Genomic DNA, 262125 nt, shown 5'->3' on the forward strand with positions numbered 1-262125 from the left:
GTCTCTTCATTTTGCTGGATAATAGAAAGGAAGGACTGGCTATTCAGGGTGGACGTAGCCCAAACTGGGTGAACCACGTATATCTGTGTCTCTCTTGTTTTATGCGTTTTCTATGTTTATATTTCTACAATATTTTATGTGTTCCATTGCTCCGTAATATATAATTTTCTAACAACTGGTATCAAAGCCGAAGGTCTATTTGGTTGATAAACTCGCAGGAAAGAAGGGTTCCTCGTTCGAGTGGGAGCAATGGCGAAAGATGGTAAGTTTAGGGTCGAGAAATTTAACGGCCAAAACTTCTCATTATGGAAGATGCAGATGGAGGATTATTTGTATCAGAAAGATCTCTACCTACCATTGAGCAGAAAAACAAAGAATCCGACGGCTATTATAGATGAAGAATGGAACCTTCTCGATAGAAAGGCACTTGGAACAATACGGTTGTGCCTCGTTGCGTCAGTCACCTTCAACATTTCGAAGGAAACAACGACAGAGGGTTTGATTCAGGCGTTGTCAAAACTACATGAAAAACCCTCGGCCTCAAACAAGGTATTTCTTATGAAACAGTTATTTAATATGAAGATGTCAGAAGGTGGATCTATTGCAGATCATTTAAATGATTTTAATACAGCTACAAGTCAGTTAAGTTCTGTAGGGGTAAACTTTGAAGATGAAGTTAGAGCTCTGTTATTCTTGTGCTCATTGCAAGAAAGTTGGAATGGTTTAGTAATGGCCATTAGTAACTCTGTCTCTGGATCTAGTACTTTAAAGTTTGATGATGTTGTCGGTGCTATCCTTAGCGAGGAAATGTGACGGAAAAGCTTCGGTGAGACATCGGGTAATGCTTTGAGTGCAGAGTCTAGGGGAAGAAAAATGGAAAGAGGAAAGAGCTCAGGATATCGTAATAAATCAAGGAAAGGCAGATCCAAGTCCAGATCGGGGATAGTGTGCTGGAAATGCGGAAAGAAAGGACACCTAAAGAAAGACTATAGACCTCGAAAGGGAAAAGAAGGAGATTCACAACAAGAAAACAATCATGAAGAAAATGTGACAGGTGAGGTGTTACAAGATGCTTTGATTCTTTCTTTCGAAAATATTACTGATTCCTGGGTGGTAGATTCAGGGGCCTCATTCCATCCCACACCTGATAAAAAATACTTTCATGACTATGTTCAAGGAGATTTTGGACAAGTTCTTTTGGGTGATGATAAACCCTGTAAAATTGTTGGAATGGGTAAGGATCTTGTAAAATAGCAGAATGGAAACCAATGGCTACTAAAGGAGGTAAGGCATGTTCTAGATCTAAAGAAAAATATGATTTCAACAGGGCAGTTAGGTGGTGAAGGTTGTGTGAAAACTTTCACAGATAAAGATTGGAAGGTCACCAAAGGAGACCTGGTAATAGGAAAAGGCGAAAAGGTTGGTACATTGTATTTATGCAATGGTATTTCTAACTCTGTTAATGCTTTAACTTCCAAAGGAGCAGATGCAACATTATGGCATCATAGGCTTGGACACATGAGTGAAAAGGGGATGAAGATTCTTCGCTCAAGGAATTTGTTGCTGAGTTTGAAGAATGTTGATTTGGACTTCTGTGAGAATTGCATTTATGGAAAACAGAAGAGAGTCAGATTTCTCAGAGTTGGGAAAGAAAAGAAGAGCGACAAATTAGAGCTTGTGCATACAGATGTATGGGGACCTGCTCAAGTATCATCTCTCGGTGGCTCTCATTATTATGTTACCTTTAATGATGCAACTAGAAAAACTTGGATTTATTGTATTAAGAATAAATCTGATGTATTTGATACTTTCAAGAAATGGAAAGCTTTGGTTGAGATTGAGACAGGAAAGAAATTGAAGTGTATTAGATCAGACAATGGAGGTGAATATTGCAGCAAAGAGTTTGATAGGTATTGTTTAGAGCATGGAATTCGCAGAGAGAAGACAGTTCCAAGAACACCACAAGAAAATGGTGTGTCAGAAATGATGAATAGAACAATCATGGAGCGTGCAAGGCGCATGAGATTGCATGCAGGATTGCCTTTACAGTTTTGGGCATATGCCGTAGACACTGTTGTTTATCTAATAAATAGAGGGCCTTCAAGTTCCTTGGATGGTGGTGTTCCAGAGGAAGCATGGACAGGTAAAAAGGTAAACTACTCCTTTTTAAAGCCTTTTGGTTGTGAGGCCTTTGTCCATATTGATAAAGAAAATAGAACGAAGCTTGAGGCAAAGTCAAAGAAATGTACCTTTATTGGATATGGTGTTAATGATTTTGGTTATCTCTTATATGATTATGAAAATCACAAAATCATTAGGAGTAGAGATGTAATATTCAATGAAAATGTCTTGTATAAGAATCAGTTGCAGGAAAAGAAGCAAGAAAAAGAAAACAAGGAATATGCAGTTCTTGACGAAATCACTGAAAAAGTAAAGGTGCCTGAAAATAATAATAATCAACAACCACAAAAACAGCAACAAGCACCCCAAACACCTGAAAGTGGTGTTAGAAGATCTACTAGGATAAGTAGACCCCCTGAACGATACTCTCCTTCATTATATTATTTATTGTTGACTGATTCTGGTGAACCCGAATGTTATGAAGAAGCAATGCAGGTTGAAAGCAGGAAGAAGTGGGAGCTAGCCATGGAAGAAGAGATGGACTCCTTAATGCATAACTAGACTTGGGACTTAGTCAGGTTGCTCGCAGGTAAAATTACATTGCAGAATAAATGGGTTTACAGGCTGAAGGAAGAAGATGGAGGAAAACAAAGGTACAAAGCTAGACTTGTGGTGAAGGGGTTTTCACAGAAGAAAGGTATTGATTTTGATGAAATATTTTCTCCTGTTGTTAAAATGACTTCAATCAGAACTATTTTAAGTCTAGTAGCAGTTGAAGATTTGCATCTTGAACAGTTAGATGTAAAGACAACCTTTCTCCATGGGGATTTGGAGGAAGAGATATATATGCAGCAGCCACAAGGATATGAGGTGAAAGGGAAGGAGAAACTAGTGTGCAGGTTGAAGAAGAGCTTGTATGGCTTAAAACAGGCTCCAAGGCAGTGGTATCTAAAATTTGACAAGTTTATGTCTGAACAAGGTTATACTAGATGTCACTCTGATCATTGTGTTTATCTGAAAAAGCAAAATGATGGCAGCTATATTATATGTAGATGACATGCTTGTTGCAGGGTCTAACATGCAAGAAATAAATGTGCTCAAAAGAAAATTGGCAAATTCATTTGCAATGAAGGATTTGGGAGTTGCAAAAAAAATCCTTGGTATGAGAATCACTAGAGACAGGAAAAATCACAAATTAACATTGTCTCAGAATGAGTACATACAAAAGGTGTTGAAAAGATTTAATATGCACAATGCAAAACCAGTTAGTACACCTTTTGCTAGCCATTTCAAACTTAGTAAGGAAATGTGCCCAAAGACCCAAGAAGACATGGATTATATGTCTAAAGTTCCATATGCATCAGCAATTGGAAGCTTAATGTATGCAATGGTCTGCACAAGGCCTGATATTGCACATGCAGTGGGAGTTGTAAGAAGGTACATGAAAAAACCAGGAAAGGAACATTGGATGGCAGTGAAATGGATTCTCAGATATTTGAAAGGTACCACAAATCAAGCATTATGCTTTGGTGGTTCAAACATTTCTCTACAGGGATATGTTGATGCAGATATGGCAGGTGACAAAGATAACAGGAGGAGCACTACAAGATATGTATTTACCGTTGGTGGAACATCTATCAGTTGGGTTTCAAAAATCCAAAGTGTTGTTTCACTTTCAACAACAGAAGCAGAGTATGTTGCTGCTACAGAGGCTAGTAAAGAAATGATTTGGTTACAAAGGTTTATGGGTGAATTGGGTAAGAAGCATGATATGGGCACATTATACAGTGATAGCCAAAGTACCGTTCATCTTTCAAAGAACTTAGCATTTCATTCCAGGATTAAACACATACAGCTCAAGTACCATTTCATACGATCAGTGTTGGAAGATGGAGAGTTGAAGCTCGAAAAGATACACACTAGCCAGAATCCTGCAGATATGCTAACAAAAGTTGTAACCAGGGAGAAACTAAGAACATGCTTAGTTTCAATTGGTCTTCAAGGATGACGATGAAGATGAGAAACAGCCAGGTCCAAAGAGGAGTCATTGTCCAGCAAATGAAGCGGCGGTGGAGTTGCTACAATCATTCTCCAAGTGGGAGATTGTTGTGTGTGGAGCATGATTGTTCAGAGGTCGTTGTTTTAGCCGGATGTATACCCCAGGAAGTTTGTACACCCCTCCATGTGGGGGGGTGTGGGGGGGACTTGTCCCCCCCGCGGGGGTCCCGGGGGGACAATCCCCCCCGGTTGGGGGCAACGCCCCCGAAGCTAAAAACAGATGTAAAATTGCCTTGTAAAAGTATAGTAATTTTTAGTTAATCTAGGTCGTTCATTAGGCAGATGATCTGACGGTAGAACTTATGTTTAGTTTAAGGTTTTTTTCCCTCGAAGGCAAACCCTCTCTTTGTATGAGGGCATTGTATTTGAGGCTGAGATATAGATGTGTATTCTGTGAGCGAGAAACAAAGACGTGAGACTGTGAGAGAAAATAGAGGATATTACAACAGATTTGTTGTAGGTTGTGTCTCTTCATTTTGCTGGATAATAGAAATGAAGGACTGGCTATTCGGGGTGGACGTAGCCCAAACTGGGTGAACCACGTATATCTGTGTCTCGCTTGTTTTATGCATTTTCTATGTTTATATTTCTACAATATTTTATGTGTTCCATTGCTCTGTAATATATAATTTTCTAACATTCTAATGAGAAAATTCTCATTGGGACAAACTTTGGCAACTTGTAAGGTGGAAATTCACACCCATACACCCTAATTTGTATGTAGTTCTGGTACAAGTAACAGCCACCTGTTTTGGTATGATCACTAAGGTGTAAAATCCTTCTTATTTTAGGTCCTATCCTAGGTTCAATTTCACTGTTCAATAAGCAAAAAACAGTATATAGAAATTGATCAACATAGTCACTAAAAGTAAAGTCATTTGAATGCTTCCTCACTAAGGAAGTCTAATGAATTATAGATTGGGAATTGCCTTGTTCATCCAATCTCTGCAATGGAAACTAAAATATGTCTACCTGATGATGTAAAAACAAATAAACTAGAATTGATGCATATTTGAAGGTTCCTTTTGTAGAAAATTTTAGGAACTGCTTAGGTTCCTTTTGTAAAAAAATTTAGGAATTGCTCATGGATGGCATCTGCTAGAAACTCACTATAGTTGAAGATAATTGGTGGCTTTTCATCTGTTAAGAAGACTAACAAAAAACCTATGATGGCCTCATCAACCCACTGATCGGATTGGTAGCCCAGTAAACAAGAAACAATGGAGATGATTTGTTTAGTCATCTCAGGGAACATGGAGGATGAATAAGGGGGATTCTTCTTTGGTAATTGGGCATCCTCAGGGAGAAATGTTTCAAAAATATTTGCTCTATGAGGAAAGGTTAGGTTCTTGTAGAGTTCCATGAGGGAATCTACTGTAAAAGGTTTCATAGGTGCAGATTTTTTAATTTGGAGCATCTAGGAGATGGATTCAGAGGTGATGGTGAAAAGGATGTCATTATTTTGGGCCACAATTGCCCTCTGACTAGGAATATATCGAAATTGGCACCATGAGACAAATTCAAGGTAGTGGTAGGTCTAAGGGAAAATGAATTGGGGTAGGGAGGAATCCCATAGGCCCAATTCATCACTGAGGTCTATAAATTTTTGTTTTAACCAGTTGTGGAGTTCATAAAGGTCAAACTCACAACTGGTTTCACTGATTTTGTACTCTTGGTCTACTAGAGGTTGATGGTCTAGATCAATGACAGGGGGTAGGAGAGGTTTCTCTTCTGTAATCTTAGATTTTCCTTTAGGAGTCATAGTAGAGAAAAAATAACTGTGAATTTAGAGTTTACTTGGGAAAGTTGGATGAAAACTGGTGGTTGGGCGTACAAAGGTCGTTCGATCGTTGACTGGTCATAGTGGCGGGTTGGTTCGATGACTGGATATTTTGTATATAGACTTTGTACGCTCACTGGGTGCTGGAGAAAGTTCTGGTTACAAATGCTTTGGAACATCAAAAGGAGGGTGAATGAATGGGTTTTGGTTTGTTTTATTAGCAAAAGTCCGATTACCGTTGTAATTTAGCCATTTAAATGAGCGGGTCTGTTATCACAGGAGTGGTTACATAACGACTATAAAATAGTGCCATTTATTGGAATGGTAGTGGAGTGGGGGAGGGAGGTGACCATAATGGGATAGTAGCGAAGTAGGGAGTGCCATGTGGCAGAATTGCATTGGGGCGGAGTGGGGACCGGGATGTGCCACATGGCGGAATAGCAGTGGAGCGGGAGAGCAGGGTGGAGTCAACGGTCACGAAGGCGGGAGTCGAAAATGGATTTCAGAGGGGGCGTGGGATAGTATGTGGTTTTAGGCTCGGGGGGTGGGGGGGGTCTGTAGTGAGAAAGAGGGCGACATGTAGTAGAAGCGGTGTTGGGGGAAACCACTTTTCGTATCCCCCATTTGGTTAACCGTTGGAGGGGCTAGGGGGGTCCTAACTCCTCACTCACCGTTGATCCGGGTGGATGAGATATCTGTCGTTCAGATCTGTGCCATCATTACTTACAAAACAACAACATGTCGTATCAAATCACACTTTATTCAATAACTATAGTCGCATTTATACAATGCGATAACACTATTATATTAATTTCATTTTAATCTAATTTAACCACATTTAAACAGTGTGGTTAATTAATCAAACCTTAACTAACCTAATTAAACCAAATTTGACCACAATTAAACTGTGTGGTCAAACAATTTTTATTCTAACTAATCTAATTTTATTCAACAAGTTTAATCATGCTTAAACAATGTGATTAAACTAACTAATCCTACTTATCTAACTCTAATGTGGCATTTTAACTCGCTGCACATTATTCAAACTTTCTAAAGGCATTTCTCATGCATATTTTTTTAGTTTTGAAATGCAGTGGCATTTAGACTTGCTCACTTATTTTGGGGTATTTTTATTTTTTCATATTTTTTTATTTTTTCACTTTTTTTCACATATATATTTTTTGTATCCCCTTTCTTTTATTTTTCTTCAATTTTTTCTTTGGAAATCATTTGTAGAATGAAACATTATTTACAACAATCACAATCATGAAAATTCATAGAAAGTCAACTTATGATCCTATAGATTATATGACCCTAACACAGACGGGAAAAAATAAATTTTCAACCGATTCAAGACCTCTCTAGCATAAAAAACATACATTTGGACCAATGAAGCCCCTTCAAATAAAGTTATCCCATGTAAGGATGCAATTTTCTAATGTGAGCAAAATGAGGCATCCGAGCTTTGGCGGAATCAACCATTTCCATATTTTTCTAGTCCACCAACCATCCCTGGGTTGCAGGAAAGAGGCAAAGATCGAGTTATAGGCCAGTTTGACAGTGATTTGGTCAGAAAGTTTGTTCCATCCCCAAACTAAGGAGTCTTTCTCATCCTTTAAGAAGAGATCATCAAACACCAAATTATTAACAAAAGTGTCCCATTTTGTAGCTAGGGAGCCCTATGGCTTCAAGGCTAAGGAGCATTTCTAACCACCATAGGGAGGATCATGTAAAAGAGACGATGAGGCATGGAAAAGCTGAGAAATTCCCTATGCATTGAGAAATCAGATTAATGAAGGGGGTAAATGATAATAAGAACAACCACCTATATAGGAGTCCTTTCAAATATGACTTGTTAACCATTTCCCACTATCCAAGCAAGACCACTATGTATCTAAGGAAGGGTCTCCACCAAGCCTCTCCAAATGTTTGATCTAACAATACATTATGATGTTTATAAGACCCCAACGACTTTGAAAAAGGCTTGTTATGGAGATATTTATATGAGATTATTTGACACCAAATTCCCAAACTTGTAAAGGCCCTCTAGTAGCTCTTCATAGCCAGGGCTATTTCGAACCAATGTAAGTTTTTGAATTCCTTACCCCCAAATATTTTGGTTTGAGAAATAAAATCCCATTTTTCCAAATGTATACCAGCCCGTTGCTTCTTACCCATCCATAAAAAATTAAACACGCTTTGTCAAATATTCTTGATGGTGGATTTAACAAACTTAGAGAGAGAAAGCCAATAATTTGGTATGCTCTCGAGGACAAATTTGAACAGATTTATTCGGCCACCTAAAGAGAGGCACTTATAACACAAATTGTTGATGTGATTTTCTATTATATTAATAAACCAATACCAATCTTCCACCAACTAGCAATTGGGCTTGTTGAGAATGCAGTTAGGAAATCTCAGTTTGACTTTTCCTTGGTCAAACTAGAGAAAATTCAAATTTATATTTCAGCAGAAATCTTGGATTAACTGAGGTGACATGGCAATTGTCACTCAGTTAACTCAGTTAATTCGAGTTGGAGAAGCTTGATTTCAGTTCAGTCTGATTAATTACTAATTTGGAGCAATCTATTTCAGTTAATTTGAGTTATTGTTAGTTAAACTAGTTCTAACTATCAGAAGAACTTGTGGAGGTCAAGTTGTGGAAGTGGAACTTCAACCACACTCAATGATCAACCAATTAATTAGTCAATCAACCCAAAATAATTGTTACACTCATAGAATTTGAGTTACCCATTTGAGATGGAGATTCCAAGGTAGTGTACTATTGGTTGTAGCATATTCCCATGTGTATAGGTGTTGCATGTAGTCAGAGGAAAGACCTAGACGAATTGCATAATTCAGTAGAAGGAATTTCCTAAATAATAGAGGTTAATTTCCTCAAGAAATAGTGCAAGGAAATAGGATCTTGGAGGGCTTGAAAATTGGCTAAGTGTTGGCCAAAGTCAGTCAGTCAGGTAGAGGGATAAACTATAAACTTGCAGGTTTTGCTCAAGCTTGAGCAAGCATATGTATTTCATCTCTATTCTATGATTAATGCAATACATATAGGAAGGGGTTTTGAGCAGTTGTTTTCCCCTAGATAAATCTTTGTGCATGTGTGATATTTCCTTTTGCATGTCTATGATTTGTGTTCTAGATGGTGAATTAACTTCTGCAGATCATTATATTAGCTTCGAGTCTTGTGATTTAATAAATTTCATGGGAATTTTTGAATATACACATTAATTTCTACATGGTGTCAAAGTAAGATTCACAATAGAGGAAATATTTCGAAGTTGTCATTGCAGAAGGATCTGATTTGCAGGATCAATACTTCAGAGCTAGAAGGATGGATTTCTATGGACTAAGGATTAGGTATGCCCTTGAGGGAAGCTCGAATTATATTGCTTGGAGGGACTGTATGGAGGCAGTGCTAAAAGATAATGGGTTGAAGGAATTCATTGATAATGATACCCTGAAACCATAAACATCTAATTCTTAGGACCTAGCAGAATGGAAGAAGTGTGTAGCCAAGGCAAGGAGAATCATATTGGAGGGAGCACAAGACCATATTGTCTCAAATATCCATGGGAAAGAGACTTCATATGTAATGTGGCAAGCATTGACATATTTGTTCCAGAATAGTAGTGACCACAAGAAGTTGGCACTCAAGTACAAACTTCAAAATTTCAAGATGCAGAAAAATGAAACCATTCCACAGTACCTGAGATGGTTCACACAATGTTGTGATGAACTTGGTCAAGTTGGTGTTACTACAGTAGAGGATGAATTAGTAAGCCTAGCCCTTCTAGGCCTTCCCAAGAGTTGGCACAGCTACCAAGATTCAGTGAATGGGAGGGAGAAACTACCAAATTGGGAACACCTATGGTCAAATTTGGTGTAGAAGGAAATAAGGAAGAATACCACAGATGTGACTTCATCAAAGGGTGAGGATGAAGAAAAATGTGCCTTGGATGGAAAGGAAAAGAAGGGGAAGGGAATAAATCCCAATCCAAACCAGAATCTAGTTAAGGGGAAGTAGACAAACTTTTCCAGAATCAAGTACTTTTACTGTCATGAATTCAAGCACTATGCCACGAAGTGTCAACACAAGAAGACAAGCAAGAAGACCTCAGGTGGAGCAGCAAGTGAAGCTCTGGCTTCACAATTTGAGCTCGATTTTACTTTCATTACATGTATGACCAACAAAGTAATGGGGAGTGTGTGGTACCTAGATAGCAGTGCCTCATTCCATATGATGGGGAATAAATATTTTTTAGTGATTTGGAGGAGAAAGATCTCCATATGCACATCGAGATGGGAGATGATGGAAGGTACAATGTGAGCAAGATTGGTACAGTCACCTTTCAAAGGGAGTTGGGCTTCCCTCTCAGACTCAAGGACGCGATGTTTGTTTTTGGTCTAAAGAAGAATCTTGTCTCCATTGTAGTGTTGGAAGACCGTGGTTATGATGTGATATTCAACAATGGAAAGGCATTATTGAGACACATATCCATGGGATAGGTGAAGAAGATTGGGGTTTGTGTGAAGAACCTCTACAAGCTAGATGTGGAGGATTGTGTTACATTGAGCACAAAGGCAGAGAAGGTGTAGAGTTGCAATGTCAATGAACTTTGGAATAGAAGACATGGCCATTTCAATCATGGTGCTTTGAAGATCATGCAACAAATAACCACAAGTCTCCCCAAAGTAGCACTAGAGAAACAAGATACATGCAAAGGGTGTACCTTAGGGAAGTACACAAAAGCCACTTTCCATGATCGAGATAGTAGAGCACATGCAACCCTTGAAATGACCCACTCTAATGTTCATGGACCTTTCTCGACAACCTCCACTTCCAAGCACAAATATTTTTTCATTTTTATTGATGACTTATCGCAAAAGTGTTAGATCTTCTTCATGCGGAAGAAGGATGAGAATTTCTCCAAGTTTGTAGAATTCAAAGCACTGGTCAAGAAATAAATGGGCAAGAAGGTGAGGGCTCTCAGGAGCGATAATGGAGGTGAGTACATGTCGAATAAGTTTAAAAATTTATGTGCAAAAGAAGGTATTCGACAAGAGTTGAAAACACCCAACAACCTACAGCAGAATGGGGTGGCTAAGAGGAAGAACCATAGCATTGTGGGAGAAGAAAGGGTGCTATTGCATGACCAAAGCCTACCTCTGCACTTGTGGTCTAAAGCATGCAACATAATAGTCCATTTGGAAAATAGGAGTCCTCATTAGATTCTTGGCATGATTACATTGGAGGAGGCTTTCTCAAGGAGGAAGTTGGATGTGTCACACTTCAGGATTTTTGGAGCCTCTATTTACTGCCATGTCTCCAAATAATCAAGGAAGAAGCTATATCTCACTGAAGAATTGGGGCTATTTGTGGGTTACACAAAAAATCCCCACAACTACCGTGTGTACTTTCCATCCCTTAGAATGAGAGTTGTGCAAAGGGATGTAAAATTTAATGAAGATAAAGCCATGTAGTGCTCTCATGAGAGGGAGCTTCAGATCCCACCAGAAGAGGAGCCTCAGGAAGTTGAGGAATAGAGAATGGAGACAAAGCACTCAAGCAGTACCATCCAAAGAAGGCAGGAAGAGAACCAGGGAAGCTGGGAAACTTGTGCAGGATGTGAGGAAGAATGTGGGTGCTCCTTCAAATTAGTGCAGGCAGAGAAGGTCACCAGATCAGGACATTGGTTACATGGCTCTAATGACTGAGCTTGCAGAGACTGATCCATCCTATTTCGAGCAAGTAATAAAGCAACCTGTATGGGTTGATGCAATGGTGGAAGAGTAAGAATCCATTGTAAACAACAGTGTTTGGGAAGTGGTCCCAAGACCAACAGACAAATTAGATGTGGGTTCGAGATGGATCTTCAAGGTGAAGCATGCAACATACGAAAGCATAGAAAAGTACAATGTAAAATTTGTGGCCAACGGGTACTCTCAGGTTAAGGGGATTGACTATGAAGAGCATTTTCTCTTGTAGCAACGTACTCATCCATTAGATCAATCCTTTATTTAGCTTCACATATGGGGTGGAAGATCCACCAGAAGGATGTGAAAACAACTTTCCTTAATGGAGTTATTGAGGAGGAGGTGTATATCGAGCAATCAGAAGGCTTCAAGACTTTTGATCGAGAGTCTCATGTGTGCAGACTCAAGCGAGCATTGTATGGTCTCAAGCAAGCACCTCATGCTTGGTACACCAAGATTGATAGTTATCTCACTAGTTTGGGCTTCACCAAAAGTGAAGTAGATGCAAACCTATATAATATTTTAGTAGAAGGTAAATTGTTGATTATTGCCTTATATGTTGATGACTTGATTTTGACTGGTGATGAGCAGTTGATCAAATATTTCAAGGAGGGCCTTGCAAGAGAGTTTGAGATGAAGGACATGAGTCTCATGCACTACTTCCTTGGATTGGAAGTATGGAAAGGTGATGGGGAAGTGTCTAAGGTGATGGGGAATTGTTTGTCTCTCAGCGAAAGTATGCCAACAAGATACTTTAGAAGTTCTACATGGACTGATGCAAACCCATGGAGACAACTATAGTGACCAACTGGAGCAAAGAGGATGCCACTTTAGGTGAGGAAGTGGATGCTACTGTTTACCAACAGTTGGTGGGTTCACTCGTGTATCTTGTGAACACACAACCATATATGTGCTATCTAGTCAACCAACAAAGTCAACGTATGGTTAGGCCAACCAATTTATTTTGGAGGGCAACTAAGCATGTTCTATGATACCTTTGAGGCATTACCCAATTTGGACTATGGTAAAAACAAACAAAGGGAGTGAAGTTGTGTGGCTTCACAGATGCAGATAAGGCGGGAAGTCCATCAGACCATAAGAGTACATCTAGTGTAGTTTTCAGTGTTGGATTTGTAATAGTTTCTTGGTACAGTAAGAAGTAAGAATCTATGGCACTTAGCTCGACAGAAGCAGAATACATGGTTGCGAGTCAAGCAACATGTGAGGTGATCTAAATGAGAAAGATACTTGTTGGCTTGTTTGGCCAGATGATGGATCCAAATGTGATTTAATGTGATAATCAGAGTTGCATCAAACTCTCTGAAAATCTTGCTTTTTGTGATCGATCCAAGCATATTGATATCGCGTATCACCATTAACAAATTTACCGGTCAAACGAGAACTATTACCTCAAAATGAGAATTCTAACCAAAAAACCTCCAAAAAATGAAAAAACAACCTGAAAACGAAAAGTGTTGATGTTGGAATAACCTCTTTCTTTCTTCTTCTTCTTCTTCTTCCTTTTTTTTTTTTTTTTTTAATAGAAGCAAAAGCTATTTTTTAAGGCAAAAAACACCCTGAAAATGAAAAGTGTTGATGCTAATATATATATATATATATTTTCCTGGTAAATTGTCAACATCTTTTAATAATGATGTTAAAAATAAAAAATATCATGAATTTGAAAAACCTTAAAATTCCAATGATAGACATGATATTGAAGATAAAATATCAAAAGTCTTAAAATTCCAAGGATTTTTAGGCATGGTATTAAAGATCAAATATCATGTCTCTGAAAAGCCTTAAAATTCCAAGGATGACATTAAAGATAAAAGGTCACCTCTATGAAAATCCTTAAAAGTCCAATAATTTTCAGCCATGGTGTTAATAATATTTTAAAAAATTATTACCATTTAATTTATATTAATTTATTTTTATTTTAAGTTTATCATATTAATACCAATTTATTAAATATAACATCCTTTTTATATAATGTATTGAAGTCACTACATAGGAAACACTTTAGGTATGATGAATAAACAACTGTACAAAACAAATGAATTTATATGTGATTTTGGAGTTTTTAATACTCTTTGCATTAAAACATTTGTTTTTTTGGAAATTTGTGTCAATATTTCATTTTTAAATAATTTTGAAATTTGCAATTTTTTTTTTGTTAACTATATTTCATTAATAAGAAATATATATATATTTTAATTTTATTTTCATATATAATAATAATAATAATAATAATTTAGCTTTTAGAAATATGTTGAAGATGAAGTGGTAAACAAGATTTTTTTGCTGGATCCGAGACCTAGCTCTGCACCTACTGCGCTCGAGTCCTGCCTCGGCCCTGTGGCCGCCTCGGTGGCTCCCTGCGCGGATCCGACTCTGCGCGGTGTCTCCCTTCTGACGCTCCCTCCCCGAGTTAACCCCCCAACCTGTGCAGTGTTCTTTTCCTCTGGGTTGGATCGAGGACTATGAGAGCTGAAGCCTGGGCAAGCTCGCCCCGCCCGAGCTAAGCCACCGGTGAAATGGAACCGTCATCGCCTCACCGTTCTGATGCAGAGGCGTTCATAAAATTGCTGGAATCTCTCCCAAAGAAGAAAGCAACTGAAGCTGCGAAGTTTGTCAAGCGTCTAGATGACATTCCTGAGATTGAGCTCCCTCCTGAGGGGCTGATTCAGGTCGCCCTCTCATTGGCAGAGAGAGCTTTGGTTGGGCAGTTCACTGGACTCTGGCCCTCCCCCAAAACCATGGAGAGCTGGGTAGCAAGGAACTGGGCACCGCTGATCAACAGCAGAGTCACTTCATACTTTCTAGGGAAGGGTTTCTTCCTCTTTGAATTCGCTGAAAAGGAGGATAAGGAACTGATATTCCGTAATGGACCCTATTTCATGGGTCCTCAAGGGCTGTATCTCAACAAGTGGACGCCTGACTTTGATCCAGCAGTCGACGTTCCCACAGCCGTCCCAGTGTGGGTTAGATTGCCCAACCTGCCAATGCACTGCTGGAATTGGGAGTCCCTCAAACACATTGGGAATACATTGGGCAAGTTTATAGATCGAGCCAACAACAAAGATCAATTTGATTGCGCTCGAATCTGCGTCGAAGTGGATCTTGAGGTGGGCTTGCCTGAGGCAATAAAGATAAAGGTTGGAAATTGGGTGCATCTCCAAAAGTTGGATTATGAGCAGCTTCCGTTTAAGTGCAGAAAGTGCCATGTCTATGGTCACTTTGCTCGTGGCTGCCCAAAGAATAGTGAAGGGGAGAAAAACAAGGAGGAAGGATGGACACAGGTCAAAAGGACCAAAACCGCTCATAAAAACCCTAGAACCGGAAATAAAAATGGTAAAGCCCCCCAGCCAGGCCCTGGGACTCAAGCTTCCCCCATGGAAGAACAAGGTAACAAATACACGCTGTTAAGCTCAGCAACAGAAGACCCTCAAGAAATAGAGATTCAGAATGAAGCATCGCCCCACATGGAGGTCCCCTCGGGATCAAAGCATGTTGAACCTAACTCAGACAAGCAGAAAGAGATACCCACAAAAGAGGCCGAGGAAGAACAAGGATCAGAGGATTCAGAAGAGGAAGGTGAAATAGGGGATTCACACACTTCGGCTAGAAGATCATTGAGAGGCCAAAAATGAGCTCGCGAGAAAAGAGAACAGGAGACTTATAAATATAAACTACAAGGAAGCCAACCAACCCTCGAGAAAATCTTGGCAAAAACTCCGAAGATGACCAGAAACCAGTACCAGAGCTCTAAAGGAGCTCCCCACTCAAAAACCAAGTGATGAAGATCGTCTCCTAGAACTGTAGGGGTATGGGGAGCAGAACAAAAGAAGAAGCCATCAAAAGCCTGATAAGAACTGAATCTCCTGATATACTCCTCATCCAGGAGACTAAAATGGAGGATAAGTCCTTCCTCCATACAGTCAGAAATCTGTGGAAAAGAAGTGAAGGGCAAGCTGTTTCAGCCCGTGGTGCATCAGGAGGACTGGGCACCCTTTGGAATGCAAATAAAGTTTCAAAGATCAAAGATGTCGCCAACACCCATTGGCTGCTCACCAAGCTGCAACACATGGATTCAAATGAGACCTTCTACCTCTTCAATGTGTATGTTCCAACCAGTGCAGGTGAGAAAAAGAGCTGTTGGGATTCCATCAAAAACATGGCAGATTCGGAATATTTAAAGAATGCCATCATCACAGTGGACCTTAATCTAACCCTCTCTCTGGCTGAAAATCATGGAGGAAGCATTGTAAGGGATCCGACGCGAGAATGGGTTGAGGACCTGCTTCAGGACTGGGATCTGATTGACATAAAACCCTCGTCGGGAAAATACACCTGGTCCAACCAAAGACTCGGTCCGGGACACATCGCTGCAAGGTTAGATTGTTTTCTTGTTCAAAGTTCTTTTCTTCTCCTTGGATTAGATTCTAGAATGCATATTCTTCCATGCAGTGTATCTGACCACAGACCCATCAAGCTTGATCTACTGGCACACATGAATCAAGTCCCCATTCCATTTAAATTCAGTCCCCTCTGGGTTAAAGAACATAACTTCATGCAACTAGTAAAAGATACTTGGAAGCAACCATTCAACGGTTCTGCCTTCTTTGTATGGGAGGAAAAGCTTAGGAGAGTGAAAGCTGCTTTGAAATCTTGGGTCAAATCCCTTCCTAACCCAGCAGTGGAAAGGAAAAAGATCCAAGAATGCCTTGAGATTCATCATATGAAGTCGGAAAATGAAGAAATCACAAAAGAAACTCTAGATAAGGAAGCCGAGCTACAAGGAAAATTTATCAACGCAAGTCTGGCCGAGGAAGAGTACTGGAGGATTAAATCCCGTAGGCTTTGTCTCAAGGCTGGAGATAGAAACTCCTCCTTCTTCCACAAGCAAGCCCAAGCCCGAAAAAGTTTCAACTCCATCTTAGATATCAAGGAAAAGAATATAAGTCACAAAGACATGCAAAGTATAAAAAAGGCTGCCTACCTCCATTTCAAAAAGCTGTATAATGAAGAAGAGGGACAGGGGTTTGCATTAAATTCTGTGGACGAGGTACCTTCTTTGACCACTACCAGAAAGAAGCAGTTTTTGGAAGCAGAAGTCACCAGCAATGAAATAAAAATCACTCTCTTTGCAATGGAGCCAGATAAGGCCCCAGGGCCGGATGGCTTCACAGCTAGATTCTTGCAGAACTGTTGGTAGATAGTGGAAAAAGACTTATGCAGAATGGTGAGGAAATCTCAAGCATGTCAGAAAATTGGGGGAAGTACCAACTTGGGCTTCCTGGCCCTCATTCCTAAGGAAAAAGGTGCCAACTTTTTCTCCAGATTTCGCCCTATCTCCCTTTGCAATATAGGCTATAAGTTGATAACAAAATTAATTGCAAACAAATTAAAAACCATTCTTCCTGACATCATCCCCGAGAATCGGGAGGCTTCATCCAGGGAAGGCAGATTGTTGACAATTTTATTCTGGTCCAAGAGGCGATTCATTCAAGCCTGAATCGGAAAGAGAAAGGAATGGTTATTAAAATAGACCTTGAAAGTGCCTTTGACAGGGTAAGACACAGATTCCTGTTCGAGGTCCTCCACAAATTTGGCTTTGGACTCAAATTCATCAATTGGATCAAAGCTTGTATCAGTGAGCTCTGAATTTCCCCTTTGGTAAATGGGAGGGCAACTTACTTTTTTAAAGCCACTAGAGGGCTGAGACAAAGGTGCCCTCTCTCCCCCTTGCTCTTTGTCCTCCAAGCTTTTGTCCTAAGTTTCCTACTAATCAAAAAGTAGAATGATCAAGAAATAATGGGACTGAGCATTGCAAGAGGTGTAAAAAATATAAATCATGCCCTATTTGCGGATGACTCTCTTTTGCTGGGTGCTGCCTCCTTGACCACGGCTAATCATTTCAAAGAAGTGCTGGATGCTTACTGTGAAGGCTGAGGAAGCAGAATTAACAAAGGCAAATGTCACATTTACTGTTGGAATTCTTCTCCCAAATTCCTCCAAGCTATCTCCAACTGCTTTGGTTTCGCAGCCTCCACTTCTTGGACCTCTTTCAAATATTTGGGGCTCCCTGTTTTCCAAAAAAGGGCCCTCAGCAAAGATTGGATGCCGTTATTGGAAAAATTTAAGCTTAAAATTCACACCTGGGGCTTCAATTGGCTCAATCTGGCTGGAAAGACAGTGCTGGTCAAAGCTGTCTTGAACAGCCTTCCCATTTACCAAGCTACAGTCATGATGGCACCTGTAGGTATTATGAGAAAAATGGAGGATTATATCAGGAACTTCTTCTGGAAAGGCGGAAAAGCTAATGAGAAAAAAATTCCCCTTATAAACTGGGACACAATCTCCCTGCCCAGAATGGAAGGAGGCCTCAATTTCAAGAATTTCAGCAAGCAAAACATTGCTTTGGGCGCAAAGATTCTGTGGAGGATAATTGCTCCAAAGCCGGGTTGGGCTCAGGTTGCGATGTGGAGAAAATATTTCGGTGGACAGAGAACCCGCTGCCTTGACAAACCCAAACCAAAAATCGGAACGTTGGTTCACAAATTGTGCATCAAAGCGGCCCCCTTGATCAATCTTCACGCGCACTGGATTCCTGGAAATGGTAAGCGCATCAACATTTGGGATGACCGCATCATGGATAGTGAGCCCCTCTCTGAAGATCGCTCTCTGCTTATGTTGAGAGAATGGATGGACAGAGCGGGCCTTAAAACGTTATGGGATATCTCTCAATGGGAAAATGGCAAATGGCAGAACTGGATTAATATCAAGGTTCCTCACAACCTCTCCAGCGATCTCATCTCCCTCCGCTCCCTCTTAGCAGGCAAAGCGCCATTGAACTCCAGGAAGCTCGACATCAGGGGATGGGGTCCATCATCTGGACACTACACAGTTGTGCAAGGTTATAATCTCCTCTCCCTTTGACCTCACATCCCCCCTGATCCGAAGCCTTGGCAAGGGATATGGTCGCGGACTTCAATTCCAAAAATTGACGTATTCAGTTGGCTTTTATGCCATCAAAAAATATTGACAGATGACAGGCTCCGTAGAAGAGGATACAACGGGCCATCCCACTGCTCGTTATGTGAGGTTGATGAGGAAAACGCCCCCATCTTATGCTCCGTTGTAAGTTCTCTTCTGATCTTTGGACCGAGGCCTTAAAACCGTGGAATGTTGACTTTGCCTTGCCAAATCGCTGCACAGATTTGTATGCAAATTGGAAGTCAAGGTATCCAGGCGGCTCCCCCCAGATCGTCCACATAAAGGAAGCCTGGATCGTCCTCCCTAAACTCATCTGCTGGCATATATGGCTGGAAAGAAACCAACGAATTTTCAGAGACAAAAAAAGTGACCTCAAGATCATATGGGAAAAAATCAAATGCCATCTAAGAGACTGTTTGGGTGATCAGCTTGACAGGGCAGATTTAAGCGGCCAAGAAGCTGTATGGGGTGCTTACCTTAACCTCAATTTCACTGATATTGTCAGACTTCCTCCTCTCCTAAAAAAATGGCAAATTCGACTTGAGGCTGTAGAATTTTCTGAGTTTTGCAGCAAGAAGGAAAGATACACTCTCTTTTTTGACGGGGCAGCAAAAGGTAATCCTGGTATATCCGGTGCAGGTGGAGTAATCAAAAGTGCAGAGAGCAGAACTGAACTAAGATTTTCCTGGGGAGTGGGCTTCAATACAAGCATCCAAGCCGAAGCACTGGCTCTCTTTCAGGGTCTCAAACAGCTCATTTCCCTGGGTATCAAAGATGCAATTGTTTTTGGGGACTCCCAATCCATCATAAAGATCATTGTAGACAACTCCCTTCCTACTGATCTAAGGCTATCAAGATTGATGAACAGAATTAGAACTCTTATAAACTCCTTTCAGAATCTGGAATTCCTTCATGTAAAGAGAGACAACAATAAAGAAGTTGATGCTGAAGCCAACAAAGCGGCTCTCCTCCCACACGGAGTCCTGCTAAGAAATGAAGACGAAGGCTGGGATCCCATCCCTTGACTATTAGCTTAAAATGTTTTACTGTCTTTTATTGGAGCAGTTTGTTTGCTTATGTAAATCAGGAAAGATAGAGAAGACCAATCGTATGACAGTCCAAAGAATTCGCAGACTCACTAGGGGGGGACCATCTGGTTCCTATCCGAATAGAAAACTGAGTTCTTCCTATTCATTATAACCTGAAATGAGGCATTTCTGCCGAGAATTAATACACCAACTAACCGTTTCTGTCAATAATAATAATAATAATAATAATTTAATATTAAAATTATATTTATTTTGAATTTAATAAATCGAAACTAATAAATACACTTTAACCAAGTCCAATTTACTAAATTAATTTAAATATTGTTTTTCAAAAACTAGCCGTTTAATATAGTCGTTACATATTAATATTTTAATAAATTAGTAAACTAATATCATTATTTAAATACTATTTTTCAAAGAACTAGTAATATTTGGTTTTAATAAATTAATTTAAATATTAATTTTCAAAAACTAGTCGTTTAATATAGTCGTCACCTATTAATATTTTTAATGAATTAATGAAATAATATAATTATTTAAATATTTTTTCAAAAACTAGCCGTTACATATTAATATTTTAATAAAATTAATATCATTATTTAAATATTATTTTTCAAGAACTAGTAATATTTGGTTTTAATAAATTAATTTAAATATTATTTTTCAAAAACTAGCCATTTATTATAGCCATTACCTATTAATATTTTTAATAAATTAATGAAATAATATCATTATTTAAATATTTTTTTCAAAAACTAGCCGTTTAATATAGCTGTTACTTAATAATATTTGTTTTTAATATACTAATATATTTAGGCTGATAGGCCTTCTTTTTGAAATAGTTCACATTCAATTTGCATCTACCCATTTCACTGTAATTTGACACCTGTCTCTCTTGGTAGCGGTGGTCTCATCGACGGTGGTGGTGGCAGTGGTCTCATTGATGACAGAGAGCTAGCCATGAAGGTAAACTCTTTCACTGTGTTGTGGATGCGTCCTCTCAGCTCCCGCACTTGCCTCTCCGTATTCCTTCAAAAGTGGATCGTCCATACTTGCCTCCCCGTTTTCCGCAACCGCCGATACACCTGCTGTTTCACTCGCTACACTTCCGGAGGGTGTTCATAATGTCAATTTTTGTGGTGCACGACCAACAATTTTTCCTGCAGGCACGATGACTATTATCACTCGTTCAGTTAAGGTAGGTGAATGTAATCCCCACGATATTTATGTGCGAGGAGATGGAAAAACATTCGGGGAAGAATGCAGTGGGACTGGAAGAACTGTGTACTGCCTCGAGGAAAGCAGTGAGAATGGGCACGAGACGTGGATTAGGGTAGAGAGGCTTGAGAAATTGCTCTGTGGAGTGTCCAGGCCTGTATTCTTCAGAGGAGTTGTGACAGTTGTTGCAAAGCTATTCAATATAGTGGAGCCTGATGTTGCTATTTTCGGCCAGAAATATTATCAACAATGGCATCTCATCTGTCACATGGTAAGTAAGATATGGTAGTATCAATTTAATTTTTCATTTTTTAATTTAAATTGTTATTTGATTTTTCTAATATGCCTTTAGAAACACGCCCTGATCACAAAGAATAACAAACCAGCAAAACTACCCCACCAGTACTACAAATCCAACCCAATTAGTATCGGTTACCACTTTTCAAAACCAGCCCATGTCCAAAACTCAAACAACCATGTATTGTAGAGCAAGCATTTACTATCAGCAATTAGAAATTAATCAGTACTCTTGGCCCAGATTGGGTGTAAATTTGACAGGATCTGCGCTAAAGTTCCATGGCCGCAAACCTATGGCTCCTATACACTATTGTACTGACAGCCAGAGTGAAAGACCTGACTACATCTGTTAACTGTAACATTGCCGAACTATGCTCGCCTGTAAGTGTTAACCTAGATTTTAAATTGTTCCTTGATTGTTCATAAGCAAGATTGCTCCAATCATATTATTCTTACATTCATTTCTTGTCATTACCCTTACATTCATTTTTTGTTGTTCTGATGTGTTATTTTGATGGGAACGAAATCAACCATTATCTGGATTGGATTGGAGCCGATAAACAAATTGAAGGGAATTGTGGATGCGGTTTATCCGCTAGTGTTTATATTAAATAATTTAAATAGATTAATTTTCCAAATTTTACCCAAGATTCTCACTATCCTCTGTAAATAGAGTCTTGAATATTCAAAATTCATAGAATTATTCCATTCTTCTCTCGGCCAGCTCAGGAGGTCTTGACAACCGAGTCTTAAGTTTGGGTATTAGTGCATCCTCCTCTATCAACACATATTTCTCGTGAACAATTATTGGTATATATTCCAGAGAGGCAGAGACAACAAGTTATGAAAATGAAAATGATGTAGGGGTGGTTGTGGTTGAGGTGAAGCATTTGAACAAAGATGAGCCGGTTGTGTTAACTGGTGGAAAATGAGAACTCAAAGATTTATGGATAAATTTGTTCTTTTACCGGTTAAAGATTTGTCTTTGATTCTGTGAAAATTTGATTAGAGTTTTCCATAGAAATTTATCTATATTTTAGCATTTTAAATTTTAAATTTAAAATCTTAATTTTTTTTCGAAGTCTTTAAATTTCCAGAAACATACAGAATAGTAAATCCAGGAAAAAGATCATTTAAAAAAAAATCAATTTATCTTATAATATAACTTTTTCCATATAAATTTAATACATCCAGGAAAAAGATCATTTTACAGAAAATCAATTTATCCCATAATTTAATGTTTTAGATGTAAGTTCTTTTATTCCAGTTAAATTTGAATTTCTATCGATCATAATTTATACGTTTAGTTGAATCCAATGGAACTTTGTTCACATAATTGAATTTTACTTAAATTATGAGATTATCCTCGTTTCAATCTCTTATTTCAATGTCAATTCAATTTGAATTTTAAATTTTCCCACTAACCTGATTGGGGATGGATCATAGCCCTCTAAACCCAATGGTGATAAGTAATCGCCTTCATTGAGGGGATTTAGCATAGTGAGCAAGCATAATGAGCAACTACCATAAAACTAAAGCAACTAAATAATTTTACATTACTTGTTTTTCAACAATAGCTAGCTTTGCACAGAGCCATGCCTTACATACAGACTATTCCACACAGCTCCCTCTTGGATTTTGGTGAAAACATTACTCCACTGAGAATTTTCAGGAGTCAAAAGATTCAACTTATATATTTTCAATAACTCTTTTTTATTATAATAAATATTATTTCTTTAATATAACGCTCATGTGAAGTTTGATGAACTTTAATTTATTATATTTTTAATTAAAAAATAAAAATAAAAATATATTAAATTATATTTTTTAATAAAAAATAATTTTTTAAATAAATATGTATTTTTTTAAGGTAAATGTTTTTCACATAAACTTTAATAATCTCCATTGCTCAAGATTGTTGGGTGAGGGGCTCAACAAGTTCTCAGAAAGATAGTCTTGAAAACGGTTGATTAGGGTTTATTTTTTTTGAATTATTCTCTTAACATTTGTTTTTTTTTTTAATTAATCTTTAAAAGGAAATATTATAAATAAAAAATTTCTTTAATACATGATACAAATATTGAATTTAGTTTTACATCTTATGTAAAATAATGTAAAACAATAACTAGTGGATCAATGAAAATATTTTTTAGACTTGACTTACAGTGCATATGAGATTGCATGTATGATGTGTAGACAGTCCCTCAAGAAGCCCAGTGATAGACTTAACTTCTAGTGCATATGAGATGGCATGTATGATGTGTAGACAATTCCTCAAGAAGCCCCGTGATAGACTTAACTTACAGTGCATATGAGATTGCATGTATGATGTGTAGAGAGTCCCTCAAGAAGCCATCAGTGATTAAGAACATTGTGGAGAATGCAAAGGAAGCAATTCGTCTTGGATGGAGCTTTTTTTTAGATCATGGACTTCAACATAGAAATAGTAACATTTCCTTTTGCACTATTTTTATTTCCTCTTAATTAAAAATGGTTTACAAGGCAATAGAATAGATAATGTGCCATTATGACCTACTTTGTTATGTTCTATGAATTATGGAATCAATGACATTATCCATACCTTAATAGTATACTTTTGAGTTGTATATTTGTTTCATAAATATGAAGGCAAGCTAAATTGCATGTATTATTGAGGTACCCAAAGTATTTTGGAAGTTGTATAACGTCTTTGTTTTAGTGTATGAGTTATAGAACAAGTAACAATAGCCTTACTTTAATAGTATACTTTGAGTTACTATATTTGTTGCATAAATATAAAGGCAAGCTAGGTTCCCTTTACTAATTGAAGTAGTAGAAGTATTTTGGAAGCTATATAAATTGGATTTGTTTTCAAATATGTTTTTTTCTCACTAAGATGCTTATGAAAAATTTTGGTTTGGTAAAATAATATTTTCCATGACAGATACTTCAATGCTTAGGGTAATAATGTCCAAATACTTATTTCTATGTATGGAAATTCTACAAGTAAAATAATAATTTTCCATCACAAATATCAATTACAAAGCTCAATGCTTATAGGAATAATGTCCAAAGATTTGTTTCTATGTGTAGCAATTCTACGTTTTAGTTTATAATAATGAGTGATGAGGTACAATAGGAATGGAAGTAGGCCATAAACAATTTGAGTATAAATTGGATAAACATCACATATTCGTATTCTTTTCCAGTATATTTAGATAGTAAAAACTTATTTCAAAACAAATATTTTTTATTCATTTTTTCACAGCTCAAGGATCTGAAACATATATCCTAAACCCCAAATGTATCATTAATTTGAGATGATATGCAAAACCCACATACAACAAACAACCCATAGGGAAAGCGTTTTATTCCGGTATTTCTAAAATTAAAAGGGAATGAAAACCATATATAAAAGATAAATCAGATATAAAAGAAAATTCAACACAAGTATCTAAGAAATCATGCCGCAAAATTTACCCTATAAGATGAGATCACTAAAGAAGTGGATATCATAAATGAAATAATGGGGATTATATACTCTGCTCCTTCAAGAATATGGACCTACAATTCATTCTACTCTTGAAATATAAAATAAAATAAAATAAATAATAATAATAATAATAATATATAATAAAAAATTGTAATCCAATGTGGAGACAATTATTGCTTTACATAAAAATTTGTGGAGACAATTACTGCTTTACATTGACAATAAAAATTTAGATGAATATGCAAAGATGTCAAATTTTCCCATTACATGAATGAACTCTCCATCGTTTACAATTGGATGGAAAAACCCTATTTACAATTCAATATAGAAAAACTACATGTGGTTAATTGAATTTTACTAGTCTATCTCAATTCTTAGGAACTTATACTTAAATATGAATGCAATGTCTTTGCATAGTGATTTGATTCCTAGATGCATATTTTCTAACCTTTGATTTTGAACTTTTAACGTTTTACAAGAAGCCATGTGTTAGCAATACAATTTTTAACCACATTACAATTTCTTGTTTTTTTATAAATGTTTTTGCATGCATAAATGGATCCGTGACACGCTCAATCTAATTTAATTTGATTGATTTTTAGAATACATTAGCATTTTGAGTGTCTAGTATTTAATGTTTCAGCTTGCGGTTGTAATGACATTCTAGAATGCATGCTTTTGTTATTATAAACTTACTAAGAAAATACACAAAAAAAACTTAAATTTAATGTTTCAATTTTTATTTGTTTGATTATGAAAATTAAAATACATGTTTTACAATTTAAAAATTCTATCGACCTCTCTTTGCACCTTTCGGGGCAATTGCTAGTAATATTATAATTTAAACATTATTGTTCAAATATAGTCGTTACTTGAATTTACGTCTCTACATTGCTCTCTATTTAAGCCTTTGCCATGATTTGCCTCTTCATCTGGTCCTAATGATGAACCACACTTGTTGGTTCGAAACGCGTCGGCCAAAAAATTCTCTCATGTGATTTCTACCAAAAGACTTTGTTTAATTCATTATGGATCACAGAAGCTTGAATACAAAAACTAATAAACATATTAAAGATTATGAAAAAAATGTTGTTTCCAGAATCCTATCTACTGCTAAGGAAATACAACATCAACAAAAAATTGTTCTCCTAGACTTATTACTTCTACATATTTTTTAATTTGAAATATATATTCGATCAAATATATTGAGAATATAAAAACTTAAAAAAAAATAAAAATAAAACAAAAAAACACAAAAAACTAAAAAATAACAACAAGTAAATAAAATATATATTTTAACATTAAAAAATTAGAAAAAATGACCTAAAAAATACAATATAAAAAATATATAAAAAAGACAAAAAAAAATCAAACACAAAGAAAAAAAACAAAATTAACTTATAAAAGATAAAATAAATTAATTAATCAAAAAACATAATTTAAGAAAATAATTTGAAAAGAGACAACAAAAAAACATAAAAATTAAATAAAAAATATTGAATAAAAAAATTAAAGAAACTTTAATAATAATAATAATAATAATAATAATAATAATAATAATAATAACAACAACAACAACAACATTTAAAAAATTAAACTTAAGAAAAATTTGAAAAAAAATGATAAAATTAAAATGAAGAAATAAAAGAGCATTACAAAAATTAAAATTATTTTATATTGTTTTTTTAATTTTTAATTTTATTTAATTTAAATTTTAAATTTTAAATTTTCTTGTTGATTTTTTTATTTATTTTTATTCAATTTTAATTTTTTTATTTTAACTAATTGATTTCATTATATATATATATATATATATATATATATATATATAATGATTTGATGTTTTCTTTTTTCTTTAAATTATGTGTTTTTAAAAAAAAATTCCCCATTTATTTATTTATTTTTAGATTTATTTTTTCTTATGTTTTTTTAGAAGTTAATTTTGCTTTTTTTAAATCTTTTTTGTTTTATATATATATTTTTTATATTTTGAATTTTTTTTGTCATGTTTTTTGTTTTTTTGTTTTGTTTTGTTTTTTTTTACCAATATGAAAATCACCAACATTTAAAAAAAAATTATCCACAGTTAATACATTAGAAAATTTAAAGTGTAAAAAATAAGCTCTTTAAACAAAAAAGGTTGACAATGCATAGCACTCTTCAAAATTAGCATGAAAGTCACTAACATTTTAAAACAAATGTTCATACTCAATTTAAAAAAAAAAAAAAAAAAAAAAAAGAAGAAGAAGAAGAAAAAGTTCCTTTAAAAAAATTGGGTTGATGTTGCATAAACACTTTTCAAAATCAGCATGAAAATTAATAACGTTTAAAAAAAATTGTTACATAACAAAATTTAAAGTGCCAAAAATATGGTTAAAAAAAGGTTATTTTGAATAACCACTTTTCAAAATCGGGTGTTTTTTTTACTACCTCAAAAAAATGGTTTATCGGTAATTTTCTTGTTTGATTGGTAACTATGTTCATTTACAGGATTGTGTGTAGAGGCAGATTATGTTGTTGCAGTACATTCCAATAGAGGAGAAAGATGTTGATATTTTGACAAATACCTTGTTAAGTCGGAAGTTCGAGTTCCATAGGTGCAGGATAGGGGTGGTTGATAATCCCTTTCTTGCTAAGAGAGAGTGTTGAAAATGCAGCAAGAAAATCTCAGTTTGACTTTGCCTTGGTCAAACTAGAGAAAATTCGAATTTCTATTTTAGCAAAAATCTTGGAGGTAGTTAACTGAGGTGACATGGAACTTGTCACTCAATTAACTCAGTTAATTTGAGTTGGGGAAGCTTGAGTTCAGTTCAATATGATTGATTGCTAATTTGTAGTAATCTATTTCAGTTAATTTGAGTTATTGTCAGTTAAACTAGTTCTAATTGTCAAAAGAACTAGTGGAGGTCAAATTGTGGAAGTGGAAATTCAACCACACTCTGTGATCAACCAATTAACTAATCAATCGACCCAAAATGATTGTTGCATGCAGAGAATTCGAGTTACCTAATTGAGATGTAGATTCCAAGGCAGTGTACTGTCAGTTGTAGCATATTCCCATGTGTACATGTGGTGCATGCAGTCAAAGGAAGGACCTAGAGGAATTGCGTAATTCAATAGAGGGAATTTCCTAATAATAGGGGCTAATTTCCTCAAGGAATAGTGCAAGGAAACAGGACCTTGGAGGGCTTGAAAATTAACTAAGTGTTGGCCAGAGTCAATTAGTCTAGCAGAGGGATAAAATATACACTTGCAAGTTGTGCTTAGGTTGTAGTAAGCATATGTATTTCATCTCTATTATCTAATTAATGCAATATAGATAGGAAGGGGTTTTGAGCAGTTTCTTTCCCCTAGATAAATCTTTGTGCATGTGTGATGTTTCCTTTTGCATGTCTATGATTTGTGTTCTAGATGATGAATTAACTTCCACATATTAGTAGAATAGCTTTGAGTCTTGTGATTTAGTAAATTTCATGAGCGGTTTCAAATCTACACATTAATTTCTACGAGGCTTGAGATGGTAGCCCAGGTAGCAGAAACCTTGATCAATGGATACCATCTTGTAAGGGAGGATGGAGACAATAGAAGACAATGTCATGTCCGAAATATTATTAAATATAAAAGAAGACTTTTGATGATTGATCAACATACTAGTAGCATACCAGAAAACATAAAAAATACAATGATAAATGATCCATTAAGAAACAGTTCCCTCCCCAAAGATAAGCACGTTTTCGACAAAAAGGAGATGAGAAAGAAACACAAAATTATAGATTTTAGCCCCTTTAATAAGTTCCTCTCGCTTGGCCGAGTTTATCATTTGACTTAGACCCTGAATAATGAGATGGAATAGAAGTGGGGATAGAGGGAACCCCCATCTCAAACCCTTAGAGAAATTAAAGAAATCAGTTATAGTATTATTGATGAGCACATAGAAGTTTGATGATGAAATGCACCCCATAATCTAGTTAGTAACCTTAATATCCAGGGCGATATGTAGAAGGAGGAGTATGACGAAACTCCAATTCACCGTATCATACGCTTTAACCAAGTCCAATTTAAGAATCAAAGCACAACACTTTTTGGTCTTGATGGAGTGTAAGGCCTCTTGTGCTAACCCATTGACATCATGAATTAATCTACGATGAAGAAAATCGAATTGCTCAGTAGATACAGTAGATGAGAGAACCTATTTTAATATGTTAGATAACACCTTCACTATGACCTTGTAAATGAGATTACATAAAGAAATTGGATGATATTAATTGAAGGTGTGAGGATTGGAGCACATTTGGAATAAGTGAAATTAAGGTGGCATTAATAACCCCAAAAACCTTGCCAAAGGTTCTAGCTTCCTCCACCGCCTACAATATATCATTCCCCAACAAATAAAAAAATGTCAGAAAAAACTCAATAGTCTAGCCATCTAGACTTGGACTCTTATCCTTGGAAAAGTATTTTAGAACTTGTTTAGTCTTTTCCAATGAGACAGGACCACCCAACATAGTAGATTCTACATCAAAGAAGAACCAGGGGAAATATTGTAAAACCTGTAATTAAGCCTCAATTTGGTTTTCACCTGGATCTCTGAGATGCCATAAAAGTGCGCCTAGGCCACCTTTTCCAGTCCCTAATTGGAGAAATGGGTGATTCCTACATCATCCTGAGTATCCCAAATATGTTTTTCTTCCTTCAATGGGAGGATAACTATTGATTTTTTTTTGGTATTTCCATCAACAGCCTGAACCTAAATAGAACCACTCTTTAATTGCCACCATTCCTCTTCTACTTTGATAAGAACGACCTTCATCTCTGCCAAAGAAAATAAGCAAATTTTAATTTCATTCGGAAAAAATTCAACAATAATAGATGTTTGACAAGGATTAATGAGGGATTCATTCTTGAAAGACTCTCTCTATTGCTCAAGGGTATGGAATCAAGTCCATCTTTGAACTGCATTTTTGAGAACCTTCATCTTATAGACCATAGATACCATTGCAGAATGGAAAAAAATCATTCAAGCACTACTTCAAACAAGATTGAATCAACTTAGAGAAGGATTCCTCGAGTTTCCAGGAGTGATTAAATTTAAAAGGATACTTTGGAGGAGAAACGATAACAAGCAACTAAAGAAAGATAGGTGATGTAACACCCCGCCCCACATTAACCACTTTTACAACTCACCAAGGTAAACATGAGTTAAGAGTTACTATGCATAACCTAAATTATAAGATGCAGTTATGGAAATGGGGTCCACTTGTCCATAACTTACTACAACACTGAGAGACACATGATCACACTAATGTCAGACAATTTTCATTGGTGACCTTTTCCTTAACCTGGAAACAGATTCTAACCTAGATTTCTTCCCAGCGACATGCATGTAGACCTGCAAATGTGGCCAAAAGGCTCCAGTTGGATGCATAACCCATTCTCCATATGGCTACAACTGAGTTTTCACAGTTAAGATAGTGCGCCCACATACTTTACTTCGAAATTTTAGGGCTAACCTACTCGCCAACTACCCAAAAAATCCTAGAACTTTGTCAACAAGCTTCTTGAGTATTCATGTTCTATTCTTAGGATTTGTTCTTACTCAAGCTTACATAACACATAATAGTCATTTATACAAACACTTTGTAAACATAGTACATGTACGTCATGAATGCATACTATGTTCACTGTTTACATTAGTTTCATCAAATGTTTCATCAGGAAGGCTTACTGCCCTCTCATAATAGTTGTAATAAACAAATATTAGCTCATGCCTTCATATAAACTATTCAATATCTTATAAAAATATGATAAAGACCAATAACAAGATCACATATTATCATAATAATAAACTATGCATGTAACCAACATTTTACCAAAATGAAGCCATGACAAACAAGTCACATATCACACATCAAACCCAAACATGTGCTCATTGATCTCATTAAAGAATAACACATAATAACATATACATAATGCCAACCAAGTAAGGGGCTTCCATGTACCACTTGACCATAGATTGGGGCTTAATAAATTATCTCATGATTTTTGAATAGTCCACTTAGCACTCATTGCATAGGGTGATTCTCATAGGGGTGAAGAAGTGGGATCGAAACTAGTGAAATGAATCACATAGATCCCACTTCTTCACCCTTGTGAGCATCACCCAATGCAATGAGTGCTAAGTGGACTATTAAAAAATCATGAGAAATTAGTCAGTTACGACTACCTCTCATGGAAATGGTCATAGATGAATGACTTACTTCAAACAGTTAAATCCCAAAAAATGATATCTAATATAATGCACTGCGAAAGACCTCAATACTTAAATACAAGAGTGAAGGGAAATCTACTTGAATGGTTCATGAGGCAAAATACTTGCCAAGGTTTTGCAAATGGGGTAGCAAGCTAAGTGGGATTGATTGTGGGGAAAACTCCACAGTTAAGCGTGCTTGAGCCAGAGGCGATCTAGGATGGGTGACCTCCCAGGAAGTCCTGGTTACCAGATGCAAGCCTCGGAAGTGATGATTGATGCTATGTGATTCATTTCACTAGTTTCAATCCCACTTCTTCACCCATGTGAGCATCACCCAATGCAATGAGTGCTAAGTTGACTATTCAAAAATCATGAGAAATTAGTCAGTTACGACTACCTCTCATGGAAATGCTCATATATGAATGACTTACTTAACGCAGTTAAAGTACCATCCTTCTTTTTTACAAACAACATTGGTACCTCTCATGGAAATGGTCATAGATGAATACCTTACTTAACATAGTTCAATCCCAAAACATGATATCTAAAGTACCATCCTTCTTTTTTACAAACAACATTGGTGCTCCCAGGAGATATACTTGGTCTTAAGTATCCCTTATCATCTTCTACTTCAATTCCACCAACTTAGGAGTGCTCATCCTGTATGGTGCCTTAGATGTTGGTGTTACTCCAGGTATCAACTCAATAGAGAAATCCACTTTCCTATGAGGGGGAACTCTGCAGGGAACACATATTGAAATTTTTATAAGATACAACACCTCCTTAGAACTTCACCATCCTCATCATCTAACCATTTTTCGTTAGAAACATTTACTGCAAACAACAAACATCCTTTTTGGTGGTTGTGCTTAGCTTGCATGGTTGTAACCATCCTTGCTGACGTAGGCATCTCATTTCCTTGCAAGACTTTCTTTTCCCCATCATCATCTAACCATTCAATGGCCTTGTCATAGAAATCTACCTTGGTCTTGTGAATAAACAACCAATCCATGCCCAAAAGCATGCTATATGCACCTAAAGGAAGCAAAGTTAGGTTTATTGATGTAGGCATGCCATTAAGATCAAATGCACAAGACTTCACCCAATGACAACTCTTCTCTTGGTCCCTATAGCCAACTACACCAACCAAGATTCTGCATGCACTTCCTTATCCAAATGAAATTGACCCACCATTTTAGGACTAATATAGCTATAATTTGATGATGTATCAATCAAAATAGAAATAAATTGATCACAAAACTTACCTTCCATCTTGATAATGGATGTTTGATGTTCTGCCAACCTATTATCAATTGTTGCATAAATTTGGGGAATTCTCTGACCTACATCCCCAACTATCTATACCTTGTGTGCACTTTAGATCTGAGGCCTACCACCCTGGTATGATTGACAATCTCTCTTGCGATGGTCTCCAACACAAGTGCAACACTTCAATGCTTCTCTGCCATGACGTTTATTCTGCTACTCCACAGGCTGAGACCCACATTCTTTCACAACTACATTGAACTTCTTATGAGGAACCATATTTTCATTCTCACCTACATCCTGAGATCTTCCTCGTTTCTTGGGCCATCTTCCTATAGTCTTCTCAGTTACCTTCTTGTCATGCTTGAACTCAAGCTTGCGCTTTGACTGTTCATAGCAATGATTCCACTTTTTGATGCCTTCCTCCAATGACTAAGGCTCATCAAAATCAATCTAGTCTTTGAATGATAATGGCAACCCACTGATGAACCTTTGGATCTTTACTTTCTCATCCTTGAGACAAGTCACATATCTTAGTAGATCTAAAAATTTGGTTGTATATTCTTCATATGTCATGGAACCAAACTTGAGCTCATAGAATTCCTTGGTCGTTCCATCATAATACCTCTCAGACAAGTATTTCTTCCTAAAAAGTCTTTCAAATTCTTCCTAGGTTAACTTCTCTTCCTTATTGCCTCTAACATGCTTGACATCTTCCCACCATATATATGCTTTTCCTTTGAGACTGAAAGTAGCTATCTTAGTCTTCATATTTTCTGATTAATCATGAAGTTTGAATTTTTTTCTCATTCCAAGAAGACATGCTTCTACATCTTCTGATTTTATTATCTCACCATCAAAGTAGGAGGCTTGGATTTCTTGAATTCCTCGGGAAAATACTGCTCACTCCTCTAATGATGATGGTCATTATGATGGCGATGATGTCTCCTAGAAGTAGCGCTAGAATAAAATCCATGCATACTATCCCTCTGCTCAGATTTAATCAATAGTTTGCCACTCTTTATTGTATCATCATGTTCCATATTGTGCCTTTTCTGAGACTGGCTTCCATATACCCCATTAGTATTTTCTTCTTGTCTATCTCCGTGATTGGTCCCCAATTATCCATACTTCTCTAAATCTGAAAGGCTTTGAAGAATGAATGCATTAACCTCAACTTGTTTTTCTTGAGCTTCAATCAGCCACTCATTATTAAATTTCCAACTTATGACATTTTCCCTTAAATGTCTTAATGTCTCTGCTAGATCAGGAGAGTCTCCCTCTCCCTGCTGCCCAACTGATTTCTCCCATCCCACTGATTTCTTTTATAGCCTGTGTGGGGAGTCATATGAATTGTACTCAACCATTCTTCTCTTCATCTCTTGGCCTTCTATTTTCTTGCAACATACCACTATTAGATAAACCAAATAAAAGGAATAATCAAAAGCATTACCTCAATTTATTTCAAGTGAGGGTATTACATTTTCATAGGCCAATCTAGACTAGGAAAATACATAATAATATCAAGAGCATATCAGTTCATACATGAATCAATATAATGACACCAAAACTTTAACGACATCATGTACACGGATATAAAAACAATAAAAATAAAATAATTGACATGCATGTATGAAAAACATATAGATATGCATAACAATCTACATTTACCCTGAGGTCTAGTGCTATGAACCTACTCTGACACCACTCTATAACACCCCACCCCACATTTACCAACTTTTACAACTTACCAGGGTAAACATGAGCTAAGAGTTACTTTGCATAACGCAAATTCCAAGATGCAGTTATGGAAATGGGGTCCACTCGTCCAAAAATTACTGCAACACTAAGAGACACATGATCACACAAATGTCATACAATTTTCATTGGTGACCTTTTCCCTATGCTAGAACCACATACTGACCTAGTTTTCTTCACAGTCGCATGCATTCAGGTTTGCCAATGTGGCCATAAGGCTCTAGCTGCATGCATAACCAATTCTCCATGCATCTACAACCGAGTTTTCCCATTTAAGACAATGTGGCCACATACTTTTCTCTAGAATTTTAGGGCTAACCTACAGGCTAACTTCCCGGAACTTTGTCAACAAGCTTCCTGAGTCTTCATGTTCTATTCTTAGGCTCTATTCTTGCTCAAGCTTACATAACACATAATAGTCATTTATACAAAAACTTTGTAAACATAGTACCTATAGGTCTTGAATGCATAAGTTGTTGACTGTTTACATTAGTTTCATCAAATGTTCATTAAGAAGGCTTACTACCCTCTCATACTAGCTATAACAAACACATATTATATCATCCATTCATATAAACTATTCAATAGCTTATCGAACCATGACAAAGACCAATAACAATAGCATGTCTTATCATAGAAATAAACTATGCATGTAACCAACATTTTACCATAATGAAGCCATGACAAACTAGTCACATAATCACACATCAAACCAAAACTTGTGCTCATTGACCTCATTAAAGAATAAAAAATAATAACATATGCATAATTCCAACCAAGTTAGGGACGTCCACGTACCATCCGACCATATATTAGGGTTGAACCAATTCTCTCTATCAGCCAAATCACACTCGTGCCATATTCGAAGCCTGAATTTGGGATTACATGGGATAAATCAAAACATAACCATACAATGAATCTAGAGGAAAACCACCTCCACCCTCATACCACAATGATTTCGCCCAATACCAGGTCCAAAAATCACCAAAACTAATACAAGATTAGATGCTTCAGAATTTCTTCACCATACCAGAGGAATTTTCCTATCTCCACCTGCCAAGAGTTTCTAGGAGAAACCCATTTCCACCCTCAATCCTTGGGATTTTCTTGAGACCACCTCAACCATGATCCAAAATATACCGGCCATCCAAAGCTCAACCAAACAGAGAACCCACTACATCATGGGTATCCAGGATATGGCATAAGGCAAGGAAGTACATAATTGTCATGCCACTGAGAACAAAATAACTAGTAAACCAATGTATAAACTATGTATCATAATCCCAACAAGATCAATCAAGCATGGACATTGTTACCTGCAAATCTATAGTTATTTTTTGCCCTTTATTTTGTCTAAACCTTCCTCTTGGATGCCACACAAATTCCTCTTCATCTCCTTGATTCCCTTTCTTGTTCCTTGCTTGTCTCTTGCTTGTCTTCCTTCCTTTTGTCCAAGTTCTCTAGTGTTTCCGAGAGAGAATACTACAATGTTATCTCTCCAATTTCTTTTCTTTTCTTTTCCTTTTTTCATCATTTTCCCTTGCATGCATATATTTTTAATATTTTTCTCCTTTTCTTGTCTCTTCCTCTTCCCCACCTGCTGAAGTGGAAATTCTTTCATTTTCCTTTATTTATTTTTCTTTTTTGCCTCATGTCCTTACTGGCCTGTAAAAATTAATTTTCCATTTATTGCCTTTTGCCTCTTTCCAATGTCAATTTCCATAGCCAATAAATAAATAATTAACCACAAGTGGATCCCAATGTAATGTTTTCCCCTCATTCAATTTTTAATACGTGTCCCATGACCTTGGTTTTATTTTTTTCTTTTATAATGTCCATATATTATTTATTTACATGGAAATTTAACCCAAGGCTATTATAGGTGAGTGATCATTAATGACCTTAGGGCTACTCTAGGAACGATATCTACCCATAAAGGTTACTAATGAACCCACCATTAAGAATTGGTCCAAGCGTTTTACAATCCCACCAACCCCAAATCGACTATTCCTCTATGTAACATGTCGGGGGATAGGGAATATGTCTATGAGGTTAGAATCTAGTATAATCTGTGAGATGAAAGGAGAAAAAAAATACGATCTAACTTTTGAACCCTAGACCTCACTAGTTGATAACATGAAGTTTAAGTCCCCAGAAGGGATGAGAGATTGTTCCCGCAGCAGGCCACTGTGAAGGAGATGATTCTAGAAAGTATCTTGTTCATCATAAGGGCAATAAGAGTTCACCAGAAAGACTAGTCAATCCAAAGAACTTAGATATCCTACCATAATGATACTGACCGTTGATGATTAAGGCTTATCGGAAGCAACACGAGCATTGTATAGAACCATGACAACACCAGAGCATCTAACCATATCAACATTGCAAATTCTCTAGTTAGGACAAACTTTAAACAATTCCTCCCTGGCTTTAATGCTTGATACCATAGTTTCCTGGAAAATATTACAGAAGGTTAATAGACATCCACCAATCTACGAAGAGAACATTTTTTAGGAGGGCCTTCAACTCCTCTAATATTAAAGCAGATGATAATCATGTATCCACAGAGTTATAGGGAAACTTTGTTCTAAGGTCCCTACGAGAATCAGATACATTTGAGATTTCCTTAAAGATACCACTCTGGCAAGAATCCTCAGAGGTAAACTCTTTTTTGTTTGATTTTTTATTTCTGATAGTGACATTTTTGAAAGAGGGAAAGGAGTCAGTCGAGAGAGGAATATAAGGTTGGGGAGAGGGATAGGAAAGGATGGACACAAATTGAGGGATGAATGATAGGAGGGGTCCAAGGTAACATACTCATTCGTCGAAGAGAAGCTCATCTCGTGGTATGATGCTAGCATAAGGTGAGACAAAGAGGAAGGTCGCACCTTCGACGTGGGACAATTCTCAAAGGGTAGGTCCATCTTATTAAGGAGGTCAAACAAAAAGAGCGAAGACTGAGAGACATTGGAAGAGAAGAGTACGAAGTTAATATGGGATGGTGGATGTGAAGATAGGGAGGAAGAAGGCCAAGAAGGTGCAAGGGAAAGTGGACGAAAATTTTCAAGGTAGGAATAAGAAAAATTAAGGTACTCAGACTTATCAAGGTTTGGCTTAGAGTGGGAAAGGGCTAAAATTTCCAGTAGAAAAAATTCATTAGAAGAAATCGAATATAGGAGCTTACCTAAAAGAGCTTTTGATAGAGGCAAATATATCCCAGGAGAGGAGTGGTAAAGAGAGTCAGTAGACGTGACCACAATCCCAACCACTCTAAAAGATGAAACACCAACCTTCATCGCATTGTCTGAGTGTATGGTTGTGGAGACATTTGAAGCTGGTTCCCTAAAGGCCCTAGGGGATGGAATCAATGGCTCCGTACCTAGATGCATGGTGGTTAGAACACCATTTTTGGGGGAAGAGTCCTCCAAAGGGGATTAAGAAACATATGAAGTCCAACTTTCATTTTCTCACCTCTCAAGACCATGAAATCCTAACATATGATCTCCATTAGCCATCATAAAAAAATTCTCAAATTTTCATGTAACCTTCTCACTAGTACAGGGAAAAGACAACCCGTGCTTACCCATAGAAACACAATCGAATTTCAAGTGGCTCATCTGATGGAATTTCAAGCATCTGAAAGGGATCTTCCATAAGTCTAACCTTTGACAAAAGGTCACATCACTAATTGCGGTCTCCAGTTTAGCTGGAAAACCCTTAATAATGTCCATATTGACCAAAACTCAAATGATGCGTATGTCAAAATCCACTAGATACATATCGTTAAACAAGACAAAATTTCTAATGTTATTTGCTACCTTCTATAACAATGTGTCTGGTCCAAAGTTCTAGTGGAAAATCCACCAACTTTGTAGAAAATTTGATGTAGGTTAACCCGATAATGCAATATAAATCAAAGAAAAATATTATAACCTACTTCTACTATCAATTTGTGGAAGCTTAAAGATCGAGTTGAACAATATAACTAGAAGAAGAAGAATCAATTGCACAATACACATGAAAATACTTTATGGAAAGCCTCAGCTAAAAACCCCACTATCTATATTATCATTCAAAGTGGAAATACATAGGACTTATACAAATCCTTAGCTCTCACAACTAGCCAGCTCTCAGTATAATCCTTACAGATGCTCACAGGAAATCTTGGCTTCTATCCAGCCTTCCTCTGTGCCCTCCAAGCTCCTATTTCCTTGTGTTGTTCCTTGTGGATGATTCCCTGTTACCAAGTGGATGATCTCCCTTCAAAACTGCACAATCCTCAAGGATTATGCCCTGACTGCATGCATGAGTTTTCCTTATAAGAAAACACATGCAACTGATAGTACATTGTCCTTGACTTTAATCTCAACTGGGTCTTTCTCAAAATAAACATGCATGAGTTTCTGATGAGGGAATCTTCAGTTAACTGGAGTATCACTAGTCTAGTGCATGCATGCATCAACTGACTGTTAACTCTCTATTAGTTCCTCAAACAGTTTGGAACTCATTTAACTGGACTTAACTCAGTAAATTGAGTTAAATAATTACAACTAAAATATAACTCAATCTTATCTCCTTAATTTAAGGGATAACTCTTGCATTGTTATAGACATTTTTGGGCACTACAACCCCAATCATAAATGTCCATAAAACAAGGGCTCCTAAGTCCCTAAAGGTGTTGTTCCAACCCCTAAAAGGACAAGGTCAACTGATTACAGCATCTCCCAGAAGTTATCCATGAAAAACTACTCAAAACTGGTCAAAACTGGACCATTTCACCTGCTCCATGGTCAAAGTGCGTTGCATCCCACCTAAATACACACAGTAGGTGCGATACATGTTGAAAAACCCTTCTATGGGGTGCAATGGGCAAGAGTGGACAAATGGCAGGGTCAATCCGCAAGGTGGAGGAGCATGGAATCTTCCAGAAACTTCTCCTGTGACACTTGCCTCTCTGCATTCGCCCAGGGATGAGTAAGAGATCATCAATCTCCAAGTGGAATCAAGAACTATCAGAGAGAGGACACTAATCAAATCTCAGAAGCTGACTCACCTCCCTTGCAAACATTTATATATGGATCCCTCATCCCAGAGATCCAGAGGCTGGAATTTTGTATCTTGTAAGGAAGTGTTGTTGGTTTCTTGGTGCAATATCATAGTGTTGGGTGATCTAAGCTTTTCATGAGGTGAAGAAGGGCTTTCTTGCTGAGAGGATGATGTTGGGTCAGAACAATTGGTTGTAATCCTCTTTTCTCTTTCTTGATTATCAATAAAGCTATTCAAGTTTTCCTCCACATTCTTGTATGATTGATGTTATATGCATTTGTGTGGTCAAAATATATCTGGTCCTATATTGTTTATGATAATATATCTATGTTCTTGGATAGTGTTATGCTGCTTTGATTCTACAGGTGCTCTTTGAAGCTGGGTAGATGAGGAAGCGAGTGACGAAGACCTATCAGAAGGGAGAGGAATCAAGCAAGGAACCAAGCGCAAGACAGAGGTTGGTCTCCTTATTCCCCTCTTATCTATTTCTCATAAAGGAAAACGAAAGTAGTTTTTAGTTTGTTTGTTTCTAATATAGCTACCAGCCTTAGTGGGACTAGCAGCTCTGCATAGACACTAGTTTTCCAGATAACAAAATGGCGACTCCGCTGGGGATCAAACATATTGTTTGTTTATCTACATTTGTTTACTTTATAAACTTACAGACGGAGCCTGAAGTCAAGCCAGCTAGCCTTCGAACTGCATTTGCTATGCAAGTGCAAAGTAGATCAATGCTGCTTCAGTCTATCTCCGGGTTTTGTTTATGAATTAAACAATTGATTTACAAGCTCTCTAATTTCCCTTGTGGTGGCTCTAGTAACCTCCTTAGATCTACCCCTGTGATTGATTTACTGATTACCACTTGCTCGGCCTAAATCCCTGAACTGAGCTGCAAACTGTGACTTGGAACCCAGCTAAAGTCTCGTCCCTGGTCCATCGCACTATGTCTTCTTTGAAACCTGAATGCATCGCACTTCCCGAGTGTAGTAGGTGTGTTGCATTTCAGTTTCCCTGTGCTACAGGTGCGCTGATCAGACCTCTTCTGCTCTTAGATTTTAGCTTCTGTGTTCACTCTTTTCAGCTCTATTCAGGAGTTTTGCTGCCTGTAGTCAGTACACCTCTGTTGAAACCCCCTTCCTTACCGTTTTTCTGCCTTCATTGTGCAAAGGACTGTAAATGTTTTTATGTATTTTGAGCCATTTTGAGTTCTCTTTTATAAAGAAGTAGCGTAATCGTACTATCGTTTCTTGATTTGAAAGTGTCGCAAGTGTCGTTTTCAGTCATAGAAGAGAATCTGATTGTTCTTGATTATCGATTACACTGTTACTCTTGTATTTGATTTGAATTAGTAGTTTTTCAAGTGTCAAAAGCAAGTTTTCATTTCCAAATCGCAAAGTGTCGTCATTGTCCTCATTTTGTCTTGAAAAGAAACTTGTTAGTAATGTCGCTTTGAAAAATAATTCAGATTTGCGCTTAGCTTTCTTTTTATCATTCACACATTAAGAAGGCTGAAAACAAATACATGCATATGCATTTGCATTTAGACTGTTTGTTGGTTTGGTTTAGGACAGTGCATATAGTGTGTGCTCTTTGCTCTATGTTGAAAGAAAATCATCTCTCTTTCCTTAGTAGCTAGGATTTTCATTGCAAAAAGAAGATCAAACGACTGTTTATCATCTTAGATTGGATTTTAGGAATTGTACATCTACATTACGCGGTGAACCTGAAAGGACAATTTCTTAAGCAAGATCAACTATAAAATAAATTTAATGAATCTAAAAATGCTTTGGAACCTAATGCACAACATTTAGAAGTCTAGGCTAGAGACGTATTCCGGCGTCGTAAAGCATGGTAACTGTTGTTTTCATTGTTGGTTGGGTGATTCCTCCACTTTGAGATGATAAGTGCCAGTACAGACTTGTGCTCCCACATACCATCGAGTATATATTGGGAGACCACAATAGGCTTTATCCTTTATCCATAGGAAGCCGTGTCTACCGCCCTATCGATCGTAATGCACTGAACACAACATTCGGGAAGATTGACTGCCGTACCGTAAAAAGTATTCTGCAGTTTTGCGATTGGTTTGGTAATCCCTCTGTCTAGATTTCCAGAGCAGTCCCTTTCGTTCCTTTTCAGACTCCTTAAAGGAAAAGGTCCATCTGAACACTTGTCACTTCAGGCTCATTAAAAATCGAAGGTGACTAGAGTCATCTTTTGTTTTTTCTCGACTCTGAAAAAATTGAAAAAGCAAGTTTTGTCAAAGCATCTAAAATTCATCTAATTCGGAAACATACTCCCCCTTGATTTTTAGTTGATCGAGTAATCCGCAATCGTGGAAGAAAGTCAATTGAAACCCCGTCGTTCGCGGAGGCTTATGAGTCAACCATCTTTGTCTCCAGAGTCAAAACTGTTACGGACAAAGCGAACTCGTTTAACCGGTTCCAAATCCCCTGGTAAAGTTAGAACAAGTGTTCCAACACCATCGGAGATTCTGGTTACTCCAAACATTTCTGGTATCCCTGCCTTTACAGAAGAAGTTCAGCAGCCACCAAAGGACAGTAGAACTGATCCTAGTGTGAAGGTAAACACTTGTATTACTGAACCAGATCCATCTACAGCTGATTCGGAAGGTGTTATTCCCCAAGCATCTGTCGCTGCAGATTCTATACCTTCTTCGACACCAGAAATATTTTATGGACCAGACGGTCTACCTCTTCCTCCATCTAGTACTCCATCGCGATTTGGGGTCGGGATCACTCTATATCCTTCTTCATCAGAAATTAGTCTACCATCATCGGAAGCTCCTGTAGAATCGCTAGGCAATCTTTTGGATAGACTAGAAATGTTTGAACAACCTTCTCCATCTAGGACTGTGTCATCAGACACAGCGACGACAGAACTTCCTGCTGTCACTCCAACAATGTTCACCGGCATACCATCTGTCCCGACTAGCTCTCAATCGCTAGAAGGAGCCCACTCAGGGGCTATTTCGACAGTATGGTCCGTTCCTGTTTGTTCATCCAGAATAGTATCCGGAAACTCTTATGTTGAGTCTCAGCAAATTGATCCTTCAGGGTGTCAATTTGGGCAGTCTGGTCCTCAAAGGCAAATCATTCCTTTAAGTACCGGGTTACCGTCATATGGGGGGAAATATACCCTTTCATTGTCTCCTCCGGGAGGACAACCATACGAGAGTTCACAACAAAATTCAGGTTATGCTGGAATTACATCTAGCGGTTGGGTGCCAATACTGCCTCAACAACCAAGAGTTGTATATTAGATGCAACAATGTTTACCTATGTCAAATATACCAACCATGCCGGCTATTGTGACGGTGTCGCAAGTACAAACGTTGCTTGTTGTATGCAAACCTCAGGTTTCTCAGGTTGTAATGCAACAGCCTATTGTCCCTGCAACTCAACCACAATCGCCAACTAGTGGAATGACACAGGCCCAAACGGGTACGATTACCCCTCATCTTGGTCAAATGGTCAGTATTTGACAACAGCACATGGCCTTGCAACCATGGCTGGTTCAATACCAACAACCGCAATTCCAACAAGTATACCAAGGATCTGAGCAACAAATCTTGGCAAATAGTGGGCAGCCGTATATTCAAAACAGTCAAAATCAACCATTCTACAATGGTTATGCCCATCAACCTTACCAAAGTTACCAGCATCAAATGCATTATGCTGGTATGCAAAGACCAACTGCTCAGGCGATTCCATCTTATCCTGGGTATGCTTCGCCAAACCTGAATCAACAGTTACCCTTCGTGGAAACTTTAGAGTTACCAGATCTAAATCAGTTAACGAACGATCCAATTTCTTACGACCCTTGTTGGCCAGCGATTCCGCATAAACTTCCGTCAGATATTCCTAAGTTTAATGGAAATCTGGGTGAAGACCCATCGAATCATGTGATGACATTTCATCTGTGGTGTTCATCAAACACTCTAAACGATGATTCGATTAGGCTTCGCCTTTTTCAGAGGACGTTAACTGGTCCGGCAGCAAAGTGGTATATCGAGTTACCCAGAGCTTTGTTTGACAACTTCAGTGCCCTAGCCACAACCTTTTTAACCCATTTTCAGTTACCAATAAGGTACGAAACGGGAATAGAACTTCTTACCAATTTCAAGCAAACAACGACCACTCACATATCCGATCATATTCACGAGTGTCGACGTCGTCGTAGAATGGTAAAAGCGTATGTTCCTGAGCAGCTTTTAGCTAAATGGTTTATTAAGTCATTATTACCTTCCATTACAGAAGATGTGGCAAAAGGAGGACTCGTCACTGAAGAGCAAGTTATTACTTGTGCGCAATATTTAGACTTGATTTATACTTAGTCTGTCACGCTTTACGATAAAATCCCTGACGTTCCCAGACCGGAATTTTCCGTCCCTCCTCCTAAATCAAACAATGACTCTCATGTTGGCGATGGCGTGATTGGTACATCAGACACGAAATCGAAAAAGGCTACATCTAAAAAGGCCCGTAAGATTTCTAGTCAAAATGCAAAAGAAGAACTTCTCGCCTCAGAAGTAAATGCCGTCTCGACTGATAAAGGCAAAGAAACCAAGCAACCAGGAGGCAAGAATAAAAACAAAGGGAAGAAGAAAAAACAGGAGGAATCATCACCTGAAAATTCTTCTGCAAACCCTCCTGAAGATAGGAAACCAAAAAATCCATGCTTAATATGTGATGAGGATCATTGGACAAAAAATTGTCCACATAATGCTGAGCTTAAAAGATTCCTCAAGAATTCAAAAACCTCGGCGGTATTGACTGATCTGTTTCCAAATCCAGGGACAAATATGGTTGCTAGTGAAAATGCTTCCCCGTCCCAAGTACTGATGTTGTCGGTTTCGAAACAACAAAATTATGCCTTGCTATCGACAAGGAATAAAGATTACGGGAATCCACAGTTGTCGAACAACAAGGATAAAGATTAACCTAGTAGTTCGACAACAACTTCGACAGAATTTGTGCCGCCCATCATTCCAGAGCTAACAATAAAAGCGCCAAAGGGAGTAGTACACAAGTCGACATTTAATCCTGGTGCCAGAGCAACACATCATTATAATATAGTGGAAGATCTGGCCCAATCGCCATCCGCTATGTCGACACTTGAGGTATTGCAAAATTTCCCATCCCAAAAGCAGGCTTTATTATCAGCTATAGGTGAGATAGACCCAAAGGATTCTAATCTTGTGTCCTTTAATCACAAAGGATATGATCCTCAGTTACCAGCTCAACTAGCTTTCCTCATTCAAGTGAAAGCCCTCAACAAAATCATCGAACAATTATTGATGATCTACATGTATTATGTCGATGAGTTTCTGGAAAACTTTAGGATCTCCAACCTTGTCGCGATCTTCGACAACATTAAAAGCATTTGACGGACGAACATATACCCCATATGGTATTCTAAGTAACTTGCAAGTTGAACTAGGGTGGAAAACAGTAGAAATAGATGTCAAAGTAATCGACGGAAACCTTAATTACAACATCCTACTGGGAAGACCATGGATATATGCTATGGCTGCAGTTGTGTCGACCTACTTTAGTATGATTGCATTTCCTTTTCAAGGAGGAATTATAATCGTCGACCAACAAACATTTCTCCCCAATAGTTCCCAAGTTACGGGAAGCATTCTGATGATCCATGGAAGCCCCCATACGCTTCAAAATATCGGAGTAGGCCTACTAAAAGACCCTATATTAATGGGGACTTTTGCCCTCCCGCCTCCAATCAATCTGGCGGAAGTGGCGACGTTAGGAACCTGCAATATGATATCTTCGATTAAAAATATCTCAGAAAACGATATAAACATGGATCATCCGCAGGTATTGCCTCCAAACCCAATAGAAATATTGTAGCAATCAATGTTTTCGGCATGGGAGGTAGACCCGAATCAATGCGTATCAAGCGTTTGGATAGATAGGTCTAAGGAATATGGCACCCCTTCAGATCCTTGGTCGCAAGTGCATTACACCGACGAAGGAATTGTTCAGTCAATGATAACTGACGGGGCGCCATGGGAAGACTACCACCATCGTTCCCATCTTCCGGATTGTCAAGAAGATACTCCTGATGACCTTCATCATCCTTCAGTTTTTGATTTCCTATCAAATACTATAAACACGGTGGATTCCGAGCGAAACGTGTCCAATATTGAAGAGACTATCGCCATAAATATCTCGACCAAAACGGATGTTGTAGAGAATATTTATGCTGGGAAATGTTGTTCTCCTTCAGAACTGGAAATATATAACTCTCTTTTTCGCGAATTCAGATATGTCTTTGCTTGGTCATATGATGAAATTCCAGGCATTGACTCAAGTATAGTTGAACATGAAATCAATATGTATCCAGATGTCAAACCAGTACGACAACGACTATAGCAGGTGCACCCCAAGAAAGCCGCTGCCATCAAGGCAAAAGTTGAAAAGCTTCTCCATGCTGGTTTCATTTACCCGGTTCCTCTAACCGATTGGGTATCGAACATTGTTCCTGTGATGAAAAAACAAGGAACGATTAGAGTGTGCGTCGATTATAGGGATGTAAATCAAGCTTGTCTAAAAGACAACTACCCTACACCCTTTATTGACCAGATAATTGATGAATGCGCCGGATGCAAAATCTTTTCATTCATGGATGGATTCTCCAGGTATAATCAAATAAATATCCGCCCACAGGACTAGTCAAAGACTGCATTTATTTGTTCGTGGGGCACATTTGCTTATCGTAAATTACCCTTTGGTTTAAAGAACGCAGGGGCAACGTTTCAGAGGGCAATGAATTATGCCTTCCATGACATCAAAAAAATCATTCAACCATATCTCGACGACCTTCCAGCTCATTCGCGAAAGCGGACCGATCTTCTGCAGCATTTGAGAGCGATATTTCTACGTTGCCGACACTACAAGATACGACTCAATCCACACAAATGTGTGTTCTGTGTCAGTTTTGGTCATTTGCTTGGCTTTGTAGTCTCAAAGGATGGGATTCGTCTCGACCCATGTAAGGTTCAGGCAATCATAAATTTTCCTCCACCTTCAAATTTGCTTCAGATTCAGAAACTCCAAGGGAAAGCAAACTTTCTGAGGAGGTTCATTCCAAATTACGCTGAACTTGCTAAAGGTTATACACGTCTATTGAAAAAGGAAGTGCCCTTTGTCTGGGATCAGGTCGCACAAGCTTCCTTTGATGCTTTAAAAGAATCCCTAATGAAAGCATCATTAATGTATGCTCCTGATTATCAAAAAGACTTTAACCTGTATTTGGCTGCAGCGGATACAACCATTGCAATGGTTTTAGGTCAAGAAGACAAAGGAATTGAACATCCTATATTTTACTTAAGTACTAACTTAAATGATACAGAAAGCAAGTATTCCTATGTTGAAAAGCTGGCACTCGCAGCTGTTCAAGCGATACAGAGATTTCGACACTATGTCCTCTTTCGAAAAACTACCATTCTGTCAGATTGCAACCCCATGACTTATATATTGTCGCGACAGTTGCTGGGGGGCAAATATTCAAAATGGATAGCAATTCTTCAAGAGTTTGATCTGGAATTTGTAAAATCCAAGTCAAAGAAATCCCTGGTTTTCGCGGAATTACTATGCGATCTCCCATCATCGTCCAACGATGAAACATTAGAAGAAACAATCGTGGATGAATCTTTGTTTCTGATATCTTCAAGAAATCCGTGGTATGGAGATATAATCATCTATCTCCAAACCGAAAAATATAGGTCTAATACCTCCCACTCAGAACAAAAATGTATTCGATACCAATCAAAAGACTACATGATCGTCGGTGATACGCTTTACCATCCTGGTGTTGATACAGTTCTAAGGAGGTTCCTCACCCATGAGGAAGGCGAAAAAGTCCTGAATGATTGCCATTCAGGCGCGTGTGGGGGGCATCAATCTGGTTACGCTACGACGCAAATTATTTTACGAGCAGGATACTTCTGGCCAACAATGTTCAAAGATTGCATAACCGCAGTCAGAAGTTGCCATGCCTGTCAAATTTTCGATAACAAAACCAGAAGACCGCCCGCACCTCTGCAGCCAATAGTTTCTGTAGGGCCATTCGCCAAATGGGGCATTGATTTCATGACATGTAACCCCACCTCAACTAGGGGGCATGGGTATATCATAGTCGCAGTGGACTATTCTACCAAATGGTCCGAGGCGATGCCTACATTAGATAACACTGGTGAAACAACTGCCCTTTTCTTTTTCAATCATGTAGTCGCCAGATTCGACGTTCCACATGCTATAGTCATAGATCATGGATCGCATTTTAGCAATCACATGATGGCCGAATTGGCTGCCAAATTAGGGTTGTCTCACGACAGCTCTACTCCATATTACCCGCAGGTCAACGGACAAGTTGAAGCAATCAACAAGGCCCTGAAACGCATGCTGCAAAGGATGATTGGAGTCCACAAAAGGAGTTGGCACCTAATCCTGTACTTGGCCTTGTGGGCATACCAAACATCGATAAGGAATGGAACCGGGTTTACACCCTTCCAACTGGTGTATGGCCTAGAAGCAATCTTACCAGTTCAGTGTGAAATCTTGTCCCTCAAACTCGCAATCGACCTTCTCCCCGGAACTTCAGAAGAGGAGGCTCGTTTCTTAGAACTAATCTAATTGGATGAAACCCGTCGTGATTCCGCTTTGGCTAACGAAGCCCATAAGGAATGAGTCAAGGTGCAATTTGACAAGAATGTCAAACCCCGTGTCTTCTCAGAAGGTGACTTGGTCTTGCTTTACGACCAAGAATCCGATAAATTGGGAGCAGGTAAATTCAAGTCTTTATGGATGGGCCCCTATATTGTTAAACATGTATTATCAAAAAGAGCCTACGAGTTAATGGATTATGACGGGATTCCGTTGGTGCAACCCCGTAACGGGTTGTACCTTAAGCGTTACTATGCATGATGCAATGTAGTAACCCCATATGCTTTTGTTACATTTTTGTTTTCGCTAAGGGTAATCATTTTGGTCAAGTAATCCACTTTTTACATTTGTTGCAGATGTCGAACCTATTGGAATCATTTGTTGGATATGCCGACGGAGCGAGTCGTAGTTCGCGGAACCTATCTTCTGTGGCTTGAGCCATTTTTGATCCAAGCGGCAGGTTAGTAAGTTTTAGAGGGGTATGTATTGGTCGGTCAACAAATAACATCACTGAATATAGCGCATTGATGGAAATTCTCTCTGATGCCATCACACATGGCATACGCCGACTTGTCGTCGGGCTAGACTCACAGCTCGTCATACTACAACTCACTGGTATCTACTCCGTCTGAAATCTAGCTATCTATCACATGTTCCTAAGGGTCAAGATTTTGGAAAGGCAATTTGATTTTATTCAATATCAGCATATTTCTAGAAACTTAAACACATTAATAGACTCATTGGCAAATTATGTGTTAGATAGACATTTGCAACATTTATAAAAAGAAGCATTTCATCAATATTTGCATCCGGATCATGTAGTTTAACCAAAATAAAACTCCGAAAATCAAAAATATATATATAATTGTTTATGGTTTACACATAATGTTCTGTAACCAAGACAAAATTGGTCAAATGACCCAAAACTCAAAACTCTAGGGGGCACCCTAGTCTAATGATGCCGGTGATAACAAGTCACCGCCTGTGCAATCATGCGTAAAGGCCTAGTCCATCGACTTGGCACGCCAGTAGTATGTTGCTGCAACCTCAGAGGCAGATCGTCATTCCTCACATATAGAATACCGAGAGTGAGGCCCTCGACCTGATCCTGTAATGCTGAAAGAGTATCCGCCACATCGAGGTCGCGAAGGATAGCCCTTCCCACAGCCTCTCCTGCTGGAGCGGCAGCTGGCACTCTCAGGCGTACTACTGGCCGAACTGGTCCAACATCTGCATGAGCACATGAGTTCTGATTAGTCTTGATAGAATAAAGCACAAGAACATTATAAAGAGAAACAATGAACAGAGATATGGTCAAAAATTTTACCAATGGCGCCCCACTGCTCGCCAGCCGGCAGTACCAAATCCGGGTCACCCCAGAAATCCATACCAGCATATGGATACTCGGAAAAAACCATCTTCTGACGATTGAACCATCCAAAGAAGGTATCAAAAAAGGAAACCTGAGACTAAATAGCATGTCTGGACATATGGTCGACCCATCTCTGCATCCGTGGCTCAGTCAGTGGAGGTAAACCAAGTGAAATATACTGCGGTTGCATCAGTGGGATCTTTTCCAAGGCAAAAGCGGTCAAAATAGAACCGTATCCAAAGTTCTTCAATCTTCCGTTTTTCACATTGGTCAATTGTTCTTTCATCACAAAGATTACTGCATCACACCAGTTGAACACCTTTGGTTCAAGGCATTCTAAGGCATACTACATATAAGACCGGTTAGCCACATGAAGAGCCGCACTACCAGCCATTCTAGCAAAAGTGAATAGAATGGTCCTCAAGGGCCTGTCAGTGACATCTCGGATATTGATCTTGCCGTCCTTACTCGGCTGAGATCCCTCTCTGCAATACCAACGAATATAATCTCTCACAGATTCACCCCCACGGGCTGAACCTGATAATGAGATAGGGGCACCCCGCCTTGACAAGCCAGTCAAAAAATAGATGTCCACGACAGTCAAGGGGATAGATTTGCCCCTAATCTGGAACACCTGGCTGGTAGGATCCCATGCATCGAGAAAATATTGCAACAAGTTGATTTGTTGCCTCATGCTAGAGATGCGGAAAAACTTGAACAGGCCACAGTTCCGCAGTGCATTTACCGTGACCGGATCATGTAAAGCAAGCATGTCCTCTTCTTCATGCTCACGTTCTCACCATGTAACAGGCATTTTGCTCCAATGAATCTCTGAAAACAAACAAGAGAAGAGTTAGATCCTGATTTAGTGAAAAACAGGCAAAAATTTTCATGAAAAACTGTGCACAAGTTTCCTTCCTTGTGCCCACCACCACCCCAGCAGTGTTCTGGGTGCATTGCATGTTAACTGTCCAGTGGCTAGGCCATCATGAAACGCACCTTTCGATATAGAAAGGGTGCGATGGAGCCAGGGCGAGTTTTTCAAACCCCAGAGGCTCAGAAAAACCAAAAATCATGCTCAGAATCCAAAAAGGAAAAGATGAAACTGAAGAGCTCAGGTTTAGCTCCTACCTGGTCCAGACGGTGCCAAGAATCGTCCACAGAATCTCCTGGAATCAGCTAGTGAAAATCAAGGGGGAAAGCACCTCCAAAGCTCCAACAAACCAAAGTTCAAATGAAATGGTAAAATGAGAGGTAAAAACCACTTTTAAATTACTTTTTACGCAATTCAAGTAAAATATTAGTGTTTTGACTCATTTTTCAAACATATATTGTTCATTTCTAACTAGTTTGATGAAGCAATTGAGCAGGCAGTACAACCTTTGGAGGAACAAAGTTATTAATGGTAAAATCAAGGAAATCAATGACCGTTATATAGAGCAGTTTTAACGCGGAATTCAAGCTCGTTAAAAAATAAACATAAGCAATGAGCAAATGTTCCTCTAGAGTTTAAGCTCATTAAAAAATGAACCAATTTCCAGTAAATAGCCATCATGAATGTATTATCATCAGCCTTTGAAGCCTTGGTCGTGTTGTCATCATCACCTCCACTCTGTATTGGCCGAACATTCACCTCCACTTGATTGTTTACCCTTTTTAGGAACACCTGCAAAGAGTGATCCTGTTAGCCATCCTTGTGACACTAACATGATTGGAAAATTCCAAACCTTACCTGGAATCAGCTGCTACCCGAATCTATCACTCGTTCCTCAAAAAACGAGTCTCCTTTAAGCTCTTTTCAACTGACTCGTAAAATATGAAAATATTGCCGAGCCATTGGCCTCTCCAGCTCGTTAAAGTGACCGAAAGTGCTATCCCTCCTTTAGATTTTAATCTTTTTTGGACTTGAGGGATTATTACACAAAAAGATCGAGCGCTTGTTTTGTTCGGCTCGTTAAAAATACCGAAAATTCATCCCTTTTGTATTGTTTTATACTTTTTCGGACTCAAGGGATTATGTGACGAAAAAGGATTTTTGGAGTTTCCTTTACGTCCCTTTTCAGACTCTCTAAAATTGAAAAGGACCGAGTTATCTTTGTCGTTAAACTCGTTAAAACTGAATAGCGACAAACTTGTCCATAACAGACAAGAACGAGTTTCACTATCGCTAGGCTCGTTAAAACATAGCGATGGGTTTGTCCGAAGGGAAAATTATAGAACAAGCATATGTTATCCTCCTCAAGCTTGAAAAAGATAAAGAGGTACTGGTTAGCAATGACTGGGGAAAAATTGGGAAGAAAACTTGAAGAAACTTTGTTGGTAGAAAGTTGCTCTTGAACATGACACTTTCGCTCCGCATCCGAGTCGGGTTGGGTTGTTCCATTCACTGGTCACATCACCATGGTTCCGTCACACCATCCTTATTTGGGGTTAATGCTACCGATCCATCATGTTAGTGTCGTCGATATTTTCAAGAGAAGTCGTTCAGAGAATTCACCTGTGTCTCATCCGCTGCAATACATTCACGCTCCATTCTTTCATGACCACCACCCTGAACCTTATATCACCAGACCGTTTTCACCTCCATTAAAATCATTTGATCTGTTCTGTGTCATTGATGTGGGATTCACTAAGGCCCTCCTATGACGGATCTCTTCTTGTCGACATCAGCTCATTATCCAAAAATTTGATCTAGGAACAACCCCTTCAGTACTTTGAAGCTTGCATGCCTCAATGGCAAGTTTCTCACTTCCGGCGACAGGTTTACATCAATGGCCTTCGACCGAAAGATTTTGCGTGGTGTTTGACGCCAAGTCCCTTATTCACACCACGTGAATTGTACTGTAGTACCTTAAGGGTCATCATCATTATCGGTGATTGCTCTCGTGCCTGTTAACAGCTTACATCATTGGCTGGTAATCAGGCAATGTCTTTCCATGTTCGACTCCAGAACATCTCTCACATGGATCGACTTGTACTTTGAGTGAAGATCGAACGAGATTGAAGACCCCAGATCTAGTTTCATCCATCCGGGCTACGATATATATTCAGGAAAATAAAAACATAAAATGTACATCACTGCTGTACAGATAATCATCCAATCTAAGGGATGATGGCTCTACCAGAATCATCAGTCTACACTCAGACGATTGTCTGTCTCATGTACATGAAAATGAATTTATAAAGTTGAGCATGGGAATGCCAGCCTCATCTAGATCATGAAAATATTATGAAGATAATGTATTGTATTGTATCTTATTACAGGTTGCCTTCCAGCTTGAAAAAACTTCAGATCCTCATGATAAAGCATTTCACCCGATATCAAAAGATTAACGACCTCATGCTTTAGGGGGGCAACTGTTATAAACATTTTTGGGTACTGCAACCCCAATCATAAATGTCCATAAACCAAGGGCTCCTAAGTCCCTAAAGGTGTTGTTCCAACCCCTAAAAGGACCAGGTCAACTGATTACAGCATCTCCCAGAAGTTCTCCATGAAAAACTACTCAGAACTGGTCAAAGCTGGACCATTTCACCTGCTCCATGGTCAAAGTGCGTTGCATCCCACCTAAATACACACAATATGTGCGATGCATGTTGAAAAACCCTTCTATGGGGTGCGATGGGCGAGAGTGGACAAATGGCAGGGTCAATCCGCAAGGTGGAGGAGCATGGAATCTTCCAGAAACTTCTCCTGTGACACTTGCCTCTCTGCATTCGCCCAGGGATGAGTAAGAGATCATCAATATCCAAGTGGAATCAAGAACAATCAAAGAGAGGACACTAATCAAATCTCAGAAGCTGACTCACCTCCCTTGCAAACATCTATATATGGATCCCTCATCCCAGAGATCCAGAGGCTGGAATTTTGTATCTTGTAAGGAAGTGTTGTTGGTTTCTTGGTGCAATATCATAGTGTTGGGTGATCTAAGATTTTCATGAGGTGAAGAAGGGCTTTATTGCTGAGAGGATGATGCTGGGTCAGAACAATTGGTTGTAATCCTCTTTTCTCTTTCTTGATTATCAATAAAGCTATTCAAGTTTTCCTCCACATTCTTGTATGATTGATGTTATATGCATTTGTGTGGTCAATATATATCTGGTCCTATATTGTTTATGATAATAGATCTATGTTCTTGGATAGTGTTATGTTGCTTTGATTCTATAGGTGCTCTTTGAAGCTGGGTAGATGAGGAAGCGAGTGGCGAAGACCTATCAGAAGGGAGAGGAATCGAGCAAGGAACCAAGCGCAAGATAGAGGTTGGTCTCCTTATTCCCCTCTTATCTATTTCTCATAAAGGAAAACGAAAGTAGTTTTTAGTTTGTTTGTTTCTAAGGTAGCTACCAGCCTTAGTGGGACTAGCAGCTCTGCATAGACACTAGTTTTCCCAATAACATGCATGACTTCAGAAAGACTTCTAACTTGAATTTCTCCAAATAAGTAATTTAAATTAATTAATTAATTATTTCCAAGTAGTTGTTAAGACTAAATTCGATTTTAATTACACAATTTAACGTTCAAGAAAGACTAAATTCGATTTTAATTCACAATTTAATTCAAGAAAAAATTAAATTAGAATATTCTTGCTGCCATATTTCAACACTCCCTCTCAACAAGAAAGGGATTATCTGCCACCCCGATCCTGTCTCTATGGAACTCGAATTTACACTTTGATAGTGCCTTTGTCAAAATGTTAGCATCTTGCTCCTATGTCGAAATATACTTCAGCAACATGATCCTCTCGACCTGTGAAAAGCCATGGGAAACAAATCTTGCCTTATGCTTCTCCACACTACCATCAGTAGCTTGCTTTACCTTGCAAAGCCAATGTGAACTCACAACTGACTTGTTCTCTGGTCGTAGAACCATGTCCCAAACACTGTTACGAACTATGGAGTCATACTCCTCCACCATAGCATCAACCCAAATTGGCTACTGCACTGCTTCCTCAAAGGAAGATGACCTCCTCTGTCTTCGCTTAGAATATGGTTCTCCCACATTCTCTCTTGCATCCTCCAACAATAAGTCAGCTTCTCCTTTGCACTTTTGTCCATCTCTGGAAGACTCTGCTTGAGTGGATGTCTCCACTCCTCGAACCTCTGAATGTGGTTGCTCCGCATCAGTCTGAGGCTTCTCCTCCTTAGGAACCAACAATTCCTCCATAGCCTGTAGTTGGAGCTTCCTCTCAAGGGAAACTCGCATGGCCTTCTACTCATCAAACTTGAGATCTCTGCGAACCACTGTCCTCCGACTAGTAGGCAAGTACACCCGATAGTTGTGAGGTGTATCAGTGTACACCACAAATATCCCCAACTCCGTTGTCGGCTTAAGCTTCTTCCATGCATCCTTTGTCACATGGCAATATATCGATGAGCCAAAGATCCTAAAGTGACCCACATCTGGTCTCTTATCAGAGAAAACTTCCTCTGGTGTCTTCATCCCAAGTATGCGATATAGGCTTCTATTCTGCAAATAGACCACTGTATTGCATGCCTCAGCCCACAAGTGAAGTGGTAGGCCTTGGTCATGCAGCATTGCCTGTGCTGCCCCTACAATAGTTCTATTCTTCCTCGCGACCACCCCATTCTACTGTGGGTTATGAGGTGTTGCCAACTCTCCTTTAATTCCTTCCGCTACACAAAATTCCTTAAACTATTCAGATAAATATTCTCCATTGTTGTCGCTTCTCAAGGCCTTGATCTTCTTCCTTGACTCTTTCTCAACTAAAGCTTTGAACTCACAAAACTTTGTGAAGGTTTGGTCCTTCTTCTGCATGAAATAAATCCAACATATTATGAGAATAGTCATCAATGAAAATCACATAATACCTCTGCTTCTCTGTGGATTCTGTCGAGAATGGTCCACACAAATCAATATGAAATCACTCTAAGATAGCCTCTGCTCGACTGTCTCGATCATGAAAGGAAGACTTAGTGTACTTTCCCAAGGTACAACCTTTGCATGTGTCAACTTGCTCAAGTTTACCTTTGGGAAGTGCTGTAGATATCTGTTGCATTATCTTCAAAGCCCCATGATGCAAATGGCCCAACCGTATGTGCCACAACTTGCCAATGTCTTGGCTTTGCACCAATTTTGCTTTTGCACTCAATGCTGCATAATCATCTACCTCTAGTTTATAGATATTCTTCACTCGAATCCCTATCCTCTTGGTCTGACCCATGGCTATGTGTCTTAGGAATGCCTTTCCTTTACTGAAGACAACATCGTAGCCTTTGTCCTCCAACATCGCGCCCGATACCAAGTTCTTCTTCAGTCTAGGCACATACATCACATCCATCAAGGTGAGAGGAGCTCCATGCTCCCTCTGAAAAGCAACCGTGCACACTCCTGAAAAATATACCTTCCATCATCACCCATCTCTATGTGCATCTTGAGGTATTTCTCCTCCAAGGCACTGAATAATTTTTTATCACTGGTCATGTGGAATGAGGCTCCACTGTCAAGATACCAAACACAACCCATCATCGATGACACCATGCAAGTGATGAGGGTAAAGTCCATTTCGCATTGAGAGGCTAATGCCTCTCCTTCCAATCCTTCCGAGGATCCCTTCTTGGACTTCTTTGACGTGCAATTAGTCACATAATGTCTTATCTCGTGACTATTAAAGCATCTTACTTTAGACATGTCACCCTTCTTCCCTCCATGGGAAGAATTCGATTTGGAATGGGAAGCCTTCCCCTTCCCCTTCCTTGCCTTACTTGCTACAACCATATTTTCTTCATCATCATTCTTGGATGAAGAACCATCTCATGTGCTCCTCTTGCATAAGATACGACCACAGTCATTCCCAATTCAACAGTTTCTCCCTTCCATTCACAGAGTCCTGATAGCTATTCCAACTCTTTGGAAGTCCAAGGAGAGCGAGGCTCACCATATCATCATCAAAAGTAGTTATTCCCACACTACCAAGCTCATCTATGTAGGTGGTGACCTTGTTCAGATATGTGGAAATAGTATCGCCCTTCTCCATCTTGATTCTTCGAAGCTTATCCTTGAGCGCCAATTTCCTCTGGTCGCTACTATTCTGGCAGAGGTCCTTCAATGTATTCCACATTGAAACTGGAGTATCCTTCCCATGGAGACTCGAGACAATATGGTCTTGAACTCCCTCAAGGATGATCCGTCTCGCCTTTGCCACACACTTCTTCCACTCAGCCAACTCTTGTGCATTAGTTGAAGCTGGCTTTGGGATTTCTTGATCAACAAATTCCTTCAAGCCATTGTATTCTAATACAACCTCCATTATATCTTTCCATGATATGTAATTCGAGCTACCTTCCAAGGCATACTTGAGTCTCAAGCCATAGAATTCCATTGGCCAACCTTCAAGTATGATATGAATTCAATTTTCACCTACAACCCTGAACTTCAAACTTCGAATTCTCTTCTCAGTATATTGTTCATTGTTCACAGCTCCAATACCATGTAGATAATTTCTACAAATCCAGCTCCGATACCATGTAGAAAATCTGATGTAGGTTAACCCGATAATGCAATATAAATCAAAGCAGAATACTATAACCTACTTCTACTCTCAATTTGCGGAAGCTTAAAGATCGAGTTGAACAATATAACCAGAAGAAGAAGAATCAATGGCACAATACACATGAAAATAATTTGGGGAAGCCTTAGCTAAAAACCCCACTATCTGTATTATCATACAAAGCGGAAATACATAGGAATTATACAAAGTCTTAGCTCTCAAAGCTAGCCAACTCTCAGTACAATCCTCACAGATGCTCATAGGAAATCTTGGCTTCTCTCTAGCCTTCCTCTCTACCCTCCAAGCTCCTATTTCCTTGTGTTTTTCCTTGTGGATGATTCCCTATTACCAAGTGGATGATCTCCCTTCAAAACTGCGCAATCCCCAAGGATTATGCCTTGACTGCATGCATGAGTTTTCTTTCTAAGAAAACACATGAAACTGATAGTACACTATCCTTGACTTTAATCTCAACTGGGTCTTTCTCACAATAGACATGCATGAGTTTCTGATGAGGGAATCTTTAGTTAACTGGAGTAGCACTAGTTGAGTGCATGCATGCATCAACTAACTGTTAACTCTCTATTAGTTCCTCAAACAATTTGGAACTAATTTAGCTGGACTTAACTCAGTAAACTGAGTTAACTAATTACAACTCAAATATAACTCAATCTTATCTCCTTAATTTAAGGGATAACTCTTGCATGACTTCAGAAATAATTCTAACTTGAATTTATCCAACTAATTAATTTAAAATAAATAAATTAATTATTTCCAAGTAGTTGTTAAGACTAAATTTGATTTTAATTCACAATTTAATTCAAGGACACATTAAATTGGAATATTCTTGTTCCCATATTTCAACAAACTTAACCCAGAGGTACTGAGATTTGGGTTTTTCAAATATTGGGTTGAAACCAACATGCCACCGCTACGACCATAGATATCCCCTACCAATAACCCAAGCTCACTGCAAAATAGTTTGAAGGTCACCCTCATAAGTAGACTGGCAGTAGGACAGTAACTGAGAAGAGGTTTCCAATGCAAATATACCCACGATTAAATCTAAGATTTACTGAGAGATATGTAGAAAAATTCCCCCATTAGCGATTTGGAAGAAAAACTCGAGACCCTACTCATGCCAACATCACATCCAAGGGATAAAAGGGGCTTATCCAATTGGGGGTAGAGGGATTTGGGAAGATGACGAGGTTTAGGTAAAGAATCCCAAGGATGAGAATGTGGGATAAACAAATTCTAGAGGCCTTCGACCATCAAAACACCAAGTGTCATTCCCTGACTAGCTTGAGCCCCATTTGGGGGTTGATCCAAGACATCCATCTCTATAGATAAGGATGAAACAACAAAGAAAATTGTAGCTGACTGAATACTCTAGATGTTAGGGTAAAAGAAAAGGTCAAAATGGCAGGAAGGGCCAAGAAATCTCGGAGAGAGGAGGGCCCCCTTAAACCCAAAATAAAGAACCACCCTACACCTTCAAAATGAAAGTAGTTATCTCACAAAATTAGAGGATATCTCCATACCAATATTCAAAAGCATATTCCATATCTAACCATGGCTATATCTCGTTACAATATTTACTATGTATAACAAGTACTATATGGTATTTGCCACTTAAATTTGGAAATATTTTCATTGCTTCTTTCAAATAGGACATGATAAGGACATTTCTCCTTTCATTGTTATTTCATCTAATAATGCTCTGTCTTTGGTGATGTTGAATTGTAGTTGAACTAATATGGGGGGGAGTCGGGGGACATGAACAAAGGTCTATAATCTCCCTTCATCAATCCTTCCATTCGGGTGGATCCTTCGAGGGTGTCTTCTATATATCAATCTCTACCTATATTGAGCATTGGATCATTCGTTATTGTTTTGTCTACTCCTTTGTATCTTCAGTCTTCCTTGATATCTGCTCTGTATTGTGAATTTCTAGTTTCCGGTCCTAATTCTTTGATTATATTCTTTAGGTATTACTTGGAGGACACATCTCCTACCAATTCCATTGGTAGTGACCTCGTTCTCTTGGGTAATAATTTTTCTCTGGAGATTGAGGCCTTGAAATTGCATTTGACCTTCATTTCTCTCGGGGGGGTTCTTTATTAGCCATGAATCAAGATGGAATGCCACCATCCACCACAAGAGGAAGGGTAGACAAAAACAATCGTCCCCTAGGGATCCACTTTCTACAAGGTTGTCTATGATGTTTGATGAATGCTTTGAGGATCCACTACCTATTCATCATTATGGCTATGATGCCCGGGCTCTTAGAGATGATATGACCACTGTCAAACCTTTGCTATGAAGGTCTTATACATTAATATCAGGGGCTTGGGGAATTATCAGAAATGGGTCTCCCTGAGGCTTTTGTTCATGATTCATTATCCTTTGATCATCCTCATCCAGGACACGTTGTCGTCGGGGGGAAACGACTCGATCCTATTTTTAAAGATGTGTTTAGGGTGGTATTTTTGTGTTATTGATGCCCTCGGTCAGTCTGGGTGTTTGGCTGCTTTATGGGATCCCAAGGTGGTTGAATTTAAGGGTTTTTCTATTTGGGTTTGTTCGTGGCTCCAAATTTTGATTTCATTTGTTAAACACATATTCTCCATACAATTCTAGGTTAGTGTTCTAGGACCTTTTGGACAATAGCGACTTATTTATGATTGGATCCCTAATACTGGTAGGTGATTTAAACTTGAATTTATCTTCTTATGAAATGCGGGGTTCTAAATGAAAAATTGATCCTTTGAAGGAATATTTCAAGGGGTCCTTGGTGGCAAATCATTTCGTGGATATATTTCCATCTCCCATTGTCCCTACTTGGAGGAAAAATTGCATGGGTTCAAAGGGGATTGCTAAGAGGTTGGATAGATTTTTAGTGTATGAGAATTTGTTGGAGTGCATGGAGTTGATGTGCTCATGGGTTTCCCCATAGAGGTTGTCGAACGACTCTCCAATTATTCTTAAATGGCACAATGATATTGTTCTCAAGGGATATCCTTTCAAATTTAACCATAATTGGATAAAGGATCAATACTTTGCATAGATGGTTCATATTTTATGGGCGCAGGAGATGCTCCATGATGAGTCATCGGTTATGGAACGTATCTACAACAAACTAGTTTCATTAAAGAAAAAGGAGAGACATTGGATCAGTGATAAGAAACACACGAATTAAAAGGAATTAAAAGAGATTGACCAGAAATTAGCTTCTATGAGTGACCCATCCAATCTGGATTACTTTTCCAAGTCTTGGAAATAATTGGATATGGATCTAGAGGGGAAAAATAGACACATTTTAAACCATCAGGAAGCAAAGTGGAGATTGAAGAGTAGGGCCATTTGGTTAGAAGAGGGTGATAGAAATACAGAATTATTTCATAGTTTTTCCTCTTAGCATCAGAGCAATAACTCCATTTGGGAGTTGGTGGGAGAAGATGGTCGTCCAATATGCACATTGAATGATCTTCATGAAGAAGCTATAAGTTTATATGGGAACTTATATCGAGAGTAAGAGGGGGTCAACATTGATAATCAGTTATCAGAACATGCTTGATGGGGATGCTAATGATATTATGAAAAAGGCGATTTCTATATTAGAACTATTGGTGGTCTTAAAGTCCCTAGCTAGGGACAAGAGTCCTGGGCCCAATGCATGGCCAACATAGTTCTTCCTTGACTTCCTTAATTCTATGGGTAAGGACCTCGTTATGTTGGTGGAAGAATAAAAAATTTCTTTCTGGATATCGACGACTTTAAACTCTGCTTTCATAGCGTTGATTTCTAAAGTATATTATGTTATATCGTTCAAGGAATATAGGCCAATTTCCCTATGCAATATTATCTACAAAATTATTTTGAAGAGTATTTCTTTGTGGATGAAGGATACCCTCTAAAAATTTATCTCTTCTGAGAAAATTGGATTTTTGAAAAATCGCCAAATACAAGACATAGTGGCAATCATACAGGAAATCCTGCACACTATAAATATGAAGAAGCAAAACACTACTTTATTAAAAGTGGATATGATAAAATCCTATGATTGTATTGAATAGTTGTTCTTGAGGTTAATACTACACAAGATTGGTCTTTCGGTGGAGTCCGTGGATCAAATTATGGCCTATATTACATCTATAAACTTTGATGTATTGATCAATGGGATGCTATCTCGATTCTTTAAGGCTTCTAGAGGCCTCCGATAGGGATGCTCCATTCCCCACTTCTATATTTGTTGGTTATTGATGGGATGAGCCTTATGTTCGAGGATGCGCACCATAGGGGCTCTTTCTAGGGGTACAGATCACTAAAAATTATTCCATAACCCACTTGATGTTCATGGATGATCTGTCACTTATGGGTAATTCTTTTGTTGGGGAATGGAAAAATCAGCACCAAATTATCTTTGATTTTGGTCATGCTTATGGGATCTATATGAACCATTTAAAATCCATTATAATAGATGCTTCTTCTAACGCAGTATTTGTTGCCACTATTGCTGACATCTTTGAGGTCAAGTCTATTCCCATGGACATCAGTTTTAAATATTTGGGCTTCCACTTTAAACCTAAGTATGGAAATAAATACTGGGAGTGGATGTTAGTAAATTCGATCGTAGACTCTCTAATTGTTCTTCCAAGTGGTTGTCACTAGGTGGAAAGTTGATTTTGCTCCAATAGGTACTTCAAAGCATTGTTGTTTTGTAATAGGCTAGGGTTAAAAGTTCATGTAATAAAGTTAATAAAGGAAAAATACTACCAAGGTCATGGGACATGTATTCCAAGCCGAATATTAGGAAAAAACATCCTAATGGGTGTTCATTTGGTTTATTATTTCTAAGGGGAAATTGGCAAAGGAATTGGTAAAGACTTTGAAAGGAAAAGAGGCATTATTGGCATTTTATTTATTAAAATAGTGGAAAATAGGAGAAAAGGAAGGTGAAAGGTCACAAGATTGCATGTGAATGAAATTGAAGGAAAATTAGAGGAAATTAATGAAAATAGATGCCTCAATGATAAAAAGGCTTCTAAGGATCAATTCATAGACTTTTGTCAGTTTTAGCTTGGATTTATCTCTATTCTCTCATACTCTTGCACACTTAGATCATTCCTGGAGCACTCTAGCATTGGAGAAATGAAGGTAAAGGAAAGGAAAGAAATCAAAGGAGAACAAGGATCAAACAAGGAAAGATTGGATCAAGCGACTACAGTTGTATTTCTTTGCAGGTGTCGAGTTGCATGTATGATTTCCTTGCTAGTTTTGGCATGCACGGTACATGAATGTGTGTATTTGGTTCTATTGTTTTCGTTGGCATGGCTTTTTCTAGGGTTGACAGTGGTTTTAGCCTTTCCTTTCCATTTCTAGATAGCCATGGTGTGATGGGGTTCCTTCATTTAGTTGAGCTTAGGATTTTGGGTTGGTTTTGGAACTAGGTGAGGTGGTCTCAGGAAAATTCTCAAGGGACTAGGAATCCCTTAACCAAATTTTCAAATATTTCGGTAGAGCCTGACTATGGAGATAGGAAAATTCCTCAAGGTATTGGTGAAGAAATCCAATGGAATCCAAGCTTGTTTTGGGCCTAGTGATCCATTGACCAATTTTAGAAAGATTGCAGTAAATCCTAGTGGTTTATGTTGTTTTTTGTTTGGGCCTAGGAATCCCTTGACCAGTGATGGCGTGATTGTGGTAAATCTTGGTTTTGTAGGTGCTTATTTCGGGTCTAAGAGTCCCTTGACCAATTTTGGCGGGATTGTGGTAAAGATTGAGGAAGCCATGGTTGTTGTGTTGTCAGTCCCACATTCATGCTTGGAATATGGCACAGGGGTGATTGGCTGAAAGAAAGATTTGGTTCGACCCAATCTATGGTAGGATGGTATGTGGAAGTTCCTGACTTGGTTAGATTTTTCATATGTTAATAGGATCTCTTTTCTTGTTGTATTTTATGAGTAAATGTACTTGTTATGATGTGGCTTTGATGGTTGTTAGATCATTGTTATTATTATAGTTATATGTTGGTTATAATAATGATTCATAACAGATTCTAGTTATGGCTCTTATCATATTTTGATTGGTAAATGAATGGTTATTGAATGGACGACCTAATATATGTTATTGTAGCTATTGTGATAGGGAATTAGACCTTCTTGATGATTCTCAAATAAGTATCAAACCCCTATGTTTATATATGCATCCATGACCTGACGAAATGTTTGACGAAATGGTTGTCATGGTTAGGCCTGGTTAGGTCAATTTCTTGACTAAGTTTTGTATGAATGGTTTTTTCCTGATGCTATATATCATTCTTGAAAGTCTCATTAAGTTTTGGGTAGTGGTTGGGAGTCAAGCCCCGAAAAGGTGGCTCAGATTTCGGGGTCATGTGCTTAGAACTAGGAAATGTGGACTGCAATCGCTAGGAGGTAGGGTTATCTGTGCGATTGGAGGGTTACAACCACTATCTTTCCTTATTATGTAAGAGACTAGGAGTCCAGGTCAGTTAAAAGGAAAGTTAGCTCATGGTTTGGGCACCTAGAGTGGTTGTTTAGATTCTGGTGATCCTGTAGCTCCTTAGGAAGGTTGGTAAAGTTTCAGACTGTCGATTCCACTTCCTTAAATGTAATTAGGAGTTTGATTCATGTCATAGTAGCCCTCAGGTCATGATTACCTTGACAGGCCAGTGAAAGTGGGTAAATGTCGGAGGGGTGGTTACATGGTGGTATTAGAGCATGGTTCAAACACTTGGACTGGATGGGCAAAATGTGTTTATCATGAATTAATGATAGCTATCTATGTGATAGTTACACATGCATTGTGATAGTCATTATTGCATTTTTTGTCATCATGAAGCTAGTGTGTTGGCTGAGATGGGGTAAGAGAAGAAGATTATCAAAGCGAGGTTGCAGCACTAGACCTCGGGGTAAGAGCAGACTATCATACAGGTTTGTATGTTGGGCATTCAGGTATGTTGGTTAATGTTTGTCATTTGCATTATGGTTATACACATGTCTTCCATTCTATTATTATTGTGGTTACCTGCATGATAGATGCTAGTTAATCTGTGTGGTCATACGCACATGCATCAAATGGTTATGAATTTAAGATCTTGATGTTATTATGTATTGTGCTAATCTGGATAAGCCTTTGCAAATGGTTATGGTTATGATACTCAGGAATGAGTCAATATACTTGTGATATTGTGTCATACTAATTCATACTAACTGGTGAAAATGTGATATACTTGTTATATTGTAGTGTCATATTTGAGTTGGTTATCATGGGTTTCTTCTTATTTTCCTTCTTGTTCTTGTCTTTTATGTTTTGAGGGTGTTGGGAATTGGTTTGGGAAAGAGGAAATTTAATGGAACTTAGGGAGAGTTGTGTGGAACTAAATAGGTAATGTAGGACTTGAATGAAGCTTGGTGCATGAGTAAAGGGTATCTGAAGGTAAGAATATGACAATCAGTTGCATTGTTTAGGTCCATGGGCATGAATGGACAGTGGAAGGACAAACATGAAAAAGGTAACAAGAAAGGTAAAATAAATGGGCTTAAGGTAATAGATGCCTTGGCTAAGTTGGGAATTGTTGTTCTCAATGTTGTGTATGTTGTGCACAAACAAAGGGAGTTCTTTTAACCTTGACCTTATGATATCTAGTAATTGTGTTGTGAGATGATTATGTTGATGTATATATGTATGTGTGTATGATGTTGTCTGACAGGATCATAAAGGATCATGATTGATTTATGCTAATATTTATATGTACATATGCATGTATCTATGTTGCTGCCTGACAGGGTCACCATGGATAATTCTTGTGGATGAATGATTATTTATGTAGGTGAATGGCATGAAGAGGTTCCGGGTTTATGCGGAATAAAGTGGGAAGAGTAGCTCTAACATATTTATGAGGTTTGTATCATGTGGATATGAGTTGATATTATGTGATTATATTATGCCTATGTTTATGTTATGGACAAGTAATGTTGAGGGATACATCAACAAAATGAAAGTAGTGTGATATGCGGCATGCTGGGATAAACATGGATAGTGGGAAGAAACCGGAAGCAGGGTTGCTTGGTAGAGATGGTGTGGTCTCTGGATGTACAGTACTATTGTTGTGCATATGTTGTACATGTTGTACCTGTGGTGTTGCATACATGTGGTATGAAGTGCATGTTGTATACATGGTGCTATGTACAGATGGTGTTGTGTACTATGGTATATGTGGTGTTGTGTACACGTGGTATATGCAGTGCTTTGTACAAATGGTTTTGTGTACATGTGGTGCAATAGACATGTTGTACATATGATGTTGTATATATTTGGTGTTGTGTATATGTTGTACATGCAGTGCTATGTACACGTCGTGCTATGTACATGTTGTACATGTGTTGTTATGTGCGTGCGGTGTTGTGTACATGTTGTACATGTGGTGATGTTTGCATGTGGTTCTATGTGCACGTGGTGTTGTGTACATGTTGTGCAAGTGGTGTTGTGTACATGTTGTGCAAGTGGTGCTATGTACATGTGGTGTTGTGTACATGTTGTGCAGGTGGTGTCTTGTACATCTAATGATGCGTACATGTTATGCATGTGATGCTATGTACATGTAGTGTTGTGTACACATTGTGTAGGTGGTGTCATGTATAGGTGATACTGTGTATGTGCATTGTATAGTTGTGGTATCATGACATGTGTATTCATTGTGTTGTACTCTTTGTACATATATGTATTGTGTTGCAAACCAGGTGTAGGTGTTGTGTGTTGTACATTGGACATAGGTGCATGTATTGTGTGGTGTTGTACAACAGGTGTAGGTGTATGTATTGAGTGGTGTTGTACATTGGACTAGGTGTATGTATTGTGTTGTGTTATATACCAAGTGTAGGTGCATGTGTTGTGTTATATACTGGGTGTAGGTGCATGTATTGTGTGGTGTTGTATGCCATGTGTGGGTGTATGTGTGTGGTGTACACTATGCATATGTGTACGTCATTGAAGAGAAGAGAAGTACTAGGCGCTTGCCAGATTTGACAACCTATTCAGTGTGTGTAGGAAAAGGATAAAGGACAAAGGTAGAAGAAAAGAATTATTCGAAGGATAAGAATCAACATTTTATTTTAGTTTTATTACATATATGATCTATGATTCTAATTTATGACGAACGCATGTGATCTATGATTTGATTGGTGATGGTTGAGTTTTGAGCTAATCAGATGTGATGTGTTTATACATGATGATTTGATCGAAGAGCTAGTTTGACTTGTTGTGACAGGAAGTAAACAGGATTGCAAGCATGCCTTATTGATGAGCTACCAATGAGGTATGATTTGAATTAATTTCAATTCCTTTTTAGCCTAATGGAAACTATGTGCTTGGTACATGAAAGCATGGAAATACCTGTTTTGGGTGGTTGAAACTGACTACAATAATTAACAACAACGACAAAAGGAATTTGACCAGGAAACAGTATGCTAGTAAAGAATTAAGGAGTAGGGCCATTATGGGACATTGGTACCCAATAATGGCGATTGATTTCCATGAGCATGCGATGACCAGTATGATGGTTTTTAGGAAAGGGCATGCCTTGGTTTTTGGACCTTCTGATGCAAGGAAACCTTGCCAAGGGATGGATCGGTCAAGAAAGGGGATGTTAGGGAACTTGGAAGGTGAGTTAGTGCACGGAACAGGGTGATCGAATTTCCCAAGGGACTGTGTGGAAGAGAAGGGAAGGCCCGAGGATGGATTTTTTTGGTCATTATCATTGCCAGATGGAGTCAAATGCACATTAGGAGAGTGCCCTAGAACAATGAGTCAGTAATTTTTCACTGAGGTGACGGGTAACACAAGGATTGTAGCATTGGATATTGGATGCGGACTTTGACTTTGACAGTGGATTCTATACTTCTTGAGAAGGAGGTGAATCATGGTATTACTTTGAGGGTGGAGGTGTAAGCCTATTTATTCCCTTGTTGTGGATACATGCATCATATCGTTTTATTTGTTGGTTAAAGAAAATGTTCATATGTATATATGTTTATTTTATTGTGAATACAATATTGAGATTGATTTATGAAGCTCCATGAACAGTATGGTTATTTGTTGGTTGAAAAAAATGTGCATAAGTATATGTGGTTGTTATTGTAAATAACGTAATGAGTTGTGTTATAAATCTCCAATAAATGGTATGATTGTCACATTTTCAGCAGTCGGCATTGCAAATACCGCAACATGTTGTGTTATAAAGCTCCATAGGCAATATGTTTTAGTTTTCAGCGATTTTGTTGGTCATAGGTGTCATAGAACACCAAGGATGGTGTTCCCCTATGGGGAGGGGTTTGTAGAAGCTTGGGTTAAAATTTCATGTAATAAAGTTAATAAAGGAAAAATAAGACCAAGGTCATGGGACACGTATTCCAAGCTAAATGTTGGGCAAAAACATCCTAATGGGTGTTCATTTGGTTTATAATGGATAAGGGGAAATTTGCAAAAACATCCTAATGGGTGTTCATTTGGTTTATAATGGATAAGGGGGTATTTGCAAAAACATCCTAATGGGTGTTCATTTGGTTTATAATGGATAAGGGGAAATTGGCAAAGTTATTGGCAAAGGCTTTGAAATAAAAGAGGCATTATCAACATTTTATTTATGAAAATAATGGAAAATAGCAGAAAAGGAAGGTGAAAGGTCACAAGATTGAATGTGAAGGAAATTGAAGGAAAAATAGTGGAAATTGAAGAAAATAGAAGCCTTAATGATAAAAAGGCTTATGAATATCAGTTCATATACTTTTGTCTATTTTAGCTTGGATCTCTCTCTATTTTTTCATACTCTTGCACACTTAGAGCATTCTTAGAGCACTCTAGCATTGGAGAAAGGAAGGAAAAGGAAGGAAAAGAAAGCATAAGAAAGCAAGGATCAAGCAAGGAAAGATTGGATCAAGCAGTTAAAATTGGATTGATTTGTAGTTATCAAGTTGCATGTATGATTTCCTTACTTGTTTTGGCATGCATGGTACATACATTTGTGTATTTGGTTCTATTGTTGTCATTGGCATGGTTTTTTCCAGGTGTAAAAGTGGTTTCAACCTTACCTTTCCATTTCTAGATAGCCATGATGTGATGGGGTTCTTTCATTTGGTTGCGATTTGGATTAGTGGAAGGTTTTGGAACTGGGTGAGGTGGTCTCAGGAAAATTCCCAAGGGCCTAGAAATCCCTTGACCAATTTTGGTGGGATTGTAGTAAAGCTTGAGGGTGGAGATGGGAAAATTCCTTAAGGTATTGGTGAGAAAATACAAAGGCATCCAAGCTTGTTTTGGTCCTAGTGATCTCTTAACTAGTTTTGGCAGGTTTACAGTAAATCTTGGTGGTTTATGTTTTTTTTTGTTTGGGCGTAAGAATCCCTTGATCGTTAATGGAGGGATTACAATAAAGCTTGGTTGTGTAGGTGCTTTTTTCGGGCCTAAGAGTCCCTTGAATGGTTTTGGTGGGATTGTGGTAAATCATGAGGGATCCCTGGTTGTTGTGTTGTGAGTCCCATATTCATGCTTGGGATATGGTGCAGGGGTGATTAGCTAAGAGAAAGATGTGGTTCAGCCCAATTTATGGTCGGGTGGTACGTGGAAGTTCGTGACTTGGTTAGCTATTTCATATGTTAATAATAGAATTTTTCCTCTTATAATTTACGATTAAATGTACTTGTTATGATGTGGCTTTGATGGTTGTTCTATCATTTTTATGATTCTAGTTATATGCTGGTTATAAGCATGGTTTATGACAAATTCTAGCTATGGCTCTTATCATGTTTTGATGGTAAATGAATGGTTATTGAATGCATAACCTAATAGATGTTATGCAACTATTATGAGATGGCATTAGACCTTCTTGATGATTCTCGGATAAGTATCATACCCCTATGTTCAGATATGCATTCATGACATGTTCACTATATGTTTGACAAAATGATTGCCATGGTTAGGCCTGGTTAGATCAATTTCTTGACTAAGTTTTGTATGACTGGAATTGTCCTGATGTTATATATCATTCTTGAAAGTCTCATTAAGTTTTGGGTAGTCGTTGGGAGTTAGGCCCTGAAAAGGTGGTTTAGATTCTGGGGTTGCATCCTCAGAACTGGGTAATGTAGATTGTAGTCGCTAGGAGGTAGGGTTATCCATGTGGTTGGAGGGTCAAAATTGTTGGCTTTCCTTGTTATGCAATTTACTGGGAGACCAGGTTAGTTAAAAGGAAATTTAGCTCAGGGTTTGGGCACCTGGAGTGGTTGTTTAGCTCCCAGGGGTCCTGTAGCTCCTGAGGAAGGTCGGTAAAGTTTGAGACTGTTGATTACACTTCCTTAACTATGCTTAGGAGGTTGAGTCATGCCATAGTAGCCCTCAACTCATGTTTAACCCAGTAGGCCGGTGAAAGTGAGTGAATGTGGGAGGGGTGGTTACATTTTTATTGAATGAATCTATATATATTGTCGTGCAACATCATAAAGAGAATCAAATCTATCATTTCCAGCTTTATATGGGCAGGATCTGGGAACGAAAAAAATCCACCTGGCTATTTTGGATGATATCTCCATGGATAAATATTCTGAGGTTGGGGCATTCTCCATATTGATAAATTTAATTGGGCTTTGGGTGTTAAGAGCCTTTGGTGTGCCCTATGTGGTTTAAGTATTTTGCAATCCATTCTTAAGGAAAAATACATTAAAAATTCAACGATGTTTGCGTGGATTAAGGATGGGGCAAGCGTAACTTGTATGTCATCCTACATTTGGAGGGGTTTGATGAAGATCAAGCATTGGATGAAAGGAAATATCAGATGGGATATTGGAGCGCGTTCATAGGTTGAGATCACATTGGATCCGATTTGTGGTTTTATGGAGGATCACACATTTTCTATCTTGCTCATCAAACATTTACATAGTTTGGGCATTTTATTTTTTAATCAAATCATGTTGGCCCAAGATCCGATTATGGTATGTCCAACATGGCTCAACTCGTGGGATTTTGGCATTTTTGGTCATCTCTCAATGTGTTAGGATAGTTACATCAAAAACCTTGCAATGGACATAATATTCCTCAGGGATAAGGTAGATGTTTTTACATGGGACAGTAAGTTGGTGCAGGGTGTGGTTACTAAAAGGGAGGTTTATAAATACATTTCACATCCCCAAAAAGTTTCTATTTAGTAGGAATGGCTTAAAAAAAAAAAAATTAATGGATGATCCCTCTCAATATTATATGGCTGGGAGAAACAAAATTCTAACCTGGGTCAATTTATGTTGACATCGATTTAGTGGTCTGGGTTGGTTCATTTTATGTATGCATTCCCTGGAGGATGTGACCCACCTTCTACTCAATTATCCAATGACGATTTCTATTCGGAGGTATGTTGTGCATATCTTTAAGATCAACTTGAATTGGGATTCTACATTTGTTGTTGCTTGTATAAAAGGTTGGATGTCTCGTTATAAAAAAATTCAAACACTGCCTTTCTATATCATTTGGGGAATCTGGAAGTGCAAGAACATATGCATTTTTAGCAACAACTTGTAAACATCAATTGGACCTGTATGAATATAGTTTATGGAATATGGGTAGGGTTATAAGCTAATGCTTGCCTGACCTCTAGAGTAAGCAAGTTCTTGCATGTTCTTGACCTTCCAGAGCTTGGGAGGGTAAGAGTTTGAGGAGGTGCATCACACTGGTTGACATTTGGAGTCACTACTAAGTGGGGTTTTTCGTTCGGGCTTCAAACTTGAACAAATGTGGGAGTGTTTCATTTATTGTTCTTAAGCCTAGACATTTCTACCATTTCAGTTAGTTCAGTGGGATGGGAACCAACATCAAGGTGGAGATCATAGCACTCTGGGGAGTTTTATATTGTGCTAATTGGTTATCTATTAAGGTATTGAATGTTTTGGCAATTCAAAAGCTGTCATTCAGTGGGTTTCATAGGAGACATCATTAAATCCTCACATGCTTTCTTTCTGGATGCTCAGGGTTAAAAATTTGATTGTAAATTTTGATAGGTTGTCATTTTCTCATATATTTCGGGAGAAAAATGGGATCGCATATGCTTTATCAAAAGTTGGGCTCCATCATCAACTTGGAGAGATCAACTATAGTGCATATATCAACAACAACTATCTTGAATCTGGGAAAATTTACTATACTTGACATAGTAGGGGACATTATCTTTTTGGTACTTTTTTAATAGATGCAATCTTGCCTAATATATGCTTTGGGTTATACGTGGATAGTTTTGTATTAGGATTACTTTTGTCAGATTCCCTATGGGATGTATTGGTCATTCTATTTAACTTGGGATATGCTTGATGATCTATGCATAAAGGAAAAGATTTTTCCTAAATATGTAAGTAGTTTCTTTAATAGAAAGTTTGTTGTTTTTTCCTACAAAAAAAAAGGTTTTTTTCAAAAATGGAATGGAAACGGGGTACCCCTTGCTATACTTACATGGTGGTGGACACTAGTAGTGATATATTGTGGATTCCTTGATTTTCTTGCACTAAGTGTTATGGCTAGGCTGATCCCTTAGTCAACCCTGCAACCTCATCCACATACAAAATGTTCCTTGTGCAAGAAATTGAATATCAGTGGTTGCAGAAACAACATGTATTTTGAATACCAGGTCTCCTATGGCGATGGGTCTTTCACAATGGGGCATTTCTTGATATAGAATCTCAAATTCAAAGGTCAAGTGATCATAAGAGTGGCTCTAGGTTGTGTCCATGACAATGAAAGGCTCCTTATCAGAGCTGCAGGGGTTCAGGGTCCGAGAAGAGGCGGACTCTCGTTTCCATCTCAGACAGGGGCACAATTCAACAAATGATTTTCTTACTATTTAGTCGACAAGATTGCCTTTGTAACATCTAGTTCCTTGATCTTTAGGGTATTTTTAGTACCTAAACTACAATTTTTATACCACTCCTGAGGAACCCAAAGCTAGATACTTTTTTTCTCAAGGGAAATCCTTTCAAATTTAGCCATAATTGGTTAAAGGATCAATAATTTGAACATATGGTTTATGATTTATGGGCGTAGGAGATGCTTCATGATATCCATCGATTATGGAACATGTCTACAACAAACTAGCTATATTCAAGAAAAATGTGAGACATTGCATCACCGATAAGAAACACATGAATTAAAAGAGATTGGCTAGAAATTAGATTCTATGAATGACCCATCCAATTTGGATTAATACTTCAAGTCCTAGAAACAATTGAATATAGATCTAGAGGGGAAAGAGACACATTCTGAACCAACAAGAAGCAGAGTGGAGATTGAAGAGTAGGGCCATTTGGTTAGCAAAGGGTGATAGAAATATAAAATTATTTCATAGATTTTCCTCTTATCGTCATAGCAATAGCTCAATTTAGGAGTTGGTGGGAGAAGATTGTTGTGGGGAAAAATGCCTATGCAGAACGATCCTATCCACCTAAGGTGTGACAGTGCCTTAGCAACATACAGAGACAGCTATGCTGGTTTCTTCCTTTATGAAATGTGAAAGAAGAGAGATCAATAGACTTACCGGTGTCTTCCGTTTGTCCCTCGATCTGGTCTCTCTTCTCTTTGGGAGTTCACAGCTACTTTTCTTCTCACTCGCCCAGCTTCAACAGGTTCCTGTAAGATCACAAGAGAACAGCTACTTGCGACAAGAGAAGAACACTACACAAAGACAGATATTCACATTCATAACTAGTTTAGGATTAGAAATAAACTAAACATACTAATGCATTCATACATCAAAAATACATCAGCATATAGGAGAAACCAAGATAGCTTTATTGATGAATAACAAGGTTCAGGAAGAGATACAACCCAGAGGGCTCCAATCCAGCATCTCCTTCCCAGCAAATGGAATTCCTATCTTCACCCCCTTCAAAGCATTAAGCACCCAATGATTCCAATCTCAAACCAACAGCAATTCTTTGCAGTAACAAAATTCCAGCCTCTGGATCTCATGGAGGAGAGATCCATATATAGATGTTTGGAGAGAGGATGAGTCAGCTTGAGATCTGACTAGTGTCCTCTCCCTCTGTCAGTTCTTGATTCCACTTGGAGGTTCTTGCTTCCACTTGGAGATTTGGAACCTCTTACTCATCACCAGTCGAATTCCCTGAGGCAAGTGTCATTTTGGAAGCTTCCTGGGTTTTGACACCTTGAGAAATGAGCCTGCCACATGTCCATTCTCGTTCAGCGCAGGTAGCCAGTGTTCCCTTTGACATTCAACGCAGGTAGCCAGTGTTGGCTTTGACATTCAGCGCAAACAACTAGTGTAGCCACTGAAATGATCCTGAATTGACTTGTTTTTGAGCAGTTTCTGGTGGATAACTTCTGTGAATTGCTGTGGTTTGTTAGCCTTGTTCCTCTAGGGGTAGGAACAACATGTTTAGGGACTTTGGATCCCTTAGATTATGGACATTTCATGCTCAATGCTGTAAGGCACAAAAATGTCTATAACAGTTGCCCCCTAAAGTATGAGGCTGTTTATCGGGTGAAATGCTTTATCAGGGGGATCCGAAGTTCATCCAATGCTGAGAGGAGACCTGTAATAAGATACAATACAATACATTATTTTTCATACTGCTTTCATGATCTAGCTGAGGCGGGCATTCCCAAGCTCAGCTTTATAAATTCATTTTTATGTACATAGAACAGACAATCGTCTGGTGGTAGACTGATAATTTTGATGAAATTATCATCCTTTGAGTAGGATGATTATCTGCTGCAATGATGTACATGTCAATGTCTTTATCTTTCCTGAATATATATCGCAGCCCGAATGGATGAAACTAGATCCGGGGTCTTCAAACTCGTTCGATCTTCACTCTAAGTACAAGTCGATCCATGTGAGAAATGTTCTAAAGTCGAACATGGAAAGACATCGCTTGATTACCGGTCAATGATGTAAACCGTTAACAAGCGCGAGAGGAATCACCGATAATGATAATGACCCTCAAGGTACTGCAGTACAATTCACGTGGTGTGAATAAAGGACTTGGCGTCGAACACCACGCAAAATCTTTCGGTCGAAGGTCATTGATGTATACCAGTCGCCGGAAGTGAGAAACTTGCCATTGAGGCATGCAAGCTTCAAAGTACTGAAGGGGTTGTTCCTAGATCAACTTCTTGGATAATGAGCTGATGTCGACAAGAAGCGATCCGTCAAAGGAGGGCCTTAATGAATCCCACATCAGTGACACGGAACGGAGCTAATGATTTTAATGGAGGTGAAAACGATCTGTGACATATGATTCAGGGTGGCGGTCATGAAAGGATGAAGGATAATGTATGGCAGTGGATGGGACACGGTTGACTTTTATGAACGACTTCTCTTGAACATATGGCGACACTGATACGATGGATCGGTAGCATTACCCCAAATATGGATGGTATGGCGAGACCATGGTTGTGACCGGTGAATGAAACAACCCAACCCGATTGTGGTACGGAGGAAAAGTGTCATGTTCAAGAGCGACTTGCTACCATCAAAGTTTTCTTTAGTTTCTCCCAATTTTTCCCCAGTCATTGCTGACCAGTACCTCTTTATTTTTGTCAAGCTTGAGGAGGATAACATATGCTTGTTCTATAACCTGCCCTTCGGGCAAGCCCATCGCTATGTTTTAACGAGCCTAGCGATAGTGAAACTCGTTCTCGTCTAAAGACAAGTTTGTCGCTATTTAATGATTTTAACGAGTCTAACGACAAGGATAACTCGGTCCTTTTCATTTTTAGAGAGTCTAAAAAGGTACATAAAGTTAACTCCAAAATTCCTTTTTCGTCATCTAATCCCTTAAGTCCGAAAAAGTATAAAACAATACAGAAGGGATGAGTTTTCGATAGTTTTAACGAGCCGAATAAAACAAGCGCTCGATCTTTTTGTGCAATAATCCCTCAGGTCCAAAAAGATTAAAATCTAGAGGAGGGATAGCTCTTCCTGTCCCTTTAACGAGCTGGAAGGCCAAGGACTCGGCAATATTTTCATATTTTACGAGTCAGATGAAAAGAGCTTAAAGAAGACTCTTCTTTTGAGGAACGAGTGATAAACAGGGTTAGCAGCTGATTCCAGGTACAGGTTGGAATTTTCCAATCACGGCAGTGTCACAAGGATGGCTAGGTGAAATCACTCTTCGCAGCTGTTCCTCAAAATGGGTAAACAATCATATGGAGGTGAACGATCGGCCAATGGAAAAGTGGAGGTGACGGTGCAAACACGACCAAGGCTTTAATGGCTGATGATATTACATTCACAGTGGTTATTTACCGGGATAGTTCATTTTTTAACGAGCTTAAACGCGGGTGGAAACATTTTCTCGGTCTTATGTTTATTTTTTAACGAGCATGAACTATGTGCTAAAACTGCTCGGATCTTGCGTTTATTTTTTAACGAGCATGAACTTTGTGCTAAAACTGCTCGAATACCCAGTCATATGATAAGAGTGTCTCATTGAGATTCTATTTTTTATGGAGCTTCATCTCACAAAGCTATGCCCCGCATCCTTTCTTTATGCAAGTTAGGAAATGGCTAACCCAAAAAACAGATAAATAACCGCTCTTTGCTTGCACTCCAAAAGGTTTGCATGCCCCCAGGTATAAAGTACGATTTCAAGGTTACCTCTACTTCTTTTCCTTCAAAACAATTGTTTTAAAGAGAGAGGCTTACCTCTTTCAGGTTACCTAAAGATTGTCTCTTTAATCTTTCAAACAAAACACTTCCTCAGCAATGTCTACCAAAATAGACAAAGGTGAGCGGCGATGCCCGCCAACTCACATAACTTTGACAAAAGAATCTTATTCTAGAATAACCCCTCTTCCTCTACGGACGGGGTACAGACTAGTCATATTCTCCCGCGGAAACCTACTCTATACCCAAAGTTTCCCTGCCGAAGCAGACCAGGACGCATTCCCCCTGGGTTCTAGTCATATCCTCCCGGATTACTCGCGCTCATCAGGAGGACGGACCGTGGGTTGAGACACTTCTTGCGTGAATAGACCATTTAGGGATGGTACATGACTATTTGCGATGCGTGATCCGGGAAACGAAAGTTGGTCTACGAGCTTAACCATTCTTCCTTCATGCGGAAAACACATTACTCTAAAGAGTGAGGAGACTATAGCTCCCATGCAATATATATAGTCTCGTCCAAGGAGTAGGTTATAATCCAAGGGTCCTTGAACGACCATCACGTTCATTTGAACGGTCTTCCCTTTCAATGTTATGGGCACATTGGGGAGGATCCCTAAAGGTCGACTGGTTCCTTTATCAAAACCTGATAGATTTCTCATTTCAGGCAAAAGCGCTGGCGAACCAAGCGCTTTCCAAGCAATAGAGGAAAGGATACTCACAGATGCCCCCTCATCAATGATAGTGCTAGCCATTACCATTATGTATATTTGAACAATAATTCTGAATGGTATGCTTGCTGACAACCGGGGTCTGCCTAGTTGGTTCCAGTCAAAGGACACAACCAAGTTGCTTGGTGGTGGGACCGAATAGACGGCCGGGTATGACTCTGACGAAGTTCCTTCCTGTGACAAAGGAATGGGCAAATTGCCCCCTTGTTCGTCGGAGTCTGTGTTGATGAAGAGAATTTGGACGGTGTCGTCTTTATTCTCCTCTGTGATGGTATCATTCGAAGATAGAGCCTCTGAAGGAAAAACCGGGTCAACTGCCGTCTCAACCTTTTGAATTTCGTCAGGCATGGATCCAGACGGTTCATCTTCAATGATAGGTGCTTCGGCTGACCACCTGGGCGGGCCAGCCGGGTTCTCAACTAGTGAAGGACTTGACAGGAGTTTTTGATATCCAGGAGGAAGTTGTGCTCGTAAAATCGGGCGATCTTCTAGAACTCTTTTAGCCTCGTCTAAGAAGGGACAACGGTGGATGGCGTGGTCACCTTCACACAGTTTACAGGGAAATCTAGCTTTCCCTCTCTGTCCTGGGACTTCACTTTCACTAGTCGACGGTGAGCAGTCAACATGGCTATCAGAGGTTGATGCTACCGAATTGTGCAAACGGGGAGACCAGTCCCTTAGTATCCGAGGGATGCAGGGACAATCTCTGTGGAAATGGTCTCCCTTGCATATGACACATGGCGATTTAGGCCTGGTCAGTGCTGTGTGTGGATTTTTGTCAGACGACACTTGTTTGCCCCCAGTCGCCTTTGGCTCCTTCTTCTTCTTCTCTTTCTTCTTCTTTTCCTTCTTCTCCTTAGGAACTTGGTTTTTTGTTTTACCAGTTCCTTCAAGCGAAGAGGAAGGAGGAGAGGAAGAGTTAGATGAGGTAGAAGGCTGGTTGGCAACTCTGGTCTGGTCTAACTGTTGACTCGACTGTTCAGGAATGGTGGTGTTCTGAACGACATTGGTTGAAAAGAGCCAGACTGGCAGGCCAATTGTCAGTCCTGGAAGCGACAATGTGGCCATGTGGGGCGCACCAACATCTCCCCAAGAGGAGAAGGGACTAGGATTTCCACCAAGGGAAATTCCTTGGTTGGTGTGCTCCATTTTTTCAACCTAAAGATCAACGCAGGAATAGGGGTGATTGTTCCGTTTAAAATAAATTTTAACGACGCTTTAGACACAACTTGCTTTTTCAATTTTAAAGAGTCGAGAAAAAGCTAAAGATGACTCTAGTCTCCTTCGATGTTTTAACGAGCCCGAAGTGACAAATGCTCGGATGGAATTTTTCTGTTATAGAGTCTGAAAAAGGCCAAAAGGAACTGCTCTGGAGTTCTAGGCAGAGGGTGTGCCAAACTTTTCGCAAAACCGCAGAATACTTTTTAGGGTACGGGCAGTCGATCTTCCTGAATGCTGTGTTCAGTGCATTACGATCAGTAGGGCGGCCGACACGGCTTCCTAAGGATAAAGGTTTTATGCCTATAGGGGTCTCCCAATATATACGCGACGGTACGTGGGAGCACAATCCGTACTGGCGCTATCGTCCCTCAGGAGGAATCACCCACCATCCACGAGATCGACAGTCACCAGGCTTAACGACGCCGGAACACGTCTCTAGCCTAGACCTCTATGTTGTGCGTTATGTTGCAAAGCGTTGTTAATTTCATTCAATTTATTTTAGGTTGATCTTTTTAGAAGTTTGCCTTTCAAGGTTCACCACGAGATGTATGATACAATTCCTAAATGCAGTCTAAAGATGATAAGCAAGCTTTATATCTTTTCAACTTTGAAAATCCTAGCTACTAAGGGAAAAGAAAGACACCATCTTTTCTCAAAGAGCAATCAGCACACTCTAATGCACTTTTCCTAAATCAATCATGCAAACTATCAAATGCAAATGCACAATGCAGGTGTTTGTTTTCCGCTTTCTTAGTATTGATGCCTACAAAGAAAGCTTTTTGTACAACTTTGAATTTGCTTTCAAATGACAAATACAAACAAGTTTACTTTTTTTCGAAATCAGAGAAGGTAGAAGAGATTACAACACTTAACGATTTTCGAAATGAATACTTGTTTTGACACTTAAAAGAGACAAATTCAAACCAATAAGCAGGAGTAAATGTATAATCAATCTGCAATCAGCCAATGAACTCTCTTCTAAGATCACAATCAACAGATCTGAATCAAGGGCTACAGGATGACTATTTCACTCATGCAAAGGAAAACTATAAATGACGCCACAAACACATAAAAACACTCACAGTCTTTTTGTACAAAAGGAGGCGGAATTTAAGCAGAGAAAAGGAGTTATCAGACTGGTACCTATGCTGGTTACAGGCTGCAAAAATCAGAGATCAAAACAAGGCAAAACAGAGCAGAGAACCCCAGCTGCACAAGGACAAACTGGTTCAGCGCAACCTCAACACAGGGGTTTTGACATTCAGCGCAGGTAACCTTCACGGGACCTGCGTTGAAATGCAGAATCCCTTCACTGGGTCTGCGCTGAAGGAGAAACTCTCGTTTCCCACAGGTTCTGGGTCACAGATTGCTATTTAATTCACTGTTTCAGGCCAAATAAAAGCAACAAGCAAGGTGCAATCAAAGGGATGCTTTGAGGGGGTACTAAGATCTATCACAAAGGATCATCAAATCATTTGTGAGTCCATTGTTCAAATCATAGACAAGTCCAGTGATTGGATCAAAGCAGCAACTGTCTACTTTGCATCTGGGAAAAGCAGATGCAGTTCGATTGTTGTTGTCAAGTCTATGAAACAAACAATGATAGAAACACAAATAAAATGACTAAACAGATCTCCCCAGTGGAGTCGCCAATTTGTTGTGGGGAAAAATGCCTATGCAGGACGATCCTATCCACCTAAGGTGTGACAGTGCCTTAGCAACAAACAGAGACAGCTATGTTGGTTTCTTCCTTTATAAAATGTGAAAGAAGAGAGATCAATAGACTTACCGGTGTCTTCCGTTTGTCCCTCAATCCGGTCTCTCTTCTCTTTGGGAGTTCACAGCTACTTGTCTTCTCACTCGCCCAGCTTCAACAAGTTCATGTAAGATCACAAGAGAACAGCTACTTGCGACAAGAGAAGAACACTACACAAAGACAGATATTCACATTCATAACTAGTTTAGGATTAGAAATAAACTAAACATACTAATGCATTCATACATCAAAAATACATCAGCATATAGGAGAAACCAAGATAGCTTTATTGATGAATAACAAGGTTCAGGAAGAGATACAACCCAGAGGGCTCCAATCCAGCATCTCCTTCCCAGCAAATGGAATTCCTATCTTCACCCCCTTCAAAGCATTAAGCACCCAATGATTCCAATCTCAAACCAACAGCAATTCTTTGCAGTAACAAAATTCCAGCCTCTGGATCTCATGGAGGAGAGATCCATATATAGATGTTTGGAGAGAGGATGAGTCAGCTTGAGATCTGACTAGTGTCCTCTCCCTCTGTCAGTTCTTGAGTCCACTTGGAGGTTCTTGCGTCCACTTGGAGATTTGGAACCTCTTACTCATCACTAGTCGAATTCCCTGAGGCAAGTGTCATTTTGGAAGCTTCCTGGGTTTTGACACCTTGAGAAATGAGCCTGCCACATGTCCATTCTCGTTCAGCGCAGGTAGCTAGTGTTCCCTTTGACATTCAACGCAGGTAGCCAGTGTTGGCTTTGACATTCAGCGCAAACAACTAGTGTAGCCACTGAAATGATCCTGAATTGACTTGTTTTTGAGCAGTTTCTGGTGGAGAACTTCTGTGAATTGCTGTGGTTTGTTAGCGTTGTTCCTCTAGGGGTAGGAACAACATGTTTAGGGACTTTTTAGATTATGGACATTTCATGCTCAATGCTGTAAGGCACAAAAATGTCTATAACAAAGATGGTCGTCCAATATCCACTTTGAATTATCTTCATGAAGAGTTTATTTGTTTATATGGGAATTTACATCGAGAGCGGGAGGGGTTTCAAAATTGATAATCAATTAGAGATATTAAAGGCTTATCTAAACATGTTTGATGGGGATGCTAATGCTATTACAGAAAAGGAAATTTCTATATCGGAACTGCTGGTGGTCTTAAAATGCCTAGCCAGGGACAAGAGTCTCAGGCTTGAGGGATGGCCAGTGGAATTATTCCTTGACTTCCTTAATTCTATGGGTATGGTCCTCCTTATGTTGGTGGAAGAATCAAAAATTTCTTGCAGGATTTCAGGGGCTATAAACTCCACTTCCATAGCATTGATTTCTAAAGTATCTTTGAATACATCCTTCAAGGACTATAAGCCAATTTCCCTATGCAATATTATATACAAAATGATTTCGAAGAATATTGATTTGTGGATGAAGGATACTCTCTCAAAATTTATCTCTTCTAAGCAATTTGATTTTTGAAAAATCACCAAATACAAGACATGATGGCAATAACACAGGAAATCTTTCATGCTATAAAGGTGAGGAGGAAAAACACTACTTTATTAAAAGTGGATTTGATAAATCTTATGATTGTATTGATTTGTGGTTCTTGAGGTTAATCCTACATAAGATTGGTCTTTTGGCAGAGTATGTGGATTGGATTATGGCATATATTACATCTATAAAATTTGATTTATTGTACAATGGGATGCCATATCAATTCTTTAAGGCTTCTAGCAGCCTTCGATAGGGATGCTCCCTTTCCCAACTTTTATTTCTATTGGTTATTGATGGGAGGAGCCTTATGGTCAAGGATTCTCACAGTAGGGGCTATTTCTAGGGTGGGTGGATTACTAAAAATTATTCCATCACCCACTTGATGTTCGTGGATGATCTATTGTTTAGGGGTAATTCTTCTGTTGGGGAAAGGCAAAATAATCACCAAATTATCTCTGATTTTGGTCACGCTTCTCGGCTTTATATGAGCCATTTGAAATTCATTATAATAGATGCTTCTTCTGACACAGTCTTAGTTGCTACTATTGCTCGCTGTAGAAATTTTGAATAATAAACACTTATTCACAGAGATTATCTCGATTATACACTATTGCGGAATACATGCATAATACATAACCTCCTCTACGTTGATCATCAATTTAGCAGCATTAAAATCAATGAAATATCAATCGCATGCACACATTAACACAGTATGTAATCTGGGGAAAGCTTACAGCTGAAAACCCCACACTATCTATATATTATAATGATTGATAACATGTAACAATACATAGTACAATACTCCTCACAAGTACTCAGTACTATCTCCACCTGTTACACACAAAACTAGCTCAGATCCGAACAAGTCACAGGTTCAAATCTCCTTCGCTACTTTTCCTGCATCCACTGCACAATCCAAAGTGAAAATCATGTGAACACAGGCTACAATTACCTTGGTATTGGCCCACACTGCGCAGTCCTCATTGGCATAACTCAATCCCATTGATTGTGCAAGATCTCATGCAAAACTATAGTCACAACTGATAACAATCTCAACCTCTAACACCTGTCTCCACTAAACTGTCCATGCACTGAGTTAACTGATGTATTCTTCAGTTGCTTTATGAGTTAATAATTAGTGAATTAATTAATAATTTAATTCACACAACTCATCACTAGTGTATTCTTTAGTTAGACTAGAATACAACTAGTTCAACCAAGTCAAACTGAACACAACTCCATCAACTCCACAATCAACTCCACCAAACTCAACCACATGAGTTCTAACTGAAGTCCTGCATGCAATAGCTCAACTGACCCACAAGAAAAGTGTATTTCCTTCTGACAGGTGCATGTTCCACATCTGTAGCTCAAACTGAAGTGCTCCAAGAGGATAAGATAATTTTTATAGTCTAAATATTATTATGAGACAATAATATTTGACTGTTCTATTTTTAGCCTGGCAGTCTAAAAATAGAAACCTGCCCATATGTCTAAAAATATAAGTCCATCTATTTTTACCAACATGACCAATCATCCACAAATAGCATCCTGCAACTCATAAACCATGATCCATATGTCTAAAAATAGACTTTGCGCCAAAAATAGCCTGCGGGCCCACTTAGTGAAGGCGACTTCTTTCCACTAAGCTCCATCATCATGTTTCATTCTCAACACTCCCTCTCAACAACATATGGATTATCAGCAACCCCTATCCTACCTCGGTGGTACTCGAATTTTCTCCTGGTGAGCACCTTCGTTAAGATATCAGCATCCTGATCCTCCGTTGGAGTGTATGAAAGTAATGATTCTCCGCTGCACACAATCTCTGATATGATGGTACCTGATGTCAATGTGCTTAGATCTATCGTGAAATACTGGATTAGCCGAGAGTTTAATGCAACTCTGGTTATCACAGTAAATCACAGTAGGCTCCAAGTATGAACTGAACAACCCGACCAAGATCTTCCTCATCCATATAGCCTCGCATGCAGCCAAAATTGCTGTTATATACTCGGCCTCTGCTGAACTGAGTGCCACGGATCTCTGCTTCCTGTTGTATCAAGAAACTACTGTCGACCCGATACTAAAGACCCCTCTTGATGTGCTCTTTCTGTCCGTTGGGCTCCCTGCAGAATCTACATCCGTGAAGCCACATAGCTTCACCTCATCCTCCTGTCTGTACCACAATCCAGATCCCGATGTGCCTCTCAAATAATGCAATACATGCTTGCCTGCCTTCCATAAGAGCTTGGTTGGCTTAACCATAGCTTGTGAAAGTTGGTTAACAGCATAGCATATAGCGGGTTGTGTATTGACCAGATACATAAGCAACCCCACCAACTGTCGATAAACAGTGGCATCCACTTCTTCTACTGAAGTGGCATCCTCCTTCCTCCAACCTCTAGAAAGAGGAGTATCAATAGGCTTGCAACCATGCATGTTGAACTTCTCCAATATCTATCGAGCATACTTACCCTGAGAAACAAATAGTCCATCACTGCGCTGCCAAATTTCCAATCCCAAGAAATAATGAAGGAGGCCCAAGTCCTTCATCTCAAACTCCTTAGTAAGATCATCCTTGCATGAAAGTATCAATAGCTCATCACCTGTTAGAATTAAATCATCTACATAAAGTATAATGATAAGCAACTTACCCTCCACCACAATCTGGTATAGGTTAGGATCCGCCTCACTCTTGGCGAATCCAAGTCTAGTGAAATAATTGTCTATCCGTGTGTACCAAGCACGTGGTGATTGCTTCAACCCATACAACACTCTCTTGAGCCTGCACACATGCGACTCACTGCTGAAGATCTCGAAACCTTCGGGCTGCTCTATGTCCACCTCCTCCTCAATGACTCCGTTGAGGAACGTAGTCTTCACATCCATCTAATGAATGTTCCGTCCCATCTGCGCTGAGAGAGCAAGAATCGTCTGTATGGAAGAATACCTTGCGACAGGTGCAAAGGTCTCCTTGAACTCACCATAGATATATTCACCACCATTATCTCTCCTAAAAGCCTTCACCTTCTTCCCCGACTCCTTCTCGACCAGTGATTTGGACTCACAGAACTTTGAGTATGTCTCGCTCTTCTTCTGCATGAAGAAGATCCAACACTTACGAGAGAAATCATCAACAAAGATCACATAATACATGTGCTTTGCTGTCGAAGCTACTGAGAAAGGTCCACACACGTCTGTGTGAATTCTCTCAAGGATCGTCGTGGCACGACTATCCTTCTTGTGAAAGGTGGCTTTCACAAACTTTCCCAAAGTACACCCCTTGCACTGATCTGACTGTGCAAGAGTGCCTTTAGGATGCCCAGTAGTGATCTGCTGCAGTATCTTCAAGGCTCCATGGTGAAGGTGACCCAATCTCCTGTGCCACAGCTCGCCATCATCCCGCTCACCAATCCTTCTGCCTTTCATGCCATTGTTGCGCAACCATCTACATGCAACTGATAAAGGTTCCTCACTCGAACCCCTATCTTCCAGGTTTCTCCAGTTGTCTTACTGCGCAGGAAAGCCTTTCCCTCGCTGAAAACAACATCATATCCCTTGTCTTCTAACATCGCCATAGAGATAAGATTCTTCTTCAATCCTGGAACATGCATCACTTCCTTCAATACGAAGGGTTTACCAGACTCCCTCTCAAAGGAAATGGTACCGATACCGGTCGTACTGTATCTACCATCATCGCCCATCTCGATGTGCACTCCAAGATCTTTCTCCTCTAGATCAAAAAACAAATCTCGATCTCTTGTCATGTGAAAATACGCACCACTTTCCAAGAACCACACCGATCCCATCACACTTGAAACCAAACATGTGATCAATGAAAAATAAAGCTCAAACTACGAGGCTAGAACCTCTCCTGCTGCAAATCCAGCAGCTTGCATGTTCTTCTTCTTCTGTGGACAATTTGTGGCATAGTGTCCGTGCTAGTGACAGTGAAAGCACTTCACCTTGGACATGTCTTGCTTCTTGCCTTTCGCACCAGAATGAGAAGCTTTGTTTCTCTTCGCCTTCTTTGCTTTAGTAGCCAAAGCGCAATTTTCTTTATTAGGTCCCTTTGATGAAGATCCATCCCTGGTATTCTGCCTGATCTCCTCCTGCACAAGATCTGACCAAAGTCTCTCCCATCTTGGCAATTTCTCCTGACCATTGACAGAGTCCTAATAGGAATGCCAACTCTTCGAAAGACCAAGGAGAGCCAATCTCACCAAGTCCTCATCATCGATAGTCACCCCCACACTTCCCAGCTCATCCCTGCACTGAGTGAACTTTGTGAGATACTTGGGCATACTGTCTCCCTTCTCACACTTGATGTTTCTGAGTTTATCCTTGAGCGCCAGCTTCCTCTGATCACTCTTGCTTTGGAATAGATCTGTCAATGCTTCCACATCAAGTATGGAGAATCCTTTCCATGCAGGCTGGACACAATGTGATCCTTCACGCCCTCCAACAGAATCCTTCGACAATTTGCTATCTTCTTTTGCCAAGCATCAACTTGCGCAGTATCAGTAGGCTTTGGGACATCAGCCTCTATGAACTCCTTCAGACCGTTATCATCTAACACTGCCTCCATCCTATCCTTCCATGCAATATAGTTTGAGATGCCCTCAAGAGCATACTCAAATTGCAATCCGGTGAAAGACATTGCCACGTTGATACCAAGAAAACACTACTACAAATTCGAATTCCACCAGCTCAAAACTCAACCGCCTCTGATCTAGAATTCGTGAGAACAAAGTATTTCTCATATAGAGATTGATTGTATGGGATTTTATCGGATATCTCACCTTCCAAAAGAAGGATGAATCCAGAGGCTACCTGGCCCGATTACAGACTCTGCCGGAAGAAATAAAATGTAAACACTTTCTGAATAATAGATCTGATGATCAACTGCTCTGATACCATGTAGAAATTTTGAATAATAAACACTTATTCACAGAGATTATCCCGATTATACACTATTGCGGAATGCATGCATAATACATAACCTCCTCTACGTTGATCATCAATCTAGCAGCATTAAAATCAATGAAATATCAATCGCATGCACACATTAACACAGTATGTAACCCGGGGAAAGCTTACAACTGAAAACCCCACACTATCTATATATTATAATGATTGAGAACATGTAACAATACATAGTACAATACTCCTCACAAGTACTCAGTACTATCTCCACCTGTTACACACAAAACTAGCTCAGATCCGAACAAGTCACAGGTTCAAATCTCCTCCGCTGCTTTTCCTGCCTCCACTGCACAATCCAAAGTGAAAATCACATGAGCACAGGCTACAATTACCTTGGTATTGGCCCACACTGCGCAGTCCTCATTGGCATAACTCAATCCCATTGATTGTGAAAGATCTCATGCACAACTATAGTCACAACTGATAGCAATCTCAACCTCTAACACCTGTCTCCACTGAACTGTCCATGCACTGAGTTAACTGATGTATTCTTCAGTTGCTTTATGAGTTATTAATTAGTGAATTAATTAATAATTTAATTCACACAACTCATCACTAGTGTATTCTTTAGTTAGACTAAAATACAACTAGTTCAACCAACTCAAACTGAACACAACTCCATCAACTCCACAATCAACTCCACCAAACTCAACCACATGAGTTCTAATTGAATTCCTGCATGCAATAGCTCAACTGACCCACAAGAAAAGCGTATTTCCTTCTGACAACTGCATGTGCCACATTTGTAGCTCAAATTGAAGTGCTCCAAGAGGATAAGATAATGTTTATAGTCTAAATATTATTATGAGACAATAATATTTGACTATTCTATTTTTAGCCTGACAGTCTAAAAATAGAAACATGCCCATATGTCTAAAAATAAAAGTCCATCTATTTTTACCAACATGACCAATCATCCACAAATAGCATCCTACAACTCATAGACCATGATCCATATGTCTAAAAATAGACATAGTCTAAAAATAGACTTTGCGCCAAAAATAGCCTGCGGGCCCACTTAGTGAAGGCAGCTTCTTTCCACTAAGCTCCATCATCTTGTTGCATTCTCAACACTAGCATCTTTGAGGTCAAGTATATTCCCATGGGGGAGTAATTATTAGCCATATTGGGTCATAATTCGACTGCAGACATTGAGTTCCTGACAGTGCATTTGACTGTCATTTCTCTGGGGGGTTCATTATTAATTTTGAATCAAGGCAGAATGTCACCATCCACCGCAAGAGGAGGGGTAGACAGAAATTTTTTTACCTTGGGGCTTCACTTTCTATAGGGTTGTCTATGATATTCGATGAATGATTTGAGGATCCACTACTTATTCCTCATTATGGCTATGATGCCCAGGATCTTAGAGACGATATGAATGTCATCTATCCTCCACTATGAAGGTCTTATCCATTAGTATCAGGGGACAGAGGAATGATCATAAATGGGTCTCCCTTAGGCATTTGTTCAGGACTCATTGCCCTTCGATCATCCCATCCAGGAGATGTTATCGTCAGGGCAAAGGCTCGATCCTATCTTTTGAAGATGTGTTTGTGGTGGCATTTTTATGTTATTGATGCCTTGGGTTAGTACAACACTTTGGATGCTTTATGGGATCTTAGGGTGGTTCACTTCATGGATTTTAAGTCCTTTGTAGGGATTATTCTATCTTTTTTTGTTCATGGCTCCAAATTTTGATTTTATTTGTTAAACACATATTCTCCATACGATTCTAAGTTGGCATTATGGGATCATTTGGACATAAGCGACTTGTTGATGATTAGATCCCTAATACTTCTAAGTGATTTAAACTTGACTTTATCTTCTTAGGAAATGTGGGGTTCTAAATGCAAAATGGATCCTATCAAGGAATATTTCAAGGGGCTCTTTGTGGTTAATTATTTGGTGTATATATTTCAATCTCCCATTGTCACTACTTGGAGGAACAGTCGCATGGGTTCAAAGGGGATTCCTAAGAGGTTAGATATATTTTTGGTGCATGGGAATTTGTTAGAGTGCATGGGGTTGATGTTCTCATGAGTTTCCTGGAGAGGCTATCAAATCACTCTCCAATTATTCTTCAATGGTGCAATGATATTGTTCTCAAGGGATATGCTTTCAAATTTAACCATAATTAGTTAAAGGATCAAGACTTTTCATAGATGGTTTATGATTTATGGGTGTAGGATATGCTCTGTGATGAGTCATCGATTATGGAACATGTTGACAACAAACTAGCCGAATTAAAGAAAAATGGGAGGCATTTGAATTGTTAACAAGAAACACATGAATTTAAAGGAATTAAAAGAGAATGGACAGGAATTATCTTCTATGAACAACCCATCCAATATGGATTAATTCTCCTAGTCCTGGAAACTATTGGATATGGATCTAGAGGGGAAAAAGAGACACATTTTGAACTAATAGGAAGAGGAGTGGAGATTGAAGAGTAGGACCATTTGGTTAGCAGAAGGTGATAGAAATAAAATATTCTTTCATAGATTTTCCTATTAACATCAAAGAAATAATTCCATTTTGGAGTTGGTTTGAGAAGATGGTCATTCGATATCCACTTTGAATGATCTTCATGAAGAAGCTATTCATTTCTACGACAATTTATATCGAGAGAGGGAGGGGGTCAACATTAATAATCAATTAGAGATATTATAGGCTTATCCAAACATGTTTGATGGGGATGTTAATGATATTATAGAAAAGGAAATTTCTATATCAAAATTGTTGGTGGTCTTAAAATCCCTAGCTAGGGACAAGAGTCTCGGGCCCGATGGATGGCTAGTTGAGTTTTTCCTTCATTTCTTTAATTATATGGGTAATGTAACTACCCCTCCCTCATTTACCCACTTTGACAAGCTCTCCAGGGTAAACATGAGTTGAGTTTCACTATGATATGACCTGACCTCCAAATTCTAGTTAAGTAAACTAACATCCCTTAGGGACTACATATCACTCAGGAGTGTACCAACCACCCCAGGTGATTAATCCATGAGCTGGAACTCCTTTTCACAATTTTTACTCCCCAACCACACCCATAACACTTCATGCATGCAGTTGGGAGGAAATAACCACAACCATAAGCCTTCTTGCATGCAGTTATGACCCAAATTCCTCTGTTCAGAGCATGAGGATGAGAGATCTATGCCACTTTTTCAAACTACCCTCCAAACAACTGCCTAGAACTACCTGTAACTTTCCAGAATCACGACAATGATGATAACAATGCTAAACAATCAAAACTTGAGCAAGATCTTGACCTAGACATGCCTGATCCAAGATAGACATTTCGTCAAACACATGACAAACATATAAGCTACAGGTCATGAATGCATATCTGAGTGTATCTTTTGAACTTCATTTGAGAATCACTAAGAAGTCTCTCTTCCCTCTCTAGCTAGCTGGAATAACACTTGTTAGCCTATGCATTCATCAACCAACCAATAACTTATCAAATCATGAACAAGAGTCATAGATAAAGCATATAATTAAACCATGCATATAACCAACATATAACCAGAATGGAAACTATGACAAATGAGTCATAAGATCACCATAATAACTAATAAAAGTTCCCATAGATCACAATAGAAAATAAGTTCATATTAACATATGAAAATTCCAACCAAGTCAGGGACTTCCTCGTACCACCCGACCATAGATTGGGTAGAACCAAATCTCTCTTTCAGCCAATTGTCCCCCCCCTGTCATGCCATGTTTTGCGACAACCTTGGTGAAAATATCATGTAATAAAGTTAATAAAGGAAAAATAAGACCACTGGATGTGTGTTTTGGCATAGGAAAATTGGCAAAGGCATTAAAAGGCAAAAAGGCATTTTTGGCACATTTATTTATGAAAATAAAGGACTTTCAGAGAAAATGAAGGTAAAAGGTCACAAGTTGCATGTGAGGAGGAAAATGAAGGAAAATAAAGAAAATAGAGGCTTTGTTCACAAAAAGGCTTCTAAGGATCAGTTGGCAGGTCTTGACAATGTAAGCTTGGTTAGTGCAAGTTTGAAGCTCTCTCATTATTCTCTCTCTCTCACTCTTAGTCACTTAAAGTTTTCATGGAGCACTATAGTTTGGAGAAAGGAAAGGAAAGGAAAAGCAAGCAAGGATCAAGGAAAGGAAAGCATGACTCAAGCAACTTCAGCAAGAATACTTGCAGGTAACCTTTTGCATGTGTGAATTCCTAGCTAGTTTGGAAATTCATGGCTATGCATGTTGGTGTATAGTTCTCTTACTGTCGGTGGCATGGTGTTGTCAGGTTATGAAAGTGGATTTCAACCTAGCCTAACCTTTTTCTAGATGCCAAGGTATGTTTGGATGTTTATTTCGGTTTTAGGCTTTGGAATTGCCAGATGGATTGTAGAGTCTGGGGCAGAGGTGGTGTCAAGGTCCATTCCCAAAGGCCTAGGAATCCCTCTATCGGTTTTTGTGGGATACACGATAAAACCTGAGGGAGAAGTCTCATTTTAGGGCCTAGTGATCCGGGTTTGTATTGTGGTAAAGCCTGAGAGACAAGGAGGCAAACAATTCCTCAAGGATAGTGATGGATTCCAGATGGCATTCCAAGTTTTGTTCGGTTGTGATCATGGCATCAGTTTTGGTGTGATCACGGTTTGATGAGAGTGGAGGTGGTTTAACCTCTAGATTCCCTTGGTTTTTGTTGATTTGGTTGTTCTATGAGGTCCCACATTCATGCTTGGAATATGGCACGGGGGTGATTGGGTGAAAGAGAGATTTGGTTCAACCATGTCTTTGGTCGGGTGGTACATGGGAGTCCCGAACCTGATCGGATTTGCCTATGATTAATCAAAGACAAGTTCTCTTACTTTTGCATTTATTTATATGTGGATTTAATGGTTGTCTTATCTATGATATTTACATGGTTAATGTTGGTTATAAGCATAGTTATGTGACTGGTTTATGTCGTGGTTATTTCATGTATTTACTTGTAACTATTAATGGATGGATGCAAAACCTAATTGATGATTTAGTAGTTCAATGGAGAAGGAGGTGATCCTTCTGGTGATATTTCATAAGTTGTTTCAGTCATTTATGCTATGTTTTGTATCCTAAACCTGTAGGTTTCATTGATGCCAAGTGTTTGATAGAATTTCAGTCCTGGTTGGGGATGCTTTAGCCTAGTCCTGAGGATGGTTTTTGATTGATAAACATTGTTATCATGTTTTTAATGAATTCTGGAAGTTACAACAAGTTCTGGGCAGAGGCCAGGATTATGGGCTAGAAAAGTGGCTTAAATCCCGGGGTCACTGGCACAAAACTAGCAATTTTGGTCCCTAGTCGTTGGCAGACAGGCCTGTGAGAGCGACTTTGGGTTTCTCATCGCTCCCTTGCCCATAGCATTAGAGAGACTATGGCATAAGAGCTGCATAATAGTAGTGGGACCTAGGGACAGGCTGTCTGAGTGGCTGACTTATCTCCTGAGGGTTTTGTTGATGATGTTGGATGAATGTATGTGATGTTCCATCGATTCCACTTCCTTAAGGTGACATAGGAGGTAGAATCTAATCATAGTAGAACCTCTCCTCATGTTTGCCCCATTCGACATCTCTCCTTGGGTGAATGTGTTGGTCATGCACGCATGTCAGTTGCATGTGTGTCTCTTACACTTGAATTCCATGTGCTTGTTGCATTGCATCAAGTTGATCATGATGGTAGTAAGGTTATCATGAGGAACTTGATTTTGATTTTATGGAAGGCATCGTCAGGAGTATATGACTGGTTACATGATTATATGCAACTTGATTACATCCTTGTATGTTAGGTTACATTATTGTATGTTTGATTACATGTATTAGTCTTGTATGTTGGTTACAAGAATTGATCACTTATGCTCAACTACATGCATTCATGTGTATGTGTAGTTGATTAGATATTGCTTATGCATGTTGATGATTGCATGTGGCAATGTGTAGAATGGAGTAATGGTTGTTGTCATGCATGAGGTCATGGTTTGGGAAGTTGATATGGTCATACATTGATGACTGGACTCTAGCTAGAATGATATGTATATGGTTTGGTACTCATGTGTTATATGTCTTTATGCAGTCATTATGCATGCATGGTCTTGGTTATAGTTATGCATGGATATTAGGTCAAACATGCCTTGTTAATTCATGGTATGCAATCTAAGTCATCATGGTGCTATTGGTATGTTATGATGCTAAAGTGTTGGCTGAGATAGCACAGGAGATGGAGATCACCATAATAAGGTTGTGGCACTAGACTTCGGGATAAGAGCATATCGTCATACAAGTATTGTATGTTTCTCATGTAGGTACGTAAGTTAAGGATTGTTATATGCATTAGGTTTATTTACATGTCTTTTGATGTTATGGTTACATTCATGATGGATGTTAGTTGATTAGCATAGTTATATGCACATGTTGGATAGTCAAGAATGGTAGTAACCTATGGTTGTATGCATTGCTATTATTGCTTTAGGTTAGATAATTTAAGGATTATGTTATATGTTGTTGATGAAATATCATATAGGTTAACTTCTTGTTATTAAACGATAATTAGCTTGATGATTGGGGTTATAGCATTTATACCTTGATGTTATATGTATCACACTAAATTGGATTGGCCTATTCATATGGTTAGGGTTACAAAATTCAAGTTTGAGTCGAATTATTGTGTTGTATTATGTTGTACTAGTCTAGACCGATCGTACATGTGTGATTTCTATGCATAAATGATACTTGTTTATGAGCTTATGATGCGAACATGTTAGTTAGTAATTGTTATAGATAGAATGATCTTACTTATGTTTAAGTTGATGTGTTGAGAAGTTATATCGTGCTAACTAGCTTGATTGTGCAGACAAGAAAGCCTCCCCTAAGATACAATAAGGTACAAGTTTTCTTATGTTGTATATTTGGTGCTTGACTGTTTGATTATGTCATCTAGTTAGTTTATTTAACATGGTATGTTGCAAGTTGGTTCAATGTTTGATTAATTTCATAATATGAGTATGTGTTCGAATGATTGTGTTTTAAGATTATTGTACTAACATATATGTGTTGAGACAGTTTATATGTATGTACCCTCCTCCCACATCTCCGCAAGCAATCGGCCAGCTGGGGTAAACATGCGATAAGAGGCCACTATGATATGATTCAACCTCCTAAGTCACATTAAGGAAGTGGAACCGATTGAAACACAACATACAGACATCCAACATCATCAATAGAACCCTCATAAGACAAGTCAACCACTCAGACAACCTTTCCCTGGGTCCCACTATTATTTTAGGTCTCTTGGGCCAATGATACTGAAGGGTCCACAAAATCGTGGTTCCATCTCGGCACATGAGTCAGTCCTCAAGGAACTCTTCTTCAGTTTGATGCACAAGTACACTTGTTCCCCAACTTGGAACTCCTTGAACAACATGTTCCTATTTGCATAACTCTTCTTCCTATCTCATGCTGCCATGAGATTCATCTCGATCACCTGCATCTCTTGTTCCATGTCTGCCAACATATCTGGTCCAATCAATACCTTGCTAACCAGATCACTCCAACTAATGGGAGTGTTACAACTCTGCCCATACAATGCCTCAAAAGGACTCATCCTCAATGACTCCTTATAATCGTTGTTGTATAAAAACTGGACCAAAGGGAGATACTCTTCCCACTTCCTCTGCTGATGCATTACATACATCCTCAACATTTCCTCGAATATCCTGTTGACCCTCTCTGTCTGCCCATCTATCCGTTGATGGTAGCCTGTGTTGAAGGCCAACTCGGTGCCCAAACTTGCAAATAACTCCTTCCAAAACTTGGAAGTGAACTTTGAGTCCCTCTATGACACGATCTTCTTTGGGACACCATGTAGTCTAACCAAGTCTCAGATGAATACCTGTGCCACATCACTAGCTAAGAACGTAGACTTCACCGGAACAAAGTGTGCAACCTTTGTTAACTTGTCCACAATGTTGTTAACCTGTCCACAATGACCATCATGGAATCATGTTGCTTCAATGTCTTCGGCAACCCTGTGATGAAGTCCATATAAATGACCTCCCATTCCCACTTTGGAATTGCGACCAGCTATAGCAGTCCACCTAGATGTTTTCACATTGCCTTCACTCGTTGATAGTAGAAACATCTAGCCACAAACTCTGCTACATCCCTCTTAATATTCAACCAATACTAATATCTTTTCACCACTGTCAATGTCTTCTGGTAACCTGGGTGACCTGAATATAGTTTCGCATGAAACTCCCTCAAGATCACCTTCTTGAGATCACTGTCATCCGACATATATATCTTGTCTCAAAACCTGACCAATCCATTTACCGTAAGATAATAATTCAATCCCTATGCACTTTAACCTGTACCTATACCACTATTTGTACCTGTGTCATCACCTGTACCTATAACGTTACCTGTGTCATCACCTGTACCTATGTACATTACCTGTACTTGTACTTGTACTATCACCTATACCTATACCTGTACCTCTATCTATTCTCTGTTACAATCTGTGCATAATCTCCATATATCTAACATCCAACTGTCCTGCTCGCATGATCATGTCATGTAAATCTGTCCCATAAGAACTCATAGCTGCTAAGTGATTCACCTATATGCGTCTACCAAGAGCATCTTCCACCCTATTCTCCTTACCTTTGATGTACTTGATCTCTAAATCAAACTCAATGATCGTGGCTAACCATCAAGCCTGTCTGGCATTCAGATTCAACTGGTCAAACAAATACCTCAACCCATGTGATCACTCATAAGCGAAAAACGCCTGCCAAGAATATAGTGCCTCCACATCTTTAGTGCATGTATAATCGTTGTTGACTCAAGATCATGTGTGGGATAGTTTTGCTTGCCTCGTTTAGTTTTCGTGACTCATAACATACCACTTGCCCATCCTGCATAAGGACTCCACCAAGCCCTCTCTTGCAAGCATCTATACATACTACAAACTCTTTGACTGGATCTGCAATATGTAGTACTTGTGCATGTGTCAGTGACTGCTTAAGCTACTCAAAGTAGCCTAACATTCCTATGTCCATTCAAACTTCTTACCTTTTCTTTGCAAATATGTGATAGGATAAGCAATCTACGAGAAGTTCCTCATGAACCTCCTGTAATAGCCTACCAAACCCATTAAATATATCACTTCATCCACATTCTTAGGATATACTCACTCCATGATGGCCCTTATCTTCTATGGATCTACTACAATGCCCTCCTTAGAGACAACCTGTCCCAAGTAGTGTACCTCAGTCTGAAAGAAACACATTTGTTGAGCTTAGCATACAACTAATGCTCTCTCAACAACCTCAACATTGTTGCTAAGTACTCGGCATGCTCTTCCTCATTTTTAGAATATACCAGTATATCATCAATGAACACAATAACAAACTTATCCAAATATGGATGAAACACACTATTCATCAAACACATGAATGTAGCTGGAGCATTCGTTAAGCCAAATGGAACAATAACAAACTCAAAATGCCCATACCTAGTCCTTAACGCAGTCTTATATATTCCCTCCTCTTTGATGCGTACCTGATGGTATCCGAATCTCAAGTCAATCTTCGAGAACACTACTGCTCCCTTCAACTATTCGAATAAGTCATCAATCCTCAGAAAAGGGTATCTACTCTTGATAGTCACTTTGTTCAACTACATGAAATCAATGCATAATCTGAGGGTACCATCTTTCTTCCTCACAAACAAAACTAGTGCGTCCCAAGGTGATACACTTGGCCTAATGTACCCCTTTTCCAACATTTCCTTCAGTTGCAACTTTAACTCAAACAACTTAGGTGTGCTCATCCCGTAAGGTGCTTTCTATGCTAGAGTTGCCCCTGGCACTAACTCAATAGAAAATTCTACCTCCCTATGAGGTGGAAACTTTGTACTGTCCTCAGGAAATACATCCCTGGAATTTTGTAAAATTGGGTACTTATTCAACACATCTACATCCTCAACCTCCTTATCCTTATCACTATGAATATGTACTGCAAATAGCTTTCACCCTTTCCTGCAGCTACACTTTTTCTTGCATAATTGTCACCATCATAAATGATGTGGCTCTCTTCTTACCCTGCAAGAATCTTGGTTCTGAATTGTCATCAACACATTCAATGGCCTTGTCATAACAGTCAACCTTGGTTCTATGTAGATACAATCAATCCATGCCCAATAACATATTGTATGAACCCAACAATAAAACATTCAAATGTGTTGTGGCATGAATACCATTTAAGTCAAACGCGCAAGCTTTTACCCAATGATGAACTCGCTTCTTCGTATTGTAGCCAACTAAAATAACCAAGACTCTGCATGCAATTCCTTACTCAAATCACACTTATCCACCAAGTCAGAACTAACCTAACTATAATTAGATCCAGGGTCAATCAAAATAGAAATAACTTGATCACAAATCTTACTTTCCATCTCAAATATAGATGCTTGGTGTTCTGCCTACCTGTTTTCCATGGTTGCATAGATACGAGTAATACTTTGGCCAACATCTACAATAGTATGCGCCTCCTGTGTGCTTTATATCTAGGATATACCACCCTGTTTCTGTGAACAATCTCTCCTGCGATAATCTTTGCCACAAGTCCAATACTCTATGGGCTTCCAGCCTCCATCCTTGTTCTTCTCTTCAGCTCGATGTCCCTGTCCTCTATCTGATGCATTGAACCTCTTAGGTAGTGCAACATTCTCCTTGTTATCTATACCCTGTGGCCTTGCTCGTTTTTTATCCCATTTTCCTTTGTTCTTTACATTACCTCTCCAATCTGGCTTAGTCTCAGTTCTACGCTTTGATTGTTCATAGAAATGCTTTAGCTTTCGAATGGCCTCCTCCAATGATCTAGGCTCATCGAATTCAATATTATCTTTGAATGCAACCAGTAGTCCACTAATGAATATCTAAATCTTAGCCTTCTCTTCCTTGAGGTAAGACACATACTTCAAAAATTCCAAGAATTTACTAGTGTACTCATCACCTGTCATGGATCCCATTTTTAGTCCATAGAATTCTTTTGCCCTGTCATCAAAGTATCTCTTCGACAGATACTTCTTCTTGAATAGCCACTCAAACTCACTCCAAGTCATATCTTCCTCATCTATATCTCTGACATTCTTCACATCTTCCCACCAGATGTCTGCTTTACCTTTAAGATTGAAAGTAGCCACTCTAGCTTTCATGTTCTCTGAGTAGTCATGTAACCTAAAGAATTTCTTCATACCAAGCAGCCATGCCTCTGCATCTTGTGATATCTTTATCTCTCCATCAAAATTATGTGGCTTTGCCTTCTTAAATTCATCCAGAAAATACCCCCTATCACTCTTCATGTAAGGATGATACCGATGAAGATCATAGTGCCTATCTGAATCAGAACTAGAACCATACTTGTGTCTATCCCTTATGCTTTCTGGAGTTTCCAACAATTTTCCATATCTAACTGTATCATCTCTATCTAATCGATGACCACCATGTGATCGACTATCATATGCCCCATTAGTTTTATCTTCCTACCATCACTGATTCGTAATGGTCCTTGTCACTGCAAATCTGACAAGCTCTAAAGTATTGTTGCATTCACCTCTACTAACTTTTCTTGTGATTGTATGATTCTGTCATTATTTGCCTTACAACTCCTTATCTCCTCCTTTAAACTTCTTAATGTAACTTCCAAGTCAGAGGGGTTCCCAACATCGTACTTCTCTTCGGATTCGTAGGGAGAGTCTTTATAGTCAATCATTTAGCTAGCCATTTGATATTCTTCCTGTAAGGCATAATATGTTAGATAAACCAAATCACGATAAACCAACGTACCTTAATATAGCTCGGGGAGGATACTTGTCTGCAAGATTACCAAATCAATGTGATACATGTATAACATAATTATAAAAACATATAGACATACACGAATAAATGTATCAACTCATAAACATTACTCTAACTAGGATCTAGTCGGCCATGCAAGGCCATATCAATAATGCATGTTATGATCTCATGCATGACAACAACCATTACTCCATTGTACACCTTGCCACTTGCATCCAGCAGTATGCATAAGCAATGCCAAACCAACTACACCTATGCATAAACGCATGTAGTTGAACATAATCGATCAGTTCTTGTAATCAACCTACAAGACTGATGCATGTAATCAAAATATTAAAAAATGTAACCTAACATACAAGGATGTAAGTAGGTACCATGAAATCAACATGTAAGCGACATATAATCCATACACAGTCAGTCACATACTCATTTCAAATATATTTCATGAAATCAATAACAAATTCTCCATGATAACCATACTACAACCCTAATCCGACATCAAGAAATTGCAATAAGTATATAAGTGTAAGAGACACACATGCAATTGACATGCATGCATGACCAACACATAGCCCATCCAGTCTGAGGGGTGAACCATGCTCTAATACCACTCTGTAACACCCTCCTCCCACATCTACCCAAGAAACCATCCAGCCAGGGTAAACATGTGACGAGAGGCCACTATGATATGATTCGACCTCCTAAGTCACATTAAGGAAGTGGAACCGATGGAAACACACCATAAAAACATCCAACATCATCATCAGAACCCTCATAAGACAAGTCAACCACTCAGATAGCTTATCCCTGGGTCCCACTGATGTTTTAGGTCTCTTGGGCCATAGTCACTGTCATGATATGGACAAAGGAGCGACCACCAACCTAAAGTTGCTCTCACAGGCCTGCCTGACAGCAACTGTGGACCTAAATTGTTAGTGCTGTGCCATCAAATTCTGGATTTGAGCCACTTTTTCAGGCCCAGAGCCTAGGTCACTGCCCAAAACTGATCCATCTTTTCAAACCAATAAAGTAACATGGAAATGAAAGTACTAAAGCAAATACTTGTTCAAGACCTTGACTGGATCCATACTAGCCATGATAGGCATTTTGTCAAACGTATCATCGACAGGTAACCTACAGGTGTAAACAACATAATTAAGTGTAGGGATCTCATACTTATCTGAGAATCGCTATGAACCATTATTCTCTCATGCCATTTGCTGCATTATCATCTATTAGGTCATGCACACATTATCCATTCACATACAAGTAAAACATGTTGAGAGCCATACATAGCTGCTGTCATAAAATGGGTAGATAACCAACATAATAGGAACATAATTACAATAAAATTATCACCCATTAAATCCATAAATACATCAGTACCTTTACACATGAAAATCAAGGGAATGGATTTCTTATTAATGAATGTAATGAACCAACCAGAGATGGGACTACCACATTCCACTCGATCGTAGAATAGCTTAGCCAAATATCACTTCAGCCATTCATCCCTATGAAATATTCCAAGCATGAATGTGGGATCCCACAGAAGAAATCAATCAAAACTAATCCAGGGCTTCCAGATGCCATCCACCTCAACCCATTAAAGAGTGATTCCACCTCATGGTCGAACATCACCAAAACTATCATCAGATTGGTCTCCATCCAAGCCTTCCAGAGTGTTTGTCCAACCAAGGCTTCCAGAACTAGTATCTCAACCCATAGCTTATACAAGGCTTCCAAAGTGTTTGTCCAACCAAGGCTTTCAAGACTAGTAACTCGACCCACCAAGGGCTTCTAGAGCATTTTTCCAACCAAGGCTTCTAGGAATAGTAACTCAACCCAAGTTGTTACAGGGCTTCAAGAGCGTTTTTTCAACCAAGGATTCCATGACTAATAACTCAACCCAAGCTAAGGAAACATGAGAACCAACCAAAAAAAACCATGAAAGTAAACCCACAATCACCATGGTTATCCAGGAAATGGCAAGGCTAGGCAATCCACTGTCGATCCAAGAAATCCTCCATGCCAATGACAGATCACAACCAAGAAACCACATGCATGCCAAAACTAGTGAAGAAATCATACATGCAATTCAGTACCTGCAAGAAAATCTGATGTAGCTATTGATGCTCATGTCTTCTTTGTTGTGTTGTGTTATATTCTTTCCACAACTAGCCCTAGTAGTTAAAATGGGGGGTTAGAGGGGGAGTGGGGCATCCCCTTCGTTGCGCCAGGTGCAGCAGGGGGACAGCAGCCCCCCCTGTCGAGGGGTTTGACAGGGGCGATAGTCCACCTCTACGAGGTCTAGGGCAACGCCCTAGGGAATCTTTTTTTTGGACCCTATATTAGTTGGGCGACCTACCTATGGTTTTGTGCATGGATTTTGCACATGGTTTTGGGCATGATGGTTTTCGATCCATGGTATTTTCTAGATCTGGTCAAAGGAACTACGGTTATTTTCTAATCCAGGGTTAATGGATTGGGGATTATGGATGCTTCAACATGTATATATATGTATTGTAACATTGAAAGGAACATAATGAAAAATCAATCTGGTAGTCCCGGTTTTGGGATTGAGGGGAAAATCTCTATGTATATTAGTTTTATGTGTTACGCTCTCGCCATTGTTTATTTTCTATTTTTTAGAATTCGTATGCAAGTAATTTCTGTACGGGGTAAAAACCTACATTCTTGCACTTTCGTGCTCTTAATTTTCCTTCTTGCTCCAAGAATCCAAGTATGCCACACCCTCCAAGAGTGCTCCAAAAAATCTCTAGGTATCCAAGTGTATGTGAGAGAGAGAGGATAATGAGAGAGCTCAAAAACTGAACTGACAAAAGGTTACCAATTGATCCTCAAAAACCTTTTTATGAATGAGGTCTCTATTTTCTTCATTTTCCATTATTTTCCTTCATTTTCCTCCTCACATGAAACCTGTGGCCTTTCACCTCCTTTTTCTCCTAATTTCCATTATTTTCATAAATAAATGTGCCAAAAATGCCATTTTTCCTTTCCAAATCCTTAGCCATTGCCTTTGAAAATTTCCTTAGCCATAAACAACCAAATGAACACCCCCTAGGATGTCTTGCCCAACATTCAGCCTAGAATAAGTGTCCCAGTCATCTGTGGTTATTGTTTTTAACATTTATTACATGGAATTTTCACCAGGGTTGTTACAATGTACTTGAATGTAGTTGACAATTGTAGCATTATGTCTAATGATTATGAGTTGACTATGGATTAGGACACGATTATTTGTAAAAGTTGATTTCAAATTGATAGATATGATTGTCTTGATATTTGGAGCACATGGTTGACATGTGTGAGTAGTTGCAGGGTAACATGCTAGGTATTAGCATGACAATTTAACACTTGATGTGTTTATATAACTAATAGTTTGGTGATGTGATAGTACATAGTAAGCCTTGATTGCAACAAGGTAAAAAGGTGAAAGGAAGGAATTGGACAAGAATTATTTTGGTAATGTTTGGAAACCCTAATTCCAAACGAATGAGTGCTTTGCATATAGGGAGTCTTCTTTGTTAGAGTCAGTATTTGCATTCTGCCATCAGTGATCAAAAATCCTCTTTTCATATCATTTTAAGGGCCCCACTCATATTTTTTTTATCATTCCACTAGGTCATGCAAAAAAAATTAGTCATTGATGGTAGTCCTAGTCCAAAGCATCACTCTTCCCTAAATGGGATAACTTGCTGGCATAGTTTCATATCTTGTTGACTATACATCATCCATGAATTTATTTTTATCATGCCATTGTATCAGTCATGAGGTCATTATGTTATCTTGAAATTTAGTCCTTCAAGGTCTCATTAGGTCTTTTAGGGTTTTTCAAGGTTTCATTAGGTCATTAAGATTGCCAAGGATCCATTCCATTGCATAAGACCAGCAAGTAAAGGGTGATCAAATAACATCCCTTCACCATGTGAAGATGATTTGTAAATAGAAATGCTTATTTCATTATGTAATTTTATGTCTTTCAAATGTAATAATTTCACCATCCCAAGTATTTAACTCAGTGTTCCAAAGATGGCAGACCATCAAAAGATCAATTTGTCAAAGTAAATAGTAAAGTGAAAGCGTCAAGTTTCAAAGGGTTAAGTGCATGCCAATGGGAGTTGTCTTTTCCCAAGGGTGTCCAAATCATCATTTTCCACAAGCACTAAACACTAATTTCCTCACCCATTGAGCTAGGGTTGGCTATGGAATCAGAGACATCTAAGTATATGAGGCATAATGGAGGTCATTTCAGCAAGTATGAGGCCATTCCAACTCATACACATCATGTCTCCATCATTTTTCAATAAGTCATTCCAAGGGACAAATCATTTGCCACACATAGGGCCGGTTTTTATTCAAACTATGTTTTAGACCAAACATGGATGAATTTGGAAAAAGTGAGAGAGATTTTTTCCATAATAGGCCAATGATGAAAAACCTCCTTCGCGTTTTACATAGGTATCATGTTTTTAGAGAAATGTCAAAAATACAGTTGCTACAAGAGAGTTGTTGCACTTCTACAGTGACTTTGGGAAAATAAATTTTTCTTCTAGATGGGTTATCCAAATGACTTTCTTGATGAGTCAAGTGATAACTAGAGGGAAATATATTTCTAATGAGCTATCATGATTTCAATTTGGAGTTGAGGAAGACCTCCAAAAGTTTCCTGCAAGAGAACACTTCATTTTTGCACCCTCATTTTGCACTTTTTGACCAGTGTTGGGAGAATTTACTTTTCAGAGCTATAATTGATCATTTTTAGTACTTTATAGGTCCATTGTGTAGCCAAGAGAGAGACCTTTCCAACTAGCTATCATGGGCTCAATTTTGACACCGGGAAGGCAGTCAAAATAAATCTGAAAATTGGAGGGCATGTTTAACAAGGACTCTGCATGGCGGGTAGAGTCACTGGGTGCCTGAGTGTGGTGCTGCGTGCCTGTGCAGTGAAGGGCGTGTTTGACCGACCGAGACAGAGAAAATTTCAATGGCGTGGTGTGCTTGTCTGTTGAAGGGCGCATTTTTCAAGGATGCTGCGTGCTGGCACTTGGTGCTGCGTGTTTGGCTAGTAAAGCCTCGAAAACCCTAGGAGCGCGAAAACACCACTTTTCTTCATCTGCTCAAGCTACAAAGGCTTCTATTACCTGCATACAACAAGTAAGTGGCCCAATATCTCTTTTTCTCGATGAATTAAGAAAGTTGGCACCCTAAATTTTAAAACCCTAGCAAATCCTTTCTTGTATGTTTCCAAAATCACCTATTTGATCAGAATTGCAGCACTTCATAGACTTTGTCACCCTCAAATCATCCTTGCTTATACTTCATTCAATATCCCTCACTATTTCACTCACCATGACCCACATATCAATCCCTCAAGTTTCCACCTTAAAAACATGGCAGAAGAGAGTCACACTAATTCAAAAGAAGGGAAAAGAGGCAGGTGTTTACCCCACAGAAAGTGGGAGGGGCCTTGCCTTTGTCATCAACATTACAAGTTAAAGGAAAAGAGAAAATGTTGGAGGAAGCAAAGGTCAAATAGCAGCATGAAAAACATGATACTGAAAAGGAGTTTTTCCTTGTGAACTTAAGTGATGAGGAGAAAGACAAAATCACTCAAGTTGCCTTGAAAGCAAAGGATGCCAAAATCAGGGAGCTTGAGACCAGTTTACAAAGGGCCAAATATATCATCTCCTTTTATGAGCAAGAGAACAATCAGCTAGAGTTCAAGCAGGAATTGATGCAAACCAAGTACATCAAGGCAAAGAGGGAGGCTGAGAAGGCCAAATTTTAGCTTGATCACGCTTATGGAGATTATGGAGAGCCAAATGATGAACAGGGACAGAGAAAAAGATCAAGAACAAGAGGATTAAAGAGAGCCTTAGAGCTTGAAAGGCAAAAGGAGGCAAAATTGGAGGAGCAACTCACTTTAAATGAGAAATTGGTTAAGGACATAGCTGAGAATAGAGAGTCTTGGCTTGAGAAGGTAACCACACACTTGGAGACCCTCTTGGACAAAGAAAACAAAGATGTTGAGATACAAAGGAAGATGGCCAAGTATTATGCATAGAGGAACCAAGTGGCAAAGAGCAAGCTCAAAAGAGCTCATGAGAAAATTGACAAATTGACCAAGCAAGAGGAGAGGAGGAGACTTGACATACTTGCTGAGGCATCCCTACATGCCTCTAACCTTTGATCAGTCATAAAAACACATTTTTGGGCATGTTGAACCATTTTTGAGCTTGAAGGAAGTTGTTGTTGTTCTAGTCCAGTTTTTGCACAGTCATGGAAGCCAAGGCGCTGCGCTCTTTTTTGAGGCATCTAATCAGAAAAATGTCAGCATTTTTGGGTTTCTAGTGATGATTACATACACCCTGTACTTTTTCTAAGGATTTGGAGGAGAAATAGTTGGTCAAAAGGTCAAAAAACACCCAAAAAATGACCTTTCTACCCTCTTTTTGGCCTGGGCACTGCACGCTGAGCAGTGTTGGGAGATTTGGTTTTTGACTGGGCAAATGACATCCAAATTCAGAAATTCAAGTGTTCTGGAAATTAGATAGGTAGAGATTTCCAACAAGCTATTTTGGGCCCAATTTGGACATCAGGAAGGCCTCCAAAAGTGTAGCTAAAGTTGAAGGGCGCGCCTAGCACTGGTACTGCGCGTTTGACACTTTGTCCAGATTTTCACTGTTTCGTCCCAGTTTTCACTTTCACCTTGGAAAATCATGAATTTATCTATGTAAATGATGAGTTAAATGTAATTATCATGTTTCTAGTACTTAATAGAGTAAATACATTATGTTAATCAAGTTCATGAGGTGTAATGAATCTGTTTGCTTGGATTAAGGATGAGTCACTTTGACCACCCTATTCTCTTGTTATCAGTTCAACTTCTCTTGGATATTTCCCTCTTCTCATGGATTCGACCCCCTAAGGTTAGGATGGGTGGTTTGAAGCCTATATTATGTATTTCCCTAGTCATTTTTAGAGCTTGGACTCAGTGGGATGCTTAGGCTTTGATAGACATCCATTTTGTACCAATTATAGCAAGAGATTAATGAAAAATTGCAGCTATTTCTTTGGGATCCATGTGGTATGATGTTTAGTTCAGTTTTTCTTATGTTTTCATGTGTTAAAATGTATTGTTAACTCCATTTCATTATTTCATACTCTTTATGTGAATGTATACAAGTCAGAAAGGCAGAATCCATAATTTTTATACTTTGTTTTGGGTAGACATTTCACAATCTGTGTTTTCTTCAATTTAGGAAGAATCTATGGGGTTTACATGTTCTTCCTAGCCCCTCACCTCTCTTCTCACCTCATCCATCAAACCCTAAGGTTCTTATCATTGTACCTACCTTGCCCCATCGAACACCTTGCAGTTTTGACCTAATTTCCTTGCCCTAACTATTTGGCTCCTCCTGATCTAGCAAAAACCATTTAAAATCAAATCAAACCTTGTGCTACTATACCTAGCCTAATATCAGTTTCTAGATCTTGTCAATTTGGTTGAGATCCTTACGAAGAGAGCCCTCTCTGGCCTAGTAGGGCTAGCTACTTGGCTAAGCGTGATTTGTGGTTACCCTGGCATTGCCTTCCTTCAGCCTGAGGTTCAATCCAGGTGCTAACATTCTTAACCTTGATTTTATTGACATTATGTGGATATGTTCTAGATTCATGAACATGTACTTGACAGGTATATTAGCTAGTCTCTAGTTAATGGTGGATATGTCAAGATAATTGGAGTCCCTTGAGAGATGACATGGATGTGTTCAGTTGTAAGGCAGTAATCTTAGCATGACAAGCTAAGGTAACTAGTATATTTATATGTTTATTTATGCACTGACAATTATGTGTTTATGGTAGTATGATGCAGGAGAATGCATGGAAAAGAGACTGTTAGACTCGGTCCTATCAGTCCCTTGCCAGAAGCAAATTCTCCAAAATTCATTTCTCGTCATTTGCAGTCACCGATGTTAATTCTCCAAAATTCATTTCTCGTCATTTGCAATCACTGATGTTACTGTGGTCCAGAAAAGAGTCTTTTTAATTCTTGAGCCCATGGTTTTTGTCTTTAGAAGTGCTTCAATAACATGTGCAGCCCAGAAAACCCAATCATTTATTAAAAACCTCATTTCATATCTATTTACTAGCCTAAAATCAGTTCCCATTTTAAGTCATCTCGCACCCTATTGCTCATTTTATCGAGATTGACTAGAAAGAGCCCTCTCTTTTCCTCGTAGGGCTAGCTATGAGGCTGAGCTTGGTTTAATGTTGCCTTGAGTTTTGCCTTCCTCAGCCTAAGGTAGATTTGAGCGCTAACATAGTGGCGACCATACTGGGGAATCCTCCCCGGTAAAGGATAACATAGTTCAGATCTGATGTTGATGGTGGACAACAGTCAGACACATATGAAGGCTGAAACATTCACTTGGCGACTCCAACTTGATCCAGAGATTCCAGTGCTCGCTGATCCACTCATGCAATGGTAGGGTATGTGGCAAACCCTGCACTGTGTGAAGCTGTAAAAGAAGTAAGAAATCAGTTAGCAGATTTTGAAATTAATGAAGATTTTTTTAGTACCTTGCTTCAATGTTTAAAATCTCCGAAGTTTCCTCTTGAATCTAAAACTGGTGTCTGTGAGTTAGTTGTTGAAAGAATTGAGAAGGAAATTTAGTGTTTAAATGATCAGATCTAGTCTTGTGAATTTCGAGATCCCAAAAAGTTCTTGGAAACGCTCCCTCCTTCAAAACAAGAAACAATAGAGTTGCCTATATATGTTTGCATTGACAATGTACAGCTGGATGTATGTATTGCAGAGTTGGGGCAGCAAACGGAGTCTAGCTTTCGCGATCCTATTGCGATGTACATGGAAATGTTTTTCAGTTTGACTGACAAATCAAACTGTCTTTTACATGATCAGACTCATTATGTGCATGTAGGGCTGCCAGCAATTGCATATGTGTTCTGGTTGAAGCATTCTCAAGCAGTGTTCTTCCCAGATTTACTTGAATGGTTGATCTGGCATTACAGTATTACCTAATATATTGTTTTTGCAGCAAAGTAGGGTAAATTTTGTAAATAAATAAGCAGCTAAAGGGCAGCATTTCGTTCTAATTTCATTACAGTTTTGGTTGGAAGTTTGCTGAGTCGGTTTTTCAATCATTTCAATCAAGTTTCAGTCCATTAATGAGTTGAAAGTTTCGGTTGTTTGTTGAAATAATGATTCCATCGCCCAATGGATGGAGGCACTGTCTACTCTCCCAAAGATCTGCTGTTCTTGGCACCTCCAAGAGGCGGCAGCTGCCATCCCCATTGGAGCCAATGTTAGACTCGGTCCTCAGTCCCTTGTCAGAAGCAAATTCTCCAAAATTCATTTCTTGTCATTTGCAGTCACCGATGTTAATTCTCCAAAATTCATTTCTCGTCATTTGCAATCACTGATGTTACTGTGTTCCAGAAAAGAGTCGTTTTAATTCTTGAGCCTAGGGTTTTTTTCTTCAGAAGTGCTTCAATAACATGTGCAACCCAGAAAACCCAATCATTTATTAAAAACCTCATTTCATATCTATTTACTAGCCTAAAATCAGTTCCCATTTAAGTCATCTCGCACCCTATTGCTCATTTTATCGAGATTGACTGGAGAGAGCCCTCTCCTGTCCTCGTAGGGCTAGCTACGAGGCTGAGCTTGGTTTGATGTTGCCTTGAGTTTTTCCTTCCTCAGCCTAAGGCAGATTCGAGCGCTAACAGAGACTACCATGAAATCTTGAAGAAAGATTAGGTTGATCTTCCCTTAGGAACCATGGGGATTGAGTCATGGCATCTGTGGTTAGTCTTTTGCTTTGGTATTTTGCAATTGTTGCGCTTGATTTGTGATTTTGTGTGCATCTGGTGCATAGCTATGCCACTTTATTGTGGTGTTGTGTTGTTCTTGGTTTTCTTGGTTTTATTCTTGTTTGTTTCTTGGCTTGCCTTTTATTTATTGAGTCTTGGGAATTGGTTTCGGGAAGAGGAAGAGTTGATGGAGCTCAGGGAAAGTTGTGTGGTACCCAATGGGTAATGTAAGACACGGATGAAGCTAGGTGCATAAGTAAGTGCAGCGGAAGGTAAGACTATGACAGTCGGTTGGCATGGTTGGTCCATTGTGGTAAATGGACGGTGGCAACATAGGCATGAGAAAGGTAACTAGAAATGGTAAAGTAAATGGATCTGAGGTGTCAGATGCCTTGGCGAAGTTGGGAATTGTGGTTCTTAATGTTGTGCATGTTATGCATGAATAAGGGAGTTCTCTTAACCTAGACCTTATGTTATTTGGTAATTATGTCATGATTATGATTATGTTGATGTTTATATATGTATGCATGTATGTCGTTGTCTGACAGGATGATGATTGTTTTATGCTAATGATTATATATGTATATATATGTATGTTGTCACTGCATGACAGGGTTGTTAGGGATCGTTCTTATGGAGGAATGATTTCTTATGTAGGTGAATATCGTGAAGAGATTCCTGGTTCACGAGGAATCAAGTGGGAAGAGTAGTCACGACAAATATACGAAGTCAGTATCATGTGGATATGAATTGATATTGTGTGCTTGTATTATGCATATGTTTATGATAGGTAATGTGGAAGGATACATCAGTGAAGTGAAAGAAGTGTGGTCTGTGACATGCTGGGACAAGCATAGATAACAAACTAGGAGCAATGTTTCTTGGTAGAGACAGTGTTCTTTTGGATGTGAGGTACTATTGTTATCCATATATTGTATATGTTGTACATGTTGCATATATGATGTTGTGTGCATGCGATGTTGTGTGTACATAGTGTGTGTACATGTTTATGCAATGTTATGCACATGATGGTACAAATAGTGTTGTACAAATATTGCATATGAAGTGTTGGGTATAGATGGTGCTATGTACATGATGGATATGTAGTGTTGTGCACATGTTGGTTATGCAATGTTGTGTTCAGATGATGCTATGTACATGTTGGATATGCAGTGTTATGCACATATGGTGTTCTATGCATGTTGTACATATGGTGCTATGTACATATGGTGTTGTGTGCATGATTGTACAAGGGGTGTTGTGAGCATGTGGTGTCGTGTACATGTTGTACATGTGGTGTTGTGTGCATGTGGTGTTGTGTACATGTCGTGCATGTGATGCTATGTACATGTGGTGTGGTAGACATGTCGTGAATATGGCATGATGTACATGTGGTATTTTGTACACGTTATATAGGTGGTGCAATGTACATTTGGCATTGTGTACATGTTGTGCAGGTGGTGTCGTGTACATGTGATATTGTGCACACGTTGTGCAGGTGGTGTGGTGTACTGGTGGTACTGTGTACATTTTGTACATATGCCACCATTGTACATGTGGTATTATGTCCATGCCATACATGTTGTGTTGTGTACATTCAGTACTATGTGTTTGTGCACATGGTTGAGGAGAAGGCACTAGGTGTTTGTCTAGTGTGGTAACAAATCCAGAGTGCATATGGAATAAAGACAAAAGGTAGAAGCTAAGGATTGATTAAAGGATAAGTATCATCATTTTATTTCAGTTTTATGATGCATGTGATTTATGACTATGGTATATGATGATTATATGAGATCTATGATTCTGGTTTATGATGGTTACATGTGATTTATGATTTTGATCTATGATGGTTGTGTTTTGAGCTAACCTAATGTGATATGTTTATACATGATGTTTTGATCAAACAATTAGTTTGACTTGTTGTGACAGGAAGCAAACAAGATTGCAAGTGTACCTTGTTGACGAACTACAAATGAGGTATGATTTGAGGTTATTTCAATTTATTGAATCTAATGGAAATTATGTGCTTGGAATAGGAATGCATGAACATGCCCGGTTGGGTGGTTGAAATCGACTGCATGAATTGGAAGCAACAACAAAAGAAAATGGAACATGCAGCAATATGTTGGTAAAGCACTTCAAGAACAGGGCCATTATGGGACACTAGTACCCAACAGTGTCCATTGATTGCTATGAGCATGCTCTAATGAGTATGATGGTTAAGGCAGGTATATGCCTTGGTTTTGTATCTTCTGATCTGAGGAATTATTTCCAAGGGATGGATCACCTAGGTTAGCGGATTCTAGGGAACTTGGAAGGTGATTGACTGTACGGAAGGGGGTGACCGGATTTCACGAGGGACTGGGTATGAGAGAAGGGAAGGTCGCATATATATTGGTTTTGGTCATTATAATTTCCAGATGGAATCAGATGCACATTGGGAGTGCACCCTAGAACAATGAGTTGGTAGTTGTTCATTGAGAGGACAAGTAGCACAAAATTGTAGCACTGGACATTGGATGCAGTTCGATTGTGGCAATGGATTTTGGACTTCCTAGGAAGGAGTTGAATCTTGGTATTACTTGGAGGGTGGAGGCATGAGCCTCTGGATTCCCTTGTTGGTTGATACGGGAATCATATTCCTTATTTGTTGGTTTAGAAAATGTGCATATGTGTATATGTGGTTATTGTAAATACCGTAATGAGCTATGTTATAGAGCTCCAGTATGCGGTATGGTTATTATATTGTCATGTTGTCATGATGTTTTGCTTTTAGGTAGGTCATTCATTGTAGGTATTGGTGTGATTTAAAGCCGAGGACAGTGTTCCCCAAGGGGGAGGGTTCTATAACAACCCTGTTGAAAATTCCATGTAATAAAGTTAATAAAGGAAAAATAAGATCGCAGGTAAGGGACACTTATTCCAAGCTGAATGTTGGGAAAAGATATCCTAGTGGGCATCACTGGATGTGTGTTTTGGCTAAGGAAAATTGGAAAAGGCTAAGGCAAAGGAAATAAAAGGAAAACAAGAATTTTTGGCACATTTATTTATGAAAATAAAGGAAATTAGGAGAAAACAAAGGTAAAAGGTCACAGGTTTCATGTGAGGAGGGAAATGAAGGAAAATAATGGAAAATGAAGAAAATAGAGGCCTCATTCATAAAAGGGCTTCTAAGGATCAGTTGGCAGGTCTTGACAATGTAAGCTTGGTCAGTGCAAGTTTGAAGCTCTCTCATTATTCTCTCTCTCACTCTTGGTCACTTAAAGTTTTATTAGAGCAACCTAGTTTGAAGAAAGGAAAGAGAAAGCAAGGAAATGAAAGGAAAAGCAAGCAATGATCAAGGAAAGGAAAGGACTCAAGCAACTTCAATGGGAATACTTACAAGTAACCTTTTGCATATGTGATTTCTTAGCTGTTTTGGACATGCATGGCTTTGCATGTTGGTGTATGGTTCTCTTATTGTTGGTGGCATGGTGTTGTCAGGTTATGACAGTGTATTTCAGACTAACCTATCATTTTTTCATATGCTAAGGTATGTTAGGATGTTTATTTTAGTTTTATAGCTTTGGAATTGCTGGATGGATTTCAGAATTCGGAGCGGAGGTGGTCTCAAGGTCCATTCCCAAAGGCCTAGGAATCACTTGACCGGTTTTGAAGTGATACATTGTAAAGCATGAGGGAGAAGTATCAGTTTAGGGCCCAGTGATCCAGGTTTAGATTTTGGTAAAGCTTGAGAACCTGGTCTCGGTTTAGGGCCTAGTGATCCTATTTGGATTGCGGTAAAGCCTGAGAGACAAGGACACGAAAAATTACTCAAGGATAGTGATGAATTCTGGATGGCATTCCAAGTTCTGTTCGGTTTTGATCGGAGCACCGGTTTTGGTGTGATCACGGTTTGATGAGGGTGGATGTGGTTTAACCTTTGGATTCCCTTGGTTGTTCTATGAGATCCCACATTCATGCTTGGAATATGGCACGGGGGTGACTGGCTGAAAGAGAGATTTGGTTCAACCATGTTTATGGTCAGGTGGTATGTGGAAGTCTCAAACCTAGTCGAATTTGCCTATGATTAATCAAAGTTATGTTTTATTACTTTCGCACTAATTTATATGTGGATTTAATGGTTGTCTTATCTCTGATATTTACAAGGTTAATGTTGGTTATAAGCATGGTTATGTGATTGGTTTATGTCATGGTTATTTCATGTATTTACTTGTAATTGTTAATGGATAGATGCAAGACCTAATTTATGATTTAGTATCTCAATGGAGAAGAAGGTGATCCTTCTGGTTATATTTCATAAGTTGTTTCAATCATTTATGCTCTGTCTTGTATCCTAGACCTGTAGGTTACGTTGATGCCAAGTGTTTGACATAATGTTAGTCCCAATTGGGGATGCTCAGGCCTAGTCACGAGTGTGATTTTTGATTGATCAACATTGTTATCATGTTTTTAATGAATTCTGAAAGTTACAAGAATTTTTGGGCAGAGGCCAGGATTCTGGGCTAGAAAAGTGGCTTAAATCTCGGGATCGCTAGGATAAAACTAGAAATTTTGGTCCACAGTCGCTGGTGTTGGCTTTATGATATAGGTGTTGTCCATGATGGAAACTCACTCAGATGACAAATCACAGTGCAGCAGGTCAACAACAAAGGATTACAAATCAGACTCCAAAGAATGAAGAAAGAGAGGTATACGCTGGTTCACTTTGTCCAAGGGGCATATACACATGGGTTAATAGAACAAAAGTAGTGTATAATGTATACACACATTTTCACAGAACGAAAAGCGCGTACATGTTGGAAAACCAAGTTTTTCATCCAAGGTATTTGATCCAAGGTATTTTGGTCCAAGGTATTTGGTCCAAGGTATTGACCCTAGGTATTTGGTCCTAAATGGTTTTGGTCCAAGGTATTGAGAAAGGCCTAAGGGTATATAAGGAGGAGAAGATCATTAGGCCAAGCAGTGTGCAAGCAATAAGATTCTAAGGAATACTTCTATATAAAGTATATTTTATGTTACAGGGTTATGTTTGGGGCTGGATCTGAAATATTCATGTGCACCTTGAGTTCAATATTGGATCAGGATCATGAGACATAAAATAAATTATTCTTGAATGATCTGATATTGGTTGAGACTAGATCTGATGTTTTGTGCCTGTTTTTAATTTGTTATCTATCAAGATCTGGGTTTGTCTGAAGTCTAGAATTGTAACAAAGTTCCAAGTCAATATTTGTAGATCTGTACACAGGTTCGTCTTGGCCAAAGTTCGTATACACGCGGGTTCGGTTCTTTCAAGTAGCATATACAAAAGAAAAGCTTCTTTTTCAGATCTGATTGAAATATCTGATCAAATTTTGTTGTTTTACTGTTGTCTGTCAGTGAAGTCTTCTTAGATATGAATGTAAAACCGAATACATAAGGAGGATGGCATTTGATTGATTGATTGTATAAGTGAGAAGAAGTGATCTTTGTCCCTGCCTGTGTAAATCTCTGAAAGTTGACAGTAGATATTCATTATATTGATAGTTGGTACAAACTTGATTCAAAATTTTATGTTTGCAGTAGTTTTGAAGGTATACGCAGGTTCAATTAATGAAAGTAGCGTATACACACAGTTTGGGTGCAGCCAAGTAGCATATACATTCTAATGCATGATTTTTGAGGTTATATCTGGTTCTGAATGATGATGCAGGGTTATGGGTTCAGTGCAATGTTCTAGTGTCAGTGATTTGATTGTTCAGATTAACTGAATATTGGTTGATGTAGTTTAAGTTTAAAAGCTTTGAAGGGTCCAGTGTGAAAATTTGATGAAACGTGGCCTTCAGATTGTGGTGTTGTGATCCAAGAGTATCCAATCTAAAAATTCATGAAACGTAATCCCTGGTGGAAGAGTGAAGTTTTCTGTAGGCTAGCACCTACGTACTAGTAATTGGCTAGTACAAGAGCTAGGGGGTTGTAGCTCCCTTCCAGTAGAAGCTTGAGAATAAGAGAAGGTTGCGTACTGGTATGAGTCTGCACCAGTATAAGATTGTAAACAGATTTTCTTATTATTAAAAGAAGATAGAGACGACAGCAGCAGGTGGTTTTTACCCATATTGGGTTTCCACCTTAAATCTTGGTGTTCATGTGTGTTGCTTATGTGTGATGCTTTATTTTTCTTTTACTGCACTGTCTAATAAATCTCTGATATATTGGTTTAAGCTCAACACATGATAAATTTTCTAAATCACAAGTTCTCTGCATGTACACTGGTTTCTCTAAGCACAGTCGCATGTACATGCTAGTTCACTTCACTGAAGTATTGTATATAAATCTATTTGAAAAATAAAATTATTGATCTAATAATACTGATTCACCCCCCTCTCAGTATTATTTCCAACAATTGGTATCAGAGCTGGTCCTTCAGAAGAAGTTTGATTGCTTGAAGGGAGATCCATCAACATGAATAATCAAGAAAGCATGGGATCCATCAGACTGCCAATCTTCGATGGGAGAAACTTTGTTTATTGGAAAATAAGAACCACAACCTATCTACAATCGCTTGGAACAAGTGTCTGGGAAATTGTGGAAGGAGGATATACATTTCCAACAGCAATTCCTACAGATGCAGCAGGTAAAAAGCAATATGAAACCAATGCCAAAGATGTCAATACTCTATTGGGAAGTCTGTCACAATAAGAGTTTGTCAAAGTCATGTGGCTCAAATCAGCCAAAGAAATGTGGGACAAAATCGTTCTAAGCTACAAAGGAGACTCTCAGGTAAAACGTGCTAAGCTTCAAACTCTCAGAATTCAGTATGAAACTCTCAAGATGCATAGTGATGAAGTATAGCTAGTTACTTCTTACGCATAGATGAAGTTGTTAATTGTATGAATAATCTGGGTGAAGAAATAAAGGAATTACCTTAGTTGAGAAAGTTTTGAGATCCTTGTCTGCTAAATTTGAATCCAAAGTTTCTGCCATAGAAGAAAAACAAGATCTGCAGAATATCACTATGACATAGCTTCACACAATCTTAATTGCCTTCGAGATGAGAAAAGGAGGACCATCAAATATGAGAGAAGTCGCATTTAAAGCTTCAGCAAAAGGAAAGGAAGAACACAATGAATCAAGACATATTTAAGAAGAAGAAGATGAGGTGAACTTTGTCAAGAAGCTTCAATGGGGCTCTGGAATATTTAGAGGTAAGCTACCTTTCAAATGCTTTGCTTGTGGTAGAGTCGGTCATTATGTTGCCAGATGTCCTCATGAAGATAAATATGAAAAAGGAAAGGAATATGCAAAAGGGAATAGAAAACAAGTTGTGAATAAAAGGAGTTACTATACTCATGAAGATAGAGATGGTTTATCTAATAGTGATGAAGATGAAAGTGGACAAGGTTACAAACTTCTCATGGCTTATGATAGCAATGATTTTTGGGATAGTTTAGAAGAGGATAGTGATGGTTTATCTAATAGTGATGATTATATACTTCTCATGGCTTATGACAATGATAATTTTTGGGATGCTTTAGAAGAGGAAGACCTTCATGAAGAAATATCTAAACTCAAAATCTGTTTAGAAGAAAAGAATATGATTATAGATACCTTGACATACCAACTTGCTAAAAAGGAAAAACACAATGAAAAACTAGAATGTGAAATTGTGGGTCTAAGAAAGGATCTTGAGAAAACGAAATCTCTCAATCTTAGATTTGCTAAAGGATCAGAAACTTTAAATGAAATTATCAAAGTTCAGCATTCTCCTCTAATAAAGACATGTCTTGGATATACTAAAGAAGCATCTCAATCACAGAAGCCGTCAACCTCCACCAAAAGCTATCTTGATGCAGCAAAGACCAGTGAACAGTATGACAATTGTCAGCAAAGGCATAAAGCAAATCACCAGGTAAATCATACTCAATTTACTCCAAGGATGAATAGAAGCCACAACCAACCTCAGGCAAATCATACTCAATTTTCTCCAAGGATGAATATCAAAAGAAACTACAACCACTAGGTTAATAGATTTGATAGTCGCAGGAACTTCTTTAATGGGCAATGTTTTTCATGTCATAATTTTGGGCACAAATTTTCTCAATGCGTTGCTTATAAAACCATCATGACTAGAGAAGCACGAAATCAAAGGAATGTAACAGGAATCAAGAGAAGTTCCTATAATAACTTTTCTCCTCTTAAAAATGAAATAGAATGCTCAATCTGTAACAACTTTGGTCATGAAGAATCTAAATCCGGGAGCAAATTTCAGCAAACATCTCAAAAGGATAAAACACCATTAAATCCCAAGATATGGAGAAGGAAAGAATATCAAACAGAAAAATGTGGTATAGCCGTGTATGCAAAAGGATAAGAAAATCAATGGTACATTGATAGTGGATGCTCAAAACACATGACAGGTGACAAAGAAAAACTTCACTCATATAATGCCTTAGAAAAAGAAAAGAATGTCTCATTTGGAAATGACACTCCTGCTGTCATAAAAGGTAAAGGCTCTGTTTTCTTGAAAGAAAAGGTTAAAGCTAGAAATGTTATGTATGTAGACGGTTTAAAGCATAACTTGTTGAGTGTCAGTCAAATGTGTGATCAAAGAAATGAAGTGGTGTTTTGATCAAATAGATGTGTTGTTCGTGAGCTTGATACAGGAGAGACCGTGATCAAAGGTACAAGAACTCCAAACAACTTATACATATTCAAGGGAGGACAACAACAGTGCTATCTAAGAAAAAATGATGAAAATTGGCTATGGCATAGAAGATTGGGACATCTAAGCTTTTCTCAAATAAGAAAAGCATGCATACTCAAGGTTATTCATGATCTTCCAAATATCAGCATCCCAAAAAATACAATATGCAAACCATGTTAAATCAGTAAGCAAACCAGAATTCACTTCATGGAAAAATAAGGGTCAGCTAGTAAGCCTCTTGAACTTGTCCATACTGATCTATGTGGACCATCAAGGAAAAAGTCACCTCGTGGAGAAGAATACTTTATTTTGTTCATTGATGATTTTTCCAGAATGTGTTGGATAGGTATTCTAAAGCATAAAGTTGAAGCATTTGAAAAATTCCAAGCCTTCAAAGCCTTGGTTGAAAATGAATCAAATCGAAAAATCAAATGCCTCAGGTATGATCTAGGAGGGGAATTTACATCGGATGAATTCTTTGACTTTTGTGAACAACATGGAATAAAAAGGAAATTCTCCACCGCAAGGACTCCTCAGCGAAATGGTGTGGTATAAAGAATGAATATAACAGTTCAACAAATGGCTCGAACTATGCTAGATGAATATGGAACTCCTACAATCTTCTATGGTGAAGCAGCATTCGCTACCGTAACTATTCTCAACAAAGCAAATGTTCGGGTAAATAGCACTCAAACTCCACATGAACTCTAGTATGGTAAGACTCCTACTGTAAAATACTTTAAAGTTTTTGGAAGCAAATGTTATATCAAAAGGACTGATGAAAAACTTGGTAAGTTTGAACCCAAAGCAGATGAAGGTATTCTTCTTGGTTATTCTTCCAGAAGTAAAGGATATAAATGTTATAATAAAAGACTTGGAAAAATTGTTGAAAGCATTGATGTTGTAGTTGATGAAGCATGCAAAAATCCAAAGCAGATAAAAATAGAAGATTATGAAAATAAAGAATATGGGGATTATTTTCCCACACCAAATCAAAATGATATTGAAGAAGAAACCAATGAAGCACCAGAAGAAGAGATAATGGTAGAAGAAAATACTTTGTCCACGTACATTCAGAAAAATCATCGAGAAACTCAAATTTTAGGGGAAAAAGAGGTAGGTGTACAAACAAGAAGAACTATTTCAAGGACCTCAAGCTATCTAGCATTACTATCCTCCACCGAACCTCAAAATGTAAATGAAGCATGCAAAGATGAATGTTGGGTCAAGGCCATGGATGAAGAACTTGAGCAAATTGAAAAGAATGATACTTGGAAATTAGTTCCTAGACCTAATGATAAAAATATTAAAGGAACTAAATGGATATTCAAAAACAAGCTAAATGAAAATGGAGAAGTTATTAGAAACAAGGCGAGACTTGTTTGTAAAGGGTGTGCTCAACAAGAAGGTATAGATTTTGAAGAAACTTTTGCACATGTTGCTAGACTTGAAGCCATAAGGATGTTTCTTGCTCTTTCTAGCTTTCAGAAATTCAAATTATACCAAATGGATGTGAAATCGGTTTTCCTTAATGGAGATTTAGAAGAAGAAGTTGATATTGAACAACTAGAAGGATTCATTCTTGGAAATGATGCAAAAATTGTATGCAAACTCAAAAAGGCTCTTTATGGTCTGAAACAAGCTCCAAGGGCTCGGTATTACCGCCTTGACAAATATCTACACCAACAAGGTTTTACAAAAGGTTCAGCAGATAGCAATCTATATACAAAGATTGAAACTGATAAATTGCTAATTATTATTGTTTATGTTGATGATATCATTTTTGGTAGCAATGAAGAATCCATGATTCAGAAATTTGCTTTAGTAATGCGGCAAGAATTTGAAATGTCCTTGCTTGGTGAACTTACCTATTTTCTTGGTCTACAAGTTCAACAAAATAAAGATGGTATTTTTCTTTCACAAACCAAATATCTCAAACAAATCTTGAAAAGGTACAGAATGGAATATTCTAAACCTGTATGTACCCTAATGATAACAGGATGCAGTCTCAGGCAAATGATGAATCAGCAGCAATACATCAACCAACTTATGGATCCATGATTGGCAGTCTGCTTTATCTAATAGGTACCTGACCTGACATCATGCATGCAGTTGGAATAGTTGGAAGATTCCAAGCAAATCCAAAGGAATCACACCTTCAGGCAGTCAAAAGAATTTTCAAATATCTTCAAGGAACTCAGGACTATGGTTTATGGTATCCTAGAGATGCAAAACTTACTCTTCATGCATATACAGATGCAGATTGGGTAGGAAGTGTTGATGATAGAAAAAGCACTAGTGGCAGTGCATTCTATATGGGTTCCAAGTTAGTGTCTTGGTTCAACAAGAAACAAAGTTCAATTGCTTTATCTACAGCTAAAACAGAATATGTGGTTGTTGCATCTTGTTGCACACAACTACTTTGAATGATGCAAACTTTGCAAGACATTCAAATCACATGTACTCCACCCATCTCCATTCTATGTGATAATACAAGTGCCATCAGTATTTCAAAGAATCCAGTCATGCACTCCAAGACCAAGCACATAAGACATTCAAATCACATGTACTCCACCCATCTCCATTCTATGTGATAATACAAGTGCCATCAGTATTTCAAAGAATCCAGTCATGCACTCCAAGACCAAGCACATACCCATTAAGTACCATTTTCTACGTGAATAAGTGCTTGAACAAAAGGTCAAATTGGAGTATGTTCCCTCCAAAGAACAGGTTGCTAATATATTCACTAAACCATTGCCCAGAGAAACATTTGAATATCTCAGAGAAAAGCTGGGAGTAGTTGTTGCATCATCCTGCTGTTAAAATCTAGTTTTTCAAAGAAAGTTATTATACACGTGTTTCATGAAGTGTAGTCACGTATACACGCGGGTTTCTGTAGGTGAAGGAGCGTATATGATTTTCAGACAGAAAAACAATGGGGCAAACTCTGATATGGGTGCTCTGTCTGATGTTGATTATAGTCTATTGATATGCTTTGTTCATTAATTTTTATCTGACTAACAAAGATGCCTTGATCATTGGCTTATTAACAATGCACAGGTTGCACAGGTTCAAGGGGAGCATTAGCATTCACACTCATTCTGCATTGTTGGCATTATGGTTGTTGAGTCCAGCTATGGCTTCAGATATTTATACCATTTGTTGCTTAAGTCATATAAAAGTCTAGGGTGTGATATGTCTTCTCATACAGTGATATGAGTCCTATTGGACAAATGATATAATGTGTATCCCCACTTTGCATGGGATGGATGATGTAATATTTATTGTATTTATGTCATGTATAAACAATTGGTATATCTCCACTTGGTTGGGTGGATGAGTCAAATTTGGTATATCCCCGCTTGGTTGGGAGATGGATGTATGTATGAGTCATTGGTGATAGAAAGGCCATACTCACATAATTGAGTTATAGAGTCATGTTATTCTTTTGGAAAATATTTTTGCAGACTCTGCATGTGCTCAGGGGGAGCATGGATAGTTTCAGTGTATCTCAACTTGTACAAAGGGGAGCTCAATCATAGAATTCAGCATGTTCTCAGGGGGAGCATGGACAACATAATGTATGTCAAACGGGGAGACTGTCTTGGTGTTGTTGTTGCCATCAAGTCCAAAGGGAGAGATTGTTGGCTTTATGATACAGGTGTTGTCCTTGATGGAAACTCACTCAGATGATAGTTCAAAGTGCAGCAGGTCAACAACAAAGGATTATAGATTAGACTCCAAATAATGAAGAAAGAGAGGTATACGTTGGTTCACTTTTTCCAAGGGGCGTATACACACAGGTTAACAGAACAAAAGTAGCGTATAACATATACACACACTTTCACAGAAGGAAAAGCGCGTACATTTTGGAAAACCAAGTTTTTGTTCCAAGGTATTTGATCTAAGGTATTTTGGTCCAAGATATTTTGTTTGAGGTATTTGGTCCAAGGTATTGACCCTAGGTATTTGGTCCAAGTTATTGGTCCTAAGTGGTTTGGTCCAAGGTATTGAGAACGGCATACGAGTATATAAGGAGGAGAAGATCATTAGGCCAAGCGGTGTGCAAGCAATAAGATTCTAAGGAATACTTCTATCTGAAGTATATTTTATGTTGCAGGGTTATGTTTGGGACTAGATCTGAAATATTCATGTGCACCTTGAGTTCAATATCGGATCAGGATCATGAGACATGAAATAACTTATTCTTGAATGATCTGATATTGGTTGAGACTAGATATGATGTTTTGCACCTGTTTTTTTTATTTATTATCTATCAAGATCTGGGTTTGTCTAAAGTCTGGAATTGCAACAAAGTTCCAAGTCAATATTTGCAGAGTTGTACGCATGTTCTTCTTGGCCAAAGTGCGTATACACGCAAGTTCGATTCTTTAAAGTAGCGTATACAAAAGAAATGCTTCTTTTTCATATTTTACTGAACTATCTGATCAAATTCTGTTGTTTTACTGCTCTCTGTCAAAGAAGTCTTCTTAGATCTGAATGTAAAACTGAATACATAAGGAGGATGGCATTTGATTGATTGATTGTATAAGTGAGAAGAAGTTATCTCTATCCCTACCTGTGTAAAGCTCTGAAAGTTGACAGTAGATATTCAGTATATTGATAGTTGGTACAGACTTGATTCAAAAGTTTATGTTGTAGTTTTGAAGGTATTCGGAGGTTCAATTAACGAAAGTAGCATATACATGCAGTTTGGGTGCAACCAAGTAGCGTATACATTCTAATGCATGATTTTTGAGGTTACAACTGGTTCTAAATGATGATGCAGGGTTCTTGGTTCAGTACAGTGTTCCGGTGTTAGTAATCTGATTGTTCAGATTAACTAAATATTGGTTGATGCAGTTTAAGAATAAAAGCTTTGATGGGATCAGTGTGAAAATTTGATGAAACGTGGCCTTCAGATTGTGGTGTTGTGATCCAAGAGTATCTAGTCTGAAAATTCATGAAACATGGTCCCTGGTGGAAGAGTGAAGTTTTTTGTAGGTTGGCACCTATGTACTAGTAATCATATTGGCTTGTAAAAGAGTTAGGGGTTGTAGCCCCCTTCCAGTAGAAGCTGGAGAACGAGAGAATGTTGTAACCTTCTGCAAGTAGAAGCCTGCGTACTGGTATGAGTCGGCACCAGTCTAAGATTGTAAACATATTTTCTTATTATTAAAAGAAGACAAAGATGATGGCAACAGGTGGTTTTTACCCACATTGTGTTTCCACCTTAAATATTGGTGTTCATGTGTGTTTCTTATGTGTGATGCTTTATTATTATTTTACTGCACTGTCTAATAAATCTCTGATATACTGGTTTAAGCTCAACACATGATAAATTATCTAAATCACAAGTTCTCTGCATGTACATTGGTTCCTCTAAGCATAGTCGCGTGTACACGCTAGTTCACTTTACTGAAGTAGCGTATATAAATCTGTTTGGGAAATAAAATTATTGGTCTGATAATACTGATTCACCCCCCTCTCAGTATTATTTCCAATAGTTGGCAGGCAAGCCTGTGAGAGTGACTTTGGGTTTTTGGTTGCTCCCTTGCCCATAGCATGAGAGTGACTATGGCCTAAGAGCTATAGAATAGCAATGGGACCGATGGACATGCTGTCTGAGTAGCTGACTTGTCTCTTGAGGGTTTTGTTGATGATGTTGGATGACTATATGTGATGTTCCGTCGATTCCACTTCCTTAAGGTGACATAGGAAGTCGAATCTGATCATAGTAGCACCTCTCCTCATGTTTACACTGGTTGGCATGGTTACTTTGGGTAGACCTGGGAGGGGGTGTTACATATTCCAATCATGAATGTGGGATCATATGGGTTAAACGAAAATAAAACCAACCAAGTCTTCCAAAGGCCACACCACCTCAACCCTCAACCACAATAATTTCGCCTAATCGGTCCAGAAATCCCTAATAGCAAACCAAATTGGTCTCTATCCAAGTTTTTTAGGGCTCCAGGAACTACTAACTCAACCTACAGCCTCTAGGGAAACCAAGTTATTTCAGGGATCTACAGTGTTTGTCGCAATCCATAAGCTCTAGGTACTAGCAACTCAACCAACAACCTTCAAGGAACGCAAGTTGTTTCAAGGCTCTAGAGAATTTGTTCCAACCCACATCCATAGGAAACCTCAGAACTAATCAGAAAACCAAATGGGAAATCCAATACACCATCGATGTGCAAGAAATTGGAAGGCAAGGTTGAAACTAATGTTAATCCAAGAAAATCTCCATGCCAATGAAAACATATAACCAAGGAACCACATGCATATACCATGCATCCAAATTCCATCAAGGAGATCACACATGCAACCTATTACCTACAAATTAAACATGTTGTAGTTGCTCATCCAATTGTCTCCTTGCGCTTCCTTGCTTTCCTTTGCTTTCTTTTTCCAATCCAAGTGAATGCCAGAGTGCCTCAAGAATTATCTAAGAATGCAAGAGAGTAAGAGAGCCAAATTCTAAATTGAAAAAAAGTTGTCAAAATATAGAACTAGCAAAATCCATCAACTGTTTCTCTAATTCCTTTTTATCATTGAGGACTTCTTTTTCTTCATTTTCCTTCTAATTTCCCTTGCATGCAAATTTGTGTCTCTTCACCTTCCTTTTATCCTATTTTCTTTTATTTTCATAATTAAATGTCATTTATTACCTCTTTGCCTTTGCCAATTTCCATGGCCCTTAATAAACCACAAGTGATTCCCACTATAATGTTTTCCCACCATTCATCTTGGAATACCTGTCCCAAGACCTTGGTCATATTTTATTTACGTGGAAAAATCAACCTGGGGTTGTTACAAACCCCTTCATCTTAGGGAAACATTGTCCTTGGTGTTCAATGATGCTTAAACCCAACAAAATGTGATGCCCATGGAGCTTTATAACATAGCTTGATGCAACATGCACATCATACCAAACTGTTGAAGCCATGAACACCATACTTCTTATTGGAGCTTTAGAAAACAACTCATTGTAGTTTTTACAATACAGACACAAGTATATATATATAAAAGCACATATATCAAACACATCTTCTCAACCATAAAATAAGGAAGGATACAAAGCCCACATATGATCAGTCATCTCCCATGTAGCTTCGTCGAGCCAAGAGTGCTTCTACTGCACTTTAACATGTTCTATTGCTCGGTTCCAGAGCATGAGCTATTTTTGCTGCAAAATGCACTGAGGTTCTGGCTGGAATTCTCCCTCTAGTTCCACCTGCAATACAAACCAATCAATCACATGATCAACATCCTGGACATATCTCTTAAGCAATGAAACATGGAAAACATCATGTACTTTCACTATTGGCAACAGTGCAAGTTGGTAGGCCACTGGTCCAATCCTCTCAAGGATCTCAAAATGCCCACAATACTGAGATGCCAACTTGGCACATGATCCAATCCTCAAGGAGATCCTAGTGGGATTGATGCACAAGTACATATGCTCCCCAACCTGAAAATACTTGAATCCTCTATGTTGGTATGCATAACTCTTCTTCCTTTCCTGTGATGCCTTTAAATTCATCTTCATAACCTACATCTCCCATTCCATCCTAGCCAACATATCCGGTCCAATCAACACCATGTTCACTGGATCACTCTAGTTGATAGGAGTATTACAACTCCGCCCATAAATAGCCTCATATGGACTCATCTTCAAGGATTCCTCATACCCATTGTTATATGAAAACTCCACCAGTGGAAGATACTCCTCCCACTTCCTTTGCTGATGATATATCTTCAACATATCCTGAATAATCTTGTTAACCCTGTCTTTCTATCCATCTGTCTGCGGATGATAAATTGTACCAAAATATAACTTTATCCCCAAGCCTGCAAACAAATCCTTCCAAAACCTCGAAGTGAACTCGACATTTCTATCTGATATAATATTCTTGGGAACACCATGTAACCTCACTACCTCCCTGATGAAGATACGAGCTACCTTGCTCAACCTATCAACCACAACCATGATGAAATCATGCTACCTCGATGTCCTTGGCAATCCTATAATGAAGTCCATGGAAATGACCTCCCATTTTCATTCTAGAATCGGAATAGGTTGCAGCATACCAGCTAAATGCTTATGCTCTTCTTTCACCCATTGACAATCCAAGCATATTCCAACACACTCAAACACCTCTTTCTTCAAGTTCGTCCAATGATAGAACTTCTTAACAATTGTCAAAGTCTTCTAGTATCCTAAGTGTCCTGAATATGGCTTGACATAAAACTCCCTTAAGATAAGATTCTTGAGCTCACTGATATCTGGAACATAAATCTTGTTCCTAAATCTGACCAAGCCATCTGTTGTGAGGTGATAGTCTTCATCCCTATCACCTTCACCTTATTGTTGTAATCTCTGCTTCAGTTGTTGGTACCTCTCATCATGTTGCCCTGCATGTAAAATCCGCTCCTGCAAATTTGTTCCATAAGAGCTCACAACTGAGATATGGTTCATCTGCACTCTCCTACTAAGAGCATTTGCAACCTTGTTCTCCTTTCCATTGATGTATCTATTCTCAAATTCAAACTCACGGAGGGTAACCAACCATCTAGTTATTCTGATATTCAAGTTAGGTTGGTCAAACAAGTACCTCATCCCACTATGATCACTCATTAGAACAAACCTCCTTCCAAGAAGGTAATGTCTCCACATATTCAATGCATGAATGATAGTTTCCAACTCAAGATCATGAGTCACATAGTTCGACTCATGTGCATTCAACTTCCTTGACTCATAGCATACCACTTGCCTTCCTAAATCATGACTCCACCAAGTCCTTCCTTGCATGCATCTGTACATACCATGAAATCCTTATCATATCTATAGTCTTCAAAACTAGAGCATTTGTAAGCAAATGCTTCAACTGCTCAAAACTAGCTACTCACTCCTCAATCCATTCAAACTTCTTCCCTTTCCCATGCAAGGATTTAATAGGATAACCAATCTGTGAGAAGTTCCTGTTGAACTGCTTGTAATAACCTACTAGTCCCATGAATGATCTAACCTCATCCACATTTCTAGGTGTTGGCCACTCTATGATAGCTTTAATATTTTTTGGGTCCACTACTACACCTTCCTTGGAAACAACATGCCCCAAGAACTGAACTTGATACTAAAAGAAACTACGCTTGCTAAGTTTGGCATACAACTAAATCTCTCTCAACAATCTCAATACTACTACCATGTGCTCTACATGCTCCTCCTCATTCTTGGAGTATATCAATATATCATCATTAAACACTATCACAAACTTTTCTAGGTAAGGATGCCACACATTGTTCATCAAACACATGAAAGTGGCTAGAGAATTGGTAAGACCAAAAGGAACCACAACCAACCCATAATGCACATACCTTATGCATAATGTAGTCTTGTATATCTTCTTCTTTCATGCACACTTTATGATATCCTGATCTCAAATCAATCTTTGAAAACACTGCTTATCCCTTATGTTGATCAAACAAGTCATGAATCCTCGGAAATGGATACTTGTTCTTGATAGTTACCTTATTCAACTATCTATAATCAATGCACAATATGAGAGTAATGTCATTTTTCATTAAAAACAATACTAGTGCACCCCAAGGCGACACACTTGGCCTTATGTATCCCTCATCAAGAATTTCTTTAAGCTGCAACTTCAATTCCACCAACTTTGGAGTGCTCATCCTGTAAGGTGCCTTTGATGTTGGCATTGTTCCTAGTATTAGCTCAATAGAGAAATCCACTTCCCTATGAGGCTGTAACTTTGAAATCTATGCAGGAAACACATCCTGAAACTACTGCAAAACATGATACCTCTTCAACATCCTTAACATATTTCCCTTTGTCACTGGAAATATGCACTGCAAATAGTACATACTCGTTCCTACAATTGCGCTTAGCTTGCATGACTATAACCATTCTCACTGATGTAGAATTCTTCTTTCCCTGCAATATTTTCTTCTCTCCATCATCATCCAGACACTTAATAGCCTTCTCATAGCAGTCTACCTTGGTCCTATCAGTAAACAACCAATCCATGCCCAAAAACATACTTTATGATCCCAAAGGAAGCACATTTAGATGTGTTGATGTAGGCATACCATTCAACTCAAATGCACAAGCTTTCAACCAATGATGAACTATTTTCTTGGTAATTGTAGCTAGTTGTACCAACCAAGACTTTGCATGCACTTCTTTATTCAAGCCACACTTATCCACCAGGTCACGACTAACATAACTATAATTAGATCCAGGATCAGTCAAAATGGAAACAACTTGATCACAAAGCTTACCTTCCATCTCAATAATGAATTCCTGATGATCAACCTACCTGTTATCCACTGTTACATAAATCCAAGGAACACTTTTACCAACATCCCCATCTGTCTACGCCTTTTGAGCACTATATATTTGTGGCTTGCCACCCTGGTACAATGGACAATCCTTCTTGCGATGGTGTTTTCCACAAATCCAACACTGCAATGGTTCTCTGCCACTACCTTTATTCTATTTCTCTCGAGGATGAGGTTCGTGCCCCTTCTTAGCTGCATTAAGCTTCTTGTAAGGAACCACATTTTATTTCTCACCTGCATCTTGAGTTATTCCTCTCTTTTGTAGCCATTTCCATTTAACCTTCTCATTCCCTTTCCAATCACGCTTAGGCTCAGACTTGTGTTTTGACTACTCATAACAATGCTTCAATTTCTCGATGAATTCCTCCAATGACCGAGGCTCGTCATACTCAATCCAATCTTTGAATTCTAATGGTAGTCTGTTGATCAACCTTTGTACCTTTGTCTTCTCATCCTTGAGATAAGTCACATACTTCAACCACTCCAGAAATTTGGTCCTCTACTCTTCATCTATCATGGAACCCATCTTCAACTTATAGAATTCCTTGGCCTTTCCATCATAATATCTCTCAAACAAGTACTTTTTCCTAAAGAATCTTTTAAACTCATGCCAACTAAGCTCCTCTATCTCGATGACTCTAACACGCTTCACATCTTCCCACCCAATATCTATTTTTCCCTTTAGATTGAAGATCACTATCTTGGCTTTCATATTCTTTGAATAAGCATGCAATACAAAGAACTTCTTCATCCCAAGCAACCATGCTTTTGCATCCTTTGGTTTTTGACATCCCCATCAAAAGTAGGAGGCTTGAATTTCTTTAACTCCTTTTGCAAACACTGCTTCTGACTCCTATAAGTATGCTGGTGGTATTAACGACGATGTCTCTCAGAACCGGAGATCTACCACCTCTGACTAGGTCATACTTCTCCAACTTGTATCCTGATCGAGACCTCCTACCATATGCCCCATTAGTATTTTCCTCCTGTCCATGACTGATCCTTAGTTGTCCCTAATTCTGCAAATCTGAAAGACTCTGAAGGATGATTGTGTTAACATCTTATTGCTTTCTTTTGCTCTGGCAAGCATTCCCTATGCCTCAATCAACCAACTATTATCTTCCTTACAACTTTTGATTTCTTCCTTCAAACTTCTTAGTGTATCTACTATATCAAGAGAGTACTCTTCTCCTTGCTTCTCAACTGACTTGTCCTATCATGCCTATAAGGGGAGTCATGTGAAATATAGGCCACCATTCTTCTCTTCATCTCTTATCTTCTATCTCCTACAAACATGTCACTTTAGATAAACTAAATAGAGGCATCACCAAAATCACACCTCAATGTATTTCAGGGGAGGTTATCTCGTCTGCACACTCAATCCAGATTAGCACAATATAGATATATAATGACATCAACATATCAACATCATGCATGATAACACAAAACTACAATAATTACCACATGCATAATAATCATAACCATCACAATACATCAAAGTAGACACATATACAAGTAACATGCATGCATAACAATATGCATTTAGCCCATCTAGTCCAAGTGTTTGAACCTTGAAGCTCTGATACCAATTTGTAACTACCCCTCCCACATTTACTCACTTTGACAAACTCTCCAAGGTAAATATGAGTTGAGTGTTACTATGATATGAATTGACCTCCAAATACAAGTTATGGAAGTGGGGCCTACAAACTGGAAGTAAACTGATATCCCTCAAGGATTACAAATCACTCAAGAGCCTACCAACCACCCCAAGTGATCAATACATGAGTTGGAACTCCTTTTCACAAGGTTTACTCCCCAACCACATCCATAAAACTTCATGCATGCAGTTGGGAGGCTATATGTTAAGAAATTTACCCGAGAACACAAATAATTACGGAGAATTACTGAGAGAAACAAATATAAAAATAACTAGCAACAACCATAAACACATAAATACACATGTTTATCCGGGAAAACCCCAAATCCGGGGAAAAACCCAATCATAATGAAATTTCATTATCCTTGGCCAAAACTCTGGCCAATCCGGCCAAGTGAGCCTTCACCGCTCACCTCCAGGCCTTGCATTACAATGAAGTCCTTCCAGCCTTTTATAGGCTCCATTACATATAATACCACGGGCAGAATACCATGGGTGCACAATACCATGTGCCCCAAAACCATCACTATTTAACGTGGTCAACTTTGACTCTATCCCGAGTCAAGTTTACCTAACACTATAGCCACACCCATAGGCCTCCTTGCATGCAATTATGACCCAAATTCCTCAGTTCAAAGCATGTGGTCGTGAGATCTATACCACTTTTTCAAGCTAGCCTCTAGACCACTGCTCAAAACTGCCTATAACTTTTCATAATCATGACAATGATGATAATAATGCTAAACAATCAAAACTTGAGTAAGATCTTGACCTAGACATGATTTATGCAAGATAGCTGCACCAACACCTGTTAGCGCATGCATTCATCAACCAACCAGTAACTTATCAAATCATGAACAAGAGTCATAGCTAAAGCACATCATAAAACCATGCATATAACCATAATAGAAACTATGACAAATTAGCCATAAGATCACCATAATAACTAGTACAAGTGCTCATAGATCACAATAGAAAAATAGCTCATATTAACATATGAAAATTCCAACCAAGTCAGGGACTTCCACGTACCACCCGACCATAGATTGGGCTAAACCAAATCTCTCTTTCAGCCAATCACCCCCCCCCCCCCCCCCCCCCCCCGCCAACCCCACACCATATTCCAAGCATGAATGTGGGATCATATGGGTTAAACCAAAATAAAACCAACCAAGGCTTCCAGAGGCCACACCACCTCAACCCTCAACCATAGTGATTTCACCTAACCGATCCAGAAATCACTAATACCAAACCAGATTGGTCTCTATCCAAGCTGACCAGGGCTCCAAGAACTAGTAACTCAACCCCCAACCTCCAGGGAACCCAAGTTGTTTCAAGGATCCAGATCATTTTTCCCAACATGTAGGCTCTAGGGTCTAGTAACTCAACCCACAGCCTCTAGGGAACCTAAGCTATTTCAGGGCTCCAGAGAATTTGTTCCAACCCACAACCATAGGAAACCTGATAACCAATCAGAAAACCAAATGGGAAACCCACTACACTATGGTTATCCAGGAAAAGGGAAGGCAAGGCTAAAACCACTATCAATCCACGCAAATTTCCATGCCAATGACAACACATAACCAAGGTATCACATGTATATACCATGCATCTAAAAACCAGAAAGGAGATCACACATGCAATTTGTTATTTTCAAAGTAAGCCTTTTGTAGCTGTTGATCCAACTGTGTCCACACGCTTCCTTGCTTTCATTTGCTTTCTTTTTCCAATCCAAGTGAATGCTAGAGAGCTTCAAGAATGCTCTGTGTGAAAAGAGTAAGAGAGTCAAATGCTAAACTGACAAAAAGCTACCAAAAAATATAACTGACAAAAGCCATCAACTATTTCTCTAATGCCTTTTTATCATTGAGGTCTCATTTTTCTTCATTTTTGTTCATTTTTCCTCTAATTTACATTGTTTTCAAATTTGTGTCTCTTCACCTTCCATTTCTCCTATTTTCATTTATTTTCATAATTAAATGTCATTTATTGCCTCTTTGTCTTCCCCAATTTCCATAGCCATTAATAAACCACAAGTGATGCCCACTATAATGTTTTCCCACCCTTCAGCTTGGATTATGTGTCCCATGACCTTGGTCTTATTTTATTTACATGGAAAAATCAACCAAGGGTTGTTACAGGTAAGTACCTCCTTATGTTGATGGAATAATCGAAACTTTCTTGTAGGATATCGGGGGCTATAAACTCCACTTTCATAGCATTGATTTCTAAAGTATCTCCTCCTACATCCTTCAAGGACTATAGGCCAATTTCCCCATGCAATATTATCTACAAAATGATTGCGAAGACTATTTCTTTGCGAACAAAGGATACTCTCTCAAAATTTATCTCTTATGAACAATTTGGCTTTTTGAAAAATCGCCAAATACAAAATATCGTGGCAATTGCAAGGAACCTGCACACTATAAAGGTGAGGAAGAAAAACACTATTTTATTAAAAGTGGATATGATAAAAGCCTATGATTGTATTGATTGGTAGTTCTTGAGGTTAATCCTATAAAAGAGTGGTCTTTTGGTGGAGTATGTGGATTGGATTATGGCCTATATTACATCTGTAAACTTCGTTGTATTGATTAATTGGATGCCATCTCGATTCTTTAAGGCTTCTAGAGGCCTTCGACATGGATGCTCCCTTTACCCACTTTTATTTCTGTTGGTTATTGATGGGATGAGCCTTATGGTCGAGGATGCTCATCATAGGGTCTCTTTCCAGGGGGTGCGAATCTCTAAAAAAAATTCCATCACCCACTTGATGTTTGTGGATGATTTGTTATTTATGGGTAATGCTTTTGTTGGGGAATGGAAAAATTTCACCAAATTATCTCTAATTTTGTTCATGCTTCTAGGCTCTATATGAACCATTTAAAATCCATTCTAATAGATGCTTCTTCTAACACAGTCTTTGTTGTTGCTATTATTGACATCTTTGAGGTCAATTCTATTCCAATGGACATCGATTTTAAATATTTGCGCTTCCATATTAAACCTAACAAGTATGACATTAAAGCTTGGAAGTGGATGTTAGGTAAATTCGATTAAAGACTCTCTATTTGGTCTTCCAACTGGTTATTACTAGGTGGCAGGTTGATTTTGGTCCAATCAGTAATTCAAAGCATTGTTGTTTATTGGATGCATTTATATATGTTGTTGCACAACATCATAAAGAGAATCAAATCTATCATTTCCAACTTTATATGGAGAGGACATGGGAGCGGAAAAAGAATCCAATTGGCTAGTTTGGATGACAAGTCTGTGGATAAATATTTAGGTGGTTAGGGCATCCTCCATATCAAAAAACTTAATTGGGCTTTGGGGGTTAAGATCCTTTGGTGTGGCCTATGTGGTTCGGGCATTTGGCAATTGTTAACGAAAAATACCTTAAAAATTCAATGATGTATGTGTGGATTAAGGATGGGGCAAGGGTCACTTGTATGTCGTCCTACATTTGGCAAGGTTTCATGAAAATCAAACATTGAATGATAGGCAATATTAGATGGAGTATTGGATCAGGTTCACAACTTGAGATCGAGTTCAATCCGATTATTGGTTTCATGGGGGATCACACATTGCCTATCTTAATCATCAGACATTTACATAATTTGGGTATTTACTTTTTGAATCAAATCATGTTAGCACGAGATCTAATTATGCTATGTCCAACATGGATCAGCTCATGTGTTTGGGCATTTTTTGTCATATGGCAATGTGCGAGGGCAGTTACGTAAAAAACCTTGCAATGGCTAAGTATATTCCTCAGGGATAAGGCAAATGATTTTACATGGGACGGTAAGTTGGTGTATGGTGTGGTTACAATAAAGGAGGTTTGTAAATACATTGCACAACCCCAACAAGTTTCTATTGAGTAGGAATGGTTTAAAGTTTTTTGGTAATGGAAGATCCCTCTCAAGAATATATGGCTAGAAGAAACAAAATTCTAACCTGGGACAATTTATGTTGCCATGGATTCAGTGGTCTGGGTTGGTATATTTTATGGAAGATGCCTTGGAGGATGTGAACCACCTTCTGCTCAATTGTCCAATGGTGGTTTCTATTTGGAGGCTTGTCGAATTGGGATTCTACATGTGTGGTTGTTTGTATAAAAGGCTAGATGTTTGGTTATAAAAAGTTTTGAACACTGCCTTTCTATATCATTTGGGGAATCTAGAAGTGCAAGAATACAAGCATTTTTTAGCAACAACCTGTGGACATCAATTGGACTTGTATGAATATAGTTTCCCTCTTCAATGACTCTGGTCCTTGGGAGTGTAAGACTCTAAGGAGGTGCATCACACTGGGTGATATTTGGAGTCGTTACCGGGTGGGGTTTTTCAACGAGCTTCAAACTTGAACAAATGTGGGAGTGGTGCATTTATTGTTCTTAAGCCTAGACATTTCTACCATTTCAGTTGGTTTAGTGGGATGGGAACCAACATGAAGGCACAAAACATAACACTTTAGGGAGTTTTATATTGTGCTAACTAGTTATCTATTAATGTTTTGGATGTTTTTGGCAATTTAAAAGCGGTCATTAAGTAGATTGTAAATGAGATATATTAAATCCTCACATGTTTTTTTTCTTTCTTGATGCTCCAAATTAAAATTTTAATTGGAATTTTTAATAAGATGTGATTTGCATATATATTCTAAGAGCAAAATGGGATCGCATATGCTTTATCAAAAGCTGGCCTCTATCATCAACTTAGAGATATCAACTATAATGCATATATCAAACAACTCTCTTAAATCTTGGAAAATTTACTACATAGTGGGGTCATTCTTCTTTTGGTACTTTTTAAATAGATGTAATCTTACTTAATACATGCTAGGGGTTATGTGTGGATGGTTTCATTTTATTAAAGGACGATGATTCTACATTAGGATTTGTTTTGTTAGATCCCTATGAGATGTCTGAGTCATTCTGTCTAACTTGAGCTATACTTGATTAGGATTATTTTTGTTAGATCCCCTGTGATGTACGAGCCATCCTGTGAGCTATGCTTGATGATAGATGCATGAAGGATTCTTCTGAAATATGTAAACAGTTTCTTTAATAAAAAATCTGTTGTTTTTTTTTCGTACTGAAACAAAAACATAAAAATGTTTTGTTAGCTACATGTGGTGGACACTCGTACTGATATAATTTGGATTCAGTGCTTGCCATGCACTAAGTGCTATGGCCAGATTGATCCCTTATTCAACCCTGCAGCTTCCACGAACTGGACATCAGTGGTTGCAGAAACAACAGGTATTGCGAACACCAGGTCTCCTATGGAGATGGGTTTTTCACAGTAGGCGATTTCTCCACAAGAGACTCGTACATTCAGAGGGCAAGTGATCAGAAGAGTGGCTCTGGGCTTTGGCCATGACAACGAAGGGCTCCTTGAAGGAGCTGCAGGGCTTCTGGGTCTGGGCCGAGGGACACTCTCGTTTCCATCTCAGACAGGAGCACAGTTCAGCAAACGATTTTCTTACTATTTAGTCGACAGGAAGGCGTCTGGAACCTCTAGTTCCCTAATCTTAGGTGCAGCTGCAGTGCAATTTTTACACCGCTGTTGAAGCTCGATACTTTCTACTATATTTAGCTGGTGGGCATAAGCGTCGGTGGGAAGAAGCTCACCTCCATTCCTGCCTCTGTGTTCAGGATTAATGCTACTGGCAATGGCGGAGTTATTATCGATCCTGGAACCTCTGTGGCTCGTTTGGTTGAGTCTGCTTATACTGCAATAAGGGATGCTTTCAGGGCTGGGACTGGGAACCTGAAATCTGCAGGTGGGTTTTGTCTGTTTGCTACCAGCTATGATTGGTCAGGGCTGAAACCTGTGAAAGTCCCCACTGTGGTCTTTCATTTCCAGTGCCGAGCCGATGTCTCGCTGCCTGTTACTAACTATCTCATTCGTGTGGACAGTTCTGCAATTTTTTGCTTCGCTGGAAATACGGTTAGAGGTGTGAGGTAGAGGTTGCTTCGCTGGAAATACGGTTAGAGGTGTGAGGTAGAGGAATTGTTTGGATGGTTAAAAATAGTTGGAATCTAGGAAAAAAATTTCAAAAAATCTTGTAAAAATAGTATTTGAATCATATATTTGATGGTAAAAATGAATTAACACTTTTAAAAACATTTAAAGCACTTAAAATTTTGAAATTTAAGAACTATAACTTAAATTTATAAAAATTCCTATCTAATTTTTTCATTTTCTTAAAATCAAACCAAAATTTCTATAACTTTCAAAATTCTCTTTAGACTACGGCCTCCAGTATTGGCAACATCCAGCAGCAAGGGTACTGTGTACTGTTTGACCGTCTGACAAATCTTGTCAGATTTAAAGCTGGTTAATGCCTGGCCATTGCTATTTCCAACCCTATAGCAATATAAATGCTATCTGACATGCGAGCGGAATAGCCATCGCCCTCTGAATGACAGCATGTGGAGAGAAAGCTAGCGTGGAGAGGGCACTCCATCGCTATTCCCCTCGCATGTCAGATAGCATTTATATTACTATAGGGTTGAAAATAAGAGTCGCGGTTAATGCCTGGCCTGGGAGAGCTTTTTTATTTGATTTTGCAGCAAGGGTACCGTGTACTGTTTTTATTTGATTTTGCAGCAAGGGTACCGTGTACTATTTGACCGTCTGACAAATCTTGTCCGATTTAAAGCTGGTTAATGCCTTGACGGTCCCCTGCTATTGTTCTTGCTATCATTGAAAATGTCATTTGGGTATATATTCATACATTGCCTATTTTTTTAGGTTGTAATGTTTTCATATAATTTTATATGAATATGAATCAAACTAGATTATAGATTTTGTCATTCCAAATGCAGAGACTGTTATCTACCTTTCATTTTTCCGTTGTTTTTAAGTTTATGGATCCACAAGGCTGTTGCAAATTGTCATTCTCCAGGATTTTAAGTTATGGATCCACAAAGCTGTTGCAAATTGTCATATTTTTGACATGCAGGATTCTTATAAAGGGAGTCATCTATTCCAGCGTAGAGATAACATGATTTTTTAATTGTTGGTTGTTTCTCATAAATGGGAGTCTTTTATTTCTCTGGTTTAGATAAATATTAATGGTTTTTGGTGGTTATTTTACTATGTTGTATGAGTTTTTTTAATGAGTTGGGAACTTGGGTATTGGTGTTGGGAACTGCTAGACGTTTTTCTAAAATTTACAAGAAAACACTAATCAGAGCGGTAATATTATATAATAAAAAAATTAAAAATTAAAAATATATTTTTAATTATATAATTTATATAATAATCAAAATTAATATTAAATCAAAATATTCAATATTAAAATCAATTTAAATATACAGTTTGAGTGGGCCTAATGGTTAAGAGCATGTGTTTCCTCTTTAGAGGTTAAAGGTTCAAAACCAGAGTGGGGTAGAGTATGTATGCCTTCATAAACTAAATCACAACCATTCTATGCAACCACCCCAAATAAAACCAAATAACAAATATCACATCATCCCTAACCAATCAAAACTCATTACATCTTCCCTGACAGATTCAAATTTAAATTTATTTACACTCGGGATTTCAAAAACGGGAAATCTATAAGCAGCTCTGGCCACAACCAGGTTAGGTGCAATCAATAAGGACCTCATAACTTTCCAGTGCTATTGACAGTGGACTGAATCCGACTATATATAAACGTATCTTGTCTTTTATTCGCTCCATTTAATGCAATAAATAAGCACCTCCTAACTCCCCAGCGGTATTGACAGTGTATATATACACCAAACTGAATTCGGATACATATAAATATATGTTGCCCATCCTAACTACCCGCGGCTATTTACAGTGGATATATACATCAAACTGAAACCCACTATCGGTTGAGTAATAAGTTTTGTTTTTGATTAATGAATGAGAAAATTGTAGCATACTGTTCTAATTTCTTGTGTGTTTGTGATTTGATTATTGTTGATGTGGTACTAGTGACTACTAAATAGTAGTTAGTTGCATCATTGAATTTGTATCCAGTAAAAAATTGAATTTGTTCTGTTTTTAGGTGGTTGTGTCACTTATTAGATACTCGTATTTCTGTGCCCTCTATGTCCCTGTCATCCTATCAAGGAACTTAGATTTATATAATTGAAATTATAGTAACTAGGGTAGCCATATAAATTAAATGCTTGTAAATTTTGATAGAAATTAATCCATAAGAAGTATCAAAAAACTTAGTACATAATTCATCTTATTTCGTGAACATTTAAAAAAATCATAAAAATTAATTAAATTATAACTTTATTTGAAATTATTATTATTATTATTATTAAATAGTAAAAATAATTAATATATCACTTAAAATATATATATATACATTTGAAATAAAGCTTAAAAAGATTTTTCACCATGTAGATTTATTCCATTTTACCACGGAAATTCTTAATCTATAAATAGATTTTGTTACAATTTATTACAATATCATGGCTGATCAGTACCATATGCTCAAAAATTCATCATGACACTTGTTCATATGACTTAAAAAAAAATTAATCAGGAAAAATGACATAACTACTTTGGAGATAAATCTCAACCTTTCATTTGTGTATACTATGAACATTCTAGAATGCAGAGGTTAAATTTTTAGCATCGACCGAATAATTATTGATAATTAAATTAAAATTCTGGAAACCTTATTCCAAATAAAATAACATATAATAAAATTGCTTTAAGATTGAGACCATCTCTTTAAATTTTGTTAAATTGCAAATTTTCATGATGAAAATGATCAATCAACTTAATATTGGAGACAATCATTTATGTCTGTAAACCATAAATGTGACTTATCATTCTTATTCAATAAAAATTGATGGTTCTTAAAAGACATACTTTCATTTTTTTACAAAATATTTTTGAATATTAAACCCCTAACATGTTTACTTTTAAATACCTTTAAATATTATGCCATTAACATATTTCTGTACCTCATATAAAAACTAGCTAACTCTAAACTAAGCAATACCAATTTTAAATTATATTTTAATCCAAAACAAATTTCTGAATGAGACAAATGCTAAGTTATACCATATAACTTTATAACAAATATCCAAATTTCTTAATGAGAGAAATGCTAGGTTATATTATATAACTTCATAACAAATATTCAAAAGACAGATTTCTTAATAAGATAAATTCTAAGATACTATAATCAGAGACACAGATATAGTATATCACAAACAACTTTAAATTATATTCTAATCCAAAACAAATTTCCACAATTTTAAATTATATTCTAATCCAAGACAAAAATTTCCTAATGAGACAAAACTGTTTTGAGTTCTACGTTATAGGCACCATATATTCAGAGACAGATATAGCATATCCCCCTTAAATATACAGTCTGATCCATGTGGGCTTGTTCCAATTGTCTTATAATGATGCAGGACAATTTGTACGAAGGGTGGAGGTTCAGTGTTTGTGCACTGTCATTAAAACGTCATGCAACGAAAGCTGGATGTCCTTTTCCAATTTTTAATTCTGAAAATGCACAGTGCGTTTGAATATGAATGATACATATACATACTTGCCACTGTATTTTCGCAGTTCACAGGGGCTTGACAACATCCAGCAGTAACGACACCACAGTGGAATGCCGGCTGCAACAAGATTGACTATGGGAAAAGCCACAATTGGCATCACGTTCTTGCCCAACAAAATCTGAAAGATGCTCCTGGTTTTGTTTCCAGTTTTACCATTGAAAATTAATACCGGATGAATGAAGTTACTAATTTTAATTTTAAGTAACTTGTGGAGTTATAATTTTATAAGGCAATATATGTGATCTATTAGATTTTATATTATATTAGATTTAAGGGTTGGCATATATTGCTCTATTAATGTATGGAGCAGCATATACCATCTATGGGATTTTGTATTTGTATTTGGCATATACTGCTCCCATTAATACAGAGGGCAGTATATGCCATCTATCTGATTTTGTATTTGACTAAATCTAAGGGTTGGCATATACAGCACTTATTAATGCATGGAGCAGTGTACGCTATCCATAAGATTTTGTATTTGGCTAAATCCAATGGTTGACACATACTGCTCCATGCATAAATGGAACTATAGCGCCACTAATATTGATAATTTTTTTCAAGGGTTGAAGCGTGCAGTCACTAAATTTCAAATCTAAAACATCTATTAAATTTAATAATTTTTACAACTCTAGTGTCTATTTAGATATTTATAAAAAAAATATTGACCACTTAATTTTTTTTATATTTAACAGAGAAATCACGTAATGACTAACAATTTACGCATCAAATTCCATCGTCATGACATCTGTTCGGCTCATAGCAAAAGGAAACATCAAATTCCATCTGCATGGCAACTGTCCAGCTCGTAGTGAAAGGCAACAAATTGATGCAGAGGTGGAGTTATGAGAGCAGGTAGATGCTACATAAATAAATAGGTATGACCCATGGGATATTCCGTGGTCACATGGGTGATGGTGGGCATGGGATTTTTTCGTTGTCTGTCTCTGGCCCTGAGAGGACTCTTGGAGATTGACAGCCCATGCTTTTACTTAATGGCTGGCAGGGACTAATGAATACAGCCATGATCAAAAGGGAACGGAAGCATAATAGAATTTGGATTGCACATATTGATAAGATCACATTTCTTTTTTATCTCCTCCTTTTGACCTTCTCTCGCCGGTAACCAATGGCAACCAGTGGCGTAAAAAGGGGCACCAGGATTTTAGTTGAAACGTGGATGGATTCTCCTGTTCGAAATTGTGAACGCCCGGGTTTCGAACTTGGGCTGGGGTCGGGTTTTTTTGGGTGGGGGCCTGTCGGTGGATCATCGGCTTGACTTTCGGTCCTCTAGTTTGTACGTAATAATACCACGGTCGATTTAGTGAATGATGAATGCCCAAGAAATTATTCAAGGATGACATCACAGTTTCTTATAGGCTATATGTGGTACGCATGGTCTAAGGTATTGTTTGGAGAGTTAAAAGTGGTTGGAATTTAGATAAAAAAAAATTTAATTTTATAGTAGTAGTGTTTGAATCATATTTTTGGTAGTGGAAATGGATTCAACATCATCAAAAACTTGTGGGGTACTTAAAATTTTAAAGTTTGACATTTGTAATTTGGATTTACAAAAATCCTAGCTAGATTTTATCAAATCTTACCGGAATTTTCATGATTTTCAAAACAAAAAAAACAATCTAATTAGACTAAGGCTTTGTGGTAGGATTTGTTTTTGAATTGGCATTGTCACACTATTTCATTTATATTTTGGAGTTTTTGGTTGAAATTTTGCAAAACAATTTTTTTGTTATGGTTTAAAATTTGTTTTTGAATATATAAATAAATTAAGATTTTAAAAAAAAAAATTAAACATTTAATTTTACAAAATTTATAAATTATTTTGAAACATTTAAATAATGTAAAATTTACAAATCAAACTTATAATTTTAACTAATTCTATTTTTTTCAAATTTAATAAAAATTATGTGCAAAATAACACTTTAAAACATTAAAAAATACAATAATACACTGACAAACCTAGAAGACTATTTTTTTCAAATTTAATAAAAATTATGTGCAAAATAACACTTTAAAACATTTAAAAATACAATTCTACACTGACAAACATAAAAGACTTTTGGGTTTATAATTTTAACTAATTCTAATTTTTTTCAAATTTAATAAAAATTATGTGCAAAGAACACTTTAAAACATTAAAAAATACAATTATACACCGACAAACATAAAAGACTTTTGGGTTTTATTAGATGTGATTTTTGAATGGATTTTCAGTTTGCATATTATAGTCGAATAATGTATTGTGTAACGTTAATTTTAATAACAATTTAAATTGAAATATCAAAACAGATTAATTTAACTTAAATTTCTGAGATAATATATATAATAATATAAAAATTATTAATGATACCCACTCTTACTTTTTGAGATTTTTAATGTCACAAAGAAAACAATCATTTCTTGATAATGGCACATCAGCTTTACATCATCCGTTGTCACCGTCGTTGAATTTTTGTAGAATCTAGGGAGGGGCTCAAATATATTAACAAAAGGGTCGCGCATGCGAAAAGAGAACATTGAAAATATATAGCATAAATTCATATTTAATTTTAGACCAATTAAAATTAAGATAAAAAAAAAAAAAAAAAAAACTTATTTTCTTTTTTTCTTCTAATTTAAAATGATATAATATGAATGGATATAATGGTTAAGGAGTAGAATATATACATTTTTGTAGTAGTTTTATATATAATTTAGGTGTTAATTTGGTTTTATAATTTAGTTTTTTTTGAGAAATTTACATACTTAATTTGGCCCTAAGAGTAAATTTTTTATGAGAATGCCAAAAAGAAAACATAAATTCATCTTTAATTTTAGATTTTTTAGGTTATCAAGTAAGAAGAGATATAAAAAGAAAAGTAAATAAGAAAGTTTTCAACTTGAAATAAAATTAAGTTTATGTATATATATGTTTGGTATATTTATATTTTTTTATTTAAAATGGTATATTATGAATGGTTTTAATGATTAAGAACATGTGTTTTTCATAAAAGGTTACATGTTCAAATCTAGAGGAGGTAGAATATGTACATCTAAGAGGATTTCCAAGAAGTGATTTTTATTTTTCTTTCAAAGCTTTTTTGTTTTTTTGTTTCTTGATTGATGAATAAACATAGAGCTCAACAATGTAGGTAAGCAATACATATTAAATGAACTTTGATGGTGGTTTCATGTTAAGTAGATCGACATCCATTGGTGTGGTTTACTCTTTTTCTTCTTGGGGACTCCTATCTATTCCTTCTATTGATTTAAGAATGGTGTGGCTTGTTCTTGTAGCTCATCGTCTCAAGTTTCATAGATCTATTTTCATTGTTCCTTGAAGGGTTTGTTTGATGTTTAGAGCTAAGGTCTCTTCCTCTTCTTCTACCATATCAACCCAACTCCCTTGTTCCTTTTCTATAAGGGATCAGGTAACATGGTTGCCAAGAGGAGGTTCAAAGGATAGCAATAAGGTATCTACCCTTTGATGGGTAGTGTTATCACAAAATCAAGCACTGAAGGGCTGCTGATCAGGTAGACTCTGTGTAACTGTTTCAGACCAAGCTTTTGACTAAGGATTAGCCTCCCTAGCCTGAGAGGGCTCTCTCACAGATTATGAATGTTGATCACTAACAAGGAAAGATGGCTAACTCTTTAACAAACACATGAAAATAAGCTGGCTGGACAGATATCAGATTGATTCCCATTGGGCTTATGGAGTCTCACACATCTCAGCAAACCAAAATACTATTTTTCATGGAAGTCAGGGCTCTTTACATCTATGCTCAAACATAACTAACATAAAACACAGTCTGCCATAACATACAGGAAGTCAGAGCATGTGGGCATGAGTTCTGAGTGATTATGCAATAACAGAATTGTAAAAGAACACTAAAATAACAAGCCACCATACATTTGAACAATGAGATCTATTGAGAATCCTGAGGCAAAAACAACAGTCATTTGTATTCCTGAAACATGCTTTACATAAACCAAAATAGACTTGTTCTCTATCAAAGTATCCAACCCCTATTACATCCAAGTTTGATCCATATATAGGAATACATGCTTAACCACCTCGAGCTTCCTCCTCCAGCATGAGGGGAGCATCGAAGGTTGCTATTAACTATCCTTATCTACTGTATAACTAATTCATTAATTACATGATTGCTGAACTGTAATTACAAATGGTCTTAATTTACTCAAAACTCAAAATCTGTCCTCCTCGTAGCATGATGCTTTTCTGACTCTTGACACATGTCCTCTATCTGTTTTGGTTGAGGTATCTTGGAGGAGAATACACTGAACGAGCTGACTTTGGATTCTAGTTGCACAGATGGCTCATTAATTAACCAAGAGAAGTGCTCTGTTTTTACGGTCCCTGTCTCCCATCATTCTTCATCACTTAAAGAACATGTCCCCTGCTCTCTAATTCTTCATAAACAACGCATATCACCATACTCTCCAATGAGCTGGAAGCCTTGTGAGCTGAACAAGTGTACAAACAAAAATCTCCGATAACCTTAACAGGAACCCTAACAATTCGGTCATAAAGTACCTTTAACGAGACTTGAGCTAGAAACAAAATATTTCACCTTTTCCAAAATGCACATCTGTCATTCTCTGAATAGCTAGGAGAGTCTTTTATGGTCTCCCTTATGTTCTTGAGGCATTTCCTTCAAAAATTTGCTGATCTCATCATTAAACTGTATGTCTGCGTTCAAAAACAAAACCTACAGCAGTTTCGTAGCGCGCTACGAAACTGCTGTGTAATTTCAAAAACATAACTTCAACCCAAAATCCTTATCAACTGAATATTGCCAGTGGAATTTGCAGTCACCATTATTTTTGATTTCCTTCTCCAGCATACACTTGAAACAAACTAACCACTATTATCTTCCATTCCTTGACTAGATATAGGGTCTTCAAATCCAAATCTATGTGATCCCATAGGCATAGGCAGAGATTTGTAGTAGGCAAAAATAGAATTGATCTTTGAACCACATGCAATATATCCATCCATGACAGAAAATCCCACAACAATCTTCTCATTGGTATGACCAGTATAGGTCAGAGTATAAGCATTATTGGATAACCCAGAAGGATTGGCTTTTGTAAAATCCCACAACTTGAGTGTGTTATCTGTAGATGCAGAAATTTCACTCTCTCTATTGCTAAATTCCAGCGTTCCTCTGTTTCTCATCTTTAACAAAGTGAAGAGCACTAACAACACTGACAGAATCTGCAATTGAACTTCTATCTGATATTCCGTTTGATGAGGAAGCGAATTGTTGTTGAGTGCTCAGCATCTTGAAATCACAGCCATTTTTCCTTGACTGGTAAATATTCCACAACCTTTGTATAAAAGAATAAATCACTGTTACTTGGCTTGTCCCTTCTTGGTCATTCTCTGCAAGGACTTTTATAACTCGGACAAAGCATTCAAATTTTTTTAAAGTTTCTTAGATGCAGAATTACATGAGAAGGCTTTTGCTGATCTCCTTTAACCAATTCCAAGGCCAGTAACTCATCCCATGGAACATCCCATTGTATTTTACAAGGCTTTGTAAGTGTCTTGTTCGATGATGAGCACTGAACCATTAAGTCACGCCTTTTTGTGATCAACAGAATCAAACGATGAGGTAAATCAAAGTGCTCCTCATAAGAATCTGACCACGCGAATTTTGAAGGTTCTTTGAAAATCTCAGTGCATCCAAAATGTCTACTTACTTCTGCAAGGTGAGGTACCATCTGTCCACGTGCTGCCCTTTCATCATAAACCTCGAGCAGACCATTTCCCCGGATTGCACGTGGGAGCCTGATCCTATTTGAAGTTGATTTGTTTTCAACACCATGCACAGTTAAGGAAACAAAATCTAAAATTCCACTCACAGGCTGAACAACAAAACCCAAACAAGCTATCCCAAGACCCTGTATAAAACCAAAAATGCCATGTTCTCTGGCGCTTGCCCAGGGCTTGGTCAAGAGTGCCAAATTTACATGCCAAATACGCCTTAACCGACACTGTTTTACCTGTAATAAGACCTGTAATCTCCTTATAGAAATGTACAAGTGAATCAAGGTCCTTTAATCCACGATAGCGCACCGTTGATGTCTGGTTTTGTAGAAAGAGAGATGGAAAACTATGAACTCCATTTCTCGAAAGAACACTGGGCATTAGAACAGACTCCTCTACAGCTACATGGTAAATCTTTGGAAACGTTGAGGATAGGTCAACATATAAAAATCGACACAACTTTGAAAATGGACACCATGAAGCATGAAACAGCACCGCCATGTGGGCATTATGATAACGTAGCATCTCCAATTACCGCCACGACATGTCCTCTTTTCCTCAATGCTTGCACCAAGTTAGCAAGCATTATACGCAGCAGGTGCAGCATACGGCATCATACACCCGTCAGCTTCAAAATCTTGTGATGCTCTCCACTGCATCTCATTGATAGTAGAAACTTGTCGAGATGGTTTCTTCTTCTTCTTTCTTGCTGGCTATTGTGGCTGGTTAACAGGTGGCTTCATTTCAGTAATAATTTCCTTCACATTGGCATGTCAGATCTAGAAGGAACTGTCTGTGTGTCCTTTGCACATCCTGAAAGAGAAGGAGACAGAACTTTGGACCTGGGACACCTGGCAGACTCCATATCTTGAACTTGTAGAAAGCTGCCAGCATTTTCTGCAATGCTGGTGTTGGTCTCTAAAATTCGATTTATGGTATCACGAAGAGTCTTATTTGGCAAGAGATCATCTGCAAGAATGTTTGTTGCTCCACATACGCGCCTGGACTTTGATATGATATGGTCCCTAATGCATTTGTCACAGTAGCTTTTGAAACAACATTTTCTGGTCAGTACAACATCTTTCATTACTTCATTGCATAAAGGGCAATGCAATTCAGGTGGCAGTTCACCAACAGAACGGGTAGGTGGGAACCCCTCAACTTCCTTATCAAAAACAGCTGCGTTAGGCCTCAAAACTGCAACTGCCCCGCTTAGCAATACATAAGAGTCATCAGGAGTAGCAACAAGCATTGATTTGGGAAATCTTTTTCCCAATTCAAAAATATTACAATAGAAGGAACCCCTGTTCTAACCCCTGACATGAGAGCTTCCCTTACACTTGCAACAGTGCCAAAATAAATGATGTGATATCTACAGTCTAATCCCTTGTTTATTCCACTGATTACCACCGGAGGCTTCTTCCAAAGAAAGAGTGTTCCAGATAATCCCAATGAAACACCATCTGCTGGGGTACTAAAAACCTTATAAGCTGACAACTGTTGATGCGAACCCAATGAATTTTGATAAACATGACAGATGGAAAAGAATGGTTGTGAATGCGAACAAATCCCCAATTTCGTAGCGCAGCCAGTGCGAAATCGGTGTTTTTCGCTACGAAATCACTAAAACAGGCTGCGCTGCGAAACTGCTAAAGGATTTATGCGCTGCGAAAACACTTTGTCCTTAAGCTAGACTGAAAATTTTGGCAACAGAATTTTCAGTGATAACAGTGGCTCCACTTGGGATAGTGTGCCCTTGTGGTACACTAAGAACCTGCAGTTCCAGTGCCTTATAAAATTTATTTGACAAACAGAAATTTGCTTGACCAGCATGACTGTAGGAGAAAGAAAGCTACTTCTACTGAAAAATGCTCAGTTGACCTTGAGCTTATTTTTCATTTACCTCTACCTACCTACCCTAACAATTTCAACTTCTTTCTGCTCAATCAATATGAAATTTCCAATGTAGCCAATCCTCTGTTTTATCTGATATTTGAATTTTTTGACTGCATCGGAGTTCAGAGCCACAATGATATTGTGATGACCACTGCCACTGAAATTGCCTCTGATCTTTATAGAAGAATTGAAAAACTTGAGAGTAAAATTCTTCCATGTAGTCAGCTACAGGATCCCAGAATATATGATCAGCTTGATGATTCTTGTAACTTTCAGGTTGTGCAAACTGATCTTCAACAACAATGTACAGCTCCTTAAACGTGAAAGAGAAAGGAAGTGGCACTCTCTCCTTGTGTTCTGTCATAGAAAGCTTCTGAAAATAATGATCATGATAACACTCTTCATTTTCAGGCCACTGATTCTCAACCACACAAGACCCCTTTGATGTGCTATCCAATCTGCTATTTGACAAGCTATCCAACTGCTTTTCTGAATCATTCCAACAAACAATGGAATTTTCCTCATTATTATCATCATTCTTTGGTGTAAGCTGCTGCAAGAAATTACAAAAATGAACAATCTTTTCCTCTGCCTGAGGGTCGTAGAAGCTGTCTTCCAGCACTTCTTCTTGCTGTGTGCAATCGATTTCATACTCATGATGATCTGAAGCCTGACAAATCTGCTGCATCTCTACATCAATATCAAGGGATGAAACATGGTTTTCACAAGTGAACCCCTGCTGATCTTCATGCTGTGTTTCATGGGATGTTATATCTTCTCCTTGGTGTTGGAATGCATTGTTATGAAGAGCCTCTAAAATTTCTTCATCCGTGAATTCATCATCATCATAACCATCCTCTAAATACTTAATAAGACTTAAAGAATGTCTACAGCAATCTTTAAGCATCAATAAGGAAGGATAACCTTCTTTATACATTTCACAGAATTCATCATGAAAATCAGCAAGAGAAGATAATGAACCATTCTCCAAACTTTTATACCAAGACCATGCTTTTCCTTCTAAAGTGGCCATAAACATCCTCATGAGACAATCCTCAGGGAAATGAACCTTAAGACTGCGTACATGCATATGAAACCTAACCAAATGAAGAGCAGCATCATCCTTCTTTTCATTTTTGAATATTGGAAGATCCTCTAACCAATCAACCTTTGGCATGGGATTTGGAAAACCAGGGATATGAGACCGATCCATAGGAGCATACCTGGCATTCATTCTTGCAGTAGAATCCATCTTGAAACTTCATCAAGCTACTGATCTTCTAGCAGTGGAGTCACCTTCCAATTTCTAATTCGATGTGTGGAGTCGCCAAGGTAGTTTTGCAGCCTCAAATTGATGTCTGAGCTCCTGCTACCTTCAGAAGTTCAACCATTGATTTCGGGAAAGAATAATCTTCGACTCCCGGCAGACACACCAAAATGTTATCACAAAATCAAGCACTGAAGGGCTGCTGATCAGGTAGACTCTGTGTAACTGTTTCAGACCAAGCTTTTGACTAAGGATTAGCCTCCCTAGCCTGAGAGGGCTCTCTCACAGATTATGAATGTTGATCACTAACAAGGAAAGATGGCTAACTCTTTAACAAACACATGAAAATAAGCTGGCTGGACAGATATCAGATTGATTCCCATTGGGCTTATGGAGTCTCACACATCTCAGCAAACCAAAATACTATTTTTCATGGAAGTCAGGGCTCTTTACATCTATGCTCAAACATAACTAACATAAAACACAGTCTGCCATAACATACAGGAAGTCAGAGCATGTGGGCATGAGTTCTGAGTGATTATGCAATAACAGAATTGTAAAAGAACACTAAAATAACAAGCCACCATACATTTGAACAATGAGATCTATTGAGAATCCTGAGGCAAAAACAACAGTCATTTGTATTCCTGAAACATGCTTTACATAAACCAAAATAGACTTGTTCTCTATCAAAGTATCCAACCCCTATTACATCCAAGTTTGATCCATATATAGGAATACATGCTTAACCACCTCGAGCTTCCTCCTCCAGCATGAGGGGAGCATCGAAGGTTGCTATTAACTATCCTTATCTACTGTATAACTAATTCATTAATTACATGATTGCTGAACTGTAATTACAAATGGTCTTAATTTACTCAAAACTCAAAATATGTCCTCCTCGTAGCATGATGCTTTTCTGACTCTTGACACATGTCCTCTATCTGTTTTGGTTGAGGTATCTTGGAGGAGAATACACTGAACGAGCTGACTTTGGATTCTAGTTGCGCAGATGGCTCATTAATTAACCAAGAGAAGTGCTCTGTTTTTACGGTCCCTGTCTCCCATCATTCTTCATCACTTAAAGAACATGTCCCCTGCTCTCTAATTCTTCATAAACAACGAATATCACCATACTCTCCAATGAGCTGGAAGCCTTGTGAGCTGAACAAGTGTACAAACAAAAATCTCCGATAACCTTAACAGGAACCCTAACAATTCGGTCATAAAGTACCTTTAACGAGACTTGAGCTAGAAACAAAATATTTCACCTTTTCCAAAATGCACATCTGTCATTCTCTGAATAGCTAGGAGAGTCTTTTATGGTCTCCCTTATGTTCTTGAGGCATTTCCTTCAAAAATTTGCTGATCTCATCATTAAACTGTATGTCTGCGTTCAAAAACAAAACCTACAGCAGTTTCGTAGCGCGCTACGAAACTGCTGTGTAATTTCAAAAACATAACTTCAACCCAAAATCCTTATCAACTGAATATTGCCAGTGGAATTTGCAGTTGCCATTATTTTTGATTTCCTTCTCCAGCATACACTTGAAACAAACTAACCACTATTATCTTCCATTCCTTGACTAGATATAGGGTCTTCAAATCTAAATCTATGTGATCCCATAGGCATAGGCAGAGATTTGTAGTAGGCAAAAACAGAATTGATCTTTGAACCACATGCAATATATCCATCCATGACAGAAAATCCCACAACAATCTTCTCATTGGTATGAGCAGTATAGGTCAGAGTATAAGCATTATTGGATAACCCAGAAGGATTGGCTTTTGTAAAATCCCACAACTTGAGTGTGTTATCTGTAGATGCAGAAATTTCACTCTCTCTATTGCTAAATTCCAGCATTCCTCTGTTTCTCATCTTTAACAAAGTGAAGAGCACTAACAACACTGACAGAATCTGCAATTGAACTTCTATCTGATATTCCGTTTGATGAGGAAGCGAATTGTTGTTGAGTGCTCAACATCTTGAAATCACAGCCGTTTTTCCTTGACTGGTAAATATTCCACAACCTTTGTATAAAAGAATAAATCACTGTTACTTGGCTTGTCCCTTCTTGGTCATTCTCTGCAAGGACTTTTATAACTCGGACAAAGCATTCAAAATTTTTTAAAGTTTCTTAGATGCAGAATTACATGAGAAGGCTTTTGCTGATCTCCTTTAACCAATTCCAAGGCCAGTAACTCATCCCATGGAACATCCCATTGTATTTTACAAGGCTTTGTAAGTGTCTTGTTCGATGATGAGCACTGAACCATTAAGTCACGCCTTTTTGTGATCAACAGAATCAAACGATGAGGTAAATCAAAGTGCTCCTCATAAGAATCTGACCACGCGAATTTTGAAGGTTCTTTGAAAATCTCAGTGCATCCAAAATGTCTACTTACTTCTGCAAGGTGAGGTACCATCTGTCCACGTGCTGCCCTTTCATCATAAACCTCGAGCAGACCATTTCCCCGGATTGCACGCGGGAGCCTGATCCTATTTGAAGTTGATTTGTTTTCAACACCATGCACAGTTAAGGAAACAAAATCTAAAATTCCACTCACAAGCTGAACAACAAAACCCAAACAAGCTGTCCCAAGACCCTGTATAAAACCAAAAATGCCATGTTCTCTGGCGCTTGCCCAGGGCTTGGTCAAGAGTGCCAAATTTACATGCCAAATACGCCTTAACCGACACTGTTTTACCTGTAATAAGACCTGTAATCTCCTTATAGAAATGTACAAGTGAATCAAGGTCCTTTAATCCACGATAGCGCACCGTTGATGTCTGGTTTTGTAGAAAGAGAGATGGAAAACTATGAACTCCATTTCTCGAAAGAACACTGGGCATTAGAACAGACTCCTCTACAGCTACATGGTAAATCTTTGGAAACGTTGAGGATAGGTCAACATATAAAAATCGACACAACTTTGAAAATGGACACCATGAAGCATGAAACAGCACCACCATGTGGGCATTATGATAACGTAGCATCTCCAATTACCGCCACGACATGTCCTCTTTTCCTCAATGCTTGCACCAAGTCAGCAAGCATTATACGCAGCAGGTGCAGCATACGGCATCATACACCCGTCAGCTTCAAAATCTTGTGATGCTCTCCACTGCATCTCATTGATAGTAGAAACTTGTCGAGATGGTTTCTTCTTCTTCTTTCTTGCTGGCTATTGTGGCTGGTTAACAGGTGGCTTCATTTCAGTAATAATTTCCTTCACATTGGCATGTCAGATCTAGAAGGAACTGTCTGTGCGTCCTTTGCACATCCTGAAAGAGAAGGAGACGGAACTTTGGACCTGGGACACCTGGCAGACTCCATATCTTGAACTTGTAGAAAGCTGCCAGCATTTTCTGCAATGCTGGTGTTGGTCTCTAAAATTCGATTTATGGTATCACGAAGAGTCTTATTTGGCAAGAGATCATCTGCAAGAATGTTTGTTGCTCCACATACGCGCCTGGACTTTGATATGATATGGTCCCTAATGCATTTGTCACAGTAGCTTTTGAAACAACATTTGCTGGTCAGTACAGCATCTTTCATTACTTCATTGCATAAAGGGCAATGCAATTCAGGTGGCAGTTCACCAACAGAACGGGTAGGTGGGAACCCCTCAACTTCCTTATCAAAAACAGCTGCGTTAGGCCTCAAAACTGCAACTGCCCCGCTTAGCAATACATAAGAGTCATCAGGAGTAGCAACAAGCATTGATTTGGGAAATCTTTTTCCCAATTCAAAAATATTACAATAGAAGGAACCCCTGTTCTAACCCCTGACATGAGAGCTTCCCTTACACTTGCAACAGTGCCAAAATAAATGATGTGATATCTACAGTCTAATCCCTTGTTTATTCCACTGATTACCACCGGAGGCTTCTTCCAAAGAAAGAGTGTTCCAGATAATCCCAATGAAACACCATCTGCTGGGGTACTAAAAACCTTATAAGCTGACAACTGTTGATGCGAACAAATCCCCAATTTCGTAGCGCAGCCAGTGTGAAATCGGTGTTTTTCGCTACGAAATCACTAAAACAGGCTGCGCTGCGAAACTGCTAAAGGATTTATGCGCTGCGAAAACACTTTGTCCTTAAGCTAGACTGAAAATTTTGGCAACAGAATTTTCAGTGATAACAGGTAGGGAGGAGCATTGTTGATTTAGAGACTTCACTACTTGTGGCCTCTTTGGATTCACTAATGACCATGAAGTTTGCAATGCCGCTAGTCATGATGTTGCTTCTTTGAGTAGGGAGGGTCAGGTCGACTACATTAGACACAATTGGTGGCTTGTTTCATAGGATATTATAGGGAAGGGGTGTGCTCATTCTCTTTTCTCCTTCTCTTGTTATTGCTAATATGTCTATGAAGGCTCTACTTTGATGTTTTATTCTAATGTGTTGGGTCTAGGGTGCAACCTCTATGAGTTCCTTGATAATTAGATGGTGTTCCTTTGTTGCCCCATTCCGCCAAGTGGGTTTCCTCTAAGATTTTTAGGGATGGCTTACCTTTGGGTTCTTGATACTATGGAATATAAAATGTCTTGTTTTGAAACAAGACCTACATTGGAAGGAAACCTGCTAATAATCAAGGGGTTATGCTTCGGTATAGTCTTTAGCTACCATCTTCATCTATGCTCGGAAGCCTTTGTTAAAACTCACATCCATGCAAATGTGGGCATTGGCAGCTAGATTTTGTCATTGTGTTTTTATGCTCATGAAGTGGAATTTTCCCAAGGCATTTTTTATCACTTACAATGATTCAAAGTACCATTATTGCAAAGCAAGGTTGAGCACATTTTCCCACACTGAAGTAGAAAAGAGACACATTGTTGTGGGATCAAAAGTTGGAGTCCATGACTTCATACATAATGTTTTTGTGCCCCAAAACTAAGGGCCAAAGATGAGGATCGAATCTATATCTTCTAATAAGTCAAAATTAGACTTCAATAATCCTTTTGCATATGAATAAATGAAGTTTTCATCCATTATTTTTCCATTCAAGTTGCTATCATAATTTTTATGGATATGCTAGCATTAGCTATAAACCATTTAATTTCCAAACGAGCCCATTTAATGAAGTGATTCAACTGACCCACTACATTTTCTACCGGTAAGATGGAAGTGACTTAAACGTTCATCATAATTTGAACTTGAGGGAACGAAGGACTAGCTAGTGAAAACCTCTAGGATACTTTTAAGTAGCATATCTTGAATGATTGTCTTGGATCAATTATGGGAGAAGGAAAAAAGATGGAAGGATTAGGTCCAAAGGGGATTGAGAGACCATGGGCTGAGGAGGCTACTAATTCTTCATTCAAACTGTGGAAGGGCATCTAAGAATGGATCTTTTGGGTGAGAAGATTAGATGGAATCATAGTTTCAATGTTTTGTGGGGGTTAAGATAATTGAAGTGTTCCAATACTTGGATTGGAACCATTCCAAGAATAAGCAATAATAAACAAAAATAAGGGATTGGGGGCACCTGCACATCTAGGGTTGAATTTCACCTACATATCCTAAAGTATAGAGGAAGGCATCTCTATGTAATACTAATAGTCAAATAATTAATATGTTTGTATTGATAATAGAATGAATTGATAACAAACGAGGGGGCCATCTTTTAAAACAACTCTCATATTATCACTTCTCTACTAACTTAGTGATGAGCCATTAATATAAGTAATTTAAACTAGCCTAGAAATGTGGCATTATTGAGCTTAAGGAAAACAAATCTAATGTATAAAATACATTAAGTGTAGGTACACAACATTTCATCCCCCTTAAATAAACTTATGTTATCTCTAATTCTATCACTAATCACTTACTAAATGCTAACATAATAAAAGCAGGTATGCTTATACAAATGACATTTGTTAAAATATCAAGTCATTATTAACCTATGGAACTCAATGACTAACAAATGCACTAAAAACATGTATTATTCTTATAGGTCTTCTTGTCGTTGGTTGTGTTAGGGACACAACATGCCCTTCCTTCCTAAAATACTTGAAGCTAAAAGCATAAGGAAGAAGTATATAAAATTGTGATTGGTAGCCAAAGCCATTCTCCTATAGCTAAACTAGTTACATAGAGTCACACATAGTACTCAACTGATTTAGCACGATTTTCACTTGCTCCTTTCTTAGTTCCTATGCCATCAAAGGTATGATATATATCATAACTAGTAATGATTGAGCATTGAATTAGATCCTCTGACCTGTTAATGATATTATCATTATGTTGATCTTCTTGGTGCTCTTATACTAAATAAGAATATGTAGTAGAAATTTCCCTTCATTCCTGATCTTGACTTATGCAGGAATGCAACAAAATACAGATAGACACATAAACACAGAGATACGGCAAAAATAAAACTTCATGTCATTAATATCAAAGAACTGAAATATGCTTACATACAGAAATGGAAATAAACTAGCTTGGGTGATGGTAGCTTATCTCTGAGAAGAGATGTGGCAACTACATGCCTCTTAAATGTGTTACAATGAGGCTCAAAGGACTATTTATTATTGAGAAACAATAGAAAACCCTAAACATCCAAAAACCTAACCCTAGGAGATGAAGCACCAAAACTGTGGGAACTGTTTGCGTAAATTGGTACATCAACTTCCTGGGGTCGTAACTTTGGCATATGATCTTCGTTTGGCTAATCATAATACCTCATTTCAAAGATCTCGAAAAACAAACAAGTATATTATTTTGGGACTATTTTGGTCTTTCTGTTTTCCCTAAAAACATATTTTAGTCCCTCAAAATGGCTCTGGAAGTTTAAGACCCAAAAAACTGTCAAAATTAGTAATTTGTGCTACTATTAGGGAAAATGAAAAGAAACAACGGTGGGGTCCAAGTGGAATAGGTGGGTGGCCACCAATATCCACTTGGATCAGTCCTCCCCCTTAAGGAAGTAATGGTCCCCATTACGTTGAGTGCCTCCATGAGATGGCAAAACTTCTGCTGAACTTGGTCCCTAGTGAGCCACTTGCCTTGGTGCAAGAGTTGGCTAGCTTTGACAACCCTATACAGTCAAATATTCTGTTGGTGAGTGTTCTTGATCTGCGTGTCCATGATCCAATCAGTTGTGGCATGTTCCATGCAGTCTGGGTTTAACTTTTTTGGTGTGAGTTGTTCAACAATTTCTGATGTGTCCAATAATGGTGGAAAGTATGGTCAAAGGCGATGCACATTGAACACTAGGTGCAGGCCAAGGAATGGTGGAATGTTGAGCTCGAAATAATTTTCTCCTACAAACTTAGTGATGATATAAGGCCCATATCAGAGCGAGCAAATCTTGCAGTGGGACCCAATGAGGTGCTCCTTCTACAAATGTAACCAAACTTTGTCTCCCACCTGGAACTTGTGTGGCAACCAATGTTGATCATGACGCTACTTCTACTTAACATTGGCTCTATCCAATATGTCATGGACCTGTTGGCACATGTGATGAATGTGCTCAATAGAAGCTGCTAGCTCTCTCAGCTTCGGGCTAGACATGAGCTGAATCTGCTTGAGTAGCTGCAAATGGTATGGCCACATCAATGGGACATAGTGGTTGAAATCCCAACCCCACCTGAAAGGGGTTGTGACCAGTTGAGCTATGGAGAGCTTTGTTGTATTTGTGCTGGACATAGGGGAGGCTTTCATCCCATGTGTGTGGTTTCTTTGAGTTGTACATATGCTGAATGTGTACGATCATCTTGTTGACGACCTCTATTTTCCCATTAGTTTGGGGGTGGAAAGTTGTGGACTTAGTGAGCATGGTATCCAACATCAACCTGAGACTTGACCAAAATGTACTTAGGAACCTACTATCTTGATATGAGAAAATGGAGTGTGGGATCCAAAAATGTACGCAGACTCGTTAAAAGAAGAGCTTAGCAGTGGCTTCTTTTGTGATAATCTTCTTGTAGGCCACCATAATGGTCATCTTAGAGAATCTATCGACGACTAAAAAACACAGTCGTTTCCATGTTTATTAGAAGGAAGGCTCGACATTTAATCCATGGAGATGGATTCCCAAGGTCGACTAGGAGTAGGCAGAGGAGTATATAGGCCTTACTTCTTGATGGTCAGTTTGGCAATGGTGTAGGCAGTGCAGGATCTTATGTACTTCCTAACATCTTGTTGAAGGTTTGACCAATAAAAATACTTCTGCAGCACTGCCATTGTTTTCTCTACCCCAAAATGTCCAACGACCCGACTATAGTGCGCCTCCCAAATCATCTTGGCATGCTCGCTTGAAGGAACACAGAGGTGTCCCAGGTGGCATAATAGTGCATCCTGGAGGTGAAAATTTGGAACTTTCTTGTCTTCCAAGAGTGTTTGATATGTGTTGTCAAATTATAGATCGCTCTTGTAAAGATGCGGCCACCCCACAATCTCGTGCCCATAAGAGTCGAGCACAGTGGTCAATGCCATGGCTGGTGGTCAGTTGAGGTGGTCTACAACATTGTTGGTGCTGCCCTTCTTGTACTTAATGTTCAAATGGAACTATTGTAGGTATGTGGACCATTTCTGATGGAGATCATTCTGCAACTTCCCTTGTGTCTATATGAACTGCAGGGGTCGGTGGTCTGTGTGAATGACCGTTTCCTTCCAGAGAATGTAATGTCTCCATTGTCAGCAGGCCTACACAATGGAATACATCTCTTTTTCATATATGGGATACTTCCATACTGTTTCTGAATGTGTCTCATTGTGATATGCCACTAGATACCCCTACTGAGGAAGAACTGCACCAATAGCATAGTCAGAGGTGTCTATCTCGATCTCAAATGGTTGTTGCAGGTCTGGTAATGTGAGTACTAGTGTAGAGCAAAGGCGATGCTTCAACTCGACAAACGCCTTCTATTGAGATTCATACGAAAAGAAATTTTCTTTTGCTCCTCCCTTAGTGACTTGACTCAAAGGTCAAGTGATATGAGAGAACCCCAACACGAACCTGTGGTAGAAGTTGGCAAGACTCAGAAAGCTAGGGAGCTATGTTAGAGTGGTTGGGGCTGGTCATTCTCGAATGAATTGTATCTTCGTTGGGTACACATGTACACCCTGCTCATCAATGATGTACCCTAAATATTGAACCTGGGTCATACCAAAAGTGCATTTCTCAAATTGGCACACAACTTGTATTGTCGCAGGGTTTGGAGGACTTATCGAATATGGTGGAGGTGTACTTCCAAACTCTAGCTGAAGATCAGAATGTCATCCAAATATACCACCACAAATGAGTTGGTGAAGGGTCGCAAGATGTCGTCCATCAACCTCATGAAGGTTGTGGGGGCATTCGTCAACCCAAAAGGCATGACCAGCCATTCGAAAAGGCCCTCCTTGGATTTGAAGGCAGTCTTCCACACATTGGAGGGTTCGATCAGTACTTGGTGATAACCAAACTTCAAGTCAATCTTGCTGAAATATTTAACCCCCTTGAGGTAGTCTAGAAGGTCATCAATTCGTGGGATTGGACACATATTCCAGAAGTGATATTGTTCAACGCCTGATAGTCAATACAGAATCTCCAGGTCCCATCCTTCTTTTGTACCAACATGATCAGGCTCCCACAAGGTGATGAACTTGGCCTGATGTGTCCTTTCTGCAACAACACTGAATCTGCTTCTTTATTTAATTGTTCTCCAAAACAGAGTGTCGATAGATCGGTCCATTGTGTAGCGGCGCACCCGATGTCATATCGATGGAGTGCTTGAACTTACAGTGTAGAGGTACCCCTGTGGGTGAGGTAAAGATGTCCCTTTACTCCTTGAAAACCTTGTCCAGTTGCTATTGCCATGCGGAGAAGCCTTGTCTGGAGGCCATGTCCACAATATTCTTCTTGCCCTAAGGGCGAATCATACGGAAAAAAATTCCCCGGTTTGGGAAATGATCATACTGCATTGCTTCGCAATGATCAAATAAACAACAGTAGGCGGTGCTACCTCTGGTATCTTATACAACTTATTGCCCAAAGTAATAATAAGAGTGTGAGGCCTAGACTCATACACAACATGTCGCTTCCACAAGTATGGTTGGCCTAATAAAATGTCACAAACTTCAAGAGGAGCAACATCACATAATACCTCATCTGTGAAGGGCTTGATGCTATAAGGAAGGCGACATTGTTGACTGATGCAAAGATCTCGCCTATGTGAAGCCACCCTATGGTGTATGACCACGGGTGTGATGTGTTTGGTAGGCCCAACCGCTTCATGACCTCTGCTGAAATGAGGTTCTTTTGGCTCTCGCTATAAAAAATGAACTGTAGCAGAGAACCCTTCACCCACATCTATGAGTGGAAGAACCTCTCCCCCTCCTCTGGATCTTCGAGCTCATCCTTATGGATCTTGATGGTGGCAACAATGGCACTAGGCTCCGCATCGATAATTTTCTTCCCTTTGTAATCCCCCCTTGTCATTTCCTGACTCAGAGTTGGAACATGCATCTGATTCAAAAGCATTCAGCTCGACCACCATCGGCTGCTTGGCTCGACACACACTTGTGTTGTGAGTGGGGCTCTTATGGAGATCACACCATTTCCCTGTGTCCTTCTTTTTCTTCATGGTGTTGTTCTTCACTTTTGGCTGGGTTATCCTGAATCGCCCTACCTTGGCTCTCTCCTTTGTTTTGCAGTTTGGGGGCGCCTTTCCCTTGCTTTAGATTCGCAGGTCCAAAGTCTCCCTTCCTCTTTTTAAATTTGTGCTCGATCTTGACAACGTATCGATAGGCGACGCCAATCGAGGAGATTTCCAAGAACTCCATCTCATCCTAGATGTACTTGTGTAGATAACTGTGGTACTTGAGTACCAAATCCTGTTCAGAATCCTTGATTCCGAACTTCATGTGAAGGGTATGGAAAACTTTTGTGAACTTTGGCACATCTTGGTTCCTTTCCTACCGAAATGCGATCCACTTTATGTATTTATCTTCATAGCTCCTAGCACGGTAATATTATTCCCTTATGGCATCTTAGAAATAATTCCAAGTGGGTGCGGCTGAAAACGGTGAGGATTCCCTCTCGTCCTTTTGTTCATAGTAGGTTTCCCACATATCCTTGACATGTGGGGCCACTTTAAGGAGTGCAAAAGTAAAGTTTTCCCGATTGGAAAAGTCATGAACTTAAGAATATCCTTCCAATAGATTTAACCATCTATCTACAATGTCTGCATCTATCTGTCCTTCAAATATGGGAATGTCAAAGTTAACTTGTACCTTAAAAGGTGTGGCACCTCCAGAGTGGCTGTTGGATGAATATGTGTCACCTATCGGCAGCCGCTAAAGGATCTAGGTAGAGTTATCCATCATTGCGTTCCTTTGTCGCTCGAGGGATTCCTCGAGTAATATTTTGAAAGGAAATACTATCCCCTAGTCTTTCTTCTCTTCCGCCATGGGAGGTCGTCAGGGTTTGCGAGACTAGTCTTGCAAAAAAGTGTTGTAGTGGCTACAACCAGCCTCCAAAATTTTGCATTAGCTTCGTTTTGGAGCCTCCCTACCAACCATCCTCAACAAAATGTCTTGCACTATCAGGTACATGAGCTTCAGTGGTCTTCTAGCATCATGGCAGCCTATGCATGATGGCTTGTTTCACTCCCCTCATAGGTTGTTTCTCCATACTTGGTCCAGCTGTAGGCTGAGCAACTCCCTCAAGAAATTGCGCAATTTTGGAGGGGAACTAGTCTTCCCTCCATAAATTGTGCAATCCTGACTGGTAGCCTGTTGAGCTAAGAAACTACGCAATCCTGTCAATCAACCTTCCTAGTGAAAACCGTGTAATCTAGCCTAGCAAGAATACTCAACCTATAAATTGCACAATTCTAGGCAGCAGTGAGATGATCCTCCCAAAAATTGCACAATTCCTCTGGGCAGCTAGCCCAACTCCCTCCTAGAAATGTGCAACTTTCTCCCTCAGGCAAGCAGGCTGTTACATGTGCCATCAAGTTAACCGATTCCACTTGGGACCGAGAAAACTTGACTTGCATGCATGGGCTACTTTTTCCTGAAATAACAAAAAGAAACATGCAAAAAGCATCCCTAGATTTTAGGGAGCTATTTTTAGCAGCTGGAAGTTACATGCAAAGATCGTTTTAGAAACCTTCCTCCAAGTTTCACTTTTTCCTAGATTTGTGGCATGCGCATCATGAGCCTCAAACTTATTTATTCGACGCTTCAGAGCTCACTTCTTCACATTGATCTTGGAACTCTGACATCCCACAACACATCCAGGAGTCTTCGACACATCCAACTCAGCTATTTCCGGGTAAGTCCTCTTAACTTGTCTTTTACAGTATTTTTGTCACATTTTGTGTTTTAGCTTGTGTGAGTGTTGTCTTCTTGATTCTGTGAACGCTTGCTATAATTTGCATGCATATTATCTTGTACTAGTACCGTTTCAGTTTTCGTTAGCATCTCACTTCTATCGCATGCATGACACTGTTTTTCATGAACAGTAGCTGATTCGATGACTCACTTTACACACATGCATGTTGTTTCATTTTTTGAATCTTACATTCATTGTTTACATGCATGATCATTCACTCCTGCTTACACTCAATATCACCATGCATTCACTTCTTCATTTGATTTTAGTTACCTGTTGTGGGGTCTGGGAAACCTTAGCTCGGACTCTGCCTCACCAAGATAACATTGCGTAATCCTGAGAGGGAAGGCTCTACCTTCCTCCCAGAAAATGCACATTTCTATCCAGTGACTATCCTCCAGTCTTACATTGTGCAATTCTCAAAGGCAGTGACTGATGGCCCAAAAAATTGCGTAATGCAATCACTAGGCTTGCAACCCTTGCTAGCTGAAATTGCGCATTGCGCAATCCCAACACCCAGCAGGCCAGTCTGGATTGCACATTGCGCAATTCCAGTAGTCAACCAACCTCCCAACAGTCTGAAATGCCTTTTGCACAGTTTCAGTAGCTAGTCTCCCGACCTCCTAGGAAAAATTGCGCAATCCTTGCCAATCAATCCCCAGGTATGTTGCATGTCGTTCCTCAAGTTTGCTTTGGTTTTAACTAACAGATTTCTTGCCATGCATTTCGTTGTGTCTCCAGATCTAGCAGGTGTTCGTCTGTCTCTCAGCAGTTCAGGATCAATGGCCTCCAAGAGAGCAGGATCAAAGGACACTGACGGAAGCGCAACTGGAGCAGTAGTTGAGCGAGTGTCTACAAGTTTTCTGATCTATGAAGACACCAAGCTGATTGTAGACAAAGACATCAAGCTGAAATGGCAAGAGATCAATGATGCATTCTCAGGCACATTTGGGGAAGACCTCGAAGACCACCAAGTCTATGTGAACATTCACAAGTCTGGCTTGTACCGGATTGCATGCAGGTATCCCATGTTCCCATGCGAGGAAATGATACATTGGATCGTCTCGCACATTGATCCCTAGACGATGACATTGAGCAGTGTCAATGGGACAAAGATTGCTACCTTTAGGGCACATGATTATGAACAGATGTACCATATGTCGAAGCCAATGATCACCATGGAGACACCTTTCAACCTACCCATCAGTAATGCCAACTCCAGGGATATCTTGAAGAACTGGGTGAATGCGCTGACCAAATTCAAGATGACACCCAACCAGGTTTACAAAACAAAGATATTGCAGAAGGTGTATCAATACTTGGTCATCTTTGCATGTCACCTATATGGCCAAGAGAGCACAAAAACCTTCCCATAGAGTTGGGTGATTGCATTGGACCGACTCACTAGTGAATGCAAAGCATGCAACTGCTCTGACATGTTGGCTCACAGGCTGAAGGGACAGGTAACAAGAGCTTGATAGCCGCCCAAAGGTCAGCAAGTAGAAATCTACATGTCCGCTTACATATTGGATGCAATCTGTGCTCATCAGTAGTTCCCGGGCATGAAGTGGGCATGGACATCGACAGAGACCTCTGTGAACACTTATTGTAAAATGTTGTCCAAATGCAGCTTCAGAGGAGTCATCACACAACTGTCAGATCATTTTGTCACCCCGGTGTACAAGATGATATTTGAGCAAGATCCACCTTGCATGTCGAAGGCAGTAATGGAGGCACTGATCGATATAACGGATTGGTATGCCTCACCGTTTGACACCTTCATATGGATGTACAACGCGGAGAAGCCTCTACATGTTTTTCTGAAGTTTTCCATGGACAAGCTCGTCATGCAGGAAGTATCATATCACATCTCGATAGGATTGTCAGCTAGGCTGCACCGGAAGAAGAAGGCACCTTGGCCCACTCTTCCATTGTAGATTGGGTTATACGAGATACAAAACCTCAAGCATGCAGATGTCGAAATAGAGGAGATCAAGAAATATCCTTTCGACGTCCGAAGCTTCAATCTGTATGACCCGCATTGTATTGTGAAAGATCATTGCGCGAGAGTACAGTTTCAGTGGATCCACGGGGCATGTCATTGGGCGGAGGAAGACCCATGGAGATATTGTTACAGTTTCTCTAGGCCCAATGAACCGGTTGGCATCACTGTGGAATGGTTAACAAAGCAGCGTGAAGTAGCATCCAAGAGAGCACCAGCAGTAGAGGTAAATATACCGGCACGCGACAAAGGCAAGAGGAATATTGTTGACAACATGGAGGCAGAACAAAGCTGCAAGTTCATAGCAGACCCACTTGTGTAGAAAGCAGCTTTGGCAATAGAGGTGAAGAGGCAATAGTGTGACAAGAGGAACGCGCAAATGCAGAGTGAAAAATGGAGAATGGAGGAAACAAAGGAGTTGCATGAGTTGAAGGAGCAACTCTGGAAGGAACAGGAGCTGTGTAGATAGGAGAAGGAAGCACAACAAGAACATGTACAATAGGGGATGCAACATGTACAGATAGATGAAACTGTGCCCGTACAGGTAGTAGACTCATCAGAACAGCTGGCACCAAGCAGACAGGGTGAGCAATCGCAGGAGTAGGACTTTTCTCAAGAGATTGAACAAGCACTTGAACATATGGATATAGATATGGAGCAAAAAGAGTTAGAGAAAGACAGCAACCTCATGCCTTACCACCAGGCGGTCGATTTACTAGCTTCACCAGATCCGGAAGTGAAGCAAGTCCCAAGCAACCAAGGAGACACTGAGATCCTTGGAGACAATCCACAAGGAGAGATGCACAACATCTTATTCAATGAGTCACAACATAGAGTTGTGCAATCTCACAGAGTGTCTACCTCGGATGACAACACATCTCCTGCGCAGTTTAAGGAACGAGTGATCGTGTCTGACGTGCACAAACATCCAGCAACATTGGCCGATGCTACTAGAGCATATGCTGAAGCCACTAGCTTAAGTGTTCGCTTCCTAATAGGAGAGAAAGAGAAAATGACTAAGGAGTTACAAACGTCCAAGCAGGGAGGAGAACTGGTTATAGAATCCGCCTGATCAGAGTTGAAGAAGGCAATAATGGATGAATTATTGTCCCTTGAGTCAGTCATGCAGGCGTTGTAGTCCAAGTTTGGCACCATGCATAAAGCAGTTGTCCATCTCAATGGTTGATAGCAACAATGTTGATCCAGGTGGATATTGTTGGTCACCCTACTATTCCACTTGGACCCCCACCATTATTTCTTTCATTTTTTTTAGTTTCCTTATTTGTAGCACAATTTACTGTTTTTGGAAGTTTTTCGGGTCCTGAACTTCCGAAGCCGTTTTGAGGCCCTAAACGACGTTTTTTGGGAAAATTGGGACCAACATGGGTTGTGGATTGATGTTGGTCACTCAAAAGTTGTATTCCTCGGATAGATATTTCTAATGAGGTATTGTGCACGTCAAATGGAGATCGTATGCCAAAGTTACGACCCAAGAAGTTGATGTACCAATTTATCCAAACGGAGCCCATAGTTTGGCACTTCATCTCCTAGGGTTAGGTTTTTGGATGTTTAGGGTTTTCCATTGTTTCTCAACAATAAATAGGCCTTTGAGCCTCATTGTAACACAGTTCAGAGGCATGTAGCCGCCACATCTCTTCTCAGAGATAAGCTACCATCGCCCGAGATAGTCTTATTTCCATTATGTTTGTAAGCATATTTCAATGTTTGCTATTAATGAAATGAAGTGTTATTTCTACTGCATCTTTGTATTGATGGTTATATATGTAATTTGTTGTGTTCCTGTTAAAATCTGGATCAATGGTATCATAGCAGTCTACTCTTTCTCTGTTTTTCTTTGCATGTCCCAATGAGGTCGGGATATAAGGAGTTAGGGCTTGAACTTGTCAAACCTTTGCAAGACCAACCTCGTAAATCCGACGGCCTCCCATGGCGGATGAAAAGAAAGGCGAGGGGGTAGGAGATCCTATCAAAGGAATGGTGGGAAACCTACTGTAAGTAGAAGGATGAAAGTACGAATCACTATTTTCAGCTGCACCCACTTGGAACTCGTTCCAGGATTCCATCAAGGAGCAGTACTACCCTATCAGGAGCTATGAGGATAAAAACATAAGTGGAAAACGCTGTGATAGGGAAGGGACCAAGATGTGCCGGAGTTTACCAATGTTTTTCATACCCTTCGCACGAAGTTGGGTATCAAGGATTCTGATAATCATTTGGTTCTCAAGTACCACGGTTGCCTGCATAGTTACATACAGGATGAGATGGAATTCCTAGACATCTCCTTTCTTGGCACGACATACTGATATGCCATCAAGATCGAGCAAAAGTTTAAACAGAAGAAGCGAGACTTTGGATCTGCAAATCTGAAGCAAGGGAAAGGTGCCCCCAAACCACATAACAAAGTACAAAGCCAAGGCGGGGTGGCCCAGAACAACCCACCAAAGCCACAAGCAAAGAACAATGCCGCGAAGTTGAAGAAGGACATGGGAAAGTGGTGTGAGCTCCATAAGAGCTCCACTCACAACACAAGTGAGTGTCGGGCCAAGCAATCATTGGTGGCCGAGCTAAAGGCTTCAAAATTAGATGCATGTTCCGACTTTGGGTTAGAACCCGATAAGGGGAATGACAAAGGGAAGAAGATTATCGATGCAAATCCCAATGCCACCATTGCCACCATGAAGATCCCGAAGAAGGAACCCGAAGATCCAGAGGAGGAGGAGCGCCTCTTCCACTCCCAGATGTAGGTAAAGAGTTCCCCGTTACAGTTCATTGTCGACAGCAGGAGCCAAAAGAACCTCATTTTTGCAGAGGTCGTGAAGCGGCTAGGCTTACCGACCTCAGAACATCCACAATTGTACACCATTAGGTGGCTTAACCAAGGACGGGATCTTCGCACGAGCCAGTAGTGTCACCTTCCATACAACATCAAGCCCTTCACAGATGAGGTATTATGTGATGTTGCTCCCCTTGATGTTTGTGATGGATTATTAGGCCAATCATACTTATGGAAGTGACATGTTGTGTATGATTCAAGGCCTCATGTTGTTATTGTTACTTTGGGAAATAAGTTGTACAGGATATCAGAGGTAGCACCGCCTACTGCCATCTCTTTGGTTACTACAAAACAATGCAATAAGCTCATTTCCAAAACTGGGAAATTTGTTTTCCTGATGATACGCCCTTTGGGAAAGAAGAAGATTATGGCCACGACCTCTAGATAGGGCCCCTCCACAGGGCATCCAGTGGCATACCACAGTGAGACACTTTTAGACACAGTCCGGAAGTATCCCACTTATGACAAAGAGATGTATTCCATTGTACAGGCCTGCCGACAATGGAAGCATTACATTTTGGGCAAGGAAACGGTCATCCACACAGACCACCGAACCCTACAGTTCATATAGACACAAGGGAAGTTTCCGAATGATCTCCATCAAAAGTGGTCCACATACCTGCAGCAGTACCATTTGAATATCAAGTATAAGAAGGGTAGCACCAACAATGTTGCAAACTACCTAAGCCGACCACCGATTATGGCGTTAACCACCGTGCTCAACTCTTGTGGGAACGAGACTTTTGATTGGCCACTTCTCTACAAAAGCAACCCAGAATTCGGCCACACATACTAGATGCTCATGGAGGGTCAACAATGTTCTAGATTTTCACCTCCGGGATGCCCTGCTATGCCACCTGGGACACCTTTGTGTTTCTTCAAGTGAGCGAGCCAAGATGATTTGGGAAGTGCACTACAGTCGGGCCGCTAGGCATTTCAGGGTCGAGAAAACAGTGGAAGTATTGCAGAAGTATTTCTATTAGCCGAATCTTCGACAGGATGTCGGGAAGTACATCAGATCCTACACTTCCTGCACCATTGCCAAATCGACAATCAAGAAGCAAGGCCACTATACTCCGCTGCCTACCCCTAGTCGACCTTGGGAATCCATCTCCACGGATTACATGCCGGGCCTTCCTTCTACTAAGCATGGCAACAACTGTGTTTTTGTGATCGTCGACAGATTCTCGAAGATGGCCATTATGGCGGCATGCAAGAAGAATATCATTGCAGAAGCCACTGCTAAACTCTTCTTTTAATGAGTGTGGGTACACTTTGGGATCCCACAGTCTATCATCTCAAATCGAGAGAGCAGGTTCCTCAGTACATTTTGGTCCAGTCTCTGGTCGATGCTGGACACCAATCTCACTAAGTCCACAACTTTCCATCCCCAAATTCATGGCCAGACAGAGGCCATCAACAGGATGATTGTACACATTCTGCGCATGTACAACTCAAAGCATCCACTGTGGTGCAAGTAAATTCTAAGTGCGGACACAAAAAATTCCTCTAGCCCGAGAGAGCGGGTCTAGCCACAAACAAACAATCTATGGAAGTTCTCCTTAGGCTAGAATCAAATAAGAGGGCCTACCTCTTAGTACGTTATTCCGCTTGATGACGATCTTGCTTCCCCGCTCCATCTATCTTCTGTTTCCTTCCTTCGAACACTTGAAACAAGTAAACAACAACAAACAACAAACATGATAACATACAAATTGCATTCAATATACTTAACATCTCAAGAAACATTAAGCCATAAATATGTGAGATGACATTTCATGTAGGAAATCAATCAATAATTGCATCTATATTAGTTCAAGAAGAGATTACAATCGATGTCTTGATGTTGTTCTCCTCCGACATATCCGGGTTCCCACACACTTCTGCTAGAATCTCATGGATAACCCCAACAAAGGTAGTCTCAAGGCTCTTCCCTTTAGTCTTCACACCAAACCAAACTCACAATTCTCTCTTAAACACAAAGTAGAAAGCTACAAACTATGGGTAGCTCGCTGATTACTCCAAAATCAAAACTTCATCTAGAACTTAATTAGGACTAAAAGCTAACTTGTGATTGGGAAAAAGAGAGGTTTATATAGCTTGGATGGAGGGGAGATGGTTCGTCTTCTCATGGAGAAGGCCTTATCTCTTGGATTATTTCCATTCCTAATAGGGGAAATGGGCACAAACTGACCTCCTTGACTCCATGTGGCCTAACCATTTACCATACTTCCTTCACAAAGCTTCTGTAGCTGGAAGCTTCGGCTCCATATTTAAAAAAAATTCCAAAAGAGGATTGGCGCAACTGAGAAAGGGCTCAATCGATCCGATTGGCGCTAGGGATAGTTGTAATCCCTGCATATCAGCGCGAGGAGGACACGAGTCATTAGCGTCGGTCTTGTAAACTGGGATAAACAGAAGATTTTTGGGAAATGATGCAAAAGGGAATTGTTCTACTCATGAAGAGGGACACAATGGGAGTTTCTTCATGATAGGAAAGCATGTCGGGTACACTGTAGAGGTCCTCCAAGATTGTGGACGAGGAGTACAGGGACAGTGACAAAATGTTGTGTAATAGATGCCCCCTAAAGCGTGAAGGTCGAGCTAGAGTGAGGGGTGAAATTATTTACAAGTGGAAGCAGGGAACTGGAGTCCATCATCGGAAAACCTACAAGCAAGCATAGATACATATACATCACTGAAAACTCTGAATAATAATACATGAATCATGGTATGGACATAGCCATCCAGAGAATGATCATGTAAATGGATCCTAGGCATGGGTGCAACCATCCAGCAGAAAGGATCATAACGAAACCAAGGTATGGTCGCAGCCACCCAATAATGAGAAGGATCACATATAACAACTCATGGTATGGTCGTAGCCATCCATCTGAAAGAGACATGTATATCAACATGACCATGTCACATCGCCTTGCAACCTGGACTTGTGTAATATTAGTCGAGGGTCTTGCACTCCAAACGACCCGATCAAAGTACAAATCTTAACATGCGAATGAATGTGTTGAAGTCGAACATGCTAGGAAGTCGCTTGATTACCGGTCAATGATGTGAACCGTTAACAAGCGTGAGAGAAACCACCAATAATGACAATGGCTCTCAAGGTATTGGTAGCACAGTTCACAAAATGTGAATAAAGGAACTAATGTCGAACACCCGTGAAATCACCCGATCGAAAGCCAATGATGTGAACTTGTCATCGAGTGTGAAGAACTTGCCATTAGGGCATGCAAGCTAAAAGGTACTGGAAGGGAGTCTCTCGGCCAGCTTCCTAGATAATGAGCTGAAGTCGACAGGAAGTGACCATGTCGAAGGAGGGCCATGATGTATCCCACATCATTGACATGAGACAAAGGGATGCAAATGATTTCAGATGATACAGAGGATCATGAGTAAGTGTAACTGCAGAAGGACTAACTCTTTGAACATATCGACGACACAATTCCATATTTTGGCAGCTTTTGGATCCATAGGATCGCTAGTCATGATGACGTGGCAGAGATCAAATGGAAGGAAAAAATGAATGGCCAACCCAGGAATTTCATTGATGAAAGGAGGATATCCCAACCCGACACGAAATAGAAAGTGTCATGTTCAAGAGTGAGTTGCCAACACAACTGATAAAATTTCCAATTTTCCCCCACCATTTCTGGTAGGTACCCCAATTATTTTTTATCGCAAGCTTGAAGGGGATAGCATGTGCTCGCATTGTAAGTTCATCCTTTGGACGAATCCAACCTAGTAAGTTTAACGAGCCCTAGGAAGGAGAAGCTCACGTTCATCATGGCGACAAATCCAATGTCGTTTAATGTTTTAACAAGTCTGACAAAGGGGTAACTCAGTATCTTTTTCATGTTTAGAGAGTTTGAAAAAGACATGCAAAAGAAAAATCCACATGGTCCCTTTTCGTACATTTGTGTCTCTCGAGCCCGAAAAGGTAGAAAACGATACTTGAGAGAACCTCTTGACCATTTCAATCAAGGAGTGCCTTTTTCGTAAATAGTTTATCCCAGCCTGAAAAAGGGGTAAACGTGTACTAGGTAAATGATGTTTCGCAGCCTTTAATGAATTCAAAACGACAAGAGCTCGGTAATATTTTTGTGTTTAAAGAGTCAGAAAAGAGCTGAAAGCAGACCCCCCCCCCCCATTTTTATTCTCTTTAATGAGTCAAAAGGGGAAAAATACTCGGCAATATTTTCATTTTGTACAAGTCAAAAAAGAGCTTAAAGGTGACTCATCCTAGAGGAACGAGTGGTATAAAGGATAGTAACTGGTTTTGGCAATGGAGGAACTACTCAAAACATGTAATGGTCAAGAGGCTGGCTAATAAAACCACTCATTGTTGCGGTTCCTCAAGAAAGGATAAAACAACCAAGTGAAAGCATATGATCGACCAAAGATATGGTGGTGATGGAATGAAACAACCAAGGCTCATCTAGCATAAATCAACTTATTAAAATGGCAATCATGAGATGTAAATCGGGCATGGGTTCATTTTTACACAAGCTTGAACCATGGAGAACTATGCTTGAATTTAGTTTCATGTTTACACAAGCTTGAAATGAAAAACTATGGTTGAGATAAGTTTGCATGCCCACAACATAATGACTCAATTCGAGGTACATGCCCCCAAAGATTCATTTCATTCAACTAGGTGAATGGAATGAAGGTTCACTTTCGAGGTCTAGGAAAGATTCGACTGCGATTTTACGAGATCTTAATCAAAGACTCAATTTGGAAAAGGGAGTTGCTTCATTTTTTAACGAGGTTGATATAGGAACAAACTATCCTCGGGCATCTTGATTAATTTTTTAACGAGCTTGACACAAGACAAGGAACTATGCTCACACATATGTTCATGAACTATACGAGAACATGGCTCCTAAGATTCTTCACTAGACGGAAGAAACACTCTCCAGGAGGAATACATGTCATTTGTTACCAAAGATAGATCGGGTTCTAATGCCCCCAATACATAATGTACAATACCACCTGTGTAATCATCAGCAGATGCGGAGATGGAACGGGTAGCCACATACTTGACCTATGGCGGGGAAAGTACTGCTTGCAAATAAGAGTCGATAGGGGACGATGGTTGCAAAGGAGGCACCTGGTGACCAAGGAACGACAGTTGATCAATAGTCACAATTATCCCTTCATGTGGAAAACAAACCACACAGAAAAGTGAAGAAACAAGAGATCCCATGACATAAACATAGTCACGTCCAAGGAGAATATTGAAATCTAAGGGACCTTGGACTACCATCACGTCTATATAGACGGTCTTTCCTCCCAAAGTAATAGGGAACTTCGAAAGGACCCCTAAGGGTTGACTGGTTCCTCTGTTGAAAGCCAACAGATTCTGAGTGACAGGCACAAGATGTGGGGAGCCCAAAGCTTGCCAAGTAGTAGAAGACATGATGCTAACAGACACACCTTCATCTAATATAGTGCCATGTACTACCATATTATAGGCTTGTACTATAATCTAGAAAGGAACATAAGATGGAAGGTGGAGATAAGTCAATGGACTCCAATCGAAAGAGACGACAAAACTACTTGGTGGGGGTATCATATGATTTCCCCCATGCTCCATAGGAATAGGAGAAATACTCTCCTGAAAAACTGGGATGGGAGGGTCACTCTTCGATTCATGAGAATCTGAGGAGATGAGAACAACATGAGCAATATGATCACCATTCTCTTCCAGAACAAAGTGATCAACTGAGGGCAGAGCCAAGTTGACACTCTTTTCGACCAATGGTCAATCGGGAATAGACACAAGAGAGTCATGCTCAAGAAGAGCACGATGGTCAAGAGATGAATCCAAGTCAATCTCTTTACCAACTAGGAGAGGGTTAGAAGAAAGCCTATGATAAGCAACAGGAAGTTGGGGTTGAGGAGTTGTAAGGTTTTCCAAAACTTTGGAAGCTTTATCCATAAGAGGACAAAGGTGAAGAAGATACTCTCCTTCACATAACCTACAGGGGAATTTAATTTTTCCCTTCTTCTTACCATCGCTAGCTGAAGGAGTAGAATCGACATGATCTCCTGAGGTCATTGGGAATGGTTGATCCAGATTTTGATACCATACCTCTAAGACTCTGGGAATGCCAAGACAGTCTCGGAGGAGATGGTCACCCTTACATAGCTTGCATGGGAATCTGACCTTCCATGGAGGATCGGAAGGTTTGTCGACAGGAAGTTCATTTAGAGCAATAGCTGCACGATTGACCTCTCGTTTATCTGACTTCTTATTCTTCATCTTCTTCTTCTTCTTCTTAGCCTCCTAATTACTGGATTTGAAACTTTCACCAGGCGAAGTAGAAGAGGAGGTTGAAGAAATGGGGGAAGAAGGTGAGGGGTCAACCTTAGAATCATCATGATGTGATTCGAATGAAGAAGATGTTTTTACAAGATTCGAGATGCTCGAGACCATTGAGGTCGAAAACAACCAGACAGGTAGACCAATGGTTAACCCAGGAAGGGACAATGTCGCCATATAAGGGGCACTAGCATATCCAAAAGAAGGAAAAGGACTAGGATTCCCATCCTGAGGGGAATCCTTGATTGGTAGACTCTAGAAATGTTGCCATTGGAAACGACCCTAAAGAATCACTAAGGAAGATAACTTTAACCAGGAATATTTCGTGGGTAGTTAATTTTAGGACACTGAAACAAAACTTAGCCTTTTCATATTTTAAGAGTCGAGAAAATGGCAAAAGGAGACTCTAGTCGCTTTCGGAGTTAACGAGCTCGAAAGGAAAAGTGCTTGTTGATATTTTAAATTTAAAGAGTCAAAAAGACCGAAATGACTTCTCAGGATAATCTAGGCAAAAAGGATTACCAGGTAACCGTGAACTTCAAAATACCCCCTGGTGAACCGAGAAGTACGGGCAGGCAATCTCACCGAATGCTATGTTCGGTGTATCACATTTACAAGGTGGTAGACTGAGCTTCCTATGGATAAAGGATTGCAACCTATTGGGGTCTCCCTTTATCTACACGACAGTATAGGCAACACAAGTCCATACTAGCGCTGTCTAGTGCCGAAGCGAACGACAACTACTAGGTTTTAAGATGCTGGAACACGTCTCTAGCCTAGACCTCTAAATGTAAGCGTTAAGTTTCAATGCTTCCTTAGGTTAATTCGATAAATTTTAATGGTTGATCTTGAATTAGGTTTCAATTACAAGGCCCTACCGCTGTCATCTGACAAAACTCCTACATGCAGCTATATGAGAAAAAAGATCTTTGTCTTCAATGAAAGTTAACACTAATTGAGAGATAGGGAACACAAAATCAATGCAACAATCAAAGAATGAAATATTTCTCTAATAAATCTCCTAAATGCACTGAATCTTCCTATAACAACAAAAGAAGTTTCATTTCATTTCCAATGCTTATGATGATGCAATTCTAGCTTCTCAATGATGCTACTAATGTAATATTTTCACTTAAGTAAACTAGAATGATGTTCTTCTTTTCATAAAATGAAAAATGAATCTTCCACATAAAGCACTTGAAAGAAATATTTCCAAATAAGAGAACAAACGAGACTCTTTCACTCATTCGATTGAAAACGAAGCAATGAAGATGTTGCGACTGAAAGAAGGATTAAATGAAGCAACAAATCAGAAACTTGACATAATGATTAAACAAATAAATGAACGGTAATTGACCTAGATGCCCTAGGGTCATAGAAACCATCCAAAAACTCAAAAAATAAATCAATGAAACTTCAAACCAATCAATCAATCAAAAACCAGCAAACAAGGCATTCTAGTCACTTCCGGGCAGAAGAAGAGAGTCTGAGGGTGAAGACACAATGGCACTGGAATGGGAGAAATTCTGATTTTTTCTTAACTCAGAGACTGGAGCGGCTGCCTAACTGACAACTAGTGCTAATCAGCATGACCAACACGACTGACCATACTACAACTAGTGCTAATTGGGTGATTGCCGCCACTAGCCAGGCTACAAATAGCGCTGATCGAGGGATTCAAAGAAAAAATAGAAAAGAACTTCACACAGGGCTAGACTTAACACATCAGAGGGTGAGCTAAACCAAACAAGCACACAAACCAAGCTAATGAATATTTCCATCCAGGGAGAACACAGTCAAAACAAACTGAGAGACAAAAATCAAAAGGGAAAGACACACTGTCTATGATCTAGGGTAAACCCTGATCTTCACCTACAGGAATTAGCGCGACTACCTAACTGAAAAAATGCGCCAAAAGGGGGTCTGCGTGACTGTTTTTGAGAAACTTGCACTGATCAGCGCAACTGTAAGAAAAATAAATGCGCTGACCAAGTATTCAAGGAAAAAAATAAAAAATTTCAAAGGATAAGTCCAGACTCGCCACTGTAAATTTCAGGCTTAGAGCAGTAACCAGGCAAAGCAGACAAGACTAAAGGGAAATGGTGATACTATAAAAGTTCACATGAAACCATAAAATGAAAATCAACCAAATATAAGGATTGGTTCCCTAGTGGAGTCACCAATTTTGGTGCAGGTAAATTCTAAGTGCAAACACAAACAATTCCTCTAGCCCAAGAGAGCGGGTCTAGCCACAAACAAACAATCTATGGAAGATCTCCTTAGGCTAGAATCAAATAAGAGGGCCTACCTCTTAGTACATTATTCCGCTTGGTGACGATCTTGCTTCCTCACTCCAGCTATCTTCCGTTTCCTTCCTTCGAACACCTGAAACAAGTAAACAACAACAAACAACAAACGTGATAACATACAAATTGCATTCAACCTACTTAACAGGTCAAGAAACATTAAGCCATAAATATGTGAGATGACATTTCATGTAGGAAATCAATCGATAGTTGCATCTATATTAGTTCAAGAAGAGATTACAACTGATGTCTTGACGTTGTTGTTCTCCTCCGACATATCCGGGTTCCCACACACTTCTACTAGCATCTCATGGATAGCCCCAACAAAGGTAGTCTCAAGGCTCTTCCCTTTAGTCTTCACACCAAACCAAACTCACAATTCTCCCTTAAACACAAACTAGAAAGCTACAAACTATGGGTAGCTTGTTGATTACTCCAAAATCAAAACTTCAGCCAGAACTTAATTAGGACTAAAAGCTAACTTGTGCTTGGGAAAAAGAGAGGTTTATATAGCTTGGATGGAGGGGAGATGGTTCCTCTTCTCATGGGAGAAGGCCTTATCTCTTGGATTAGTTCCATCCTAATAGGGGAAAGGAGCCCAAACTGACCTCCTCGACTCCATCCAGCCTAACCATTTACCAAACTTCTATTACGAAGCTTCTAGAGCTAGAAGCTTCGGCTCCATATTTAAAAAACTTTCCGAGAGAGGATCAGCGCAACTAAGAAACGACTCAGTTGATCCGATCAACGCTAGGGACAGTTGTAATCCATGCATATCGGTGCGAGGAGGACACGGGTCATTAGCGTCGGTCTTGTAAACTGGGATAAACAGAAGATTTTTGGGAAATGATGCAAAAGGGAATTGTTCTGCTCATGAAGAGGGACACAATGGGAGTTTCTTCATGATAGGAAAGCATGTCAGGTACACTGTAGAGGTCCTCCAGGATCGTGGATGGGGATTACATCGAAAGTGACAAAATGTTGTGTAACATCCACGCACATGGGATGAGAGCCTTCCCTATGTCCAACACAACTATAACTGGGCTCTACACAGCTCGACTGGCCATAAACCTTTTTAGGTGGGCTTGGGATTCCAGCCATTATGTCCCATTGATGTGGCCATACTGTTAGATTCGGTCTTTACATCCCTCCGTCAGAGATCATTTCTCTTATTGCATTTCAGTTTTAGGTGTCTCATACAGTTCATTCATCTGCATTATGTTAGGGGCATGCCATAATCTGATGAAAGGGCCTTGTCACTCATTCCCCTCATGTCTTGTACCTGCTGGCTCAAGTCTTTTCATCAAGGTCCATCAAAATCATTTTCCAATCAATGACAGTCAATGTTTGGTCTTTTGGTGGGCAAAGAGTCATTTTAGTCATTAGGTCTAGGGTTTAGTGAATTCAGTCTTCAAAGTGTCCAATAATGCCAGCAGGCCAGAGGGAGGTTCTAAACAAGTTTTTATTTCAAAAATTTCATCGTCATATTGTTGGACTATGACTTTTCTTCAAAACTCTATTTTGAAGAAAATTCGACATTTCGTCCTTTGTAATAAATTGCCATGTAAATTTCAAAATTTTCAGTTCTTGGATATTTCAGATGCAGCCCTGGTCATCCTTTGCCAAAACTCAATGCCAAACATCCCTGCAAAATTGACAAAAGAGTTTCATCATTTCAGCCAAAAATCAAAGAGGAAACAAGAAGAACAGAGTTGTATTAAAATGAGAAAAGTGCCAAAACTAAAACATAAGAAAGTGGGTTTTTGAGAAACAAAAATCAAACCCATCACTATATAAGATATTTTCATTGTTTGAAACACCCATTGGTATGCCAAGAGATCAATTGAAGTCGACTTAAGTTGGGAAAGAGCGAAGCTGTGTTTTGAAAGCCAAGACTGTGTGTTGGAGTGCGCGCGGCGCATTGGGCCAAGTTTCACCGTGCAATTTACAACCGGCGTGGCGCATCCAGGAGGCACGACGCACTGGGTTTGTGCGCGACGCACAGAGCCGACAGGCCAATTTTATATCACGACTTTCATAAAAAACCAAACAACTCCATTTCTTCTGCTCCAAGTAAGTTTGAGAGTTCTCGCCATTGAATTTCGCTTGTGTTGGGTATTGTTTGGAGGGAAGATTGAAAGTTTAAAGTTTGAAAATGTAAACCCTATATTTATATCAAAATCTGCTCCTCTGGGTTTTGAAATTGGTGTTTTGAAATTGTAATTTTGGTGCCAAACTACTCATATCCCTGCTTCCCATTTTCCCTATCCTAAATCCTACCATTCCTATCATTTTCCCTCTCCCATATCATTTGTAACAAATTCCCAACCCCACATCCCTAAACACAGTCAAATGACTGTTAACACATTTCAAATTTCACTTGACAAACTCCACCATCCACTTTTCCCACTGTCCCATATTCCTCACAGTTCCTTATTGCTCTTTGGCATATTTGGCATTGAAAACAAACACCTATTTCTCATTTTCAAACCAATCAAACATACACTTGTTATACACATTGTAGCACCATGACGAAGACTGATTCATCATATAAACAAGACAATGATTCTACCACAGAGCTTCATGCATCGAGGAGGCCTCGTAAGGGTGGCAGACATGTCAGAGAAGAGCCCACCTCATTGACTCAATTGCAGGCCTGCCCACTTGCCATGGCATGTTTCCAACAACAGTCATGCTTTCAGTATTGTGAGATGATTGCTCAGATTCAGCATCATCAGGAATTGGCTCGGTTATTTGTTTTGCATTTGCATGATGGTCAGGTAACTCTTGCTGGTGTAAATTTCACCTTGACACCAGAGACCATTTCTCAAGCAACAGGAATACCGAATGTAGGTGAGGAGTGGAACAAAAGAATGCAGGTGGAAAGAGTACATTATGAACCATATATCAGGCCTAGCTATGTGAGACAGCTCAGCAGGGTGTTCCCATTCCAGTTTTTGAAAGAATCCTATGCGCCGTTGATGAGACTCATTATCAGATACTTTAGTTGTGAGGGCCGCTTCTCACACCTCTATGCATACCATATCAGATTGTTGATGCATTTCACGAGAGTGAAGATGATGAACATTCCATATTTCATGTGTCGAAACATCGAGAGGATGACTACCCTTGTGCAAAAGAAGACTCCTGAACAACAGTACAACAGCATTTATCACTATGCGCTCATCAAGATCATTGTCGTGCATCAGCTTGGTTTGCAGGGTATCACATGGGAAGACTTCACTTCCCGTGAGTTCTTCACAGCTTCAGCAGCTCATCAGGAGGTTGTCCATGATGTGATTGAACCTTCACATCAGTATGGAGGTCAGAAGGCAGAGACTACTAGTGTGTCGACATATGTCACCTATCAGAGAGGCACGAGGGGATTGTTTGTAGCAGCCCAACGAGTACTATCTCCACCTGGGGTGGAACGGGTCTTGTTGCCGACATCAACAGCACAGGTACAGGACAGAGGCAAGAATCCTATGCAGGATGAGGGCCCTTCAGGAGGCCAAGACACTGATTTCATCCTCATCGATGATGATGTGAGCTCTCCTAGCTCAAAGCTGAGGGAGATTATTCAGGAGCAGAAGGCCGAGATAGATGTATTGACCGACAAGTTGCAGAGAGCTCAATGGGTCATAAACTATTTGGAGCAGCGAAACAAACAACTGGAGGATCAGCATACAGTCATGGAGTTACAAAACATTCGGCAAAACCGCCAAGCTGCCCAAAGGAGGAGGATAGAGTTCACTCCATTGGAGCAGGAGATAGAGGCTGATCGAGAGACTTGGCTCGAGAGGGTCAACATTCATCTTGAGAAGCTGTTGGCGAAGGAAAACAAAGACAAGGACATGCTCAGGCACATGAAAAATCATTATTGGGCACGAACTCATGTTTGCAACGCAAGGATCAAAATCCTGAAGGCAAGACTAAGGAGAGCAATAAAACGATGCAAAAGGCATGATAGGCTCCAAATCTTGTGTTAGGGTCCCACCCTAACCCCCTTATTTATGTCATGGGATCACGTCATAGTCAAGAGTCAATAAAGCCCATATTAATATTTGTAAATGGTTAACCCGCAATTAATGACGGGACCACAGTTAGTTGCAAATGGGCCGTAGTATTAGATAGATGGTATTAATAAAACCCACGGTATTGGCCCGTGGTATTGCATGTATGAGTCATATATAAAGGATAGAGACTCCCTGCGAGGAGCATCGTGTGTTATTTTGTAGTCGAGCTCTGCTCTATTGGAGGTTGCCCCATCGAAGAGGCAAGTGAACATTACTCTCTGAATAATAAAATCCTTGCTATTCTATGTTCTGGGTATCTTTTCTTCGCATACTCTGTATTTGGGTATAATTTTGCAGGTTAAGAGCATAACAAGTGGTATCAAATCACTTTCCAGGGCCGGTGGGATCTCCAATTCTTAGCAAAAAAAAATTTCGGCTAGAGACGTGTTCCAGCGTCTTTAAACCACGAGATCTGTCGTTGAGCGCATAAACCTGCAGATTTGGGGAGGCATGCACGCAGGAAATACAAGAGGTGGTCACGTCTGTTGGACTCCCTTGTAACCCCTGTGGGTGCCCCTTCGAGTAGTAGCGCATTAGACAGAACCGTGCACGGACTGTCTTCCACGTACCCTTTGGGTATATCGGAAGCCCCCTAGGCTCCCTTGAAACCTCGCCATAGATAAACCGTCGGCCGTATTGTGGCTACAGTACACCGAGTACAGCACTCGGAGAGATTACTCGCCCGTACGATATGGTAGTCGGGTTGTACGACTAAGGGTATGGTAGATCCTCCTTAGTTAGAGCCCTGAAACATTGGGCCGAATACTACTGCCAGACCCTTATGTATATTGCGATCTGTAGCACCTGACACTCCTCAAGACCATAGTTCCCTTTTCTATCGGGGGATCGCACATCATCTATATCAGATCCGCTTGTGCAAAGGAGTGCAGTAGCAGCAGCAGACATCAGTCCCGCAGTCTCAAGTTCACAGATCAGTCATTCTGATCTATTCGATCCAGCCGATCCGCAGCAGCAGTCTGTTCCGCAGCCCAGAGCTATCCGATCCGCCATTCAGATCTCTCAGATCCACCAGATCGGAGTTGTTGTGAAGGGTTCCTATACCGGGGTATAATTTTCGCAGGACTTTTGGCCGCATTGACATTTTGAGGATTTGGCGACTGCAGTATTGATCAGGAAGGAGTAAAACTCCGTTAGGAGTTTTCAAAAAAAAAAAAAAGAGTCTGAGATCTTCCGAGGTGCTTATTGGTGATCTAGCCCATCAGAATCAGGATGACGAGCTGAGCACGGTGGTACCATTCAATTATTAGTGAAAAATTTTTCGGCGGTCCCAATTGTTCATCAGGTTGGTGTATGGTAGAAACTAGAGCCCAAGCGATGGCCAATGAAAGGATGGACAAACTTGAAGAATCCATGCAAACCCTCAACAATCAGCTTAATGGACTATGTATCCAAGTCCAGCAATTAATCCCGAAGGGCAAGGAGCAAGCCCATGAGGAGGCGTATAATGGCCATGAATACAATGAGGGTGAGTCTAGCCACTCTCCTCACGTCTGGCACACCCACCAACCACCCAGTCAACGACCTCCCAAGTTGGATATGCATAAATTTGACGGTTCACACCCGTCAGCATGGATAGCACAAATGGACCAGTATTTCAAACTGAATCGTATCTTAGATGATGTGACTCAGCTTATGTTGGGGAGCATGTACTTGGACAATGAAAGGTGGCAATGGTGGGAATGGCATCAACGTTGCAATGGACCTTTTAAGACTTGGAACCAATTTTAAAAAGCTCTTCAAAGCTGCTTTGAACAGGAGGACTCTTTTTTGGGTCGTCTTACTAAGCTCCGACAGACAGGTACAGTGGATGAATATATTACAGCTTTTGAAGCCTTAGCCTTCTGCACTTGGGGTCTCTCAGATGTGTTCTACACGGAATGTTTTATCAGCAGTCTTAAAGAAGCCATCAAAGCTTAAGTCTTACTGCACCACCCTCCCACATGGACAGAGGCTTGCAAGGTAGCTCGTAACGTGGAACGTGCATTAGCAGCCCAATACAGTCGCCCAAATTTCTACACTAAAGGTTGCCCCCCACAAGCTCACAACACGACTCAAACACTTAAGGTCCAAAAGGTGTCACCTGCGGAAATGGCCGAAAGACGAAAGCAAGGACTATGTTACTACTGTGATGAAAAATACTCCCCAGGTCATAAATGCAAGGAGCCTAAATTTTTTCAAATAGATGCCACTGACTACAGCTCAACAGAAGAAGATCCACCACTTGAGGAACATGAGGCGCTAGAAGAAGACAACCAAAAGGACAATGTCTCTGACGAACCAGTTATTTCATTGCATGCGTTGGCAGGGATTTCTTCCCCTCAAACTCTCAAAATCATAGGTTTTCTTAAACATCGCCCAGTAGTAGTCTTGATTGATAGTGGAAGTACACATAATTTCATCCATCAAAAAGTCGCAGAAGCAATGCATTGTTTTGTACGAGCAGTTTCTAACTTCCAAGTCCAAATTGCGGATGGGGGCACAATGAAATGTGAAGGCCGCTGTGAAAATGTCAAACTTCAAATGGGGGATTATCAGTTGAAAACCCACATGTTTGCCATACACATGGGGGGTTGCGACATTGTCCTTGGCGCTGAATGGCTCCGCACTCCTGGGCCAATCACAATGGATTTCCAGCAGTTATATATGAGTTTTAAGCAGAACAACTCCACACATACCCTCCGTGGACTCCAGGCGGGAGCCCCCTCTATCATCAGCTCACATATGATGGAAAAATTGTTAAAAAAGGGCCATCATGGAGTGGTAGCTCAATTTAATGCCATCCAGGTAGTCGACACCAAGTCTCTGCCAATTCATCCTGAGATGCAACAGATTTTAAATAACCATCTGTCGGTCTTTGACAAGCCTCATGAGCTTCCACCCTCGCGAGGGGAACATGATCATAGCATCACCTTGGTTCCAGGGGCCCAACCCCCAAATGTGCGGCCATACAGATATCCGTTCACCCAAAAGAATGAAATAGAAAAAATAATCAAGGAACTTTTGGAAGCAGGTGTCATTCGTCCCAGCATTAGTCCTTATTCATCCCCAGTGGTCATGGTGCTCAAGAAAGATGGGGAGTGGCGGATGTGTCCTGACTTCAGGGCCCTCAATAAACTGACAGTCAAAGATAAATTTCCCATCCCGGTGGTTGACGATTTGCTGGACGAACTCAATGGGGCTCAATTCTTCACTAAGTTGGATCTTCGCTCAGGCTACCACCAAATTCGCATGAAGGAAGTCGACATTCCCAAGACTGCTTTCAGAACTCATGAAGGGCATTATAAGTTCCTGGTCATGCCATTTGGTCTTTGTAATGCCCCCTCTACTTTTCAGAGCCTTATGAATCACATTCTCAAACCATATCTCAGGAAATTTGTCCTTGTCTTCTTCGATGACATCCTCATCTATAGTGGCACTTGGGCTGCACATCTTCAGCATGTAGATCTACTCTTGCAACTGCTCCGCAAGCATAAATTATTTGTCAAGATGTCCAAGTGTTCGTTTGGCATGGAAGAAGTTGAGTATTTGGGCCACATTGTGGGGCGTGAAGGTGTCAAGGTGGACCCCAAAAAGATCCAGGCAATGCAAGAATGGCCTCAACCTAAGACCTTGAAGAGCTTGAGAGGATTTTTGGGTCTCACAGGCTATTATCGTAAATTTGTCCGCAACTATGGCCGCATAGCGAAGCCCCTCACTCAACTCCTAAAGAAAAATTCCTTCTTCTGGAACGAGGAAGCACAATAGGCATTTACCGCTCTCAAAAACGCCATGTGTTCTACTCCAGTCTTAGCACTACCTGACTTCACCAAATCCTTTGTCATTGAATGTGATGCTTCGGGGACAGGTATTGGGGCAGTCTTAATGCAGGAAGGGCGAACTTTGGCCTTCACAAGCCAACAACTAAGTGGGAGGAATCTGGGCCAATCTACCTACGAAAAAGAAATGATGGCCATCTTACATGCAGTCGAGACCTGGCGACCTTACTTATTGGGGCGATGTTTTCAAATCCGCACAGATCATCACAGTCTTAAATATTTTTTGGAGCAACGCCTATCCTCCCCACAACAAAATAAATGGCTCGGCAAAATGCTGGGATATGATTATGAGATCATTTACAAGAAAGGGAAAGACAATAGTGTAGCATATGCATTATCTCGCCAATTTGAGGAAGAAAGTACTCTGCTAGCAATTTCCCTCCCCATTCTAGAGTGGATTGAAGAGGCTCGCAAGGAATGGTTTTCACACCCCAGGCTATCCCAACTCATTTCTCAATTGAAGGTAGATCCAAATTCCACCAAGGGCTACTCATGGCAGGATGATATTCTTCGCTACAGGGACAGAGTCGTAATAGCACCAACATCCACCCTCAAAAGTCGCATTTTGGCAGAATTGCACTCATCTCCCATTGCAGGACATTCGGGCTTTCAGAAGACGTATGCTCGCACCAGAAGATCATTTTTTTGGACAGGCATGAAAAAGGACATCCTTACTTTCGTAGCAGAATGCGATGTCTGTCAGCGCCACAAAGGGGAAACCCTCAACACGCCAGGCACATTACAACCATTGCCCATTCCGACGTCAATTTGGACAGAGGTTTCTATGGATTTCATTACAGGTCTTCCAAAGTCCGGGAACAAGTCAGTCATCATGGTGGTTGTGGACCGACTGTCGAAGTATGCTCATTTCTGTGCCCTACCCCATCCATTTACACCAACTTTGGTCGCTCAATCTTTCATGGATCAGATTTTCAAATTGCATGGAATGCCCACTTCTATTGTGTCTGATCGCGACCCGATCTTCACTAGTAATTTTTGGCAGGAACTTTTCAGGATACAAGGCACTCAACTAAAACTCAGCACTTCCTATCATCCACAAATGGATGGTCAAACTGAAGCCGTCAACAAATGTCTAGAAACCTACCTTAGGTGTTTCACTTCAGAAAAGCAACACCTTTGGGTACAATGGTTACCTCTGGCTGAATTGTGGTATAACACCAACTATCATGCCACCACCAAAATGACTCCCTATGAAGCAGTATATGGTCAACTTCTGCCTTCCCCTACTTCTTATCTCAAGGGGTGCTCCAAAGTACAAGCAGTGGATCAACTCCAACAACATCGCGCAACCATGCTCGCCCATCTTAGAGAGAATCTTCATCAAGCTCAGAACCGCATGAAGCAACAGGTCGACCAGCATCGCTCAGAGCGCCAATTTCAAGAAGGGGATCAGGTCTTTTTGAGGCTGCAACCATATAAGCAAACATCACTCAAAGACAAGGGTTGTCAAAAGCTCTCTCCAAAATTCTACGGACCATACCAAGTACTTCAGCGCATTGGAGAAGTGGCTTACAAGTTGGCTTTGCCACCTACTGCAAAAATCCATCCAGTTTTCCATGTATCGTGCCTCAAGAAAGTGATTGGGAACAATTGCCAAGTTCAAACCAGTCTACCTGAATTGGACGAAGAAGGGTCAATCTGGCTTCAACCCGAACAGGTTCTAGACACATCAGACAAGCAACTACACGGCCGCATGATTAAGGAAGTCCTCGTCAAATGGAAAGACACCTCTCCGGAAGATGCAACTTGGGAACCAGCCACTATTCTTCAGCAGTTTCCGCAGCTTCAGCCTTGAGGACAAGGCTAGTCTTAAGGGGGAGGGCATGTTAGGGTCCCACCCTAACCCCCTTATTTATGTCATGGGATCACGTCATAGTCAAGAGTCAATAAAGCCCATATTAATATTTGTAAATGGTTAACCCGCAATTAATGACGGGACCACAGTTAGTTGCAAATGGGCCGTAGTATTAGATAGATGGTATTAATAAAACCCACGGTATTGGCCCGTGGTATTGCGTGTATGAGTCATATATAAAGGATAGAGACTCCCTGCGAGGAGCATCGTGTCTTATTTTGTAGTCGAGATCTACTCTATTGGAGGTTGCCCCCTCGAAGAGGCAAGTGAACATTACTCTCTGAATAATAAAATCCTTGCTATTCTGTGTTCTGGGTATCTTTTCTTCGCATATTCTGTATTTGGGTATCATTTTGCAGGTTAAGAGCATAACATCTTGGCTAAAGCTTCTTTGGCTAAGCATGATACTTGATGATGGACCTTCAGTCCAAATTTCAACAAATTTGGAGAAAATTTTGTCAATTTTGAATTTTTTGGCTTCAAAACATATCTTTCTGCCCAATGCGTAGCGCCACTTGGCGCGCGCTTATAATTGGGAGATCCTCTGGAGGAAAACTTTACCTTTTTGGATTTATCATCAAAAGTTATGCATGCTCATGGATTACTTAAGGATTTCATCAAGTTCTAGGTTGCCTAAAGGGTCAAAAACACCCTAAAAATGACCTCTCTGCTACCTTTTGCACCCACAGGAAGAAGTCTTGGGCGATTGAAGTTTTGGAGGGGTAAATGAAATCCAAATCTAGAAATTCCACTTGGGTTGGAAAGTAGACAGGCAGGGCTTTCCAACGAGCTATCATGAGCTCTATTTGGACTTTGGGAAGTGCCTCAAAATCAGCTCTAAAGTTGTGCTATGCAAACAGGTTTTGGGCACGGAGCATAGAGAATTTTGGCCTATTTTTCACTCAGCAGCTCATAATTTCGCCCAGTTTTGACTAGTTTCACTTTTTCATGTAACTCTTGATTTATATTGATGTAAATTCATGAATTTGATGTAATTTTGGCACATTGTTACTCATCCATGTAGATTCATTCACTAAAAAGTGAAAAGATAGTGAATGAATCAGTTTCCTTTTATATAGAGGCAAGTTGTTTCATTGCCTATTTTTCAGTTCCTTGTTTAGATATGGTTGAAACAGCTCCTAGAATGATGAGCTCGACCCCTAGAGGCATGGGAAGGAGTTAGGCTTGTCTATATCATGTAATTTCTCAATCATTTTCAGGGTTGGACACTTGGGATTGCTTGGCACTTCATTGTACATTCATTTTCAGCATTTTTGGCAAAGGAAAGACCAGGGTTTTGCAGCACTTGTTGGGATCCTTGTGGCTCTGTGTTTTGATGGTGTTTTTCTTCATGTAATTGTAAGTTCATTGATGTTTTATGTATGCCATTTCCCTTCTCTTTTCTTCTGAAATTAAACAAATTGAGTGACAAAGGTAGAATTCATGAGTTTGTTGTGCTCTGCCTTAAACTTTGTTTAGTTTTACATGTTTTCATCTGTTTGGAGAGGATTCTTGCAGCCTCTTTCCCTCTTCAGCTCCTCAACAGTCTTTTCTATCCATTCATTTAATCTAAAGCATCAAAACTACTGCCTACCTTGCCCCAACCGGAATTCTGCAAAAATTTGGCCTCATCACCAGACCCAAATTTGCCTTTTCCTTTTTCCAACAGAACCCCAAAAAAAAAACTCAAATTAAATCCTTGCACTTCATACCTAGCCTAAGATTAGTTGTTAAATCAGTCATCTCAAGCCCCATCTGATTATCTTTTGCTGAGATTGACACGGAGAGAGCCCTCTCCTGTCCTCATAGGGCTAGCTACGAGGTTGAGCGTGGTTTGATGTGGACCTAGAATCTTACCTTTTCAGCCTGAGATAAATCTAGGCTCTAACATAGTGGCGACCATACTGGGGAATAAATTATTTGTTTGTTGGTATTCTTCGTTTTATAAACTACAGACGGAGCCTGAAGATTAGCCAGGTAGCCTTCAAAACGCTTTTGCTTTGCATTAGCGCAAGTAGATAAACGCTACTTCAGTCAATCTCCGGTCTAGTCTTATAAACGGAGTATCTAACTTGCAAATCACCCCAGTATATCTGAGAATTCTAAGCTTTTGGATGATAAGTTTAGAATTTGATAGGCTGAACGAGTTGTTAATGTCCATTTGATTTCTTGAAATAATAACACACTGGCTTCCAGAAGACATACCAGAGCAAATCTGGATCCTGATCCTCCTCCTGTCTACGAAAATCCCAATCTTATTCCAAGAATCGTCCGCCAAGGAAGCTCTATCATTCCCGTGTTCAAAGCTCAATCGTGTCCTGTTGGTTTTGAGTATCTTGAGGATCAAGAATTTGACGAGCAGTTTGAGTTGTCTTTGTTTGAAACCAAATCTGAAAGCATTGTCGCTTCCACTGTCTTAAATCCTGAGTTTGTTCGAAATCTTGAAACTGAAAGGGCCAATAAATCCATTGATGATTATATCCTGAATCGGCTCCAGAGTTCAATTGTGGCTTCTAATATCTTTGATTTTTTAGGGACTGCTTCTGCAACCCTTGGGTCATCCGCAATTACATCTAGTTCAAGAATTACCACCAAACCTCCTTTCATTCCTACCCTTCCCCTGCAGCCTACTATTTCTGATCAAAATCTGCAGTCGTATCACCTCCATCTACTCCTTCTACTCCTAAAATAGCCAAGATTGCTTCACCTCCGCATACACCTCCTCATACACCTCACACATCAGCTACACCCACTCCCCCAACATTCCCCAAACCAAATCTACCAAGGGTGATGGCTGCTCGTTTTGCACCTCTCGCGCTACCTCAAGTTTTGGATGATATGCCCGCAGATTATCAGAGTAAGATTCCATTGTTTGATGGCACTCCTCAGAGTGTTCCGGCTCAACAGCATGTAGACAGAATGGCAGATTTCTTCGATCTCCATGAAATTGATGTAGAGAACATGACCATGAGATTATTCGTGCAAACTTTCGGTGGTGAGGTAAGAAAATGGTTCAGAGCTTTGGCAGCTAGAAGTATTCCCACATTAGCTGAGCTTCAAAGACAGTTCCTGGATCGTTGGGAAGTAAAGAAAGATCCTCTTCAAATCACTTCTGAATATACCAAGATCAAGCGGAATGTCAGTGAGTCCGTGCAAGACTACTGTATTAGATTCAATGCGGTTTATAATGCAATTCCTGATGATTTAAGGCCATCTAGAAAGTCAGATTTGCTTAAGTTCCCAGATGATTTTGATCCAGACATAGCATATCAATTAAGAGAGAGAGATTCGGCTACCTTAGAAGAAATGCAGAAAATTGTCGTTAGTATTGAGGCAAATTTGAATGATAAAAGAGCTAGATTGAAAGCCGAGAAGAAAGTCTCAATAAAGGAAGAAGCTTCTACCTCAGACCAAGTACTCTGCAAGGTAGAAAAGATGATCGAAAGGTTAACACTTGATAATCCTGAACCGTAGATTCGGAATCCCAATTTCTGTGGCCAGAAGCAACCACAATTCAGGATCAAACAACGTGAGCAGCGAGCATAAGAACCGGCACCACAACAACAAGTAAAGACACCTCTTCAGCAGAATTTTATTGGTTGCGAATCTGATGATGAAGACAATGTAATAGGAGAATAAAATCACTTCTTTACTCCTAATGATATGCCCACCTTTTTCACTAGATATGATGAGTATGCGAAAAATTCAGCTGTACAAAAGGATGAGGATTTTATCTTGGCGAATGACACAGCTCTTGAAGAAGAGTCGGATGAGTATCAGAGAGGTTATATGAATGCTTTGTCCATCCAGCAACGTCAGTATTCACTTAGAAATAGAAATGTCCCCATCAATCTAATCCAGAAGAGAAAGGAAGTTCAAACATCTAAGAATGAGTCACTTGTTGTACCAAAGAAAGGAAAAGAAATTGCTGATCCCACTACTAGCAAGTCTCCACCAGCAAATGAAAGAGTAAATCAGCCAATTGTATCAAAGGATAAAGCTGAAACAAAAGATGTTCCAGCCAAAGAGGTAGAAAAGATTTATGCTTTTAGTTTAGAAAATGAAATTTCTAAATTGAAGGTATCCATTGACTGAACTAATGAGGAACAACAGTTATAGAGGTCAAGTCTCTAAAATTTTGAATTTTGACCCAATGTCTGATATGGTGAGTGTGGAAGATGATCAACCTGAACTGATTTTTGGACCAGCATTAAATGGTGAGTCTCCAGACAATGATGTGCCACCTTTTTATATCAATTTGAGATTGCATGAGTTTGTGTTGCATAATGCCATGTTTGATTCCGGTGCTTACCACAATCTTATGCCGAAGGCTATAATGGAAAAGTTGGGTTTGGACGTCACTAGGAAATACCATGATCTTTATTCATTTGATTCTAGCAGGGTGAGATGTATTGCGCTCATTAAAGACTTGGTTGTAAGTTTGGATCAGATTCCAACGAAGAATGTTTTGATGGATGTTGTTGTGGCAGACATTCCTCCCAGATTTGGTATGCTTCTTTCCAGGTCCTGGGGAGAAAAATTAAAAGGGACATTACAAATAGATTTCTCCTATGCAACGATTCTTGTGTTTGGCCAAATGAGAAAACTGTACCGGGAACAAAAAATGAAATACATGATTACAAGCAAGGAGAAACCAATTAATCATTCGATTAATTATGTACATACAGATTTAGAGTCTTTTGTTTTGTATTCAGATAGTTTCAATGATATTGATCATCATTTAGTTGTAGCAAATGATATTTCAGAAATAGCAGAGAATTTCAGAGAAGTTTTGAAGAAAGAAGGACAAGAACAGGAAAATACCATTGAGCAATCAGATAAAGATAATGGACAACAAGCAAAAAAAATCAAAGCTAACAGAGTTTCAGAACTTAGAAGAAGAGGAAGATGGTCTGTGGACCATGGATTTCGATGGAGCAGTGGAAAATGATGGTGTTGGAATTGGTATTTGGGTACACAGTCCTTTGTCTGCTCTAAACAAAGTGGCTAGTAATGTGCAGGTATGTTCTTACAAGCTAGCTTTTGATTGTTCAAACAATGAGGCTAAGTGCGAAGCTTTAATTGCTGGCCTAAAAATTCTAAGAAAGTTGAATGCTAAGAGGATTGTTGTATATGGCGACTCCGAATTGGTGATTAAGCAAGTCAAAGGCGAATATCAAGCAAAGCATCCTCGGATGCGGGCTTACCGAAATGCAGTTCTAGATATCCTGAAGTTGTTTTCAGATTATACCTTGACGTGTGTGCCTCGTATTCAAAATAGCATTGCAGATGCACTTGCTAAGGCAGCGAGTAATTTGAAGATTCCGATGAACTCAAGTAATAAATTTGAAATCCATGTGAAACATCATCCGACTGTCCCGGACAATCAGAGATATTGGCAAGTTTTCCAAGATGACGAGGAGATTGATGATTTTCTGCAAAACAAAGGTAAGTTTAAAGATACCTCAATTGATGTAGAACATGATGATGGTAAAGATGATGTGCAGATCAATCAAATGGAAGTGTTGCAGCTTAAGGATAATATTATTCCTAAAGGCTTGATACCTTTAGAAGAACTCTTTGATCACGATGACGTAGCCCGCAAACCAACATTGCAACCAACAAAGAAGGGAGTCGAAGAGGTGAATATTGGAACAACTGAAAATCCAAAGATGGTAAAGCTGTCCAAAGCATTGCCACAAAAGGTAAAGGCCAAATATATTAGTTTGTTGTCATCCTTTGCTGATGTGTTTGCTTGGGACTATTCTGACTTGAAGACATATGATACCAATATAATTCAGCACACTATTCCTATTAAGCCTAATCAGAAACCTTTCAAACAGAATTTGAGAAGGCTAAATCCAAAACTGCTGCCATCAATTGAGAAGGAGGTAAACAGGTTGTACAAATCAGGAATCATCATTCCCATCAGATTTTCTGATTGGATATCTAATTTGGTGCTCGTACGAAAGAATATAGGTGAGATTCGTTTGTGCATTGATTTTAGGAATCTCAATAAATTTTCATTGAAGGACAATTATCCATTGCCAAAAATGGATCACATACTTCAGCGAGTAGTTGGAGCATCTCGTATGTCACTACTCGATGGTTATTCGGGATATAACCAAATTTTGGTCCATGAAGACGACCGAGACAAAACAGCGTTCACCACTCCGTGGGGGACTTTTCATTACGCTAAAATGCCTTTCGGTTTGAAGAACGCAGGTGCCACATTTCAGCGGGCAATGGATATGGCTTTCACAAATGAGAAGGATGTCTTTTTGGTTGTGTACCTTGATGATTTGACGGTGTTTTCCAATTCAGATGAAGAACACATGTATCATTTGAAAATTGTCTTTCAAAAGTGCAGAAAATATGGTGTGTCGCTGAATCCGAAGAAGAGCTTGTTTGCCATGGATGAGGGCAAACTACTTGGACACATTATCTCAAAAGATGGCATTCGTATTGATCCAGCACGTGTAGAGGTGATTCAGCAAATTGACCTTCCCCGGAACAAGAAGGAGATACAATCTTTTAATGGTAAGATGAATTTTTTACGTTGCTTTGTGCCTAATCTTGTTGAACACCTAAGAGAGATTACAAACATGCTTAAGAAGTACAGCCAAGTGAAGTGGACAGAAGAGGCTGTAAAATCTTTCAATCTAGTAAAATTGGCTCTTTCTTCAGCTCCAATTCTAATTAGCCCGGATTACACTCAGGATTTTATACTGTTTTCATTTGCTTCAGAGCATACTATGGCAGTTGTGTTTTTGCAGAAAAAAGATGAGCATGAAAGACCAATTTATTTCTTCAGCTGAACTATAAGAGATGCAGCCTTGAAGTACAACATCATTGAAAAGAAAGCCCTTGCACTTGTAAAAGCATTAAAAGATTTTCGGGTATATATTTTTCATTCTCATATTTTGGCTTATGTTCCTAACGTTACTGTCAAAGATGTTTTGGTACAAACAGATCCAGAAGGAAGATGAGGCAAGTGGATTGCAGTGTTGTTGGAGTATGATGTGGAGCTAAAGCCCGCAATGCTTGTTAAAGGACAAGGATTGGCAAAGTTAATGGCTGAATCGAATTTGCATGTTTTAGACATAAATCTGATTGCTGTTATGTCTGATGAGAATGAGGAAGGTTCATCAATTCAGGTATCTGAAATATTTGTTCTTTCTCCGTGGTATTCAGATATCATATATGTGCTTCAGAATTTGTCACCACCACCCGGCATGGCTAGAAGCAAAAGTAGAACTCTCAAGTTAAAGGCTGCTAAGTTTTGTGTTTTGAATTCTGCACTTTAATATCCCGGTGGAGTTTTGTTGAATTGTTTGGTGGAAGAAGAAGCGAAGCAGGTCATGGAGGACTTCCATAAAGGAGATTGAGGCGGTCACCTTTTTTGGAAAACAACGGCAAATAAAATTCTGAGAGCGGGGTACTATTGGCCGACAGTGTTTGCTGATGTATATAAGGTTGTCAAGAGCTGTCATAAATGTCAGATTTTTGAAGGAAGGCAGAAATTACAACCTTTGCTGCTTAAGCCCATTGAGGTGAGTGCCCCTTTTCAGCAGTGGGGGTTGGATTTTATTGGTGAAATTCATCATGCTTCTTCAGGTCAGCATAGATGGATCCTCATGGCGACAAATTATTTCATGAAATGGATTGAAGCAATTCCCACCAGACAAGCTACGAATGCGGTAATAATTTCATTCCTTGAGAATAACATTTTGTCTCGTTTTGGTTGCCTGAATAAGTTAATCACTGATAACGCAGCAACTTTCAAATCAAAAAAGATGATTGAGTTTTGTAACAAGTATAAAATCATTTTGGGACACTCAACTACCTATCATCCGCAAGGCAACGGATTGGCAGAGTCTTCTAACAAATCTTTGGTCAACATCATTAAAAAGTTGCTGGAAATAAACAAGAAGAGTTGGCATAAGAAGTTGGTCAATGCACTTTGGGCAGATCGAGTGAGTCAAAAGAAATTCATTGGTATGTCCCCCTTTGAGCTAGTTTATGGAGTTAATACAGTGTTTCCTACCTCTCTCGCAGCTCCGGTAGTCAAAATTCTTCAGGAGGCTGGTAGTGAAGACGATCATATGCAGAGAAGACTAAATCAAATGATCCATTTGCAGCAGACGAGAGAAGAAGTTTTTCAAAACACGTTCAAGTTGCAGGAGAGAATTAAGAAAATCTATGACAGAAAAGCGAAGGCGGACAAATTCCAATTGGAGGAAGTGGTGTTGAAGTGGGATGCAAGGAATGAGGAAAAGGGCAAGCACGGTAAGTTTGAAAATCTCTGGAAAGGTCCCTTTAAGATTGCAGCATATCGGGGTCAGAATTCTTTCTTCTGAAGGAGATGAACGGGGAAGATTGTCTACGAGGGCTGGTCAATGGTCGTCTGCTCAAACGGTATCATTTTTGAGTTGTTTCTGCTCTTTACATTATTACTGTATATACCATTTTATTTCAGTTTCACTGCAAGTATGCGCTGTGATCTTTTCGTCAGTTTGGGGCCCGAAGAGAAGGCTATAATTCTGAAGAAAGATTGCGGTTTTGGGATCAGTTTGTCGAGTCAGTTTTTCAGTCATTTTGGTTTCATAATTGAGTCGGTTTGAGTCAAGTTTCAGTCAATAAATAAGTCAAGAGTCTTGTGTTAATTTGTCAAAATAATGGACTCCATAGCCCAATGGACGAAGGCACTGTCTATGTCTCCCAGAGATCTGCCGTTCTTCACACCTCCCAGGAGCTACCATCCCCATTGGAGCCAATGTTAGAGTCGGTCTTTACATCCCTCTGTCAGAGATCATTTCTCTTATTGCATTTCATTTTTAGGTGTCTCATACAGTTCATTCATCCGCATTCCGTTAGGGGCATGCCATAATTTGACGGAAGGGCCTTGTCACTTACTCCCCTCATGTCTTGTACCTGCTGGCTCAGGACCTTTCATCAAGGTCCATCAAAATCATTTTCTAATCAATGACAGTCAATGTTTGGTCTTTTGGTGGGGAAAGAGTCATTTCAGTCATTAGGTCTAGGTTTTAGCGAATTCAGTCTTCAAAGTGTCCAATAATGCCAGCAGGCCAGAGGGAGGTTCTAAACAAGTTTTTATTTCAAAAATTTCATCGTCATATTGCTGGACTATGACTTTTCTTCAAAACTCTGTTTTGAAGAAAATTTGACATTTCGTCCTTTGTAATAAATTGCCATGTAAATTTCAAAATTTTCAGTTCTTGGATATTTCAGATGCAGCCCTGGTCATCCTTTGCCGAAACTCAATGCCAAACATCCCTGCAAAATTGACAAAAGAGTTTCATCATTTCAGCCAAAAATCAAAGAGGAAACAAGAAGAACAGAGTTGTATTAAAATGAGAAAAGTGCCAAAACTAAAACATAAGAAAGTGGGTTTTTGAGAAACAAAAATCAAACCCATCACTATATAAGATATTTTCATTGTTTGAAACACCCATTGGTATGCCAAGAGATCAATTTAAGTCGACTTAAGTTCGGAAAGAGCGAAGATATGTTTTGAAAGCCAAGACTGTGTGTTGGAGTGCGTGCGGCGCACGTAGGCCGGGTGGCGCATTGGGCCAAGTTTCACCATGCAATTTACAACCGGCGCAGCGCATCCAGGAGGTGCGACGCACTGGGTTTGTGCGCGACACACAGAGCCAACAGGCCAATTTTATATCACGGCTTTCATCAAAAACCAAACAACTCCATTTCTTCTGCTCCAAGTAAGTTTGAGAGTTCTCACCATTGAATTTAGCTTGTGTTGGGTATTTTTTGGAGGGAAGATTTGAAAGTTTAAAGTTTGAAAATGTAAACCCTATATTTATATCAAAATATGCTCCTCTGGGTTTTGAAATTGGTGTTTTGAAATTGTAATTTTGGTGCCAAGTCTCCTTTCCCACCTGTGATCCTTTCCCTTTCATAATTATATCATTATAGTCAATCCCTTATGCCCTAACCTCCCAAACTACTCATATCCCTGCTTCCCATTTTCCCTATCCTAAATCCTACCATTCCCTATCATTTTCCCTCTCCCATATCATTTGTAACAAATTCCCAAACCCCACATCCCTAAACACAGTCAAATGACTGTTAACACATTTCAAATTTCACTTGACAAACTCCACCATCCACTTTTCCCACTGTCCCATATTCCTCACAGTTCCTTATTGCTCTTTGGCATATTTGGCATTGAAAACAAACACCTATTTCTCATTTTCAAACCAATCAAACATACACTTGTTATACACATTATAGCACCATGATAGAGACTGATTCATCATATGAACAAGACAGTGATTCTACCATAGAGCTTCATGCACTGAAGAGGCCTCGTAAGGGTGGCAGACATGTCAGAGAAGAGCCCACCTCATTGACTCAATTGCAGGCCTGCCCACTTGCCATGGCATGTTTCCAACAACAGTCTTGCTTTCAATATTGTGAGATGATTGCTTAGATTCAACATCATCAGGAATTGGCTCGGTTATTTGTTTTGCATTTGCATGATGGTCAGGTAACTCTTGCTGATGTAAATTTCATCATGACACCAGAGACCATTTCTCAAGCAACAGGAATACCGAATGTAGGTGAGGAGTGGATCAAAAGAACGCAGGTGGAAAGAGTACATTATGAACCATATATCAGGCCTAGCTATGTGAGACAGCTCAGCAGGGTGTTCCCATTCCGGTTTTTGAAAGAATCCTATGCGCCGTTGATGAGACTCATTATCAGATACTTCAGTTGTGAGGGCCGCTTCTCACGCCTCTATGCATACCATATCATATTGTTGATGCATTTTACGAGAGTGAAGATGATGAACATTCCATATTTCATGTGCTGAAATTTCGAGAGGATGACTACTCTTGTGCAAAAGAAGACTCCTGAATAGCAGTACAACAACATTTATCACTATGCGCTCATCAAGATCATTCTTGTGCATCAGCTTGGTTTGCAGGGTATTGTTGAGTCCCAAACTTGCATCTTCCATATACACCTTTTCAGCCTTCTTTTCCATTTACTTGACCCACCAAGCTGTCAAATCATTGCATAGTAGTTTAAAAAGAGCTTATAAAATGGTTTCCTAACTATGTTTGTGACTGTTGTTTGATTTAGATTTTTGTTCAATCAGCTGCGGAAACTTGTCACTTTCCGCAGCCAGCTCAAGTTTCCGCAGCCATTTTGTTGAAGACTATGTTACAGGTGTCCACCGGAGAATTCGGCCACATGGGCAAGCTGCATATGACATGTACATGGAGCGTGTCCCCTTGGTTCAGCCGAATCACTCACAAACAACCATGGTCAAGGACGGTCAAAGGAGTGGTCAAACCAAGAGTTTTGCGGTGGCACAGCTCTGTTTTTCCCACGTGAAGTTTTGCGTGGCAAGTTCCTCAATCTCCGGAGGTGTGCTAACACCTGTGGATCAATCCGTGAACCAAATCGAACAGCCACCACTCCATAGATTTATTTGTCACGGCTACCATACTGCTAGATATCAGGACATGGAGATTTACGTGTCTGTTTGGCAGCGTAGAATTTAGGAATCAGTTATAGCATCTTCAGTTATAAATAACGCGTTATCATACGCTTGATAGTTAGCTTTTTACATGTAATCTTGACTGTGTTTACGAGCCCACTGTGTCGTGCTCTATCTTTATGTTTTGACTGCACTTTAATATATGAGAAGATAGCGTTCTTAAGTTCAATTCGTGACTGAGTATTGATTGGCCGAGGTTGCAGAGGACCCCTGTACACCAAGGCTATGTATCTACTGTATAGTTTCTCACTTTCTTTCATTATGTCACTTATTTCATAATCGTTTACTTGTATATTATTCATGTTAACTGCTGTCCATATTTCCTTTTATGCTTTCTCCTGATTGTTAGCTTATCAGTATTTTTCTTTCAGGTTCTTGTAGGCAGCCCGGGCATATTACATAGTTTTAATGACTAATGACATGAGATCATCTTGTCCTTTCTGCTGATTCATTTTCTGAGTTTTAATTCCAGCATTGTCATTTCTTTCAGTTCTGCTTTGCTTATTTACATTTATGCAATTTAGATATCATATTACTCATTTGTTTATGATTTCCTTCTTATAGCCAAGCGACTCAAATAGTGAGGAATCAGAATATTACTTGATGTAGTATGATTTAGTTTACTTTCCTGCAAGTTAGTGATTAGATTACTTATGTCATTTTCAGGGATTGAAGTATGAATGAGTATTTTAATCTTAGTTTCATTTTATGCAATTTTATTTCCTGCAATTTAGATATCAGATTACTCAATTTGTTTATGATTACCTCCTATAGCTAGAGTGAGTCGAAAGGTGAGGGGTCAGAATATGAGTTGAAGTAGTGTGATTTAGTTTGCTTTGCTTACAGTCTTTTAATTACTTTGAGTTCAGTTTTTATTTTCTTTTTATACAGCAATAAGGATACTGGGCTTCATTGTCACTAATTCACTGTTTTGGTACATTTTTATTTTCTTTTGAGAATTGATTTCATCAAAGTCAATTTGAAACCTTTTTGAGAACTTTAAAGTTTGGAAAATCATTGTAGAAATCACCATTACCATCCATACTTGACTTTCAATTCTGCCATCTCACATTAGGGAATCAACAGAAGATAAACCCAAAAACAAACCAAAAACTCAAAAACAACAAAGAACTAAGAAATCGGTTATCTTGCATATACAGTGCACTTCACTTCAGCAGTTTACGACTCTCGGATTGACATTTTAAATAGCAATTTAGGACACACTAAATTGACCAAACATTTTGGCGCCGTTTCCGGGGAAGTGTAGGTAGCCAATTTCTTAAAAAAAAAAACAAGAAAATTTCAAGGAAGGTAAAAATTGATAACTTTTCAAAGTATGCTCTCCTCTTACACCTAGTGTGATCTGGAGGATCAAAAAAGAGAGTTATTGGTTTAATAATTTCTCGAGTATGCTCTCTTCTTGCACCTAGAGTGACTTGGAAGATCAAAAAGAGAATTATTAGCCCGACTTGAAGAAAAATAAAAAAAATGACATGCATAGAGCAAGAGATTCTAGGGGAAGGTTTTTAGCTAGGGCCAAGAGTTCGATTTTTACAACTCCAACTACTTCAAAGAATAGACAAGAAACACCTCCATCATCTCCAACTCACACTCCTAGCCTTAGGATTCCTGGAATTCAAGAGGTAGTAGTTGAATTAGGAGACTCTCCCACACTATCCACCGAATCTGAGTTAGGAAGAGACCCTTTCTCTATTTCTACATGAAAACACATTGTAATTGAGGAAGTAGAATCACTTGAAGAAGAAGAGGGAGAAATTCCTCCTCGCTCGCTATTAGTAGAGGAACCAGAGGGCTCTGAAGTATCTAAGGAAACTATCATGACGGAGGAAGTAGTAAACGGATTTGGTAGAGGTAGAGGTAGAAGAGGAGGAGGAAACAATGGAGGAGGTAGAGGTAACAATGGGGGAAATAGGGATGGAGATAACTCATTCGGATTTCCTATAGTTGATGAGGATTCTCGAGCAACAATGAAAAACATCTCACCATCTGTCCTCCCAAACTTTCATGGGTTACGAAATGAGGATCCTGAAACATTTCTATTTGAGTTTGAGGTCGTGTGTCGAACTTATGATTATCTGGAAGTCTCTCAAAAACTCAAATTGTTTCCTTCAACATTGACAAGAGCTGCTTTGAAATGGTTCATGGGATTAGTCACTCAATCCATTAGGACTTGGAATGATATGAAACAAACATTTTTGGATAGATACCTGGACTATTGTATGCCAACCAATCACAAGGATGAGGTATTCAAAATGATGCAAAGAGAAGATGAAAACTTGGAGGATTTACTTGAAAGATTTCAATACAACCTGAAAAGAGCAAAAATGAATAACTTAGATGAGGAAACCTTGAAAGCCCTTCTATTAAAAGCCATTAGAGATGAATGGATAGATATTTTGAACATGATGGGAAAAGGAGATATATCTCAACTTCCACTCCATGACATAGCAGAGCTATGTGTCCATCTCTCAAGGGGAAAATCTAAAACTGGAAAAGGGCCTAGATATCCTTCTCTCATTAGAGCAAACAAATCTGCAACTGGATCAGTAATTAGGGCTGAGATTGGCAACATGATTCATGAATTCAAAACTGATATTTTAAGGAGTCTTAGTGAGCACCTAGACACCCTTAAGATACAAAACAAGAAGAAAGCAGAAGCTGAAGCTTTGGCCATCTTTTGTCCAAAATGTAGGAAGAAACATGCTCTAAGGGAATGTCCCTTGGATGCAAAAGTTGTAGAAACATGTGTGATTTGTTCAGAAAACCATGAGACCAAGGATTGTCCTTCAATTCCTGGGCTCAAAGTTGTCTTTCAAGAAGATCCAAATTCAATTGAGTCTCTCTGTTTTGTTGCAAGGAGACCTTGGCAGGGGCAACAAAATCAAGGGTTTAACAACTCTATTAACTTTCAACCCCCACCAAATTGGAATCCTTGGCAACAACCTTGGTCCCAACCTCAAAATCTTTTTCAATCATGGGTACAAGGTATGCAAAATCCTTATGGGAGATTTGCTCAATTTTATCAATATCCTCCATCTTTTCAAAATCAACAAACTCCACAACTTCCAAATCAAAATCCACAACTATCATTGCCATCTCCACAACAACAACAACCTTCTCAACAGAATCCAAATTCTCAACTCTTGCTTCCATTCCAACAGAAGACAAATCAACTACCTTCCCAGCCATTGCCGAACCCCAACAATAAAAACCCTCAAAATGCTTACATGGTAGAAGGACAACAATTTCCTATGTATATGATTGTTCCTCTTAATGACGTAGAACTCAGATCTGGTAGAGTTTTAGACAAGCCTTCTATAGATGCTCAAAAGCAAAGAATTTCTGAGGAAGATTCTCTTGAAGCCAATAAAGGTTCTAAAGCACCTTTTCAAAACCCAAGCACTCAAAAAGAAAAAGAAAAAGAGTCAACCCCCACAACTCCTATAGTTGAGCAACCTGCATCTTCATCTACGCCTCCTTTTCCTGAAAGATTACAAATTGACAAAGGGGTGGAAAAACAAATCTTGTTGCCTGACTATGATTTTCTAGATGAATTAAAGAATGTCTGTATCAAGATTCCATTGTTACAAGCCATTAGAGAGATTCCTATTCTAGCAAAAACAATAAAGGAGTTGAGTCTTAAAAGACCAGGAAGGAAACCAAGAGATACAAGAAGAATCCACCTGGTAGGAAAAATTGCAGATATCATGATGGGAAAAATTACTATGTAGAAGTATGTAGATCCCGGTAATCCAATTGTCAAAACACATATCAATGGGATAGAAATTCCAAATACTTTGATTGATTTAGGGGCTGCTATCAACATTATGAGTAGACAGACTATGGAACAGCTAAAACTTCCTAATCTTGTTTTTACACCTACTTTACTGCAACTTGCAGATCGATCAATTATCAAACCAGATGGTGTATTAGAAGACATTTCGATCTCCTTAGATTCTTGGTAATATCCAGTAGATTTCATGATTTTAACTCCCAAGAGTAATCTAGGAGGACACCCTCTCATCTTAGGAAGACCTTGGCTAGCCACAGCTAATGCTTTTATCAGTTGCAGATCTGGGGATATGTATATTTCTGATGGTAACTCGACAAAGAAATTCAATCTGTATCCTCCAGCGAAAACAATTACAGAAATAGGAGATAATGAGTGGGTTGATGATGAGGATACTATACAACCCGTCTTTACCATTTCTGAAATCAGTGAAGATAGTCAAATTCTGAACACATTAGAAAACTTTGAAACACCTTCAGAATATGACCACACACAATTTCAGTTAGATTCTGACATTGAGTATCTATCATCTAGACAAATGTCTCTTTACTCTATGGAAGAATTTGGTAGTTCCGCCATTGAGATATTTCCAGGTAAAACATTGAATATCAACAAAAACTTGGAAAAATCACAACAGGGAGAGCTAACCAAAATCTTGCAAAAACATTCTACTGCATTTGCATGGGAGTATACTGATATGAAAGGTATTGACCCTAAGACTTGCATTCATCACATCTACATTGAGGAAAACAGTAGACCAATCAGACAACCGCAGAGAAGGATGAATCCAAACCTTAGGGAGATAGTGAAAGAAGAACTCCAAAAACTACTCAATGTAAACTTCATTTATCCAATTTCAGATAGTCGATGGGTTTCTCCTTTGGTTATAGTACCTAAAAAGAATGGTAAATGGAGGGTATGCATTGATTACAGGGAATTGAACAAAGAAACTTTGAAGGATCACTTTCCTTTACCCTTTATCGATCAGGTATTAGATACTTTAGCAGGCAAAAAGTACTTTTCATTTTTGGATGGTTTTAGTGGCTATAATCAGATTCAGGTAGCACCTGAAGATCAAGATAAGACCACATTTACCTGTCCATGGGGAACTTTTTCTTACCGAGTACTTCCTTTTGGATTATGTAATGCACCCGCAACATTTCAAAGGGCAGTACTAGGAATCTTTTCTGATCTAATCCATGATTGTGTAGAGGTTTATATGGATGATTTTACAGTTTATGGTGATTCATTTGAAGAGGCATTAGAGAATTTGGAAAAAGTCCTTATAAGGTGTAAAGAAACAAACCTTTCATTGAGTCATGAAAAATGTTTTATGATGTTTACTAAAGGTATTGTTTTGGGACATCATATTTCAGGGGATGGGATTAAAGTTGATAGATCAAAAGTTGAAGTCATCTCCAAGTTGCCTATTCCAAATTGTCAAAAAGATGTTAGAAGTTTTCTGGGATTTACTGGATACTATAGAAGATTTATCAAAAACTTCACCAAAATAGCATCTCCACTCTTCAAATTACTTACAAAAGACTGTGAATTCAAATGGGATCCTGATTGTCAATCTGCATTTGAAACTTTGAAAACAAGAATATCTGAAGCACCCATTTTGAGAGGGCCAAATTGGAAACTTCCTTTCCACATTTCTACAGATGCTTCAGATACAGCTCTAGGAGCTGTGTTGGGTCAAAAGGATTTAGTTCCTTATGCCATTTACTACACCAGTAAAAATTTGACTCCCACTGAGTTGAACTATACTGTGACTGAAAAAGAGTTCTTAGCTGTTGTTCATGCAATCAATAAGTTTAGACATTATATAACAGGCTATGAAACTTTTGTCCATACTGATCATTCTGCAATTAGATATTGTTGGCATTATGATGCATGTGTTGTACTTGATGGCAACCCTCTCATAGAAGATCATCTCACTTGTATACATTCAGATGAATCCACAGAAGAGATATCATATATGACAGAATACATGGATGTAGGACAGTTCAAAGGGATCAGATGACAATTCACAAGTAAGCTTTGCCATCAAGTCCAAAGGGGGAGATTGTTTGCATTATGGCTAAAGTGTTGTCCTTGATGGCAACTCATACAGGTGATGGATCACTGTATAACAGGTCAGTAGCAGAGATTGATGATTAGCTCACAATAATGAAGAAAATAAGAAGTACGCAGGTACACAGTACAAAAGCTGCGGACCCGCAGGAATATCATAGATAAAGTGTGTACATACCCGCAGGTACACCATGTAAAAGGTGCGGACCCTAGTTCACGCACTTTCATGCAGTGAAAAATTATTCTCACGTGGGAATCCAATGTGGGACCATAGTATTTAGCCTGACGTATTTGATCCTATGGTTTGGTCAGTGGTATTGTTTTATATTATTATTATTATTATTGAGCCCCATGTTTTTGGGCCCCTTGTATTGGTTATCTATGGTATTGACTCATCGTTTTAGCAAGAGCTTGCCTATATAAAGCAAAGGAGATCATTTGGCTAGACACTTGTGAAATTAGAAGATCTTAAGAGAAGCTAGATTTGAAATTCTTGTAATCGGTTTGTAAGAGAGAGTTGAATCAATATCAAGGAGAAACATGAGAATTACAAGTCGGATCTACTAATGGGTTGATATCTCCTCGGCGCATGATCAGATCTGTAGATCTGATAGTCTGGGTTATCCTTGAAGTCTGAAAATTGTCTATACCCGTAGGACCGCAAGTGCAGTGAAAGAAAAGTGCGGAGATACGCAGGCGCAGAAGCGTTGCAGGTGCGCAGATACGCAGGCGCAGAAGCGCGGCAGGTGCACAGGTTCACAGGCCCAGAATTGCAGAAGATGCGGAGGGGCGCAAGCATTCCATTGAACACAGAGCAGAGGTGCGTAGGAAGTCCGTGAGACACAGTGCGGGGGTGCACAGGAAAGCAGTTGGAAACAGTGCGGATGTACGCAGGTGGTCTATGGGTGAAGCTGCAGACTTTTCATGAAATCTATTTAGATGCCCCTGTTTATTATTGTTGTGTTCTGGGTTTTGAAGTGATGTCTGGTTTCTGGTATTATGTTCTGATAACAGCAGTGATTGATTGAATGATTATGATTAGCTTCAGTATTGATAGATGAATGGATCAGGTTCATAATGACTTATCCTTATATGATCTGGTGGACTAGATTTGGTTGATAACTTTCATTGTATATGTATTGATCTGGTGATTGGGTGATTCAGAAGGTTGTTTGATTATGAGCTTCAATGTTGTTGTTGGGCCCAGTATGAAAATTGGATGAAATGTGGCCTTTCAGATTATGTGTTGTGCTTCAGTGTATCCAGTCTGAAAATTGATGAAACGTGGTACCTGAAGGAGAGAAGATTGTAGGTCAGCACCTACATACTAGTATCTAAGCTAGTACAAAAGCTAAAGGAAATCTTTGGAGCATTGTAGCAGGTAGCAGCCTGTGTACTAGTAAATGGATCGGCTAGTAAAAGAGCAAAGGGGGTTGTAGCTCCCGTATTGGTATAAGACTGCACCAGTACAAAATATTGTAAAAGGATTTTCTTATTAAGAAGAAGATTGAGATGACTTGCAGCAGGTGGTTTTCTCCCGCATTGGGTTTCTACCTTATATCATGGTATTCATGTGTGTGCCTTATGTGTGATGATCTATTCTATGTTATTGCATCTGTTAACTGGTAATATGGTTGATAATGTTCTAATGCACTCATTGAAGATCAATTAACTTAATCATAAGAAGTTGTGGAAGTAGAATATATGAATCAGAGTTTGGAAATGAAAAAGTTTTATTGACTTGATAATACTGATTCACCCCCCCCCTCAGTATTATTTCCAACAATTGGTATCAGAGCAGGTCCTTTGGTAGAAGCTTGATCGCTTGAAGGAGATCCGTGAAATAATGGGAAAGAAGCTTAAGAAGAAATCACCTAAGAAAAAGAAGTCATCTCAGAAGAACTATGACAGTGGGAGAATCGATTGGGGATTAGGTATAAGAAGCTCTTCAGATTCAGAATCATTATCAGGTATGAATATATTATCCTCTGAGGTTCCAGCTATCTTTCCTTTTGGAAGAGATGAAAGTGATAGCGAAACTACTGAATTTGCTCTTATGGGTGAACAAGAAAGATATCAAATAGAGGCAGAATTTAAAAGGCTGACAGACAAAATTAGAGATCAACAAGATCTATTGAACAAAAGGGAATGTGACTTCAAAGAAGAAGCTACCAAACTAAAGGCCCAACTAGAAGAAGGAAACAAGGTAAGAAAACTACTCAAGGACAAGGAAGACCAATGTCAAAAATTGCAGCATGAAGTGACATCATTAAGAAAAGAAGTCAACGAAAGAAGCACAACCATCAAGAAACTCAAAGATAGATCCAGCTACTATGAAAATCTTGAAGCTACAATCCTCTCACTAAAAGGAGATCTTGAAGAATCAAAGAAGCAGAATGAAGATCTACATCAAGCAATTGAAAAACAAGACAACGAAGTCATCAGCTTAAAATCTCAGCTGGAATGTGCCTTCCGAGTTCGTCAAATGCAGCAGGATCTAAATGAAGAACAAGAAAAGGAGATTCTCAAACTAAGGGAACAAATGGAAGAAGGAAGGAAAGCTGAAGAAGATTTGAAAAAGCAATCTCTTGAAAAGGAAGAACAGCTTCAGGTTGAGGTAAATATCTTGAAAGGTAAATTAGAAGAAAAGGATAAGCTTTTACGATTTCAAGATAGTTCTAAAGTCTTGGATGATATTCTTAGTAGTCAAAGGTCTCCTGCTATAAAGACTGGTCTTGGTTTCCATGAATCTGTTGAAGGTGAATCTAGTTCACAAGGTGAGGCAAGGAACTCTAAAGAGAAATCTAAAGTGATCAACGAAGAAATGAAAGATCAATCTCATCATCAACCAAGGAAAGAGATTCCTCAAAGAAAATCCTTTACTCCTCCTATGAATAATGTTGAATGTTATGTATGTCATAATCTTGGACATGTTGCAGCTAGATGTAGAAGAAGAAGGGTTCAAGACCATTATGCAAAAAGACCATCACATTCAAGGTACTTTAATGGATATTGCTTTGCTTGCAATATGTATGGTCATAGAGCTACTGACTGTTACAGGAGGAATATGAAACATGTAAGATGTTATGCATGTAACAAGCTTGGACATATGGCTAAGGAATGCAGGAACAAAGTGTGGGCACCATATCAAAAGGAGAAAATTTCATCATCACGCTTGAAGATATGGAGGAAAAAGGAAGTACAGTCAGAAAAGGGCGGCACATCACAACGTACAGACATACCAGAATCAAAGGGAGCTGAAAGTACAAAACTTCAGTGTCCTGAATCTCATATGCAAACTCCATAAAGGGAAGTCGCGTATATACGTGAGTTGGATACTGCACAATCGCGTATATGATTGTTTGAAGAAAGGCAGTAGGGAAAGTGAAGTTGGAAGTGAATCTATGAAGTATGATCTCTCGAGCACAAGATCAGATCTGTGTATCTGACTGTCAGAGGCACCTTGGAGGACCATTTAATTGAGTTCTAATCAGAGGTACGCAGACGATTAACTGTGCAAGTGCGGGGGTACGCACAGCAGAAGAAGGCACAGTGCGTGGGTACGCACATCAGAAGAAGGTGCGGTGCGTGGGTACGCAGCGCGATAGAGGTTCAGGTGCGGAAGAACAGTAAAAGTACGCAGCGCTACAGAAGCCACAGGTCCGTAGATACGTGGCGCGATAGCATCTGAGGGTGCGTGGCCACAGTAGTAGTACGCGGCGTGATTGAAGAAACAATGCGTGGGTACTCGCTGTAGTAGAAGGCTCTCTGCGGGGATACGCAGAGGCGCGGAAGGTGACGTGCGGAGCCACGCAGGCCATATAATGAGAAACTGCGGATCTGTCTTGAGGCATTTATTGGCTGACTTTTCTTACTGATAAGATCTGACAGATGGCACAAGTTTAGGGGGAGCATATGCTCTTAATGCATTGTTGGCATTATGGTTAATAGTCCTTGGTGATGATGCTTATATAGATAAATGATTCATCTTGCTATGAGTTGTTCACATGGTTCTTGGATCAGATTTGTGGTTGATTCTCTAATGGTGCTTACATGGTAACTTTCATGAGGATAAGGAGAAGCACTTAGCTTAAATTCACATCTTCTTGATGATGAGTCACTCATATGTTGCTGTTGACATATGCATAAAGATCATATATTACAGTTATGATGCATGATTCCTTTCATTCTTGGCACAAATGGATGAGGATTGTTGGCTGGATACAGGGATGATTATTCAAAGTTGCATTGTTGGAGACATGATGATGATGAGCTCTTACCTATATGATGATAGGTTGTTTCATACATATGTTGATTGATGCAGATATTCCCAAATTATGATCATGATGGCTATGGTGTTTCTCACATAGAATGTGAAATTCTATTGATGCGGACATACCTTGATGATTCATGCACTAAATGCTGTTGACAGATACTATGAAGCAGAAGCGCGGCAGGTGCGCAGGCCCAGAATTGCAGAAGATGCGGAGGGGCTCAGGCATTCCATTGAACACAGAGCGGAGGTGCGCAGGAAGTCTGTGAGACACAGTGCGGGGGTGCGCAGGAAAGCAGTTGGAAACAGTGCGGATGTACGCAGGTAGTCTATAGGTGAAGCTGCGGACTTTTCATGAAATCTATTTAGCTGCCCCTGTTTATTATTGTTGTGTTCTGGGTTTTGAAGTGATGTCTCGTTTCTGGTATTATGTTCTGATAAGAACAGTGATTGATTGAATGATTATGATTAGCTTCAGTATTGATAGATGAATGGATCAGGTTCATAATGACTTATCCTTATATGATCTGGTGGACTAGATCTGGTTGATAACTTTCATTGTATATGTATTGATCTGGTGATTGGGTGATTCAGAAAGTTGTTTGATTATGAGCTTCAATGTTGTTGTTGGGTCCAGTATGAAAATTGGATGGAATGTGGCCTTTCAGATTATGTGTTGTGCTTCAGTGTATCTAGTCTGAAAATTGATGAAACGTGGTACCTGAAGGAGAGAAGATTGTAGGTCAGCACCTACATACTAGTATCTAAGCTAGTACAAAAGCTAAAGGAAATCTTTGGAGCATTGTAGCAGGTAGCAGCCTGCGTACTAGTAAATGGATCGGCTAGTACAAGAGCAAAGGGGGTTGTAGCTCCCGTACTGGTATAAGACTGCACCAGTACAAAATATTGTAAAAGGATTTTCTTATTAAGAAGAAGATTGAGATGACTTGCAGCAGGTGGTTTTCTCCCGCATTGGGTTTCCACCTTATATCATGGTGTTCATGTGTGTGCCTTATGTGTGATGATATATTCTATGTTATTGCATCTGTTAACTAATAATATGGTTGATAATGTTCTAATGCACTCATTGAAGATCAATTAACTTAATCATAAGAAGTTGTGGAAGTAGAATATATGAATCAGAGTTTGGAAATGAAAAAGTTTTATTGACTTGATAATACTGATTCACCCCCCCCCCCCCCTCTCAGTATTATTTCCAACAGATATCTAATGAAAAAACCTGTTACTAATGGCAGAGTTACAAGATGGCTCTTACTTTTACAAGAATTCAATATTACTGTATTGGATAGACCAGGGAAACAAAATACAGTAGCTGATTTCTTGTCTAGGATCCAAAATACTAATGAAGATTCTCTTGTAGAGGATAAGTTCCGAGATGAATATTTATTTGCAGTAAATACTAAGACTCCTTGGTATGCAGATATTGCTAACTATTTGGTTACAGGGAAGCTACCTCCACATTTATTTCCTAGTGAAAAAAGAAGAATTATTCAGGAGAGTTCAAATTATTCATGGATTTCTAACGAATTGTTTAAAACAGGGCTAGATTGTGTGATCAGAAGATGTTTTCGGGAAGATGAAATGTCTGACATCCTCAAGGCATGTCATGATGAACCATGCGGTGGAAACTTTGCTGACAAAAGGACGGCCTATAAAATCCTTTCTTTAGGATATTATTGGCCTTCCCTCTTCAAAGATACGAAACAATATGTCAGAAGGTGTGATAGTTGCCAAAGAGTAGGGAAACCAACTATTTCAAATGAAATGCCATTACAACCACAGGTACTCATTGAACCCTTTGAAAAATGGGCTTTAGATTTCACTGGACCCATTAATCCACCATCTAAATAGAAGAAGTATATATTAGTATGCACTGATTATGTCACTAAATGGGTAGAAGCCAAAGCATTACTTTCTGCTACTGAAAATTTAGTTGTTAATTTTCTTTATGAGGATATTTTTACTCGTTTTGGTGTCCCAAGAGAAATTTTGATAGATCAGGGAAGTCAATTTACATCTAACTTGATGGAGAAGCTGATGGAAGAATACAAAATCAAGCACAGAAAATCTACTCCTTACCATTTGCAAGCAAATGGCCAAGTGGAGTCTACAAACAAGTTATTGAGAACATCATCACCAAAACTGTTCATCTACACAGAAGAGATTGGGCAGAAAGGCTTCCTAAAGCCTTGTGGGCCTACAAAACTACATGGAGGAATACAACAATACATTCTCCCTATGAACTCATTTATGGGAAGGAAGTCCTGCTCTCCATTGAGTTTCAAGTCAAGACTTTCAAGATGACAATTCAGATGGGGATGAATCTATCAGAAGCCCAAAATCACAGAATGGAGCAGCTGAATGAGCTAGATGAGATCAGACAAGAAGCAATTTTAAGAACTGATCTAGTTCAACATCAAAGAACTAAGTGGCATGATAGATACATCAAATAGAAAAAGTTTCAAGAGGGAGATTGGGCACTACTATTTGATTCCAAGTTTAAAGACTTCAAAGGTAAATTTCAGACCCATTGGCTTGGGCCATATGAGATTGACAAAGTCTTTAGCAATGGAGCGGTAAGAATCAAGACCATTGATGAATTTCAAACTCCTCTTATTGTGAATGGCCACCGATTGAAAATTTATCATAAGCCACTCTCAAAAGAGGAATTTGTCAAAATGTTTCAAGAGAATTCTGCAATAAGGCTGGTGAAGAAGAATCCTTCTTCCCCACCAGGCTAGCCTTTGTTTCTTTCAGTTAAAAAAAAAAATTGTATAAGCCTAAAAACCAATCAATGATTGGCGGTCTTATACAGAAAATATAGAGTGAAAATCAGGGACACCTGACACTCTATATTTTCCAAAAAAAAATCTTCTCTCCTTCTTTTTCCATCTTCACTCCACTTCATTTGCCATCCCACTCCATCTCCATCTCATTTTCATTTCACTTCACTCCGCTTCATCTCACTCCATTTCATTCATTTCATTCCATTTCATCAATAAATGTCTCTTTGAGGACCATTTTCACTCAGTTAGTTATTATCTAACTATCTTTGTTCAGCCAAGTGGGTGCTGTGTCAGTTTCCGTAGCTAGAAGCAGTTTCCGCAGCTAGAAGCAGTTTCCGCAGCCATAAGCAGTTTCCGCAGCCACCACTTTGTTTTTCAAATTCACAGTCAAAATGTTAGGGCAATAATCATGAAAATGCAGGTGTGATTGAGCATATGCAATGAAGATATGGAGCATCTCCAGACATCAATAAAGAGCAGTTGGTTAAAAGCTAATGGACAACAAATGACAAGGTTCCCAAAGGTATGAGCAAAAATTTCTTTCAAATAGCAATTGAAGGCACAATTTTGCATAGTTGTCAAACCATAAAAGCTCTACTATGTGAAATGATTATCACGATAGCTCCATTACCCATTACCATCCCACGACATTATTCCGCACACCATGCATTTATTCCTTAACGATCTTATGATTGATTTTGGGTTTAAACTCATAGTCGACTGCACTTTCATACACCACTTATAATCATGAGATGTGACCTATTTCACTACGCCTCCTCTCCACCGCATTTTCCACAGCCATTCATTAAATGTGTAACATTTCGTACGCAACTGTTTAATTCAAAATCCCGACTCCTCTCCATTTCCTTACCATTCTGTTAAGACCATCTTCTTCACATACGTCTGCACTTCATTTTGTGAACTCACCTCGGCTGCTCATCCTCTGTTTCCGCTTGCAGTTCCGGAACATTCCCGTTACCTGTTATCCTCCAATTGCAGCCACTGTGTTCTTGCCATAAACCCTGCAACCGAACCTCCTTACCTCTGCTAAACCCTCACACGCAATTGAATTTTCAGTTGAATTTCAAAACAGAGGAAAGGATGGGACGATTACTAAGGGCAGAACCGGAAGGACCTAAATATTTAGAAGGTTACCCTCAAACAAAAGATTTGCTGAAGAAAGCAAAATGGTTACGCTTCATCCAGAAATTTAAGGGCCATAACAAGGAGGTAACGAAAGCTTTTGCACGGTCTTTCGACAGTCAGATGGTGGAAATTGGAGACTTAAAGCTCACGGTCACTGAAGCAACAGTAGCAGCTGCCACAGACTTGCCCCAAGAAGGTGAGCGATGGTTTAAAAACAAAAGTGTGGACGAACAGGCATGGAGAATTATGCTACGAAACCCAGGTATGGACGTTACTGTGTTTACAAAAGGAATTCATGTTCATGCATTGAAAGAAGAATGGGCCAGCCTACTGTTAGTTATCCAAAAGTTTATCACTTGCGAAGGACGCTTTGGTTCAATGTACATGTACCATGCTAGGTTGTTGATGAACTTCTTAGAGAGTCAAACTCTTAATTTGCCTTATTTCTTACTGCTGAGTTTGAAAAAGATGAGTACCACAGTCCAAAAGCACATAGGAAATATAGAACCTCATCTATATCATCATGGACTTGTAAATATTCTCATTGAAGACCAACTGAAGAAAAACAAAGATACCTGGGAACAATTCTTAATAAGAAATTACTTTCAAGAGCCATCTGAGGCACCTGAAAGTAGTACACCAAAGACACCGAGAAGGAGTAGGAGAAAAGAAAAGAGTGCCATAGTCCAAGACTCTCCTATTACCAAAACTCAAGAAGTTGGTCAAAAAGAAAAGGAGAACAGAACTAAGGACAAGAAACAGAGAAAATTGAAAGGCAAAAGAAACATAGAAGAAGTCTACCAATCACCTGAGCCATCTATAGAGGAAGACTATCAAACATTGTCTGAGAGACTAATGCATCTTCAAAAACAGGCTGCTACAGCAAAGAAAAAGGAAAAAGGAAAACAAAGCATAGAAGAAGGGAGTACTAGTCCACCATATTTAAGAAGAAGCAACAGGCTTAGAGGAAGGGGGAGTAAAACACAAGTAAAACGGCCCCACTTCATTGACTTGGGTGGGGAAACACCTGAGAAACCTCCAGCTGGCCGTAGTCCACCTCGTCCTCAGACAAGTATTGAAACTAGTCCTCCACATGTTGATGAAAGCCCTTCTCGGCCAGAGTTAGAAAGCAGTCCTCCTCCTCCACAAGACTTTGAAGTCAGTCCAAGAAAAACACCCGAAATAGATCCAAGTCAACAGGAAGTGTATGACTACCTTGAATCTTTAGAAAAGACAGCTGCAGGCCCGAGTACCACTCTGCCCCACATGACACAAGATGCACAAGTCCAATCCTTAAAGCAAGAAGTGTTTGAATTAGAGGTTCTAAACAGGCATATTAAGCAGGAAAATGAAGCACTTAAGGAGAAGAGCAAAGTGGATAAAATTATTCATGATAATACTATGCTTCATTTGGGACTATGGCAAAAGAAGAACAAGAAACTAATGAAAAAGCACAGAAAGTTGAGTAGAGAATTGATCAATCTCAAATTCAGATGTCTGATAAGGAAACCCAGGATGGTGGTAGCACCAAGAAAGAAGAAAAGAGGACTAGATGTCCTAGCAGAGGCTTCAGAACATATGGATTAAAGGGGAATGACTAAAATTTTGGTTGCATGAGGACATGCAACACCTTCACAGTGGGGGTATGTTGAGTCCCAAACTTGCATCTTCCCTATACACCTTTTTAGCCTTCTTTTCCATTTACTTGACCCACCAAGCTGTCAAATCATTGCATATTAGTTTAAAAAGAGCTTATAAAATGGTTTCCTAACTATGTTTGTGACTGTTGTTTGATTTAGATTTTTGTTCAATCAGCTGCGGAAACTTGTCACTTTCCGCAGCCAGCTCAAGTTTCCGCAGCCATTTTGTTGAAGACTATGTTACAGGTGTCCACTGGAGAATCCGGCCACATGGGCAAGATGCAAATGACATGTACATGGAGCGTGTCCCCTTGGTTCAGCCGAATCACTCACAAACAACCATGGTCAAGGACGGTCAAAGGAGTGGTCAAACCAAGAGTTTTGCGGTGGCACGGCTCTGTTTTTCCCACGTGAAGTTTTGCGTGGCAAGTTCCTCAATCTCTGGAGGTGTGCTAACACCTGTGGATCAATCCGTGAATCAAATCGAACAACCACCACTCCATAGATTTATTTGTCACGGCTACCATACTGCTAGATCTCAGGACGTGGAGATTTACGTGTCTGTTTGGCAGCGTAGAATTTAGGAATCAGTTATAGCATCTTCAGTTATAAATAACGCGTTATCATACGCTTGATAGTTAGCTTTTTACATGTAATCTTGACTGTGTTTACGAGCCCACTGTGTCATGCTCTATCTTTATGTTTTGACTGCACTTTAATATATGAGAAGACAACGTTCTTAAGTTCAATTCGTGACTGAGTATTGATTGGCCGAGGTTGCAGAGGGCCCCTGTACACCAAGGCTCTGTATCTACTGTATAGTTTCTCGCTTTCTTTCATTATGTCACTTCTTTCATAATCGTTTACTTGTATATTATTCATGTTAACTGCTGTCCATATTTCTTTTTATGCTTTCTCCTGATTGTTAGCTGATCAGTGTTTTTCTTTCAAGTTCTTGTAGTCAGCCTGGGCAAATTACATAGTTTTAATGACTAATGACATGAGATCATCTTGTCCTTTCTGCTGATTCATTTTCTGAGTTTTAATTCCAGCATTGTCATTTCTTTCAGTTCTGCTTTACTTATTTACTTTTATGAAATTTAGATATCATATTACTCATTTGTTTATGATTTCCTTCCTATAGCCAAGCGACTCAAATAGTGAGGAATCCGAATATTACTTGATGTAGTATGATTTAGTTTACTTTCCTGCAAGTTACTGATTAAATTACTTATGTCATTTTCAGGGATTGAAGTATGAATGAGTAGTTTAATCTTAGTTTCATTTTATGCAATTTCATTTCCTGCAATTTAGATATCAGATTACTCAATTTGTTTATGATTACCTCCTATAGCCAGAGCGAGTCGAAAGGTGAGGGGTCAGAATATGAGTTGAAGTAGTGTGATTTAGTTTGCTTTGCTTACAGTCTTTGAATTGTTTTGAGTTCAGTTTTTATTTTCTTTTTATACAGCAGTAAGGATACTGGGCTTCATTGTCACTAGTTCACTGTTTTGGTACATTTTTATTTTCTTTTGAGAATTGATTTCATCACAGTCAGTTTGAAACCTTTTTGAGAACTTTAAAATTTGGAAAATCATTGTAGAAATCACCATTACCATCCATACTTGACTTTCAATTCTGCCATTTCACATTAGGGAATCAACAGAAGATAAACCCAAAAACAAACTAAAAACTCAAAAACGACAAAGAACTAAGAAATCGGTTATCTTGCATATGCAATGCACTTCACTTCAGCAGTTTACAACTCTCGGATTGACATTTTAAATAGCAATTTAGGACACACTAAATTGACCAAACAGGTATCACATGGGAAGACTTCATTTCCCGTGAGTTCTTCACAGCTTCAGCAGCTCATCAAGAGGTTGTCCATGATGTGAGTGAACCTTCACATTAGTATGGAGGTTAGGAGGCGGAGACTACTAGTGCTGGCATATGTCACCTATCACAGAGGCACGAGGGGATTGTTTGCAGCAGCCTGACGAGTACTATCTCCACCTGAGGTGGAAGGGGTCTCGTTGCCGTCATCAGCAGCACAGGTACAGGATAGAGGCAAGAAGCCTATGCAGGATGAGGGCCCTTTAGGAGGCCAAGACATTGATTTCATCCTCATCGATGATGATGTGAGCTCTCCTAGCTCAAAGCTGAGGAAGATTATTCAGGAGCAGAAGGTCGAGATAGATGTATTGACCGCCAAGTTGCAGAGATCTCAATGGGTCATCAACTATTTGGAGCAGCGAAACAAACAACTAGAGGATCAGCATACAGTCATGGAGTTACAAAACATTCGGCAAAACCGCCAAGCTGCCAAAAGGAGGAGGATAGATTTCACTCCATTGGAGCAGGAGATAGAGGCTGAACGAGAAACTTGGCTCGAGTGGGTCAAAATTCATCTTGAGAAGCTGTTGGTGAAGGAAAACAAAGACAAGGACATGCTCAGGCACATGAAAAATCATTATTAGGCACGAACTCATGTTTGCAACGCAAGGATCAAAATCCTGAAGGCAAGACTACGGAGAGCAATAAAACGATGCAAAAGGCATGATAGGCTCCAAATATTGGCTGAAGCTTCTTTGGCTAAGCATGATACTTGATGATGGACCTTCAGTGCAAATTTCAACAAATTTGGAGAAAATTTTGTCAATTTTGAATTTTTTGGCTTCAAAACAGATTTTCCTGCCCAATGCGTAGCGCCACTTGGCGCGCGCTTATAATTGGGAGATCCTCTGGAGGAAAACTTTACCTTTTTGTATTTATCATCAAAATTTATGCATTCTCATGGATTACTTAAGTATTTCATCAAGTTCTGGGTTGCCTAAAGGGTCAAAAACACCCAAAAAATGACCTCTCTGCCACCTTTTGCACCCACAGGAAGCAGTATTTGGCGATTGAAGCTTTGGAGGGGTAAATGACATCCAAATCCAGAAATTCCACTTGGGTTGGAAAGTAGACAAGCAGGGCTTTCCATTGAGCTATCATGAGCTCTAATTGGACTTCGGGAAGTGCCTCAAAATCAGCTCCAAAGTTGTGCTACGCATACAGGTTTTCGGCGCAGTGCATAGAGAATTTTGGCCTATTTTTCACTCAGCAACTCAGAATTTCGCCCAGTTTTGACTAGTTTCATTTTTTCATGTAACTCTTGATTTATCTTGATGTAAATTCATGACTTTGATGTAATTTTGGCACATTGCTACTCATCCATGTAGATTCATTCACTAAAAAGTGAAAAGATAGTGAATGAATCAGTTTCCTTTTATATAGAGGCAAGTTGTTTCATTGCCTATTTTTCAGTTCCTTGTTTAGATATGGTTGAAACAACTCCTAGAATGATGAGCTCGACCCCTAGAGGCATGGGAAGGAGTTAGGCTAATCTATATCATGTAATTTCTCAGTCATTTTCAGGGTTGGACACTTGGGATTGCTTGGCACTTCATTGTACATTCATTTTCAGCATTTTTGGCAAAGGAAAGACCAAGGTTTTGTAGCACTTGTTGGGATCCTTGTGGATCTGTGTTTTAATGGTGTTTTTCTTCATGTAATTTTAAGTTCATTGATGTTTTATGTATGCCATTTCCCTTCTCTTTTCTTCTGAAATTAAACAAATTGAGTGACAAAGGTAGACTTCATGAGTTTGTTGTGCTTTGCCTTAAACTTTCTGTAGTTTTACATGTTTTCATCTATTTGGAGAGGATTCTTACAGCCTCTTGCCCTCTTCAACTCCTCAGCGGTCTTTTCTATCCATTCATTTAATCTAAAGCATCAAAACTACTGCCTACCTTGCCCCAACTGGAATTCTGCAAAAATTTGGCCTCATCCCCGGACCCAAATTTACCTTTGCCCTTTTTCCAACAGAACCCCAAAAAAAAAACTCGAATTAAATCCTTGCACTTCATACCTAGCCTAAGATTAGTTGTTAAATCAGTCATCTCAAGCCCCATCTGATTATCTTTTGCTAAGATTGACCCGGAGAGAGCCCTCTCCTGTCCTCGTAGGGCTAGCTACGAGGCTGAGGGTGGTTTGATGTGGACCTAGAATCTTACCTTTTCAGCCTGAGGTAAATCTAGGCTCTAACACATACCATTTGCAACTACTCAGGCAGATTCGGCTCATTTCCAATCGGAAGCCAATAAGGAAAACAACTTCATTAATCACATCCAACATATCCACCAGTAGGTACATGACATTATGGAGAAATCGAATGCCAAGTAAAAGCAGTGACATGATCAACATTAGGTGCCACATAAGTTTCAGGTGGGTGACAAAGTCTGGTTGCATTTGTAGAAGGAGCGCCTTACCAAAGCCTATCGGAATCTTAGACCACTCCAATATGGTCCTTACACCATTACCATGGTTGTGGGTGACATTGCATTTGAACCCAACATTCCCCCATTCCTTGGCCAAGACCCAGTGTTCAATGTGGATCACCTTCGACCATACTTCCCACCATTGATGGACACATCAGACATTACAGAACAGCTCACACCTACAGAGTTAAATCCAGATTTCATGGAGCAAGCCACAACTGATCAGATCATGGACACGCACATCAATAACATCCGACAACAAAGGATCCAACTATATCATGTTGTCAAAGAAGACCAACTCCTTCACCATGGCAAGTGGCTCACCAGGGACCAAGTTCAGCAGAAGTTTCCTCATCTCATGGAGGAACTCAAATCAATGGGGACCATTGCTTCCTAAGGGAGGAGGAATGATCCAGGTGGATATTGGTGGCCACCTGTCTATTCCACTTGGACCCCCACCATTGTTTCTTTCAGTTTTTTTAGTTTCCTTATTTGTAGAACAATTTACTATTTTTGTCAAGTTTTCGGGTCCTTAACTTCCGGAGCCGTTTTGAGGCCCTAAACGACGTTTTTTGGGAAAACTAGGACCAACATGGGTAGTGGACCAATGTTGGTCGCTCAAAAGCTATAGTCCTCGCAAAAATATTTCTAACAAGGTATTGTGCACGTCAAACGGAGATCGTATGCCAAAGTTACGACCCCAGGAAGTTGATGTACCAATTTACCCAAACCGGGCCCATAGTTTGGCGCTTCATATCCTAGGGTTAGGTTTTTTGATGTTTATGGTTTTCCATTGTTTCTCAACAATAAATAGGCCTTTGAACCTCATTGTAACATAGTTCAAAGGCTTGTAGCCGCCACATCTCTTCTCAAAGATAAGCTACCATCGCCCGAGCTAGTTTTTTTTCCATTTTGTTTGTAAGCATATTTCAGTATTTGATATTAATGAAATGAAGTGTTATTTCTATTGTATCTTTGTATTGATGGTTATATCTGTAATTTGTTGTGTTCCTGTTTAAATCCAGATCATATGTTCTAGGAGAGAATGTATCTTGTCAAACGTGCATACTATTGTTGACTACATGCAAACATGGACAATGCGATACAAGGGAGCCCCGTTACACTTGCTCAAGATGATGAAGCCCAGAGCGGTTGAGCTGAAGGCACATATCTGGAGTCTGATCCAAAACTATGAAGACCACCCGCAGCTCATCACTAGTCTACAAGCTTCCCATGCACGGGTATTCAGGAGTATGGATGTTGTTGTGCTCACACACACGATCCCATCTATCGGGACACTCACCCAGGCAAAGAAAAAGGTAGAGGTTTGACTGGAGCTTGAATCATACTTTGACGAGTTGATGCGCATAACCACCAGTGCATACTTGGTGATTAGTGCAGACTCCATGTTAGTATGTCGTTGGTATGGTTGCACTCAAGATAATGATGTCAATGTTATCAGACGAGTTGGATAGAGGAGCTCGAGAAGTGTACTTGGATGTTATGGAGGTAAGAGTTTGTTTCTAGAAATATGTCACCATAGAGTACACGGACACCATCGCGAACTACCAAGCTTGGAATTAGTTCACCACTGTCGACCATCGTGAGGATGTCAAAGAGTTAGTCTTCCCACAATTGTCCTAGCCATAGTGATGTCTTGCATGGCTTGCTCAAGCCTATTTCTTCTCAAATGGGTACATGTGCAGATTGTATGTAATGTCTTGTCAAGTGAAAGTTCAAGTGTCGATAGTTGGATGTAACAGTCATAGAGTAGATGAAGATTCATGAGGATAGGTGAACAGACACAAAGGGGAATGTCAAGGGCCACCCCACCCATTTCTATATATAGTCCCTCATAACTCATTGTAGAGGCTTTTGGTGAGCCAAGCTTTCGATAGGAGTATCCTAGAGAAAGCTTGGAGAGTATTTGTTATATAGCATTTTGTCACTGTCCCTGTACTCCCCATTCCATGATCCTGGAGGACCTCTATAGTGAACCCTACATGCTTCCCCTTCATGAAGAAACTCCCATTGTGCCCCTCTTCATGAGCAGAACAATTCCCCTTTGCATCATTTCCCAAAACTCTTCTGTTTTTCCCAGTTTACAAGACTGGCGCTAATGACCCTTGTTCTCCTTGCGCCGATATGTAAGGATTATAATTGTACCTAACGCCGACTGGAGTGACTGAACCTTGTTCCAATTACGTTGATCCTATTTTGGAAAGTTTTTTACATGAGGTGCCGAAGCTTCCTGCTCTAGAAGCTTCGCAACAGAAATCGGGTAAATGGTTGGGCTAGATGGAGTCGAGGATGTCAGTTTGGGCTCCTTTCCCCTATAAGGATGGAACTACCTCAAGAGATAATACCTTCTCCCATGAGAAGAGGAACCATCTCCCATCCATTCATGCTATATAAACTTCCATTTTTCCCAAGCACAAGCTAGTGTTAATGTTGGTGTGCTAGTGCTAAACAACTTTGGAGTAATCAACAAGTTATTCATAGTTGTAGCTCTCTATTTGTGTGTGAGGGAGAAGTGTGAAGTTGGTTTAGTCTGAAGACTAAAGGGAAAAGCATTATAACTATTGTTGTTGAGGCCATCGTGGAATGCTAACGGAAGTGTGTGGGAACCCGAATTTGTCGGAGAAGAACAACAACGTCAAGACAATGGTTGTAATCTCTTCTTGATTTAATATATATGCAAATATCGATTGATTTCCTACATAATGTGTCATCTCACATGTTTATGGCTTAATGCTTCTTGACTTGTTAAGTAGGTTTAATTACAATTTGTCTATTATCACGGTTTTTTTTTGTTGTTGTTTACTTGTTTCAGGTGTTCAAATAAGGAAACGGGAGATAGATGGAGTGAGCAAGCAAGGTCATCACCAAACGGGATAAGTGTACTAAGAGGTAGGCCCTCTTAATTGGTTCTAACCTAAGGAAATCTTCCATAGAATGTCTTGTTTGTGGCTAAACCTGCTATTGGGCTAAAGAAATTGTTTGTGTCCGCACTTAGAATTTTACTTCACCACAAATTGGCGACTTCGTTGGGGAACCAATCCTTCTGTTTGCTTGCTTGGAATTTCATGGTTTGGCATGAAATTTTCTAGTTTCGCCATTTCCCTTTAGTTTGTCTTCTTTGATTTGTTTATTACTCTGGGTCTAAAATTCACTGTAGCAAATCTGGTCTCAACTTTTGAAATTTTTTATTGTTTTCTTTGCATCCTCACTCAGCGCGCTTATTTCGTTGACATTCGCACCGATCAACGCGCTTATTTCGCTGACAATCGCACTGATCAGCACGATATGCTGAGGAATAGTCACACCGACCCCCCTCTAGCACTTGTTTTCAGTTAGGCAGTCACGCCGATGCCTGTAGGTGAAGATTAGGGTTCACCCTAGATCTTAACCAATGTGTCTTGCTCTCTTGATTTCTGCCTCTTAGCTTGTTCTGACTGTGTTCTCCCTAACTAGAAAGCTTCATTTAGCTTGGTTTGTGTGCTTGCTTGGTTTAGCCCACCCTTTGATGTGTTAAGTCTGGCCCTGTGTGAAGTTCTTTTTTATTTTTCTTTGAATCCCTCGATCAGCACTAGTTGTCAGTTAGGCAGTCGCGCCGATCAGGCCATCAGCGCTAGTTGTAGTACTGGTCAGTCGTGCCGGTCATGCCTATCGGCGCTAGTTGTCAGTTAGGCAGTCGCTCCGGTCTCTGAGTTAAGAAAAAATCATAATTTCTCCCATTCTAGTGCCAGTGTGTCTTGACCCTCAAACTCTCTTCTTCCTCCCAGAAGTGACTAGGATGCTTTGTTTGTTGGTTTTGATTGATTGATTGGCTTGAAGTTTCATTGCTTGATTTTTTTTTTTAGTTTTTTGGATGGTTTCTATGACCCTAGGGCATCTAGGTTAATTACCATTCATTTGTTTGTTTACTCATTGTGTCAAGTTTTTGATTTGATGCTTCATTTAATCCATCTTTCAGTCGCAACATCTTCATTGCTTCATTTTCAATTGAATGAGTGAAAGAGTCTCGTTTTTTCTCTTATTTCAAGTGTCTCTTTTCTCTTTCCAAGCATAGATTACATTGCTTGGTTTGTCGATTGAAGCATTTATGTGTTTGGTTTGTTCGATTCAGGGAAGAAGTTTCTTTTAGTTTCATTTATCATGCTTTGGGTTTTATCGATGCTTGTTTGTTCGGAATTGTGAAAAATTTCATTAAAGTGCATCATGTGAAAGATTAATTTTGCATTTTATGAAAATAAGAACATCGTTCTAGTTTACTTAAGCGGAAATATTGCATTATTAATGTTATTGAGAAGCTAGAATTGCATCATCATAGGCATGGAAATGAAATGAAACTTATTTTGTTGTTAAGGGAAGATTAAGTGCATTTAGGACATATCCTAGTGAAAGATTTCATTCTTTGATTGTTGCGTTGATTGTGTGCTCTATATGATTTCCTCAATTAGCGTTGATTTTCATCAAAGGCAAAGATCTATTTTCTCATATAGTTGCATATAGGAGTTTTTTCAGATGACAACGGTAGGGCCTTGTAGTTGAAACCTATTTCAAGATCAACCGTTAAAATTTATTGAATTAACCTAAGGAAGCATTGAAACTTAACACTCACATTTAGTGGTCTAGGCTAGAGATGTGTTCCGGCGTCTTTAAACCTAACAGTTGTTGTTCACTTCGGCATTAGACAACGCTAGTACGGACTTGTGCTCCCTGTACCATTGTGTATATAAAGGGAGACCCCACTAGGCTTTAATCCTTTATCCATAGGAAGTCGAGTCTGCTGCCTTGTAAATGTGATACACCGAACACAACATTCGGGGAGATTGCCTGCCCGTACTTCTCGGTTCGCCGGGAGGTATTCTACAGTTCACGGTTACCTGGTAATCCTTTTGCCTAGAATACCTTGAGTAGTCATTTTTTATCTTTACTGACTCTTTAAATTTGAAAAGATCATCGAGCACTTTTCCTTTCGAGCTCGTTAATTCCAAAAGCGACTAGAGTCATCTTTTGTCCTTTTCTCGACTCTTAAAATATGAAAAGGCAAAGTTTTGTTTCAATGTCTTAAAATTAACTGCCCACGAAATATTCCTGGTTAAAGTTATCTTCCTTAGTGATTCTTTAGGGTCGATTCCAATGGCAACATTCCCAGAGTCTACCAGTCAAGGGTTCCCCTCGGATGGGAATCCTGGTCCTTTTCCTTCTTTTGGAAATGCTGGTGCTTCCAATGGCAACGTTGTCCCTCCTTAGGTTAACCATTGGTTTACCTGTCTGGTTATTTTCGACCTCAGTGGTCCTGAGTGTCCCAACTCCTGCCCCGCCATCTCCTTCATTCGAATCACATCACGATGATTCTAAGGTTGACCCCTCGCCTTCTTCCCCCATTTCTTCACCCTCCTCTTCTACTTCGCTTGGTGAAAGTTTGAAATCTAGTAACCAAGAGGCTAAGAAGAAGAAGAAGATGATGAAGAAGAAGAAGAAGTCAAATAAGCAAGAGGCCAACCGTGCAACTATTACTCCAAATGCACCCCTCATCGACAAACCTTCTGATCCTTTGTGGAAGGTAAAATTACCTTGCAGGTTGTGCAAGGGTGACCATATCCTTCGAGACTATCTTGGCATTCCCAGAGTCTTAGAGGTATGGTCTCAAAACCTGAACCGACCATCCTCGTCGACCTTTGGAGATCATGTCGATGTTACGCCTTCAGCTAATGATGGTAAGAAGAAGGGAAATATTAGATTCCCCTGTAGGTTATGTGAAGGAGAGAATCTTCTTCACCTTTGTCCTCTTATGGATAAAGCTTCCAAAGTTTTGGAAAACCTTGTAGCTCCTCAACCCCAACTTCCTATTGGTTATCGAAGGATTTCTTCTGACCCTCTCCCAATTGGTTAAGAGATTGACTTAGGTTCATCTCTTGCCTGCCCTACTCTTCCTGAGTGAGACTCTCTTGTGTCTATTCCTGACCAACCATTGGTCGAAAAGAGTGTCAACTTGGTTCCGCCAGTAGTTGCTCACTCTGTTTCGAGAGAGAGTGGTGATCATACTGCTCATGTTCTTCTCGTCTCCTCAGATTCTCATAAATCGAAGCATGACCCTCCCGTCCCAATTTTTCAAGAGATTCCTTCTCCTATTCCTGTACAACATGGGGGAAATCATATGATACCCCCACCAAGTAGTTTTTTCGTCTCTTTCAATTGGGGTCCATTGACTGATTTCTGCCTCCCATCCTATGTGCCTTTCCAGATCACAGTACAAGCCTATAATATGGTTATACATGGTACTATATTAGACGAAGGCGCGTCTGTTAGCATCATCTCTTCTACTACTTGGCAAACTTTGGGCTCCCCACAGCTTATGTCTGTCACTCAGAATCTATTGGCTTTCAACAAAGGAACCAGTCAACCCTTGGGGGTCCTTCCGAAGTTCCCTATTACTTTGGGAGGAAAGACCATCTATATAGACGTGATGGTAGTCCAAGGTCCCTTAGATTTCAATCTTCTCCTTGGACGCCACTATGTTTATGTCATGAGGGCTCTTGTTTCTTCGCTTTTCTGTGTGGTTTGTTTTTCGCACAAAGGGAGAATTGTGACTATTGATCAATTGTTGTTCATTGGTCACCAGGAACCTCCTTTGCAACCATCGTCCCCTATCGGATCTTGTTTGCAAGCAATACCTTCCCTGCCACAGGTCAATTATGTGGCTACCTGTTCCGTCTCCACATCTTCTCATGATCACGCAGATGGCATAGTACATTATGTACTGGGGGCATTGGAACCCGATCTATCTATGGTACCAATTGACATGTATTCCTCCCATAGCGCAATTCTTTCGTCTAGTGAATACTTCTTGGGAGCCATGTTCTCGTATGGTTCATGAATAGGGTCGTGAGGATATTCCATTGTCTTGTCTCAACCTTGTTAAAAAATGAAACAAGGAGTCATGAGGATGGTTCCTTGTCTTGTGACAACCTCGTTAAAAAATGAATCAAGGAGTGAGCATAGTTCCTTGTTTTGTGTCGAGCTCATTAAAAAATGAAACAAGGGTCTCGAGGATAGTTTGTTCCTGTATCCACCTCGTTAAAAAATGAAACAAGGATCTTTAGGATAATTCTTTTACTGTTTCAACCTCGTTAAAAAATGAAACAATTCCCTTTTCCAAATCGAGTCTTTGATTAAGATCTCGTAAAATCCCAGTCGAAGCTTTCCAAGATCTCGAATGTGAACCTTCATTCCATCCACCTAGTTGACTGAAATGAATCTTGGGGGGCATGTGCCTTGTTTGAGTCATTATGTCGGGGGCATGCGAACTTATCTCAAGCATAGTTTTTCGTTTCAAGCTTGCGTAAACATGAAACCAAATCCAAGAAGGGTTCTCCATGGTTCAAGCTTGTGTAAAAATGAACCCATGCCCAATTTACATCTCGTGATTTCCATTTTAATCAGCTGATTTCTCCTAGATGAGCCTTGGTTTTTTCATTCCATTTCCACCATCTCTTTGACCAATCATATGCTTTCACTTGGTTTTTTTTCCTTTTCTAATGAACCGCAGGAATGAGTGGTTTTATTAGCCAACCTCTTGACCATTACATGTTTTGAGAAGTTCCTCTATTGCCGAAACCAGTTGCTACCCTTATACCACTCATTCCTCTAGGACGAGTCACCTTTAAGCTCTTTTCTGACTCATCAAAAATGAAACGATTGCCGAGTATTTTTCCCTTTTTAACTCGTAAAAGAGAATAAAATGGGGGGTCTGCTTTCAGCTCTTTTCTGACCTTTTAAACACGAAAATATTGTCGAGCTCTTATCTTTTTGAACTCATTAAAGGATGTGAAACGTCAATTACCCAATATACGTTTACCCCTTTTTCGAGTTGGGATAAGCTATTTATGAAAATGGTACTCCTTGACTGAAATGGTCAGGCAGTTCTATCGAGTATCGTTTTCTACCTTTTCGGGCTCGAGAGACACAAATGTACAAAAAGGGACCATGTGGAGTTTTATTTTCTATGTCTTTTTCAAACTCTCTAAACATGAAAAGGATACCAAGTTACACCTTTGTTGGACTCGTTAAAATATTAAACAACATCGGATTTGTCACCATGACAAACATGAGATTCTCCTCCCTAGGGCTCATTAAACTTACTAGGTCAGATTCATCCGAAGGATGAACTTAGAGTGCAAGCATATGCTATCCCATTTAATATTGCGATTAAAAAATAATTGGGGTACCTGCCAGAAGTGGTGGGGGGAAATTTGGAAATTCTATTAGTTGTGTCGGCAACTCACTCTTGAACATGACACTTTCTGTTTCGTGTCGGGTTGGGATATACTCACTTTATCGTTGACCTTCCTGGGTTGGGCCATTTAATTTTTCTTTCCATTTGATCTCTGCCACATCATCATGACCACAGATCCTATGGATCTAAAAGCTACCAAACTTCTAGTCATGTCGCCGATATGTTCAAGAGTTGTCGTTCTGCAATTACACTTACCCCTGACTCCCTGCATCATCCAAAATCATTTTGCATCCCTTTATCTCATGTTGATGATGTGGGATACATTATGGACCTCCTTCGACACGGTCGCTTCCTGTCAACTTCAGCTCATTATCCATGAAGTTGACCAAGAGACTCCCTTCTAGTACCTTAGAGCTTGCATGCCCTAATGAAAAGTTCTTCGCACTTGACGACAAGTTCACATCATTGGCTTTCGATCAGGTGATTTCATGAGTGTTTGACTTCAGTTCCTTTATTCACATTCTGTGAATTGTGATGATAGTACCTTAAGAACCATTGTCATTATTGGTGGTTTCTCTTGTGCTTGTTAACAGTTCACATCATCAACTGGTAATCAAGTGATTTTCTAGCATGTTCAATGTCAACACATCTATGCACATGTTAGAATCTGTACTTTGATAAGGTCGTGTTGGAGCACAAGACCCTGGGTTCAGATTAAAAAACGTCTAGGTTGCAAGGCAATGTGACATGATTATGTTGATATACATGTCTCTCTCAGATGGATATGTTATCACAAAACCCGACCCTGATAGGCTACTAATCAGGAAGACTTTGAGTAACTATTTCAAACCAATCTTTTGGCTTAGGCTTAGCCTCCTCAGCCTGAGAGGGCTCTCTCAAAGGTTAATGATATTGATTAAAGATATAGATAGATGGCTAACTCTATGATTTGTGATTTTATATGTTTATAGGTTGAAATATGGATACTTGCTACCATTGGGCTATGGATTTAGTGACAGAGATAAAGATAAAAAAATATCTCTTCTTATAAAACTGAGGCTTGTATATACTTCAATGAAAGAGTAACACATTCAGGAAAGTCTCAATAACTTGAAGTTCATAGGAGTCAGAGCATGTGGGCATGAATTCTAAGTAATGATACATCAAGGTATTCAAAAGGAAAGTATTTAAAGTGATTCATCAGAGTTTAATACTTAAAGGAAGTCAGAGCATGAGTAACCATGAATTCTGAGTAATAAGTATTAAAACATTGAAGAAAAACATCCAAAGATAGGACCCAAGAACTCAATTCACCATAGTTTAACACTTAAAGGAAGTCAGAGCATGTTCCTCCATGAATTCTGAGTAATAAGCATTAATACTATGGAAGTAAAACATATCAAAGATAAAAGATAAAGCTCACTGAAGTACACTAAGAATCTCAGATTCAGAAAAGTCAAACTACTTCTGTATATATCAGTCCCTGCACAGCATTTACAAAAGTAGTCTTTTTCTATAACATTTTCCAACCCCTTCCTAATTCGACCTCTTGCTTCATATATAGCTTTTACAATAAGGATTCCCCCATCCTTCATCAAGAGAATTCGAATTTCTATGATTGACACCTATTCTAACCATAAAACAGACTATTAATTACAAGTAACAGTTAACTGACTGTCTTAGAGTCCTAATACAATTAGGAGTACAACTCCTTATTATGATAAAAAAACCTTATCTAGGAATTAAACATTCTCTTTGACACCTATAACTCCATGAATTCGAATTTGATGAAGCCTTTAACCTTGTTGTTAGATTCTGTTGACTCATCCCTTATCTGTCCTGAAAACCAGGAACCTGTTTCCTGCAATTATGACTTTAAAGAAAGCCTCATATCTCCCAACTATTGGCACTTCTGAAAAACGTGAGATAGGTTATTGTATATGGAGATTTTATTAAGAGAAACCTTCTTCAGAATTCCAAAAAAAATTTGCATGTGGCCAGAAACTAATCTTTAAAAACACTGCTAAAACCAGAAAAAAGAGTTCCTCTCAACAATTTTGTAGTGCAAGTTAAACCATCAATTTCTCCCACCTCATACTGAATTTGAAGAAAGTGAAATAGGTTTTTGTATTTAAGTATGTTAGGAATAAAAACCTCTTTCACTTTTCATAAATTAGTTTTCAATTTCTCAGGAATCCCCTTGGAAGTTGACTACTAAAAACACGGAGACAAAGTTCCTCCTTTTTAGGGTTTCATCCTTATGCTTGTCTTCGAATCCTTCTACTAACAAAGTGACCCTTTAAGACATGTGACATGTATTCTATCATCCCTGGAACCTTTCTCTTACACTTGTGCAAAAATTAAACTCCTTGAAGGTGCATGAAGAAGGTCAATCTAGATGTGCTACGAAATAAATTGTTGTTTTTGTAGCACAAAACTTTGTTTTTTACATATCTCCTTTATTCTTTGAGTTTTTCCCTTACTTGAGCTTTAAACATTCACAAGTGACCTCCTCACATTCTCCAGCAGCATCATTCTCCAAAAATAGCCGCTTCTTTCCTTTGAAGAGTGATCAAAACACCAAAACTGCACCTACAGCAGTTTCGTAGCGCGTGGCTACGAATCCCCGATTTCGTAGCGCACGTAGTGTAATTTCAGGGCTTTGCGCTACGAAATGGTGGATTCCTGTGTATGTTCTTTTTCAACATATTTTTTTCAAAATGACTTGAGATATGACTTCCAAACACAAGGTGAGACTTCTAAGACATGGAATAAGGTTGTCAAACTTTCTTTGGAAATGAAATATGACCTTAAAGACTTTTAACCCTATGACCTAACCCTTTAAGCATAAAATGACCTAGACAACCTTTAACACCATGACTAGAAGAAGGGTTTGGAAATGTGAATGACACTATTGAGACTCTAATCCTATCACTTGTCCCTTTAAGCATGCGATGACTCAAAACTTATTATAAGACCATGACTAGAAACAAGGCAAACTTTCCAAAGTTTAAAAAAAAAAAATTAGGGTGATAACAGATGGTTGCGACCATAACATGAGTTGTCACATGTGATCCTTCTCATTATTGGATGGTTGCAACCATACCTTGGTTTCAATATGATCCTCTTTATCGGATGGTTGTGCCCATGTCTGGATCCATTTACATGATCATTCTCTGGATGGTTGCATCCATACCATGATTCATGTATCATTTGACAAAGTTTTCAGTTATGTATATGTATCTGTACTTGCTTGCAGGTTTTCCAATGACAGACTCCGGTTCCCCACACTGATTCATAAAGAATTTCATCCCTCACTCTAGTTCAACCTTCATGCTTTAGGGGGCATCTATTACACAACATTTTGTCACTGTCCCTGTACTCCCTGTTCCATGATCATGGAGGATCTCTACAGTGAACCCTACATGCTTCCCATTCATGAAGAAACTCCCATTGTGTCCCTCTTCATGAGCAGAACAATTCCCCTTTGCATAATTTCCCAAAACTCTTCTATTTTTCCCAGTTTACAAGACCAGCGCTAATAACCCTTGTTCTCCTCACGCCGATATGTAGGGATTATAACTATCCCTAGTACTGACTGGAGTGATTGAGCCTTTTCCAGTCGCGCCGATCCTATTTTGGAAAGTTTTTTAAATAAGGAGCCGAAGCTTCCAACTCTAGAAGCTTCGTAACATAAGTCGAGTAAATGGTTGGTTTGGATGGAGTCGAGGATGTTAGTTTGGGCTCCTTTCCCCTATAAGGATGGAACTACCTCAACAGATAAGACCTTCTCCCATGAGAAGAGTAACCATCTCGCATCCATTCATGCTATATAAACCTCCCTTTTTCTCAAGAACAAGCTAGTGTTAATGTTGGTGTGCTAGTGCTAATTAAGTTTGGAGTAATCAACAAGTTATTCATAGTTGTAGCTCTCTAGTTGTGTGTGAGGGAGAAGTGTGAATTTGGTTTAGTGTGATTACTAAAGGGAAGAGCCTTAAAACTATCATTTTTGAGGCCATCGTGGAATGCTAACAAAAGTGTGTGGGAACCCGGATTTGTTAGAGGAGAACGTCAACGTCAAGACAATGGTAGTAATCTCCTCTTGATTTAATATATATGCAACTATCGATTGATTTCCTACATAATGTGTCATGTCACATGTTTATGGCTTAATGCTTCTTGACTTGTTAAGTAGGTTGAATTACAATTTGTCTATTATCAGGGTTGTTGTTTATTGTTGTTTACTTGTTTCAGGTGTTCAAAGAAGGAAACGGGAGATAGATGGAGCGATCAAGCAAGGTCATCACCAGATAGGATAAGCATACTAAGAGGTAGGTCCTCTTAATTGGTTCTAACCCGAGGAAATATTCCATAGAATGTCTTGTTTGTGGCTAGACCCACTATTGGGCTAGAGGAATTGTTTGTGTCCGCACTTAGAATTTTACTTCACCACAATATTGTAACGAGCCTTGGCTTCCCCACAGTGCAGAGCTAGTATATCTCTTTGGAGGAGTAGGCAGCAGTGACTGTAACATTCCGCTGTCGGAACTAGTGGTTGGTCATGGTTGTATTGTATGACTGGAACTTACACTTCTTAATATAACAGAGCCAACACGTTTCATGCATATGTCATATTGTATTTCAGCTATCTTGTTTACTCTAAATGATATATGTATATGTTTTCTTACACATGCATGTGTATCTATTTTATGTATATGTATGTATGAATCTTACTGGAATGTGTTGTTGGCTTAACCATCACTTTGGATTGCTAGCTTACTTGCCTTCCATGTTGTGATCCATCTTTGCTTGTGTGTTCCCTTCTTAACTCTATGCTTTCACAGTTTTCCAAGGGGTGCACTCACCTCACCCTCCGTGTGTTCGAACCAAGCATGCACCTTCCTTCACTTCCTGCATATGTCACACCCTTTCTACCAACAGGGACATCTTACTTGCCTCTATACGAAACTGTGGTCAAGGCGATACTGTAGGACACACTACTAGGACTCCTACACCAACGGTCTAAGGTCTAGTTGGGACTTCTTACCGAGGATATCCCTTGACATCTTGGCGGGTCTAGCACGTCAAAACAAAGGTTCAACCAGTTCAAGCCCTAACTCCTTATACCCTGACCTCGTTAGGGACATGCAAAGAAAAACAGAGAAAGAATAGACTGATCTGATACCACTGATCCGAACTTATGGAGGAACACAACAAGATAGAGATAGACACATAAACACAGAGATGCGACATAAATAAAACTTCATTTCATTAATGTAAAAAAACTTAAATATACTTACATAAAAAAATGGAAATAAACGAGCTTGGGCGATGCTAGCTTATCTTTGAGAAGAAATGTGGTGGCTACATGCCTCTGAGCTGTGTTACAATGAGGCTCAAAGGCCTATTTATTATTGAGAAACAATGGAAAAGCCTAAACATCCAAAAACCTAACCTTGGGAGATGAAGCGCCAAAATTGTGAGCTCTGTTTGGGTAAATTGGTACATCAACTTCCCGAGGTCGTAACGTTGGCATACAATCTCTGATTGGCTATCATAATACCTCGTTTTTAAGATTTTGAAGAGGAGGCTAAAAACAAATAAGTAAATTGGTTTGGGACTTTTTCGGTTTATCCAATTTCCCTAAAAACGTCTTTTAGTCCCGAAAAACGGCTCTGAAAGTTTAGGACCCAGAAAACTGCCAAAAATAGTAAGTTGTGCTACAATTAAGGAAACTGAAAAGAAACAATGGTGGGGGTCCAAGTGGAATAGGCGGGTGGCCACCAATATCCACCTAGATCAATTCCATGAGATGAGGCTCATTTTATGCAATGTGTTCATTATCAAGGTTAATGACTATATCTTGTTGTAAGTACCCTTCATAAGAAGATTCATTATAGAGAGGAAGAGATCATTGGAAGAGAAGCTAGGAGATCATGCTTGCCTCTTCTAAATTCTCTAGACATGAAGATTCAAGTGAAGAGAGCAAACTTCACATAATTGGAGGATATCACAAGCATATTTCATATCAAACCAATATTCACAAGCATATTTCATATCAAACCAATATTCACAAGTGTATTCCATAATTTTCCCATGACACAATGATGGAATTCCTTGTATTTTCTCAAAAAAGATATGTTCATTTACTCCTTGAGAGCCAAGTTCTTGGAGAGTAGATCTTATAGATGGTTTCATTCCCTATATATGTGTTGGAATGTGAGAATATGGAAATGAAGTTTTAGTTCGATAATGTGATCCATGCAATACTACAAGTTAAGGGCCTAAATACCATTTCTCCATGCTAGCCACTCAATAAAACACTTTGAATCACCATAGACCTATAAATTCACAATGTTTGAGGTAGAAAAATGCAAAAGAGCCTAACATGTGCTAATTTTCGCTTTTTAATTGGAACCTATTCCTAAATTCAACCAGATGTGGTAAGATATGTTCCCCGAAAGAAGTAGAAGAGCCCCCCCCCCCTACAAGAGCCATACCATGAAGCTCCATCAAAGAAACCCACATTATAAGAAAGACGGCTCAGTGGATGACGAAATGGATGATCCCTATTGGGTTTTAGAGGCCTTGTCGAGTAATCCATGAAAAAAACTATAATATGTGACATAACGCAGGGAATATTGATGGATTTCCCCTCAAAAATAAGAAAAATTTCAACCTTCCAAATACCCCAGGAAACAAAAACAAGTAAAGTTTTAAAACACCCCATCCTAATATCCCACCATTGTAAACATACCTCAAGGGAAGAGATGGGATGAGAGTCTAGCATTCACACTGGACAAAGAGATGTTCAACCGATTTAGGACCTCCGTAGCATAAACAACGTACATTTGGATGAATGAAGCCCCTTCGAAGAAAGTTATCCCATGTAAGGATACACTTTTCCAATGTGATCCAAATGAAGCATTTGAGCTTTGGAAAAATCGACCATTTCCATATATTTCTAGTCCACCAACTATCCTTAGGTTGTAGGAAAGAGGAAAAGATCGAGTTATAGGCCAATTTGGCAGTGATTTGGTTGGAAAGTTTGTTCCATACCCAAACTAAGGAGTCTTGCTCGTCCTTTAAGAAGAGATCATTAGACACCAAATTATTAACAAAAGTGTCCCATTTTGTATCCAAGGAGCCCTGTGGCCTCAAGGCCGAGGAACATTTCCAACCACCATGGGGAGGAACCTGCAGAGGAGACAATGGGACATGAAAAAGCCAAGAAATTCCTTGTGCTTTAAGACATCAAATTAATGTAGGGGATACACGATAATAAGAAGAACCACCTATAAAGGAGTCCTTTCCAAAAGTGACTCGCTGACCATTACCCACTTTCCAATAAATACCACTATGGATCTAAGGAAGTTCCTCCACCAAGACTCTCCAAATGTTCGATCCGAAAATAATTTTTTGTTGTTTATAAGACCCCAACGAATCTAAAAATGGCTTGTTATGGAAATATTTATCTGAGATTATTTGACACCAAATGCCCGAACTTGTAAAGGCCCTCCAACATCTCTTCATGGCAAGGTCTATTATGCTCCATTGTAAGGTTTTTAATCCCCAACCCCCAAAGCTCTTGGGATGAGAAATAGAATCCCATTTTTTGAAATGAATACCAACCTGTTGCTTCTTACCCATCCATAAAAAAATAAACATGCTTTGTCAAATATTCTTGATGGTGGATTTAGCAGTCTTAGATAGAGAAAGCCAATAAATCAGTATGCTCTTGAGGACAACTTTGACTAGATTCATTCTACCACCTAAAGAGAGCCACCTATAACACCAATTGCTGATGTACTTTTCTATTCTATTAATCAGCCAATACAAATCCTCCACCAAGTAGAAATTAGGCTTGAGATGGTAACCCAGGGACCAGAAACCCTCATCAATGCAGACCATATTGTAAGGGAGGATGGAGACAATAGAAGACAAGGTCATGTCTAAAATATTATTAATAATAAAATAATACTTTTTGATGATTGATCAACATACCAGTAGCAAAGCAGAAAACAAAAAAAATACAATGATAAATTCTCCATTCACAAACAATTCCCTCCCCAAAGATAATCACGTCTTCCACAAGAAGGAGATGAAAAAGAAACACAAAATTAGAGACTTTAACCCCTTCAATAAGTCAACCCTCTCGCTTGGTTGACTTTATCATTCGACTCAGACCCTCAATAATGAGAAGGAATAGAATGGGGGATAGAGGGGACCCCTAGAGCAAGAAAAGAAATCAATAGGAGTATCATTAATGAGTGTCAAGAAGTTTGATGATGAAAGTAAACCCATAATCCAGTTAGTAACCTTAATATCTAGATTGATATGTAAAAGGAGTATGAGGAAACTCCATTCACCCTATCACACACTTTAACCAAGTCTAGTTTAAGAATCAGATACACTGAATCTTTGGTCTTGATGGAGTGTAAGGCATCCTGTGCCAACAAAATGGCATCATGACTTAATCTACGAGGAAGAAAACAAAATTGTTTAGGAGATAAATTAGAAGAGAGAACCTCTTATAATTTGTTAGATAACACCTTCACTATGACCTTGTAAATGAGATTACATAAAGAAATTCACCGATATTCATTAAAGGTGTGAGGATTGGATCACTTTGTAATAAGTGCAATGAAGGTGGCATTAATAACCCCACAAACATTGCTAGAGGTTCTGGCTTCCTCCACCACCTACAATATATCATTCCCCAACAACTCAAAAAATGCTAGAAAAAACTCAATAGTCTAGCCATCTAGACCTGGACTCTTATCCTTCGTAAAGGATTTTAGAACTTGTTTAATCTTCTCCAATGAGATAGGACCATGCAACCTAGCAAAGTCTACATCAAAGAAGAACTGGGGGAAATAATATAAAACCTGTAATTGAACCTGAATTTGGTTTTCACTAGGACTTCCATAGATGCCAGAAAAGTGTGCCTCGGCCACCTTTTCCAGTCCATAATTGCAGAAATGGGTGATGCGTACATCATCCTGAAGATCCCAATTTTTTTTTGTTCCTTCGATGGAAGGAAAAAATGATGAAAAAAGTTATTATTTCCATCATTTTCCTGAACCCAAATAGCACCAATCTTTAATCACCATCGTTCCACTTCTGCTTAGAGAAGAAGGGCCTTCCTCTCTGCCAAAGACCATAATCAAATTTTAATTTCATTCGGAAAACCTTCAACAATAAAAGATGTTTGACAAGAATTAATGAGTGATTCAATCTTGAACAACACTCTCTGTTTCCCAAGGGTATGGAAACGATGTCACCTTTTAACATGGGTTTTGAGAACCTTCATCTTGTAGACCATGGATTCCATTGCAGAAGGGAGAAGATCATTCGAGAAATACTTCAAACAAGCATCAATCAACTTAGAGAAGGATTCCTCAAGGTGCCAAGAGTGATTAAATTTAAAAGGAGACTTTAGAGGAGAAATAATAGAAACCAACTGAAGAAAGATAAGTTAATGATCATAAATGACCTTAGGGCTAGTCCAGGAACAATATCTACCCCTAGAGGTTGCTAATGAACCCACCATTAAGAATTGTTCCAATCGTTTTACAATCCCATCAACTCCCAACTAACCATTCCCCCAGGTAGAATCTAAGGGGATAGGGAAGATGTCTATGAGGTTAGAATCCAAGATAATCTGTGAGATGGCAGGAGAAAAATGACTTGATCTAGCATTTGAACCCTAGACCTCATTGGTTGATAACGTGAAGTTTAAGTCCCTAGCAAGGATGAGAGACTATTCCTACAGTAGGCCACATTGATGGGGATGATTCCAGAAAGTCTCTTGTTCATCATAAGTGAAATAATAGTTCACCAGAATGACAGGTCGATCTAGATCACTTAGATATCCTACAATAATGATACCGATCATTGATGAGTAAGGCTTATCAGAAGCAACAAGAGGGTTCTAGAGGACCCCAAGACCATTAGAGCATCCAACCATATCAATAATACAAATACTCTAGTTAGGATAGACTTTAAGAAGTTCCTCCCTAGCTTTAAAGCCTAATACTATAGTTTCTTGGAAAAAAATTACAGAGGGTCGATGGACATCCACTAATCTATGAAGGACACATTTTTTGGGAGGGCTTCCAAGTCCTCTAATATTAAAGGACATGATAATAATGGAGCCCCAAAGTTACATGACAACTCTGTTCAAAGGGTCCTCAGAGAATCAGATACATTAGAGATTAGACCACCCTGGAAGGAATCCTCACGGGCAAGCTCTTTTTTGTTTAAATTTTTATTTCTGATAGTGACATTTTTTACAGAGAGAAAGGAGTTATTCCATAGAGGAATACAAGGTTAGGGAGAGGGATAGGAAGGGATGGACACAAATTGAGGATGAATGATATGAGGGGTCCAAGGTAACAAAGTCATTCGTCGAAGAGAATCCTATCCAGTGGTTCGATGCCAGCGTAGGGTGAGACAAAGAGGAAGGATCATACTTTGGCATGGGAAAATTCTTAGAGGGTAGGTCCAACATATTAAGGAGGCAAAACGAAAAGAGTGAAGACTGAGAGACACTGGAAGAGCAAAGAATGGGGTTAATATGGGATGGTGGATGGGAAGACGAGGAATCGGGTTGAGAAGGTGTGAGGGAAAGTGGAGGAAAAGTTTCAAAGTAGGAATCATAATAATTAACGTACTAAGACTTATTAGGGTTTGAATTAGAGTGGGAAATGACTAAACTTTCCAATATAAAAATGTCATCAGCAGAAAGTGAATCTAGGAGCTTAACTAAAAGAGTTTTCGATAGGGTCAGAGAGATCCCAGGAGAGAAGTGGTAATGAGAGTCAGTAAATGAGGCCAAAACCACAACCACTCCAGAAGAAGAAACATCGACCTTCATCGCACTATCTGAGTGTATAGTTGTTTAGATGTCTGAAGTTGATTCCTTAAAGGCCCTAGCGAATGGAATCAACGGTTCTGTATCTAAAGGCTTGGTGGCTAGAACACCATTGTATGGGGAAGAAAACTCCAAAGGGGTCGAAGAAATATATGAAGTCCAACTTGCATTTTCCCACCTCTTAACACCATGAAATCCTAACGTAGGGTCTCCATTAGCCATAGTGAAAACATGCACAAACTTTCACGTAACCTTGTCACCCATACTTACCCACTGAAACACAGTCCGCTTTCAAGTGGCTCGTCTAATGACATTTCAAGCATCTGAAAGGGATATTCCATAAGTCTAATCTTTGACAAAAGGTCACATCCCCAAATGAAATCCATAGTTCAGTTGACAAACCCTTAGTAATGTCCATCTCGACAAAAACCGAAAGGATGCATTCATTAAAATCCACTAGAGACATTTTGTCAGAGAAGACAAACTTTCCAATGTTATTTGATACCTTTTATGACAATATGTCTAGTCCAAAGTTCCAGCAGAAAACCCACCAACTTAACCCATAGGTGCTGAGGTTTGGGCTTTTCAGATATTGGGTTGAACCCAACATGCCACCATTGAAACCATAGATATCCCCTATCGATAACCCAAGCCGGCTACATAATAGTTTGAAATTCACCCTCATCTAGGAAGTGGAAATGAAGCAAGTGATCCATAAGAAGACTGATGGTAGGACAATAACCTTGTAACACCACTCCCTTGTGCGTAAAACTTTGCAAACTTAAGTTGAGAAAAGCTAGGTCTGATGTGTAATATGAAAAGTAAATAATTTATTAAATTAATTAATTAATTAATCACTTGGAAAAGTGAGACACTAGGAGATGAGATTCTTGCCAAATCCCATTGGTGATGGGAAAGGATAATTCTTTCATGATAAAGTTTCTAAATTCAATTCTATATAAGCTGGATGGATTGGAGATAAATATCCATTGAGAAAAACATAAAAGCTTTGTGGGAGAGAAAGGAAAGATTTTATGAGGAAAAGCCTCGCAAGAGAGAAAGACGAGCTTTTCTGAGAAAAGCCTAGGCAAATGGATAAAAAAGATCCATAAAAGCAGGATGTTGCTAATGGAAACCATATCATGAAAGAGGGTATTAAATACCCATTGCAGAGATCAACAATTGATCCATGGAAAGAACCTCAGGTTGGGGGTGAACTGGAAGAATCAGTTCTAGGTTGGGTGGCGGTGCTCAGTTTTCCAAGTGGTGTTCTCTCTTCTAATCTAGTTGGATGCTCTTGCATGGGATATACTATATGTTTATTCCTTACTTTTTATTTTGTGGAATCATTCAGTTCAGATGTGTAGATGTTTGTATTATCTTTATCTATGAGAATGATAGAATTCTTATGCATGTGACTCTTATTGCATCCAAGTGTAGAGTTAGTGATGGAAGCATAGTATATAGTTGTTAATACATGGGTCAAGAGCTATCTAACACATGTTACTCATCGTATAATCTGCATGCATGAGTAGAACTACTTGTACTAACTTTGTTTATGAGATGATCATATATAGATGTGTGAGATATCAATTGAATCTAAACTTGATCATCATTAAATTTAGTGAAGGAACGTAGTATGCCTCTAACATTATGTGATATCTTTGGTTTAAATTGGCAAATATTTATGCATGAGACATTGGTGCATGCAGAACAATTATGGTATAATGCTTCTAATTGTATAGTCTATGGTTCAGGTTATATATGCCATGGATTATTGCATCATAATAATTTCATCCAACGATTCTAGTTTAGCCATTTCTGCCTGTTGCATAAGGGTTATATTAGTAACACTTTTGACTATGCCTGTAGGACTAGGATCATGATTCATAGCCATTCTAGTTACAGTAGACTCAAAGAAATGTTCCATTAATGCTTGTGTGGAGTCATCAAAGAGTTTTATTGATTGCATGCTATGATTAATTCCTTTCTCCAAATTGTAAATTATGCTTAAGGGTTGATCTGACATACAAGTCTTATAAATGAATCTAAAAATCCACAACATAGATCCAGTAAAGCATAGAAAGAGTATGTGGTATGATGGTTCATTACTTTTGTTGTCGTTCAGTTATTAAGAATATGAGTATAGCTACATGAATAATAGTGATCATAAAATGACGAAATAATTATACTGGTGACGGCGGTTAAATCTTAACTGTAAACGAAGAAAAATTGATATAATGAGAGCATAGTAGTTAATTCTCGAAGTAGGCTCAGGCGGTATGTTACAAATGGTATCAAAGCTTAAGTTCAAACCTTTCAGCCTATGGGCCAATCCACCTCTGTAAGATAGGAATGAGGGCCTTAAATTAGGTCCTAAACAAATAAGAAGTTTTATTGAATGGTTTTGGTTATAAAATTTTATAAGAAAAATAACCCAATTTCCATAAAGGGTTGAAGTTAAATCTTAAGCATGCGAATAACATGACTTGCAATCAAAGGAAATTAGGATTGCTTAAGGTTGAATCTAAATATTAAAATAATTTATTGGAGGGAATTGGAAGTTTTGCTTGTTTCTCTGTGGGCTATTCAAAAGAGTAATTTAATGATTTACTTTTGCGAATCCGATTTGCATGTTAGCTCTACCTCTATACTTGCAATGCAAATCTTGATAACCATCTGATGCCTCTTTAGCGTCTACCCCTCCCTGTGACAATTGTAAACCATTCAAAATTTATTTTACGGGGATGTTCAATTATGAGAGAAACTATGGCCGAAAATTTAATGAGGAACAACCTCAACCTAGCATGGTGATGATGATGTTGATGCAAATATGGTTGCATCTCAGATTATGAGACAAAGATCGGGAAAATATGTTACTTATTGAGGAAATTTGATCCCTAATATAGTTGGTTTATAATTATTGCTTTGCAAAGGGTTCAAGTTTCACACTGATTATTTTTTTCCAATATCATTTTACTTGGAGAAAATGTTGAGGATTTCCTTATATTCAGAACTGTTATAAGTTCATTTACTTCATTAAATGCAATTCTAGTTATATATATATAAGGTATTTTAGAGGTAGAGAGCAGGTTTATTATTTAAGAAAATTGATGAGTGAGGCATGCATGAGTTTGTGCGGCGTAGGAGCCAAGCCCTAATGACAGAGCTTCATGACGGACCATGGTGAAGCCTAGCTTTCCTGTCGAACCAAGGTTACTCTGGCGTTCAAGGAAACCTGTGACGTTTGAGCCAAGCCTTGAATTGTTTTAAAATATTTAGCAAAGGGAGCCAAGCCTTGAACTGTTTTAAAAGATTTAGCAAAGCAAGTACCTGGGAAACTGTGAGGCTATGACTCAAACGTGATTTGATACCAGTTGATGTGACAAAATATAAAACTCAGAATGACAGCTTTGATATCAAGAAAGTCTAGCTAATTAAATTATTTTAATCATATATATATTACAGGGAGAGTAGTCATATGAAGACGGGAGATAACATCATAATAATAATCAAAGTCGAGTGCATTAAAGGATAGAAAACCGAGAATTACAAGAATGTCTCTTGAGATTTCCATACACAATAATGTACTTAATATTACACCTTTTCCATGGAAGGATCAGAGAAAAGCTCACAGCACTTCCGTTTCCTTTTCTGTGTCGACTATGAATGAATATTTGCTGATTTGGAGGCGTTCGATGGTTGATTGAGCTAGAAACAAACGAAATTGGTTTGGATAATGGTTATCCTCATGGGCATAGTTACCCTTAGTTGGATAGAGTTTATCCTTAATTACACGACACACTAACCTTATCCTCTCCATGTGATGGACACAGATGTGGAAGAAGGGTGGATAATGGTTATCTCGACCTTCAACTGATTTCTCTATCTTCCCGATGCGTTGAGGCTACACATAAATGGGTGATCAAGCTTGATTCTCATGACAGATTTTCTAGTTAGTTGGAAATTGTAAATTTTTCTCTAGCAGTGTGAGTTTTTTGTTGTGTAAAGCTTTACCATTTAGAGGAAGCTCGATGAAGCAACTAGCTATGCTCACAATGATGCTCTCAGGGAATAATTAAATCGTTGGGCACATTCCCTGGTATGCGTCGAAATCTTCTGACTACTAGAGCCCTCAGATTTTCTAGGTGTTAAGAGAGTGGAATGAAGGTCATCTGCACATACATATGCATGGGTTCAAACATCACCATCGACCATTTAAAGGAGCAAGTGGTTTGAGAGAATCAAATATTCAACTCTTTTTATAAATTGTAGTGATACGAATAAATTTCTGTGGATTCGTTACGCTTTGAAGATGGCATGGGTATTTATTTATTTTTCTGTTGATTTTATTACACTTTAAACATGTTATGGGTATCTTTCCCATTGGGCATAGTATGCATGTGGTGATAATGACCAAAACCATCCATGTACTTACATGTAGGTATGGCCATCATGTCCTTACCATAAGATGCAATTGCATGCTTCATACAATGATGGCGCCAATTTTCATGCATAGGCTGCATGCAATTATGGAGTACCTTACACCTGATAGGGGGGTTAGATGGTCAAATAATGGTACAGAAAAAAATGCGATGGAGATTATATCAAATAAAATTTCGTTGAAAAAGCTTGATATATGGATGGAGTTTTATAAAAGTTGTTCACTCAAATCAAATACTACGTGTAAAGGGTATTATGGGTGATAAAACAAGGCACAGGGAAGTTCCATTTTTTTTCATGGTTACCTTCCCAATCAGAATTTGATATTTGATGAAGAGCAGACAAGCGTCGTGTGTATGTTGGACAAACGATTACTATCTGAAAGGAATGATTAAGAATTTTCAAATCGTTTTTTTTTTTTTGCAATAATTTTGCGGGAATCACAAGCATATGTTGTGGCAGATTTGACGTCTGCAAACTATTCCAACCGAAAAAAAAAATTCACTGCGTGCTTGGATGGACAAATGTAGACTTCAATATTTGTTACAATATCGTCATCTCTTTTGGAAGGTTTCATGTTTTCCAAGGCTTTAGAATTCAAAGTATGAAATTGAGTCCATTTGAGAAGAATAAGGTGCATGGATGGTTTAGATTTGACGAACCAAGGGTGACCATTGGCCTTTTTTATAAAACATGCTTCATAAAACAACCAAAGAAATGTTGCTTACATAGTGAGGCTATTTTGTTTTACCATCAAGACACAAAATACTATTGTCTTGCAAGTTTATTCCAATCGAATTAGCTTTGTTCAATGTGTTAAGCATATCATGTGCTCTCGATGAACTATAGTGGAGTAAAGAGAAATACAAAAAGATAACTACAAATTAACATATTGATTAATTTCAATTGGTTACTATCGGATGATGTGAAAAATTTAAAATTCTATTTATTATATGTGTGGAAGGTTTCAAAACTTAAGCTATTGATGAATGTTATCATGGGGGCCTAAATACTATAAACCATAAGTTAAAAGTGATACTTTCATAGTTATAAATATGCATAGCAAAGTTAAACAATTTGGTGAAGTATGGTACCATACCCACAGTATTAGTGAGATATTCAATTAGATCACAGGCAGTATCTCTATCATGAAAATTATGGCGGTAAATAAGTAATTTTAAAATATGTTTATTGGATTAAAATTTTGATGATATGGTCATCATGTTATTTTACTCATAGTAAAAGCAAATTATGAGTTGTATGATTGCTATACAAGGGCATGGCTTGATAAAATTCCAACTAATACCTGAAAGGATAGTCCACTCAAGGACATAACTTAGTGGAATAAAGTTTATAGAAATCCTAAGAAAGGATGATTATATAAAAGAGAAAATGTTAAACTCTAGTAAGGTAACTCACAAACAAAAAGAGATAAAATATCAAGTGTTTCCTTTCATAGATCATGGACAGCATGAGGAAAAATCAAAAGTAAAAGTATATAAAAGGAAATTATATACCTCATCAGATAAGAGACTCAGGACATACTATACACATTAACAGAAGTTGATGGTTAATTAAGTGGGTTCCACCCTAGAATAAGTTCTAAGGTGTTATGGAAGGATATCTAATTATAAAGGTTCCCATGAAATAGTGTTAAGTTCGTAAAGGACATGTTATAGTATAAGACTATGTAATTGTACAAATTGTCTTTCAATTTAATATTTTGATTAGTGCATCTATATGTAATGATACAATTCATTTTGGAATGTGATTTTTTTCTTCGGTTAGGAAAAAATGTTATTAAAGGGAACTTAACCTTACCAGGTTATTATATTCCGTGACATATGCATCTTTCGTTGGATATGCATAGTTGGACCTATAGGTGTCTTTGAGTAAAACAATATATAAACAATTGTAATTAATAAGAAGCACAAATTGTATGTTCAAATATGGACTGAACTAGGGTCAAAGTGTGAAGAGTAGGCACACATACAATACAAATTATTGTATGCATGAAGACATCATACATTACTAATTGTATGACCTTCATAAGAAAGTCGATGGAATTGACACCAAAGGTACATCTAGTGTAAATACATAATGGGAGTATAGAAGAAACTCCTGGGTTAATAGCAGAAAGACAATGTTAAGCTTAAGAGCACCTTCCCAACAATTCACTCAAATTCTAATGTGTGAAACTTTGCAACTTAAGGTGTACCTATCCATCCAGATATAAATGGGATTTTGTGGGTAACATCTCACAAACATGAACCTTTCCCATCTGCAAAATGAATTGAGATCTTACAAATGTACTTCTTGTGGGAAGTGATAAGAGTAAAATTATCTGTGTGCTTCTACTTTATATAAACAAAGTATATATGGTGGTGCTTAGTGCATTAGAACAATCTCGAGCAGCCTACTTTTATACACTAGATTTGAAACATGACTCTGAATTAGTAAACAAAGATTTGGTAAACCAAAAGGTTTCGCATAATTATGGCTCATGATGATCTAAAGATCTTATGTTAGTAGTAAAATAACACATGCATCAAGTAAGATAAGAGAAAGGATAACAAACTAAGCAACAGATCGTGGTTAAAATAATAGGATGACTTCACTATATTGACGGCTAAGTGATACTGGTAATTGAGATTGTGTAGACAATTGGTTCGATTAAATGATATCCAACAATCTATTCAAATAGATTTGACAACCATACAAATTGAAGTACATATTTTGTATCACTAATTCCTACCAAGCAATATTGGGAAGTTTTCCTGACAGATTGCATTGATAATGTTGTCTAGGTTGAATAGGAAAACATAAGAATTGTTGCATAAATCACGCGAGAATTCATGTTAAACTGATCTCTTTGTTTCAGGGGTGATTTAATGTTAAAAGGAGGTGTTAACATGTAAATACCCTAGGATCACACCCTCGTACACATAGTGCCTAAAAACTTAAAGGGTGTGGAATTGAAAACATTGTAACTTTCAATTATAACTCATGAAAGGGAAATGAGTTTATACCTAAAATTATTCATGGCCAACAAGATGTTGGAAGAGGTGTAAAAATAGCACATGACATGACTAGTTAAGTATGGAGTACTTTTAAGTACCAAACGATCATTTTCTTGGTTAAAGATAAAGTAAGTATCATAGTCAATAATCTACTTTATGACTAAGCGGAAGGAATATTCTGTTGTTGTTAAAACCTTGTGCATATGACAAATTTAATCTCAAAACTCAAAGTTATGGGTATGATAAAGTTGTAGTATGCATGATTACTTTTATGATACTATTTTGTTGAAATTGCACTGCAACCACATGACACAGGAAAATGAATTGCTAAATAAAAGCACTTGAATACTTTGACATAAAAAAATTCATTGGTTGCAGAAGTTGAATAGGTCCATGAAATTCCTTATTCTCCTATCAATAAACTGAGCACGGTTTGTCCCACTTACATAAAGGTAATATAAATAAATGAAGGAATTTTTAGCATAATACTAACATGGGTAGAAACATGTGAATAAAGTATATGTCGTGCAAGTGATGCTATGGACATCGATACGGTGTACAAATTGTACAGATGGTACTGTGTACAAGCGGTACATATAGTACCGGTATGGATACATGTATTGCATGATAATATAGGACATGTATAGCTGGGTGTGTGTAATACACACTATGTGCAGGTATGCATGAAGACACTGGGTGATTGTCTGGTATGGCAACCAACCTGGAGTGCATACAGAAGAAGAAAGCTAAGAAGTGATTCAAGGATAAGTATTAGTGTTGTATTTCAGTTTTGTATGCATATGATTATGAGTCTGATCTATGTGGATTACAGGTGATCTATGATTGAAAGGTACATATGATTTTGATGGTTATGTTGAGCTAACCTGATATGATATTAGTCAATGTGCTAGTTTAACTTGTTGTATGCAGGAAAACTGCAAGGAGAAAGTGTTCGACAAGAACACAAAGGCTTGGAAGAATGCAGGGGAAGAACATGCATTTCTTCAACCACAATAAATGGTGGGCAATATAAGCCATAGTCATTCAATTAGTAGTACTATATATCAAATTATGATATTAACTGTGGTAAACATAGTTGAGTTTTTGCATCTCAAATCTCTCACAAAATTGATTGAAACAAATGTTACAGGTAGCGATGGAAGGATATGTGCTCCTTGTAACTGATATATATTGGAAGATTTGCATCAAATGGAAAGGCCATGGGATTTGTGAAGTCAGAGACAACTACCTATGAACGAGGAAATAATATTGTAAGATGTAGTAATACACCGAGGACGGTGTAAATTTAAGGGGGGGAGTATGTAACACCCCTCCCTTGTGTGTAAAAATTTGCAAACCTAAGCTAAGAAAAGATAGGTCTGATGTGTAATATGAAAAGTAAATACTTTATGAAATAAATAAATTAATTAATCACTTGGAAAAGCGAGACACCAAGAGATGATATTCTTGCCAAATCCCATTGGTGAATGGGAAAGGATAATTATTTCATGATAAAGCTTCTAGATTCAATTCTAGATAAGCTGGATGGATTGGAGATAAATATCCATTGAGAAAAACATAAAAGCTTTGTAGGAGAGAAAGACAAGATTTTATGAGGAAAAGCCTCGCAGGAGAGAAAGGCGAGCTTTTCTGAGAAAATCCTGGGCAGATGGATAAAAAAGATCCATAAAAGCGGGACACTGCTAATGGAAACCATATCATGAAAGAGGGTAATAAATACCCATTGTAAAGATCAACAAGAGGCAATTGATACATGGAAAGAACCTCGGCTCGGGGGTGAACTGGAAGAATCAATTCTAGGTTGGGTGGCGGTGCTCAGTTTTCCAAGTGGTGTTCTCTCTTCTAATCTAGTTGGATGCTCTTGCATGGGATATACTGTATGTTTATTCTTTACTTTTTATATTATGGAATCGTTCAGTTCAGATGTGTAGATGTTTGTGTTATCTTTTATTTATGAGAATGATAGAATTCTTATGCATGTGACTCTTAGTGATGGAAGCGTAGTAGATAGTTGTTAATACTAGGGTCAAAGAGCTATCTAACACATGTTACTCATGGTAGAATCTACATGCATAAGTAGAACTACTTGTACTAACTTTGTTTATGAGATGATCATATATGGATGTGTGAGATATCTATTGAATCTAAACTTGATCATCATTAAATTTAGTGAAGGAACGTAGTATGCCTCTAACGTTATGTGATATCTTTGGTTTAAATTGGCAAATATTTATGCATGAGACATTGGTGCATGCAAAACAATTATGGTATAATGCTTCTAATTGTATAGTCTATGGTTCAGGTTATCTATGCCATGCATTATTGCATCATAAGAATTGTATCCAATGAGGCTAGTTTAGCCATTTATGCCTGTTTCATAAGAGTTATATCAGTAACACTTTTGACTATGCCTGTAGGACTATGATCATGATTCATAGCCATGCTAGTTACAGTAGACTCAAAGAAATATTCCATTAATGCTTGTGTGGAGTCATAAAAGAGTTTTATTGATTGCATGCTATGATTAATTCCTTTCTCCAAATTGTAAATTATGCTTAAGGGTTGATCTGACATACAAGTCTTATAAATGAATCTAAAAGTCCACATCATGGATCTAGTAAAGCATAGAAAGAGTATGTGGTATGATGGTTCATTACTTTTGGTGTCGTTCAATTGTTAAGAATATGAGTATAGTTGCATGAATAATAGTGATCATATAATGATGGAATAATTATACTAGTGACGATGGTTGAATCTTAACTATAAACGAAGAAAATTTGATAGAATGAGAGCCTAGTAGTTAATTCTCAGAGTAGGCTTAGGGGGTATATTACAACCTAGAAGAGGATTCTAGTGAAAAGATACCCAGGATTGAATCTGAGATTTACTGAGAGATATGTACAAAAATCCTTGCATTAGCGCTTTGGAAGACAAACTCGAGACCTTATTCATGGCAGCATCACATCCAAGGGATAAAACATGCCTCTCCACTTGGGTGCAAAGTGCTTTGTGAAGATGACGAGGTTTAGGCAGAGAATCCGAAGAACAAGAACATGGCATACTTCGCCCATCACAACACCAAGTGTCATTCCTTGACCATCTTGAGCCCCACCCGGAGGTTGGTTCGAGACATCTGTCTCTATAGACAAGGATGAAACGACAAAGAAAACTATAGCTGACTAAATAGTCCAAATGTCAGGGAAAAATAAAAGTTCAAAATGGCAGGAAAGGCCCAAAAAACCTAGAGACAGGAGGCCCCCTTTAAACCGAAAAGAGAGAACCACCCTACACCTTCAAAATGATAGTAGTTATCTCAGACAATTAGAGGATATCCCCATACCAATATTCACAAGCATATTCCATATCTAACCATGATTATATCTTGTTACAATATTTACTATGTATAACAAGTATTATATGGAATCTTTCACTTACATTTGAAATTATTTTCATTGCTTCTTTCATTGTTATTTCCTGATAATGCTTGTGTCTTTGGTGATTTTGAATTGAGGTTATCTAATATGGGGGTGGGGATGGGGGGAGGGGGGACATGAATAAAGGTATACAACCTCCCTTCATCAATCCTTCCATCTGGGTGGATCCTTCGGGGGTGTTATCTATATATCAATCCCTGCCTAGATTTGAGTATTGAATCGTCTGTTATGGCTTCGTCCACTCCATTAAATCTTCAATCTTCCTTGATTTTTGCTTCATCTTGTGAATTTCTAGTTCCCTCATCTGGCCCTAATTCTCTAGTTATCTGCTTTGGGTCTTTGTCGAAGGACAAATCTCCTACCAATTCCATTGGTTATGGGCTCGCCATCTTGGGTCATAATTTAGCTAGACATTGAGGTATTGACGGTGCATTCGACTGTCATTTCTTTAGGGGGTCTTTATTAGCCTTGAATCAAGGTAAAATGTCACCATCCACCACTAGAGGAGGGGTAAGACAAAAACAGTCATCCCCTAGGGTCCAATTTTTACAGGGTTGTTTGCATATTCGATGAATGCTCCGAGGATGCACTACCTATTCCTCATTATCACTATGATGTTCGGGCACTTAGAGACGATATGGACGCTATCAAACCTCCACTACAAAGGTATTATCCATTAATATTAGGGGCCTTGAGAATGATAAAAAATAGGTCTCCCTTAGGCATTTGTTTAGGATTCATTGTCCTTAGATCATCCTCATCCAGGAGATTTTGTTATAAGGGGCAAAGGATCAATCCTATAATTTGAAGATGTGTTTGGGGTGGTAATTTTGTGCTATTGATTCCTTGGGTCAGTTTGTGAGTTTGGCCGCTTTATGGGATCTTAGGGTGGTTAACTTTAGGGATTTTAAATACTTTGAAGGGATTTTTCTATCTGGAATTTTTCGTGGCTCCAAATTTTGATTTCATTGTTAAACACATACTCTCCATATGATTCTAAGCTAGCATTCTAGGATCGTTTGGACATAAGCAACTTGTTGATGATTGGATCCCTGATACTGCTAGGTTATTTAAACTTGACTTTAACTTCTCAGGAAATGTGAGGTTCTAAATGAAAAATGGATCATCTGAATGAATATTTCACGGGGCTCTTCGTGGCTAATCATTTGGTGGATATATTTCCATCTCCCATTGTCCCTACTTGGAGGAACAATCGCATGGGTTCAAAGGGGATTCCTAAGAGGTTGGATAGATTTTTGGTGCATGAGAATTTTTTGAAGTGCATGAGGTCGATGTTCTCATGGGTTTCCCCAGAGAGATTGTCGAACCATTCTCCAATTATTCTTCAACGACATAGTGATATTGTTCTCAAGGGATATCCTTTCAAATTTAACCATAATTGGTTAAAGGATCAATACTTTGCACATATCATTCGTGATTTCTGGGTGTAGGAGATTTTCCATGTTGAGTCATCAATTATTGAACGTGTCTACAACAAAGAAGCCATGTTAAATAAAAAGGTGAGGCATTGGATTAGCGGTAAGAAACATAGGAATTAAAAGAGATTGGCCAGAAATTAGCTTCTATGAACGACCCATCCAATCTAGATTACTTCTCCAAGTCTTGGAACAATTGGATATGGATCTAGAGGGGAAAGAGAGACACATCCTGAACCAACAGGAAGCGGAGTGGAGATTGAAGATTAGGGCCATTTGGATAGCAGAAGGTGATAGAAATAAAAAAAAATTCATAGATTTGCCTCTTAGTGTCAAAGAAATAATTCCATTTGGGATTTGGTGGGAGAAGATGGTCATTCGATATCCACTTTGAATGATCTTCATGAAGAAGCTATTTGTTTCTATGGGAATTTATATCGAGAGCAAGAGGGAGTAGACATTGATAATCAGTTAGAGATATTACAAGCTTATCCAAACGTGTTTGATGGGGTTGCTAATGATATTATGGAAGAGGTAATTTCTATATCATAACTATTGGTGGTCTTTAAATGCCTAGCTAGGGAAAAGAGTCATAAGCCTGATGGATGGCCAGTGGAGTTCTTCCTTCACTTCTTTAATTCTATGGGTAAGAACCTCCTTATTTTAGTGGAAGAATCGAAAATTTCTTGCAGGATACCAGGGACTATAAACTCCACTTCCATAACGTTGATTTCTAAGGTAGCTCCGGCTACACCTTCAGGGACTATAGGCTAATTTCCCTAAGCAATCTTATTTGCAAAATGATTTCAAAGACTATTGCTTTGTGGATGAAGGATACTCTTTCAAAATTTATCTCTTCTGAACAATTTGGCTTTTTGAAAAATCACCAAATACAAGACACAGTGGAAATCGCACATGAAACCCTACACACTATAAAGGCGAGGAAGAAAAACATTATTTTGTTAAAAGTGGATATGATAAAAGCCTATGATTGTATTGATTGGTGGTTCTTGAGGTTAATCCTACACAAGATTGGTCTTTCAGTGGAGTCTGTGGATTGGATTATGGGCTATATTACATCTGTAAACTTTGTTGTATTGATTTATAATGGGGTTCCATCTCGATTCTTTATGGCTTCTAGAGCCTTTGCCAGGGATGCTCCTTTCCCCACTTCTATTTCTGTTGGTTATTGGTGGGTGAGCCTTATTGTCAAGGATGCTCAACGTAGAAGCTCTTTCTAGGGGGTGCAGATCACTAAAAATGATTCCATTACCAAGTTGATGTTTATGGATGATCTATTATTTATGGGTAATTCTTTTGTTTGGGAATGAATATGGGTAAAGCTTTTGTTTGGGAATGACAAAATCTTCACGAAATTATCTCTAATTGTGGTCATGCTTCTGGGCTCTATATGAACCATTTAAAATCCATTCTAATAGATGCTTCTTCTGACACAGTCTTTGTTGTTTCTATCACTGACATCTTTGAGGTCACATCTATTCCCATGGAAATTGATTTTAAATATTTGGGCTTCCATCTTAAACCCAAGAAGTATGACATTAAAGATTGGGAGTGGATGTTATGTAAATTCAATCTCAAACTCTTTAATTGGTCTTCTAAGTGATTGTCACCAGGTGGTAGGTTGATTTTGGTCTAGTCGGTACTTCAAAGCATTGTTGTTTATTGAAAGAATTTATATATGTTGCCACACAACATCACAAAGATAATCAAATCTATCATTCCCAACATTATATGGGCAGGATCCGAGAGCGAAAAAAAATCTGTATGGCTAGTTTTGATGATATCTTTGTGGATAAAGATTATGGCGGTTGGGGCATCCTCCATATCAAAAAAATTAATTGGGCTCTAGGGGTTAAGAGCCGTTGGTGCGCCCTATGTGATTCAGGTATTTGGTGATCCATTCTTAATGAAAAATACCTTAAAAATTCAATGATGTCTGCATGGATTAAGGATGGGGTAAGGGTCACTTGTATGTCATCCTACATTTGGTGAGGTTTGATGAAGATCAAACATTGGATGATAGGCAATATTAGATGATATATTGGGTCGGGTTCATAGGTTGAGATCAGGTTGGATCTAATTCGTGGTTTCATGGGGGATCACACATTGCCTATCTTGCTCTTTATACATTTACATAATTTGGGCATTTACTTTTTGAATCAAATCATGTTGGCACAAGATCCAATTATGCCATGTCCAACATGGCTTAAACGCGTGGGATTTGGGATTTTTTTTCATCTCGCAATGTGTTGGGACAATTACATCAAAAACCTTGCAAATGGCTAGTATATTCCTCAAGGATAAGGCGGATCTTTTTACATGGGATTATAAGTTGGTGCAGGGTGTGGTTACTGTAAAGGAGGTTTATAATACATTGCACAACCCCAACAAGTTTCTATTGAGTAAGAATGGTTTAAAAAACTTTCGTATTGGAAGATCCCTCTCAAGATTATATGGCTGGAAGAAACAAATTTCTAACATGGGACAATTGATGTTGCCATGGATTCAGTGGTTCGGGTTGGTGCATTTTATGTAATGATGCCTTAGAGGATGTGACCCACCTTCTGCTCAATTATCCAGTGGCAACTTCTATTTGGAGATCTATTGTGCACATATTGAAGATTGATGCGAATTGGGATTCTATATTTGTGGTTGCTTTATAAAAGGTTGGATGTTTGGTCATAAAAAAATTTGAACACTACCTTTCTATACCATTTTGGGAATTTGGAAGTGTAGGAATAGATGCATTTTTTAGCAACAACTTGTAGACATCAATTGGACCTGTATGAATATAGTTTCCCTCTTCAATGAGTCTAGTCCTTGGGAGGGTAAGACTACGAGGAGGTGCATCACACTAGTTGACATTTGGAGTCGCTACCCTGTGGGGTTTTTTGACGGGGCCTCATACTTGAACAAATGTGGGATTGGTGCATTTATTGTTCTTAGTCTTGGACGTTTCTACCATTTCAATTAGTTTAGTGGGATGGGAACCAACATAAGGGTGGAGATCATAACATTCCCGGGAGTTTTATATTGTGCTAACTGGTTATATATTAAGGTGTTAGATGTTTTTGGCGATTCAAAAGTGGTCATTCAATGGGCTCCGGATGAAACATCATTAAATCCTCACATGATTTCTTTCTTGATGCTCAATATTAAAAATTTGATTAGAATTTTTGATAAACTGTCATTACTCATATATTCCAGGAGCAAAATGAAATTACATATACTTTATCAAAAGTTTGTAATTTGCTCATATATTCCAGGAACAAAATGGGATCACATATACTTTATCAAAAATTAATCTGTATCATCAATTTGGAGAGATCAACTATAAGCCATATGTCAACAACAACTATCTTGAATCTAGGAAAATTTACTATACTCGACATAGTGGGGGGTCATTATCTTTTTGGTACTTTTTAAATAGATGTAATATTGCTTAATATACGTTGGGGTTATATGTGGATGGTTTATTAAACGACTACGATTCTATGTTAGGATTATTTTTGTTAGATCACTATGAGATGTATGAGTCATTCTGTCTAACTTGAGCTATGCTTGAGTAGGATTATTTTTGTTAGATGCCCTATGAGATGTATGAGTCATCGTATTTAACTTGAGCTATGCTTGATGATATATGCATGAAGGAAGGATTTTTCTGAAATATGTAAACAGTTTCTTTAACAAAAATTCCGTTGTTTTTTTCGTACTGAAACAAAAGCAAAAAAAGTTTTGTTAGCTTCATGGTGGAGGACACTGGCACAGATATAAGGTGGATTCAGTGCTTGCCATGCACAAACTGCTATGGCCAGACTGATCCCTTATTCAACCCTGCAGCTTCATCGACATACAGAAAGGTTCCCTGTGCAAGAAACTGGACATCAGTGGTTGCAGAAATAACAGGTATTGCGAATACCAGGTCTCCTATAGAGATGGGTTTTTCACAGTGGGCGATTTCTCCACAGAGACTTGCACATTCAGAGGGCAAGTGATTAGAAGAGTGGTACTGGTCTGTGGCCATGATAACGAAGGGTTGTTGGAGCTACAGGGCTTCTGGGTCTGGGCCGAAGGACACTCTCGTTTCCATCTCAGACAAGGGCACAATTCAGCAAACGATTTTCTTACTGTTTAGTCGACAGGAGCGCGTCTGGAACCTCTAGTTCCCTAATTTTTGGTGCAGCTGCAGTGCAAATTTTACACTGCTGCTGATCAACCCAAAGCTCGATACTTTCTACTATGTTGAGCTGGTGGGCATAAGCGTCGGTGGGAAGAGGCTCACCTCCATTCCTGCCTCTGTGTTAAGGATGGATGCTAATGGCAATGGCAGAGTTATTATCGATCTTGGAACCTCTGTGGTTCGTTTGGTTGAGTCTGCCTATACTGCAATGAGGGATGCTTTCAGGGCTGGGACTGGGAACCTGAAATCTGCAGGTGGGTTTTCTCTATATGATACCTGCTATGATTTATCAGGGCTGAAAACTGTTAAAGTCCCCACTCTGGTCTTTCATTTCCATGGTTGAGATGATGTATCGCTGCCTGCTACTAACTATCTCATTCCTATGGATAGTTCTGCAATTTTCTCCATTATTGGCAACAACCAGCAGCAAGGGTACCGTGTAGTGTTTGACAGTCTGACAAAATTGTGTGCGATTTAAAGCTAGTTAACACCTTGCCTAGGAGAGCTTTTTTAATTTGATTTTGAGTTTTATTTTTATGGTCTGCCTAACTTAATTTTCTCATATACCGTCCCCTGCTATTGTTCTTGCTATCATTGAAAATGTCATTTGGGTGTTATCCAAATGTATGGAATCTCCATGCCTATCTTTTTTAGGTTGTAATGTTTTCATATGAATATGAATCAAACTATTTTGTCATTCCAAATGTAGAGACTGTTATCTGCTTTTCCTTTTCCCATTGCTTTAAGTTATGGATCCACAAAGCTGCTGCAAATTTATTTGGTTAAAAAGCAAAATGCAGGATTCTCATAAATGGCAGTCATCTATTTCCACTGTTTTAGAAATAAAATGGTTTTTTCCCATTCTGTTTGATGAGCCCCAAAAATGTACAATTATTTGGGCTCATTCAACCTCCTAATTTGACTTAATCCACCATTCTCATTAGTTTATTGCATGTTTTTGATTATATTTATGTTAATAGAGTGAATTTGGTTAGTCATTATGCCAACAAGTCTAATGGGTGCTTTGTGTAGCCTTTTTGGTCAACTTGGAGACAAAATTGAAGGTCTTAATGAGCACTTGGCAGCCAAATTCGTGGGAGAACAAGCTAGAGGATTTGTAGGAAGGTGTCCCCTTCATTTATGGGCCCTTACCTCGAATTCTCCACCATCAGCTCGGAGTTCAAGGGCCACCGAATCAATCAACACAAGGGCAGCCAAGCAAGTCAAGTAGGACTGCTGTTAACTCCAAGTTTTGGGCAGCCGAGTCCCTAAAGTTTAGGAGGACTGTTGGGTCCTCAATTTGTATAAATAAGAAGGCTTAGGGCCTCATTTTGGTTAGCCAGTGTAGCCAGTGGATGTTAGCTAGTTAGCCAGTAGATAGTAGCTAGTAGTTGGTCATTTCATAGCCTTGTTGTAGTCATTTTGTAATTCGATTTGTATGCAATAGATTAGCTTTGCTTTCAGCTCATTCTCAAGCTCTCCTTGTGGACACTTTTGATGTAACTCTTCATTCTTGATTAATAAAGATGAATTCAGCTTTGCACCAGCTCTAAATCTCTCTTGGGAGGCTGTAGCTCTTGGGGTTGGGCCCATCTCAAGCGCCCAGTACCTCCCCTGTTTATCTTTATGTGTGTTTGTTGCATTCTTAAAATAAAATCTGCTCTTTAGATCTTGCTTTGTTATTTTGGTTGTTTTTGTTGGTTAAAGTAGCTTTTTATGTTTGGGAATCGATTGGTAGGAGTTTGTCATGCATTTAGATCTTTCGGAATGTTCTTGCTCACGTGATGTACATGGTTCTCTTTCCAAACGAGGCTGCTGTTTATTCATTTCATTGACAGTTAGATTAAGTTAGCTAGGACTTAGCTTGTTTGCAAGAATTCATTGATTCGGTTGAATGTGCAGTGTGCAGGGCATCTCTATCACTCACTCACATGGTCAAGCTTCATCAGAGCCATCTGATTCATCCCATATCTCGGCTTCTCGCTTCACACCCATCCTCTCGCCCACGTAACCCTACCTTCTTCTCCATTGTTGTCTCAACTACCTTAAAGCCAAATCAGCCTTCCACATATCATCTCACCACTCCATCCATCAGTTCCTGGGTCACTTCAGACCCCCATCCTACCTCCATAACCATCCATGCATCTTCCATCAATCACCCATCCTCAAAAATCCCACTTTGAAACATCCTGTAGAAGAATTTCAGAACTTCCTGTAGAAACCCCTGCAGACTTCCTGTAGAAGTTCATAAACACGGTTGCATGGCATCCAGACTTTGTGAAACTCTCGGAAAGAATGTTAGGGATCCCTTAGACCCTCTCTATACCATCCCAACCTTTTCCAAGCATTTCTCCTCCTTGATCCATCCCTGCACAGTGAAAAGCCAATTAAAAGCACATGCATGATAATTCTAATAACTTAATCAAAAATACAAAAAGATGTTTTCTTCAGATAGTGATAACTTAGACACATGCATTCCTAGAAGTAATGGCATCTCTTCTCATAGTTTGCATTCTCATTTTTGCATCAGTAGGACTAGTTGGTAGAATTAGGGTTTGCTAGGGTTTGCTAGGGTTTGTATTTATTTTTGGCTTTCAGTTTCTTTCCGCAAGTAGATTAGCTTCCTTTGAGTTAGCTTTCGTCCATCAGTTAAAAAGCTTCTTCTAAGAGCTCATAGAAGTTGGCTTGAGCCCCTAGCGGACTTGTGCCAGCTGACCAAGTGACAGCTGCAGCAAGAGCTAGTACTTGTGCATACAGCACCGTTGCTTCCAAGTTTGTTACGAACTACCGGGTTGATAAAATTAAAGAAGGGAGTTCCAGGAGTTGTAGCATTATTGCTACAATACTGGGGCCCACCATCTTTTTGGCGCCGTTGCCGGGGAAGCGTCAGAGTATTGGTGATTGTCGCTTTTCTTCTATTTTCCACTACAATCTTCTGCTAAGTAGTTTATTTCATTTCCATTATGCAATTTCGTTTATGCAAAAGTAGATTAGCCTTTCCCGCTTTCATAGATTAGCATTTCAATTCCGCAATTTCAATTTTGCAAGCGTAGATTAGCATTTCAATTCCGCAATCGTAGCCTAGCATTTCATTCCTGCAATTTCATTTGAGCAAAATAGATTAGTCCTTTCCTGCTTTCATTTCAATTCCGCATTTTCATTCTAGCAAGATAGTTAGTTGCAGTTCAATCTATTTCAGTTTTGCAGGTAGAAGTAGAAAAAAGAAAAAATCAACCAAAAAGATTTCATTTCATGCCTTGTAGGAGTAGAGATAAGTTAGAAAAATGATTGCACAACACCCCCACTGCTTCACACAGCCAACATTCTCTCTTCTTCGATGGCTATGATTAAAGAACCCCTGGGTGGACATCAAGGCATATTTAAAGAACCTCTAGGGAAGAAGAAGAAGAAACCATTCCTCTGGAGCAAATGGCTACAAGCAGAAATGTTGGGAGCAGTCCCTTGTCCAAAGATGAATTTGAAGATCAGATAGAAGATTTCAAGAGTAATATGAGGCAGTTTCTTGCCATGCAACTGGATACCTTGCGGATCCAAAAGAAGCAAGAAGAAGCCAAGAGGGCTTTGGCCATTTTTTGTCCTAGATGCACTGGGAAGCACCCTAGGAACGAATGTCCAATGCACTCTCTAGAAGTGTGTTTTGTCTGTGAAGAATACCATCCTACAGATCAGTGCCCTTCCTTACCCAGATTCAAAGCTGCATATCAGAGAGCCAAAGGAGCCACTGAATCACTCTATTACATGAACCAAAGTTGGCCGCATAGACCTAGATCTCATCAGTGGGAACTACAAGGGACATCCGAGACCTATTATGACCCCTATCAAGCCACTTTCATGCCTTCTTGGGGACCACCTGCTCATCCTTCTTGGTTCACACCTCCTCCTTGTTCCTTCCCAGATCCATATTATTCCCAACCAGTTGCTCATTCATTTCACTCTTATGCTCAGCCACAGCCTCAATGGAATGAACCTTATCAGGAGTGGAGGCCCCAGTACAACTCTCATCCCGCTCATTTTCCTCCACCACCTGCTCATCCACAACCATCGCCTCCTCCTCCACCAAGGCAACCCCAAATGCCTACCCAACCACAATGCCATCCATCTCCATCTCAATTTCACACCTCCACTCAACTACCCATACCATTTCCAAAGCCATACAATGGAGTAGCTCAACCCAATTGCAAAGCTGAGGCACAACATGTGCAAATGACTCCTTTTGAGCTCAATGATCTTCACCATGGCTCAGGAAAAGCATTGCAAAAAAGAGATCATCTTGAAAGCATTGAAGGATCACATCCAGCAAAAGAAGATTCAAAAGAGGAGATCAAAGAACCATGGGCTGCACTTGATGTAGAGAAGAGATCAGAATCAAAGATCGAGAAAGCCTCCTCATGGTTACCATCAAATCTTCCATGTACTCAAGAGAAAGATCAGCAAAAGGAGGAAGATGAGAAAGTCATGATAGAAGGTGACATGAAGAATGATCCAGATCAGCAAAAGGACCAAGGATATCAAAGTTATATTGAGACATGGTTCCAGACAGTCACTAAGTTGCAGCAGTACTCTCGTCCTCAGCTATGTTTGATCCCTTCAAGGTCAGATCATTTGGTCTCTGAGATCTGGATACCTATCAAAGCATGCATTTCGAGCCTTCACATCATTTTTTCTCTAATCTTGATGTGCACATGGCTCCATTGGAAGTATTCTTATACTTGAAAATGATTTTGTTTTTCAAGTAGGGTAGGGTAGAAAAAAAAAGAAAAAAGAAAAAAAGAGAAAAAAGAAAAAGGAAAAAAAATGAAAAAAGAGGAAAATAGAAATCTAAGGTGAAAACCTCCTCGGAGGCGCCTTAGATTGGCTCATTTATTGAAAACCTCCATGAGGCGGTCAATGGGTTGGAAAAAAAAAAGAGAAAAGAGAATAAGATCTTTGGGTGAAAACCTCCCTTGGAGGCGCCCAAGGCAGGCAATTAGGGTGAAAACCTCCATGAGGCACCCTAGTTGTTTTTCAAAAAAAAAAAAAAAAGAGAAAAAGGAAAGTAAAATAAAGCTAATCTCCATTGAATAATTTCATGTTGCAGCAATGACATTGCAGGTTGCAAGAAGGACGTTTCATGACAGGAGGAGCACTCAAATCAAGGTCAAAGGAATTTTCTTGTGCCTTCTACAGGAAGCTCTGTATTTCTACAGGAAACATCCTGTAGAACCTTTGGACGAGCCAAATCCAATTTCAAAAGTGAATCTAATGGTGGGAATCTGTTGATTAGGCCTACAAGCACTTGTGTGTCCATCCCTTGCCTTTCTCCATCATTTTTTCCACCTCATTGTGCTTCTCATTGTGCTTCTACAGGAACTTCCTGTAGAAATTGTGGGAAACTAGACATGGATTTCAAAAAGTGGTTTGGTGAACATGGTAGCTTCCTCAAGGGTTCAGAAGTCCTCATGCAATCTTCCAACTCCTCCTCCATCATCTCCATACCTGCATCACAGCCAAAATTCATTTTTTCATACCATGCAAACACATGCAAAGTGCCTTGAAGCAAAAACACATAGAACAGAATTTGTTTTTGCCATAACTTGAAAACCATGCATCCATTTGACAAACCGTTTTATGGGGAATTGTACAAGGGTGATGACAACATGTCTGAGCAGTTTCATGCCGTTCTGGTGCACGGTTTCCAAGAAATCAACCTCCATCACCATCAGCCATTTTTGCATTTTCTCCATATCCGTGCATCCGTTTCAAAACCTGTTTCATGGGGATATGCATATGAGTGATGCTAACCTACCCAAGCAGTTTCAGTCGATTCCGATGCACGGTTTCCGAGAAATCGATCTCTGAAATCTTCAACCATTTTCCATTTTTCTCGAAATCCGTGCATCCATTGATCACAATTTTGCTATGGGAGATGCATCATGATGATAGAAACATGCTCAACAAGTTTCAGATCGATCCGCTTTACCGTTTGGGAGAAATGGCGAAAACAAGTTCTGGTTCTGTGACATTGCAGCAGCAGCAGCTTGAAGGTGCAGATTTGAACGTGGAAACAAATGCATGCAGCTTAGATCTGGTCAGAGGACACCTGCACAAGGAAAAGCAATCAAAAATCATCAGCCAAGCCCTCATGCAACCAAAGGATCCAAGCATGCAGCAGCAGAACATGAGCATGCAGCAGCAAAAAGCTTCACAAGCAGCCGTTTGACTTCAGGTACGTGACTAAACCTTGTTCATCTATTGCATGAATCTAGTCTAAGCATTGCATGAACGAATGGAATGGTGAAATTAAGCCATGAATGTAGCAAGACACCCAGTTCTCTAGCACTCACGAGAAAGTCACGCAGCATGCATGGGTCAGTCATGCACGTGAAATTTAAAAAAACACGGACAGTGTGGGTAGTCTAACTCCAGTGCAACTGATGGATGAGATTTCAAGCAGAGAACAAATAGTAACCACTGCAGTTCATGATAGCACAACAGGCCCGCTCACCCTTCATCAACGAAAATCTTCATAAACATCCAATCGAACTCTCACAGCTATTGTTTCTAGTTTATCATCGTCCTTGCAGCTGTAACAAGCTCCATAGCAATTTCTGGAATCCGTGTTGTTGCATGCATGGACTCTTCGTGCAATGTCTGGAATCCGTGTTCATGGTGTGGCACCTCTGGTTTCAATGGCTCTTAAGAAATGTGCTATAGATCCTTCTCCTTATGTGAGAAGGTGTGCTGCAAATGCTATTCCAAAGCTTTATGATTTGGAGCGGGAGGAACCTGATACTGCCCATGCAAGTTTTACCTTTCCAGCTTCTGATCAAAATCTCCTTGCTGGTGTACTCGTGAAAATTGTTATTTGATCATTCCCATTATCCATAAGAGAATGAAGCCCTGCATTTTCTTTCATGAAAGTGTCAAAACTGAGTAATATTCATGTCATCCCTTACTGGTAGTGACCATGAATGCAATGGAATCCTTGTGTGTCAATTCCATCACACGCAGATGAATTCTATTCAGTTATTGTTGTCTTCTTGTGTGCAGTAAATATATATATTTATGGAGCAGAGATAAAAGGGTTTAAAATCAGAAACTAATCAGAAAATCTTCGGCTCTTTTGGTAATCACTGGACACTGGGAGCAAGCAGTCAAAGGCTTCCCTTATGAGTTTCTTGAGCAATGCATCCTGCTTTTGTGGGTACCTGTGTGCAGAGCCTGGTTGTTCAGAGAAAATAAGAGAAAGTGTCTTGTCCAACAAAGGAGCCATAGTAAGCATAAACTAGACAGGGTCAGGGATTCTGATTCACGAAGCATTAGTGCTCACTACTCATGGAACTCTCCCATCAATAACTGTTGCAGAGGACTCGGACATCCTGGTGACCCAATGAAGCTTGTTTCTGCACCTCAGAGGAAAATAATTTCTGCTACTGCCTTTTGGAAGATTATGTAGGGAAGGCAAACAATGTTGGTGCCGATCATAGTGGGCCTTGAAATGATGATGGGTGTTTAAAGGAAAATGCCACTGTAAATACTCAAGAGGAGAAAGATGCAAAGGAGCCCATTAAAGCTGTGCTTTTGAAAGGGACACAAAATTTGCACACACCGAAAAAGTGCATAAAGAGAGCATTCATGCTCATCAAAATGAAATTCACAATGTCAGCCATACTGGATCAGAAATGCAGCTTCCGAAACAGCATTTTAATTCCGCCATTCCAAAAGTGGTATGTAAAGAAACTAGCCCTTCACATCCAACTATTATTCAGAAGAAAAGTCAGCAGCATATGGAGATAAGTTTCCCTAAAGTGACGCATAAGGAAATCATTCCTACACACTTGACTGAGGTCCAGAAGGAAACGTACCAGCTCTTGGACATAAGGTTTCCTCTTAAACAAGATAAAGGTAAGGAGAAAGAAATTTCTCTTTCACAACTCAAGGAACATATGTCAAACATTTATGCAGAACTTGATAATACAGAGGGCATGAAATGGGTTGAAGATTATATATCAGGTATGCCAAATGGCCAGAGTGCAGCTCAATACGAATTTAAAGAAGCTGGTGTTTCTAATGAACATGAGAGAAGAGAGGAAGGATCTCTGATTTTTTTCAGCATTGAAGGATCCCTTGTCGGGCATTCATATGCTTAGTGATCTGGATGAAAAGAAACATATGAAACAGAACCCATCAGATATGGAAGAGGTAGGTGGAGACCTACAACTGATTATGCAGAATCTAGTCAACATGAGTCAAATAGGGGAAAATTGATTAGTTGTGCACAGTTAAAGAAGCCAGTGCCAATTGTTTGTATCAAAGCCAAAGCATAAGGAAAGGAAACACCTTTATCATATTCCTGTTGCTTGGAAACATGACCATGGCTTATCTTGTGGATTTAACCAACTTTCTTGTTACAAGACATACGAGTGCCCTCACGTTGCAGGTTTTAGGGAATGCCAAGGGCACCATTTCTTCCATATGATTGCATATACTTGTGCACTCATAACAAAGCTGAGGATTCACTAAGAAAAGCAGCAGACAGTGAGGAAGAAGAGCAGAAGGGCGAGAAGACGAAGGCTGCCACAGCCAAGCTGAAAGGAAAAGCACCCTCAGCCAAGCAGGCTAAGACAGTGCCGACTGTTTCTACAGGAAGACAGAGAACTGTTAGCAGACTGTTTCTACAGGAAATTAGCAGACTGTTTCTGCAGGAAGACAGAGAACTGTTTCTACAGGAAGTTTGAAAAGAGGGAAGCCAAAGGAGAAATCAGCCGAGATGTTAGCCAAAGAAGCCACCAGGGCCATCAAAGACGAGAAGAGAGATTGGTTGCTCAGAGGATAAGCAACACTTTCAGTAGGGGGGTGATGATGAGCCCCAAAAATGTACAATTATTTGGGCTCATTCAACCTCCTAATTTGACTTAATCCACCATTCTCATTAGTTTATTGCATGTTTTTTATTATATTTATGTTAATAGAGTGAATTTGGTTAGTCATTATGCCAACAAGTCTAATGGGTGCTTTGTGTAGCCTTTTTGGTCAACTTGGAGACAAAACTGAAGGTCTTAATGAGCACTTGGCAGCCAAATTCGTGGGAGAACAAGCTAGAGGATTTGTAGGAAGATGTCCCCTTCATTTATGGGCCCTTACCTCGAATTCTCCACCATCAGCTCGGAGTTCAAGGGCCACCGAATCAATCAGCACAAGGGCAGCCAAGCAAGTCAAGTAGGACTGCTGTTAACTCCAAGTTTTGGGCAGCCGAGTCCCTAAAGTTTAGGAGGACTGTTGGGTCCTCAATTTGTATAAATAAGAAGGCTTAGGGCCTCATTTTGGTTAGCCAGTGTAGCCAGTGGATGTTAGCTAGTTAGCCAGTAGATAGTAGCTAGTAGTTGGTCATTTCATAGCCTTGTTGTAGTCATTTTGTAATTCGATTTGTATGCAATAGATTAGCTTTGCTTTCAGCTCATTCTCAAGCTCTCCTTGTGGACACTTTTGATGTAACTCTTCATTCTTGATTAATAAAGATGAATTCAGCTTTGCACCAGCTCTAAATCTCTCTTGGGAGGCTGTAGCTCTTGGGGTTGGGCCCATCTCAAGCGCCCAGTACCTCCCCTGTTTATCTTTATGTGTGTTTGCTGCATTCTTAAAATAAAATCTGCTCTTTAGATCTTGCTTTGTTATTTTGGTTGTTTTTGTTGGTTAAAGTAGCTTTTTATGTTTGGGAATCGATTGGTAGGAGTTTGCCATGCATTTAGATCTTTCGGAATTTTCTTGCTCACGTGATGTACATGGTTCTCTTTCCAAACGAGGCTGTTGTTTATTCATTTCATTGACAGTTAGATTAAGTTAGCTAGGACTTAGCTTGTTTGCAAGAATTCATTGATTCGGTTGAATGTGCATTGTGCAGGGCATCTCTATCACTCACTCACATGGTCAAGCTTCATCAGAGCCATCTGATTCATCCCATATCTCGGCTTCTCGCTTCACACCCATCCTCTCGCCCACGTAACCCTACCTTCTTCTCCATTGTTGTCTCAACTACCTTAAAGCCAAATCAGCCTTCCACATATCATCTCACCACTCCATCTATTAGTTCCTGGGTCACTTCAGACCCCCATCCTACCTCCATAACCATCCATGCATCTTCCATCAATCACCCATCCTCAAAAATCCCACTTCGAAACATCCTGTAGAAGAATTTCAGAACTTCCTGTAGAAACCCCTGCAGACTTCCTGTAGAAGTTCATAAACACGGTTGCATGGCATCCAGACTTTGTGAAACTCTCGGAAAGAATGTTAGGGATCCCTTAGACCCTCTCTGTACCATCCCAACCTTTTCCAAGCATTTCTCCTCCTTGATCCATCCCTGCACAGTGAAAAGCCAGTTAAAAGCACATGCATGATAATTCTAATAACTTAATCAAAAATACAAAAAGATGTTTTCTTCAGATAGTGATAACTTAGACACATGCATTTTACCTTCCTAGAAGTAATGGCATCTCTTCTCGTAGTTTGCATTCTCATTTTTGCATCAGTAGGACTAGTTGGTAGAATTAGGGTTTGCTAGGGTTTGTATTTCTTTTTGGCTTTCAGTTTCTTTCCGCAAGTAGATTAGCTTCCTTTGAGTTAGGTTTTGTCCATCAGTTAAAAAGCTTCTTCTAAGAGCTCATAGAAGTTGGCTTGAGCCCCTAGCGGACTTGTGCCAGCTGACCAAGTGACAGCTGCGGCAAGAGCTAGTACTTGTGCATACAGCACCGTCGCTTCCAAGTTTGTTACGAACTACCGGGTTGATAAAATTAAAGAAGGGAGTTCCAGGAGTTGTAGCATTATTGCTACAATACTGGGGCCCACCACTGTTTCTCAGAAATGGCAGTATTTTATTTCTCGAGTGATAAAATACTAATGTTTTTTTATGGTTGGTTGTAATATTATTTGTTTTTGCTCATGTTGCATTATAAATCCACATGGCTCAACCAATTGTCACTCTGCGAAAATAGCAAAATCCGAAACCCTGATGGTGGGAATCTTCTATTTCCGCTATTTGGATTTGAAATATGTTTGTGCCTTATACTTAGTTGTTATAATATGAATTGTTAAATTGGTGTAATATGAGTTATTAAATCTATATAATATGAGTTATTAAGTCCATATAATATGAGTGATTTAATCTGTATAATTTGAGTATTTTAAATATATTTGTCTAAAATTTCTTATTTCAACTTAAAGTGAATGAGGATTTGTTGACTTTTTATTTTTAATTGAGGGCCTATATTGATTCTCAAGGGAATATGTTCAGCATATGTTTAGTCTTAATGCTTATCCACTGTTGTAATGTATTACAGAGTTTGTTATGTTGCATTGACTTTTAATAAATTTAAACAATTAGAGTCCTGCCATGTGACCCCCCACCCATAAGTTTTTCCATGATAAGTTCATCATTATTATTTATAACATTCATTTATATAAAAGCAAATTTTATTTAACAAAATGGTCCATTTTACAATAAGATGTGTAATTCCTTTTTTTTCTTAACTTAAAGTTGATCCATAACCTTTTTATACATGATTAATTAGGTAAATGTGTGCATTAATAATGCATTCTTAGTGTTGCAATAGGTTTTTTGGTTATATTTATGAAGCTTTCAGCGATGTCAACCACATTAATATTTTTCATGTGGTTGTACTAGTTTAGTTATTGAATGTATAATTTAAATGTGTTATGTTGTTATTGTTGTTGAATCCTGACAATTTAAATGTTCTCTAAATTTTTCAGAATATTGAATCTATTTATATGTTATTCAAAAATACACATCTTCACCCATCATTACAATCTTTTGAGTTGTAAATTTCATTTGTTAAATATGTATTATTTGTATTATTTGATTTCTTAAATTTACAGAATTTGAATGTCTAATATATTTTAGTTGTTGAATTTGTAAAATTCAAATGTTCTCTAAATTTTTCAAAATGTTGAATGTACTTATATATTGTTGGACCACTAATCCTCAAGGTTAATGATGGGGTTAGTTTGGGTAGTTATTGGAGTCCAAGAAGACTCGGGGACTAATTCAATTGTTTTCTATATGTATTTATATGTACATCATGTACATAATTCTTTGAGATCAATTAATATAAGTTTGATTTGGTTTCTAGTTTCGTGTGTCTTACAGTGGTATCAAAAGCGGGTAGTTCATCGACCTGTTAATTGAATTGTACCACTAGTTTTGTGGTCATCCAAAGCATTGAGAAGGAGAAGGAATTTAAGTAAAGCGGAGTGGTTGGAGCATAGAAGTGAGAATGCTTGAACGAAGGATGAGTCAAAAAGATTTGACATCTCAATAAAGTAAGTATTTTCACCATCGACGTATATATATTAGCACTTGTGCCGGGTTCTCCTGACCTGCTTTCTAAATACTGGAATCTGCCATATTCAATTATTCAACCTGGAGATTTGATTTTGTTGTTGTACTGCACTATGGTAATGAGAGAATACAAAAAAGAAAGAAAATTTTCAGAATTAATTTCTGGAGATTTTATCAGAATTGGAGGATTGAAGACACTCTCTATTCTATATTTGAAAACGTGGTGCATATGGTGGTGACAAAAGCCAGTAATTTCCTTATGCTCCATGGTCAAGTGTCTAGGGAGAGAAAGTCATATACTTTAAGATGCTTCGTTGCCCCTCATCTTT

The 262125-nt window shown here is 39.0% G+C and overlaps 1 protein-coding gene and 2 pseudogenes across 1 annotated transcript; all 3 read left to right on the forward strand.

Annotated features, from left to right (window-relative positions):
* The first annotated feature begins 17854 nt into the window (after positions 1–17854).
* Positions 17855–19755, forward strand: LOC149206145 (uncharacterized). The gene is made up of 3 exons (XM_089397610.1): positions 17855–18650; positions 18783–18874; positions 19159–19755. Exons 1-3 carry the CDS (start codon positions 17855–17857, stop codon positions 19753–19755), a joined length of 1485 nt encoding a protein of 494 aa, XP_089253736.1.
* A 1195-nt stretch (positions 19756–20950) lies between these two features.
* LOC149206146 (aspartyl protease family protein 2 pseudogene) lies at positions 20951–134951 on the forward strand (annotated as a pseudogene).
* Positions 134952–170531: 35580 nt separating this feature from the next.
* LOC149206147 (aspartyl protease family protein 2 pseudogene) lies at positions 170532–249919 on the forward strand (annotated as a pseudogene).
* The last annotated feature ends 12206 nt before the right edge of the window (positions 249920–262125 follow it).

This window comes from Pinus tabuliformis, chromosome 1_2 (genome assembly GCF_031772625.1).
Source record: "Pinus tabuliformis cultivar Carrire ecotype Pingquan chromosome 1_2, CPIR1, whole genome shotgun sequence".
Taxonomy (NCBI): domain Eukaryota; kingdom Viridiplantae; phylum Streptophyta; class Pinopsida; order Pinales; family Pinaceae; genus Pinus; species Pinus tabuliformis.

Coding starts and splice junctions, on each gene's coding strand:
- LOC149206145 (XM_089397610.1), top strand. CDS start 17,855: ATGCCGTTATTGGAAAAATTTAAGCTTAAAATTCACACCTGGGGCTTC. Junction 18,651..18,782: donor ACACTACACAGTTGTGCAAG/GTTATAATCTCC, acceptor AAATATTGACAG/ATGACAGGCTCCGTAGAAGA. Junction 18,875..19,158: donor CCCCCATCTTATGCTCCGTT/GTAAGTTCTCTT, acceptor TTGGGTGATCAG/CTTGACAGGGCAGATTTAAG.